We start from the raw sequence: 288,358 nt of genomic DNA on the forward strand, positions 1-288,358 counted from the left end.
TGTAAATAAACCTTTTATTAACCTTTCGCGTGTGCCTGCAGTAGAGCATTGATAAGTCCTTTTAAGCGTGCGGGTGAGGACCCACAGTCAGGCACCCCGTTTTGTATCGGGGCTGCCCAATAACAGTTACACCTGCTGAATTCTTTCTCAGAGGGACCCAAGAACCCCACACATCAAGCTTCATCACCTGAACCTCAATACAAAGTCCAGGTGGCTGCTTGTACTTATAGCCAGTGTCTAGGGCAGGAAACTGAGTCCTTAACTGAGTGTCAGTGTAATTTGACACCATGTATGTGCAGATAGTGTTAGAATTGAGCTAATTCATAGTCACCCAGCTGGTGTCTGGGAATTGGTTTGGGGAGGCCTACCCCTATTGAAAATTGGATTGCGTAGTCTGGCTATCCCAAGTTGACACACCCATATCCCAAGATACTTCCCTTTACATCTCAATGGCCAGAACTTAGTCACATGGCCACAATTAGCTGCAAGGAAAGCCAGGAAATGCAACTTTCATTGAGCCCAGACAAAAATTGGGAGCTCCATCACAAAGCAAAAATAACATGATAGTCAATCCTGTCTTGCATTTACAGTACTCCCCCCTTATCCAGTTTTACTTTCCATGGTTTCAGTTAACTGCTGTCAACTGTGGTCTGAAAGTATTATGTCTAGTAAGATAGTTTGAGAGAGAGACCATTCACATAACTTATTATCTGAACTGTTATAATTATTCTAATTTATTATTAGTTATTGCTGCTATTCTTACTGTGCCCAATTTATAAGTTAAAGTCTGTCATAGGTTTGTATAGAAAAAGACATGGTATCTATAGCATTTGATACTATCTGAAGTCTCAGGCATCCAGTAGGGGTCTTGGAACATATGGATAAGGAGGGACATGCTGTAGTTTGTGCCAGCCACTGTCCTAAGTCTTTGATATACATCAGTGTAATTCATACAACAGAACTATGAGAAGCCCTTCAGGCAAAAGGAACAGCAAATCCATAAGGTCTCCACCATAATTTACTTCCAGGAACAAGATCCTCCCTGTATCAGTGTCTGCCTCAAACTTAAATGTGCCAATGACTTTCTTGGAGATCACGCAAAATGCACCCTTGACTCAACAGATCTGGGTTGAGGTTGAGAATATTTCCTCTGATACCCAAGCAGGTGGCCTGTGGACCACTACCAACCTGTAGATCACTTCTTAAAAAAAAAAAAATTATTTATTTATGCATACAAGAACTGGGGTCTAGGCTGGAGGTGCAGGGAGTGAGAGGATTCACCAGAGACAGAGTGGGGAGCAGGACAGGTTGATTTAATGAAATACATTTGCTGAGGGGAGCATCGGATGAGACAGAAGTCTGCTGCACCATATGTGGGTTAGCTCCCTGGCTGGGGATCAAGCTCAGGCCACAGCAGTGATAGTGTGATAACTGCTGAGACTTAACCCCTATGCCACCAGGCAGGTCCCTGCTTATCACTTCTTGAGGAGAAAGGACATGAGATCAAATGTGACTGACTACTGAAGACCCTTCACTCTTCCTACTGCTCCCAGGCTTCCAATTCAGGCTGAGATTTCTTTCTCTCTCCCCAAAGTGCCAGGTCCCTTGGTGAATAAACAGATGAATGAATGAATGAATGAATGCATGAAAAGGGGATGTTTGTGATCAGAAGGAGGTCAGGCCCATTGAACATAGATCCACCTGGCACTATGTATTTGGACTCCTGCCAAGGGAACAGGTTCCATTTCCGGCTATTTATAAATGAGGAAACTGCCCACTGGCCCTGATTTTTTACCCTACTGTCCTCCTACTGTCCTCCCCTGGGGTTTTTCAAGCCTGAACACAAGCTTGGAGATGGGGCCCATGACAGGGTGTTTCAGAAACCTGTTCTCCTACATCGACTCCCATCTTCTCTAATCCAGTGATCTAGGAGGCAGATACTGGATTACCTGTGAATTCTACAGGAGGAAACTGAGGCTCACAGTTTGTCCTGGTTCAAGTAATAGAGCAGGTCCATCTGCCTCTGAGACAACCCATATCCTGGGTGGACCTTGTCCTCAAACAATACCAATGCCTTTGGAATGAACCACAGAGGAAGCTGGAAGCAGAGAGGGCTACTAGCCAACCACAACAGTGTTGGGTGATTGAGCCACACGGCACTGGGCCAGCCTCCCAAGTTTCTCATGACCCTGAGGAGGAGTCATCCTCCTCTTTGTGCACAGGAAAGTGGTAGGTGCTCAGAAAAGTCAAGAATCTTCACCAAAGAGGGGCTCCCTGGTGGCGCAAGGGGTTAAGATGTAACCTATGAAGCTATCCGCAGCCACTGCAACACGAGTTCGATCCCAGGCCAGGGAGCAACACACATGGCGCAGCAGACCTCTCCTGACTCGCCCGCTGCTCCCCTCAGCAGTGCATTTCAGTCAATCTGCCCGTTCTGCTCCCCACTCTGTCTCTGGTGAATCCTCTCACCCCCACACCTCTGGCCTGCACCCCAGTTCTCGTATGCATAAATAAATAAATCTTAAAAAAAAAAAAAAAAAGAACCATTACCAAAGAGGCACAGCAGGGGAGTGGTGGGTCCACTTCGCAAATTTAGACTCGCCTGGCCTCTCTCATCCATCAGGCCCTTCCTCAGGGCTGGATGGCTTGCGTGGCTCAACATCTGGATCATTCCACTTAATTTTCACAACTCAAGGAAACTCCTATAAATGCAAACTCGGAGGATTGTGTCCTGGAGAGGAAGGCAGGACAACACAGCGGGGGGCTGGAAGGAAAGCATGCAGAAGCCTTTCCTGCAGCCCTTTCCCCTCCCGGAGCCTCGACTCCCAGGGCGCACCCCCCAAAGCCCGCCCCTTCTCCTCCGCGCCCTCGGGCCCCTTTAACCGGGCAGCGGAAGGGGCGGCCGGGGGCGGCGGCCGGCGCCCAATGGGCTGCGCGGAGCGTCACTTCCCGGCGGCGGGCGGCGGGCGGCGGCGGCGGGTGTCAGCGGCGGGGGGCGCCGGCGGGGGCGGGGCGGCCGAGGGAGGCGTTGGCAGCAGGCTGGGACCCACGCGGCGCGGCGGCCCGCCCGGCCTGCAGCGCTCCCACCCCCGGCGGCGGCTTCGGCGGCGGCACGATGCCCTTTGACTTCAGGAGGTGAGTGTGGTGCCCACGTCCCCCGGGAGCCCCCGGCGCGCGCCTCGGGGGCCGGCCCGCCGCGGACCCCCCCGCCGGGCATGCCAGAGCGGCCCCCCGTGCATGCCTCGGCGGGCCCCAGGGACCCCGCACGGGCCCCCTGCCGCGCACAAAGCCGGGTTGTGCCCTCTTTTGCAGGGAGAGGCCAAGCCACCCACCTCCTGGGGCCGTGCCACCCCTACCCCCCTCGAACCTCTCCCCAGCCTGCGCCCCCCCATCTCAAACCGCACCCCTCCCCCAATGCCGAGAAGCAGATTGCCTCACTCTTCCAGATGGGAGCAAACCAGCCATACCCTTAATCTTTTCTGCAGAGCTTCGTTTCCTGGGCCCACCCCCCACTGACAGGTGTGTCCAGGGCACCTCCTGTGAGCCCCCTGGGACCCCCAGAATCTCTACCCCAATCCCGTCTGGCGGCAGCTGGAGGGTTTTAGGTTTCCTTGTGCTGAGGCTCCCCCAGGCAAGGCAGCACAGGAGACCTGCCCATCCCCAGACTGTCTGCTCCAGTGCCCTGGTTAGGAGGGCACAACGGGAAGGGGGAGGCATCCATAAGGAAAGCCCTTGGCCTTGGCTTTCTGTGGTCACCACAGTGGGCCCTTTGTGGTGTCCAGCCACCTCACAGTTCACCTTGTGCTGAACTAGCCTTCTGGAAGCCAGCCTGGGAAGGGGTCTCCACCAGACTTTCCTTGAAGGTATGGCGCCCCAGTGGGTGCTCTGACCTGAAGCAGCCACATCTGGGTGTCCTGCAGGAGGAAAATAGCAGGGCTATTTAGCCTGAGGAAGAGTGGGATTAGAATCCTGGCTTTTCCCTCTCTATTGAGCTGCTCAGAATATTCTAGAAGTCAGAGATGACGGCTCTGGGGTCAAACCTCCCCTTAACTGGAGGACCTGTGCCCTGAGCCCTTTCTGCATCTTCATTTCACCACCTGCAGATGGGAGCTAAAGATAGAGTTCTGCCTGTGAGAACTGAGTGTGTGAGAAGGGCTTGGCACAGCCAGGTAGTCTAGGAATCTGAAGAGGGGCTTGAGTGGGAGAGGAACTTCTCCACGAGGGCATTGTCGTTCTGCACAAAATAGGGATGTGCTCCTTCCCTTTCTACAGGTGTGAATGAAATCAGGGTAAAGTGACAGCCTTTCCAGGAAGAACAGTTCCTAGCCTGCCAGTGACTGCCATAGCATGTCGCACATTGGGGGGGTCAAGCCTGGAGAGGACGTTGACCTTGGAACTGTCACACTGGCTGACATGGTTCTGCAGCCTGTCCTGGGCCCTAGTGCCATCAAGATCTCTGTTAGCTTCCTGACCCTTCCTGATCAAGAAGATTTCTGTTAGCTTCCCTGTAGCCCTTAGGCAGGCATCAGTGTCTAGACCAGTCTTTACAGGACCAGGGTTGTTGCAAACCAAGACACCCTTTACCCAGGCTGGTAGGAAAGGTTCCAGACCCCCTTCTTCCCCATCCCCATGTGATTTGGGAGGGTCTGCTGATTTTGACCTTGGGGAGATATTTGCTTTTGGTCATTTAATTCATTTCACCCTGTACCTGATCCCCCATCTCAGGAGGATGAAGTTGAGGCATGGCTGAGGGTCTTGATCTGGACCTCACGGGAGCTGGGTCAAAGGGGCGTCAGAGTTGCAGGTCACCCACAGCTCCTGACCTGGTGCTTCTTGAGTTGAGCTTTGCTGTGTCAAAGCACAGTGGGGGCCTCACCATGAGGAGGTGATCCACTCAATTCCTTGAGGGCTTGGGCTACCCACAGAAAGGTGAAAATAGATGGAAACGTGCTTTTTGTATTCTCAACTCCAGGACACAGATTCTAAGGAAGGTTGACCATCCTACATACCTTCCTCCCTTGCAGGATTCATTCATCAAACATTCCCTGCATTCACTCTGTGTTCAGACCTCTGCTACATGTCCCTCACTGCAGAGCTGGGTGACACATGGCCCTGCCCTCCCGGTACTCCAGAGGGGGTGAGGGAATATCTTATGCAGTCTCAGGAACAGGGTCACACGTGGGACAGTCGCCTCTGATCGAGCATTTTGGGGTGCAGACTTGACATCTGTTCCCTTGTCACCCTGAGAGGGAGTTTAATTTTCATTTAAATGAAGGCGAGGCAGACTGCCTGGTGGAAGCTGTTTGCTCAGGGCCCTACGTTGGTGAACTAGCATGGGCAGGATTTGAACTTGGGTCTGTTAGCTCCAAAGCCTTAGTTCTGGGAGAAAAGGGATAGCTGGGAGGTTCCAATGACCCAGTTGGGTCTCTGAAGACCTGACAACTGAGGACGGTAGGAGGGATGAACCTGTGATGGTCCCTCTCTAGTATAAGGCCAGGGAAAATCAAGCTTCCTGCTTGTTTTGCTCTCCTTCAAACAAATCTGAAGGGGGAGAAAGAGCAACATCTTGCCCATTCTTTTGCTGCCTGTGGGGTCTTGTGCAGCTTGGGTCTTGTGGGTTTTCCAGTCTGTGACCTGGGGATGCCATCAGTGCCCATAGCTGAGAAGACTGGTGAGACAGCGTGTGAAGCAGTTAGACTCAGAGTAAGCACCCAGTACCTTTTGGCTACTGTTTTTATGATGTGTCTTATTTCCTCGAAGACACTGTAGAATTCACTTAATTACTGTGTTTATTCTCCTTCTCCCTCCCATTAAAACAGGAGCTCCTTAGGGCAAAAGATTTGTATCAGCTGCCCAGAACAGTGCCTGGGCCAAACTCTTGCCTCTCACTGTCAGAGAAGTCAAAAGCATGGTGCGATTTGATAGGCCAGCTCTTCCTTTTAGAGGGCAGATCTTCAGCTCATGATGGGGAGTTTTCACCCTTCATTTTTGAACTTGCTCTCTCTAAACAGGGGGTAGGGAAGGAGGCAGAGTACAGAGGAGCAGTCCTGGTTCTCATTGATTACTTGTGTTTGCTTTGTGACTGTTGAGTTGTTTCATTAGTAGTTAGACGTGCCATTGTGGAACTGGCCTTGTGACCCAGATCCGTGGGTGTTGGCCCTGACCGGACCCAGTTCCGGCTGGCAGGGGCCAGTAGCACCTGTTGCCTCTCGCCCAGTCTGGGAAGGGGGGGTGTGGGGGGGAGGCAGTTCCTGCAGCCCAGCTCAGGAGGGCCTGAGCACTGCTTTTGGGGAGGCAGGTGGTTGCTGCTCCCCCTTGGTGTCAGTACCCCCAGGTTGAAAGCCCAAGACCTAGGGTGTGCTGCAGCCTTGCCACTGACTAGTAGGACAGTTGACAACTGCCCAGGGACGGCTGACTTATGCTCAGCCTCAGTTTCCTGATTTTAAAGAAGGAGTGGTAACCCTCACTGACTCACCTGCTAGGGAAGATGTAGTGCCTGGAAGGTGAAATGTTCCTGCAAAAGCACTGGTACATCATTTGTGGGGTTCGGTGCAAAATGAAGACGCACAACTGTGGGCTGGAAAAGCTTGAGGAATTTCAGAAGTGACAGCCAGATCATTCTGCCGAGCACGGACCCCTATAAGCCAGGGCCTATGTGGCTGACCGCACGGCTGGTCCACCTGTGGGCCACCCTGCCACAGTGTGTGGATCCAGTGCCTCCCATACTTGCCTTCCAGTGGACTCTCCCTCCAGGAGGCCCCAGACCTCCTCAAGCACCTCTGAGCAAACTCTAAATGTGACCTGGCTTTTTTAATCCCCTGGTTTCAGCCTTCATATGGGGCCTATTGCGCGGAGGATGGTCTGAATTCCTCCGTTGCCTCCCTCAGGGCCGGTAGCCCCTCCCCATCCAACTCCTTACACTGAGCTAAGCCCCACTCACTACTGGGACTGGGATGAACTCAGGTCAAAAAAAAAAAAAAAAAGGAAAGAAAGGAAAGGAAAGATTAAGCATGAGGGAAAATAATGTGAAAAACTAGTATTTTGAGTTTATTGAGTACTTACTGGGACCCAACCCTGTTTTAAGGATCCTCCATCTATCAGCTCATTTAATCCCCCAATCACCATATATGCCAGGCACTGTTGTCATCCTAGTTTCCAGATGAGCTGGTGGAGGTATAGCCGAGGGAGGAGATGGCAGGGCTGCAGCAGGTATGGCTTGGAAGGCTGCCATGTGGCTCCAGAGCCCCCTTGTGCCTTAGTCTTGTCCCTAAAAAAAGCTTCCCCTTTCAATCACTAAATTCAGAGTCAGCTGAATTCATTGTCTTGCTCATCCCTAATCCCATCAGTGGTCACTAAAAAGCTTAAAGTCATTTTTTTTTTTTTTTTTTTTTTTTTTTTTTAAAAAAACACCTCATGGGGTCTCTGAAATTGTCTTTAAAGACCTTTAACTGGCGCACCCGGACTTAGAGCATCTTGCCTGCAGGGGCCAGGTTTCCCACTTTAGCCACTGGGACTTTTAAGCATGCGCACAGAAGCCCACCTGCTTCCCTGGACATAGAATGAGATGAAAAATCATCCCTCCCAAGGCAGTTTGGGTTCCTAACAGTAATGCCATAGTAGCTGGCGACAGGTCTTCTGCCAGCTGTGGCCTCCTTACACTCTTGTCCCCATATGGTAATTCTTTTATATTTTGCTTCAGAGTTGCTGCTACGTGGTTTTCATCAGGCGTTGGAGAGGCAGGTAGGGCGTTTGGGGTGAGGCTTATCTCTGTAAGTGAACTTCAGCCTTGAACTGTACATTGTGATCACTGCAGGAGTCTAGCAAACTCCCAAACTCACTCCAGCAATCAGGATCTAAGGGTGAAGCACCCAGCTATCAGTATGCTTTGAAGACCTTCACGTGATGCCTTGCACAACCAAGACTGAGAAGCATTGCTCTCTACTCGTGGAACAGATTTGACTCCACCTGTCACTCCTACATGACCTTTAACAAACCCATTTCTTGCTCTATGACTGTTCCTCATCAGTGAAATAGTCGGGGGAGCAGCAAGAGTTGGGGGGAAGGGGTCTTACCTTTCCATTGATGGTCTTGCTTTTCAGTGTGTGGTCCCAAGTAAGGGACCTGGGATTCTGCTGGAAAGCATCATCTCAGTGTTCCAATTCTGAATCTACTTTAACACAATGCTCAGGTAGTTTGGATGCATAGTAAGGTCGACAAAGCCTAGCTCTGTTAACCAACTTGACCTAGATCCCCTGCCTGCACTCCTCTATTTGTTCCCCCCACTTGGAGATTCATGTGTTAACTCACTGAAGGCTCTGAGAAGTCCAGCAAAGAAAGAACCATTGTCACTTGGTTCAGCTCCACTTTACCAAATTTATTGTCTAAGCCACCTTATAGAGCACCCAGTACCATCTTTCAGAATGTAGTTTTGGGGGGCCTCCGTGGTGGTGCAAGGAGTTAAGATGCAACCTATGAAGCTATATGCAGCCACTGCAGCACGAGTTTGATCCCCGGCCAGGGAGCTATCCACATGGTGCAGCAGACCTCTCCTGACTTGCCCACTGCTCCCCTCAGCAGTGTATTTCAGTCAGTCTGCCTGTTCTGTTCCCTACCCTGTCTTTGGTGAAGCCTCTCACCCCCACACCTCTGGCCTGTACCCCAGTTCTTGTATGCATAAATAAATCTTTAAAAAAAAATAGAATAGTTTGGGAAACTCAGCCATAATTGATCCTTTAAGGAAATGATCACTCGCCTAATTGTCAACGTTTACATCTTAATATGCATCTTAATTGCATTGGTTGCATGTGCAGCAAAAGTACAGGACAGGAAGAAAACCCCAATGCTACTGTGTCCTGATTTTTTAAAAGACTACCCTTGGGAGAAGCAGGAGGAACTCAGGGTTCCCTGTGCTGGCTAGAGCTAGAAGAGACACAGGGTCTTTACAAGCCTCCTCACCCTCTGAGTGGGTGTTATTCCTGTTGTATACCCAGGACAGTTAACCCTTAGAGATGCTGGCCCACATGGAAGGCCCCTGGGGACTGTGCATACCTAGAACCTACCTGGCAGCATGGCTGGACAGGAAGCAAAATGTGCTGGAAATGGACTGAGTGTTCTGTTTATCCCAAAAGTGGAATCCTTGTTCAAGATGAAAGGCGTGGCTGTTATTAGACAGGGCCCTGAAATATGGGTGCTGGTGTCCCAGTGGCCTATTCTCTCAAATTCCCATCTGGGTCTTGAAGCTCTTTGGAGGGGGAAAGGAAGTCATGCTAATCTTACTATCTGTCAGATTGTCCTGTGTTGAGCACTACTGGGCATGTCTTTGGATTTAGAAGTCACATCAGCCCTATGAGATAGATATGGTTATTAGTAATTAATTTTCTTTATTTTTTAAATTAACATACAGTAAATTTGATTTTTGGGAGGATGGATTCTTCTATGAAGATTAAAACATATTGGGGCTTCCCTGGTGATACGAGGGGTTAAGTCTTAGCACTGTGATGCTGTCAGCAGCCACTGTGGCACAAGTTTGAGCCCCAGCCAGGGAGCTGCCCACTTGGTGCAGCAGACCTCTCCTGTCTCGCAAGCTGCTCCCCTCAGCAGTGTATTTCAGCCATTCTGCCTGTTCTGCTCCCCACTCTGTCTCTGGTGAATCCTCTAACCCCCTCCCACCATCCCCCACCTCTCTGGCCTACACCCCAGCTCTTGTATGCATAATTAAATAAAATAAATCTTTAAAAAATAAAATAAAGAAAATTAAGATATATTACGATCCCACAATCTAGATACAGAACAGTCCTACCATCCCAAGAAACTCATGTTATTGCTTTCTAATCAGTCTGTTCAATTTTTTAATTGTGGTAACACTTAAGATGAGATCTACCCTTTTAACAAATTTTTAAGTGCACCACAGTGTTGATAACTATGGTACGGTGCTGTGCAGCAGCTCTTTACAGCTTATTCTTATTGCATAACTGAAACTTGATACCTGTGCATAGCAACTCCCCATTTCCCCTTCCCCCAACACTAGCACTTACCATTCAACCCTCTGCTGCTTGGATTTGACTACTGCAGATGTTACCTTTAAATGGAATCAGGCAGTATTTCATTTGTCCCTCTGAGATTGGCTTATTTCATTTAGCATAATGTTCTCCAGGTTCATCTGTGTTGTTGCCTCCTTTTTTTCAAAGCTGAGTAATATTCCATTGTATGTAATATGCCACACTTTTTCTTTATCCAGTCATCCATCCACGGGCATTGAGGTTGTTTCCACATCTTGGCTATTGTAAATAATGCTGCAGTGACCCTGGGAGTGCAATATCTCTTCAAGATCTTTATTTTAACTATTTTGGATAAATACCCAGTCATGGAATTCCTCTATCATATTCTATTTTAAATTGTTGTTTGTTTATTTCATAATTATAAACTTAACTCTGCAGTCCAGCTAGACTTGGAAGGGGATAAGGAAAATATGGAGCCCAAAGAACTATAGAGCAAGCATAAAGATTCTAGCTTATTTTGAGCAGATAGGGGTGACGGAGTACTCTCTGGAGCTTCAGAAAGAATGGTCTGGCGGTTAAGATAAAACACAAGTTGGGGCCTCCCTGGTGACACAAGGGGTTGAGTCTCAGCACTCTGAAGCTGTTGGCAGCCACCGCAGTGCGAGTTTGAACTCTGTCCAGGGAGCTGACCCACATGGCGCAGCACACCTCTCCTGTCTCGCCTGCTGCTCCCCTCAGCAGTGTTCTGCTCCCCACTATGACTCTGGTGAATCCTCTCACACTCCTTCCCACCCCCACATCTCTGGCCTACACCCCAGCTCTTGTATGCATAAATAAATAAAGTAAATCTTTTTTTTTTTTTTTTAAAGATAAAACACTGTTGGAGACCCCCTAAGGCATACAGTGCCAAGACATGGAAAACATTAAGGTCCGTGGCTAGAAGACTGGTCATGGCTGAAAGACTGATCCGCTCGCGTCAAAAGACTGGCCCATGTACAGATCGGGATGTTTTTTCTTGTGTCTGTGAGAAACTATGTCTAGATTAGAAAAAGAAACTAGATTAGAAAAAGAATAACCTGGTAGCGCAGAACCTTGGCGTGAATCTGTGCCTGGACAAGGCCAAATGCTAAGAAAATGCTTCATTGTCTAGTAACTAATCTGAGGGAGAGGGGCTGCTTATATCAAAAGAAATGAGCTGCCGGGGGCACTCAGGAGGCTTGAACACAAATAAGAGGCCATAGGTCCCCTGGGTCGCTCTTCTTTTAAACCTATTTTATGCCTGTCATTTCTTTATTTCTTTGGTTCAATCAAATTCCTCTCTCAACCCTGTTCATCAGAGCTGGACTCCTATAAAACACAAGTCAAATTTACTGGATCTGATCTTGCCATTTCTGGAACCAAAGCTCCATGGTTTCCACGATATTCATGCCCTCCTTCACCTTGCCAAAGACCACATGCTTTCTGTCTAACCACTCAGTCTTGGCAGTGCAGATGAAAACCTGGGAACCATTTGTATTGGGTGCAGCATAGACAAGATCTTGCCATAGACAAGATTCCAGGGACTTATATGCTCCAGGATAAAATTCTTATCATCTAACTTCTCCCCATAGATGGATTTGCTGCCATTGCCATTGTGGCTGGTGAAGTCACTACCCTGGCACATAAATCCTGGAATGATTGTGTGAAAGCAGGAAACTTTATAACCAAATCCTTTCTCCTCAGTGCTCAGAGCATGAAAGTTTTCTGCTGTCTTTGGAATTTCATCCACAAATAGCTGGAAGGAGACATGGCCCAAGGGCTCACACCAACAGCGATGTCAAATATGGTAGGGTCCACCGTGGCTGTGAGATGTGGGCGGTCTGGTGGTGGCAGTGTCTGCAAGGCATGTTTTAAATTTTTTGAGGAAAGTCCATACCGTTTCTGGTAGCAACTGTACCATATACGTTTTCACCAAGGGTTCATTTCCCCACATTCTGGCCAACACTAATTATCCTTTGTCTTGTTGGTAATGGCCACATTAATAGGTGTGGGGTGATAATCTCACTGTAGTTTCGATTTGCACTTCCATCATGATTAGTGATTTGGGATTTTAACCCCTCTTCAGAAATATGGCTCACAGATACTTTCCCCTTGTTAGTAGGTTGGCTTTTGACTCTTATTTATTCCCTTTATTAATTAAATTTGAAAACAGGAAGCTAATGCTCAGGGCTGGGAGGGGGAGGATTGGGGCTTGAACTCAGAATTGTGATTCCAGAGCCGGGTACTTCATCCAGATGCTGTCATTGTCAATGTGAGTGATTCTCTTCCAAGTCTTCTCGCCCCTCCAGGAACCACTGACATACAGAATTTAGCCAAGAAATCTCTGGGGAACCTAGGGGAACCCTGGTGGTATTGGGTCTCTTTTGATGTCTGCCTAGACCTCAGAGTATGTTCGTGGTATGTCCAGGTATGTTCATGGTATTGGCTCCAAGTCTTCAGGGGGAAGTGCTCTGTGGTGGGCCACATTGCAGGATGTTTTTCTCCATCTTGAACCCCCACCCCAAGAACTGGTGGCAGTGCTCCCCTGAAGCAGATGGGCAGACCACCCTTGGGAGAGACCCTCAACAACCCAGCAACCCATCTGGATTTGAATCCCTCACATCTAGCATGGGGCCCTGGATAAGAAGCTGTGCCTCTGTGAACCTCAGCTTTCTTCATATGAAAATCAGGGTGCCTTTCCTTGTGGGGTCTGTGAAGGTGAGATGAGTTCATGTAGAATGTGAAACTAGTGTCTTTAGTTAGAAAAGGGAGTCATCTCCTTCCTCCTGGCCTTGCCTGCAGTGCCCCATCCTCCTCCTAGAGTCCCAATAACCCCCAGCAGAGGGTACTAGGACACTCACGTTCACAGGACCAGTGATGTGTTCATCTGAAAAGAGCTGTCAGGTAGAGATGGACATCCTCTCTGAGCGGCACCCACACAGAGACAGCTGGTCCCCAACGTCAGGCTTCCAGATGCCTCCAGGGCCTAGGCAGGTCCCTGGGTGGGTGTGTCTCTAGGTGCCCCCCTCCCCCCAGAGAGGCCAGCTCCAGTGTAGTTCTGCCTCATGTTGCCCCACTGGTTCCCCAAGCTTTTAGGAAATGATGAAAGTCTTATAAATTGTGTGAAAATGGCTACTAACTGCTTCCAGTTATTTTTGTCAAACATCATGCTGGGCCAAATCAAAGCCTCTGAGGGCTGATGATTTGCTGGTAGCATGCAGCCTCTGTGTCCCACTTCCTAGTGTGACCAGTACAGGCTGGCCGGGCGGCCAGGACTTGGGGCAGCGTCCCCAGACACGGGTGGTGGCTGGTGGGTGTAGACTTGGCATGGGAGGCAGAGTGAGAGACCCACAGTTCAGCCAGTTTGGGAGGAAGCAGCCTTGGGGCCTCATTTCTCCTGGCAGTCCGGGCTCCTGTCCAAGGAGCTTGCAGCCAAATCCTGTCCCCTCCTCTGAATGGCACTGCCAGCCCTGCTGCTGGACCTAACTTTCCTCTTCAGCTGACCTGGACTGGCCAAAGTCCAATTTGGGTGACAGTCCCTTCCTCCTGCTCCTTTAATGCTGTGGCCCCTGGAGTGTCTCTTTCAGGTGACCTAGGGCTGTGCTAAGGTCCATTTGTCAGCACCAGACTGGAGGCCTTTCTTGGATCTCTCAGTTCATCCACACATCAGTCAGGACTGGTTGTTAGAGGAGTCACAGGGAGGGGACAGGACTGGCCAAGGGCACACAGACCGCAGGTGACCTGGATGGGAGTTGAGCATTTGTGTGTGATACCAGAGTCAGCTTTCCTAACCACACTTTCTGCCTGGAGGGCAGCTTTTGCCTTGATTTTCTTAGAGCTGCTGCATGAATATCCCTGATATCAGCTGTTCAGTCAAGTTTACAGATTGTTGCCATGGAAGCTTTTGGGGGACCTCTAGGTCACTGGAGAAGAGGCTAGCTTGGGTGACCATTTCTTGTCACTGTGTGCACTGTGGGCAGATTACTGCCAAGTCCCTGCTGAGGGGCATGGTGCAGCATTCCTGTGAGGGCAAGGGGCTGGTCATCTTGCCCTATTGCTGGCCTCTGGAGCCCCTATCAGCAGGCTAGAATTGGGCTGTCTGGTGGAATCCTTGTTCATTGAACATACTTATTAAGGACCTACTTATGCCAGGTGCTATTCTAGAAGCTGTGGGGATATTGCTACAAGCCTAACAGAAAGCTCCTGCCCCTGCCCTCCCCCACCTCTACCTTATGACACTTATATGTGTTAGTTTTGATATTTTGTTTCTGACCCTCTCTCTCAAATAAACTTATTTTGGAATAATTTAGATTTACAGAAAAGTTGTGAAGAGAGTAGAGATACCCCATCCGGTTTTCACCATAGCCCACACCATATGTTACTGTGTGTGTCACAACTAAGAAACTGACATTGGTGCATTGTCATTAACTTCCAGACTCATTTGAATTTCCCCTGTTTCCTCCAATGTACTTTTACTGCTCCAGGATTCAATCCATGGTCCCATATTGCATTATTGCATTCAGCAATCCTGTCTCCCCAATCTCCTCTGGTTGGGGATCATTCCTCAGCCTTCCCTTTTTCTTCATGGCCTTGGCAGCCTTGAGGAGCACTGTCCCGTGTGCCATAGAATGTCCCCTAGTCTGAGTTTGTCTGGGCCATGTCGTGGGCAGAATGCCCATCTCAGCGCATCCCGTCAGAGCTACCTGACGTCCATGTGACATCACTGCTGGTGTTGACCTTCAGCACCAGGCTAAGGCAGTGTTTGCCAGCCCCTCCCCTGCCACCAGAGCTCCTCATTGGTCTGAGATCCCCACTCTTATTACTGGAAACTGGTCCTTCTGCAGAGTAGCAGACAGCCAGCTGCTGAAATGCCTTGTAGCGTCTTTTTTTTTTTTTTCAAAAAAGAATTTATTTATTTTTGCGTAGAAGAACTGGGGTATAGGCCAGAGATGTGGTGGTGAGAGGATTCACCAGAGATAGCGTTGAGGGCAGGGGGGGCAGAACAGGCAGATCCACTGAAATACACTGCTAAGGGGAACAGCCAGGGAGACAGGAGAGGTCTGCTGCATGGTATGTAGGTTAGCCTCCTGACTGGGGATCGAATTCAGGCTGTAGTGGTGATAGTGCTGACACTTGACCCCCTAGGCAACCAGGGAGTCTCTGCCTTATAGGGTTGCATGCGACTTAATGGTGCCCGTTCTGTTCTGTTGAAGCTAAAAATCAACAGTTTGTGTCATTACAAGGACCCAGCATGAAGAATAATTGAACTTGTGTCTGTAAAGCCCTTAGTACTGTGCTGGAATTTGGTAATAAAACATTGTTACAGAAAGCACGCACCAGGATATCTAGGCTGATAGATTCCTGGTTGGCAGAAAATTGGGCTAGAGATGTCACCTTTATATTAGCCAAAGTCAGCTAATTCCTTTAAATAACCTGAAAGTCTCAGTGATTTAATGTCACAGAAGTTCATTTCTTGCTCATATGAATTCCCAAGGAAAGTGGGGGAAGTTCTGTCCCTCCAGGACTTCCATAGACCTGCATTCTTCATATAATTGCTTCCCCTGCCCCAGGTATGTTGGATCCTCCCTGAGACCTAGCAGTGGGGGAAGATAAAGAAGGATGTGGAGGGTTGGGTGGAGGTCTGGATGTGGTACCATCACTTCTGCTTCCATTTACTTATGCTGAACTTGGGGATCAGCCTCACCTAACTCTAGGAGTGGTCTAGAGATCTGGTCTACCTGTGCACCTGGGAAGAAGAGAAAAGGATGAGCTTAGATACATGCATCACCCTCTCTGCCCTGGCAGCTCCTCTCAGTATTTTTCAGCCTTTCACCATTCTGGTCCTCTCTTCCTAATTCCACTGGTACAGCATGTGTTTTTTACTTAATAATTTGTCTTTAACTTGCTCAGTGTTTCAAATTTAACATTTGTATTTCTATAGGGTAACTTTGTAACATCTCTGAAAATGGAAAAGAAGTATCACCTGCCATAAATAGATACAAGTAATTACAGGTTGTTCAGTTCTAGCTAGCTGGTGTCTGCTGAAGTTGCTGGGCCTGTTTAAAAAGGGAGATTAGCATGTGTTAGATATGAGAGGCTGAAGACTTAATAGCAAGAGCCTTGAGTCTTTCTCTTTGAAGTTCTAGAAATACTCAAATGAAAACTAAGCAGGGATTTACTCACTGGTGTGATGTCATGTAGGCACCAGGTTCCCATGTTGCCTGAAATCACCCAGTGACATGGGCGCCACACTTTGGGAAATGCTGGCTTGAGAGACAACCAGCACCCAGTTTGTGCACAGACAGATCTCCTTTGGTACAGGGAGGCATGGATAAAGACGTCCCCTTTCACCCTAAAGAACTCATCACTTTACAGTTTGCACCTTGATCTATGAGGAAGGAATTAACGGTATCACTATACCAATGGGGAAAATGAGGCCCAAAACAGGGCATGACATCCCCTTTTCCCCCAGAACCACAGAGCAGACTTGAGTGCGCCTTCTGGTCCCTGGCTATTGTCTTTGGTCTGGAATGGCTTCCTGCTGCCATAGGTATAACCACACTGGGGGTGGGGGTGGAGGGGCATGTGTTCCCGTTCTTCTGTTTTTCTGCCCCTGTCACCTCCTTGGTACATGTGTCTGTGCTTGCACAGAATGCCAGCCTCCCAAGCCTACCAGAAGGAGCCAGGAAATCAGAAGGCAGTCCTAGACATGCTTGGGAACTTGTCACCCATTTGCTGGCCCAGTAGGTGTCACAAGATTTGTTTGGTGCAGCATCAGTGTGTGGTGTTGGGTGTCGTCTGGGGGACTGTGTGGCTGAGTGCTAATGAAGGGAGGGCTCTCCTGCCTCCTGGCTACCTTTCTGCCATTGCTTTGTGCTCTTGCCTCAGGTGGAATTTACTAGTAAGTTTTTCTCAGGGTAGAGGGCACCTGCTTCCCCTCCTGCTCCCATTTCCCCTCCCTTCCTGTCTCACTCACCCAAGTTATCATAAAACCAAGCCCCACCCATTGAAAACAGACCAGGTGCTTGGATGTCTCAGCAAGGTGGCTGAAGGGTACTCTTCATTGTGGGAGTGAGGCAGTTGAGGCTCAGGGAGGCAGGCTTTGATCTTTCATTCATCCATTCACTTACTCACTCAAGGACTTATTGGGGAGGTTATAGGGAAAATGAAGCTGACATGGTCTTTACCTTCATGGCATCTCGAGAGTGGTAGGGAAGATGGAGAAGACAATGGTGACCAAATAATTGCACAAATGCTTAGTTCCCATTGTGGTGAGTACTGAGAAGACAATAGTAGATGGGGTGATAAAGAGTTTGCGGGGGGGGGGGGGGGAATTAACTGGATTAACTCAGCTAACTAGTACTCTCTCCAAAAAGTCTTCTCAGACTGCCTCTTTAATCTAATTTAGTGCCCTCCCCTCCTTTCCCTGGCTGTAACTTTGCACCAGCCCTGGGCCTTTCCTCCAGGTTACTTAGCTGGGTGAGCAAAGATGTGTGCCTGCAGGCTGTCATTGAATGTCTGGCTGGCAGTCTTGGTGGATTCTAGGCTCTGGAGAGCAGGGACTAAGCCTGGTTAGGTGCCCAGCCCAGGGTCTGCATGCTGTAAGTCAGAAAAGGTTTATTAAATGAAGGAAAGATAGTCAGGGAGGGTGCTGCCAATAGAGCTATCATCAAAACCCAAGTCTGTGAGTGGTTGGGGGGGGCATGTTCCCCTCAACTCATGCCTCCTGTGAAACAGCTTGAACCCCAGATAAGAGAGAGTCCCTCTTGCAATCTGGCAAAGGGGCCCAACTCCACCAGGATTGGGTGCTTTGTTACCTTCTTTATATTTGGAAAATGTTTCTCGTTTTCTCCTGAGTGTAAAGGGTTTATTTCCTAGTAATGGGAATGGAAAATGCCCCCCAACTGACTATGTCCCAGTCACATGACTCAGACTCTGCCCAAAAGAGGAGTCAGCAGCGCCAGTGAAAGTCTCCCAGGCATCCTCCATCCTGCTAGCTCCAGTTGCTTGAAATGGCACATGAGCCCCCAGGATCTGAGGAGGGAATATGGGTACCTAATGTACCACCCTCAGCCCAGCCTGGGGCTTAGGCCTGATTGTTCCCATTTTGAGGAAATGGCCTCAGAGAGGTTGATTCACACAGCTGGCAAAGTAACAGCTAACCCCTAAACTCAAGGGTTTTTGACACTGCCACCACCCCCCAACCCCCGCCCCAGCAAATGTGATGCTGTAAGGGGCAGGAATGGGCACAGTGCAGGTTTTCTGATCCAGCAGACTGGGTAAAGGAGGAGTCAGAGTCCTGGAGCCCTCAGTGGCTTTTGCAGGCTTTTATTGGGATTTACTGGGTATACAGCAGGCTAGGGTGCTGGGGGTCCAGGAGGCTGGCAGGCCTCCCAGCCCCCAGCAAGTCTTCACTCTGGGCTCTCCAGCCTTCTCTCACATTCTCTCAGCTTCTCTGCTCCTCTCTTGGCTTCTGCTGGCATCCCTGTGACGCAATCCTTAAAAGCCTAGTCTCAGCCCAGGTGAATCCCATCTACCTATGCCCACACCCTACTCCAGGTGCCCGCCATCAGGCATGCATTCAGGACTGAAGGGTTCCGTCATCCATCCTAGTGGAGGGAGGGCAGAAAAGCCTGATACTTTTTCCTTACCCTACAGTCCACCCCCTCAGGGTTTTCTGCCATACAATCTACACAAGTCACATAAGTTTCTCTTGGCAATAGAACACTGCAGCCATGGCCCACAAAAACAAATATACATCACAATAGAACAAAATACATAAAATACAACAGAACACAAATAATTCCAGGCAGGGCACCAACCTAGTGGCAAAAGACAATTATTGGCACCAGCAGATGAGCCACCAAATCTGCTGCTGAAGGCACTGCTCATATGAGGGAGGGGAACCACTCAGGGCATCTACTGAAACACACCAGGAGCTGTCAGGCTTCCTGGCCTTCTTTGGCTGTAGTCTCGGCTACAAGCCACACACCGCATCCACCCCCAGGATGCACTAGCTCTGGGATTGGCGATTCTATACTGTTGGGGGTAATCGCCAACCCTCAGGGTTTCTGTCTGCTGTTGCTCCAACACTTGGCTTTCATAGCCACCATTGCAACACACAGACCCCCGCACTCAGGCCAGCCCACTGCACAAGCACATGGGTCGGGGATCCAGACTCTACATGCGACCTCTCTTGGGTCCCCTCTTCAGCTTGGGCTCCACCCCAAGCCATGTTCCCCACCCGTCCCCCAAGGATGGGTTCCTCAGCTCCTCACCCTCACTCGAGAATGAGCAGGGCATCACCCACAGGTGATTTTATGAGACTCACTGGCCTTCCTCAGCTTACTTAGTACTTAACAGCCACTCAGGGCTTCCCAAACTTAACATCAGCACCAGCTTTTGCCTTCTCATTTGGCTCTTCTCCTCTGCCTAGCTGCTGGGCATACACAGGCTGCTTTTGGCCATCAAGGCCCACTGGCCACCCCCAGATTCCCATCTCTGGGGGTGTACAAATAATCCTCCCCCAGGGTCCCAAAACAACATGAACTTGCCAAAGATCCTCCGCTTTTTGGCAGGGTTGTCAGTCCAAGTCCATTAGTCCAAGTCTGTTGGCCTCTCCCTGCATCAGCACATGTGAGCTCCGAATCATGGTCCTCTCTTCCCCAATGATTCTTGCTGCCTCGGGGTCGTTGGCTGGTCCTTTCGGGCGTCTCCTCCTCCAGACGTGGTCTTACCCCGTAGCTCCCAGAACTTGTCCACCTTCTGTGCTGCCATGGCACTTCCAGCGTTGTCACAGGCAAACACAGTCTGTTACTCCTTAGTCCCTCCAGGTCTTCGGAGGGCTCCATACCCATCTACATGGATCATCCTGCCAACTATGCCAATTGTAAGGGGCAGGAATGGGCACAGTGCAGGTTTTCTGATCCAGCAGACTGGGTGAAGGAGGAGTCAGAGTCCTGGAGCCCTCAGTGGCTTTTGCAGGCTTTTATTGGGATTTACTGGGTATACAGCAGGCAAAGGTGCTGGGGGGCCAGAAGGCTGGCAGGCCTCCCAGCCCCCAGCAAGTCTTCACTCTGGGCTCCCTGGCCTTCTCTCACATTCTCTTTGCTCTTCTCATGGCACTGCTTCTCTCTCGGCTTCTGCTGGCGTCCCTGTGATGCCGCCCTTAAAAGCCCAGTCTTAGCCCAGGTGAATCCCATCTACCTATGCCCACACCCTTCTCCAGGTGCCCATCATCAGGCATGCATTCAGGACCGCGGGGTTCCATCGCCCATCCTAATGGCGGGAGGGCAGAAAAGCCTAATACTTTTTCCTTACCCTACAGATGCTTTCTGTGAAATCCTAGAGCTCCAGGTTGCCCATTTTTCAGTTCAGTTGAGCAACTCTCTCCTCTCTAGAAAACTGTCAGGTTTCTGTAATCTCCTGGACCTTGGGTTACCCCTGTCCCCTAAGCCTCGTTCAGGTGGCTTGAGATGGTCCTGAGAACCTGCATTTTCCATAGCAATTCTTAATCTGGGGGAACCCTGAGGAAGCACCCTTCATTATGATTTAAGTGTAATTTTGAAACTGAGGACCCAGATTTTAATTAACTTCATAATGATTATTACAGAACTGTCTAAGGAGACTTAAGAGTTTAGAAAGCACTTAGAAGATGAGGGTGGTGTGGGATGATTTTCTCTGTAAATGAGGAAACTGAGGCTTGGGTAGGGGTGCGGGGGAGGGTGGGAGAATGCAGCTGGAGAGGAGGTACAGGAAATTGGCTTTTCTGCACTTGAACCCCAGATTTTCCTAAGCTACTATAGGAGCCCTTAGCATATTAGTGACATAGCTGTGGGTTTTGACTCCTATTTGGTCCTGACCCTTACTTCACACTCAGATATTTCTGAAAGGCAGGAAGTGAGAAGTTGTAGGTACTAGAAGTTAGGGATGGTATTGATAGTAGAAGTAGTAGAAGTCAACATTATGGGGTATATCCTGCTATCAGGAATAGTCTGCGAACTCTTAAGTATGTCATCTTACTCTTCAGAATACACCCCAAAGCAGGAGCTGTTACTTCCCCCATTTTACAGGCGAGAAGACTCAGGTGGAGTGATTTTTTTCCACTGCCGGTTTCTGGGCTGATTAGAATTGGTAAATACAAGAGCTGGAGGACCGTGGGATGAATGAAGCTAGCCCTTTGCTTTTGGAGTGGGGGCACCAGCTCTGAGCGGAGACAGCCTGCCCAGATTGCCCCAGCCAGCCAGGTGGCAGGGATGGCTTCCGCTCTTGGACAAGCCTGACTTGCCCCAACTTGGCTTCAGCAACTGACCTGCAAAACTGGGTCACGCTCAGTGCCAGGTAGTTTGTCAGAACTGAGTTAACCCTGAGTCAAAAGAGGGCGTGAGAAGGTTCACCCACCTACCTCTTCCCCGCCCTACCACACCCTGGCCAGGCCCCTCACAGTGGGCACAGCAGCACGTCACCCCACTTGGACCTCCGCCTGCCCCACATTCACTGGAGCACAAGTCAGCCACCCTGGACTCGGCTTGTTCTGGATCTGCTATTGTGTGCTGCCAGGCTGACCCAGCCTGGCTGGGTGGGAGGTGAGGCTTAATTGAGTGTGGAGAGAATACAGGGCTTTGCATCCTAGGGATTCCATTTACTTGCTGTGTGTCCTCAGGCAGCTCACTTTGCCTCTCTGAGCCTGCTTTCTGGTTTACAAATAGGAATGTAGACCCTGACCCACTGAGTTCCTTTGCAAAATTCTGAAGAGAGCTTCCCACAACTCCTGGCTCATAATAGGTCCTACCTCAGTGTCAGGCCTGCTCTTCTTTCCCCATTTCTGAAATTTTCTGATAGACTTGATCTAAGACACAGGTGGTAAATTGGTCGCCACTGAGTGCTAAATTTGCCCAGTCAGATATGATTATTTGGTCCTCACATTAAATAAAAAAAAAAAAGGTTTGAATCAAATGCAGCATTTTCAAATTAGGTTTCACATAAAACTCTCAATGTATTTCTAGCACTTCTAGAAAAATGGGACATCCTGGCTCTTTGGCCTTGGGCAAGTGACTAAACCTCTCAGTGCCTCACTTTCTTCCTTTGCAAAATGAGAGTAATGGGTTGGTCATGTGTGTGCCCCAGCACTCCATAAATGTCAGTGGCTGAGATGATCCCATTCCCAAGTAGGAGGTTTGTCTGAGATCTTTTAAGAGGTGATCTGGAAAGGTTCCTGGAGAGCAGCCTGTGTCTCCTGACAGAGACTAGTGTATTTCAGTGTACTCCTGCAAAAAAGAAAGTGCCAAAGAATCAGATGTATTATCATCATGGGGGCTTGGTGTGGGGTTGCCGGGACCATTGCCGCCACTTTGAGCTCAGTGGGCAAGATTCTATTCAGGCTGCTCTGTGGGGAAGGAGTGAACTTGAGAGAGAGACTTGTCCTTTTCCAAAGCACTAGTGTGGCCCACTCTGTGTCCATGGCTTAGCCCGAAGGGCCTGTTTCTGCTGGCTGATGTCATCTAGCCCAGACTGCCTCCTCACGGGGTCTTATAGGCCTCATGCCAACAGAGGACACCAGGGACCTAACCAGGAGGTGTCCCTTTGGAAGGAGCCACTTGTCTTTGGGAAACAGTAGATACCAGGGTTGAGCACTTAATCTCTGAGTCTCCTACTCGCTGTACAGTGCTGGGTTCTGCCTTAGTCACTGTTGGGTCCTCTGGACCAGGTACACACTACAGGCTCTTAAAAAATATACTGAATTGCAAACAGTCAGTCTCCCTGGCTGTAAATTCCAGCTCTGCTCCTCATATGCCCTCCGATTTGCTAGAATTTCCCCCATGTGATCAGTGGGGATGGTGCTGGGCAACTCCCTTGCAAAACTCAGTGGGGCACCCCTCTATGCTTAAGTTCCCAGCATGTGGAGCTGCAATTATTTAGTTTGCCCAAATATTTCATACAGGGCTCCACATGGGACTGTGGTCCTGTGGGTGACAGTATTAGAACTCTATTTGGAGTCCTTACCTGAACATGCTGAAAGTAACAGCCCAGAGGAGGGAGGGCCTTTGGGGACAGCCACCCTGAGTGCCAGAGAAGTGCCTGCATGTGCACCGGTGTGCATTAAGTGTGAGTGTGGATGCGAGTGAAACTGTGTTTGTGTATTTGCTGAGGGACCATGCGGTGGCCATCAGTGCCCCGGCTGGCGTCACACTGGGACTCCCTAGTGGTGACAAGGCATGCGGGCTGGATGTCCACCCTCTCACCACATGTAACTACTTCACTATGTGCTGCCATTGTCTGGAAGGATGTGGCACTGAAGATGTGATGTGGTAGGAGCATATCCCAGGCCAAGTGACCTGTGAGTGGCTTCTGGCTCTGCTACTGTCTCAGCTGGAAGCAGCTAGGAGGGTCATGGATGCAGTCTCCTTGGCCATGTCTGCTGACTTTCACAGGGCCCTTTACAGGCCTGAGAGTCCCCAGGTAGAAGTGGAGAGGCTGGTTAGATAGAAACTCCTTGCCAGCTACCTCTAGGCTTTATTTTTTTCTTGCTTTCTAGGCTGATTTTAGGGCCCATACCCAGCATTTCCTGCACTTGATCCCTCACAGCAGCCCCTGTGTGGAAGAGTCTCCCATTTTACAGATGGGAAAATTGAGAGCCACAGAGGAAGTCTGCTCTTTATGACTGAGGGTAATTTGCTGGTTCAAATACAGAAAGCCAGAGCATGATATGATGTGGGAACCAGGGAACCATTATAGCCACCTCTCTGGGGGGCTATAATGATGGGGGCATGGGACAGCTTAGCAGGAACTCTAGGTTTGTGCTCTAGCCCTGCTCTTTGCTCAGACCACCAAATCATTTGCTTGTCTGGGCTTCCTCATCAGTTTCTCCAGCTGTGAGGTGGGCAAGTAATGGTATCCTACCCCCTCACAGGGTGGCTGTGACAGTGCCCTCAGCAGTCAGGCAACCTTCTTAGGGTCCAGGGAATGTTGATCTGTTGCTGTCATTCCACATGGGATTTGTTACAAAAGCAATAGAAGAAACAAACAAAAAAGGGCTGTGTGTGAGATTTAATTGACAGTTGTGGCTTTTCCTTTCCTTTGAAGTGGAGTCTCATGGGTTGCTGGGACCAGGGTTACTCTTGTCGGCATTTTAGGATGGAAATTCCTGACAGTTCTGATTGGCATAAGGAACTCCCACAGGGCAGGCTTGGGCTGCGCCACGTGTGGGGCAGCAGTGGGTCATGTGTCCCAGGTCCCTGCAGGCCCTCCACCTCCCCTGAGTGGCCTTTCTCAGAACTCCAGAAAACACTGCTGGGCTGCCCTCTGACACGGTTGTCCAAGAGGGCAGCAAGGGTGGGAGTGGAAACATGCCCCTCCCTTACCTGGTCTGGATCTGAGGACCCCAGCCCCCACAATTCTCCGCTGATAGTGTGGCTGAACCAGAAGCGCCACAAAGAGCAATCCCACTGGGAAGGTCTCAATCCCAGCCACACCTCGTTTACTCCCCCGCTCCTTCACTCAGGCAACAGTTATCTGTTGAGCACCTTCGGTGCGTGCAAGTCTGTGCTGGCTGCTGAACTCCACGGACATGGTCCCCACTCTTTTGGAGCTTCCATTCCAACAGGGAAGATGCATGATCAAATCATCAGGGGGTCCCGGGAGTTTTTGGCAGGACTCTGCAGGGTTGGAGGAAGGACTCCACTCTCTGCCACCCAAGAACTTCTTGATGTGTTGGGCTGGGTAGATGCCAGGTCCAGGGACCCAGGCCCATCCAGAGGCAGGGGTGGACTCTGAGCACACGGCCACTGGCTGGAGAATGCATCTCAGGCTTGATGAGGAGTGTGCCCTTGGCCCTCAGCACAGTGAGGATGGGTTTGAGCAGGGGAACTGGGTTGGATTTGTGGTGTGCCGACAGGCTGTGGGGCACCCCAGGGGCCAGGGGGCCAGCCAGCAGCTGCTGGCTCTTGTGGTGTCTAGTCTTCCTGCCAAGAGGCTTCTTTGATTCACATTTTCCACAGGGACTTGATGTTTTGAAAATGCTGACCTTCAACTAATCACATGTCTCTTATTAAATTGTAAGTCACATCCTATTCAATTAAAGAGGACAGTGAACTGGTGGCTTGGTCCGAGGCCTGTTGGCTAGGGGGAACTTGATAGCACTTGAGGCCAAAGAAAAGACAGGTGCCTTGTCAGTGACCCACCACTGCCTTCTAGTCCCCAGCGGGAGGGCAGCATGTCTTCCTTAGGCTGAGAGTGAGGCTGTGTGAGCAGCCAGACTGGAAAAACCAACAGGCTGGAGTCCCAAGCCCAGGCACGTGGGTTTGAACCTCACTTGCATGAAGCAGAATCCTGTTGGGAAAGTGAGGTCTGCTCACACAGACCAGAGAGCAGTCAAGGCTATGTAAGCAATAGTTCTTGACTGGAAAAGCAATTGCAAAAGTTGTACATGCAGGGAGTGAATTGAGGGGCTTCTTGGAGGAGAACCACTGAGAGATGAGTGGGAATGGGATCAATGGAGGGATGGGGCTGGCATCCCACAGCCTGATGAGAGGTGGGGAACAATCAGCAGTGTGGGGAAGAGTGGGGACAATTAGGGGAAGGTGAGGTGGGCCTAATTTGTGGAATATGGTCCAGGGTCTGCTTGTGCTGCATGAGGCAATAGGGAGCCATAGCAAGTTCTTGAGCAGCGGTGGTACTTAGGAAGAAGAAAGTGAATGTAAACCCTCATCCCAAGGGCATGGAGGAAGGGGAACTACACCCACCGGCAGGGATTACTGTGTTTCCCAATGATGGTGGGAAAGTGTTCTCCCTAATGGGATTCAGACCCTTACAAAGTTGGAGGACAAGCTGTGGAGCCCAGTGTGAGAATGAAGTCTAACTTTTTCTCCCTAGGCCTGCACCTCAGTGTCCCCACTTATAAGATGAGGAATATGGTAATTTACCTTAGGGTTGGATGGCGCACGATTAAATCGTGCATCTAAAATACCTAAAGCACATTGCAAATCAAGGCTTGCACTCCTGAAAACCCCAGAGTAGGAAATACAGCTGGCATGTATATTTAAAACCTTTTTGAAAAATGGTGCTGGAGCCTAAAGGCCACTAGTTATTTTTTGGAGCAATTTATGTTGGTTTATGAAAATAACACAGTAAAAAGAATAGCAACGATGTTTTAGGCAAAGTAAATTCAGAATAACAGGAATTTCTTTCTGCTTTAGTTTTCTCACCTGTAAAATGGGCCTAATGATAGTTCCTGCTTCTTTGGCTACTCTGAGGAGTAAGTGGGTGATGTGAGTGAGATGCTTGGCACTGGACTTGGTAGGTTCTCAGTTGGAGCAGTTCAGCTCATTCCCTCTAACCACCCTTGCTCCTGGGAGCACAAGCTCCTCTGCTGCACAATTTCAGGGAGATGTTTACAAATCTGTTTGTTTCTTGCAGGGATGCCTGGTATAAACACTTTTCACCTTGAGACTAGAACTCACTGCCTTGTGTGTAGCAATGAGCAGCCACAGCCTTGTCCCTGCCCCCTTTCCCTGCTCTGAGACCTGGGGCAGGTCCTTCATCCCCCCCTTGGGACTCAGTTTCCTCATCTGTAACAATGAGCTAATAATAGTGCCACACCCCCAACCATTGTATGAGACAAAATGAGATTGTGTATTCAAATTGCCAGTAAGCGCCCTGCCATGGTCACTAGGTCACGGAGTCCCTTTTGGGGCCTCATGTACCCCCAGGACCCAAAGCAGCCCCTCTTACATGTAACTTAGCTTCCTCCTAGGCACCTGTCTTCCACTTTCCCCATTAATTCCTGATGTGGGAGTAGTAAAATTTGGGGCTCCCCATCTGCTATCTACTTCCCTTTCCATATTTTATCCCCTGGGATGTTTGTCCATTTATTCACTTACTCATTCACTCATTGATTTACAAACACATTTGATCCTTGGAAGTTAAGGGCACCAACCACATATAACTTTTAACTCCCCCCAAACTTAACTAGTAATAGCCTGTTGTTCACTGGAAGCCTTACCAATAACACTGTATACATATTTTATGTTATATGTACTGTATGCTTGTAGGGACAGGAAGGACCACTGAGCAGGTTTTCTGATCTCATGCAGACCGGGTCAAGGAGGAGTCAGAGTCCTCAGTGTTTTTTGCAGGTCTTTTATTGGGATTTACCCGGTACACAGCAGGCAGGGGTGCTGGGGGGCCGGGAGGCTGTCAGGCCTCCCAGCCGCCAGCAAATCCTCACTCTATCTGGGTTCTCCAGTGATCTCTGCTTCTGCTTCTTTGCTCTTCCGTTAGTTCTGCTGCTTCTCTCTCGGCTTCTCTTTTGGCTTCTCCTCAGCTTCTACTGGCGTCCCCGTGACGCCGCCCTTAAAAGCCCAGTCTCAGCCCAGGTGAATCCCATCTACCTAGGCCCACACCCTACTCCAGGTGCCCGCCATCAGGCATGCATTCAGGACCGCAAGGATCCATCATCTGTCCTGATGGCGGGAGGGCAGAAAAGCCTGACATTTTTCCTTACCCTACAATGCTATATTCTTATAAAAAATTAAGTTAGAGAAAATATATCATTAAGAAAATCATTATAAAGATGAGAAAATACATGTAAGTATTTATTGGGAAAAAAATTCACATATAAGTAGACCCTCGTTTCAAACCTGTGTTGTTCCAGGGTCATCCAGCTAGGCACTCAGGTTGGTGGGGAACAAGAGGGCTAGAGCCCTGGCTGTCAGGGAGTCTTTGGTTCCAGCAATGAACTCAAGAGCCCAATTAAATTGGGCTAATTAGTCAGTGTGAGGGGCGGTGAAGTTAAAACACAGGGGCTCCTGAGAGCTGAGTCTTCTAGGAGGTAAAGGGAAACCTCTCCGCTGCAATGTGTGAGCAACTCTGAAAGGTGCTGGCTCACTATGTCCTAGAGAGGGAGGGAGGCATGGGCAAAGGCCCTGAGGTCAGGAGGTAACCCACCAGTTTGTTTGACATCGTGCACTAAAGGGGTAACACAGCTTATACTTACTGAGACCAGATTCTTGCTGATGCAGGAGAAAGTCACAGTCACTTGCAAGTGTGTCTGACAGTTTGGGGTGGGGTAGGGGAGCTTTTGCTAGTTATAGTGTGTGTTGATTATAATGCAGGTGTTCCTATTTAGGGCCCTCCTCTCAGCTACTTAAAACAGGACTGGGTGCTTGTGAGAGACTGGCCTGCCATCCTGAGGCTTCTACCTGCCAGGTGTTTTGGGCCTGAGTCGGTGCTCGCCTGCATTATAGGTAACAGGAAGAATACAAGGTCATTTTCAAGCTCTTTAGACAGGTCGTGCCAGGCCAGGGAGTTCTGTGTGTAGTCAGGAGGCCTGTGGATGGGAGAGCTCACTGTGAGAGTAGGGTTCTATTTTATTTTTTTAATAAAGATTTATTTATTTATGCATACAAGAACTAGGGTATAGGCCAGAGGTGCAGGGAGTTAGAGGATTTACCAGAGACAGAGTGGGGAGCAGAACAAGCATATCTACTGAAATACACTGCTGAAGAGAGCAGCGAGTGAGACAGGAGATGTCTGCTGCTTCCTGGCCTGGGATCAAACTCATGTAGCAGGGGCTGGTAATGCTTGATAGAGCTGAGACTTAACTCCTGCACCGCCAGGGAGGTTCCCTCTGAGGCTCAGTTCTAATGCCACATTGTCCAGCCTCGCCCATCGCTTCCTAGGATGCCCCAGGCCTGTGGGGGGACAGTGGGTGGCCTTCCCTGGGAAGGTTCTGTTTTCTCTCTGCCTTTTCCCTCTGTGCCCCTCCCCCCTCCATATATCCATAGAGGCTTTGGGTCCAGGCAGGGCCGTTCTCTATGAATACCAGTCCCCTTACATGTGCATATTTCTTCTATGATTTTTCCTGTTTTGATGAAACACCGTTCTTGGCTATGTACGTTCCCAAGAGGGGACTCAGGCTCCGGCCTGGCCAGCCGGTCATTCAGGAACTTTGCTCCCAGGCTCAGCCCCACACCCAGCCTGCATTCCGCCAGGGCCATAACCTTGGTGTGCTCCATGTGAATGGGGCCCGGTCCCTCCCACCCCCAATTCCCATGCTTCCCATGGCTGCCTCCTTATCTCTTTTCACAGCTGACTGGAAAAGGCTGCCTTCCAGCCTGAAATTAGCCTCACCCCCTCCTCCGCTCTTGTTTTCTTCCAGACCGGGGGTGGTGGGGGGGGGTAGGAGTGGGGGTGTTTAGTAGATTTCAAGGCCCCTGCCTGCCTGCCTGTCTGAGCCCACTACATTGGGACCTATTCACAGGCTGCCTGTAGGGTGGTGCTTGTTGAGTACTTTAGTCCGTCCATCCATCCATCTGACAAATACTTGAGCACCTACTATGTGGTAGGCATTATTCCAGGGATAGGGCATAGAAGGAGAAAGTTAGAAAGTCTCACGGAGCTACCAGTTCCTTCTACCTGCCCTGCAGGGTGTAGCTGCTCCATTTTGAGGTTGGAGCTGAGGCTCAGAGAGCAGGGTACTGGTTGCCTGGGCTGCTGGTTTCCTCCTTGCCATCACTGTGTGGCAGGTATTCCTATAAAAGCCCCCATCCTTTGGGGCCCCCGGAGCCTTATGCTGGCCTCATACCTCCTGCAGCAAAGATGGGCTGGTGTTCAACCCTTGCTTTCCACTGGGTCTGATGTCCTTGGGCAGGTGACAGCTTGCCCAGCTATGCACAGTGGCCCTTGCTGAGACCACACCTTGGCCAGTAGGGGATGGCTCTGGGATTCGAAAGACAAATTTCCAAACTCCAAAGTCAGTTCTTTGGGGTTCTCTGTATGTTGGCTGGGTTATCTCTGATTTTTTTTTTCCTGTTGTTTTTCTTACCTTTAAGCTGTGCTGTGCCTACAAGCCTTCTTAATCACTCAACTCAGCCAGAGGTACTTTTGTTCAAAGTATTTGTTCTGAGTAATTGCAGGCTTTTCATCTTACCTTTGACGTATGTTTACCCATCCCATACTGCTACATGTTTGTTCATCACTTATTCATTCTTTCTAAGAAACAGCATTTATTCAGGACCAGGCCCTATGCCAGAGAGGGGGGCAGGGACAGAGGTGAGCTCACAGGTATGTGAAGCAGTGGTCTCCGTCCTCTGTGGGGAGAGGTGTGAGACTGAACCTGACTTTGACAATAATGATGGTGACACCCATGCTGAGGTAGCATCTAGTGACTTAATCTCCACAACCACCTCTATAGGGTGGGTAGGATCTGTCATTATGGACATTTTACATATTGGGAAACTGAGGCATTCACTAACTTGCCCAGGGTCACCCAGTTAGCGTCAGAGCTGAGATTTGAACCCAGACATCCTGGCTCCCCAGTCTGTACTTTTTTTTTATGTTATTTATTTAATCAAAATAGTTTCATAGGTTCAACAAAGAGAATATAGAAACTTAAGACTCTTAGTAACTGTTCTGTTAAGGCTATCGTGACTTCACAGCCATTATGTGATGTGCTTTCTTGCTCTTTGTCCTCTATTGGAGTTCAGTTATCCTTAAGATTACAATCTATGCCATCGCCTTATCTTTCCTCATCCAAGGCTGTGCTCTCAACCATCGCACCATTTCTATTAACATGAACTTGCTAGAGAAAGAAATGGGGACGAGAAACCACAGACCTCCCTGAGGCACATGGGGCAGAGCTGAGGCCAGCGGGCACCTGAGGGAAGCAGTCTTTGCTTGGTGCTGAGCATGAGCCCCGGGGGCAGGGCCCGGAGAAGGACCAGTGCCCAGGTCTGGAGCCAGAGTGATCTCGTTTGAGGAGAAAGTGCAGGGCGATAGCTATACCCAGGCTTCTTTGTGAGCACAAAAACATATTCTCAAGCCAGACCCTGAGTCTTGCAGATCTTGGATCTCTGCCCCAGCCTGGCCCTGCTCTGTGTAAAGCTGGAAGGGCCTGACTGGGCAAGGCCAGCTTCGGCCGGTCTGGCTCTGCTGCTCACTGCTGGGGTCACTCTGGGTGAAAACAGGTCCACCCTCCTGGGTACAGTGCTCTGCTGCAAATTCATCACAGAGGATAATCCAGAGCCCTTTCTCCAGCCTGCAGGACCCCTTTGTGATCTGTCCTCTCCACCGCTATCCAGCCGGGGCTGGCATTGCTGCTCTGCAATCAGACCACTTTCACTGCCACTTCTGCACCCTGGCGGAGGCCTGGCCATGGGCTTCATTGGGAATGCCCTCCCAACCCCTTAGGCAGTCGGCTTCTTAACCCTTCGTGTGCTTGTAGCCAGTTACATCTCCCTTTTGTGGGTCAAAAAGTTTGTCAGTCTGTCCCCCTGCAAGAGGATGTCTCATTCTGTAGCCTTGTCTAGTTCACTCCCATTTCCCCAACCCCATCCGTGGTACCTGGCCCTGGTAGAAGCTAAATATCCTTGGCTAAATAAAGGAGCCTCAGTTTCCTCAGCTGTGAAATGGGAAGCACCATACTGCTACTATCGTAAATTGGTGTAAAGATTATTAAACATGTGTATTTTAGTTCAGTGTTTAGCATAATGTCTGATATGCAGTGGGCCCTTAGGATCAGTAAATGAAGCGAGCTGAGGCCCGGGGGGATTGTTCCCCTAGGTTAGACTCTGTATACTCCAGAGCTATGTTTTTTTTTTTTTTTTTTTTTTTTTTTTTTAATCTTACTAGTGCCCACCAGCTGTAAAAGTCAAGGTGCTGGGTGGGGAAGAACAAGGGTAGGGAAGGAAAGAAGAGAAGTCCAGTGATGCAGTACACATTATTATTTTTATTATTATTTTTTTTAATAGAGGCATGTTTTATTTATTTATTTTATTTGTTTGTTTGTTTTTTGTTTATACATGCACTGGGTACAGTCAGAAGTGCTGGAGGGTGAGAGAATTCACCAGAGCCAGAGTGGGGAGCAGAGCAGGCAGAAGGACTGAAGTACACTGCTGAGGGGAGCAGCGGGCGGCAGGAGAGGTCTGCGTGCCATGTGGGATCCTCTGCCAGTGGCCGGGGAGCAGCCGGGGATCGAACCGGCGCCGCAGAGGCCGCGGGCAGCTTCGCAACCCAGCGCTCAACCGCTGCGCCACCGGGGAGGCCCTCAGTACACATTTTTAGGGGAAACATCTAAAGAGATGGTTTATCTCCAGGCCAGCTGTGTCCACTGGGAAGTTTGTTCCTGCAAAGGACTTTTATTTTTAAGACACACACCAAAAGGCTCAGGGATTCCAATTAGTAAATGACAGAATTTGAAAATCACCATCCAGCCACCACAGTAATAATTGCCTCAGTCAGAATCTAGTGTTGGCTGCTAAAATTGATAGGAGAACTAAGCAGGGACAAGATTTTTTTTCTAACTATTTTTTATTTATTTATGCATACAAGAGCTGGGGCCTAGGCCAGAGGTGTGAGGGGTGAGAGGATTCACCAGAGACAGAGTGGGGAACAGAACAGGCAGATCTATTAAAATACACTGCTGAGGGGAGCAGCAGGAGAGACAGGAGAGGTCTGCTGTGCCGTGTGGGTGAGTTCCCAGGCTGGGTATTGAACTCATGCTGCAGTGGCTGGCTAACCTCTGTACCACCAGGGACGCCCAGCAGAGACAAGATATTTGTACTGCCTTAGAGTATCTCCTGGCTGAGCTCGTGTTAGCCACAGGCTAACATCACTATGGTGAGACGTGTGGACATGTCCTGGTATGAACCATGCCCAAGGGCAGATAACTGTGATTCTTCACACACTCTGACTTGAATCAGCGGAAAATATCAGGCAAACCCTTCCAAAGTGTCCTAGTCATGACTGACAAGGAAAGACTTGGAACTTGGTCTTGCAGTAGAGGAGACTGGGAGACACAAGAGCCCAATGCCTCATGGGACACTGGATGGGAACCTGCACCCAAAAAGGGCTATTAGTGGGAAAACTGGTGAAATTCTATTTAAGTCTGTCACTCAGCTGATAGAGTCATCCCAAGGTCAATGTCCTAGTTTTGAGGATTTTTCTGTGGGGTTCTCTGGGTGAAGGGTGTGTGGGAAGGCTCTGTCTGATGGGTGCAACTCTTCTGTAAGACTCAAATGACCTCAAAATAAAAAGTTGACAAGGATGGCATGAGATCAAAGGGACCAGATAAAGATAGGGGACAGACACACAGAGAAAATGTACTTGGGGATTTCATCATGGCATCAAAACAGCACAAATGAGTGTGCGTTTGTAGAAAGGCCCAATGATGGGAGCAAACTGGTAAAATCCCACTTCCTTGAAGAACTCTGCAAATGCCTGGCCAATCTTGATTTTGCTCTTCTACCAGGTAGTCTGGTTCTCCCCTCCTAGCTGTCTCCCCTTGTCCAGCAAGGGATGTGTCCTTTTGTGACACTCCTTGGTATCAGGCTATGCAAAACTGCCTAAGGATCTCTCTCTCTCTCACTCTCTCTTTCTCTCTCTCTCTCTCTCTCTCTCTCTCACACACACACACACACACACACACACACACAGGCCTCAGATCTAGCATTTGCCAAATTTCTACCACTCAGGCCACTTTTGCAATCTTCACCATATTTACCTTGGTACTCTGATGGGTCATGCTATTATAAACTTTGTTTTGTATAACTGAACTCACCTTTTAAAAGTTGAATAGGTGAATTTTTTTGAAAGGTAAATAGATTACTGCCGCGGACCAGCACAGCAGTAGACGATGAGGCCATCTCAGTGTTGAGAGACTGCGCAGGGTGGTCAGGGATTCGGTTAAAGAAATGACAAACAGACACACTTCAAGAAAGTGTAAATCTGAGTGCACTTTTATTTTTGTTAGTGGTCAGTATATATATGTTTTTTCTAAAGGCATAGGAACAGTGAACATCAAAGAAATCAGTTTGCTCATAGGTTTAGCTTATCATTGACAGGGCAGTGATTTATGTCCACAATACATCTGGACCTAGCTGCATTCCTAAGTAGACAGGTTATTAACTCTTTCTATATTCTTGTACTAATTACTACTACTACTACCTACTTATGTTTACTCATAATTAATTGTCATAGGTAAATTTATATTATAATGCAGTTAATATCAAAGGTACTAAAGTTAAGCACATAATAGATTATTAAACTAACAATTCTATTATAACACAGTGTTTAGTAATGTTTCATTTGCATTAGCCTAATTATTAAATTATGTATGTTTTTTAATTAGCAATCAATGACCAGAAAAAGGAAAGATTTTAGAGAGACAGTTGTAGCAGAATAAAGTTTATGGGCCTTGAGAAAGCGAGATAAGGTTCCAGGTGGTCAGCATTTCTTTTAATCATCTTTGTGGCAGCTTCTGGTGGTCGTTATTTCTTGGCAGGCATTCGGCTTCTCTGCATCTTAGGGAGTTTGCTGTTCTCCCCCTGCGCGCATGGTTCCTTGCCCACACCGGACCTCAGGGACCATGGCAACAGCCATTAGCCCTGAGGGTCACTGCAGGGGGAGGTGCAGCAGATTACATAATCCCTGAAAAGGGAAAACTAACACCACTGACTTGAATCTAAAGAATCCATAAAACTGGCAGTGCAAAGAAACTTCTAGCTCAGGGCTATTGTGGAATAAGATTCTGAGCCTGTAGCCTGTTCTTTTTATTAAAAAGTGAGGTTCTTAGGTATTAAAAGACCTGCAAGTACACAATAACTTTTCTCCTAGACTCATTCAAGAGAGATGAGTAGAAATGGAGCAGAAATAATTCCCTTGCCCTGTCTGGGTTCCCTCCAAAGCCAGGTTGTGCAGGAGTGCTGTGCTGCTCCCCCGAGCCACCTTCCCAGGACCTGTCTGGCTGCCCCGGTGGCCTGGAAGGCACATGTTCTCCCACTGCCAGCCCACCTCTCTTCCAGGCCCCTGAGTTCAAACCTGACTCTCTAGATTAGGTTTAAAACCACTTCTTCCAACAGCTGTACCATGATTGTCCTTCAACTTGAGAACATTTGGACCATTAAAAAAAAAAAAAAAAAGCCATGACTTTCTCAGAGGTACTACCCTCAGTTTCATAGCACTTATTGTTCTACTTCATTCCAAGGACTGCCCTCTGTCGTGTGGAGCTGCTACCTGCAATGTCATGGAGCTGTGTGGGGTCCAGTGCAACAGGACTTATCATTGCTTTTACATCCACCCTCTCTGAGAAGTACATTTTCTACCCCTATCAGAACCAACATATCCCATATAAAATGAGCATATCACTATTCTCCACACCAGCAAGGCATATGGATTTTTTCTACTCTGTTGTCATCTAATTTTATTTTTTTTAATGCTGGTTGCAACTCATTAAATTGATTTCTCCCTCCACCATTCTGCAATAACCTACAGTAAATTGTAAAGCATTGCTCCTGGATCAGACTAACTTTACACCCAGTGTCCCTGGAGCACTTACCCTGAGTATCATCCCTTGCATCTTGCTCAAAAGTGTTCCCAGCAGCCCAGGGATTGAGTCACATCAAGTTGGTACAGAAAGAAATTAGAACAACCTTTTCAGATCACCCCAAGCCAGTGTAAGGGGTTCCCAAACCTGGCTGGTCATTGATTTCCTTTAAAAAGTTTTAATTTCGGGGGGCCTCTCTGGTGACCTAGGGGTTAAGTCTCAGCGCTATCACCTCGACTGTCACCTCAGTGACCTGAGTTCGATCCCCAACCAGGGAGCTGACCTACATATGGCACAGCCGACCTCATCCGTCTCTCCTGCTGCTCCCCTCAGCAGTGTATTTCAGTAGATCCTCCTGTTCTGCTCCCCGTTCTATCTCTGGTGAATCCTTTCACAACCCATACCTCTGGCCTACACCCCAGTTCTTGTATGCAAAAATAAATAAAATCTTTAAAAAATAATTTTTTTAATTTCTAAATTGAGTGCTAAGCACTGTGTAACATGTCCTTAAGTATGCAGCTCAGTGACTTTTTATATATGTGTACTCACATGATCACTTCCCGGTTGAGGTACAGAATATTTCCACAACTCTGGAAAGCTCCATCATGCCCCATCCCCACAAATACCCGCAATGAGAAGTATCCCTTTTGTCTTCCCTCACCATAATTTAGTTTTGCTGGCCTTTCATTGTCACATAGATGGAATTATACATGATAAGTGCTGGGCTTCATTTAATGTAACATCTGAGGGATTCACCCGTGTTTTTGCATATGTCAGTAACTCATTCTTTTTAAAAATTTTTGTAGCCATTGATTTCTTTTTGAGACTTTTTAGGTTTTATTCAGTTTCATGGGATATTTTAGACATAAAATGGCAGAGAATGATCTCTGCCTACTTCCCAGCTTTATAAAACTAAACCCCACGTTCTTCTGCTCAACTTCTACCTTTGGTGTGTCCTTGCTCTCCACCCCAGTGTGATAATTGTCCTTCCCATGCTGACTGGTAAACTTTTGTTGCTTGTGTATGAATTCTTAGTGGATCCATCCTTAATTTGAATATGTTGTGCTTTTTTTTTGGCATTTGATCTGAGCTCAGATTAAGAAACTTTTTATAATGTGCCAAGTCTTTCTGGCATTCAGACCTTAGCTCTGCAGCTAAGGTCAAGAGAATTGGAGCAGGGACCAGAGGAGAGGCCAGAGGAGGGGAGGCAGGAAGACAGCAGAGGGGCTAGAGGTGTGTGGGGGTGTTGGGAGATGTATGGGCGGGAAATGCTCCCTTCCAGTGTGAAGCAGCCATAACCTGGGGGTAGGGGGAGGGACAAGACTCCTGTCGTCATCTCATCTTGGATCCCTGATACCCTCTTTCTGGACTGATTTCCTGCTCTTGAATCCACTGGTGCTACCTCTTTGTCGAGGCAGCCCTCAGAGGGCCTTGTCTGGGAGAGCAGAGCTTTCCTTTGGCAAGAAAGTAATGTTCGCACCCTCTGTCCCTTACACCCTGCAGCCTGTCAGCAGGTGCAGTGGTGAGAACTCCTACTTGGGGCTGAATAAACACTTTCCATGTACTAACACAGATGTCCGCGGAGGGAGGCGCTGTTTGACAGACCAGGAAACTGAGGCACGGGGTAGTGAAGGAAATTCCCCAAGGCCACATTGAGTGTGTTGCACAGCTGGGACTCAGGCCCAGAGGCCAGCCCCAGACCCTCTGACCCAGGCACTCTTCAGCCTGGGTCCAGCAGAGGCAGCACTGTTCCCCCTGGTGTGTATCTCCTGTAACTAACACATTTCTTGACTCACTCCAGCTGGCAGGGTTTACCTTTGCTTGCCTCACAATGTATCTCGAGGGCCTTGGCCAGCATCCAGACCAGAGGAGATGCTAGTGATATCTGTGGAATGGATGCAGAGTGAAGGAACGGGCCACGGTGCTGAGCAATGGGGAGGCCTCCCTGAGGAGGCCTCCAGGGAGAGTCTGCAGACCCCAGGCTTGAATTCAGGTCGAGGGGGTTGGGGGGGGCTGTGAGGTGGCACTGGGGGATCTGAAAACCCAGAACTCATGTCTGCAGTACTGCGTAGCAGCCATGGTGACGTTTTCTTCCTCATCTGGAAATGGGAGATTATGATAGCCTTCCTGCCCCCAGGGTCACAGGCACTGCATGGCCAGGGTGTAATACATCACAGACTATTCTGGGTACAGGTGGGGGCACTGGGCCTCCCAGGTGGGCAGGTCCTATTTGGATGAAAGGCCAAGGTCATTTTTTGGAAGAGCACAGGAATCTTTGTTGAGACCCCATAGTCCCACAGAACTTGTTGGTGGGCAAGTGCAAACTATTTGATCGATGCTCTCCCATCATTTTCCCTCTTTACCCCCTCTCCCCCCCCTCCCCCGCCAAGTTCTGCCCTTGGAGGCCACAGAAAAAAACTGCTGACCAGCCTTGATCACCGCCTCAGTGTTTCAGCCCTCTGCTGTCATTTGACTCTGAGACCTTGATCAGCTGCAGAGATGTTCCTGGCTCACATCCACCAGCCAGGCTCGACAGCACTCGCCTTTCCTCTCTGCTTCGAAGATAACCTTGTGTAACCAGCAGGCTTTCACCCCAATGTCAGACAGGCCCACTGTTTACCTTCCATACATTTCACTTTAACAGGAAATGCCAAAGGGCTACTCCCTTACTAGAAACCTTTTGTGAGTGCCTATTGGGTGCTCTTTCTGCCTTCTAGCTGGTGATTGCACACATTTCTCAAAATCACACTGGGAGGGAGCTGTAATCCTCAAGCTGCCTAGGCAGAGTCAGGATTGGAACTCCATCCTGTGTAAGCCCAAAATCTATCTGCCTGTACTCCCCCTTCTCTTGATCCCTGCTCCTCGGCTTGAGCGCCAGTGGTAGCATCGCCACAGATCCACAGTGGTCCTTGTGACAAATACCGGCCCCTGCCTGCTCTGTGCTGAAAGCTGTGACCCATGATGCATGTCCACATCGAGTTCGCCGATGAGTCAGTTCTGAGTAGTCTGCAGCCCCATCGTACAAATAGGAAACACTGGAGATTCAGAGAGAAATGTATCCCGAGGTGCAGCAAATGCACAGAGCCCCTTGCTCTGCAATTCCGCACTTGGGGATTGAAACACCAGGAACAGGGGAACACTGTAATGTGGTCCATTGTAACAAATGTCCCACTCTGCTTGGGGCTACTGACCATGGAGGAGGCCGTGTGTCTTAGGGGTGGCAGGGAGTGTATGGAAAATCTCTACTTTCCACTCAGTTTTGCTGTGAATCTAAAACTCTAAACAATAGTCTATTTTTAAAAAATCAAGCAGGTACACAATGTTTTGTTGATTCTTGAGCCACCACCAGCTGTTTGTGTGCACACATGCACACACACACACACACACACACTCTGATGTGTGGGGAGGAGGGACCCAGCTCCACACAGTGCCCCTTCCTGGGCTGGATTATCTGTGGGCTTGTCTTTTCCAGGTGTCCTTGCAGGCCTATTATGGGGATGATTTGGAACCCAACCCAAGGGTGGATAGTGCCTGTGGGAACTGGAGGGAGGAGTAGTTGCAGTTAGGTGACCAGTAGAGGCTAAGAGGATGGCAGATCTGTCCAGGGCTTTTCCAGGGAATGAACTGGTAGGAGGTAGAAGTCAGGGAAGTGGTAACATTCTTCAGTCCCCATTTCCTGGGACAGCATGTGCTCAGGAGAGGCTGGCTTCGCCACTGCAGGGGCATTGCAAAATTCAGGTTCAGTTGAATCAGTGTTCAGTGTTCTCTGGAAAAGTACATTTTGCTCAGGAGCCAAGTAAAACTGAAGATTCTGCAGCCAGCACTGAAGTCGAATGCTGTGACTCACCCCGAGTGGGAGGGGGGAGCGAGGTGGAGGACCAAGCTCAAGGCAGGCTGTTCCTCACGTGGGCCCCAATTCCCTCTGGTGCCAGGCCCCTCGGTCAGCTCAAGGCCCTACCTGGGAAAGAGTGTGTGCCGTGGGCAGCACCCTCACATGTGCCAGATGATGCCTTCATCAGGGTTCAGACAGCCCTCGCTGTTGAGAAGTTTCTGTCCCTAAGACGCCATGGATAAAATGAATCACTGTGGAAGTCAGATTTCCTTATTGACCTGCATTATTGGTTTAGAGATGACTTCTGTCTTAGCTCAGCTGAGTCCTTGGTAGATAACAGGTCCAAAATGCTGAATATTTAAGGGCATCTGGGTGTTGTGGACAGAGCCCTAGACAGGGATCACAGGTAGTTCCCACTTGTGACAGGAGGCATTTTGGTGTAGCTTCTGGGACCTCGGTTTTTCTACGAGCCTTGCTGAGTCCCTGGAAGCATGCTGCCAGTGTCAAGCATTGCCAGTCCCTTTCAGCACCAGGTCCAGTCTCAGCCATAGCAGCCTGCACATCACTGGAATGATTCTTGAGCCAGAACTTCACGTGGGGACGCCCTGATCTTAAAGTTCTAAAACTTTCTCTCCTGCCTGTTCTGACAGAAATGCTTCAAGATTTAAGTCCATGTTCAAAAAATTATAGCCCCAAGCCCAATCTGACCTATACAAGTATTTTTCTTTGATTTACATATTGTTTTCTTTCTAAAAAACCTCATTGCCATCATTTTTGAATTGGTAATTTTGCATAAGATCCCAGATTTCTGGTTTTCCCTGACTCTGCTACCTTGTTCCACTCCTTGTTCCACTGAGCTCCTCGTTCCACTGAGGATAAGCTGAGGACTTTTGGCCTCTAAATGAGTTGTGGCCCCTCTGGTTTGCCACAGGCCCCACCCAGTTCACTTCTGTCATTTCCGTACCTTCCCAGCCCCAGCTGATTTTTTTCCTGCTTGGGAGCGTGTTCTCGCAGAGGCACATGATGCCTGTTGTGTCTCATTTGGTGATGTGAGTAGCTAGGTGGCTGTTGTCTGGGCCCCTTCATTCATTTGGGACACCTGGTATTTCCTGGCACTTTTTTCAGAGGGAAAGATGTTTTCTATAGAGTAAATATTCCCTGGTGAATTGTTTTTATATTTCTTGTCTTCTCATGTGGGTTTTATTTAAAGCAAGGATGGGGAGATAAGAGGGGGTTTTCAGACACGCCAAGGATTAGAGTATAGTACAGGTTGAGGCAGGTGTTAGAATTATGGGGTGGGGAGAAAGTCCCTTTCTCTGCCCGCTCTCAGAGCCTCCTCCTTCTTGCCTGCAAGGGGGCTTACCTGGGCAGTCTAATTGCTGATGGGTGGCTAGGAAGCTCGTCTGTACATCTCAGGTGAGCTCTTCGGCTCAAGAAAGGCCCCCACAGCCTTCTGTGACTTGGTGTTTCTCTTGTTGCTTAAAGAGGATGCTTCTTACTTAAGGTTGCAGTGTCAGGCACTGGGGAGTCCACGATGCATAAGACCTGCCCTTGAGGAGGAGTTCACAGTTTTGAGGGAGGATACTGAGAGTGTTAATGTGACAGTGGATAGTGCTATCATTCATGATTACAGTTTGTGCATGTTTAATAACAACACACCATGTGCCAGATGATGACAGAGAGAAGCTCTGGGGCTGATTGGAGATGGCTTCTCAGAGAGAGGGAAGTGGAAGCTGAATTTTAAAGAATTCCCTGGGACCTCTGACCTCACCCTTCACCTCCTGCTCCAGCTGTTTCAACTTCCTTGCAGTTCCAAGAACTTACCAGATATGCTCCTGGCCTCATGTTGCTCCTGGGCACTGCAGCACGGGGACTTTGTGTTAAGACAGATGAGGATGCAGATTCCAATTTTGCCACGTGCTAATTAAGCCACCTTGGACTTCTGGAGTCGTGAACCTCTGGCAGCAGTTGCTTTGCCTTCCACCTTTCCTTCCCAGCCTTCCACCCTTCCTTCCCAGCCTCATTTCTGCTGGTCTTTCTGGACTCAGGGTGTCACTACTCCCACCCACACGATGGACTACTATTCAGCAATCAAAAAAGATGAACTTATGCCAGTCACAGCAACATGATGGAGCTAGAAGGAATTATGCTCAGTGAAATAAGCCAGAAGGGATCAGGAAAAAATATAATAATAATCATAATAAGTAAATAAACAAAAGTAACAGGCAACTGTAAATCAGAGACATTCTGCAAAGGAGGGGGAGGTAGAGGAATCAAAACAGGGAAGGGAAGAACACAAGGGACTATGGTGATGATTCACCAATGAATTGGTGGTGGAAATTTTACGGGGAAAACACCTGAAATGAGAAAGCATACAAGCAAACATTGTATAAAAATGAACAATGATGTTTTATGTATATATACATATATATATACATATATAAAAGCTGGTTTATGGGAGGTAAATATCCTCTCTCACTCCTCTGACACCAGGTCCATCTCCAGCTTTTGGTTTATTATGCTTTCCTTGCCCTGAAAAACTCTTAAAATCTGAGTTCTATCCTCACCTTTTATGCCCAAGCTGAGCCAGAACTCAGCCCTGACTTTTCAAGGTAGCTGAGAATGTTGTCTGAAAAGTGATCCTATAGCATGGATCCTATAGCATGGAAGCACCTGGGCAGGTGCAGGTGGGAGTCGAGGGGCACCTTCCACAGGTATCTTGGTATGGCTTCCTCCCCCACCCCCAACATTATCCTAAACTTCACCATAGTTTCTTCCTTTTAAATCTCTATTGAAGGCCGTGCCCTGGCGGAAAGCCACAGGGATGAGAATCCAAGCCCCGGAATAGCTCCTGCCTGTCAGCGCTTAAATGCCGTCTGTATTTTTATCTGATGATGGGTCACTTCTGAAAAACCCCCACTCGCTTTCTGCCCCTCTAAGAATACATTTCCATTTATAGCGTCTGCACTCAGGATGTTGTTGTGTCCTGGTGTGGGGCCATCAGCAGCGTCCTGTTTCCAGTGATTTGGAAACATGTCGGGGGCCCTTGCCATGCCCCGGCCCTCACTCCCTGTGGCCTTGACGGTGGGAAGTCTGACTCCTTGCCAAGGCTGAGACAGCAGCCCTTTCCTCTTTCTGTGAGAACATGACCTCATTGGACCATCTGAGCGGGGGAGGCGAACAGGAGAGGGGACTGCTCGCTGTCCTGCTCTGTTCTGTCAGCGCCTTGGGTGGCACCGCACTGCAGTTCTGGAATATCATTGGACCCTTTCTCCTTCACTCACTCACCAAGTGCCCCCTGACCCTTTGCCAGTGCCAGCCTCTGCAGGGGCTTGGAAGGACAGTGCTGAACACAGACTGCCAAGGAACCTAGGGGCCAGTGTGGAGCTGTGAGGAGGCCACAGAGAGTCAATGTGCAGCCTCTAAGGGAAGCTGACTGGGGTCCTAATCCTGAGCCTGCCTCTTGCTGGCTGTGTGAGCTTAGCCTCTCTCTGTCTGTTTCCACATTTGTCGAAGATACAGACTTAATGTCATCGATAGGTTCTCTAAAACTGACAGTAAGCAAAGTGACATAAGGAAAGCAGATCCTCTGTTAACATATTTTGTTAATTTCATCCAAGATGGCCTTTTTCTCATCAACATTATAACAAAATGACATTATTTGACGACCTGTTGTGCCTCATGGGTGACGGATTCAGTGGGATAGAGTAAGTCAAGTTGGCTGGTAGGGCAGGGCCCCAGGAAATGCCAGAGTCTTTCCCCATCCACTGTTTTTTTTGTTTTGTTTTGTTTTGTTTTGTTTTGTTTTTTTATTTTTTAATAGAGGCATGTTTTATTTATTTATTTGTTTGTTTGTTTGCTTGTTTATACAAGCACTGGGTACAGTCAGAAGCGCGGGAGGGTGAGAGAATTCACCAGAGCCAGAGCGGGGAGCAGAGCAGGCAGAAGGACCGAAGTACACTGCTGAGGGGAGCAGCGGGCGGCAGGAGAGGTCTGCGCACCATGTGGGACCCTCCTCTGGTGGCCGGGGAGCAGCCGGGGATTGAACCGGCGCTGCAGAGGCCGCGGGCAGCTTCGCAACCCAGCGCTCAACCACTGCACCACCGGGGAGGCCCTCCCCATCCACTGTTGACCTGTAGTTAGTTACTCAGACGGGTACAAACCGGAAGTCTTAGAAACTGAATCTGGACTTGGATATAAATGCATGGCTTGTCTCAGCAGTCCTAGCATGGGCAGGCATCACCTGAGCTATGATTTTTTGCAGTGTGGAGTCCTGCCCTTCCCACCCCATCCTAGTGTAATTAATTTTACAGTAGAACTCTGAAATCTGCTCTTTAACCAGTTTCCTGAAAGCTTCTGAGGCAGTGGTCCCTGGACCACACTTTGAGAAATGCTGCCTCCCTCACCCATTCCATTCTGCGGAACTGCTTTGTGCCTGGAACTTTGATAGGTGCTGGGGATATAACTCTAAGGCAGGCAGGTCCCTGCTTTCCTATAACTTATATTTTAATGGTGGAGTCAGGCAGTGAGCAAATAAACACCACATCACATATGATCAGGTAACAAAGTACTATGAAGAAAAGGGTAGTAAAGGTTAAGGAGGTCGAGAATAATGTTTCAGTTGGTGGTCAGATCAAGCCTCCCTGAGGAGGTGACATCTGAATCAAGACCTAAATGAAATGAGGGAGCAAATCAGGAAGATAACTATGGGGGGAACATTCCAGATAGAATAGCAGGCCAAAGAGCCTGAGGTGGGAGCAACCTTTTCAGCTGTTCCAGGAACAGATCACATGAGCATATAGGACTGCAAGGCGAATGCCCCCACTCTCCCGTGTGTAAGCTTTGGATTCTGCTCTCCCACGTGAGACTGACAGTAGCTGCTTATTAGGCCTGAGTCCACCCATGGTTGAGGCTTGAGGGACCTGTGTCACTGTCCTTTGAACAGGTTAAGAGGCTTCCACAAAGCAAGAGCAACTTTTTACCAATTTCTGCTTCCTGTCACTAGAGTGCTTAATACTGGCATTTGCCACTGTTGGAAAAATCCTAAATTCTGAAGTTAAGTAAAGTCCAGGCCAGTGAGGCCTCCATCTTTTTGCCACTTAATCATATCATCTCAAACACTCTCCGAGAATTTCTTGAATGATTGTCCCCTTGATCAGCTGATTTTGCTTTCTTGCTCATTGTCATGGCCTCAGCTGCCAGCACAGCACTTCTCAACACTTCTCAGGCTTTTGGGAACCCAAGAGGGCCCAGCCAGGGACTTGGAAAGAATCAGGGGCCCTTGTCTCACTAACAAAAAATGCTGCTTCCCTGGGTGTTTCATGACCTTGAGGTTCCTCCTACCTCTGTGGTTTTGGGATTCTAAGAGCAGGCTTTTTGGAGACACTGTTGGGTTCTGTTCTGGAATGTCAAATGAGAGGGGCGGTGGGATGATGGTCCTGGGTACAGGGAAGCTCTTTGGGTGTGACTGTGTGAGCTGAAGGACCACAACCTCTTGTTGACTGACTCCTCTCTCTGGAATTAGGCACAGTAAATTGAGGCATTGATGAGATGATTGTGGAAGCTCAAAGAGAAGGGACTAAACACAGGCCCCTGGAGCCACCCCCGGATATCAGGGATAGAAGGAGTTTTTAAAAGGAGCAGACCAAAAGGGAGGATGCATGGTCATACTGGCAACAGACTAGGGAGTCAAGAAGGGGGGGACACAAAAATAGATGACTGGATGTGGTATATACACAATGTGGTATATACACAAAGAAGATGTGGTATATACACAATGGAATACTATTCAGCAATCAAAAAAGATAAACTCATGCCGTTTGCAGCAACATGGATAGAGCTAGAAGGGATCATGCTCATCGAAATAAACCAGAAGGAAAAAGAAAAATATCGAATGGTTTGACTTATAGGAGGGTTATAGGGGAACCAAATAAGGGATCAGGAAAAATAATAAAAACAAAATTAGCAGGCAACCATATAAATCAGACACATTCTGTGAGGGAGGGAGAGGAAAAGGATTCAAAACGGGAAGAAGAGCACAAGGGACTATGGTGATGATGCACGGGTGAATTGGTGGTGGGAATTTTATGGGGAATACACAATGATATTAAAGATATAAATTAAAAAAATAAAAAAGAAGGAAGGGACAGTTAGCAGGTTCGGTACAGAGGAGACCTAAGGCACCTGGCCCTTAATGATTCTTGTGTGATCTTAGCTAGAGCAGCAGGAGAGAATGGGGGAGGCAGGCCGGCATCAGGGGCCAAATCAGGGTAAGGATACAATGGAAGGTAAAAATGAGATGTCCAAAGAGGGTTTTAGAGTAGTAGTATGAACTCGTAGATTGCTTAATGTACTTGGTATGTTTCAATCATGGCTATTATTGAATTTGTTTTCCAACAGGTTTATTGAAATGTAATTGTCATACAATAAGTTTCACATACTAAAGATATACAGCTTGATAAATTTGACATATCTATACACCCATGAAGCCATCATCACCTTTAAGATAATGAACATACCTATCACCTCTCAAAGTTTCCTTGTGTCCCTCCTTCCCAGGCACCCCATCATCTGCTACCACTCTCAATTAACCAGTCCCCTTGGATAGACATTTGAGGGTCTACAGTTATTGGCTATTACAGCTGGTCCTGGGGTGAATGGTCTTATGCACATGACGTTTTATATTTTTACCTGGAATTTACTAAATGCTTTTAATGGACAAGAATGACTTACAGGAGATTCAGGAGCAAATCTGAACCAGCCCACCCACAGAAGTGGTAGACCCTGCAGCCTTCTCTGGCCTGTGCCAGGAATATATATGTCCACAGAGTCCAGGGAGGAGGGAGGCTGCTTTAGAAGGGACCTTCTAGAAACTCAGTGGTCATTCCTCCTCTACGTCTTTGGCCAGTCTTGGTAGCTTTTGTGGAAGAAAGTGAGGGGGGTGGTAGGACCCTATGGTCAGAATGGTTGTTCTGGGATGGGAAAGGTCACAGGTGGAGGTGATTGGCGTTGGAAGCTAGAGCCCTCCAAATGGGCACCGAGATTTGGGGTAAGAAGCACAGAGAATGGGCTAGAGAGAAAATGGTGCATGTTGTGAGTGCTGTGTGCACAGAGCATCACCCCACCCCACCCCTAAATTCAGTTCTCTTCTTCAGCTCCTGGCCCATCTCCCTGTTCCAGCACAAGTGACACAGAGGTTAGCAAATGTCCCTGAGCCAGACTACAGGGGTTCAAGTCCCAGCCCTGTATCTGGGGCAAGTAAAAGAGGATGAATGATGGTACCCATCGCACAGGGTGGACAAAGGAATGTGAGCCCAATGCTCAAACCCCCACTGTGGGGGCAGCCAGAGTCTTCTCCAGGATTGCTACTGTTATTCTCATTCCTCCCTCCAAGCTTCACCATCCTGACTGAAGACATGGAGGCAGACTTTCCTTCCTTTTGACAGAGCAGGTTGAATGTTAAGAAGAAATCAGGGAGCCATGAGAGTGATTCTGGGGCTCATTAGAACTGGCATTTGTGGGGTTCTCTCCCTGCCTGTGGCCAGCTGTGGTGTGGTCCTTTACCTCTGTGTGCCGTCCAACATGCACATACACGTGTATGCACGCACGCATACAACACACACCAGTGGTTCTCATTAAGGCGGAGGGAATGAGTAAGTGAACAAACAAGTGCATTTTTAATCCAACTCCCTGGCACTTGGCACTGAGGGCTCTGACAGGCTGGTGGGCAAGGCTGACCGGGCCAAAGAGCCAACTAAAAGCCTTGCTAGCTATTTTTGGGATGAATGACCCACCACTTCCAATGACTTGCTCCTAAATGGGGTCTAATTTCATTAAGCCTTGGAAACAGTGACATCACAAGCGCCTTGCCTGTAGCCGCCCACATATGGCGAACCACAGAGCGAGCTGAGATTCGTCTTCAAGAGCAGGATAGAAATGAGGGCCCAGGCAGCCAAAGTTAAAATAGCAAAGCTGAGGCATTCTGCTATGAAAAGAAATTACCGAAGAAACCCATTAGTCAGAGGTTTCCAGCAGCAGTTTCCTTGCTTGGGAGCAGAAGACTTATGGGTGTTTATTTTGGGTGAGGCTGTGTAGCCACTTTTTGCCCCGCAGGCTCCATGCAGCCTGTAAAGTGAATTTCTGTTAAGTAAATCCTATAGTCTCACTTCTGATCAACGAAGTGGACATATGTTTTCTCTTAAGGTATTTATTTTGTCTTGAGATGCAATGAAGTTAGAGGTATGGCTTTGGCAGCCTTTTTATTAAGATAGTTCTACCCGTATTTATTACACCATGAGAATAAGTCACAAATCCTGATGCCCTTTATCTTTTTCCTTTGGGTTCCTTTGTCCAGTTCGATTCAAGCAAATCCTGCTTTCTCGGGGATAGAGCAAAAAGGGAGAGGGGAAGCCTGCTTAAACCAGACTCCTGGTCTCTATGGGGGCCATCAGAGCCATGGCTGTGACTTCACCCAGAGGGGAAAGGAGCTTCCCACAGGCCAAGTTTCTCTCTGCATGCAACAGGGTTCCTCAGCTTCAACACTGGATGTCTGGACTGGAATCCTTTGTTGTAGGGAGCTGTCCTATGATTTATAGGATGTTTATTATCATCCCTGATCTCTGCCCATAAGCTACCAGCCAATGGCATGCCCACCTCACAGTCTGACAGCCCCCAAATGTCTACAGACATTGTGGAATGTCCCCTGAGGGAAGGGGAGAGGGAAATCAGCCACTGAAAAGCCAGTGTGACTTTTCAAGAGCAGATGAGCGATACTAAAGATTTCGCACATTTTCTGTTGGCCTGATTTTGTTGTAAATACTCTGATTTTAATATATACCTTGGATTGGGCAAGTCCCCCTCCCTTTCTTGGGGCATCCATTTTTCTCACCTGTAAAAGGAATGGGTTGGATGCAATGATCTCAGCATACTTTCTGGACCTGAAGGTGGAGAGTGTTGCAGGTAGGAGGTCCCTGTGGAGTCTCTTGAGTTTGGATCCCATCCCCACAGGTGGTAGGTAAATCCCTGGCCCACCTGGCTCATGTCCCTGCTCTCATTCTTCTGGCTCTTGGCATTCAGGTCAGTCTTTCTAAAGTCCAGTTGGTTGTTCTCTTGCTTCAACTTCAGCCCACTTTATCTTTTTTTTTTTTTTAAAGTGAAAATTTCTAGATAACCATTGAAAGACCCCCTGTGTACCCATCACCCTGCTTCCCCACATCCACTTCATCTTAATCTTATTTTTCTGTGATCAGATCTTTCAGGGGAAGATTCACTCAGTGACTCGTTCATTCAGATCAGTTTCCCAAGGGCCTGGACTGGGCAGGACTGCGCAGCAAGGGGGCCTAGGTCCTGCCTGTGAGAAATTCACAGTCTAGTGAGAGAACAGGGCAATCATAAAGAGTCCATCTTTAGCTTTCTCTTTGTGAGACTAAGCAATTCTCCTAACCTTTCTTCCTAAGAACTGCCCCTCTCCCCCAAATGGTCCCAATTTATCCCCACAAGCAGCATGACTATATCTTAGGCCTGATTCAGATCCCGGCTACACTTTGTCAGTATGCAGACTTAGCCAAGTCACCAGCCTCTCTGAGCCTCATCTGTAAGTGGAATGACAATCCCCAATTCAGAGGCTAACCGAGAGAATTGGATGAGAAAATGACAGCCTGTTGTGACTTCAGCACACAGTAGGTGTACAATGAATGTCCTGTCCCCCTCCTCTGCTCTCCTTATCCTTTCTTCCACATTTTCCTGTGAGTGGTGTGGCCACAGCTAATCGCATCATCACAGTGAGGTACTGACTAATGTGAGCCAGAGGGGACGGCTCACTTCCTGGCCTGTCACATGCCTGGGGTTCTCACCAGCCTCCCAATGGCCCATTTTCTAAGTGACATTCACTGCTGACTCATTTGACTTGTGGTCAACCCTGAACCCAGGATCTTTTTCAGCTCTCCCTTTATTCCACCACCACTTCCCAGCTTAGATTTGTGGCTTGGGAATGGGATCATTATTAGAGAATATTCTGGGTTTTTTTATTATTTTTTTAAAAGATTTATTTTATTTATGCATACAAGAGCTGGGGTATAGGCCAGAGGTCAGAGGTGGGGGGATGGTGGTGAGAGGATTAACCGGAGACAGAGTGGGGAGCAGAACAGGTGGATCCATTGAAATACATTACTGAGGGAAGCAGCAGGCGAGACAGGACAGGCGAGACCCTTACTACAGTGGCTGCCGATAGCTTGATAGTGCTGACTTAACCCCTTGCGCCACCAGGGAGGCCCCAAGAATATTCTGTTTAGATGGCCCTTCTCAAGGGTCCAAAAGATGCTTGACTGGCTGCTTCATGACGGCAAGGGTTTCATGATCTTTGTGTCCACCTTGACCATTTCCACTTACTCGCCATTTAGAACATTGCCTGACCATAGAGAGGTACTTAGTAGATACCTGTTGAGTGAATTAATTAGTATTTTAAACTAGACCCTGTCTGTAGGAAATTCCCACCTGCCCTTGGAAAGGCAATTAAGCAAAACCTTGAGGTGTCGATCTAACTTTCCGAATACTGAGCTCTAAATGGATTCCACAGGTCAGGGCCATGGTGGACCATGGCCTATGGACTCAGTCAGACTTGGGCATGACTCCCATCTCCGCTAATCATTGACTTGGTGACTTTGAGTAAGTTGCTTATAGCTGAGCCTTAGTCTTCTTCCTGAAAAAATGATACAAGTATTTGCCAGGTTATTGTGAGAATTAATGCATGACTAGATTATAATCTTGTGTGGTATCATCCACTCTTTCTAGACACCTACATCCTTTTGTGGCCATTCCCTTTTAATCCAAATTCTCTCTGTCCTTTGTTCCCTTTCCACCCCCAACAAAAACATACTCTGTGCGACCCCCAGCATACTCAGCAAGCATTTGTAAAGCCAGCACCTCAAATTGAGATGCCTACAGTGATCAGATATGCATGAAAGAAAATGCACTGGGTAGAATTTTAAGTGAAGCTCCCCTTTAAAAGTTTTTTTTCATTTCCATTAAATTAAAAAAAAAAAAAACTTTTCATTTTAGAATAGTTTCAGACTTGTACCAAAAAAAATTGTAAAAACCATCCAAAGACACCCAGGTTACCCCAGGTGTGAGCATCTTACACAACCATAAGACCATTATCAAAACCAGACAAATAACGCTCTAAAGAACTGGCTCCTAATCTCTATGTCTTATTCAGATCCCATCACTTGGCGTCCTTTTTTTGATTTATTTCTTTATATAGATTCATGACTTCCTATTTTATCCAATGGGTTATAATCTATTGCTGCGATTATATTAAGACTCACATTGTGTCTTCTTTGACTGGTGAGAATCCCTTTAAGCTGACTCCTTGCTCTTTTGACATATGCCCATCCTTCCTTGAAGACTCTCCTGTTTTCAGACCTAAGAAGATGTTCCAAGTTCATCTCCTATTTTCCCTGCCCAACCCTGGAGTTAGCCATTTCTGCAAGGAGCTGTGGTTCTTTGTGTGGATCTTTAACAGCTAGTTGCACTCATTGCTTTGTACTATCACTGTTCTTGGACCCTCTCTGTGGAAAGAGCTAGGAAATAGATGTATATATGATGTGTGGCTGCTGTAGTGCTAGCATGGCACAGAGCAGGATCTCCATGATCCAGGCAGGTGGGTAAAGGAGAGTCCTGGAGCCCTCGGTGGCTTTTCAGGCTTTTATTAAGCTTTTATACCATATGTAGTGCGGCAGGCAGGCAGGAGGGCCTGGGGGCCAGGAGGCTAGCAAGCCCCCTAACCCCCGGTGAATCTTCACTCTTTCTGGGCTCTCTGGCATTCTCTCGTGGTCTCTGCTTCTCCTTTGCTGCCCTGCTGGTTCTGTTCTCGTTCTCCTCTTGTTCTCATTCTGCTGGCGTCCCCATGACGCTGCCCTTGTAAGCCCAGTCTCAGCCCGTGTGCCCATCTATGCATGCCCACACCCTACTCCAGGTGTCCACCATCAGGCATGAGTGTAGGACACAGGGATGTATTATTACTGCTAATGGCAGGAGGGCGGAAAAGCCTGGTAATTTTCACTTACCCTACAATGCAACACATGTACTTACACACAGATTTCAGCAGTTGTGTATGTTGAAAGTCTTGAATCCACACCAGTACCTCCATTTCACTCTAATAATAAACCACAGGAGTTCTCCTTTTCCCTATTTATACCTCCCCCACATTAAGCCACTTGGCCCCCATTATCCTCACTATGTCCATATTCTATCAGTTCCCCAGTGTGTAACCATCTCCCCTTTTCTCTCTTCACCCTTGCTGAGTTCTGACACTCCCATGCCTCTGCTCTGTTCAGACATCACTTCCTGCAGGAAGCTTCACGGACTATCCCAGGCCAAGATCGCTGCCCTTCTTGGGTTCTTCCTGGAACCTCCAGTGAACCCCTAAAGTTAAAGGAATCAGTGTATCAGAATAAGGGGGGTGAGCGGGTACAATAGATGAGTCATGTGTGTGTCCTCCTCCCCCCATCACACTCCCAACCCATTTCTAGTGCCCTTAGGGCCCAAGCACAGGCAGGTGGGAACAGATCAGGCTGGAAAGTGGCATCTTTGAACTTGGCAGCTCACAGGAAGTTGTCTCCCCTGAGGTCTTAGGAAACAGTGCACAAGCACAACTCACGTGTAATTAGAGTAAGCACACAGGAGCCAAGTGTCAGATCTTACGAAAGATTTCCAAGCCATTGCATTGAGGCTTATGAGGGCTCACGTTTCCCATGGCAGAGGAACCATAGGCCGCCTGTCACCCCCGAGCACTGGAGCAGCCAGCCTCTTCCCCAGGCCGTGTTCTACCAGAAAGCCTGGCAGCAGTGTGTGAACTTGGAGTTCTGTGGGTGGAACTCAGCTGCTTGGGTCGAGTGACGTTTCCTTCACTGGAAGCCTAGTGTGTGAGAGGCCGTCCCTGTGAGCGCTCAGTGTCAGATCCACCACAGACATTTACTTCCCTGTATTCTTTCAACAGCCCAGCAGGTTCTAGTTGTAGTAGCCCCGTGTTTACAGATGAGGATGGCGAGGCTCAGAGAGGTGAAGTTGCTTGCAAGGAAAAGGACCAGCCATGATTTGAACTCAGGACAGTTTGACTCTGGGGCTGTGCTTCTGAAGCAGCTAGCCAGACTCATACCAAATCTGTCTGATTTCAGAACCCCGTATTCTTCCCTCTCACTTGACAACTTCCCTCTGCTCTAGAAGGTTCTATCTGCTGCCAGAGAGGAAACCCACACTGGGGTGTAGGGAGGAAGCCAGAGCCGTCAGGAGCTGATGCTGAGACTGGGCTCCAGGCAGGATTTTACGTTAAACCTCCTGCCTCGGAGTTAAGAATCTTCAAGAAGCAGACTGCTGGAGCCTAGGAAGGGGGGAATGGAAACAAGAGGAGGCAGTGGGGGCGGAAAGGGAAGGAGGGGGTGGAGAGGTGACTTCAGGCAACAATGCAGCCCCGTCATACAGCTCAGGAGAGAATGCATTTCCCTGTTCCCTCTAGCGTCAGAACCCGTGCTGCCTCAGTCCATTTCCCCCACAAATGCTTACTGAGTGCCTACTAAGCATTGTGCTGGGGTCTGGGGACATGGTGGGGTGCAAAACCTAAGTAGGTCCCTGCCCTCATAGAGGTTACATTCTGATTTGTGGGGGGCAGCCAAGAAACAGCAAAGTGTGCTTCAGGTGGTCATCGTGTTTGTATAAGGTGTTAGGAACAGGGGTCCCATCAGAGGGGGTGTCCCTCAGGCCTCTTGCAGGACCTGATTCTGAAGAACCATCATTTGCCCACCTAGAGAGCACACCTGCACAATCCCACCTCCACCCCTGCCCCTGCCCCCGCTTCATTTCCCAGGACCCACCCTTCATGCCTACCTCACCCTGTCCCCTTTGCTCTCCACAGGTTTGACATCTACAGGAAGGTGCCCAAGGACCTTACGCAGCCAACGTACACTGGGGCCATTAGTGAGTAGCCACCCTTCTGGCTGTTGCCCCTCCCCCACCTTGTGCAGAACAGCTGGGCCTGGAGGAAAGAATGAAAGACGGGAGTAGGAAGGAAATGATGGCCCTCTTGCCAGGCCCTTCATATGATTCCTCACTTTGTCTCTGTCCTCACCATAATCCTGCAAGGGGAAGGCGTTACCTAATTCTGGGAGGACATGCCAGACATCAATAGTAGCTGCCCCAGGGAGAGGAAGCAGGCTCAGGAGTGGGAGGGCGGCTGACTTTGCTCTTTATACCTTTCAGACCATTTGAGTTTTTGACATAAGCACGTCTTTACCCATCTAAAAAAAAAAAAATCATCTCACCTAGATTTTGGTTTCTAAATTCAACAAAAGGACTTGGGGCTCCTTGGAGGAATGGCTACATGTGGGGCTGAGACAGGAAGAGTACAGAACACTTTCTGGAACACTTTGTGCCAGAAAGCATAGAAAAAAGGATGGGGGCGTGTCAGCAGGACACAGGAGCCACCCTGAGAGAGACAAAGACCAACGCTGGGGAAACTTGAGTCACAAAAGGAATAATAGTATTATTGGCCTGGAGCCCAGAGAACTAAGAAAAAAGTCTACCCGTCTATACTGATAGAAATACATGGGGGAGAAGGGATGAATCTTCCTTCAGAAAAATTCCAGTTAATATATATGGATATGTCTTCTCCAGGAGCTTAATTCTCCTTCCTGGTGTGTGGGCTGGACCTAATGACTCATGTCAAGGAATAGAGAATGGAAGGGACAATAGTAACTTCACTGTGGAGAAACCCAGCGACAACTTAACCCAGTGACGGACATTAGTTAACCAACCAATGAGAAGCCCCGTGGATGCCACCACCCTCCAACAGGAGGTGACAAGAAGGGCACCTCACTTCCATGGGGTGGAAAATACCACAGCCCAGTGTCCTCATGAGAAGACATCAGATAACCCCCGTTATTTTTTAGATCGGGGGACATTCAGTGGGACACAGGACCAGCGCTCTGCAAAAATGGCAAGGTCTTCAAAAATCGAGGCATAATCACAGATTTGGGACCAAATACATGACAACAATAGAGCGTCCTGATAGAGTCTGGGAACAGAAAAAGGGCCTTAGCAGGGAAATTGGGGAAGTTGAAGAGTCTGGAGAGTTAACAGTGTCATACATGATTGTACAATGTTGACTGGTTCATTTTGACACACACACTGTGGTTATGTAAGGTGGGAGCATGAGGGACAGCCAGTGAAGGGTCCATGGGAACTCTGGACTATAGTTATAGTCCATTATTACACCACAATAAGATGTCTCCTCAAAACGAAACAAAAACCAAAAACGCCATGCAGACAGAAATACGTTATTCTCCTTTTCCAGGTGAGATAATGAGCTCCCTGGGTGAAGTGACTTATCTGAAGTTACATAGCTTGCGAAGGGTGGACCTCCCTGCACTTGCCTGGCCTCTCCAGAGCATCAGAGGTGTGGGAGAGGGAGGGACCCTGCCCACGGACTGTCCTCTGAGCAAAGTCCTGGGGCTGAAACATCAGAGTGGAGTCCATTGCTGCTCCCAGGGCAGGCCATTGTCAGGTAGGAGGTGACCTTGGGGATCCCTGCACCATAACAGGCCCTGCCCAGTTCTCCCTCCCTCCAGTGTGGCTCAGTGAAGCTGTGGGTGCCTTCTCCAGCCCTGGCTCTCTGCATCCCTGGGGAAGGGAACAGAGCAGCCAGGATAGAGAATGCAGGTCCTGCAAGCTCTGTCCCATCTGCGTGACCTTGGACAAGTCACTTCACCTCTCTGAGCATCCTGATGTGGGGATTAGGTGAGATTATGCCTGGCAAGCCTGGGATATGTGCTCAGTCATCAGCATGAACCACACTCCTCTTCTGCCTGAAATCCCACAGCCCATGATGATCTGTGACAACAGAAGCTGTGACACTTTGTGTCTTGATCCCCACAGAAAGAGTATTGAGGGGGCATGGAAGGAAAGGGGCTCTGGTTTGTCTGTTTGATTAGTTTATGAACTTGGCAAAAAAAATTCAAATGAAGCTTCCTGCCCCTTCCGACCACCAACAGCTCAAACCTCTTTTTCCCTGCCACCTCTCCCTTGTCAACTATGTTTAACAATCAGGTGTGTGTCCTAGAGTTTTTAAAAATTACATTCAAGCTTTGATATATTGTTGCTTTAAGCACTCATGGAGCATACCACACCCCAATCTCCCTGCCCTTTTCTCCACTGACATATAAAAGGCCACCACCTTTGCTCCAGCTGTGTCATTCCATTACCCCGTTTATGTGACCAGCCCCCTGCGGGTGGATGTCCCAATTGTAGTTCATTGCTATTATAGACGTAATAGCAATGTCTGCCCTTTTTTATGTCCTTGTGTGGTGTCCTTGTAAGGCAACGTCCCTAGAAGAGGAATGACTGTGTCATAGGGCATGTGCATTGTAAAATTAAGAAGGCAATGCTGAGTGACCATCTGGGGACAAGTTCTAATTGCACACCTGCCACAGTGTGTAAGACAGCCACATCTTGTCCACAACAGGAATGGTGTGAGGCTGGGGAAGCCTTTAGCTCCTGCATGATGAGTGAATATTTATTCACCAGGTCTAGGGGCCAGGCCTCGTGCTCAGTGCAGTGACCACACTGATGAACAGGGTTCAGTCTCTGTCTGAGGTACACACGTGTGGTCGAGCAGGCCAGGCAGATACAGACCATCTCATTGTGTCGTGATAAGTGCAACTCATCACTGCAGGAACTGGTGAGGCTGCTAAAGACTCAGGTCAGGATTTGAATTTTGCTCTTCTATTTAAGTGGCTGTGTGGCCTTGAACAAATTCCTTGGTTTCCTGGAATCTTGGGTTGAGTGCCCCGGTGCAGGCTGCACCAGGGTTCCCACTTGCCAGCCTTCTCCCGGGGTTACATTCCTATTCTAAAATGCCTGAGTCAGTTTCAGAAGTCTGAAGTCAGGAAGCCTTAGTGTCCTGCCCAAACATGGATTGAAAAATCTTCATCCAGCCTTCAGTTTCAGAAGGTCTTTCTGGTTGAAACATTTCCTATCTGCCTTCATGTCTTGCATTCATTCATTCAGTAATATTCATTTCACTCCTTCTCTGAGCCAGGCTCCGTGCTACTAGACCTGGCAGCCACAGTGGCATTGAGGCACTGGCCTCCTGGTCTGGGGGAAGAGGTGGAAGGAACTGGCACAGAAGCACGTGAGATCAGGACTCCTGGGCACTTGAGCAGACTCTGTGCTTATTGTCTGCTTGCTGGGGTGACCAGCTTTGACCTAAGGCTTGAACAAAGCACACAGGTTTCAGAAAGAGGCCTTTCCAGGCCTAACTAGCTTCCCGCTCTCTATCTGGGTGGAATTAGAACTTTGGGGTCCATTTGCAGGGTTGGGGTGTAGAAGGTAGTTGAAAGACTTGGACTCATCTAAGTCAGCCTTGACCTTCCCAAGCACCTCCTATTGTGTGCCTGTTCTTCATTAAAGCATCCAGTAGGCTGTTGGGGCTTCGCATGGAGGGGTGAAAATAATTCTGAAACATGGCTGTGTGGGACACTGATTAAAGAAGTTTCAAGATTCCAGGTGAGGGGTGTTTTGCCCCTCAGTGGGCGGCACTATAACTGCAATTGGCATGTCCATAGGGGAAGGGTGTGAGCTGGGAAATTTGGATTCATAGCTGACCTTCTGCAGTGGATGTGTTTAGCAGCAGAAGGGAATCCTCATTTGAAATTAATTTCTACTCCATAATGGCAAACCAAACAAGCATGGCCACTTGGTATAAACTGATGTGGCAACTGTTAAAAACAGATTGCTGGGTGAGCAAAGCACCGTGGGAAAGGAAGTATATATTGTGCTGCTTTTGCTTTGAGGAAAAGAAGGGTTTATATATCTACACTCATATATGTGAGGAAAGACACAGTAACGGTGGTGCCTCTGAGCAGGGGCTGTGGATCAGGAGGGAGACAGAGACTCACTCGGGATGCCTTTTTATACAGCTATTTTTCTTATTGTGTGCACTTGTTACCTCTTCCTGCCCCCCAAGTAAAACCCTTCAATGTTATCGATATAACTTTTTCAAAATTTTCAAGAAGGAGAAGTAATTCTAGTTTTCCCCACATTGACTGTGCTTTTGGAGGCTTGGCGGAGACTCTGGGGATGACCCTGCTCCACCTTCCACTTGGAGCCCGAGTTTATCGGGCACTGACTCTAGATCATACAGACTCCAGTCCTGTCCCCTGCCCCTGTCCAGTGTGGGTCCTGGACAGTCGTTCTTCTCCCTGAACACAGGCTCTTCTCCCTCTCTGGGGGGAGTATGAAATCCTGGGATATCTATTAAAGTTCACCCAATGGGGCACACAGTAGGCACCCAGCAAACACTGCTTCTCTTTCCTCTTCACCCAGGATGCATCTTTGACTGTTTGTTGATAGATTATAATAGTGATAGCCACGATGGTACCTAACTGGTTTCAGCCAGACTCTCAAGAATGTAGCAGGACCAGCAAGTGGAACTGGGAGCTTTTTTTCTTTGCAGGAAACCAAGGATTAACTATTTTATCAAAGCATCTTCCCCAAATCACCAGAGCCTCCAAGGCCTCCCTGATATAAGTCCTAGTAATGTGCTAATGCTTGAGCCATTATTTCCTACCAGGTACATTTCAAGGCCCAAATCTCTATGGTATGAATCCTCAGACCAGCTCCAGAAGCTGGTACTATTACTTTTGCCATTTTACAGATGAGCAAACTAATGCAAAGAGAGGTTAAGTAACTTATCCAGAGACACGTGGTAGGTGGAACCCAGGGAAAGAGAGGCCAGCTCTACCTGAGGTGGAGAGGGAAGCTTCCCATCAGAAGGGACATTTGAATTGAGTCTACACCTAGAAGGATGAGCGGGAGCTCACCATGCAGAGAGGATGACCAAGGAGGGAAGCTGAGGAAGGTCATTCCAGACAGAGGTATCATTTGCAGGGACAAAGGAACAGAAATAAGACAGATCCTTAGCAAACAGCATGTGGCTCCATGTGGCTGCGTGGTTGGATGTTGGAGGAGTACCAGAAAGTGAATCTGGAGATGAGTTGAGCCCAGATCCTGGGGTTACTTATTATGTCCTGTCCCAAGGAGTGACTCCAAGGTCCATGGGATGCAAATGCCAACATCATCAAGCAGACAAGAGAAATCTGAGCAAAGCAGGTCAACTCTGGGGCTGTGTTCTATGCTCTGTGCACTTCAGACCCATAGGGCCATTCTTCTCTTCCATAAAGAATTGCCCCTGCTCTTCAAGTGCAGCATTCAGTATATTCAATGTCTGATTTCTAATGGAAACATGGGCAGTGTTAACGGTACCCCAGGGGATAGTGATAAACAGCAGCAGACACTCAGAAGCTGCGAAGCAGGCGGGAGTGGTGGGACCTTTGGCAAAATGGTGAGCTCAGACCCCACAGGGAACAAGGGCTTGTGTGTTCTGGAGAAGCCAGAAATCTTCTGGACATTTTTTTTGTGAAATCTTCAGATTGTTCAACATTGGCTCCACTTTTTAAAGTATTTATCAGTTAAGGCCAACCATACATTTGTGGGAGCCTTTACTTTTGGCAAACCTCTGCATTAAAGAGCTTTCATAAAAGACAGATAGGCTGGTGCCCAGGAGGGTCTGCCCATGCAGTGGGCTGGGTCCAGGCAGGAAGGTCAAATAGAACCAAAAGTGGTCTTGCTCTCTGGGAGTGGGACTCTTTCATTTCAAAGCCAAGAGTATGGGAGGGGCTTTCCAGGGTTGGGAGGGGCTTTCCAGGGTCTGGAGGGCCATTGCCCCCTCCATCTAAGCAGCTTTTCTCTGAGGGCAGAGAAGGGAAAGAGAGTGCCTGAATTCCCACCATCAGTGCCTTAACTGTCTATTTCTGTGTCCCTTCCAGTCTCTATCTGCTGCTGCCTCTTCATCCTCTTCCTCTTCCTCTCGGAGCTCACCGGATTCATAACGACAGAAGTGTAAGTTCCATGCCCCCAAAGGAGCATCCCAGAACTTTCCAGAACTCAAGATGAAAAGAGGGAGGGAATTTCAAAAGGAGAGAAAAGGAGGATGGATGGATGGATGGATGGATGGATGGATGGATGGATGGATGGATGGATGGATGGATGGATGGATGAATGGATGGATAGATGGATAACTTGGCTAAGTGCTCGGCCAGTGCTAGAGTAATAGTACAGAGAAGCAAGAAAATAGGGAAAGTAGAGAGAGGCAGAAATTGAGTGTTTTCTAAGAAGTCTGAGACTTAATTTTTACTGTATAGAATTTTAAATTCTAGAAATTACAGGCACATGTAAGCTAAAACATTCGCTTTAGTGATTTTGCTACCAATTAACTCAGAGTTAATACTCCCTTTTCATTTTCGGTTGCTTTTCCATCAGTATTTTCAGTGTGTCCATTCTTTGTCATTAACTTTATGTTTTTACATTTCAAATTGAAGTATGACTTTGAGCACCAAGGGCTGCTGACATCACAAAAAGGAAAAATAATTAAAAACGAGGAGAGTACCCTGAACCTTCCAATCTGTAGCACCTGTCCCATCGTGTTTGTGAAAAGGGCTTTAAAGTTAGAGCCTAAGTGAACGTGACTTTGTGACAGCCAAAAAGAAAAGTTTGGTCCCGTACTGTTGGGGGCCCTCCCCGGTCCCTGGTGAACAGCCGTCATCTGCTCATCTTTGCCGTTCCTTTGTTTGACCAGTGGGCTTTTTTCCTCTGAATCATCACAGGGTCATTTGATGTTAAAGCTGGGAGAATTCAGAGAAACGAGAGCCACTTCCTACTGAAGGGGGGCGAGGCCGCTGACATCAGAGCCTGGCCCTCCGCGGCACCCCCTTCCCTTTCCTCAGGCCCACACTCCGGCAGTGTGGGCTTCCTGGCAGTAGCTGACGCAGAGTGAATCCATCCCTGATTCCTAGAATCATCTGAGCCCAGGGCAACCCAGTGAATACGCTGGGGTGTGTAACTAGAATGCCATTGGAATTATTCAGTCACGGCCTCATCGGACACCCCTCTGAGATGAAACTAGAGCCAGGAGCTTCCTGCCTTTGCCACCGCCCCAAGGCTTCCAAGCCTCTTCATTTCTGTGTTTACAACCCCCAAAGTCATCTCCGGGCTTGGCCACCTACTCCTGTATTCAACACTGGAATTTTCTTTTTCACTCATGGAATTTCTTGGTTTCCTTTGCTCTTCTCTCAGCCACAAGGCAATAGGAAACTAAAAACATAGCTGCTTAGCCCAAGATGGGCCTAGCGGTTATATAAACATTAATATAGGACACATATAATCTTCAAAAAGCCCTGGAATGTAGTAGTCTCCTCTTTAAGAAGAGGAAACTGAGGCAAAGAGAGGCATGGGGTCACATTCATGCAGTTAAGAGATGGCTCCTGAGGTCTGCTGTCCTAGCATCTCGTTCATTTGTTTCTTGGATGTAGCTTCCTATGTCCATTGGTACAAGAGAGTTTGCCTTCCCTGTCCCTCTGATCCTGTTGTTAACCCTGCTGATACCGGGTTAACATTGCTGGTGCGGGGGGTATCATGGCACAGTGGTGGAAGAGAGCCCTGGGCAAGGCATCAGGAGGCCCAGACCCAAGACCAGCCCTCTGCTGGATTACTGCTTTGCTCTGTGATCCCGGGCAAGTTGCCAAACTTCTCTGGCTCTCAGTATTGCCAACCAAACAAGGGAGAGGGAGGGCAGATCAAAATCAAAACTCTCTTCTAGGTCTGGGAAGCTTGATCACTAAAAGACATGATTCCCTGACTACTCAAGGGTCACAGAAGGGACTTCGAGCCCCCCTCAACCCCCAGCCCATAATGGGGATCTCCCTCAGAGTCCAGTGTCTCCCTGCCCTGTGCACATTTGAGCCATTGGGCTTCTCAGTTGTCACTGGGAAAGGTAGGTAGAACGGCAAGAGATTGGGCCCCGCTGGCATTATAAAAGACTACTGTGTGCCAGGCTCCTCCTCTGGGCTGCACCCCCTTCCCTGGGAGAGATGCTGCTGTGCAGGCTCCAAATTTTCTGAGCAAGTTGAGAAGGGTACACATGTGTACCCCTGCAACTAGGCAGCCCCAGCAGTGTCCCAAGTACTAGCAAGTGCAAAGGCCCCAAGACAGGAATTATCTGGTATGTATATGAAAAGCACCTAGCAAGTTGGTGTGGCTAGAGCCAAGTGAGCTATCAGGAAAAGGTAGAATCGAGTCTGGCTAGGCCAGTACTCTACAGTATATTAATCAGAACCCTCCTTGGTTCGGAGACCCCAAAGTCAGGAACGGAGTATGCCTTACTGCTATGTCGTTCCACGCTCAGAGAAGCAATAGACACATTAATGTATTAATTAGGGAGAAGGGCTCTGAGTTTAAAAAAAAAAAACAAAGCAGGGGAAGAGAGAAAGTCAGTGGTATTTTGTGAGGCTTAAAACAAGTTTGTTTTCCTGCAAGGTACTTAACATAGCACCTAATGTACTTTAATATCACTAGATCTTATCTTTTCATGCATTTCATACTCATTTCCCAGCTAACACTACAAAGGCTGTAAGGCAGCTCAGCACCTGGCTTGTGATAAGGGCTCCTTGAGTGTTAATTTCCTTGTCCTCTCCCTTGAGCTAAACCTGACCTCCTATGACATTGTGGGGCAGCTTATTAAACCTTAGTCAGCAGGGCAAATGAGGGGAGGGGGGCGGAGGGGGAGGTGGCGCTGAAGCAGTGGGCCCAGGCAGGTAGGTCTGGACGTCATTAGAGCTTGTGACCTGAGCAGGTCACACACACCTGCCATGTGCCTGTAGTGCCCCGAAAGCCACTCCAGCAGGCTTGGACAGCTCCCTGTTTCCGTTTACCCAGGGCAGGGCTCCTTCCTTTCCCAAGAGCACAGCTTGTTCCCGCTGCTCTGCCCCCTCCTCTTCTCCAGGCTTTTCCCAGCTCCTGGGAGCATCGTGGACACTCTGGTCCCTCACAGTCCTAATGGAGTGTTTGCCTGGCATCCAGCCCCATGCTCAGTAAGCACTTCTCCCTTTGGTGTGAATGCCTGGAGGAAGGGTGGGGAGGCAAAGATGAGAAAAGAGGCCTGTGCAGAGCCCAGGGCAGAGCTCCATCTGCTACCATGTAGTGACCCTAACACCCCCACTCTGCTGCCATGTGACCCTGATGCAGGAGTGGGACTGCACAGGAAAATCCAGCTGAAAAAGCATAGCTTTTTCGGGGTCTCCGAAGAAGCTTCTCTGACCCTAGGGAAGCCCTCACACTTCAGGAAGAACCCAAGGTCACAGCTCACCCTCCCTGGCAGTTTATTGACCACAGCAGGTGAGACCCCCCCCCCGCCCGCCCCTGGAGATTACAACCCTGGAAATGAGGTCACTGCTGATTGGGTCAGCGCAGCGCCACACCGGCCTGTGGTTGTCAGTGATTTCAGATGTTGTTCTACCCAGCCTGGTGGGGAGGGAGGCCTATTGGCTTGGATGGTTGGACTCCAACCTGGGCTCTGGACAGGCCATTAATTATCCTTGGAAGAGTGGCCCACAGAGTGCTCAGAGGCTCTCTGTTTCCAGGAGAGCAGCCCCCCTCCTTGGAGAATTCAGCAGCAGAACATTCTAGCCTTTCACTTCCCTAGCACTGGCTGCTCTTAATTAGTAACCTGATGAGGATTTCTAATAAGAAAATATAGTAGCTAGAACTATCCATTGATAATTGGTAGCGTAAAGCAACATGTTATAGTTTCCAGTCGTGGTTCATAGTAAGCAACCAGGAGCTAGCTTCCCCCACCCCTCCCATCCTGGGCAGCACTGATCACTTATCACTTATTTGTCACAAAACCCCTTGGTAGATCTACTCATAGTGCTGGCCCCTCTTTATGACTGGGGAAAGTGAGGCACCATGCAGTTAACACCATAACAAGGTTACTAAGTGGTGGAACCAGAGCCAGAACCCAGATCTGTCTGAGCCGGGAGCTGACTTGGCAGCCCACCCTGCCACACTACCCTTATGCCTGGGGCATTTTGGAGCCCCAAGCACCTGGGAGCTGCTCCTTTTTAGTCAGAATAGTTGATGGGGAAACTTAGATGCAGCCTTCCAGGGTGAGGTGACTGAGCAGGCATGCGTCTCTAGGAAGCCATTGCCCACCCAGGGGGAGCGTGGAGGTCACCTTGAACCCACCTCAGGCCAAGTGGGGAGGCCGGTAACTTAAGAAGGGGGCGGGGGTAGATGTCTCCTTTGAGCCCATGTTGCCCACCTGAGGCCCGGATAGTGAGGCAGGGTCTGTTAGAAGAGCCACGGTTGTCCCGTGAAGGTGCAGCGGAAGGCCCAGAGGTTTCTGGGCAGAGTGACAGGTCGGGCTCTGCCGACCTTCATGTCAGGCATGAAGATAAGTTTGGGGCATTGAGGAGGCTGGGCCATGGCCCAAGGTAGAGGGGCTGAGGTTGTCCTCGGGCGATGGCTGTAGGGATGGGGGCAGGACTAGGTGGCTGCAAAGGGATGATTTGGGGACATCCTCCTAGCAGGCAATAAACACCCTTGCTTATACCTGGAATGGTCAGGATTAAAAACTCAAGGTCCCTGAGTGCTGGCTTGTATAACTCTGTTCCTCCCACCCAACTCCCACCCTAAACCCTTGCTGGAAGCCCCACTGCTGTGTAAGTTTCCATTAAATCAGATTATTAAGCATGGAGGTCAGCGACTTTGGGCAGGAATCTGAACTATTCAAGTGCTCTTCTAAAAGCAAATAAAATTGTTTTCCATAGATGTCATCGGCCTCACGCCTCAGTCTAGAATTTCAAGGCCCTCCCTTACATTCCACCTACATTCCCCCCACCTAAACCTCCCCTGTCCCTTTCTTTCTCTCTCCCTACATGGCCACTGCTTATGGACCCCCACGCAATCCAGCCCCACTCCCTGACAGAGACTGACATCCCCACCAGCACACATCACTCACCTCCCCCGTTTGTTCCACACTTGTGAACACGCACTCTGTGCTGCGGCTCAGGGAGACCTCATCCTGGGGGGGCATGTCAGATGCTAAGACCTACTGGGTTGTGGCTGGGGGGGTGATGGTGGAAGCTTGGGGGCTAAAAGGGAATGGACCCCCTGAGTACACCCATGTCCTTTAGGTACTTGGGCCATGGATGGGGTGGGCTAGCCACCTGAAAATTACCAAATGGCCTCTGCATCACAGGTCTTCTCCAGGGCCATGTACCCTCAGTTTTTTCTTGGCTGCCATCCCATTCCATGTCAGGCAGGGAAAAGAGTGGTGCTCTGAGCTCAGGCAGCTCTGGGTTAGATCCTGCCACTCCTCTTCTTGGCCATGAGATCTTGGCCAACCTTTGAAAAATGAGATCTCAGAACCTGGTTTCATCTGTGGGAAGAGACCAGTAACCCACTAAACACTGGCTTGCTAGAATACTAAATGAGTTGCTACATATGACAGCCCCAGCCTGCATCTGGGTGCTCAGAATAGGGACCTCCCCTTTGACTTGTTACAAGCAAGGCCAGCATTTCCGGGAGCCCAGCACCCACTCAGAGCTGTGTTGAGTGCCTTACAAACATCCATTCTCACCACATGCTAGGAGGGGGTCCTTGTGATTATCATCTCAATAAACATTGATATTAGTTAATAATAACAATGAAAGCAACATGTTTATTGAGCACTTACCATCTATGGAGAATGCACCCAGTTTGTGATTGTCCCCATTTTACCTCTGGGGAAACTGAGGCTGGTGAAGGTGAAACCTCTTGCCCAAGTTCAACCAACTACTAGGTGACAGAGCCAGGATTTGAATTCTGGCAGCTCAAGCTTCCACCTGATTCCTTACTCTCTTGAAGCGAGAGGGGCTCTGGTGGGCCTGTGAGAGGGCTAACACTCTCCCTGCCCAGGGCAGCCTGCATCCTTAGCCATTTCTGCTCCTCTTTCTCTTTCCCTCCCTCCCCCTTTCCCTTCTTTTTTTCACTTTCCTCCTTTTTTTTTTTTGCCAGGATGCATGGGAACTCTATAGATGTATAGGAGCTTATACCATATGATTGCTATGACTTGTCCAAAAGAACTCTGTTAGTCATAGATATTCAGTTTGACTAGCTCTTACAAAAGGAGAATCTTACCGGATTGCTGGCTGCATACAGATGCCTGGATGGGGAACCCCAGAAGTCTTCTGTGTTCTTCCTTCCCCACCATAATTTTTTTCCTCCTCTTTGGAAATTCTTTACCCAAACCAATGTTTCGGCCATGCTGCTTACTTCCAGTTAATGTAAATACCATGTGGCAGGACACCAGTAGGGCCAGCCACACCAGCTAGTAGTGACCCAGGGCAGGTGGTGTGACTTCTTTCTATGGAAAAGTGTTTTGCCCTCAAGATACCCACGGTTTGATTTTTTTATCTGCTAAGCAAGCAAGCTAGCTTTGCTAAGCAGATTGCAGTTAGAACTTTAAATCTTTGTATATTTATTTTCTTTGTTTTTGTTGAGTCTCATCAGCTCTTTGTAGATTTTTGTGATCAGTCCTTTATCATTAGTGTTGTGTGCGAAAATTTTCTCCCAGTTGGTGGGGTTTCTCTTTGTTTTGGTTATTGTCTCTTTTGCTGTGCAGAAGCTCTTTAATTTGATATAGTCCCAGCTGTTTATCTTTGCCTTCACTATCACTGCTTTGGGTGATGTGTCTGTAAAGATGTCTTTGAGGTACATGTCATCTAGTGTTTTGCCTGTATTTACTTCTATGTCTTTTATGGGTTCAGGTCTTATGTCTAGGTCTTTAATCCATTTGAGTTGGTTTTTGTATATGGTGTGAGGTAGTAGTCAAGTTTCATTCTTTTGTATGTAGTAGCCCAGTTTTCCCAGCACCATTTATTGAACAAACATTCTTTGCTCCAGTGCATATTCTTTGCTCCTTTGTCAACGATTAGTTGACCATTAGTCTGTGGGTTTATTTCTGGGTTTTCTATTCAGTTCCATTGGTCCGTGTGTCTGTTCTGGTTCCAATGCCATGCAGTTTTGATTATTATGGCTTTGTAATATAGTTTGAAATCTGGGCAAGTGATGCCTCCATTCCCTTCTTTTTTATTTCAGGAGGGTTTTGGCTATTCGGGGTTTTTGGTGGCTCCATATGAGTTTCATCAATATTTTTTCTATTTCTTTGAAGAATGACATTGAAATTTTAATTGGAATAGCATTGAATCTGTAGATTACTTTTGGGAGGATGGCCATTTTGATAATGTTAATTCTTCCAATCCATGAGCAGGGGATGTCTTTCCATTTCTTTGTGTCTACTTCTATTTCTTTTAACAGTGTTTTATAGTTTTTTTTTGTATAGGTCCTTTACTTCTTTTGTTAGGTTTATTCCCAAGTATTTGATTTTTTTTTTGTTTCAGTAATAAAAGGAATGGTTTTCTTGATTTCTTCTTCTTCAGATTTATTGTTTGTGTATAGGAAGGCTACTGATTTTTGTGCATTGATTTTGTATCTTACCATTTAAATGGGCAGAAGAGCTAAAAAGAAACTTCTCCAAAGAGGAAATACAAATGACCAACAGGCATATGAAAAAATGTTCAACATCACTTGCAATCAGGGAAATGCAAATCAAAACTACAATGAGATACCATCTCACACCAGTGAGAATGGCACATATTAAAAAAACTAGCAACAACAAATGTTGGCGAGGTTGTCCTGCACTGCTGGTGGGAGTGCAAACTGGTCCAACCACTATGGAAAGCTGTGTGGAGATTCCTCAACCTACTAAAGATAGAGCTTCCATATAATCCAGCAATTCCACTCCTAGGTATTTACCCAAAGGACACAGAAACATCAATTCCAAAGAGCACCTGCACCCCTATGTTTATAGCAGCACTCTTTACAATAGCTAAGCTTTGGAAACAACCCAAATGCCCAAAAATAGATGACTGGATCAAGAAGATGTGGTACATATACACTTACTCAGCAATCAAAAAAGATAAACACATGCAGTTTGCAGTAGCATGGATGGAGCTGGAAGGGATCATGCTCAGCGAAATAAGCCAGCAAGAAAAAGAAAAATACTGGATGGTCTCACTCATAGCAGGAATCTAGAATACCTAAATAAGGGACCAGGAAAAAGAATAACTATAAGAAAGAATAAATCAAAATCAACAAACAATAATGAACCAGAGACATACTATGAGGGGGCGGGGAAAGGAGGGTTTGGGGTCAAAATAAGGGGGTTGCAATTGTATGGGGAATATAAAAATAAAATTAAAAATATATATAAAAGATAAAAAAATAAAAATAAATAAATCTTCGTATATTTAAAAGATACCCTTGGCCCTTAGTGTCAGATCCCTCTCTTCAGATTTCCACATAGACTGCCCAGCCCAGCCGCTCTGTGAGGTTGGTTCATCATTTTAGACACCCCAGGAGTCACAGGAAAGTGTACAGACAGAAAGAGGCCTCATTCAAGGCAGGGATGGGGAGCAGGAGATCTTTGAGGGGTCATGGGTTTTGCTTCTCAGATCCATAGCAAGTTCTAGTAGCTTTGACTTAGAACTTCTTTGCCTTATTTTTTTCCCCTCTTTTTTTCTTCAAACTGTCAAAGTAATTTTGGTTGCCCGCCTGTGCATGGGTATGATGAGGTCAGCCATGCAGAACTTTGGAGTTCCTGAATTTCAATGGTTTGGATGAAGAATTGAATCTGAGGGGAAAAGTTAGATTTTTACTTGCCTTCTTTTTAGTTCAGATCTATGACTTGCAAACCTTCCATAGGGAAGGTTCCCTGTGCCCCCTCACCCCCCGCCCACACACAAACCTCTGTTCTGACTTCTTGATCATAGATTCATTCTTTCTCTTCAAACTTCCTAGAAACCTTCCCCTGTTTTACAGTCAAGGACCTGAGTCACAGAGAGGTAAAGTAACTTGCCCCAGGCCCCCCATCTTCAAGGTGGCAGAGGAAGGAGGCAATCCCACACCCTTTTGCTGCTGCCCCATGGGTCCTCTCATCACCATCATAGTGGCAGGAGAAGTCAGGCCCTGGGGAGTCCCCAAACAGCAGTTAATGTACAAAAAGCCTTTATTTTCTGCCAGGTGGTCTGATTTCTCAATGGCTGTGGGTGGGCCTTTTAAAATCAGCTCACCCCAGCCAATAAAGCTAGCTTCCTTGTGCAGCCACCTGCAGGAGGCAGCTGCGGGTGGGTTTGCATTGCTGGTTGAAGGTAGCAGGATGCCAGCAGTTCTGGAACATTTGCCTTGGACATGGAAGGTGACATGGAGCCAGCGGCACATGTGTCTGCCCAGGGCCCTTCAGGAAGGCACGGGAGCACTTGGTTCTGGCCTTACATAACCAGACTGACCCCCAGTTCCATAGGCCAGTGTGTTTCCATCCCTCCCCTCCCTTTTGTCCTTTGTCCTTGGTACTTGAGCCCCAGAGAGGCCTCCAGGGTAAGCTCACCAGGCACCACACCTGAGACTCACCCTGCTCTTGGCTGAGGTCATCTCCAGAGGATTACCTGGGGATGACATCATCCCACAATCCCTCAGTAATGAGCAGAGGCCCGGCCTTCCCAGGTAGGGAAGGTGAGTTGCCTCAAGGGAAAGTCATTCAACTGGAAAGGGGACACCAGGATCTTGCCCTTTGGTGACCATGCTGTTAATCACCCAGCAGTGTCATTATTCAACAGCCCTCTGGAGTTGCAAATTAGAGCAGGGATTGAATTTGATTGCTGGTGGCTAAGAAGGAGCACGTATCTGTGAAGAAGTCGACCCTCCATCGAAGACTGTGGTCTTGCTCTTCTGCCACTGGCTCATTTGTTCTTTTTTTTTTTTTTTAAAGATTTATTTTTATTTATACAAAACACTGGTACACACTGCCAACATTATTCTCAATGTTGAAAAGCTGAACGCCTTTCCTTTAAGATCAGGAACAAGACAAGAATGTCTTCTCTCACCACTGCTCTTCAATATAATACTGGAGGTCCTAGCCAGAGCAATAAGACAAGAGAAAGACATACAAGGAATCCAGATAGGGAAAGAAGAAGTAAAACTATCACTATTTGCAGACAATATGATAATATACATAGAGAACCCTAAAAACTCCACAGAAAAACTACTCAAAATAATCAATCAGTTCAGTAAAGTATCAGGATACAAAATCAACACACAAAAATCAGTAGCCTTCCTATACACAAACAGTCAATTGGAAGAAGAAATAAAAAAAAAAATCCCTTTTATAATTGAAACCAAAAAAAAAAAATGAAATACTTGGGAATAAACCTAACAAAAGAGGTGAAAGACCTAGGGCCTCCCCGGTGGCGCAGCGGTTGAGCACTGGGTTGCAAAGCTGGCCACGGTCTCTGCGGCGCCGGTTCGATCCCCGGCTGCTCCCCAGCCACCGGAGGAGGGTCCCACATGGCGCTCAGACCTCTCCTGCCGCCCGCTGCTCCCCTCAGCAGTGTACCTCGGTCCTTCTGCCTGCTCTGCTCCCCGCTCTGGCTCTGGTGAATTCTCTCACCCTCCCGCGCTTCTGACTGTACCCAGTGCATGTATAAACAAAAAACAAACAAACAAATAAATAAATAAAACATGCCTCTATAAAAAAAAAAAAAAAAAAAGACCTATGCAAAGAAAATTATAAAGCACTGTTAGAAGAAATTGAAGAAGACACAAAGAAATGGAAAGACATCCCCTGCTCATGGATTGAAAGAATCAACATTATTAAAATGGCCATCCTCCCAAAAGCAATGTACAGATTCAATGCTATTCCAATAAAAATCCCAATGACATTCTTCAAAGAAATAGAACAAATACTGATGAAATTCATATGGAACCACAAAAACCATGAATAGCTAAAGCCCTACTGATGAAAACAAAGGAGAAAGGAGGTATCACACTTCCAAACTTCAAGCTATACTACAAAGCCATAATAATTAAAACAGTTTGGTATTGGAACAAAAACAGACACACAGACCAATGGACTGAATAGAGAACCCTGAAATAAAGCTGCACTTATATGAACAACTAATCTTTGACAAAGGAGCAAAGAATATGCAGTGGAACATGGACAGCTTGTTCAATAAATGGTGTTGGGAAAACTGGACCTCCACATGCAAAAAAAAAAAAAAAAAAAAAAAAAACTAGACCACTACCTCTCACCGTGTACAAAATTCAACTCAAAATGGATAAAAGAACTGGACATAAGACCTGAAACCATAAAATATATAGAAGAAAATATAGTTAAAACACTATAAGATATACATCTCAAAACATCTTTAGGGCCTCCCCGGTGGCGCAGTGGTTGAGCGCTGGGTTGCGAAGCTGCCCGCAGCCTCCGCGGCTCCGGTTCGATCCCCGGCTGCTCCCCGGCCACTGGAGGAGGGTCCCACATGGCGTGCAGACCTCTCCTGCCGCCTGCTGCTCCCCTCAGCAGTGTACTTCGGTCCTTCTGCCTGCTCTGCTCCCCGCTCTGGCTCTGGTGAATTCTCTCACCCTCCCGCGCTTCTGACTGTACCCAGTGCATGTATAAACAAAAACAAACAAAACAAAAACAAACAAATAAATAAATAAAAAACATGCCTCTATAAAAAATAAAAAAAACATCTTTAAAGACTCATCACCCAAAGCAGTGATAGTGAAGGCAAAGATAAACACCTGGGATTACATCAAACTGAAAAGCTTCTGCACAGCAAAAGAAACATTAACCAAAACAGAGAGACACCCCACTGATTGGGAAAAAATCTTTGCACTACATCCAACTGATAAGGGACAGATCACAATGATATACAAAGAACTCACATGGCTCAACAAAAACAAAATAAACAATCCGGTCAAGAAATGGGCAGAAGAACTCAAAAGACATTTCTCCAAAGTGGAAATGCAAATGGCCAACAGGCATATGAAAAAATGTTCAACATCCCTTATCATCAGGGAAATGCAAATCAAAACCACACTGAGATACCACCTTACACCAGTAAGAATGGCACATATCAAAAAAACAAGCAACAACAAATGTTGGCGAGGATGCGATGAAAAAGGAACTCTCCTACATTGCTGGTGGGAGTGCAAACTGGTCCAACCATTGTGGAAAGCTGTCTGGAGGTTCCTCAGTCTACTAAAAATGGAGCTACCATACGATCTGGCAATTCCACTCCTAGGGATCTACCCAAAGGACACAAAAACAGTGATTCAAAAGAGCACCTGTACACCTATGTTTATTGCAGCACTATTTACAGTAGGTAAAACCTGGAAACAACCCAAATGTCCAAAAATAGATGACTGGATCAAGAAGATGTGGTATATATACACAATGGAATATTATTCAGCAATCAAAAAGATATGTCATTCCTTCTAGCTTCTGGATGGAGCTAAAAGGAATTATGCTTAGTGAAATAAGCCAGAAGGAAAAAGAAAAATACCGGATGGTTTCACTTATAACAGGAATATAGGGGAACCAAATAAGACATCGGTGTAAAAAAATAATAATAACAGTACAAAACACAACAAAGCAAAAACAGACAATTGTAAACCAGAGACATCCTGCAGGGGAGGAGGAAGAGGGGTGAGGGGGAGGGAGGGAGGAGCACAGGGGACTGTGGTGATGGTGCATGGGTGAATCTCCTTGGGGAAGGAGATTCTATGGGGACTCAATCTGAGGGGGTGGGGGAAGCAAATATTGTCTAAAAAAATGTAAAAAATGATAAATGTTAAAAGAAAAAAAAAAACTGGGGTACAGGCCAGAGTGTGAGAGGATTCACCAGAGAGCGGGGAACAGAACAGGCAGACGGACAGACCAAAGACACTGTTGAGGGGAGCAGCAGGCGAGACAGGAGAGGTCTGCTGCACCATGTGGGTTGCTCTCTGGCCAGCCGGGAATCAAACCCACAGAGGCTGCAGACAGCTCCACAGCGCTGCGCTCAACGTGCTGCACCCTGGCTCATTTGTTCTTCTCCACTATGGGTCTGAGAATGAGCTGGACAAGCACTGGCCTCTGTCTCCCCGGACGTTGTGGCCTCAGAGGGGCCAGCCTCTTCCTCCCCCCCCCTCATTTTCTCCCTTGATCCTGGATGCTAAAGTTGGGGAAGCAGTGTGAGCCTTGAAGAACTTGGCAGAAGGCAGACCTGAGGGGAATTCCAGCTCGGCCATTGTGCTATGTGATCTTGGAGATGGGACTCACCCTCTCTGGCCCTTGGCACCTGATTTTAAAATGGGAATGAGTGCATCTCATAGGGGAAAGGGGATACCACGATGCTCTCCAAGGCCCAGTGAGGCCTTTCCGGGCTGAAGGGGCTGGAGGCTCAGCAAACTGGAAGCTAGACTGTTCTCTTATTTCAGAACATCCTTGTGCCCCCCCCCCCAAAGAAACGACCCCTGGGTGTCTCTGAACCCACTGTTTCTTGTTAATTGAGCACCAACTGCATCATACTAGTGCTGGGGCACAAAGGTTGGGATCTTAGTAAGAATGAAGTGTTTGTGCTAGCCTAACTCATTCTTTCCCAAAAAAGTGGCCAAACAGGGCCTCCCTGGTGGTGCAAGGAGTAAGACTCAGCACTGTGAAGCTATCCACAGCTGCTGCAGCACGGGCTCAATCCCTGGCCAGGGAGGTATCCACATGGCACAGCAGTTGTCTCCTTGGCTCGCCTGCTGCTCCCCTCAGCAGTGTATTTCAGTCCGTCTGCCTCTTCTGTTCCCCACTCTGTCTTTGGTGAATCCTCTCACACCCCACATCTCTGGCCTGCACCCCAGCTTCTTGTATGCATAAATCTTTAAAAAAAAAAAAGTGGCCAAACTCTAATTGTTTATTATTTTATGGCCTGTGGATGGACCCAAGGGGCCTAGTTCGTGTTCAAGATAAGCGAAGCCTGGCCACTTTAAGCACTGTCCTGGCTGCCTACCAGAGCGGCCTTTAGATTGGTGCCCTCTCCTCGTAGGGAATTAGGGGGGATTAGCTGGGCTTCCCCCACAAGTGGGCTTCAGGCGCAGCTGTCTCGTGTCCACTCTGTGCTCCTCAGGGTTGTCTCCAAGACACCTGGAGCTCAGCATTGCCATGTGAAACTCCACTCTTGCCCAAATTCTGTTCCCTGAGGTTCCCAGCCCAGCAGTTGGCTCCAGAAAGGATTGCAGCGGTCAGCTTCATACCTCCACCCACCCTCATGCCTCATTCAGAGTGGGTCCTGCCTGCTCCAGAGTGCCCTTTCCTGCCTCCCTCCCCACCATCTGTCCCTCCTGCTCCCAGGCCATGTACCGTCTCTGTCCCAGCTGGTCTCCCTGTTGCACAGCAGCCCCAGGGAACCCATGGAAGTACAGGCCTGACCGATCCACTGCACTAGGATCAAGTGTAAGAACCTCACCGTGTCTCCAGGAACCCGCCTAACCAGCCCTGGGACCTTAATCTGTTCCTCACGCCCTCAGTCCTTCCCACTCAGGCCTTTGCACGTACTCTCCACAGCGCTCTCTCTCCTTCTTTGCCAGGATAGCCTCATCTTCCTTCAAACCTCAACTTCCTTCAAACCTCCCATCTCCTCAGAGAAGTTTCCCAGCCTGTTCTCCCCCTAGTTTGTCCTTGTGTTTGTGGCACTCCACAGGTTGCTGTTGAAGTAAAACAGTCACGCGTTGCCATGTCCGTCAAGGCTGGAGCACATGTATGAGGTGGTTCCAACAGCCAGGACCACACAGCCTGTGTGTGCCACAGGCCACATCATCTAGGATTGTGTGATTATACTCTGTGACCTTCTCACGATAGCAAAATCATCTAATGACCCTGTCTCAGAACGCATCCCCGTAGTTAAAGCTGGCAGTGACAGCTGCTGTAAGGGTTGATTTAGGAGGCCAGTGGTATCTGTAAGCTTAATGAAGGCAGACATCACTTCTGGGTAGTTTCTCACTGTCTCCAGAACCTGGAAGGTGCAGGTACTAAAGGTATTTGTTGCGTAAGTGGATGCACCTAACAGATCCCAATGGGGCACAAAGTTGGGGCTGTCCCAAACTATCGCTGTGAGATCAACAATGACCCACCCCCTGAAGATGTCCACTTCCTTGTCTGTGAAACCCCTGTTACCTTATGTGCAAAAGTAATTTTACAAATGTGATGACGTCAGGGGTCTTGAGATGGGGAGATGCTCCTGGGTTATCCAGGTGGACGGGATGCAGTCAGTCCTGAGGGCCCTTATGAGAGGCAGGCAGGGTGTCAGAGAAAAGAGAAGGTATGTGCTGCTGACTCTGAAGGTGGAGGAAGGGACGATGAGCCGGGGCAACCTCTAGAAGCTGAAAAAGACAGGAAAACTGATTCTCCCTTAGAGCTTCTAGAAGCTAGCCCTGCAGACCCAGAAATATAAGGTAATAAATGTGTGTGTTTGGAGCTGTTAACTTTGTGCTGACTGTTACAGCAGCTACAGGAAACGAGTACAGTAAGTTAGTCGTGTTTCACAACTGCTGTCCATCCCTGGATTTTGTGAGAGCTGGGACCCTGGGGGTGAGCACAGGGAATTCCCAACCTCCCAGCTGGGTGAGAGGGAGGATGATCGAGAGGAGGGAGGAAGCTACCCGGTGCCTGTGGGTGCCATACCCCAATCCTTAATAAAGCCACTCTTCTCACCGGGGTGTTCTGGCCACCCGGTCAGCAGATGGGTCCACAGAGGTGATGATGTTCCCTGCCAGAATTCACATAGAAATGGCAGAGCCAGGATTTGAACTTGCATCTGGCTCTGAAACCGGTGCTCTCACCACCACCTCCCTTCTTCAAAGTAGTAAGGCAGGCGATTGGAGAGCACTGTTGAATGGTGACCCCACACCTGGGTAGGTGCAGGCCTCTTCCAGAGGGGAGTCTAGGTTCTCCGAGCTGCTGTCACCACATGACATGGCCTTTGACTGTCCAGGATGGGCACCCCCTCTCAACCAAGGCTTCTGTACTTCTCTCCCACAGTGTGAACGAGCTCTATGTCGATGACCCAGACAAGGACAGCGGGGGCAAAATTGACGTCAGCCTGAATATCAGTTTACCCAATTTGCACTGTGAGCGTGAGTATCCCCAACAGCCCTCTGCTCTGGCAAGGTGCTCTGGTAGGCAGAGCTGGTGTGTAGAAACAGCCAGACACCCAGAACAAGTTCCATGAACAGGGCAAGTTATAAACAACAGATAGTTTAACGATCTCCCGCTCTTTTCTTTTTCTTTTTTTTTTTTTTTTTTTTTTTGGTGGGGGGAGTATGTAATCATTTTAAGGAGAATTGGAGGTTTTCTGAAGTAAAAAACATAAGAAACTACCAAATAAGAGTGACCTGTGAGGCATAGCTATGTTGTGGGGGCTGGGGTGAGGGGGTGCAATGGAGTGTCCTAGCTCAAATTCCCAAGAAGTAGAACCTGAAATTCTTAGCTAGTAGATTTTTTGAGGGAGGGCTCCCCGGGGGGAGCTTGGAAGGCGAGAGGGAGGCCAGAGGATGGCAGAGGGCTTGAGCTGGAACCTTAGTTGAGCCTGCCCCTCAAAGTTGGGATCTTAGTGGAGTTGTGTCATGTGAGTGACTCTGTAGTTTGTCCTACCTGGACATGATTATCCAGAGCCTTAACTAATAGCCTCAGGAAGGTGAGGGGAGACATGGGGCTACCACCTCCCAAACATCGCAAAGCAAGGCACCTCCAACCAGCTGAGGGTCACCACCTATAGAAGGATGCTGTCTTGAGCTGTTAGCAGCCAACATGAACAGAAGCCAGGGTGTGGAGCACCATCAGTGAAAAGGTTAGGGGCAAGGCATCTGTGACCATGGAGAGTTGGGAAACTTCCTTTTTACTTCATATTCCTTATTTTTTATTTGTTTCAAAGAGGAATGAATTACTCATATAAAACAAAACTCCTTGGAAGTCTGATTTGGAGTCAGATTCAGGCTCCTTTGCTCACTAAGACTGGCTAAGGTCACCTCTTGGAGCCTCAGTTTCCCATCTGTGAAGTGAACTTGGTGCTATATCTTGTTAGGAGGACTTGATGAGCCGGTTCCCAGAGTTAGCAAGTGGACTGGTGTCACCTCCTGGCCTGGGGTTCTAGTCACCCTGTGCCCCTGCCTGGCAGATGTAGACCCTTCCCCTCACCCCACCCTCTCCCTGCCTACTACAGGGCCTAGCCAAGAGCAGGACATTGGGTGGGTCTGCAACCAGAGATAGAAGCCATTTGACTCCGTTGTTGCTTTTGGTGAGAATTACATCACAAATTTGAGTCCACAGTGTGCCCAACGCCAGGGAACCTGTTGAAATAAGCAGGTTTTATTTTTTATTTTTTCTCTTTCTCTTAGAAAAATAACTAATCTGGCAGTTTTTCTCTCATTCAGGAGTTGGTCTTGTGTCTGGAACAAGGACATTCTTAGTCATGCCAGAGGACTGGGACCATTGGGGCTGGGGAGGGAAGGGATGTGGTTCCCGGCTCTGTCCCAGTGCTGGGCGGTGGCCCAGGAGGGGCCAGGCCACTTCAAGCTGCCTAGTGTGTAGGCCCACCATGCCTGCCACCCTGGGGGCGGTGACCTGAACCCGGCAGCTCCCACTTTTAAAAGCATCTGGCTCTTCTTTAAAAGAACTTCAAATTTTTATTATAGGGGCAAAAGTCCATGCTCATCATGGCACCTCAGGAAAATCCAGAGAAGCAGAGAGAGAACTTGTCCATATTCCATGTCGCCCCACCCCCATGACAGCATCAGTGACATTAGTCACTATTCTGTCCTGTTGGCCTTCCTTTCTTGGTATTTCTGAACATGGCTGAGATCATGTTGTGCATATAATCTCATCTCTTGCTTTTAAAAATATATCTATTTTTTTGGTTACACAACTCATACAGGGATGCATTTTCTATTTTAAAAAATACTTGTTCAAAATATAGAGGCTGGGCCTCCCCGGTGGCGCAGCGGTTGAGCGCTGGGTTGCGAAGCTGCCCGCAGCCTCTGCAGTGCCGGTTGGATCCCCAGCTGCTCCCCGGCCACCGGAGGAGGGTCCCACATGGCGCGCAGACCTCTCCTGCCGCCCGCTGCTCCCCTCAGCAATGTACTTCGGTCCTTCTGCCTGCTCTGCTCCCCGCTCTGGCTCTGGTGAATTCTCTCACCCTCCCGCACTTCTGACTGTACCCAGTGCTTGTATAAATGAATAAATAAATAAATCTTTAAAAAAAAAAAAAAAATATAGAGGCATATAAAGAAATATGTCTTCCCCAGTGTGCCATACACCACGGGAGAAGCCAGCTTACAGTTGGGACTCCTTCCCTGACCCGTGTGTGTATGTGTATGTACACATACAAATCATGTTTGGATTTTCCTTTTTACATAATTGGGACCCAACTATATGGTACTTTTTTGGGGTTTCTTGTTTTTTGGCTAGTATCTTGAAATTATTCTTTTGTTACTTGTAATATTGGTAAAATAACCTCAGCTGCCATTTACTGAGCTTCTACGTCAGGTCTGGCTCTGTTCTTTTGGCCATGTTAGTGCATTAAGACAAACAATATTCTAGCAGAGGGGCTAAAGGGAGTGAGCTCTGGACCTGGATCTAGGATAGTGCCTGGGTTCCAATCCAATCTCTACTGCTACTTTGCTGTGAGAGCTCTGGCAAATTACTTAACCTCTCTGTGCCTGCGCGCCCCCCAATATAGAATGGATCTGATAATATCTCCCCTACAGGAATGTTCAGATGGTGAGTTCTTATGTAAAAGGCACAGAAGTAAAAGAATAGCTAGCATATAGCAAGTGCACGCTATTCTAATTTTTTTTAACCCACACAAGCCTAGGATGGAATAAGAAATTAAGGCACAGAAAGTTAGGTAACTTGCTGTTGGTGCCTCAGCCAATAAGGGGTAGCCAGGCACCACGGCAGCTCCAGGGCCCTCATTCTGAGCCTCTGCCCTGCCCAGGCACCTCTCCCCACATATGGATCTAGCACATTCTTTGTACCCACTGCTCAGCATTCCTTAGAGGGCATTTCCATTTACCATACCCCTGTTGACAGGCCGTTGGGTTGCTTCAATCAGTTGTCATGATTTCAAACAAGGTTGCCCAGAGCAGCTCCACGCACACGTCAGGATATGTGTGCATCTAGAGGATGGGTTCCTGGGGCTGGAACTCCTTAGTCAAGCAGGCCTTGCGTACATGTCTTCTAAACATGATTGCATCCATGTTTCTCACACCCTGCAAACCTATGAACATCCTTGTTCATGGCTGCATCACAGGTCCTTCTGTGGATGAGCCCTCACTGTCCCACCTCCAGTGAAAACTGTGAGCTCCTTCCTACTTTCACCTTTTAAGGTCAGCTCACTACAGCTGCCCTCTTCCATATTGTATCACCACACTAGCACTTCTTTTAGGGAAGGTCTTGCATTTCCGTAGTCTACCAACCCCTCCCTTGCCGCTTGGGCATCCCAGGGAATGCCATTGGCAGGAACCTACCCATTTTACAGATTTGGAGACTGAGTCACAGAGAGGTGATAAGGAATCACATTGGAATCAAGACCAGGATCCCGGCTCCCATTTTATGTACTGAGGAACCCAGAAAAGCCTCTGGATTCCTGGAGGGCAGCCTGGAAGAATAGGCATTGGATAAAGGAATGAATGAATGAATGACTGGGTCTATTCATCCATGAACCCAGAGACTGTTCGAGATATAGTAAGTGCCAACATTTATTATCTACCTGCCACTGACTGTATCAGACCCTGATACAGGGTCTTCTCTACACATGTCAACTCTTTGATCCTCATAATTCTCTGAGAAGGATTTAATTATTATCTGCCCCATTTGACAGAAAAAGAAACCCAGGTACTAAGAAGTTAAGTGCCTCAGCCAACATGGCATAGCTGCTGAGCAGCCGTGCCAAAAGTTAGATGATCTTGAACCCCTATCTGCCACTGTCCCCAGCAGTCTCGCCTTCAACCAAGAGGACACCCCGCACCCCACAGCCCTCTGGGAGTGTCACACTGCTTCTTTGTGGTTGGAGCCATTACTCAGCTGGCTGACTTGTCTCAGGCTCTGGGTCCCCCATTGTGAGCTCCTAGAGGACCCCTCTCCCCATCCCAGGGTACATGGAAGAAGGGTGCTGGGAGGAGGGGCAGGTCCTCACCCCCTTTTCTCTCCTTGCCTCCTGCAGTGGTCGGGCTCGACATACAGGATGAGATGGGCAGGCACGAGGTGGGGCACATCGACAACTCGATGAAGATCCCACTGAACAACGGGGCGGGCTGCCGCTTCGAGGGGCAGTTCAGCATCAACAAGGTAGGACATACCCCTTTCACCCACTCTCCAGCCCCTCCGTCCCCTTCCCCTCTAGAAACCAGATAGCAGAGCTGTGTGCCTCCCTCCTTCCCAGACCCCCAACCACAGAGACCCTGGCAAGTTGGGGTCGGTATCTACCTTCCTGCTAGGTGGGAGTTTTGAAGCCCCTGCTGACTGGTTCAGGAAGGGGCTGTTCTCTCCAACAAAGAAGGCAGGGGTGGAAAGAAGACAGTGGGGTTCCTCCTTCATCCTGGCTCTACTCCACTGTAGCGACTTACAAGGTATTTGACCCACCTTGGCCTCATTTTACATCTTGACATTGTTATGCATGTGATGATAGTAATCATGTCATGGAGCCTCCACTCCATAATGTTTGTGTGGGGATTTAAAGAGCTATTCATTATACATTCATTTATTGTAAATTTTTCTTCTGAGCACCTGCTGTGTTCCAGAGTTGTGGGCTCAGAGGTGATCTATTAGGTGGGTGGAGTTTGTACCCTGGTGGAGTGAGACATAATATTCACGTTTGCATGGGTGGGAAGTTTCATGATGAGAAATGAAGCAAGGAGAACTGAGAGTAGGGAGGCTTTGAAAGTACCTGGTCAGAGAACCATTCAAGCATTACTGTTTTGTCACTAGAACCAGCTCCTTCGGAAATGAAGTCAAGAGTGTGAGCCTGCTGCATTTGGGGGAGTCAGGGAACCCCAGCAGGAGCCAGCAGGATTGCTCAGCATGGGCCAGCTATCTTCTTCAGCAACTTTTATGTACGATCACAGTGGAGCCTCAACAACCCTGTGAGGTGGCAGCATTTTACACAAGGAAATCCAGAAAGGTTAAGAATCTTGCCCAAGGTCACACAGCTCTCCCCAGTCCCACAAGTCCCCTTCCCAGTCCCTGCCAGACAAAGCCGCCGGCCACTCCTGGCTTCTGCTTCCTCCACTCAACTCCCTTCCCAGAACAAGTTCTGTTGTCCTCTACAGCATCCAAGCACTTCAGAGCCAGTGTCAGGAACCAGGAGTCCAGCTTGCTGGCTCTTCAGTCAGAGGGTCTGGCCATACTGGGCACACGTCCCACCAGGGATAATGATCTGAAACTAGGGAAACTGCCCCTTTAGACAGGACAAGAGCTCGCCCTTCCCACAGTCCCCACTGGCAGCTATAAAGTTGGGCCTGGGCACTGGCATGGCTGGACGCATCTCTCTCTCTCCTTGTGGTCTCTGCAGGCGGCCTCTCTAGCAGGGTCAGCATCTTCTATGACAGCCCAGGGCTCCCTTCAGCGCTGAAGCAGAGACTATCCCTGGCTACTGCACTTGGTGGGCTAATGTGAGTCACATACCAGTCCAGGCCCAGAGGAGAGGGCTCGCCAGTAGCATGGGTGCTGGAAGGCGTGATTCTAAGGCTGTCTGTGCAGATTTGCCTCCACACAGGGTCTGCGCTGAGTCAGCCCCACGATGTGGATTTTAATGGTGGTTGTGTTGGGAAGCCATTGGGTGTTTTCAGCAGGGAAACCCCTGGAGAACTGCTGTTCAGCCACAGGTTTAGCTGACAGAGACAGCCCAATGCCACACATCCCTTTGGCAAACATGACCAAGGCAGCAGTTGGTGCCCCTCAGATGAGCCACTGGAGGGTGAATCTTTGCTAGCTGGCTCTCAGTGAAGTGAAACTTGCTCTTTGGGGCCAAATGGACCTGTGGTCAAGAGTCCTGGCTGTAACCCTAGTGAATGAGCAGTTTTTCTTCTCTGGGCTTCACAGTTTCCCTTGCTGTCAAACGGGGATAGTTATACTGGCCTCACGAGCAAATTAAAATGCACACAGCACTGAACACAGTAGGGATGGAATAAACCTCAGTGCCTTGATCTCCCATCAGTGAGAGTGTCTGTGACCTCATCAGCTGACCCCCCACCATCGCCAGGTGCAAATGAGTTTATAAAATCATGTGCAGATAATGTCAGAGGACCTGGAATTCTAGGAAAGGGTCACCTCAGCCCGACCTGTTGGCTACCAACAGTTAGGTCTTCACCTGGCCCTGTACTCATATTAACACATTCAGCCCTCATTACAGCCTGAGGAAACTGAGGCACAGGAGATTAAGTAACCTGTTTGAGGGCCCACAGCCAGGATTTGAACCCAGGCACTTCCCCTACTAAACCCGCCCCCCTTGTCCCCTGCACCACCACCCCTTGCTGATGCTGGCTGTCTAAGTCACATGTGCCATGGCCAGTGTGTCCATTCATTCCAGATCACAGCTCAGGCCAGCCTCTGTTCCTTACCCACTTTCCCTTGTTAAGGTTTGTGCCTTCAGGGTTTGCTCAACCAAGCAGTGCTCAGATAAGAAAGCCAGCAGGCAGGCCCTACCTCCTTATCGCCTTCCATCAGGCTGACTCTTGCCTGGGGCCTCTTTATCCTTCCATCAGGACTCTGGCGAGCAGCCAGGTGTCAGCATTTCAGCGGCAGCCCAGACACCTTACTTAATCACACAGGCCCTGGGAGGAAGGGCAAAGTGGGTTGGGGCTTGGAGACTGGCTCCATCTATATGTTTTTAAAATCCATCAGAGACACTGACGCAGGCTTCTAAGTCACAGGTTCTAAAAGCGTCGTCTCCTCTTTCTTCAGCCCAGCATGTGCTGGCATGCGTCAGCCACTTGCCATGGGTTCTGAGTGGAGGGGGCGCGGGTCACTGAGTCACAGCCTCCCGGGGCTGGCAGCGGTGGCAGATGCGCAAATCCAGTCTCCTTGACTCACTTAACTCCAGGTGCCTGAGGCCCAGGCCCCAGCCTGATTCTGAACTCTGCCATGGCCCGGTCCATGGGAGGCCCTGGGTCAACATATAGAAAAGGTCTGAAGAACACCCACTCGTCACTGTTGATTTCTTGAAGGAGTGATAAGTGCTGGAGACTTTAGTTCTGCCTTTATTGTATGTAATTTTTTATACTACAAATGTGTCCAGGTATTATTTATATAAGTAAAAATGAAATTAAAAAAAATTTTTTTAACTTGACTTTTCCCCATGCCCTGCCTGGAAGAGTCCTTTTTCCAGAATGGCTCTTGGCTCTGATGACTAGATATGTTCATCCTAAGAACCGAACCCAATAACAACTGCCATCGAGTTTGTACTCATCCCCTCATTTAATCTTCCAAGTCTCTCTGTGGTTATCATCTTCATTTTATCAATGGAGAAACTGAGGAACAGAGTGGCTACTGACCTTGTCCAAGGCCTGAGTAGGGAGTAGGGCTAGAACTCAGCCAGTTCTTGACCACAGGTAATTGGGCCCCTTGAAGTGGACTGTGCTGTTCTCTCAGGAAGATCTTGTCAAGCTGCCTTTCTGCTCACCCCAGACCTGGCTCCCCGGGCCCTGATCCCAGATAACATCCCAGCCCCTGACTCCCTGAGCTACCTGTGGTCAGGCCCTGTTATTCTTCCCTCCCATGTCATTCCAAAGCTCATGCCCCAGTGAGGACAGGAATACTCCCTAGGGAAGCCCACAAGTTTGTGTGTGAAGCAAGCAGGCTTGCATTTGATGGACCAGCTGCATGCTGAGCTGTATGTAAGCCCTACTCCTTCTAGAGCTCTCTAGAATAAAGTCCCTCCTGAATTTCTCCGTCTGGCATTTGGGGCTTTGCTAAACAGCCCCGCCTCCTTGACTCCTTTACTTCCTGCTGGTACCATTCCTTCCCTCTCTCTTAGTAGGGGTCAGCCAGACCAAACCCTTCTAGCCCCTAATACGTGCCCACACACTGGGGGGGTCTCTGACCTCCACAGTTGTTTGTGCTGTTCCGTCTGCCCAGATGCCTTTCCCCTTCTTCTTGTGTAATGCACTCAGAAAGGGGTTCTTGACACATGTGGGTCCTTTTCCCTGAAAGTCCTACACGAGCAACCCCAGCTGAGTTGGCCCCCGCTGATTCTGAACTCTGCCCATGGCCCCCACCCTCTGACCCTAGGTGGGTCACGCAGGGTCTCATTTTCTGTTCCAAGTCTATGTTGCAGCTGGCCAGGGCCCTGTCCTGGATCAGGCTCTTGTCTGAGTCATCTCCCCAAACCCTGAAGGATTGGCTCTGTGTGGTTGCTGAGGGGAAGGGCTTGGGCCTGAGTGGGAAAGAGTGGCATGTCCCGCTTCGGCCAGCGTGCTGCATCTGGAGCTCGCAGACAAATGACCTTACAGTTTCTTCACTACTCAGGTCTCAGTTTCCTTCTCTGTAAGTTGGGAATCATCAGGTGCCAAAGCCACAAATGCTGTTTTAGAATTAGTGTCATTCACACATTCATTCATTCATTCATTCATTCAGTGAGTAAGTAAGTAAGTAAGTATTTCTTGAGGACCTACTATGCACCAAGGTTGGGGACAGACAGCAGACAAAAATCCCTACTAGCCTGGAGTCTCTATTCTTGTGGGAAGAAACAGACGAGAACAAGATGAAGATAAGATGGCAGATGAAGTGTGTTTTGGTAGGATGAGAGGGGAAGGATGGGGGGAAGTTGAGTAGAGGCCTGAGAGAGAGCCATGTGAACAAGGGCTCCAGAAAGAGGGAGCATGGGCAGAGAGGCCGAGGGAGGCCAGCACAACTGGAAGGATAAAAAGAGGAGGATGTGAGGGTGTGACTTTGAGGCAAGAATGGGACTCTGAAGGTTTCCAAGTAGAGGTGTGATGGGATAAAGCATAGATCCCCAAGGCCACCTCTGGTCACTATTGGGGAAAAACTTGGGGACACCAATGGCAGGAACTAGGGGCCCTATGGAGACACTACCACAGTCCCATCCTGGGGCATAGTGGAGGCTTGAGGGGATCAGGTGCTGGTCATGTAGGTGGTGGAACTGATGGCATTTCCTGATGGGTAGGAGGTTAAGTGTGAGAGAAGGATGAGGGGTGGAGGGTAGGGGGTGCAAGATGACCCTCAGGGTTTGGTTTGAGCAGCTGGGCAGAGGAGGTACCTTCCAGTGACATCAGGAGGCCCCAGGAGAATCTAGGGAGGTCAGGATACTCCGTGTCATTCATTTCCTGGACTAATTCATTCAGTACCTCCAACAGGCTGTGCTCTGATGGAGCCTTGGGACCCAGGGAGGAAACCCATTTACCCTAGGGTGGTGGGGTAAATATAGGTGGGTGATGGTAATGATGTGGAGTGCATTGGGCTGCAGGCCTGAAGGCCATCCCCCAGCCTGCTATGGGGCCAGCAGCCCAGGAGGTGGCTGGTGGACATGCTGTTTGGAATCCTGGGCTGTGCCAGGAGCCAGCTGTGTGCTTCACATGTGTTCTCTCTCCCCGAAGCCCCAGAGCCTCCTCAGGTACCACTGTTATTGCCCCATTTCTCCAGTTGAGGAACCCGAGGCTTAGAGAGGGGCAGCAGTTCCTCCAAAGTCTCACAGCTAGGATCATGACCAAGCCAGGATCCATATCCAGAGCTGTCTTCTCCACAGTGAAGACCTGCTCTGGCAGACCCTCAACCAAGCTCCTGAAACTTGCCTGTCTCCCTCAGGTCCCGGGCAACTTTCACGTATCCACACACAGTGCCACAGCCCAGCCACAGAACCCGGACATGACCCACGTCATCCACAAGCTCTCCTTTGGGGACACACTACAGGTGAGTGCACAATCTAGGGGATGAGGCCAGGGTGGCCATGCAGGGGCTTTGTCACCCAAAGCCTGCTATCCTCCCTGGACACAGAGGGATGCCCTCCAGAGGGGCCACCCACTTTGAGCCCCTGCTCAGACAAACACCTCCCTCGATTATTCCTTCTGTGCGTGGCTGCAGTTTGTTTTGTCAATAATGCAGTGGACTTGGAGCCTCAGGTTGACATCTGTGGAAAGAGACTAGCTTGTTGCAAGCTAGTGCTAAGTGCTGGTGCTTTCTCTGCACCAACCATAGGAGGTAGAGGGCCCCACTTTTACAGACAAGGAGCTGAACCCAGAAAAGCCCAACCCAGGTCCCCCAGCATATCTGTCTGCGTCCCAGAGTTCAGGATTAGTGTCATTCACTATTTATTGAGCACTTGCTGTGCACCCATGTCAGGGGCAGATAGCAACAGATGAGACAAAAATCCCTACTAGCTTGGAACCTCCATTCTTGTGGGAGGAGACAGGTGAGCTCACTGCCTTTTTTGCCCTACTGCTCAGTGCCCATGTCCACTAAGTAGGGGTAGCTCAGTCATTGGAAGATGCTGGCAGTTCTTGTCACTAGAATTGGGAGGGCCATCTCTGCAGGTTCAGTCCAACTGTTTCCTACACCAGGCAGCAGCACAAAGGACCCAGACACTGCCCATGTGACTCTGTCAGGTGCAGGCAGTGGAGCTTAACACCCTATCTTCTCTACCCCCACCGCAGTCCTGAAGATAGATTCTATTATATCCCATTTGAGAACGATGGGATTGAGGTTCAGCAAGGGGATGTAACTGCTCTGGCCACAGTGCTTGGATTGGGACCTAGACCTGACCCCAAGTCTGTGTCCCGTTGAGGTTGCTGGAGGGTGGGGGTGACATGTACCCATGGTTCTCACAATCCCCCCATGTACACATACACCGTGACACCACCTGTGACATCTGCCCAGACTCCTACAGGCATTCATCAGACACTCTCTCCAGGGTGCGTCCTGACACGCATGCTGGTGCACACACCCTGTGGCCCATCCCCGAACATGCCACAGGCACACACACACACACACACACACACCCCTGCTATTGGCATTCTCTCAAGCATTACCTGCCCCCCACTCCCTAAAGTGTGATCGTGTTTTTCACATACGCATACACCGTCCAGAGGCAGGCACAGACTCACTGGCTGGATATCTCATACAGGCACACATGCACGCTCATGCCTGCACTGCCCCAACCATACGACCATCTACATCCATCCACCTGCAGCAAGAAAACCTGATGTCAGCAAGAATACCTGATGTCAGTCAAATGCTTTCTGTGTGCCAAACATCGTACCTTATAAGCAAAACTTTTTACTCTTTCAGCAGTTTCAGAAGTTGGTACTTTATTTTCCCCATTTTACAGAGGAGGAAAGTGAGGTTTGAAAGGGTACAGCCTGTTGTAGAATCCAGTATGAATCCAGTAGAATCCAGTCTAGCCTTGACTGCAATGCTGGTATACCTCGCCCTCATGGTGCACACCCTCCAGCACAGGCACACTTTCACACTTCCTCCCTCTAGTCTACATTTCTTGTACTTTCTTCCCAGGTACACAGCCCAGCAGACTCAGTCATTGACTTTTCAGGCCCTTTAGAGACCCCAGAAGTTTTCCTTTGGGAACAGAGAAGGTCTGGCTTCCAAGGTGACAGGAACTAGACTCCCCATCCACACAGTGAGGCATGACCCACCTGGGACTATGGACTCACTTCCTGCAGGTGATTTCACACAGGATTCACCACTCATACCCTCCTACATCTCCAACCAAGAAACTGTTGTGTGGAGGTACCCCAGCCTACTTTTCTGGGTTCAGATCCTGGTTTCACCACTTACCAGTTTTGTAACCAAGGCCAAATTATTTATTCTTGCTGGGCCTCAATTATCTCATATCAGTTTACATCCCATGTAAAAAGGGAACAATAATAGTCCCTGCCTCCTAGGAGCACAGTGAAGCTAGAGTGAATGAACACATGTGAAACTCCTAGAACAATGCCTGGCACAGAGTAAATAGTCATTGAAATCAGATTTTCCCCTTGTTGGCTGTACCCTCACTCTGCCAGCATTCATGGGGCTCACACCCATAAGGTGTGGAGAGGGGGCATCACCACCCATATTAGGAATAGTGGATGATGACCCCAGGGTAAAAAATGAGCCTTGGCCACATCCTAGAGGTCTTTGCACTCCACCAGCTCATCAAATCTTGACAACAGCCCCAGAAGCTGGGCACACAGGGAACCTGAAGCATAGAATCACAGGTCATACAACTCACTATAACACAGCCAGAATTTGAACCCAGTTTTTTCACAGTCAATACATCTTTCTCACGGGGTGCTGACCCCTGGAACCTGCCCTGAAGGCACTTTCCTGCCTAGAGAGCAGCGTTGTAGAAGATGCTTTATTTAATCCTCACAAAAACTCCCTGAAGGATGTTGGATGAGATTTATTTTCTCTGATGAGGAAACTGGGTCAGAAAGGTTCGGTAACTGACCTAAGGTCACACAGCCCTTAAGAAACCAGTCTTCCTGACTGTGCCTCCTATAGGCACAGGTGGATTCATCAGATCTTCTGGAAATACCTTCTCTCTGCCAGGCTCTGTGCCAGGCCCTGGGACTGCAGTGACGAATAAACAATATAGGGTTCTCACCCTTTAGTAAAGAAGAGATCAAATAACATTATAATATAGGGCAAGGAGGGCCAAAAACAAGAGAGGCATAGGATTCTAGGTAGTGATGTGGACGTGGGCCGCTCCCCAGTTGGGAAGATCAGGGCAGGCTTCCTAGAGAAGGTGACATCTATGCCAAACCCTAAAATGTGAGAAAAATCAAGCTTAGGAAGTCTCACAGGCAGGGGTCATCTTACACATCACCCCCTCCTAGGGTGATTGCTCTGTGGCATAGATTTCATGTGAAAGACTCACAAAGTTATGTTTAAGAAGAAATGGATTGGCCACACATCAGAATAGTGTTTTGTATGTGAGATGCTCGAGGGCCAGGGAATGAGGGCTCATCAGAGTTGGCTGGGGGTCCAAAAGTATCTACTTGGAGGGGGAGTAGGGACTGAGTTTTAGGTGGAGGGAGACCCATGTGAGACTTTGCAAGGTAGGGGCTGATGGGGTTAAGTAACTGTCCTAAAAACAGCTCAGTCATTGTAGTAGAAATAGGATTTTTTTTTTTAAAAAAAGATTTATTTATTTATTTATTTATACAAGCACTGGATACAGTCAGAAGGGCAGGAGGGTGAAAGAATTCACCAGAGCCAGAACGAGGAGCAGAGCAGGCAGAGGGGCCGAAGTGCACTGCTGAGGGGAGCAGTGAGCTGCAGGAGAGGTCTGCGCGCCATGTGGGACCCTCCTCCAGTGGCCGGGGAGCAGCCGGGGATCGAACCGGTGCCACAGAGGCTGCGGGCAGCTTCACAACCCAGCGCTCAACTGCTGTGCCACCGGGGAGGCCCGAAATAGGATTTCTTTTCATGTAAAAAACTGAGCTGATTTTCATCTACCCAGCCATTAGCCATCTAGCCATACAACAAATATTTATTGAGCACCTACTATGTGCCAACCTTAGGCATGCATCAGTGAGGACAACATGGCCCTGCCTGTATGAACTTAAAGTCTAGTAGGGAAGACAGAAGTTAATCAACTAATCACAATTGAAGGTGAGATAAAAATGACACACAACAATGATAGAGACTATTCATAATTTCTGTCCTCTTGAGTCAGAAACCAAGTCTTCAGAAAGTCAAGTTCAAAGCAACAAATGGACAAACTTTCCTTTGGGCTTATTGATAAGTGCTCAATAGACATCAGCCGAGACCTAGATCAGGTCACCCAACTGCTGCCTGGTGTGCCTGCAGTAGCCCTCTCTGCAGGGGCCTGTCCCCAGTTCCCTCACTGACCTCCCTACTTCCCACTCCTCACGCACCTTCTTTTCTCAAGGCTCTCATGCTTGCACATGCTGCTCACCAGATTAACTTCTCTCTTTCCTGTAGATATTGATGTCCCTGTCACTTCCTCCAGGAAGCCCTCCAGAGTATCTACCTCAGCAGCCCATATTCCATGCCCCTGGTGGTATGCCCCATGTACTGGGTGTGCCTTGTCCTGCCTTAGATTCTCTGAAACTGACTTGCTTTCCATCTTCCTTACAAAAGAAGTGGGGTGGCCTTCAACTCTACTCTATAGCAGCCTCTGTCACTGCCAGGCCTTTTTAGAGGATAGTGGGTGGAGGTCTCAGGAAGTGCAGCTGGAACTCAGAGCCACCTTACTTGAGTCTTTTCTATGGCTTAATGGAAAGAGCTCAAGGCTTGAGGTCCCATAGCCCTGAACCTGAAGTTGACTCAGCCTTATGTCAGCAAGTGTCTGGATAAGTTCTGGAGTTTCTCCAAGTCTCATCTGCTATTCTGTAAAATGGGCCCAATGAAATATCATTTGGGGCATTAAAGGAGATGACATAAAATGCCCAGCACAGAATAGCATATAGTAGGTACCCAAGCAAAGGAAGCAAACTAGCACCTACTGTGTGCCAGCCTTGTGCCCTGTTGTATCTTGCTCCCCAAATGTCTGTGATACAGACTGTGCTGGGTTGCATTTCACACACAGGTGGGGTTCCTAGACAAGGTTGTGCCTGGGGTCAGCCCTTCACTGTGCTTCTCCTCAGGTCCAGAATGTCCATGGAGCTTTCAATGCTCTCGGGGGAGCAGACAGACTCACCTCCAACCGTAAGTATTTGGATCCCACCTGGGAGCATCCTCTGTCCCAAGTCCCTGTATGGCAGAGGGGAGGGGGTATTGTCAAGCATGTGCCATAAGCCAAGCTGCCAATGCTTCATTCCACATCTAGCCTGTGAGGAAGGTGGGATTATCCCTCTATTTCAGAGAAGGGAGAAAATGACTTGTGCCTAGGGGCAAAATATGTGGCAGCTAGCTCTGGGCACATATTAAGTACTCACTGAGTATCAGCTATTATCATTATTGCTGTTGTTATTGCTGCCATGTTATTTTACTTAGTTGAGATAATCCCCGAAATCCCACAGGAGTGATGATGGAGAGGCAGAACCTGTCTGGTTCCCCATGGCACCATGAGAACAGGGCTGTGGGTGGCAGGTGGGTCTGACTCCTCCTCCCTGCCCTTTCCTCTTCCGTGAACCCCTCCCACCATGCATGGCCCCTCCCTGAGCCCTCTTCCTCCTTGGCTCCCTGGCAGCTCAGCCCACATCCAAGAGCATACCATGTCTTTATACACCAGCAATACATACATGCGTACCTACACAAATGCACAGCAATGCATGCATGCCAACACGCACGTACCTACACACCAACCATTACGCACGCCTACGCACACATACCTACCCACATGCTTAGCAATATGTGCATAAACCCAGACACACCCCAACCTGCCCTTATATTGAGAAGCATGCACAGCAACACACAAATGCCTGCATGCACACCTACACATGTGTGTACACATGTGGGACCTTGGTCACGTGCTCAGAACAGTCTTGAAATCTGTGTGGATCTAGCCTGTCTAGCCACTGAACAGGTGACCTTCACATATTACCTCTCCAGAGTCCACCTTCCCCACCCCTGTGGTCCCATCATTTTATAAAACACATGGGCTCGCTAACAGAAATCAAATAGAAGACATCTCTCTGTGACCAGCCCCTCCCCTGCAATAAATCAAGCTTTAATGTGTCCCTGTGAATTTTGTCCAATAGCAGAAGTCATTTTTTCCTAGCGCCATAGACAGCAGCTTACCTTCTAACTTTGTGTCTGTCATTATTACATAATCAGTCTTCCTACAGCACATCCAGTGGTCGTGGAGACATGGTTGCCTCTCCGGCAGCTCTGCCAGGCTTCGTTAAGGCCTGGACAGTGTTTTTATAACAGTAATGCCTCTGATATTTATGGTATGTGCTTTACAATCCCAGTGGCTTTCCAGCTGGGTCGGTGCCCGCGTGTGCTGCCTCTACCAGCAGCAGCCCCTAGCGCAGCAGTGGAAGAAAGAGTGGGCAACAGTGCCTCCCTGCTTCCATGGGGATGTCTAGCCACGGTGACGGCGATGCCTCTTGGTACAGAGGAGAGTTTTTTTTTTTTTTAATAATAAATTTTATTTTTATATTCCCCATACAATTGCAACTCCCCCATTCTGACCCCAATCCCTCCCCTCCCGCCCCCCACCCCCCAAAAAGTGTCTCTGGTTCATAGTTTTTTGTTGATTTTGATTTTCACTTCCTTATAGTTATTCATTTTCCTGGTCCCTTATTTAAGTTTTCTAGATTCCTGCTATGAGTGAGACCATCCGGTATTTTTCTTTTTCTTTCTGGCTTATTTCGCTGAGCATGATCCCTTCCAGCGCCATCCATGTGGCTGCAAATTGCATGTGTTTATCTTTTTTGAATGCTGAGTAATATTCCATGGTATATATGTACCACATCTTCTTGATCCAGTCATCTATTTTGGGGCATTTGGGCTGTTTCCAAAGCTTAGCTATTGTAAATAGTGCTGCTATAAACATAGGGGTGCAGGTGTTCTTTGGAATTGATGTTTCTGTGTCCTTTGAGTAAATACGTAGGAGTGGAATTGCTGGATCATATGGAAGCTCTATGTTTAGTAGGTCCAGAAATCTCCACACAGCTCTCCATAGTGGTTGGACCAGTTTGCACTCCCACCAACAGTGCAGGAGAGTTCCTTTTTCTCCACACCCTCGCCAACATTTGTTGTTGCTAGTTTTTTTAATATGTGCCATTCTCACTGGTGTGAGATGGTATCTCATGGTAGTTTTGATTTGCATTTCCCTGATTACAAGTGATGTTGAACATTTTTTCATATGCCTGTTGGCCATTTGCATTTCCTCTTCAGAGAAGTTTCTTTTTAGCTCTTCTGCCCATTTTTTGACTGGATTATTTTCTTTGTTTTTGTTGAGTCTCATCAGCTCTTTTTAGATTTTTGTGATCAGTCCTTTATCATTAGTGTTGTGTGCAAAAATGTTCTCCCAGTTGGTGGGGTTTCTCTTTGTTTTTGTTATTGTCTCTTTTGCTGTGCAGAAGCTCTTTAATTTGATGTAATCCCAGCTGTTTATCTTTGCCTTCACTATCACTGCTTTGGGTGATGTGTCTGTAAAGATGTCTTTGAGGTGCAAATCACGTAGTGTTTCGCCTATATTTCCTTCTATGTATTTTATGGTTTCAGGTCTTATGTCTAGTTCTTTAATCTATTTTGAGTTGATTTTTGTGTAGGGTGTGAGGTAGTGGTCAAGCTTCATTCTTTTGCATGTAGCCACCCAGTTTTCCCAGCACCATTTATTGAACAAACTTTCTTTGCTCCAATGCATAGTCTTTGCTCCTTTGTCAAAGATTAATTGACTATAAATCTGTGGGTTTATTTCTGGATTTTCTATTCAATTCCATTGGTCTGTATGTCTGTGCTTGTTCCAATACCATGCAGTTTTGATGATTATGGCTTTGTAGTATAGTTTGAAGGCTGGGAGTGTGATGCCTCCATTCCCTTCTTTTTTTTTTTCAGGAGAGCTTTGGCTATTCAGGGTTTTCTGTGATTCCATATGAATTTCATCAATAATTGTTCTATTTCTTTGAAGAATGACATTGAAATTTTGATTGGAGTAGCATTGAATCTGTATATTTCTTTTGGTAGGATGGCCATTTTAATAATGTTTATTCTTCCAATCCATGAGCAGGGGATGTCTTTCCATTTCTTTGTGTCTTCTTCTATTTCTTTTTACAGTGTTTTATAGTTTTCTTTGTATAGGTCCTTTACCTCTTTTGTTAGATTTATTCCCAAATATTTGATTTTTTTTGTTTCAATAATAAAAGGGATGGTTTTTTTGATTTCTTCTTCTTCAGATTTATTGTTTGTGTATAGGAAGGCTACTGACTTTTGTGTGTTGATTTTGTATCCTGCCACTTTACTGAACTGATTGATGAGTTGAATTAGTTTTTCTGTGGAGTTTTTGGGGTTCTCTATGTATATTATCATATCATCTGCAAATAGTGATAGTTTGACTTCTTCTTTTCCTATTTGGATTCCTTGGATGTCTTTCTCTTGTCTTATTGCTCTGGCTAGGACTTCCAGTATTATATTGAAAAGCAGTGGTGAGAGTGGACATCCTTGTCTTGTTCCAGATCTTAATGGAATTGCTTTCAGCTTTTCACCATTGAGAATGATACTGGCTGTTGGCTTGTCATAGATGGCCTTTATGATGTTGAGGTATGTTCCTTGTATCCCAAGAATTTCAAGGGCTTTTATCATAAATGGGTGTTGCACTTTGTCGAAAGCTTTCTCAGCATCTATTGATATTATCATATGGTTTTTATATTTCTTTTTGTTGATGTGTTGGATAACCTTGATTGATTTTCGGATGTTAAACCATCCTTGTGTCCCTGGAATGAATCCTACTTGGTCGTGGTGAATTATCTTATGGATACATTGTTGGATTCTGATAGCTAAAATTTTATTGAGGATTTTTGCATCAGTGTTCATTAGGGAGATTGGCCTGTAGTTTTCCTTTTTTGTGTTGTCCTTGTTTGGTTTTGGTATTAGTATAATGTTGGCTTCGTAGAACGTGTTTGGTATTGTCCCTTCCTTCTCAATTTTTTGGAAGAGTTTGTGAAGGATAGGCACTAATTCGTCTCTGAATGTTTGGTAGAATTCATTTGTAAATCCATCAGGTCCTGGGCTTTTGTTTTTGGGGAGGTTTTTGATTACCATTTCAATTTAGCTGCTTGTAATTGGTCTGTTTAGGTGTTCTATTTCTTCTTTATCTAGCTTTGGGTGATTGTAGAGTTGTAGGAATTTGTCCATCTCCAGAGGAGAGTTTTATTGATCTGAGTAAGGGCAGCATGTTCCGTCCACACACACTTGCAGCTAGCATGGACCCCTCAGCTGCCTGACACCAAAGAGAACACAGCTAGGAAGGTCCTTGAGTGCGTGAGCGCTAGAGGGTGTCTACAAAAGACCTTGCCCACTCTGGGGCTGGGGCAAAAGCCACCTCAGACCTCAGTGGAAGAAGTGTGTGCGACCTGGCAGTAATAGCCTCCCCCTCTTCACCCCACCCCCATCACCACCAGGGCTAGACCTGGCTCTCACTTCCTCAGAGGCTTCTGGGCCTCTGCCTTTTCTGTTCCCTCTGCTCTCATCTCTTCCCCTGGGGGCTGCTTCTTGTCATTCAGGTCTCAGCTCAGATACCACTACCTCAGAGAGGCCCCTCTCTGACCACTTTATCTAAAGTAACCCTCATTCCTAGGATCCGACTTGTCTTTCTTCTGAGTACAGACCACCTTCTTTGAGATACTGAGGAGTAATTGTGGATGTCTTATGAAGATGCTATTGGTGGTTGGTTGGTTGGTTGGTTGGTTGGTTGGTTGTTCAGGAGTCCTTATCTTTAGGGAGACATAACTAAAATATTTGTGGATGAATTGAGGTGATCTGGGATTTACTTCAAAAATGCAGTTTGTCAAGGCTGGACCCCACAGAGACAGAGGCCTCAACAGGCTATTCCAGGCTGCCCAGGTGTGTGTGATCACACTTTATGACGTTCCCACAATGACGACGAAATCACCTAAGGACACATTTCTCAGAACATGTTCCCTTCACATGACTCAGACTATAAAATAGGGGAGGCGAAAGGGGTGTGGTAGAAATGAGCCAAACCAACCGTGTGTTGTTAGCTGCTGAAGCCGGCTAAGGCTTCTTGAGGGTTCTTTATACCATTTCTTATTTATCATATGTTTGAATTTTTCTATGATGAGCTATTTGAAGGAGGGAGGGTGAGGGCAGAACATGGGGGCCTGCCTGGATCTAGTGGGTGCCCAGAGCCCCTTGGAGAGGACAGCTCACCAGGACTCCACTGGACATTTGGCAAGTTGTATGCAAGGCTTTAACAATGGTCACCGCCTTTGAGTCATCAGTTCTACTCATAGGATAGTAAACTAAGGAAATCATTAAGAGAGCATGCAAAGACTTAGGAAAACCATGTGCAGTGGTTCATTGTTTATAAGAGGGGAAACGAGGAGCGTCACAGTCTGGCCGCGAGGGTTTGCTTGAGTATAACTGTATGAGGCCATGACATGGCATGTTCACACAACAATGAAATGGACTGACCATGCCTTTCTAGAACCTATCCCTGTTGTTAAGTGATGCAGGATGCATTTCAAGTGTGGGCTTAGGGTTCCTAATTTAAAATGCAGATTCTAGGCTCCGCACCAAATCTAAAGTATGAAAAGCTCTGATGGGACCTAGGCCTTTTAAATCCCGGTGATGCCAGAAATTCTGACATCAGAGGACCAATGCAGGGCTGGGCAGAGGGGTCCTGAGGTCTTCTGGGGCTTGCCCTTGAGCTGCAGGGGGTTCCCCAGGCTTTCAGAGGCACCAGGCTGGTTCAGGAAGCACTGCCCTTCGTCACAAAGACGAAGTATTGGCAGGAAGAGGCAGTGACGCCACCAACATCACCTACCTTTTTACAGAAGAACCCAAGTACTCAGAACTGACTCAGCCAGGAGACTAGAATTAGAACCCATAAGCCCAAATTTCTATGATGTTTTAGCTCCATGGTCCCTGTGATTCCAGAAGGCAATAAGAGAGGTCATTGAACTTTCTTAGCCTCCCAGAGGGACCTAGGCAATCTATACCTTTTCCGGGTGATATTTGGCAGCCTTGGGCAGCCTTCTATCAGCCTGGTGTTTGATTCCAGTTATCTCATGCTTATCAGACGCTGATTCATCTGCTCTTCCATTCATGCCTCTGATCAGTCATCCTGCTGTCTGTTCATTCATTCAGTAAGCATTTGCCACTGTTTTCTCCATACCAGCCTTGTAAGAGGCGCTGGAGACACAGATGTGAGTAAGGAGTCAGTAAGATGCCATCCCTGAGCTCAGCAGCCTTCCCCAACTACTGGAGCTGGGGAGAGAATGACAGTGGAGTAGGTCAGGCTCAGGTGAAAGAACTGATCTCTCTGTCATTGAAAATTGAGAAAGAGTCCTCCCCGGTGGCGCAGTGGGTTGAATGCAGTGCTGTGAATCTGTCCACAGCCTCTGCAGCATGGGTTCGATTCCTGGCCGGCCAGGGAGATACCCAAATGGCAAGGCAGACCTCTCCTGCCTCGCCCGCTGCTCCCCTCAGCAGTGCTTTCAGTCCGTCTGCCTGTTCTCCTCCCCACTCTGTCTCTGGTGAATCCTCTCACCCTCCCACACCTCTGGCCTGTACCCCAGCTCTTGTATAAATAAAAGAAATCTTAAAAAAGAAAAAAAAAGAAAATTGGGAAAGAAATGAATCTGTTTTCATTGATGCCGTCTTTCTGGTTTGGTAGGCTCCTTGTTTTTAAAACTTAAGCACAATTAGCTTATAAAGCAATAGTGTTCAAGCAGGACCACAATGAAGTACGATCTTTATCCAATCCTGCCTTCCTCCCAGAGGCTAAAAATGCTAATGATTTCTTGGGTATCTTTCCAGAAAATTCTTCAGTCTATTCACACATATATATGGCATCTCCCCTGTCCCCAATACATAGAAACATGAGATACACCCTGTTGTAGAATTTGGTTCTCTGCCTTTCATCGAGTTCTTTTGGACAGTGGCCTCTGCAGCACCCAGTCTTCAATGCTTGTCCTGTTGATGGACATCTGGGTTGTTTCTAGGATGTTAATATTATATGCCGTGCAGGAGTTAAAGGTCCTGACAGGTGGGGTCTCTCAACTGCTGATGTGTAAGGGGAAAAGGGAAGAGGGGTGACTTGGTGGGGAAAACGTCAGGACCAAGCATCCCAGCAATGCCAAGTAGGTTCATTGTTGAAATGATAATAGAGAGAGTTGCCATCTGGCAGTGCTCGGCCCTCAGTTTCATCCTGCTGTGTCCTTCCCACAGCCCTCGCCTCCCATGACTACATCTTGAAGATTGTGCCCACGGTTTACGAGGACATGAGTGGCAAGCAGCAGTACTCTTACCAGTACACAGTGGCCAACAAGGTACTTGGGCAGAGGTCGGGCCCAGCTGCATGCAAGCATGCCCTCTGCTGGCGGAGAGCAGAGGCGACAAGTGTGCAGGCCAGATTTCCCCAGGTTCCCTTAGGTCGCCCTAGGGGATGTCTAGGCTCTGGCCCTGGATCACGATGGGATGCTGGTGCCCAGGACAGGGAATCTAACAAGGAACAGGGTGTGATATGTTTGAGAAAGACCACGCAGGTGGCCTCCCCCAGAGTTCCCAGGGCTTGCAAGCGTCTCCATGGCCTGGCAGCATCTGCCCCCCAGTCCTTCAGACTCAGGACCAGGTCAGCACCTGACAGACACTCCAGCTTGGGGGGCACAAGCACTTTATTCAAAATCATGAGACTAGTGAATCATTCTGGGTGGTGGTTGATGAAAGGGAATGCCAGAACTCCAACATGCTACGTCATGGAGAAGCAGGCAGACCCAAGTGGGTACAGAGCCAGCAGAACAGATGGGCAACAGTTTGTGGTTTCAGAGACAGCCCCAAGCTTCCCTGAGGTGAACCTGCCAAGGGCACATGAGAGCTGGATGCCTGGTGGTTGAGGCACCCCCAAAAGAGACCCCATGGATGGGTCTTTACCTTTCATGTCACTTTACCTTTCAGTCACTCTTTTCCTTTCATGCCAGACTGGCCCTAGCCCCTTTTAAGTAATATATTGTCGAGCGTAATTAAAAGTGGTAGCTTTTATTTATTATTTACTTACTAAGGGTTGGACCTTATGCTAAGTTTTCTGCTTCCATCATCATTTTCAATCATGACAGCATGACACTGGGACTATTTTTGTCCCATTTTACAGTTTTGGTCACTAAAGCACTGAGAGGTGGTCGGAGAACTATAATATGACTGAATAAGGATTTGAACTGGGAAATCCGTGGACTCTGAAACTGGGCTCTTGAAGACACTTCGCTCTGTCTGAACAAGGGTCTACTGAGTCTGACAGACTGGGCACTGCTCCCTTTGAGTGACTCTGGTCCCTGTGCTCTCATCACCTGTGCTGATATTCTGGGGTAACTCTCCAAAGGCAGCCCTGTTTCTTTGTGTTCTGTTTCTTGGAGGGCATCTCACTGTGACCCTCAAGTGCTCAGCACTTACCAGACCAGAACATCTGAGCAGAAAGTACATGGGCCATGGAGCCCACACAGGTGCATCACGGCTCTGTCTCTCACTGGCTATGAGACCTGGGACTGGCCAATGGACCTCTCTTTGCTTCAGTTTGCTCACTTGTGGAGTGGGAACACTGTCCACCTCATAAGATTGCTATCAAATGAACCAATGCTTTAAAAACTGCTCGGCCCACAAAGAAGGTTTTGGGACCATAGGGCCCATCACTGCAATTTCTCATTATTTTTCTCTGTCCCTCAGCTCTGGGATGTAACCCAAGCCCCTTGCCCATTAGCTCTCCCTGGAGAAAGCTGATCTTGTTTTGCCTGAGGCTCTGGCCAGGGCCCAGTGGCCAGGAGAGCTTACTCAGCTCTCTCTGTGCCTTTGGTCCCAGCTGGCCTCAGCGCAAGCATGGCTGCTTCAGCCTTCAGGCCCAGGCACTCTCAGGCATGGTGGTCTGGGGGTACAACTGGAGCGTTGCGTCCAGTCATACATTATGAGAGGTTTGCACCAGCTTGACGTGCCCAGGCCACAGAGAACACTCTAGGGATTCAGTCCCTCAGCATCCTGTGAGCCCAGTGGGTGCCCGTTCAGAAGGTATGGCTCTGGCTCACCAGGTCAGCATGTTCCTTCTCTTAAGAAGGATGCACCACACGTGACCTTAATGCTGGTCTTTCACACACATGCTCATAAACACACGTGTGCTAACACACATGCTCACACACCCCTCAGGACCCCACCGATCTGTCATGACCCCCTTGGTACTCCCTGGTCCACAGTCACAATGTGTGCTTCCTCCTGACTGTGACCCCCGCTGGGGAAGGGGTGGGGTTTACTTCCCTGGGGGTCCACAGCCACCAGCACTGACCGACCCAGAGGAGAAGAACTTAGTAAATTGTCTTTTAATAGAGCAGAGCTTTTGCAGGGCCAGGAATGGAAGGAAGCAATAGGCCTCAGACTGAGCCCGAGTCACTCTTGTTCCTGCTACATCTCTGCTCTCAGATTTATATTTTGATTCTGGTGCTGCTTCCAGGTCATATGATACATTTCCAAGCAGCCAAAAGGGTCAAAAATGCCTCCTGCAGTGTTGTCCAAGGGAAAGGGTATGAGGGGGGCACTGTGGAGTCTGGCTAGGGAAAGGATGGGGGAAGGGAAGCCCCTCTGTGCTTCTGATTCTCTTATTCCCGTCCCCTTCTCTCCTCCTCTGACCAGGAGTACGTGGCCTACAGCCACACAGGACGCATCATCCCCGCTATCTGGTTCCGCTATGACCTCAGCCCAATTACAGTCAAGTACACGGAGAGACGGCAGCCTCTGTACAGGTTCATCACCACGGTGAGTGGGCGTGGCGCTGGCCGTGGGTAGGCTCCCTCCTTCGGCAACCTGACCAGGTCTGTGAGAATTAGGATGCATCAGCCCGCAGGGCTAGGCTAATCCTACAAGGTTTAAACCTGTCTTCAGAACCATGTCAATATACGTGGCATTTTATCAAGAAAAATTTTTCAGAGGGACTGTCACTAAATACAATTTAATTCCTTAATTAGTTCTTCATATGGTCCAAATAGATGCTCATGATCTTCTCTAAATGTTTATTTTATATAGAAATTATTCATAGGAGGGTTTGTCCTTTTCTCTGTAAGTTGGACAATGAAGATTTAACTCAGTTTTTCCCCATGTCTATTGTCCAACTATAGCTGCCGATGTTGTCAGATTTCTTTCTTTCCTTCCTGCCTGCCTGCCTGCTCTCTTCTTTCTTTCTTTTTTGCCATTGTCTCCATCAAATCCGATTTTTCATGGGGCAGCTTCAAGCCAATGTCAGTTTTCTTTGATGCTGATTATTTCTATCCAGTATATTATTGCCTGGTCTTCCATTTAGAACAGTAGGCTCATAGTGCCCTGCTTCAGCCAAGACGCAGGGAGATGTTTGGTAAGTAAAGTCAGCCAAGATGGGATGATTATCCCTACCTCACAGATTTGGAAATTGAGACTTGAAGGTCATTAGGCTTCTGTGCTTCTTCGTCCTTTTAATATTGATACGAGAGTGAGGCCCTAGCCCTGGCTCTGTTCATTTCCTGCTCTTAGAGAAGAGCCAGAGCCTCACATCAAACAGGCCTGAGGGTTTAGTAGGCCTCAAGTGTGGCTGGATCCAGGTGTGAATATTGTCAGGAATAGGTCTTCATCTCGCTTTCCTCTGTTCTGGCTCCATTTTCAAATAGGATTTACCAGTAGAAAGTGCCTCTTTCACAATAATCCCACCCAGGTCCCTGATAGGAGAGCACTGTTACTGGCTGGACTCAGGGAGGGGAATGCTCCTGTTGGTCACCTCCACCCAGACCACAAGGATGAGGATGATGAGGAGATGGAGGACCTGGAGAGAAAATCAGGGACCAGTTGCTCAAAGAGGGAGGGGTGGGTGGTAGGAGGTCAAAAGATCAGATGTCTGCAACAAGGCCTTTGTCTCTATTCTGTGAAATAGGAAGAATAATCCTTCCTCTCCCTACCTCCGAGGGCCTGTGGGACTCAGAGCAGATCATGAAAGGAAAGCTCTTTGCTGTTCTAGAAAAACAGGTGGATACAAAGAGTGTCAAAAGTCTGGCATTTCTGTGAGCCTCAAAACAACCTTTTCTGCTCTTTGATTCCATAAAAAATTGAAGCTTCTGTTCAACAAAGGGCACCTAACATAAAGTTAAACACCTGACAGAGATTGGGAAAAGACATTGGTCACACATACAAGGAAAGAGAACTCTTGGGAATTTATATATAAAGAATTCCTACAAATCAGTAAGAAAAAGCTCAATGACCAAAAAAAGGTGAAGACTGGCCTTTCACAAAGGAGCCTGTGCTGGTGGTGGAAAGAGTCCCAGCTTCAGTAAAAATTGAAGGAACAAGAATGAAAACAGCCCTGTGCTCACAGAACATGGGAGTCCTGTCAGACTGGCAGATGTTAAAGACCTGCCACCATAAAGACTGGGAAGATGGGAAGTCGGGTACCATCATGTGCTTTCTGGTGCATAGGTAAAGTGACTTGGCCACTTTGGAGGGAGATAAAGAAGTCCCTTGACCCAAAAATCGGAATTTCTGAGCAAGTGATTTTACCCAAGACCCAACAGGGTAGCCCCCCAAGTGGGCCTGGGAGCAGATTCTTTCCCAGAACTCCCACTGCCTACCAGAATAAGACAGAAACTAAGACACAGGAAGTGCCTCTGTACTAGTGAGGTCTGCTCCCTGGATGCCCTGGGGTCTGTGGCATGGACAGTGGCAGAGAGACCCCTATATTCCTTCTCATTCCTGTGCCCCTTCCCCTTGGCCCCTGTGTGCCACACCTCTAAGGCTCTGAGTGTTGAAACCCCTTGGCAAGTGGTTGAGAAGTGAATTGACTCCACTTACGCACTTAACGTTTACTAGAAGTGACTGTGCCTGGGTGCTGTGCCGGCAGCAGGTTTGACTGAATCAGACATGCCCCTGCCCTCAAGCAACTCCCCCTGGGGAGGTGAGCATCCAGAACCCCATAGTCCAGTCCAACAAGAGCACCAGGAGCTGAGCACCAGGCGCAGCAGCAGAGAGGTGGCCACAGATGGAGTTCTAAGAAGGAAGCCTTAAGACGGTTCCTTGAGGATGAGGAGATGTTTTCTAGGTATGGTGAAGGGCAGGTCTGAGCAAATGGAACAGTATGTGCAGGGGTGCCCAATGTGGCATCTTGTGAAGACCATATGGCCTCCATCAATGGGAATGGATTTCTGACAGCCAGGAATCCCAATAAGTCACAGGGAAGAGACTGCCTTTTATCACCCAGTTGGCTAACCACCTCCAGGACTCATTACCTCCTTCCCCTCCCCTCTGCCTTCAGCCTCTCCTCCATGTATGTCTGGCCCATCTCCATTCAAGTCTAGGCTCACTGGAAGGAACCTCCTGACGTCATTAGCCTGCAGTTTCTTCTGAAGGCCATAGGCTCCCATCTTGGTTACCGTGGCAACCGTGGGGGTCAGGCGCCCCCCCCCCCCCCCCCCGCCCGCCCGTGAGCCAGCCGGCTGTCCCTGGCAGATGGCGTCATTGTGGCGAATCAAAGGCTCTTGTCACAGGACAGCAGATGTGGGGATGACGTGCACTCTCGCAAACACACACACACACACACACACACACATACACACACACACACACACACACACACCCGCACAAAGGGCTGGGGAGCCTCCAAGGGCCGGGTGGGGCCCGGATGGAGTGGGGACACCTGCTGTGATGTCTCTTTCTCTCTCTTTAAAATCAAACACTTGTGCTTAAAGCCCCCACACCCACATGGGGGCCTCTGCAAATAGCTCCTCAGAGGGACTGCCAAAGAGGAGGCTTAGGCCAGGACGTGGCCATGTGGCGGCTGCAAGGCTGCAGGGGCAGCTGTGGGTGGGCTGGAATGAAGGGTAGGTGCAGCCAAGGGTGTGGATGTGGAGGGGAGAGGCAGGTGGGGCTTGTTGATGCATTTCATTTGTAAGGGCAAGGTGCCTGGCTTCCTCGCGGTTACCCTACCATGATCTCATGATCTGTAAAGGACCTGTTCATGGGGAACCTGAACGGAGGAAGGGTCCTCTTCCTGGAAGGTTTCCCCAGGCTGAATGGGGCACCTTGCTCAGACCTCTTTTTTATGCTGGTCCAGAAAATTCCCCCACAGAGGGAATAAACAGATGGTATTTAACATGCAAGTAATCCCCTTCAAAATGCCCCCTCCCACACATGTACACTTGTCCCCTGCCACTTGCTGAAGCACTTTTTTTTGAGATTGTCTTCAAGTGGGAAGTGGTGACAGATTGGATGGCTTCGGGGGCGTCACCTTTCTTTCCATGTGTGTTCTCTTCTATTTGGGGGAACAGCCAGAAATCACAAGTGCCAAATAAGGCCAATATGGCCATGACAGTTTTTAACCACCAAAGAGTCTGGGCTGGACTCCCGTGAAGCTGCCGGGATAGTTGAATTACATATACTCCTTCCATGTGCTCCTTGCTAGTGAATTGATCCCCGAAACTTTAGAGTGTGCTCTATAGTTGCCAAGCTCTGATGGGCCCAGGTCTGAGTTCTTCTGTGTCCCTAGCATCCAGCACAGAGGGGGTTCACCAACATACAAGGGCCAGCTGCTTGAAGAAGGGCTCATAGCCATGCTTATTATGTGAGGGGTAACTACAGTTAGTTCTTTTACCCCCCTGCCAAGGTCGATGATGTCATTCCTCCTTTATATATGAATTAACTGAGGCCTACATTGGAGAAGGAACTCATCCAAGATCATACAGCCAGCAGATGGCAAGACTGGGACTCGATTTCCAAGTCCACCTTGGCTACATCCCCCACCCCCACCCTCCACCCCCAGCTTGGGAGCCTCCATCCTCAAACACAGGGACTCTCAAGGATGTTCAGCATCAGCCCCCTCCCAAACCATGGAGTCTTCTGGTAGACGCCAGGATCCTTTGATACCATGGCTTCCCTGCTGGGAATCAAGATGAAAATATAGCAGTAAACAAGTGGATACTGTGAGCGTATTTGATCAAATCATAGTCACACATACAGAAACTACAAAAAAACTACAAACAGTCCATCTAAGACTGAGTGATTGTTGTTTGCAAGCCTTCCCGCCTACCTTTCAGTCATCACCTCCAGGAATTTGCCATAGACAGAGGCAGCCAGATTGGGGGCGGGGGGGATAAAAAGAACTGAGAAGAGATCAACCTAAAACTGAGACTTTCTTACCTGCCAGGGTGCATGAGTTGGGGAAAGACCGACTTTGTAGAGGGATCGGCACCCCAGCCCTTTCAGAGCCCCCATCTTCTCCTGCTCAGACTTTCCTCATGTGGCCCTCTTTGCCTAGTGCAAGCTTCAGGAAGCCAGGATCTAGTCTTAGTCATCTCTGGTCCCTGACCTGGGACAGCACAGGGGGGTCCTGAGCAGGTGTCATTAGCTGAGAAACAGAACAGAGTGCAAATTAGCAGGAAACATGCCCGGAAAGCCAAAACAAACTTTAGTTCAGATCCTTGGAGATAATCGAGCACAGCTAGATCTTCCAGAAGGTTGTGTAGCAGGGACACAATGGGGTCTGAACGCAGATGTCACCACTGGAACGGAGGCTTCTTGTGCTTGCTTTTCTGAGGCAGATTCTGAGACTTACAAGGAATTTGAGAATGAAGTGGGCTCCATTTCACTAATCATACCTACTCTTTATAGCCACAGCGCTTCTTATATATTTAACAGCATAAACAATGCTGACAGGGACCCCTTATTTCAGGACTTAACCAAATTGAGAGAACACAATATAAAGAAGCATAAAGATGGAGGGGAGCCCTCAAGGTTGGGGGTAAAGCAGGGTAGCTTGCAGTCCCCATACCTCATCACCCTCCCCTACCTGGTATATGTGACCTTGGAGGAGTCATTCCCTCTCCAAACCTGTTTCCTCACCTATAAAAAGAGGGTGCATGAAATGGGGGGGTCACCCATTTTCCCTGGGGCTTGCAAAGATTAAGTGAGGATACAGAAAGTGCCATGTCAGACCCTGCACGTAGTAGGTGCTAAGCCGAGGTTTTTTCAGAGGGGGAGGTGGACTTTCTGCAGCTGTTGTAAAAGTGAGAGGAGAGGACACCACTCCCCCTCCCCAGACCCCTGCACTACAGGGGGTTCGGGTGGGCGTGACACCTCAGGGTGGAGACCACCACACCCTTTCCTCCACCCCAACCCTACCCCTGCCCCAGTTTTTCCAGCACCCGGTCATCAGCCTCCCTTCTGAGACAGCCCCCCTGCCTCTCCATGGCTCTGGTGTTCTCATCTGTGGCTCCAGTCTGTCTGCCGCCACCTGCATCTGATGGGATTTGGGTTCATTATTTATGTCCTCATACTGTGCCTTTTCCACAAGCTTTTCAAGCCCTGGTGACTGACGAAGAAAGTGAACGGACAGTTCTGGGCACTTACAGTACAACAGGCAACTAGACAGGTCATCTGGGGCTTCCTTGCGAACCCCATTTTACAGATGGGAGAAACTGAGACTCAGAGAGGTCAAGTGGCCTTTCCAGCCAGACGGCAGAGCTGGGATCCACCCCAGGAGTGATTACTGTAGACCCATCTGCCTCCCCCACCCTCACTGTGGGGTGTGTCTCACTTTTTCATTACACAGCACCAAAAAGTCAGTGGGTTGGGGGGTGGGGGCAGGCGAGTGGTTGTGGATTTGGAAAATGTTCTCACTGGAGGAACAACAGAAGGATTCAGCTCTCCTGGAATTCATCCTTTCCATATTATAAGGAATTAAGAGCCGCAATTAAAATGTAAGGGAAATACACACACACCCTTTCTTTTCAAGGTAGACAAACTGACTTCATTCTCACCGCAGTAGAAGGTTGGGAAGCTGGGAGGACCACAGGGAGGAAGTCTCTGCGTAAGAACAAAAGGGCATTATTGATGACTTCTGATGAAAGCAAAGTAATGTGTTTCAGACTCACTGGGGCCTGGATATTGAGTTGTCCTCAATTTATTTCTGGGGCTGGGGCCGCTGGCCAGAGGGCTTGTGCTTGCCAGCTGTGGTGGCCCTTCCTGGCTCCGCAGCCTTGCTCTCTCAGTCTCCCTGCTCCCTCACCCCTCTCCATCTCTCCTGGAGGTTGTCCCCCTTGAGGGGACCTCCAAGCTTGGGGGAGGTAGAAGAGCAGCAGAGGGGCCAAGGGAACTGACATTAAAGGATGCTGTCTTAATTCCATGGCAGTCCTGACGGGTGAGGATAAGCCTTCCCACTTGTAAAAATAAGGAAACTGAGGCACAGGGGGCTAGAGTGAATAAGGGCACACAGATGGGAGTGGCCCTAATCATCCCAAGTCTCCTCCTCCTCCACACCCCAGCTTCTGGCTGACACCCCTGTGAGTGAGCCACCTTTGCCCCCTGCCTTGGGCATGGAATTCTGCTCCTTTGCTGAGCAAGTCATTCATTCACTCACTCACTCATTCTTGCACTGACTCCTCATTCATTCTTTCTCTCACATTCATCCCCTCCTTTACTTTCCCATCAGACACTTGCTGATGCTGACCTACTGTGTCTGTTACTCCTGCTCTCTTCTCTCCCTTGAGTGTTTAGAACAGCAAGAACTTAAGAAATAGCATAAGGCATTGGGGAGACAGGAGGAGCACCCTGACCAGCCAAAGAATGCACACAACATCTGGCCTGAGGTGCTTTGCCCCAAAGGGATGTTCTTCATCTCAAACACTTCTTGACCTCTGTTTTATTTATTTATTTATTATTTTTTAAAGATAGATTTATTTATGAATACAAGAACTGGAATACAGGCAGGAGGTGGACAGGGGGAACGGTAAGAGGGTTTACCAGAGACAGAGTGGGAAACAGAACAGGCAGACACACTGTTGAGGGGAGCAGTGGGTGAGACAGGAGAGGTCTGCCGCGCCATGTGGGTAGCTCCCTGGCCGGGGATCAAACTCATGCTGTAGTGGCTGCAGATAGCTTCATAGTGCTACATCTTAACCCCTTGTGCCACCAGGGAGGCCCCTTAACCTTTCTTTTAACAACAGTATTGGGACCTTCCAGGCTAGTGAAAGATAAGGTTAGGTCTCATTCACTGAGTACCTACCCAGTGCTCGGTGCTCCGGTGGCATTTCCTGTAGCAGGACAATGGGAAGGTAGGTAGGGGTGGTTCTCCCACTTTGTAGAAGAAAACACTGAGGCCCAAAAAGACTGGAGGGGGCCCTACTCACCTCCATCACTCTGCTCAAGTCCACAGAGAGGAGGTTCACACCTCCCCCTCCGTACCTCACAGAGGCCCTGTTCTCTCCTGTTCTCTGCTGTTCTGTGTGCAGAACAGGGTGTGGGGCCCAAGTGTCAGGGCATGATTTACTTTATTTTCATTTGTCATCTTGGGCCCCATCAGTCAGGGAGAGGCGAGTCACCTCCTCCCTTCACCCATGCCGTTTCTTCTTCCTGTTCTTGAGATCCACTTGAGTGGTTGGTCACTTTTTCCCCCACATCAGCCCAGGAATCGCAAACGTGGCAAAGCCTGTTATCTGGCTGCTACTGATGGAAGGCATGAGTCTAAAGCCACGTACACCATCAAGTGCAGCCTCACAAATCCATTTCCCCATGTTTCAGAGGAACTGTGACCTCGGGACAGATGACCATGACTGCCACCTCCTGGGGCCATCCAGATGTGGTGGTCAGTGGCACAGGGGTTTCTGTGTGAGCCCCTATGTCTGAATGCAGGGAGCCCCACAGCCTGAGAGCACCTGGGACCCCTCTCTTCACAGCCTTGCTTCACCTCACGCCAATCCACCTACAGATCTGAGTGTGTCTGGGAGGCCTGAGCTGCCTGAAGATGAATATAAGTGGGGACCTCAGTACCTCCAGGCAGCCTGCTAGATTTCCCCCAACTTTGGAAGACCCCCCTCCTTACTTAACTATTGACCAGCATCTACGACAGCTGGAGGTTAGTGGGGGCCATGCTGCCAAACTGGCTAAAATCAGATATACCTGGGAGCTTAGCACTGGCCCTTCTTTAGCCCTAGACTGACAGCAACTCTGTGGTGCCCCGGGGCCTCAGTTTCCCCACAGCTCTGTGTTTTCTTATGTACCTCAATACATGTGTTGTCTCCTCCTGCTCCCTCCTAGCCCAGTGAGAGGAGGCTTCAGACTGGGTGCCAGCTGCGTGTGAATCATAGGCAGTCGGGTTCCAAATTATGTGTAGGTGAATATAGATGAGTGTGTGTGTGGTTATTTTTTATTTTTTTATTATTTGCTCCATTACACTTAAGTCACATTTTCCTATCCTCTGATCCAGGCTCTAAAAGCATTTTGCGGTATAAAATCTCCCATCATCTGATCCACTCTACCGAAATAAACCAGCACCCCTGCCGTCATCTTCCTTGAAAAGTGCCCCTGCGTCATGCTTGGAGGCTGGCAGGACTTGCCCGCTGAAAACACTTTATAATAATCCCCCCAGCGCCCCCCAGCCTCTCCACTCCCTGGGGGGCTGCTCCAGTTTCTTGGGCTGTTATTACTGGAATGTCAGCTGCTCCATTTACAACCATCCATACAGACTAGCTCTGTCTGTTTTGGGCCTCACAGGCCTCCTCTTAGCTCATCTCATGGAAATATCACTTTAAAAATAAACACTGGTTCGATTCGCACTTCCCTCTCGCCTCCGCTGTGTCTCCTGGCCTCCTCCATTGGCACCAGAGGATCCATTAAACCTCTGCCATTTCCCAGAGTCCTCTAGTGATCACATGTCAGCTGGCTGCCATGTGGTACCTCCAGGGCAGCCTCAGGGGTACTCTGGGGCAGCCCAACTTGATTTCTCCTGAGTCCAGTGGTCATTGAAGTGCCTCTTAAATGTAGCATAGGGGAAAGAGAGCTCTGAAGGCAGACAGACTTGGCTCTGCTGTGTGACCTTGAACAAATTATTTCCCTCTCTGGGCCCCATGAGTACATAAGGGAAGAGTTGTCTCCCTCCTTGGTCATACAGGGTGATGGGTGGTGTTACTTCTTAAGGATTGAATAAAGTGGATACTAAAGGAGAAAAACACTTTTAAAGGTTCCTTGCAAACCTCAGACTTTTAGTGTCCATCTCCATCTTTTAATTCTTTCAAAGGCACCAGAAAGCAACTCAGGTATGCCAGGAAGTTTTGAGTCAAACATAGCATTCACTTGCTATGTCACGAGCGGAGTTGTGATGACTTCAAAGCAAAGTTAGTAATTTAGTTAGGTGGGCCTTGCCTGCCTACACAGCAGCAACTGCAGATTCTAAACACATGAACCCCAGTTCTGCCACTCACTTTGGCATGGGACCAGTGGTTCAGTGTCTCTGTGCTTCATTTCCTTGGCCGTAAAATAGGTTCAAGAATAGAACTTGGGGCCTCCCCGGTGGCGCAGTGGTTGAGGGCTGGGTTGCGAAGCTGCCCGCAGCCTCTGCAGCACTGGTTCGATCCCTGGCTGCTCCCCGGCCACCGGAGGAGGGTCCCACATGGCGCGCAGACCTCTCCTGCCGTCTGCTGCTCCCCTCAGCAGTGTACTTCGGTCCTTCTGCCTGTTCTGTTCCCTGCTCTGGCTCTGGTGAATTCCCTCACCCTCCCGTGCTTCTGACTGTACCCAGTGCTTGTATAAATAAATAAATAAATCTTTAAAAAAAAAAAAAAAAGAATAGAACTTGGTCCCAAGGGTTGACCTAGGGGTTCCCTGAGGCTGGGAGAGAGGTGCACCTGTTTTGTTGTGGTGGTTACATTATGATGTGCAGAAAGCTGGGACGTGCAGCCACACTGGTGACGTTCATTGCATAGCAGTTCTCATCTGGGGATGATTTATGCAAGAACGGGGTACAGGCCAGATGTGCAGGAGGGTGAGAGGATTCACCAGAGACAGAGCAGGGAACAGAATAGGCAGACTGAAATACACTGCTGAGGGGAGCAGAGGGCGAGACAGGTGAGGTCTACTCGCCATGTGAGTATCTCCACGGCCAGCGGGGATTGAACCGGCGCCCAGCGCTGCAGAGGCTGCAGACAGCTTCACAGCGCTGTGCTCAACTGCCTGCGCCACCAGGGAGGCCCCATCTGGGGATGATTTTGACGTCCAGACACCACTTGACAATGTTTGAAGATATTTGGGTTGTCACAACGGGGAGGAGAGGATCCCGCTGGTATCTCACAGGTGGAGTCCCCGATGCTGCTAGACATCCTCTAAAGCACAGGCCTGCTCCCCTGCCCTGGTCCCACGTGTCAGTAGTGCCATAAGAAACCTTGTCCTAATAGAAGCTTTCTGGTAGTGCCATAGTACCCCTCTCCTCTCTAGCCCTTGCCTTGCTTGTCATCTTGATTTATTGGTCTGATTATGTGGCTACTGCCCATCCCACTGATAACAGTGCAGGCTTTGAGAGTTTCTCAAGTCTAATCCATTCAGGCCAGAACTGCCTGTTCAGCCCACCCCAGACCTCTGTCACGGCAGCACTGAGCCTGGCTCCATCAGACTCGGGATCAGGTCCCAGGATTGCCGCTTCCTAGCTACATGACCTGGGGTCACAGGTGCTACCTTTCTGACCCTCCCATTCTTATGCAAATGGGATTGTAAATATCTGATAAATTTAGAGTAGAAGTTAAGACTTGAACCAAGTTCAAGTCACACAGCTGTTACTGTGTGAACATAGTTATCTAAATAGGCCTCAGTTTCTTCACCTGTGAAGTGGATCGAATTACCACCTTCCTCATTTGGAGGTTAATGTGAGAACTAAAGGAGCTGGTCACAAGCTGGTTACTTCTATTGTTACTAAATTCCTCATCCAACAAGTGGGACATTTGGAGCCTTGGGTATGTTCAGATCTGCTGGTTACCACGAGGTGGGCGTGATGGGTATAACTAGTGGGGCAAAGCGCGTCTAACCAGAGGGGTCTGGCCTGGTGCTCCCTCCACCACTGACCTCTGACTCCTTTCAGATCTGTGCCATCATTGGCGGGACCTTCACTGTGGCCGGCATCCTGGACTCGTGTATCTTCACAGCCTCAGAGGCCTGGAAGAAAATCCAGTTGGGCAAGATGCATTGACGACCCTCCTGGCCCAATGACTGAGGACCAGGGGGACCCAGGAGACCACCAGCCCTGCCTCCAGTGCCCTGTCTTCTCCTGCCCTCTATCTGGCCCAGGATCTGGCTGCATCCCAAAGTAGGGGTGGTGGTAGCAAAGGGGTGGCTCAAGGTTTCGCAGCTACCTCTTTTCCCCATGTTTAATTTTAACAAATTACCTGGCCTAAAGTCGTGGTGCCCCTTTTCCAGGGGAGCCCCAAGACCAGAGGCAGGTTGGGAGAGGCTCAGGGATATTGGGACCACTCCTGGAAGGGCTGTCCCTTCTCTCTCAGGAGGACAGCCCAGAATCCATGTTAACCAGCGCTCAGCCAGGCTTTGACAATCTTGCAGCTCCCCACCATTTGGATGCACTAATCTCGTGGTTCCTCCCCCCTACCCTGGGCAGTGCAGCCCTAACCTGGGCTCTCAGCTCTGGACCAGGCTGCCTAAGGTACTTCCCACCTGGCCCCTTCCGTAAAGGATGGTACTTCCCAGGCAAGCCCCTGAGAGGCAGCGGACAGGCAGACAGACCCTCGCTCCTGCTCCATTCCTGCCTACCCAAGCCAGAGCCCATGACTCAAGTCTGTCCCCCCCAACCCCTTTTTCTTCCAAGAAGTAGATGTTCAAGTGCTGGGCAGCCACAGTGGAGACATAAGTCTGCCCGCTGGTCACTGGGTGGGTCTGGGTTCCCCTTCCTCTCTTCACCTTGTTCCTCTAAGCCCCCCACCAATGTGCCTCAGCCCCCGTGCTGTGTGGCAACAGCATCTTGGGTGGAGGGCTGGTTGTGACTAGGAACCCTCCTTTGAGTACCAGGCATGGTTTCTGTCTTATATCTAGATGGGAAGCATCCTTCTCTGCAGCCCTCAAATAATCATGTCTCCATCCCTGGGGAGTCATGCCACCATTGGTTCCAAGGCCTTGGCTGGGGGAAGCAAAGCAGACCCATCTGCTTCTCTCTGTACATCATAACTTTCTAGGCTCCTGAGGCTGCACAGTCCTTAAACATCTCTACAGCCCCGAGGTGACCCACTTCCCACTGAGCTCCCCCAGCAGATGCCACAAGCCAGCATGTTCCTGGCCCATGGGGCAGGGGTCCATAGTCTCCCCATTGCTCCTGAGTTGGGTTCTACTCTGCTGCTCCCCCTCGTTCTTCCCTGAAGTCCTGAAGGGAGGGGCAGTGGCCCGGGCATGAATTCCACCCAGGGAATCTTAGGTATGCCCTCCTGCCCCAGTGAGAGAGCCGCCCGCCTGTTTCCATTTATATCAAAATTGTTTGCATACTTTTGTAATTAAGGAGTGTGTCCAGTGGAAGGATTTTTAAAATTATCTGAATGGATAGCTCAAATCCTCTGCCATTTATAATTTTTGGCTCTGAATTCCAATCAGAAAAGCTTCCCCTTCTGCATCTGAGTTGACTGATGATGTGAGTGTAAACTGCATTTGGTTATTTCTGATATCTGTGACCACTTGAATGGATATTTTCCCTTTTACATGCTGTCCCTCAATTACAGAAAGGAGTCCCTTTGTTGTATGGATATCTGTGCCTGTAGAGGGTGGGCAGGGTGGGGTGGGGACATGTGTGGCATGCACATGAGTTGAAATTTCACTTTTATGCATTAAAAAAAACTGACATAGGGGTTGTTTCCTATTGGAAGAGACACCTCTGGCCCATTATTCTTGTAAACAAAATCTCAAGGGAAAAAATGTTTTTGTTCTTTCCCATTTCATTGGGTTCAGATAGATTAAAAGACTGATTTTCAGAAATATTGCTGTGTGTTCTATCTATTTGACTGTGTTGGGGTTGCCTGGAGGCCAGGTTCAGAGACAGAATGGAATTTAATTCTAGAGGGAGTGTGGAAACGATCTGTGACGGTGATCAGAAAGGCAAGATCCCTCAGATTCAACCCTCCCTTTCTTGAATCCCTACGCTGTATCCGAAGATTGGCTCCATTCTAGCTGGGTCCTTAACCTCTTGGTGCCTCAATTTCCATAGGTGAAAGGGGAGATAGGCTTGAAACCATTTTTATTACTATCATATAGGGCTGTTGTAGAAATTAAATCTATAATACATGCAAGTTAATTATACTAGATCAGAACAAGTTCATGTATGAAGGGAAATAGTGAATGATAAGTTTTCAAAGATGCTATATGGGATCTGTCAGTATTCCCAGGTAGAATATAATCTCTTTGAGAAGAGGGCTAACATTTTCCCACAGATTTGAGCCAGGGCTCTGCAGGTGGGAAGTATTTCATAAATTCTTGACATCCAAGTACCTGGCATTTCTTTTCAACCGGAAGCTCAGCACAGGGAGGTGGACATGGACCATTAGAAATGGACTAACATGGATATTTACCATCCTGCTGTTTGGTCTTTCCAGATCCCCAGGGACGAGATTTCCAAACATCTTGGGGATGAAGGTAGAAGCCAGTCAGCCCTCCCCATTCTCTCTTTAACATCTCTACCATCCTCTCTGATACTTGAGTAACTATGACACTCACAGCCAGCACTCAAGAGAAGTATGTTTATGGGTAGTGAGTTATTGGCATCCTCAACCCTGTTTTATGCCAGTTGTGCTTTATGCTGTAATGTTACGATTTAGTTAACCAATGAAATATGACAGAAAAGTGAAATAATCTAGAAAAACTAAGTTGACAGAGACCTGATAAAGGTGAGTTACCAGCCACTCCTCCAAATTCTATCAAATTAGATGGGAACAAGACAACTGAAAAGACTTGAGGGGTGGGAGGAAGGTCCTTGGAAATTCTATATTCACATTGAAAGTATCTAAGGTCTTACTCCATGTTAAAGAAATCAAACATTGGAACTCAGGTTGTTTTATATAAGGGCATGATTTACCTTATAAGGAAAATGAAGACCTCCAATAGAGGTTTCTCAATAAAAACTTTTTTTTTTTTTTAAAGTGAGCCATGGTGTCTTTTATTTTTTTTTTTAAGATTTATTTATTTATTTATACAAGCACTGGGTACAGTCAGAAGCTTGGGAGGGTGAGAGGTTCACCAGAGCAGGGAACAGAACAGACAGTCTGACGAAATACACTGCTGAGGGGAGCAGTGGGCAGCAGGAGAGGTCTGCGCGCCATGTGGGACCCTCGCCAGTGGCCAGGGATTGAACCGGCGCTACAGAGGCTGCTGGCAGCTTCGCAGCCCAGCGCTCAACCGCTGCGCCACCAGGGGAGGCCCTCAATAAAAACTTTTAACGGTCAAAAGATTGGCAAAGGCATTTTTAGTTGACACAAAACACAGAAGGTAAGCATGCGTCGCTTTTATTTTGCCTTTAAACCAGTTATTTCAATGATCTAACCAGTTACAGATGAGTGTTTTCCTATAAGAGGATTGCAAAATAGGGAGAACAGACAAACCTTTAGAGAAATAGGGGTTCAGACAGCCCTTCTGGGGAGACACCGTAACTGCAGAAGAGATGAAGTTACAAGGGGGCTTCAGTGAGGGGAGTAACTCATATTCTGCACCCCATGCTGCCTGGGGTAGGTGGGTGTTGTAGAGAGGTGCAAAGCTTGGAAAGAAATGGGGTATAGCAATGGAACTCAGAAATGGCAGCTGTAGTAGTTAGTTGGTATTGCTAGATGTCAGGAATTAGGTTTTGATTCCTGCCAGAAATAAAGATACATTTTCTCACTGGGGGAGGTCCCTGGTGGTCCTAATCCCTTCTTAAGAAACCCTTCATTTGCTGCCTATACAGATAGATGCAGTGGCCCAGGAATGTGAGAGGGGTATGTGTGGAGAGGAAGCTTCACCCAAGACCCTGTCTCCTTCCAGGCAGTTGTCTTCTGTCAGTTACATAGTGATGAGGTCATGCACTTTATTCTAACAAAAATCAATTATTTTTATCTTGTAATAAAAGCTGCCAAGGGTTGGGCATTCTCCACGTGCCCAGGAAGGAATGGATGCTCTTTGGGCCTTATCTTTCTTAATCCTCAACCGCAATCATCCAAGGTGGGTGTTACTTCCTTCTTAGGAAGGAGAAAATAGAGATCTAGTATCTTGTCACTGTCACACGGCTAAGCAGGTGGTAAAGCTGAAATTCCAGCTCAGGTCTGCCTGCCTGTAGGGTTATGAAGAATTGTGAGAGTCCCTCTCTGTCCCCAAGATCATTTTAGATATGTCAAAAAGAAAAATAGACCCCCACCCCCCCAAAAAAAAAGGGGGAAGGAAGAAATAGAATAGTGAGGGTCCTTTCATTTTGTTGGTCTTCCTAAAACTTACACAGTCTGCTGAGGAAAGCCAAAGTGAATATTGGGACTCTTAAACAAATATGACAAAATCCTTAAAACATGATTTTAATTATACAGTTAATAGATGATCCTAGTCCCACTGGAGGAAAAATCAGAAAAAAAGCGAAAAGTAGGGAAAAATTAAAGTTGCTCATAATACCACTAATCCCACAAAGCCAACATTGCTAATGTCTCAGTGATACCCTTCCATAAAAAAGAAATGGGATCTTACCATTAATATTTTGTTTTATAAAAAAAAAAAACCTACTGAAGTAATATTGTTTAAAATACTATATAGGGGCCTCCCTGGTGGTGCAAGGGGATAAGTCTCAGACTATGAAGCTGTCCACAGCTACTGCAGCACGAGTTTGATCCCCAGCCAGGGAGGTGACCCACATGGCACAGCAGACCTCTCCTGACTCACCCGCTGCTCCCCTGCAGTGTTTTTCAGTCAGTCTGCTTGTTCTGCTCCCCTCTCTGTCTCTGGTGAATCCTCTCACCCCCCACACCTCTGGCCGGTACCCCAGTTCTTATATGAATAAATAAATCTTTTTTAAAAAATTAAAAAAAATAAAATGCTCTATAGGTTTTGGATGCAAAGCATTATAAGTCAACATATTATGTTCACCACTAAAAGTCTGTGTTAATACTTTGTAGCTTGCCTTTTCTCAATAGATAGGTCTCTTTCCTCATCAGTAGCTATGGGGTAACCATTGTCTTTATTGGTTCAGGGTAACAATCACTTGAGTAGTGGTGGATCATGTTCATCTTCTGGCCCCATCCCACTCACAACCTGTTTTCCTGCCTTTGAAAGGAACCATTCAGAATGTTGTTTACCAGGTTAAATAAAATCATGTTTATAAAGCTGCATAATACTTGACAGTAAATGGTGGACCTAATAAGATTAGCCATTATTATTCATTCATTGAATGAAGTATTTACTTCCTTTTGCCAGGCATTGTGCTAAGGATTCATTTACTCCAAAAACCAAACCAGTGAAGTAAGTACTGTCATTGCCATTTCTCAGATGAGGAAAGTGAGGGACCAAGAGGCTAAATATTTCATCCAAAGCTAAGGAGCCAGGAAGTGGTGGAGAGGCAATGCCAGAGAGAGTCAGGGGTCACAAACTTCCCTCACATCACCTTCTGCTTCAGAATTCAGAAATACTCCCTGCGAGTCCTATGTGCCAGGTACTGTGCTAGGCCTGGGGGCTTCTACAGCAATCTCTTTATATGCTTCCATATGTTGGCATGAGGCAAAATAGTAGCCAATGCCACTAAACCCTTGTTAGAATGACAGTCCCAGGCCATGGTTGAACATGAATACACCTAGATTTTCTTGCTTTGTAAAAAGGCAATCCTTTGGAGTAATGCCCAGTGCTTAACACTGCCCTGTATTTTTGTAGTTACCAAATACCCAAGTGAGAGTTGGGTTCCAGATGACAACAAAACAAGTGTCACAATAAAGAGTATCACACAAATTTTTTGGTTTCCTGGTGCATATATGTTATGTTTATACTACACTATAGTCTATTAAATGTGCAATAACATTATATTTTTTTAAAAGTACACGCCTTAATTGAATGTGACAGACACAAAGTGAGTGAATGAATGCATGAATGAATGAACAAACTTATGGGGGCAGTTGGGTCTGATAAATACTGGAAGGACTGTTCTTAGAAGAACTGTCTGAAATTCTGTGTTCACTGTTATAACAGCATCTTCTCCTGCTTGGCCATGAAGTGACTGATGGCCCTCCTTGAGGATTATTGGAAAATGCTAATATTTAACAATGTCACCACCAAGTGTCAGGAAATACTAAAAACTGGGAGACAGCACAGGGCATGCCGGAGTTGGGCAAGACATCCCCATTTAAATTTCAGGGTGGCCATCTGTTAAATGAGCAACACATATTCTTATCACTGGCATCTAGCACACAGCAAGCACTAAACATTCAGGACTTGAATCAATCGATCAGTCAATCACTGGAAGTCTCCTGCACTGTGGAGCCAGAATATTTTCATCCCCAGGGGCCAAGGAGTGCCAAAGGGTGGCATCTGCACCTTGGGGCAATCCTCCTGGACTGGAGGCATAGGGCAGGCTTGACCTGGTTGGGCTGGGTGGGAACTAGGGCCTGATATGCGTGGGGCCTGGACGACAGGGGCAGGGCCACAGGCCTGGTTGCAGCCACAGAATCCCAGCTGCACTAGCGGGTCTCTAGCTGAGTTAAAAAAGGGAGAGTCCTACCCTAGCTCCAGGCAGCGTGACGCATGCACGTGTTTATATCAAACACAGAATGTTTGCAGTCTGCATTATCAGGAACTAATGGCAAAGAGAACTCTGGTGAATGTGAGACCCTGCCTTAGGATTGTCCTCTGCTTTTACTAGGAATAACTGCTGTCTTTGAGGGCTATTTGCCTGACACTGTTCTGGACACTCCACATGGATGAACTCATTTAGTCTCATAACAAGGCTCCTACTAGGAGCATCCCCATTTCACAGAGAAGGAAACCAAGGCTCAGTAACATTGAGGCATCCCCCTAAGGTCCAGCAACATGAAGAGGGGCACTTGGGTCCAGGTCTGACTCTGCAACCCCAGTACTTCCGAATAGGGCTAAAACACTAGGGGAAAGTTTTTGCAAAGTCAGGTGGTTGGTTCGCAACGACTGTCAAACATTGGTGCGCCTCAAAATCTTTCGGGGACGTGGAAGTGGGGAAGGACGAGGAAGTGAATCGCTTTAAATTTAGATTCCCTCACCCCTACCTGCCAACTGCCTGGTTCTGTAGTTCTGTGATGGAGCACGAAAATCTTCATTTTGAACAAGCTTCTTGGTGGTGATGTGGAAGCAAGACAGCCAATTGCATGTGGAGCAACGATGTTTGTAAAGTACCCAACAATATACCTACATGACCTCTGCAGAGGGCAACGAAGAGATTGGAATAGGAAAGAGACTCGGTGTACCTACTGAAGAATATCAACGCGATTCTACTGCAGGCCCTACAAAAGCAAGTCACTTCTCCCCAGCGGCTCCGTTCTTCGGGGTTTTGGTGGTGACCCCTGGAGCCACGCAGCTCTCTAGGTACCCCTTAGAACCAGGCACTGCGATCCCACTCCGAGCCGCAGGGGGCGCCATTCAGCTTCGCGCCGACTGGCCTGAGGCTCGCCCTTCCCGGGGCCTCCCTTCCGGCCCTGCGCGCTCGCGGCCCGAGCTAGTCCGCGCCAGGTTGGTAAGTTGCAGGCCGGTATTTTCTCTGACTGGAAGCCCGCGGCCTGTAGGGCCCCTCCCCTCGGGCCCGGGACTGCCGGGCTCCCCAGGAGTCTCCGCGTGATCCCCAACACGCCTTCTCCTCCGCCGGGCGCCCCGCCCTCAGTCCGCCTCCAGGCCCCGGCGCCCCACTCTCCACGGCCCTACCCCACCGGCCGGCCGCGCCCTCCCGCGCGCGCCCGCACCCCTAAATTGCCCATTATGCCCTTCCTCCCTGTCGCCTTCTCGAGGGCAGGTCCTCGCCTCCCTCGCCACCACCCCCGCCCCCAGTACCTGCGCGCCGTGGGGAGGCGTGACCTGGGCGGAGCGCGCGCCTGGCGTCCCACGAGCACCCCTGCCCGTCCCCCGCGCCGCCCTTTGCAGACGGTTATCATGAAGTTCAATCCCTTCGTGACCTCGGACCGCAGCAAAAACCGCAAACGCCACTTCAACGCCCCCTCGCACGTGCGCAGGAAGATCATGTCATCCCCGCTGTCCAAGGAGCTGCGGCAGAAATACAACGTCCGCTCCATGCCCATCCGCAAAGACGACGAAGTCCAGGTGCGTTTCCCAACGTTTCCAGTTACCGAAGGTCCGGTTACCCTGTAGCGTGGTGCGCGGGCCACACCTGTGCGCAGAGCGTGATGTGGCCTTGGACCTGGGGGTGTCAGACTCACGTGCCCTCAGCATTGTGGCAAAGAATGTGACCCTGCAGATGTCTTAGACTGGAAATGGGACCCAGAGTCACTAGAGAGTACCCGCTCAGCTTAATGAAGAGCGCTCCAATTCTTTAATAATAACAATTAAAGTATATATATATATATATATATATATATATATATCTCATGTTGGTTAAGATCTCCGCTTTTTGATTTAACCCCGTGGCTGCTAGTGTGTCAGGCCTTGCTCAGATTGGCTCTTTAAACCAGAGTCTGCAGAGGAAAGTACGGAGATGAAAGTAATGTTTTGGTGTCATCCGGTTTAATGGAAGCAGTGAAAGTAGAGAAGCAGCATTAAGTCAGAGGATAAGATTAGGAGAGAGAATGGCCCATGTGAGAAAGTATGAACCTCTATCCTGTAGGAAAAGGAGGAGGGAGTGGAGGTGAGTGAAATAGGCAGGGGCCATAGTCTTTCCATGAAGAAATATTTATTTTTTTAAGATTTATTTATGCACACAAGAACTGGGGTGTAAGTCAGAGGTGTGGGGGGTGAGAGGATTCATCAGAGAGAGTGGGGAGTAGAACAGGCAGATCTACAGAAATACACTGCTCAGGGGAGCTGAGGGCGAGGCAGGAGAGGTCTGCTGCGCCATGTGGGTTAGCTTCTTGACTGGGGATTGAACTCATGCTGCACTGGCTGGTGCTAGCTTGATAGTGCTGTGTTTAACCCTGCGCCACCAGGGAGGCCCCCATGAAGAAATATTTATTGAACTCTTGCCAGGCTGTTCTAGATATCAAGAGGCTCACCTTTTTAGAGCAAAGTTTCCCAACTTCAGGGTCATTGACATCTTGGGCAAGATCATTCTTTGTTGTGGGGAGCTCTCCTGTATGTTGTAGGATATTTAGCAGCATCTCTGGCCTCTTGTCCCCACTAGATACTAGTAGCACTCTGTACAGACAAGCACAAATATTTCCAATATTGCTAAATGTCCATAGGGGGCGAGACCCATCCCATCCCTGCTTTCCCCAGTTGAGAACCATTGTTTTAGAGAATGAAATGAGCTAAGACTAAGGGATTCAGTGTATCTAAGATATTAGGCTTTTAGGAAAACCTGAAAAGGTGTGAGGAGTATTTTGAGGAGCAAAAGATTAGACACAGGGATAATTTAGGCTTAGTTGTGGCAGGAATGGAATGAAAAGAATAGTTCAGAGGCATGGTCAATAATTTTGACTACTCTTCTGGATCCTTCCCATCAGACATGTTCTAGGATGGGGCAAAATTAAATTATGGAAGTGGACTGATGACAAGAAAATGACAACTGAAAAGCTCATGTGTTGTTTAAGGGGGTTAGTCATGAACCTCCCAGCCCATTGCTACAATCAGGAAGAGGGCTCATGGTCAGATTCTTTGATTTTGCAAGGAAACTGGAAACTGTGGTTTATTTTCCCAGCCTCACATTTCCTTCCAGCTACTAATCTCTGATCCACATATTTGGGCAGTCTCCTCAAAAGAATATCTACACTTCCTCTCCTCCTGTTCACTTTGGACCCCTTCCAATCTGATATCTGTCGCACTACTTTATAAAATCTACTTTTGTCTGAGATCACCTCTTTATGACTAAATCAGAATGGACATATCGTCATCCTTGACTTTTCAGTAACATTTGGCATAGGTGGCATCACCTTACTTCTTGAAATGGTGTCCTTTTTGCTTCTGTGATGCTTCAGGCCCAACTTCTAAATTCTCAGACATCTCTGCTGCCTATTTCTCTTCTGCCTGATCTCCAAATGCTGGAGTTTGTCAGGACCTGCACCTGGTCTACTGGCGTTGTTCTACCTAGGTGATAACATCTATTCTGAGAGCTTTAAATGTCTGCTGTTTGCTCACCAGTCCCTCTTTTACATCCCAGTCCAAGTCTTTTTTCTGAGCAAACACCTGCTGAATCAATTGCCTGCTGAATGTGTTTATTTAGCTCTCATAGACAGACATCATAAGTTTCTTAATCTAGAGTGCTGTTAAGCCTAACACTTATGCCACCTCTAAAATCTGAATTTCTTGCCCTCCCTGGTGGCGCAAGGGGTTAAGTCTCAGCACTATGAAGCACAGTCAGCAGTCACTGCAGCACAAGTATGATCCTCCTCCAGGGAGCGGACCCACATGGCACAGCAGACCTCTCCTGACTCGCCTATTGCTCCCCTCAGCAGTGTATTTCGTCAGTCTGCCTGTTCTGTTCCCCACTCTATCTCTGGTGAATCCTCTCAATCCCCCACCCCCCACACCTCTGGCCTACACCCCAGCTCTTTTATGCATAAATAAATCTTTAAAAAAAAAATCTGATTCATGTAAAATCTGTAATCTTTCATACCCAAATAAGCAATACTGCTGTCTCCACTTGCAGTGCCATAATCCTTTAAATTACCCTTCTCTCTCCCCAGTCCCCTTCTTTTAGTATATTAGCAATCCCCTTCTTTTAATATACTACCTTCAAAATAAATCTTAAATCTAACCACATCTTTACATTTCCAGTTTAGTTCCAGACATCTCCAGCTTCCAGTCTTAACCTTGTCAGACAATCTCCAGAGAGGGGTATTTTTGCAAATCATATTCTACTTAAAACCTATCAGTCATGTTTGATGTGCTAACTGAAAAATCTAAAATCATTGACTACAAGGCCCTGTGTAATCCAGTCCTGATCTACTTTGCCAGTCTTGTTTCATCCTCGACTTCCCTACATGCTCTGTAATTCGAACACTGTCTCTTTCACGTTCTTAATACGCCTTCATCTCTCTCTTTGGGTACTCAGGAAGAACACTCCCTCTGCCTGAGGCTCTTCCTTTTCTTTATCTGACTACCATTTTTCAGGTCATCTTAAATGTCAGTTCCTCCCTGTCTCGAAATATCAGAAAACCCTCCTCAAATTCTTTAAACAATACTATACCATAGCATCCTTTTTTTTTTTTTTTTCCGCATAGAACAACTGGGGTGTAATCCAGAGGTGTGGGGAGGGGTGGCAGAGGATTCACCAGAGACAGAGTGGGGAACAGAACAGGTGGATTTACTGAAATATACTGCTAAGGGGAGCAGTGGTAAGACAGAAGAGGTCTGCTGCACAATGTGAGTTAGCTCCCTGGGTGGAGAATGGAACTCAGGCCATAGAGGTGATAACGCTAAGACTTAGACCTCCCCAATGACGCAGTGGGTTGAGCGCCTCAGCAGCGCCGGTTTGATTCCTGGCCAGCCAGGGAGAAACCCAGGGAGAACTGTCTGGTGAGACAGACCTCTCCTATCTTGCCTGCTGCTCCCCTCGGCAGTGTTTTCCTCAATCTGCCTATTCTGTTCCCCGCTCTGTTTCTGGTGAATTCGCTCACCCTCCCGCACCTCTGGCCTATACCTCAGTTCTTGTATTAATAAATAAATCTTTAAAAAAAAAAAAAAAAAAAAGACAACCCCTAGGGCAACAGGGAGGCCTCACCATCTTTTATTGTCCCTTCAGAGGAAGGAAAGAATGATCTTCAATTTGAGGTTCTTTTTTTTCAACTGAGGCATAGTTTATGTATAATAAAATGCATAGCTGAGTTTTGGCAGATATAAAACCATGTAACCATCACCATAACTCTGCCATAGACCTTTTTTTAAAAAAAAAAAGATTTATTTTATTTAATTTATGCATACAAAAACTGGGGTATAGGCCAGAGATGTGGCGGGGGGGTGAGAGGATTCATCAGAGACAGAGTGGGGAGCAGAACAGGGCGATCTACTGAAATACACTGTTGAGGGGGGAGCAGCGGGCAAGATAGGAGAGGTCTGCTGCGCCATGTGGATTAGCTCTCTGGCCAGGGATCAAACTCAGGGGCTCAAACTCAGGACGCAGTGGTTGGTGATAGCTTGATAGTGCTGAGACTTTAATCCCTGTGTCACCAGGGAGGCCCCCTGTCCTACCTCCTTTAAAAAGAAAACAGAAACTAGCACCTTGGACCCTTCAGAACTTCTGACCCTACACCCTCTGATTTTTTTTGCAGTGCCACCTCTTTTGTCTTCATTTTCCCCTATTATAATAAAGTGGTAGCTCTCTCCATTTCTATCTAAAGCTAATCCATCTGCTGCTATATGCTATTCTGTTCTCGTTATCCTCTTAGAACTTTTCCCTCTTCCTCATCCTTGTTCTCTCTCATCAGCATTTAAAACACATTCATGTTTTTCCCTCTTAAATTAAAATACCTTTTCATACACCTCTCTTACCCTCTTCAGAGCCAAGCTTCTTGGGACTCTTCTCATCTTTGTCTTCTCTCCTCTGGTGAACTCATCACCTTACTTAAATAGCTTCCTTCCCTGAAAGCGCTCTTAACCAGTGACCACCTTGTCAGATCTGTTACTTTATCCTTCTTCTAGTTGACCTTGCCATCACATTTGACATTCTCTTGACTGCTGTTTCCCATTCCCTCTGGCCAGTTCTTTTGCAAGCTCTTCCAAAATGTTGACTTTTCTCAGATTTCTGTACCCTGCCCTCTCACACCACCAACTCCATGAACAAAATCAGACTTGGAATTGCCTTCCCGCAACTGACTCCAGATCTCTGTTGCAGACCCACTTGTCCTTCTAGCTGTGTGTGAAATTCTCCACTGTAATGTTACCAGATGCCTCATTTCAACATGTTCCATACCAAGCTAGTTTCTCTTAAAATGTTTTTTTCTCCTACACGTCCCATGCTCTGGGAAAGGCAAACCCATCCACGCAGTCACCCAACCATACTCTGGATGTCATCCTTGCCTCTTCCCCCTCACCTTTCCAGTCCAGTCAGTTTACTCTTATCCTGTCTCCTCACTGCTCTGGTGCGTGTCCTCTTCTCCTTGTCCAGACTGTTGCTTTAGATTCATTTAGTAACATTTTCCAGATGACGTAGTAACATTTAATCTAGATGATAGTTAAGGGGACTTTCTCACAGACTTCCCAGTAAGACTCACCATCCGGACTCTGGTGGATGTTCAGTGAGACATGGCTGTCCTTTTTCAATTTGAAAGTCACTTTGGAGGGGCCTCCCTGGTGGCGCAGTGGGTGAGCGCTGGGTTGCGAAGCTGCCCGTAGCCTCTGCAGCGCCAGTTCGATTCCGGCCACTGGGTGAGGGTCCCACATGGCGCGCAGACCTCTCCTGCCGCCCGCTGCTCCCCTCAGCAGTGTATTTCGTCAGTCTACCTGTTCTGCTCCCTGCTGTGGCTCTGGTGAATTCTCTCACCCTCCTGCGCTTCTGACTGTACCCAGTGCTTGAATCAATCAATCAATCTTAAAAAAAAAAAAAAAAGTCACTTTGGAAAGTAAGCAGAACAAAGTAGGCTGACATTTTAGGAGAATTAAGTCTCTTGATCTTTCTCTGTGGTACTTCCTCTAATCAACATCTCCTGTATTGTGACTTCTGTGTAATAGACTCTTGCCTTTAGAGGTGCTGTAATGTAGCTGGTTTTTGAAGAGTTGAGTATGAGCAGTTTTTAGTGTGTGAGAATAGTCCATGAGATTTTAATTTGACATTTTCTTTTTCCCTCCTCTAACTATAAGGTATATGTGTTAGTTGTAGAAACCTTGAAATTTGGAAGAATTTAAATTTTAGAACAGTTATCTGTAATCCCACTTCTTGCTTAGTGGCAGCCATTACCAACATTTGCATATCTTTCCTTCCCATTGCTTTTTGTGCCATATATGTTTATGCAACAAGATTCAGACTGTATTCTTTTTTATTTTTTTTTTTTAAAGATTTATTTATTTATACAAGAACCGGGGTAGAGTCCAGATGTGTGGGAGGGCAAGAGGATTCACCAGAGACAGAGCGGGGAACAGAACAGGCAGACTGATGGAATACACTGCTGAGGGGAGCAGCAGGAGCGACAAGAAAGGTCTGCCGTGCCATGTGGGACCCTCGCGGGCTGACCGGGATCAAACCGGCGCTGCAGAGGCTGCGACAGCTTCACAGCATAGCACTCAACTGCCTGTGCCACCAGCGGAGGCCCCAGACTGTATTCTAACACAGCAAGTATAGTCTGTTTTCCCTTAAAGGGTCATAGCTTCACCACTCTCCTGGGTCATACATTATTTTTTGAAAACAGATTTTACATGGTTTCATGTGTGGTCTCAGTATAAATCTTTTTTTTTTTTTTAAAAGATTTATTTATACATACAAGAACTGGGGTACAGCCCTGAGTTTTGGGGGATGAGAGGATTCACCAGAGACAGAGTAGGGAACAGAACAGGCAGATGGACTGAAATACACTGCTGAGGGGAGCAGCGGGTGAGTCAGGAGAGATCTGCCACGCCATGTGGGTTGCTCCCTGGCTGGGGATCAAACCTGTGCTGCAGTGGCTGTGATGAGCTTCATAGGTTGCGTCTTAACCCCTTGCGCTACCAGGGAGGCCCCATTTTTGAAGATTTATCAGTATAAATCTTTAAACATTCTTCTCTTTTTAGGTCCTGAGAATGGTTATACTTTTTCCTTTTTTTTTTTGGTTTTGTTTTTACTATCAGGAGTAGTTCTGTGTTGACCATCCTACCTAGTTAAAGGAATTTTTTGTTCATACAAGCAAAGAAAAAAAAATTCAAGTCAAGAATTTCCAACACAAAGCAGATTTGCAACAGAAAAAAATGGTGATTTCTGACTGCTAGGCTTAATCTGCTTTTGTCTAAAAACTAGTGTGTTCAGCTTCTGTGTTACTATTTATCAGCTTTCTCACTGTGAACATGTATTAGAAATAGGGAGAAATTCTCTTTCGTGTTTTCTCTTAGGTGGTTCGAGGACACTACAAAGGTCAGCAGATTGGCAAGGTAGTCCAGGTGTACAGAAAGAAATATGTCATCTACATCGAGCGGGTGCAGCGTGAGAAGGCTAATGGCACAACTGTCCATGTGGGCATTCATCCGAGCAAGGTATGGCCCGGGCTGACCTGTGGTAGCAGCTGTGTAGCATAGTGCCACCGCCAGAGTTACTGACATACTGGTACTGTCAACACAGTGGCCCTGGTGAAGATTTACAGAGGGAAGTCAGGCAGGCTGGATTGATTCATTGGCTTAGTGATACTATTAAGGATCCAGGTTCTTTTCTTACCTGATTTGTCATCCTTGGTGAAAGCTCTGTCTTTACACCTATAGCAAGAGGATTCTAGATTTCTCTTCCCACTAGATAATGTCCAGAGGGAGAAGAAGGGAGACCATTTCTTCTGTGGTCCTCACTCCCTACTAGTGGAATTTGCTGGTCCTCCTATGTGGTCTTCCTGTATTATACATTGTATCATAGGGTCTGTCCTCAAGGGCAGAATGGTTGATGTCTTATCTTTGTAATCTCTGTATTTCACAGTAGGTAGTGGGAATGCAGATGTTTTTATACAATGCATTTTGCCAGCCAAAGGAAGATAGAAAAACCAGAAATATCTGTGCCGAGTGATAATTTCATCACTAATATCACCTCAAACTACCTAATGGTCTCCTAGAACCCAGGGTGGGTGGCAGAACGAACCCAAGCTACAGTGGGTGATTAAGGGAAACTATTGTACACGATAATTGTGGTTTATGTCCTTTCCATTAAAAAAAAAAATGGGGCCTCCCCTGGTGGCGCAGCGGTTGAGCGCTGGGCTGCGAAGCTGCCCGCAGCCTCTGCAGCACCTGTTCGATCCCCAGCCACTGGCGAGGGTCCCACATGGCGCAACAGAGCTCTCCTGCCACACCTGCTGCTCCCCTCAGCAGTGTGTTTTGTCGGTCTGCCTATTCTGTTCTCCGCTCTGGCTCTGGTGAATTCTCTCACCCTCCCATGCTTCTGACTGTACCCAGTGCTTGTATAAATAAATAAATAAATAAATCTTTTTAAAAAAAATAAAATAAAAAATAAAATGTTTTCTCGTAACAGGTGGTTATCACCAGGCTAAAACTGGACAAAGATCGGAAAAAAATTCTTGAACGCAAAGCCAAATCACGACAAGTTGGAAAAGAGAAAGGCAAATACAAGGAAGAACTTATTGAGAAGATGCAGGAATGAGTATGACGTATTATGCAACCCACAATTTCACTGTGAATTTTTAGCATAGTATGTATCCTTTGAAACATTTTTAGATGTCTCTGGAATGTTTCATTTCCTTTTTGTTTTTGTATTAATATGTGGCTCTGGAAGTTTACTTTTGTTGTTTTAATAACTTTATGAATAAAAATTGGAATTGTTTCCTAATTCCAAATGGAATTTGCATTGATTTATAGATAAAGTCCATCTTGTCAGTCTGTTACTAGTTTCATGTGTTTAATCTGCAGAGCAGCACAACAGTAGTGGCAGGGTTAGGACAGCCTGCTGCTTGAATCGTCATGCTGCTGGGGTACAAAGCACCATCCCTGGTCCCTGATGTAGGGGTTGTCCCAGTCAGCGGTGGTCATGATGTGAACTGTGACATGCAGTGTCCTACTGAGCAGGTGCTGTTCCGTGCCCTTGTCTCTCAGGCCTGACAGATTGTCTCCAGCCAATGTCCTCCCTCATGTGCCCACCAAACCCCATGCATGCTGCCCTACCCACAGTCTTGACTTTGTGGGTACCATTTGCATGTCCTAGAGCAAACTCAGAAAACTGACAGCCTAGAGGCAAAGTTAAGCTCATAGACAGTTTTTATTTGCCTTCTTATTGTTTTCATTAGACTACAGACCTAACTTCACCAGGTACTTGTCATATATATTTATTTTTTCAAATAAACTCACTTGAATTTTTTTTTTTAAGATTTATTTATTTATGCATACAAGAGCTGGGGCACAGGCCAGAGAAGCGTGGGTGAGAGGATTCACCCGAGACAGTCGGGAGCAGAACAGGCAGACGGACTGAAACACACTGCTGAGGGGAGCAGCGGGCAACACAGGAGAGGTCTGCCCCACCATGTGGGTTTTTCCCTGGCTGGCTAGGGATCAAACTTGTGCTGCAGAGGCTGTGGATTGCTTCATAGTGCAGTGCTTAACCCCTTGCGCCACCAGGGAGGCCCAGTACTTGTCATCTTATAGCTACAGAGCCACATCTAAACTGCCTTGTCCCTGTGGTAATCTATTCATGAAAATGCATCAAACTGAGCCCTTTTTGGCTCTCTAGTTATATACGGCTTATCTGGTACTTAGGAATATTTTAATAAATGTTATTTGAACCAGAATTATTTCCGTTTCACATTTTGACTAATTAAAGAAAGTGAGCTTACTTTAATTGTCTAAATCCCAGAGAGTCTGAAAGAGTCAAGATTTGAACCCAGGCCTGACTACATAAAAGTCACTTCCCACTTCAGTCAGCTGTCTCTGGTGGTTTTTTCTTCTCAGCCCTTTATTGGTGTCTGTTCAGAGACTGGACCTGTGTATAGAAGAGAGAAGAGCTTGAGTTGGCATTAGTGCTGCTGAGTGAGGAAGTCATAGTCATAAACCATCAAGGTCAATCTCTAGTTCTGCCACTGGACAGTCATGAGCCTTTGAGTTACTCATCTCAGAGTTTCTGTTTTCTCACTGGTAAAACATAATACCCGCCCTGCCTTCCTGTCTCTCGGAAAATACAGATACAAGATACCAAGATCAAATGAGATATTTCTGAGCACACTTCACATGCTGTGAGTATAAAAACACACTGCTTTTACAGGTTAGTTTACTTGTATTCCTAATTCTGACATTGACTGGACATGCAGGTAATGATTTCACAAGTTAGTGACATAAAGCACAGAATGGTATGCATTCTAACTTTGATTTAAAAGTAGGCAGAATAATAATGTCCTGGAGCCAGATACACCTGGATTCAAATGCTTCCCTGGTCCTTGTGTGGTCATTTTTATGAACCTCTGATTTTCTGTGTAAGAAGCTAGACATGGGCCTCCCGTGGTGGTGCAGCGGTTGAGCACTGGGCTGCAAAGCTGCCCGCAGCCTCTGCAGTGCCGGTTCGATCCCCGGCCACCAGCAAGAGTCCCACATGGTGCTCAGACCTCTCCTGCCATGCCCGCTGCTCCCCTCAGCAGTGTATTTCATCAGCCTGCCTGTTCTGTTCCCCACTCTAGCCCTGGTGAATTCTCTCACCCTCCCACACGTCTGCCTGTACCCAGTAATTGTATAAATAAATAAATCTTTAAAAAAAAAAGAAGAAGCTAGACATGCATATCTTCAAAGTTGTGAAAATTAAAGTAGTGCCCCACCAGGCTCACCTGACTTTAGGAGTCACATGGGCACTTCTAATAGTCTCTCCTTGCTTACCTGGAGATCCTGTGATTAGGTCCAAAGAGAGACCTTTTCAAGTCTTGTGTTTAAATATAGGTCTCACACGAACTTTATGTAATATTTACAACCAGATAAGTTTGTTAAATTGTGGAATATATATCAAATATGTAAAAAGAAATTGGCACATAAAACAGTAGGTGCCCAACGCATAACAGCATGGTATCGACTTCCTGAGCTCTGTCTGATAGTGTGATAAATCAGCCAGTAAGGTAGTTTGTTTTTGAGTTTTGTTTTCATTCTCAATCAACACTTTTGAAATCCCTAAGTGTATAAAAGTCAGATTTCTTACTATACGTAATAAATAGCAAGGACAGCGTACTCCAATGTCTGGTCTAGTTTCTAGGCTTTAGCCATTACCCTTATCAGTAAACTGATAAGAAGTCACATTTTCAGCAATCTGTGCCATACAAGTGATAGGTAAAGGCTTTGAGAGCTATACTCCACAAAAGCATCCGAATCATAGCAGACTACTTATGCTGAGTCATGTGAATCACAGGGCATGATCCAAGAGCAAGAGCTCAGGGTCAAACCTCCCAGAGCTTTACTCCTAGCTCTGTCAACAGCTAGCTCTGTGACCTTGCACAAATTGCCTAACCTCTCTGGGCCTCAATGAAAAGAGGACGTATCATAGAGTTGTGAGACTTACTATATGAGATGCTTTGTGTTTGAGCACAGCATGCTCAGCAAATTTCAGCTATTATCTTTTAGAGGAGATTGGCAGTAAGGTTGTTTACAGGAGCAGAGGGAAAGTTTCTCAAAGGTTTAGACAAATGGTGAGTCTTGAATGAAGGGAAGGATTTAAGGGCAGCAGTATTGTGTTTTGGCTGCTATAGGAAACAGGAACTGGGAAATGCTGGATGTATGGGCCTATCCACCAAGGCTCAGGCCCCACTGGTTTCAGCATATTTCCTGGAATGACTTTGAATTTAACAGTTTCCCACTGACCTTTCCTCAGATGTGCAGATGTCCATTCACTTTAGTGAGTCCCCTCGTGCTATTTTGGGACATTCAAACTTTTAGACTTCAGAGAACTGCTTCTTAATGTCTTTCCATATCATTCTTGGATATGAATGTGCAGCTCCAGAACTTTCAATGTGAAGTGGATAGGCAAGTAATTGAATCATCTAAGAACCAAACAGAACTCAATTAGCCACAAGCCCAGTGTACTTCACTGATGCTACACATACTGAGCAGTTCCCATCTGGTGGTACTTGGGTCTTTGTTCACTGGTCTTTAACTTTTTAAAAAGATAAGCAACAGGGCCTCCCTGGTGGCACAGGAGTTAAAGACAGCACTATCAAGCTTTCACCAGCACTACAGCATGAGTTTCATCCCCAGCTGGCCAGGGAGCAACCCACATGATGCTGCAGACCTCTCCTGTCTCTCCCAATGCTCCCCTCAGCAGTGTATTTCAGTACATCTGCCTGTTCTGCTCCCCACTCTCTCTGGTGAATCCTCACCTCCCACACCTCTGGCTTACACCCCAGTTCTTGTATGCATAAATAAATAACTTAAAAAAAAGATAAGCAACACTTAACACTTACATATGGAACAAAATTAAAAGTCCCAAAAGGTATACAATGAAAAGTAAATTTCTTTGTCATTTTGATTCTTACTCATTCTCCCCAGAAATAGACACTATTCCCAATTTTTTTTTTTTTGGTATCCTTCCAGAATTGTTCTAATAAATGATTGGGTGTTTATTGATTTATGAAGAAGCCTTTTTTTTAATTAATTAATTTATTTATAAAGGCACTGGGTAGGGCCTCCCCTGGTGGCACAGCGGTTGAGCGCTGGGCTGCGAGGCTGCCCGCAGTCTCTGTAGTGCCGAGGTCAGCGCGCCATGTCGGACCCTCTCTGGGGCCGAGCCGGCGCTGCAGAGGCTGCGGGCAGCTTCGTAGTCCGACGCTCAACCGCTGAGCCACGGGGGAGGCCCCTCATGAAGAAGTCTTAATGAGAAAGGCAATTCATCCACAAACAGCTATAGAAGGTGGATTATTGCCTGAACACTACAGTTACATGTAAGCCTGCACAAAATAAAGCGTTCGTTTGCCATCAGAAAAAACTAAACCAACCACATCCTAACCACTCCCTTGAAGGAGGACAGTTCTAGAAGAAGTCTTCAAAAGCTCGTCTTATTCTTTAGATATCCCTCCATCTTTTAAACTTGGGTTTTTTTGTTGACTTACTATTTGAAACAGAAGAGGCAGCATGACATAGTGGGAAGAACAGGAGCAGTGAAGACCTGCATTCAGATCCCACTTCTGTCACCTAACACAGCTAGACTTTGGGCAAGTGACAAGTCTGAGCTTTTCTTTTCCTAATATGTAAAATTAATATCTGTAGGAGATGTTGTGAGCACTGACTAATTCAAAGCACCTAGCTCAACAACTGGCATGAGGCAGTCACTCAAGAAATGCTAAATGCTGTGATCAGTGGTGTCTGGCTGCAGTGCCTGTCCCATACATACGTGCTAACCAATGAGCAGTGAATCAGGCTGGAGCTTTCAGTTCTCCAGTAACTTCCAGATCAGCTTGAAAAGGATTACAGTGAGCTGCACCCACCTCTCCCCAAAACTGCTGCTTCCCTTTCCAAGTTTCAGTTACTCTCAGCCAATTGTGGTCTGAAAAACCTATGTACAATAACTTGTTTTGAGAGATCATGTTCTCATAACTGTTAGTATAGTCTGTTGTTAGAATTCTTCTATATTGTTATTGGTTGTTAATCTATTATTGTGCCTAATTTATAAATTCAAGTTTATGATAGGTATGTATGTATAGGAAAAAAATAGTATAGCTTCAGTACTGTCCATGGTGTCAGGCATCCATGGGGGGTCTTGGAGTGTATCCCTGGCAGATGAAGGGGCACTGCTGTAGAGATGCCAAGACTTTCTGATTCTGCATGCCTGCTTTTATTCATAGAGCAAGGCTTAGGAAAGAGGGGCTCCTTAGGGGTTGCACTGTTGTGTTTCCATCAGCTCTTGTTTTCTTTATCCTATTGGGGTTACCTCTGAGGTTTTTCCTCTAGGAATGGTTTGCAAACTTTTGGTTTTAAGGACCAAAAGACCTTACATTTATGTGGGATATATCTAGTAATATCATCTACCATATTAGAAATTAGAACAGAACATTTTAATATATTTATTTTAAATTCATCTAAAAATGGCAATAATAAACACAAAACATGTTAACAGAAATAACGTTTTAATGGAGAGTATCCAAAAGAATGTACCAAGAAGACCTTCACTGTGTTTGTTACATGTTTGCAAAATTCCTTAATGTCTAGCTTAATAGAAAACAAAGAGATTCTTATAAAGATGCTGCATTCCATCAGTTGCAATATTGTTTGAGGTGAAGCATAGGAAGAAAATCCAGCCTCAGACAAATTGGTGGTTAGAAAAGAGAGCCTTTGTACAAGGGCTTGTATAAATGAGTGGCTATTTATTGATCCTTGAAGAAGTCCTAAAATCAGCTCGTCCACATTTAAACAGCTATAGGAGGCAGACCTGCTGGAAGAGTCTCAGGGACTCCCCAGGGGTCTTTGCATCACACTTCCCAGAGTCTGATTTTGTCCTGACAATTGTCCTGAGGGTGGAGAGTATTTATTTTAGACCAGTTTCCAGTCTTCCCCAGTTTTCTTTTGAAACTTGTGATAAAACGTTTTTGACAGATTGACTGATAGAGGGAGCTATTTACCAATACTAGCCCATAAGTGTAATACTGGGATTCAGGACTTTTCTCATTTCACAGAGAATGAAATGGACAGATTTAGACCTGGTTTCTGAATAGTCACATCCCTGTGTTCTGTGATATCTACTTCCCAAGAAGGCTGTCAAGAAGGTTAGACAAAGGCTAGACAGAATGGATTTAAATTAAGATATTTGCATTTATTTAAAGAATGGGAAAAATTCATAATAGTGGAAGTGACCCAAATATCCATCCATAGATGAATAGAGAAACGTCATGTGGAATATACATACAATGGAATATTATTCAGTCCTAGAAAGGAAGGAAATTCTGACATATGCTATAATATGGGTGAACCTTGAGGACATTATGCTAAGTAAAATAAGCCAATACCCAAAAAGACAAATACTGTACCATTCCACTTACATAAGGTATTTAGAATAGCCAAACTTTGAGAAACAGAGCCTGTTCTCAAGGAGTTTTCCCATTGGTAGAGTGTTGGTTAGGACACACCTGCAATTATAAGGTCACAGAGGGGCACTAAGACAATGAAATAGATCTGAGAGAATACTTGAACTGGAACTGAAGGACAATTCAATCTCTGATAAGACTGAGTTTTGGGGAGGAGTAGTAGGTGCATTAGAACAACTTGTTTCCTACATTGCCGGTCAGGTAAAGTCTTGAGATCATGTTTGAAGAATTAGTACAGGTATTAAATATCATTGGTCTGACTTCCCATTTAACCCAAGAATCTGCTCCACTGGATGAAGAAAGAATCAGGAAGTAACTCACAGTAAGGAAATATGGATATTGCAAGGAAATTGCTCCATGGTAAGGCACATTGTATTGTGTTGATAGACTCACTGTCCATCTTGCTTTTGCCTATGCGCTTTATCAAGTTCCTTCTCTGTGAATAGGATTCCTCCACCGTTCCAAGGCTGTCTCAACTGTGATTAACATATGTGAAAACCTCAGCAATTAGAAACTGCACATTTATCTTCTTATTATTCTACTCTTCTTTTGAGGCACAACTCAGGACTGGCTGGAGTGGAAAGTGGTGCATGATTGTCCATGTTACCTTTGAGCTATCTGCTGCAAGTCTGTCTCCTCATCCCCCTGTGAACTTCCAGAGAGGGGATCTGATTGATTTCTGTAGCCCCAGACAGACACTGGCCTAAATAACAAGTTATACAGTAGTGCAGTAGTTAAGAGCACTGGCTTTGAAAATCACACCATACGGGCTCTGCTACTTACTAGCTATGAAATTTTGGGCAAAATACTTAAGACACACACACACACACACACACACACACACCCCTCCTCCCTCGCCTGTTTCTTCAAATGCAAAGTGGAGATAATAATTATAAACACCTCGTGGTGTTCAAATCTAGTGAAGTGTTCAAATTGATTCAGGTAGTGCCTCTGGCACACAGGATTTCAAACCAGCAACTTAATATTAAGTTCAAATAAAGGTGTATATACCCACGCTCTGTTCTTCAAAGGGCAATGTCCTTATGAGAGAACTGCTGAGTCCCTGGTGGCATAACCTTATCAATGGGGTGAGGTACATCCTCAAGCCTCAGCCCCGACACCGGCCAGGTGAGGCGGGGCTTAGTTTCCCGGACGCCCGGAGGGGCGGAGTCCGGCGCCTGGGTCACGTGGGGCGTGGGAGGCGGGGCTTAGCGCGCGCTGGTCACGCGGCCGGTGTTGACACTTCCGGGTGGGACGAAGTGGGGCGGCAGGTCAGGGGCCGGCAGCTCCGGAGGCAACCATGGCGTACAGCGGCATCGCGGTACCTGTCATCGTGATGACCGTGTTCTGGGGCTTCGTGGGCTTGTTGGTGCCCTGGTTCATCCCAAAGGGCCCCAACCGGGGGTAAGTGCTCGAGGCCCGCCTCGGGAGGGACTCGCAGTGCGGACTAGCCGGCCTGGCGGGGGAGGGGGCGACGTGAGCGGCTCAGAGACTTCAGAGTCAGGCCGCGACCCGGTGGAGCCCCCGAATCCTTATGGCTGCAGCTTCTGTGTCCCCTGGCCCGATCGTGGTTGCCGACAGCCCTTCCTTGGGAAGGGGTTTCAGGGCAATTTTTCTCATCACGGCCCTGTGTGGGGAGAGTGCAGTCGGAAATGGGTCTTTATACAGACTCCAGAAGAAGTTGGGGTTGGTTCCAAGACGACTTTCGCCCCTTTAGCCCTGTTCTCCACCCTCATGAGGCCTCGTTTGCCCATACTTTAAAGGAAAGGATAAAAGGAAAAAAACCAATTGCCCACTGTGTCTCGCATACTGTCGCAGTTAAACAGGACCAGCTTGTGCAACTACGTTGAGCCCGGGCCTTACTTCTAGTGGACGCCGGGAGCTACTTGCGGCCTGATCTAAAGCAGGATTAATTACTGAAGAGCAGGAGGTATTGTTTAGAAACCCCTGCGTCATATCTTTTGGGGGGCACTTACGCCCTTGTATGTGAGTAAAAACAAGTTCTTAGAATTCTTTGTTAAATAGAGTTTTATCTGTTTTGTAAATAAACTTGTTTATTGTAGTCTAAAATACAGCCTTATCTGCAAAGGAGAGTTGGAACAACCTTTCTGGTTCCTTTTTTGCTTTTTTAGTCTTTGGCAGCCCAGGATCATGTGGGATGAAACTTAGACTGAAGCCACAATTTGTCAGAAACACCATCTCTTGCTTCATTCTTTGAAACTAATTGGTGGCTTCACAGTGCTTTGCATGCATAGTTGGCACTCAATAAATATCTGTTGTGTGGATAATTCTATTCCCTTTCTTAAAGGAAAGAAAGTGCAATACTAAGTAAATTGACCCTCTTTGGAATAATCTTGTATAGACCTGTTACTTCTCTCAAGCTTAAAAATCAATCATAATTTGTTTTAAGAAGGAGAAATAGTAGTTATATGGGTGCTCTCTCCAATCTGTAATTGATGATGTAGTATCAGAATTTTGGGGTTATTAAAACCACTTGTATTAACGAAATCTAATTTTCTTAGACTTGCTTCTCCTACTGGGGTTACAGAATAACAAAGTACTTCTTTGTGTTGTGTTTCTGTCTTCAACTATTTCATCACCCCTGCTCTGTTTTTCCAACCTTGGGACTCTTACTAGTGTGCAGATACCTTTGACCATTTCTTTCTTAAGGACTGTGGTCTCCACCCCCAGCCCCCACTTGGGGCCCACTGATGCCTCACCTTGGCATTTCATGCCACTGCTACTATCCAGGGTAATGAAACCCTCTCTTGCTAGACTACTCGTTTTCTAGCTCAAGTGTCATGATTCAGGTATTTGACCTGCTGCTGATATATTATCCTGGACTGATTTGCAACCTCCACCCCAATCCTTGCATTTCCTGCTCTTGGCAGGATTAAACAGGTCCTCAGTTACTGTATTACACTTAGAGAACACTGCTCCTAGCTGGAGGATCCCTGTGACCTTGACAGTTGAGTTAACTTTTCCGTGTCCCTATTTCCTCATTGTAAAAGGGAAATATTAGTACTGAATTAGTGCCTGTTCTCTTTGACCTCTTGAAAGGACTGCAAATCAATTTGTTTTGAAATACATGAAGGAACTGAATTGCTTCAAGAACTATGGTGAATTTTTAATACAGGCGAGCATTTCTGATTGAAGGATTAAAAACATTTTCATTAAGGAGCTAGTAAAAGTGCTGTGTGAGAAGGGATGAAGATTGATGTTACACCCTCTTTTTTTGAGATACTCGCACATCAAAATGCATTAAATTGTGTGCTGGTGCAGTTTTCAGAAACTGGTGTAGCAAAAGGGAAAAAACTCTTTGGAATAGTACAGGCACACCTCAGAGATACCACAGATACTGTTCCAGATCACTGCAATAGAGTGAGTAACAGGCATTATTTTGTTTCTGATGCATAGAAAAGTGATTTTTACACTATGCTATACCCTATTAAGTGTGCATTATGTCTAAAAAAACAATGCACAGACCTTAATTAAATATGACACAGACATGAAGTGAGCACATCCTAGTGGAAAAAATAGTGCTGATAGACTTGTCACAAGCCTTCAATCTGTTAAAAAAAAAAAAAATCCATGGAGTGCAATAATGTAAAATGCAGTAAAATAATGTGTGCCTGTATAAGGTAAACTCAGCTTCTTACGCTCATTCTTTTCTGCAACTGAAGAAGGGCCAGATAAAATCAAGTCTATTCCCAGAATCAGCTTTCCTGATTTTTGTGATTCTCCTTTTTCTCTTTAAGGAACCACAGAGTCTCTAAAAGTGGCACCATGGTTCCCTGAGCAGTAGCTGTAGGGGAGGGGAAGGGACAGGAAGTCATGTGGGCATTAAGGTGGTGGAGGTTCACTCACTTCCACTTTTTTCAAACATAGTAGAAAGAGCAATACAGTGAGTGCAATATACCACCACCTATATTTCAATAACTGTTAATATTCACTTTGTCTATGAATATGTGTATGTACTTATGTCCATACAGACATAACGTTGATGAATCATTTGGAAAATTGCATCCACTTGGCACTTCACTCTTAAATACTTCAGCAGCACATCCAGAGGTAATGCTTTACTGAGGGAGTTTTGATCCTTTACTGAGGAGATTATTAAGCAGCTAATACAAAGGAGGCTCCGCTGTTTCAGCTCTCTAGGGTGGTCTTTTGGGGAAGATAAAAGTCGGGGGAGGAATTCCTGGTTGAGACATGGGGAATGATGGAAGATGAGCAAACCTCGGAATGGAGAGTGATAAGGATGAGGTGTTTGGGAGAACAGTGAGGGCACCTGTCTTCAGGATTGTTTGAAAGTAGAGAGAAGTGAGGATGAGTGCGGGGTTGATTTCAAGGGAAAGGTTGGCTTTGATTCTACAGAGCTTCAAACATTTTTCTTGTGCAACTGTCAAGGTTTTTGTTTGTTTGTTGACACAAACCCCCATACATATTTACGTAAGCTAAGCATAATGTATAAATTACATATTTTGAAGATCTCCCCAAAATATGTCCAGAATCTGACCAGTTCTGACTACCTGTGCTGCTACCAGCCTGATCTATGGATATACTGCCATTTCCCCCCACTCTCTGTTTTCCCTACTTCTCTCTTTGTCTCACTTCCCCCAATCTCTTTCCACCCTGCAGTCAGATCTTACTAGAATTTAAATCAGATTTTTTCAGTCCTTCTCAAATCTGTCCATACAGCTTTCACTTCTCACGCAGAGTAAAAAACCTGTGTCTTTTCAGAGATGCCTTTGACCTCACCTGTTCAGCTCCTCTGTTCAGCTCAGCTACAAAGGCCTCCGTCCTCTTTTTTTAAATTTGTCTTCCATCCTCCTCCCTCCCTCTTTGAATGCCAGGTACCCACGGTACACTCTCCCTTCGAGCCTTTGCTTGGCTCTTCCCCTACCTGGAACTCTCACTCCCTCAACTCCTTCAGGTCTGTGTCTCAAATCCTTTGTACTTACTGACCAGCTGCCATACTCACAATAGATTGATGTGAAGGTTCAGTTGTTTGTTTACTGCTCATCTTGTTTGTTGTCTCTCCCCCACTGTCATGTAAACTTCAGAGAGCAGGGTTTTTACATCCATTTTATTCACTGCTCTCCCCCCAGAGCCTGGCGTTTACTGGACACTCAGTGAAAGTCTGTTGTACAATTGAATCAAATAATCTGCCACTATATCAACCACAGAAAATGTGCGTGCGCGTGTGCATATACATAGACTTTCTAAAGGATGAAGTAAATGTAACAGGAGTTCCAGTATTTGCTTTCTGTGTTCTCCAAAATACTCTTGCTTACTCTAGGGGAGTGGAGACACCCTCCACCCCCTTTGGAAAGTAATCCTATGGATCATGGGGAAGTCATTGAAAAGTGTTAAGCCACGGAATGAAATGATGAAAGGACATTTGGTAAGAGTAATCGGGGGTGTTTGTGGACAAAATGAAAGAGAAAGAAGAAAGCTTTGATTCTGGAAGTTAGTTAAACCAAGTAAACTTGATGAATTTTGGTGCAAACTTGGGACTAGAAGGAAAGAAACCCACATGAAACCCACAGAAGACTAATTGGCAGCATTGGTGCCAATGCTAATTGGTGACTGAGGGTCTGGAGGAGGCATGAACAAAAAGGGGTGAACAAAAAGGCATGAACCAAGGAGTGGAAATGGCAGAGCATCTTCTGGGGAGTAGGAGATGGGTAAGGGGAGTCTTTGGAAAGAGAAATGGGAAGATATTCTCATGAATTCAATTTTAGAAATGTTGACATTCAACTAATCAGAGATTCAGGTTCAACTTTTTCAGACAGGAATAGAGATGGGAGAGGTCAGTGCTAGAGTCAGGTTTTTAGAAATATACTGTCAGGGCCTCCCCGGTGATGCAGCGGTTGAACATAGCGCTGTGAAGCTGTCCGCAGCCTCTGCAGCGCTGGTTTGATTCCCGGCTGGCCAGGGAGATTCCCACATGGCGAGGCAGACCTCTCCTGTCTCGCCCGCTGCTCCCTTCAGCAGTGCTTTCAGTCCATCTGCCTGTTCTGCTCCCCACTCTGTCTCTGGTGAATCCTCTCACCCTCCCGCACCTCTGGCTTGTACCCCAGCTCTTCTATAAATAAATAAATCTTTAAAAAAAATAGAAATATGCTGTCATTTTGTTGCAGCAAATACTACCTATTAGGGGAGTTGCTTGGATGTCAAATCTGATTATCTTTGTGGCTTTTTCTGTCTATTTTTCAGGTGGATTGGGATTAGTTATCTAAGCTGTGGCATCAAATATATCCCTTTAAACATAGATGTTAAATAACTTGGACTTTTGTAAAGTGCACTGCTCTCTACTGGGGATTTGAACAGATTCAGGTCCATTTTCCTGGTGCACAGTCCTGATAGCTTGGGAAGTGGGCTTAAACCATACTACAGCGTCTGTGTAGTTGGCTACTTAACTAATGCTGTTTATGTTTTTGTTTTTTTTTCTTAGAGTTATCATCACCATGTTGGTGACCTGTTCAGTTTGCTGCTATCTCTTGTAAGTATGTTTCCTTACTAAGTATGTAAGTAGATTTTTCTTCAGTTACTATGGTTATCAGTAAAGTGTGTAATTGAAAATTAAATCAGTGGAGAATGATTGTTGTGAAACTTTACATCTTGGTTTCATTTGCATTTGCCTCTCGTGTGACATCTAGAAATAGTGTCCAAAGATTGCAAATAGCACACTTCTTTCCTTTTTTATAGTTTCTTTTAAGCAATTTTTTTAAAGATTTATTTATTTATTTACACAAGAACCGGGGTACAGGCTGGATGCGTGGGAGGGTGAGAGGATTCACCAGAAACAGAGCGGAGAACAGAACAGGCAGACTGACGAAATACACTGCTGGAGGGGAGCAGTGAGCGAGACAGGAGAGGTCTATTGCACCATGTGGGACCCTCGCTGGCCAGCCGGAATCAAACTGGCGCCACAGAGGCTGCAGACAGCTTCACAGCATGGTGCTCAACCGCCTGCGCCACCAGGGGAGGCCCAGCACACTTATTTATATCTTCTGTTTATATGCATGAGAGCTGTACAGATGTTTGGCAATACAAGTGCAATTTATATGGTACAAATTTAAAACATACAATTAACCAGATAATTGTCATAGTACTACTTAATATTTTACTTTTTTTTTTTTTAAGAAAATAATTAGGGCACAGGAGAGAAAATTAGAGCCTTAAGAATTGGAAAAGGAAAGAATTAGAAAAAAAATTCTACATGTAGATGATATACTATAACAACATATTTGGAAGCCCAGGAGAATCATCTTACAATCATATTAACAATGTGAAAACTTAGTATAGGAACAGGTTATATTTTGCTGTTGTGAAGTGGCTAAGCCTACTCATTTTACTTTTTATTATCTTTTATTTTTCAGACAAACAAAAGTTGCACTAGAATTGTAATCAAGTAGAATGAGGTCAATTTTTAAAAATAATTCATTGCATACTCTATCAAAGTATGATAATAATTAGCATATATTTGAATTGAGCACATACCTGTTATAAACTGGGGCATGAAGACATTTTAGGACATGACTGAATACTGTTATCTTTATAGTCATGAGTGTCATAAATGGCAGGAGTGCAGCTGAACTATTTTAAAGATGTTTCCAACTTTTATTTATGTCCTCTCCTTGCCTGAAAAGTGGAATGAGTCAAGCCCCAGAGAAAAACTGGGTATTAATCAATTCATGGAGAAAATAACCACTTCAGTGTATTCAAAGGTCTTATGGTGTCTTTTTTTTTTCAGTTGAGATGTGTTTCATGCTCCATAAAATTCATCCCTCTCGGGATTTCTTTTTAGAATTTTGGACCAGTGACTCCTTTTTTAAAGAGTCCTTTCTAGCTGACCAAGACTTCTGTATGGGATGTACTGGTGTTGACCAGACTGTTGTTTCATGCCCATGTGAGGTAGGAAACAGCGGTTCTAGTCCTGTGTTGAAAGGCTCTGGCTACCTGTGACTCTGAATCTATGAATTTCTTATCTCTTGAGGCTGTTGACTGAGTTTTTTCAAAGAAGTTTGTGGAGATGAGCCAGTTCTAATTCTCAGCCTTGATTAAAATCCACCCCAACAAAGAGTAATGAATCTTGGCTTTCCAGCCATTCAGTCACTTGTTAACAGTGTTTAAAGCCAGATCATAAAGCACTCTACATGCTTTGCTGAGTGATGGTGTTCAGCTGCCTCTGCATGCAGGCTTAGATGATGAAATTTTCATCAGTTGGCTTGTTCAGTCTTTTTTTTCAGGTCACAGAGGTAAAAGAGGCTTTTGAAGGGTAAGCTCAACCTTCTGAATGAATGTGTGACAGCATAGAGTGGAATTCTTGAACTAAGCTGCATTTAGTTCTGAGGAGTGAAAAAGAGCAAGTACTTCTGTCATCAAGGATTCATCATTTTAGTAAGGAGATTGAGCCCTGACCTCTTCTGCATCTCCTGTAGAAATGCAAGCATAGGAGCTGGCTATCAATCCTGGATCCCAGGAGTAGCCCTCTGACTGCTAAGACCTTTCTTTTTCTTTCTCTGCAGATTTCTGCTGCATGAGCAGGTACAGTGGTAGTGGGATCTTTTAACATGGGAGAATTGTTATAGAGGAATGACTTGAGATTAAACCAGGTTGTGACAAAAATGTTTTGAGGATTTCTGGTCCTCCATCATCTTTGAAATTTGGTTAATTTTTATAATATTCTCTATAAAAAAGAGAAAACCTTCCCAACCAGTCTCTTACCTCTTATTTTTCATTTTCAAGTTAAAATGAGTGTTGGTTGGAAATTATTTCTCACTGAGTCTTAGTGACTCAATCGAGAACTGTCTGGATTATGGATAATTTGTTCCTTGTCCCAGAGCCTGGAGGTCTTTCTATTGACATTGGGTCAGTGTTATCATTGGTGTATTGATAGAAGTAATACACAGTGTTACAACATGAAATACTTGGAGTCTCTTTTACAGGAAATGAGCTGGGTAGTAGAATCTTTATGAATTTTTTTCTTTTGTTTCTTTGACAGATGATCATAGAGCCTATTTAAAATGCAATTAACTGGGCCTCCCCGGTGGCACAGCGGTTGAGCCGCTGGGCTGTTAAGCTGCCTGTAGCCTCTGCAGCACTGGTTCGATCCCCGGCCGCCGGGTGAGGGTCCCACAAGGCGTGCAGACTTCTCCTGCCGCCCACTGCTCCCCTCAGCAGTGTACTTCGGTCCTTCTGCCTGTTCTGCTCCCTGCTCTGACTCTGGTGAATTCTCTCACCCTCCTGCACTCCTGACTGTACCCAGTGCTTGTATAAATAAATAAATAAATCTTAAAAAAAATAAAAATAAAATGCAATTAACTGCCTGACACGTATAGTGGAATTCAAGTCACAAGTATTTTCACATCCCTTGTTTCACAAAGGGGTGGGGTCCTATAATAAGTTAAACTTGAAATTAAAAAAAAAAAAACTTTACTGTTTGACACTAGTAAGTCTATTTTCTTGAAATAAGGCAACACCCAAAGACACTTTGGATTTCCTAAACAAGGCATGTTTTGAAATGCATTCTGAACTTTATATAGCCTCTGTTTGTAGTACTGTTTTTCCTCTTTCCAGTTTGTTCTAGTTGAAGGTTGGAACTGTTGGGATGCTGAGTAAATCAGAACCTTTGCAGCTAGAACCAGTTTGTGTTAATTGTTCACAGAGAAAAGTCTGAATGTTATGTTTCTTGTTCCTTCTTTGTGGCACAAGGTGACCTTTGTTTTTTAAGAATTTACTCCTGTCAGTTACTGTTCTATACTTTCTCTTGGTCTCAGGTTAGCTTTTAATGCTGAATTATGCTATAGTGAATACAGAGTCATAAAACTCACAACTGCTGGGTAGTTTAGAAATGTATTGTGTTGTGAAGACACGGTTGCTTCTTAGCACTTGACTAATTATAAATTTTACCAGAGAAAAGGGAATATTGACCAGCAGGCAGGAGACTTGTTCTTCTAGGAGGAATAGTGTTTGACCTGATTATGTTATGTGTTTTTGGGTTTTAAATAAGATGCTGTGTATGAAAACTCATAATATTTTTGTGTTCTTTGCTTTGAAAACTCATAATATCGACAAGAAAAATATAAAATAATAGTACCTGATTTTTAAAGAAAAATTATTTATGCATGCATGCAAGAGCTGGGGTGTAGGCCAGAGGTGTGGGGAATGAGAGAAGTCACCAGAGACAGAGTGGGAGCAGAATAGGTGGATCTTCTGAAATACACTGCTGAGGGGAGCAGCGAGCAATACAGGAGAGGTCTGCTGCACCATGTGGCTTAGCTCCCTGACTGAGGATTGAACTCGCACTGCAGTGGCTGCCGATAGATAGCTTGATAGTGCTGAGATTTAACCCCTTGCACCACCAGGGAGGCCCAATAATATCTGATTTTTAAAAAAATTTATTTTTTAATTTTTTAATTAATTTTTTTTTAATATTTAAAGAACAGGTTTATTAGGGAAAGGGACAGGAGAGTAAAAGACACTTACATAGACACAAGCGGGCAGAAAGAGCTGCCCCAAAAGGGACAGGTTTGCTGAGAGAGGCCTGCATGGCTGCAGGCGGGCAGCCTTAGGGAGAACTGCCTACGCTGAGGGAGGTCAGTGAAGAGAAGCCCCGGCCTGATACAGGTCATGGGCAGGGAGAAGGCTGCTGCCCTGCAGAGGGAGAGAGCTGGTGAAAGGAAGCACTTGCATAGTCACAGAAAGACTGGTGGGCAGAAAGACTGCTGCCAAAAAATTTTATTTATTATATATTTTTACATCATTGTTAATTTTTGTACAGTGTTTCATTTCTCCCTTCAGGTGTTGTTCCCATAAAATTACCACCACCAAGACACTGGTGAACCGTCACCATACTCTCTGGGGCTCATCCCTCCCATTTGATCTTTTTCCCTTCCCCTCTCAGTGAATGTCTCCAATTTATAGTTTGACTGCTCGTTTTGTCTTTTTTTCCCCTGATCCCTTGTATGGTTTCCCTGTGTTCCTCCCATAAGTGAAACCATCTGATATTTTTCTTTTTCCTTCTGACTTATTTCACTGAGCATAATCCCTTACAGCTCTATCCATGTTGCTGTGAATGGCGTAAATGTATCTTTCTTGATTGCTGAGTAGTATTCCATTGTGTATATATACCACATCTTGATCCAGTCATCTGTTTTTGGGCATTTAAGTTGTTTCCATATTTTAGCTATTGTAAATGATACTGCAGTGAACATAGGCATGCAAGTGTCCTTTTGAATTAACATTTTTGTCCTTTGGGTAGATTCCTATGCTGGTTATATGGTAGCTCCATTTTTAATAATTTGAGGGTCCTCCACACAGCTTTGCATAGTGGTTGGACCAATTTGCATTCCCATCAGCAGTGTAGGAGAGTTCCTTTTTCTCCACATCCTCACCAGCATTTGTTATTTTTTTTAATGTGGGCCATTCTTAGTGGTGTGAGGTGCTGTCTCATGGTGGTTTTGATTCTCTGATTATAAGTGATGTTGAGGACTTTTTCATGTGCCTGTTGGCCATCTGCATTTCCTCTTTGGAGAACTAGCTTTTTAGCTCTTCTGCCCACTTTTTTGACTGGATTTTTTTGTTGTTGTTGAGTTATGTAAGCTCTTTGTAGATTTTCGGTATCAGTCCCTTATCAGTTTTGTGGAGTACAAATATTTTTTCCCAATCTGTGGGGTGTTCCTTCGTCTTGATTATTGTCTCTTTTGCTGTGCAGAAGCTTTTTAATTTGATGAAATCGCAGCTGTATATCTTTTCCTTCATTTTCTTTATTTTGGGGGATGAGTCTTTAAAGATGTTTCTGAGATGGATGGTGTGGGGTGTTTGCTTATGTTTTCTTCTATGTATTGTATATGGTTTCAGGTGTGCATTCAGGTCTTTTATCCATTGTGAGTCGATCTTTATGTATGGTGTGAGGTAGTAGTCTAGTTTCATTCTTTTGCATGTAGCAGTCCAGTTTTCCCAGCACCATTTATTGAAGAGAATAGTACCTGATTTTTAAGAATAAATATATTTTGATTCAAAGAACCATGTTACTACTAAGCACAATTTGTTTACTAGGATGCTGCAGCATATATTTTATTGGACCTTATCAGAGTTCCCTTCAGTCAACATATGTGTGCATTATGTACCAGCCACTGGATATATATACCGGTAAATAACCAAAGCGGACCCCCACCTTATCTTCTTTAGTCAGGGGAGACAGACAGTAAACAAATAAACATTTAGAAAGCTTGAGTCACTGCCTTCTCAGCCCCTTTCATTGACTTCCCAAAGAACTTCATACAGGGCCTCCCTGGTGGCACAGGCGGTTGAGCGCAGCGCTGTGGAGCTGTCCTCAGCCTCTGCAGTGGGGGTTCTATCCTGGCCAGCCAGGGAGCTACCCACATGATGCAGCAGACCTCTCCTGTCTCGCCTGCTGCTCCCCTCAGCAGTGTATTTCAGTCAGTCTGCTGTTCTGTTCCCCACTCTGTCTCTGGTGAATCCTCTCACCCTCCCACACATCTGGCCTGTACCCCAGTTCTTGTATAAATAAATAAATCTTAAAAACAAAAAAAAAGAACTTTATATAAATTCTTTTTCTGTGACTCCAAATGAGTCCCCCTCATTCAGCCCTGCAGCTCTCTAATACATTCCACCGCACAAGGACATGCACAGCCTACAGGAAGTCCACCCCAGTTGTCAAGGAATTAGCTGGTGTGTCCTGAGCCTGCCCTTTTTGGGTCCTGGCTCTGGACCTAGTTTGCACACAGGACATGATTACCTCCAGCCATTGTGCTCCACTTTGGTTTCCAATCAAGTAGCCTTAGGCCTCTTGGTTTCTGGGATAGTCCTCACTATATCACAGTTTGGACGTGTTTTGTTTTGTTTTGTTTTGAACTTTTTGTTTTGAACTTTGTTTTGGACAGAGGTAGAGAGAACAGAACAGTGAATCTTCATCTGCCTCTCATCCTCCAAAAATGATCAACTCATGGCCAGCCTACTTTCACACTCACACATTTCCCCATCCACTTCAGATTATTTTGAAGGAAATCCCAGAGAGAACAGTTTACCTGAAAATATTTCAATCTATATCTCTAAAAGATAACCCTTCTTTTTTCAAGTATAATTACAATACCATTATCATGCACAAAAAAGTTAATTCCTTTGTGTTATCAGATAGTACCTGTTCTTGCTTCTGTGTTTCCTCTAAGTTTGCAGTCCTACCTAGGACCTACATCATATTCAGGTTCAATTTGTTGGTAGGTCTGTTTCATAAGTGATGGTGAGACCTTGTTCATCAGGGGGTACATAATGTCTGATCTTTCTTTGTGTTGGCATCATTGATATTTTATTTCTAGAATTTCTTGGGTGGTCTTTTTCTTTTACCTTTTTAAAGGGCAAGTTTATTAGGAAAAGGAGAAAGAAAAAGAGAGGCACCTGCAGGTCACAGGTGGGCAGGAGCGCTGCTCTAATTTGTTTACCCATTAGCTAGAGAGTGTCCATAAATAGAGATTTGCTTCATCAATTCTTTCGTTATCTAAATAACTAAAAAACAGTTCATAAAGGGAGGACAGAATATATGTGTGGTTTTTCTCTTTTTACCAGTTTTCAAAATAACGAATTGTTTCCCTCGCATCTTCCAATGGTGAGCAATGATTTTTGTTTGTGTTAGTATTATTATGATCTATTATTTTTAAACATTTCATGTATTTCAATCTAGTATAATTAATATTCTTGTTGATGTTCAAATTCCCTCTTCTTTGGGTAGTTGTACTTGGACTTCTATTAGCTGGTTGTCAGCTTCCATCTTTTCCTCTAGCTTCAGAGCTCCTTTAGGACAGAGGTGTATTTTGTATACATCTGTCTTTCTGTAGATTGGGGTGTGTGTGTATGTAGGTCCATCCTGTCTTGTTTGGAGATGACCACTCTTAAAAACAAATAGCGACATCAATAATGGAGAACAGGGGGTACTCAAATCTGTTCCTGAAATATGAGCTACTAACCCTTGTTAGTTTAGAACTTCCACGTGGATAACCAGAGGGAATCATGTGTTTTAACTATTTTGCTTATTCCCATTGTGAACATTAATTCAGAACCCTACTTAAATGAGGTTAGAGCCTAAAAAGAGTCCATGCATGTATAAATCAGCATACTACATGACCCAACATACCTTGCCTCTCTCAATGTCCCTCCTCCCAGGAAATTGAAGGTGTGGTCCACCACAGGCTATTTAAGTGGTCATCAGTTTTGGTTTCAGGGTAGTGCACACACAGTCCACTTCTGCTCTCTCGGCTTAGTTTCTAAATAAATTGTTGTTGAAATAACTCCTTTTGTTTTAAGGTTAACACCTACATTGGGTTTTTCTGTTTGTGTCTTTTTATAGTCACTTGTTTCACAGCTTGTTATCCATCTTCACCTGCAATGCATCCAATAAGCATTTGCAAGAACACCACTGCTGTGCCAATTCTGGTGTGCAGTGAGCAACCAGAGCCCCGTCCTCCCAGAGCTGTCCTAGTTCCAGGAACTGAGGGTCTAGTGAGGGGTGTCAGACAAACAGACTCACAACAGCAGCAACAAAGTTGTTCTTTGTAAGGACAAAGTGAAAAACAATTTGTATAGAAAAAGTAAAAAAAAAAATGCTTTAAGAGCCAAAAGGGGTACAGTGATGGAGAGCAAGGGCAGCTGTGGGTGAAAGAGATAGATTCAGTGTGGTCACAGAAATCTCTGAGGTAGAATTGAAAGAAGGGGGTTTTCTGCAAGTGCCCAAGGCTGAGGGATAAAGAGCATGGGATGTTTGGGGAGGGTAACATGACTGGACTTTAATAATGAGTGGTAGGTTTGGGGTTAGTGCCAGGTCATATAGGATTTTATGGGCTAGGGTAAAGGGATTAGGTTTTGTATTAAATGGTTAGGAAATCTTTTATAATTTTTAGTAAAGGAGTGATTTGATGGGGTGCAGATTCTGACTGCTCCATAGAGAATGGACTGGAGGCCAAAGTAGAAGCAGGGACACCAGTTAGGAGGATAATTGCATTCAACAGGGTGAGAGATCTTTGGGGTGTGGCCTGAGGTGATGGTAGTGAAGATGAAGACGGGTGCACAGATTTGAGAGATAACTTGGGAGTAGACTTTCTTGCTCCTACAGTGGATTGGATGTGGAAGGAGCCAGGGGTTGGGCCATTAACTAAGATGGTGAAATCTGGGAAAGGGTGAATTTCAGAACAAAAATTCAGTTGGGCACATGCTAAGATTGAGCTGCCTGGGCGACATCTCAGAGATACCAAATAGGAAATTGGACATAAGGAGAGATGTGTTAGGCCGTGAGAGTGGATATGACTGCCTGAGCAGTGGTTCTTTACTGGGGTAACTGGCCTGTGGTAGGAAGAAGTCAGGGATGCCATAAGCATCCCATGCTACACAGGACAGCCCTCCTCCCCCAGCAGAGAAGAATGTGGCTCCAATTGTCGATAGTGCTGAGCTTAAGGAACCTTGAGGGAGGAGAGGGAGATAGAATAGATGAGACGATGGGGCCAAACCTGAGGAATACCGACATTTAGGAGTTACACAGAGAAGGAAAGCCAGAGCAAGGCAGCCTCAAAGTCTTCTGTTAAATGAGGAGTGACTGCATGGGAGAAAGGGGTGAGGGTTTAATAAAACTGGAAGGCAGAAGCTAGATTTTCAAAAACAGTGAGAGAATTGTCTAGAGGCAGCCTGGGGCAATCAAGAAGATGCTAACCACATTGCCAAGTTTTAAGGCTTGAGAGAGCCTCAGGGAGAGCCAGGGTCCAATGAAGCTGAAACAATGGAAAGTGCAGGAATAGGAGGTCTGAATAGCTGTGTGCCGCAGATCACTGAGCAACCTCCTGTAGGGTGTAAGGATAGGAAGTTGCCTTAAGCAGTGAGATGAGCAAAGCAGTCTGGAGAAGGAATTTGGGTCATAATAAATGGTCCTGGGAGGTTTAGAATTCTGCCAAAAATTGAGGTAAACAAACATAGGGGACCTGTTGAACTTAGTTCTTAGAGCTGCTGTTGTTAGGCCAGGACTCGGACCTGATGATTCTCCTCCAAGGCTTGGCAGTGGAGTTTGGCGGATAGGCCCATCTGTCCCCCAGAGCCACGGACCCTATCATGGTGGGGTCAAGCTTTGTTATTGTTTTGTTTCTCCCATACAGATATCTAAATGTTGCTGAACCATTTGTTGCAAAGGCTGTTCTCCCTCCATAAATTGCTTTGTTGTCTTTGTTCAAAATGATTTGACCAGGGTCTCCCTGGTGGCGCAAGGGGTTAAGATGCCACCTATGAAGCTATCTGCAGCTACTGGAGCACAAGTTTGATCCCCGACCAGGGAGCTACCCACATGGCGCAGCAGACCTCTCCTGACTCGCCCACTGCTCCCCTCAGCAGTGTATTTCAGTCAGTCTGCCTGTTCTGTTTCCCACTCTGTCTCTGGTGAATCCTCTCACCCCCTGCACCTCTGGCCTATACCCCAGTTCTTGTATGCATAAATAAATAAATCTTTAAAAACAAAACAAAAAAATAATTTGACCATATATGTGTGTCTATTGCCCGGACACTCACTTCTGTTCATTGGTCTCTATCTGCGTAGCCTTGTGACAGTACCGTTCTTCTCTCTTGAATATTGTAGATTTATATTGAGGTCAGGAAAGTGTAATACATGTTAGTTCTTCAAGATTATTTAGTTATTCTGAAAACAGCCATTTAAACTTTAAAATCAACTAGTCACTTGCTACAAAAAAGTCTATTGAGGTTTTAATTGGGATTGTTTGGAATCTATAGATTATATTGGAGAAAACTGACATTTTAATAGTATCACATTTCCCAATCATGAACATGGTATAGCTCTCCATTTATTTAGATTTTCTTTTATTCCTTCCTTCTCCTGCCTTTGGGTTAATTTGCTCTTTATCTGGATTCAAAAAGTGGAAGCTTAGATCACTGATTGTAAATCTTTGCAGTGAAATTTTTTCTAAGCAGTGCTTTGGCTATTTTCTGCAAATTTCAATAGTACTGTGATTTTTAGAAGTATAGTATTTAATTTCGAAATATTTGTTGCTTTTGTAGATAACTTAGCAGAAAATATAATCTGTAAGATTTCAGTGTTTGGCAATTGGGACTTACTGTATAGCCCAGCGGATGTTTTATCTTGATGTCCATTTCATGTGCACTTGAAAAGAATATATTCTAAAATTGTTGGGTGTAGTGTTCCATAAATATCAGTCAGGGTAGTTCAAATCTTCTAAGTCTTTATTGATTTTTTTTTTAGCCTACTTTTATTATTTACTAAGAGAGGGAGTTAAAAATCACTAGATTTTTCTGTTTCTCTTTATTAAAGATTTTATTTATTTATGCATACAAGAGCTAGGGTCTAGGGCAGAGGTGTAGGGGCAAGAGGTCTCACCAGAGACAGAGTGGGGGGCAGAATAGGTGGATCTACTGAAATACACTGCAGAGGGGAGCAACAGGCAAGACAGGAGAGGTCTGCTGTGCTATGTGGGTTAGCTCCCTTGCCGGGGATCAAATTCATGCCATGGTGGCTGGCAATAACTTGATAGTGCTGAGACTTTAACCCCTAAGCCACCAAGGAGACCCTCTGTTTCTCTTTTTAATTCTTTCGAATTTTGCATCAAATGTTTTGAAGCTCTATTGTTAGAAGTGTATACATTTGTGATTATTATGTCTTCTTGATGAACTGACATTTTTATCTTTATAAAATATCCCTCTGTCTGTCTTTATTCCTGTTAATACTCCTTGCCTTGATTTTTACTTTTTTGCTGTTAATAATCGTATCACTTTTCTTATGTTCATTGTATCTGTGTTTTTATACTTAGAATGTGGCTTTTTTTTGTAGATAGCAAAAGCTGGATCTTAGTTTTTTATCCATTCTGGACCCACTTTGCCTTTTAATTGGGAAAGTGGATTTTCCATATCCAATGATATAGTTAGATTTGAGCCCACTATTTCATTAATTGTTTTATAATGGTCTCAGCTGCTTTTTCTTCCTCTATTCTTCCTTTTATTCCTGATTTAAGGTTCATTGACTATTTTTAGTATTCTGTTATAATTTCTTTAAGGACTTTTTAAGCTATACTTTTTTATACCCTTTAGTGTTGATCTAGACATTGTAATAAGCGTTCATAACTTTCCACAGTCTGCTTAGAATTAATATTGAACTTTTCAGGTACAATATAACATTTTACAGTAATATAATTTCATTTTCTCCCCATCCTTTGTGCTATAGTTGTCATGTTATTTGCATTTTTAGTTATTAAACCCTACTACGGTGTTACACATTTTACCTTAAAGAATCATGTCTTATAAAGAAATTAAAAGGAATAAGTGTTTTTTGTTTGTCCACTTATTTACCAGTTTTAAAGTTCCTCAATTCCTTTTTTAGATTTGAATTTCTATCAGGTATCCTAAAGAATTTAGTTTGTTATAGGACAGTTCTTCTGACCTATCTGGAAATGTCTTTACTTTACTCTTGTGTTTGAAAAATATTTTTTCTGGATATAAAATTCTGGGTTGACAGAATTTTTTAAAAACAACTTTAAACCACTATCCATCTGTCTTCTGGCCTCATTGTTTCTGTTTAAAACCCAGCTGTAATTTGAATAATTGTTCCTCTTTATGCAATCCTTTTTCCCTGGAAGTTACCAGATTTCCTTTTCAGCAATTTGACTATGTGTAAGTATGATTTTCTTTGAATATTTCCTAGTTGGGGTTTGCTGAACTATTTGGATATGTAATTTAATGTTTTCTACCAAATTTGAGAAAATTTGAGTCTGTATTATTTTCTGCTCTATTCTTTTTCTCTTCCTGAGACTTCAGTTATACCTGTTGGACTGTTTGATTTTTTTTTAACCAATATTTTTTTCCTGATTTCTTCAGATTGGTTAGGTTCTGTTTGTCTTTCTATTCACTAGCAATTTATTTTATCAGCTCCAATCTTCTGTTAAGCCCATCCAAAGATTTTTCAGTCGTATATCATACATTTTAGTGGTAAAATTTCCATTTGGTTATTTTTTATATTTTCAATTTTCTAAGATTGCTAATCTATTTTTTATAACCAATTTTCCTTTTTAAGTCTTTAAGCATTAATAATAACTGCTTAAAAGTAATAGCTGCTTTATAGTCATTATGTTTTAACTATAACATGTATTATTTGAAATCAGTTTCTATTGATTCCCTTGATCTTGGCTGTTGATCACTTTTCTTGTTTTTTTTTTTTGCATGTCTGTATTTTACTAATGACCAGATATTATAGATGATGGAGATGCAGGATTCTAATTTACTCCTCTGGACAAGGTTGAAGGTTGTTCTAACAGTTAAATTATTAATCTCCTAAATTTGTGGAGGATTGATATTATATTTTATTGAGGCAGATCTATTTCACGTATACCCTTAGAATTGAATGAGTTCTCTATTTTGGAGTTTCTTTTTTTTTCCCTTCTGGGCTTATGGAAAATATGAGATGTTTACCAAGCCCCTCTAACTTCTGACTCCTAATTCTCTATCCCCTGCTCTGTCGTTTCAGTTCTCTGGTGTTTTCCACCAGTCCTTGATGGTCCCTGGCATATACATAGTTCAGGGATCAGCTAAGAAGTAAAGCATTTATACACAGAGTTTGGGGCTCCTCTTTGCGGCTGTTGAGATTTCCCTTCTTTTCAACTGCTCTAGCAGCATTGAACTTCATTTTTTGATACTTCAAGCCAGTATGATTACAGCATATGGCTTATTCTCCACTTGTCTTGCCCCACAAATGAACTGAACAACATCCTCAGTCAGGTTGTGTATAAACTTAAGTTTATACAGGTTGTGAACCCTTGGGGTATTAGCTTATTTGAAGGGAGAGGTGTGTGTGAAACTTACAGTAGACTCTCTATCATGTATGGGCCCTGACTTTGTCTACTGTTTCCCAGCTCTGGGAAGTCTGAAAAGAAAAACTCTGAGTTCACTTGGTTTAGTATCTGCTTTTGAGGTGTGGACAGTTAACCTGCAGCTCCTCTCTGGATACTTGCCTTCACTTAATTTTTAGGTCCAAGACCTGCTTACATTTCTCTCATGGGTACATTTGAAATTTTTGACTGTCTTGGCTGTTTATAGTAGAAAGGAAATGTAGGTACCTACCCCAGGACACTGTTATCTATTACATGGAAAGGTTTATTTTTCCTTTATAATTTGGCGCCGAAGAGGATTGTTACAGACTTTGAACTGGAAACATGGTATAGAAAGTATGGGGAAAAGAAAGGAAATTTTGGGACTTCAAGTTTAGAACTGACAAAAATAGAGTATGTTTTTATGGTAGTGATCGGTTTATAATAGAGAGGATTGGTATTAGGTTAATGAAAAATATGTTTTTTGCTTTGGGGATCTTCTTCCAAGCTGCTGTGGCTTTGGCAGAATTCAGTTCCTTGTGGTTGTAGGACTGGAAGTCCTGTTTCCCTGCAGGTTGTTAGTTGGGGGATGTTCTCAGCTTATAGAGGTCACCTACTTACCCTGCCATGCTGCCCCTCCACCTTCAAAACTGGCAACACACAGTCTCCTTTCTATCAGGTCCTCCTCATTCACTAATGGCCTGGGTCCAATAAGGAGAAGTTTAACATAATTATTATGATGATGACAAGAGTGACTGTAAGTTATAAGGAAACTCTATGGTATCCTAGAACTAAGGGAGAGTACCCAAGGAAGGACAAATTAGGAAGGGGGTCAGACTTTGTTGGAGAAGATGTGGTTCAGACCACCAGGTAGCAGAGAAGCTCATTGGTTTGGCCTCCTGAAGGTGGTCAGGAGTTGATCTGGGCAAGCAGTAGGCCCCCCTCTGGAGTACAGGCAAGGAGCAGGTGATGAGGATGATGAGTGTGCAGTGGAAGCCCCTATGTCAGTGTGAGCAGGCAGCTTCAAAGCATGGAGCCCGGGCAGGGCCTCTGGTTTCCATGTCGAGAGAGGGCTGCAAAAAGGTTGTTTCCAGAGTGAGCCTACTCAGTCAAAGAGTGACTGTTCCAGACGTGAGGCTGCATAGGCTCCACCAAATGTCCTCGCACAGGGACTCCTTAAACTTGCAGCCTACGCCTCCTGTGTCCCTCCAGCTCCCTCTACTGAGAAAGCTGAACATCGTGCTCCCTTTAAAGGAGAAAAAGGAATTGAGTTGTTTATTACAGAGCACAAGTTACAACGGTGCGTTCTGAGCTGATGGGCAGCACATTCGAAAGTGAATCCCTTACTCCAAATGTGTTTCATCAAGGACAGTCCGGTCCCTTTTAAGGCTCACCTGACAGATAGGGCACATCCAGTCAGGACAACTTCCCTTTCTTAAAACCAACTGTATCTCATAACATAATTGCCAGAGTGGCTCTCCCATCGTGTTCACCATCCCAGGTTTAGACAGGGTGTGTACGCCAGGGGATGGGAATCTTGGGGGAAAATCTTAGAATTCTGCCTGCCACAGAGGGGTGGGGGCGGAAGAGGAGGTGGTGATGGGAATGACTCATTGCTACATGAAAAAAACTCCCTGTAAAGTAAATAGGTTGTATTTCATTCCATGGCTTAAATACATTTTTAACTTTCACAGAGAAAAAGAAGGAATAGCTAATATTTCTGGAACATCTATTTGTTCTACTATACAGATCTACTACACAGAGTACTTTCATATATTAACAGCTTAACCTCTTAAGGTAGGGGTTTTTATCTTCATTTTATAAAAAGGGAAACAGGCTTGGGGTTGTAAAGTCACTTGCCTGGAGTCACTTCATTAATATTTTTTTTTAAGATTTTACTTGTTTATTTATTTATACAAGAACCAAGTACAGGCCAGATGCGCGGGAAGGTGAGAGGATTCACCAGAGACAGAGCAGGGAACAGAACAGGCAGACTGATGAAACACACTGCTGAGGGGTGCAGCAGGCAAGGCAGGAGAGGTCTGCTGCGCCATGTGGGACCCTTTCCGGGTGGCCGGGGATTGAACCAGCGCTGCAGAGGCTGCAGACAGCTTCACAGCGCTGCGCTCAACCGCCTGCACCACCAGGGGAGGCTCCTTCATTAATATTTAATGTGCCTGGAATGAAGATCCAACCCTGTCGGACACTAAATTCTGTATTTTCAAATAGTATCTAATAATGTTGCTGCCCTTGAAAGAATTTGTGTCGTTGGATTGGCATGAGGAGATTTGGCAGAGGTCATCTCAGTGGAGAAGGAGATAGTTACTCTTCTACATATCTGCTGTCCCTTCTGGACCCCATGGATAGAGGTCACTCCTGTCACCCCCCTGGCTAGAGAGACAGTTGGTCAGAGAGAAGATCTAGCAGAGATTCCCAATTCCAACAGGGAAGCCAGGCAGCTATCTGCTTGATCTGTGCAACTCTGAGCAGTAACCATGCCTTTGTTCCCTGTTTTCGTGTCAGAATGTGGAACAAAAGAACAAAGCAAGGTTTGAGAGGGAGTTGGGTATAGCCTTTCCTGTGGGGAGGGCATATTTATGCTTTGAGAATTCTAATAATCAAGAGCTGAGCGCCTAAGTGCCAGGAGTTGTTTGTAAAAGGAAAGCTCTTGTGCATTTCTCTTCCAGACCACACTTAACTTCTATCCTTGGTTTGTCTCTCACATGCTCATCATCCCGTGGGTCTTGGTCCTTAAGAGTCTGACGTGGAGCATGGTATTGGTAAATGTGGACAAAATGAGGAATTCCTAAGCTGCTCGGCTGGTCTCATTCTTCACACCCCACAGAAGCAGCCTGCTATGGCGGGACTCATGCGTCCTGGCTTCCCTTGTGACTCTCTCACTGATCCACTCTATATTCAGCTCCTTTGGACTAAGTTTCTTCACTGCTAAAATGAGGCACACGGACTTGACCTGTGGTCCATTCTAGCATTGCAGTTCTCTGAAGACGTCGCTGTAGCTGCCAAAGTAGTTTGAACAATCTCAGATGGTTCATTATTAGGCTGGACTTCAGCTTATGGAGACATGTGGAACAGTTTGGGCAAATATGAAGGGTACATTTAGTTCTCTTTCCTTGGACACATGAAGTAATAGATTCATTGGAATATGAGCTCTTCCTCCACCCACTTCCATCAATTCAGAGTAGATTTTTTTTTTCTCTCCTTTCAGTTCTCCAGCGTGTTTATCAGCTTTGAAGGGAAATTTTAAATCAGGCAGTAGTCAGAAGGGCAGGCAGAGCTCAGCTCATTAGAGGGGGAAAATTCCTTCATGAAATTTCAAGCGAACTGGCCTGGGCTGTTTACCAAGAAATTCTCTTGAACCGTGGTTTTTAGGACTTTTGTTTTGTTTTGTTTTAGTGAAATGTTTTGCTTGATTTAAAGCATTAAATATAATATGTAAAATTAAATTTTAAAAAGTTTCTGAGTGCTAACCTGAGCAAGCAAAATGGACTTCATTCTTGTTTCTGGATATTTCTTCTTTTTTTTTAAAGATTTATTTATTTATGCATACAAGAACTGGGGTACAGGCCACAGGTGTCGGGGCAGTGTGAGAAGATTCACCAGAGACAGAGTGGGGAGCGGAACAGGCAGATTGACTGAAATATACTGCTGAGGGGAGCAGTGGGTGAGACTGGAGAGGTCTGCTGCACCATGTGGATCACCTTCCTCCCTGGGAATCAAACTCTGCAGTAGTTACAGATAGCGTCATTGTACTGATGCTTAACCCCTTGTGCCACCAGGGAGGCGCCTGGATATTTCTTCTTTACTTCAGGTACCAAGGGCTTGGTGATGGACTTAATCAAGAATCAGCAGATGGTTGCTTTGTTTTCTTAACTCCCAGTTTAGATTTAGCCAAATTGATACCTTCTGAAATGTGGTCAGTTAAAATATTTCAGAAGGAACTTCTATATTAACCTGATCTCTGGTTCAGGAGCTAGTACCATCTAATTAGTGTAGCAACCATTTTAGCCCCTCTCTGCCTCAGTTTGTGTAACAGATTCGTGACGAATTAAAAGAGAAAGTATGTGTGAAAAGCAGCATCAGTATTTTTTAAAAACTCCCTGGATGATGACAATGTGCACCCAGAATTGAGAACTGCCTTTCTCCAACATGGTACAAAATGCTGGGAGATGGTGGTTTTATTCAGTACTAGACATTCTTGGTGAATGAAGAAAGGAGACAGAGACTAGTTTCTGTCCTACCATGTTTGTTATTTAGCATTTCTGAGCAGTGGTCAGTTGTTTCAGACTCTTACGAAAGGACAGACGAGTGCTTTCCAGTTCACTTCCATTGCCTGCCGGGATTGGGAAAGTCCTGGGTCTATGGAATTTTCCATGACTCTTCATCTGCACCATGAGTGTTCACTGCAGTCACAGAGCTGCTTGGGGTGTCTGCTGTTATAGCTGCCTTTTTTTTTTTTTCCAGTGTCAAATAGATGTCTAAACTCAACTTACAAGTCTTGGCATTTGTTTGTGTTTAATACTCTAGTTCTAAGGACAAATCAGAGAATGTCATCTGAATTAACTTTTTGTTTATAAAGTGAGTCAGCTTGAGGTATCTGTTTGGCCTGATTTCCTCAGGTATCATGTTTCTTGTCACAAAACCACCTTTTGTGGGATGGAATAGGGAGGGCAGGTGTTTTGTTTCTGGAGGCATAAGCTTCGGGTCCAGAGCTGGTGGAGTCTCCAGCAGTCAGGTCACTCATTGGTGGTCAGAATCAGCTTCTTTTTTTTTTTTAATTTTATTTATATATATTTTACATCATTGTTCATTTTTTTTAAGATCACTTTCTTGATTCTTTGATTGGAAGAATCTTTAATAATGACAGCTAGTGGAAGAAGGATCCAATAATATAACAACCTAGTTGGTTATGGGGGAATTTAAAGTCGTATAATTTCAGGAGACTACTGAAGCAATATATCTCCTTTTCTTTAGAAAGCAATTCCCTGTATCTCATGGAGAAAGGACAGCAGTATCAGATTAAATTACTAAAATCCGTTATCCCAGATCAGTAGATGGAGGCTCATCCCCTAAACCCTCCTTGAGAGAAATTCGGATCAGTTCATGTATTTTGAATAGGAATGAAAGGCAGATTCTGCTTCCTTTCTGGTCTCTACTTAAGTGTTCCCTGACCACCCAGAGTAGCTCCCCTTCCCACCATCATTCTCTGCTCCTCCCTAGCCTTTATCCTTACCTGACAATGTAAGATTTGTGAAAGTAGCGACATCTCAGTTTCTCCTTTGTGTTTCTGTGACCTGGAACCTAGTAGGTCACAGGTTCCAGGTTTAATAAGTAAATATTTGTTTAATAAGTAAAACATGCAATGGTTTGAATGGTTAGACTTCTGGTTTTTGTCTCTTTGTTCTTTGCTTTGTTAGTTTAATGATTCTCAAACTTCATTGGGTATGAATTAGATTACATATAAAACATCTGCTCAGGACTTTGTGAGCAATATAAGAAAATTTTAAAGACACATTTGACTGGGTGCTCTCTTTCGCTTCTGACCCAGAGGTAATATTGTGTTACTTCCTCCATTATTAGAATGCCTTGTTACTTAGATTGTGGAGTGAGCAGAAGAAGTTATGCCCATTTGGTTCAGCTCCACTGGGGCCCAAAAGATGTGTTACATATTTTAGTGGTTCTGGTGATCAGAGAAGGGGAGCTCAAGTGTTACAGTCCTATTGGGAGCTGGTGGCCTGAAATTTAACCTTGGCTGTCCCAGGAGAAGTGGGCATGTGGAGGACTCTGTGGGTCTTAGCATTTGGAGAATGGCTAAAATAACACCCATTTTCCCTAAGTCTGGAAGTTGTGATGATGATGATAACTGGAGATTAGGTAAAGATACTTTTGTGGTAAAGATACATGAATTCAGGAAAGAATTAGTGAGAGAAAGGACAGAGAGGGACTGTGATGAAACCTCGCTTCTCTGTATCACAGGCCAGGGTGTGTTCTGCTAATAAGTCTTTTGTTATGAGGCATGTTCCCTTAACACAGTGTGTCTTAAGAACTTTAAGTGTACTAAAGGTCTGGTGTAAACAGAATAGATTACCGCTTTATTAAAGCACTTTTTTTCATCCTGATTGAAAATGGTCATGTTCTAACATGATTTCACCAGTTTTTGGTTGTTTTTGTTCCTCCCCCATTATTTTTTTAGTTGGCTGATTGCAATTCTGGCCCAACTCAACCCTCTCTTTGGACCACAGTTGAAAAATGAAACCATCTGGTATCTCAAGCATCATTGGCCTTGAAGAAGAAGACCCACCCTCCAGTGTCAACCATTGAGGTGACTATACTCTCAGCCTTTTCATCAGCATTGTCAAGAGTTTGTCTTGATGTTTCCTCAGCATTTTACAGCCATTTTAACACTTGGGGAGGGCAGGCTGCTGAAAGCAAACACGATGGAAAGAGCAGAAATAAATTTGGAACATAGGCTGTTCACTTTACCAAAGGAATTGTCCATAGATCCTTTTAAATTCGACTCTTAGCCTGCCATTAATATAAATGAAGTCTGCATGTAGTCTTTCAAACACAGCCCAGAAACAGGGCTGTCTATACTTGGCATTTCAGGATTTTAGCAACTTTAAGCAGTGGCTGACAGACTTACAATTAAGGGCATTTCTGAATGCTTTACATATTTAGAACATTGGTCTTTAAACTGCAGGTTTTACTTGGTTCTGAAGATCAGAGAGATAAGGAGAACTACAGCATTGAGTTCTATTCACTGGCTGCAAGTCAAAACTTGTCATTTCGTTTGTTCCTCTGTCCATTATTTTGCTGAATGGAGGTTAGCTCTAAATGCTTAGCTAGGTTCTGGTCAGTCTGTTTTGGCAAGTCTACTTCTTAGGTGGCACTTGTGACTTCATACTGCCTCACAGCAGGCCACTCATGACACCTGGCTCTCCTGGGGAGAGTTCCTAAGGTGATCAGTGGGTTCAGGTGACCACAGCCTGGTCCTTCCAGTCGTAATATTCCCTCTCATCCAGTTACTTTGCCCACTGATAAGCTTAGCCCCAATTGAGCATTTCAGTAGAAATTGCAAGATAGTGATTTTCTGGTTCTTTCATTACTTCCGCATTTGATTCAGTGAAATGTTTCTATAAAGATGAACTTAACCCTCATCAACCAAGATTACTTGGTAACCTCGAAATATAGATTATACAGGAAAAGTAGAAAAGCGATTTAATTAATTTAATTTTCAGAGTAAGATGTTAGTGCCCAACTTACTTTTGGGGTATCCAGTGAGTTTTTCTTTCCTTTTTAAATATAATCAATTATATTTGTTATTATTTTTCTATTCAGTCTTTTTTTTGGTGGGGGGCATGTATGGGAGCCCTACTGTATTGGCTTCTATGTCTTTTTGATAATAATCTTTGCGTGTTTCCTTACTTTCTGGCAAACATGTCAAGCTCTCCCACACCCCTCTTGCATATTTACTGTCACAGACTTGGAACCTGCTGTTCTTCCGATTGCTTTCTCAGTTACCCACAGAGAGTTTCCCTGGTTCACTAGTCAGTCCCCAAGTCTGGTTGACCCTGGTTCCTTTCGATCACAGTGGGATTTGAAGACCAAGCTCTGGTTGCTGGGTGACACCATTTCTGCTGGTTGTTGCTTCTAAGCCTTAGGGTGAACAGATGCAGGCACATAGGCTTTTAAGAAAAGGAAAAAAATCATGAGTTAGTATTTCTAATTCAAATTTAATGTTATGAGTTTTTACTTGACTTTTTTGGGTTTTTTTTTTAATATTTTATTTTATATAATTCTTACATCATTTTTCATTTTTTCACAATGTGTGCATTTTCATTTTGGTTATAGTCCCCATACAATTGCACCCCCCCCCTTATTTTGACCCTAGTCCTTCCTCTCCCCGTGCCTCCCCCCACCCCGCCCCGACCCCAGTAGTGTGTCTCTGGTTTATAGTTGCTTGCTGATTTTGATTTTTACTTTGTATTAATTAGCCTTTTTCCTGGTTCCTTATTTAGGACTTCTTTGGTTTTATATTTCAATATCATTCACATATGCTGAAAACCTTGCCTCTTTAAGACAGCAACTCAATTACTTTCACTTTCCTATCATACTTATAAAACAGATTGTAAATAACACCAATATAGGTTTAGGATGTGGTTTAGGATGTCTTAGAACAAATAAATGTTTTTTTCTGAAGTCAATTGAAATACCTATTTCCTCTGGTGGTTATCAATTCAATATATAGATTAGGTTGTTTCATTTCATGTTTGCAGTTGTTACCTTTTTTTTGAATATGTAAAGCATACTACCAGAGTCAAAATTATAAACAAGAGAAATTCAGAGAAGCTTATTCTTCTGGTATTTCATTTTGCAAAGAGTAGCAAATATATGTATTTATCTGCCTAAACTTCTGTGTGGTGTGTATCTCTTTCCTCTTCACACACAGCTATTACAGATAAGGTATCATATTATGTATACTATTCTATGCCCTGCTTTTTTTACTGAACAATTCATTCTAGAGTTTGCTTCTATTAGTGTATAGAGATCTTCCTCAATTCATTTTATAGCCATTGATGTCCTTTTGGGTTATTTCCAGTCTTTGTTATTGATAAAGCCAGATTGCTGTTCTGTGCATATGACATTTTGTATTTTTGCCAGTGATCTTTGGGTTAAAATCCTTGAAAATGATATCTCTGGACTAAAGGTTCATACACTTTTTCTAGATACTATTACCCTCTCTTCTATAGGAATCATATCTTTTTTTTTTTTTTTTTTTTTTTTGCATTTTCACTAACAGTAGATGAGAGTGCCTGTTTCCTTACAAACTGGATTTTTGACAATCCAATAGTAAATAGTCAGCTTCCCCCGCCCCACTTAGACATCTATCTTTGCTCAAAGGGGTTTTGACTTCCCTTTGAAACAGACTTTTATAATCTGATTCACAAGATATTTTTTTACTTGGCTGTTTTTACCAAGTTCTCCTGTTTTCTAGTCTTCCTTTTAACTAGATTGAATGTGAATGCAAGGTCATTGACTGGTATTTAAAGTGCCAGCCACTGCGGCCTGAGTTCAGTCACCAGCCAGGGAGCTAACCCACATGGTGCAGCAGACCTCTCCTGTCTCCTCCACTGCTCCCCTTAGCAGTGTATTTCGGTGGATCAGCCTATTCTGCTTCCCACTCTGTCTCTGGCAAATCCTCTCACTCCCCACACGTCTGCCTACGCCCCAGTTCTTGCATGCATAGATAAATAAAATCTTTTTAAAAATAAATAAATAAAACTAAGAACTTTAGACCTCAGACTTGAAACTCCTTCCAGCATTGCCTTCCACTTCCCTGAGCCTCAGTTCCTTCTCTTACAATAAGAGAATTGAGTCCTTCGGCTTGCATAACACTGGGGGTGTGTATCTGACAGTCTCATTTGCCTATTCTTTTCAGTCTTGTATGTCTCGTTAACATGACTGACAAATTTCTAGTATTTGCACTCTGGTCACAGCAGCACCAGACTGCTTGAAACCCTTGTATTAAAGGGTGTTCCTTTAAAAGCCCTTTAAAAATGCCAGCAAGAGAAGGACAGGGTCAGGGTTAGGCAAACCCTGATAATGAACATCATGTCACATTTATTCTGCATCTGAAATGGTGTTTATGGTAGTACCCTAACTCTAGGGAGGTAGCACATCAAGACATCTAATTGCTGCCTAGCATTGGAGCAAAGAGAACTCTAATACAGGACTTCTCTTTTCTTGGTGGTATAATAAACAAATCAAGCTAAATTCCCCTTGAGCTTTGACACAACTGGTTTGATAAAGGAGTAAAGAAACTAGGTTTGCACCTGTCTTCACCTGGTAGGGAAAAATGTTTGATTTTGTACATGATTTCTTTAAGAGGGCACAAAGCAAGAGGTATGAGCCAGACTCATTTTCAGCACAGAAAAATGAGCAGTCGCAAAAGCATTAGAGTAATTTTATACAGAAGAAATTGAATTGCTCTGACACAGTTAAATGCCTAGCTGGTCTTTTCCTACCTGCATAACTTCAATTGCCATAATTTTCTTTCATGTATTGTTGATAGCTGAGTGATAGCACATTATGTTTATTGACTAGAAATCTTGCCCAGTACTTCGAAGAACAGTATTCACTCTGTCTCTGCCCTCTGCTAGCCTTGTCTGCTATCCTAGATTCCTAAGATTCTTAGGAAACTATCACATCAAGGTTGCTGTTTTTTTCCATGTTCCATTTTCCTACAGCCTTGCAGGGAGGGAGGTGTTGCTTGCATGGAATCTCCTAAAAGTGGATTTGGCTACAGACCCACTTAGTTGGTGAACCACATCATTGTAATATATTAGAAGAGCTTATATGGTTTACCATAGTCCAGAAGGGCAAAAATTCTGTTTTATTATGAGATCTGGACAGGAGAGGAGTAGAGAGAATTGGTAATAGGCCTCTGCCCCGGAGGACCTGTTTTTCTATGTGTTCCAAACTTGAGTGCTCATGAGGTGCATAGTACTGAGTGGTATTTACTTGTACTTGAGTGGGAATTTCAAGGGGGACTGTGGGTTATGAAGGGGTTTGTGATATGTTGAGAGGTTGGAATTAAGACTTACTTGTGAAAAGTTAAACAGTGCAAAGTGTTTTGTGGATAAAAAGCCTGTCTTTCACTCTGACCTCTCTGACTCGATATTCTCCCACACAGTCACAGTCATGTCTTCATTTCAGTTCCTGATTTCATAGTTTCCCTTGTCACTTAAGGTCAGGCCCTATACATTCTTCAGTTTCTTTCTCCTTTTCCCTAATCTAGTTGCTTCTACTGGGTCCCTTGTGTTTGCCCTTCTTTTCTGTTCCTCCTTCAGGCACTCTGATTTCTGACCCAGATGCCCACAGTAGTTCCTCATTGGGTCTCCCTGTCCCTACAGTCAGTATATCTACAAAGCATCACCCTGACTTTTCGTGCTGTAGCACTTCCTGAAACACATCACCACTGGGCCCGGAAGTTTTAGTCATTCCCTATGAACTACCCCAGGGTTTTATTTTAACCTGAGCTTTCTGATTTTAGTGAATTTATGCCTCTGAAATGCTGTGTACCATGTTGGAAGCTCAATTTCTGTCATTGTAACCAGAATCCCATGAGCCACAACAGATAAGGACAACTAATCTACAGGTTACATCCCACCTTCTAACTTGGGGGGCAGGTCCCTTCCTGTCTTCCCGCAAACCACCGTTGTAGGCTTTCTTTTCACTTTTCTCTGTGAACTTTTGGTTCCAGCCCTACTATTTGCACATCCTTGACCTACTAACTTTACTTAGTTTTTCCTGTTTCTCACCACCCTATAGCATTCATTGCCCTATGGCATGCATTACTTTTTTTAAAAAGGAGATTGGTAAACACACTCTTCTCTAAACATTCTTTCTGATTGCTAAACTTTGCTCAACCATTTCTCTCTGACCATCCAGCTTGCAAATTCTTGTACTTCTTTTCCTGGTCACATGGCTGCTTCTACTCCAAAATGTATTTAGCTCTCCATCTTTTGCCATTCATTTAGTGCATTGCCTTAAATGATTAAATACATGTACCTTAGTTTGCTTAAATATCTCTTGTAGTTAATCTACAATTAATACATACCTTACACCTAGTAGTAAAGAAGGAATTATTTTATGAATTTATCTGAAATGAAAAAATAAAGATAAAAATGAAACCTATTTGAGTAACACATGTATTCATTCATCCTTCTCTGAATAGATTGTCTGATTCTGGGAATACTAATATTTTTGTGATATCTTTATTCTCAGTTTTGTCTGAAAGTAGCTACTTAGTGATTCCCTCATTTTACAAAATGAGAACGTGGACTCTTGGATTGAGTTCCCCACCCCCACACAGCGATTTCATGTTAGAGAGACGAACAGAATACGTGCTGCTTTGATTCATTCCAAAATCAAACCACAAGAAGTTTGTGCCATTTAACATAATGCTCGCTCATGTTGAGTGAAAATTGTCTCTTTTCTATGTGGGTTTTTTTTTTTTTTTTAATAGAGGCGTGCTTATTTATTTATTTATTTGTTTGTTTGTTTGTTTTTGTTTATACATGCACTGGGTACAGTCAGAAGCACGGGAGGGTGAGAGAATTCACCAGAGCCAGAGCGGGGAGCAGAGCAGGCAGAAGGACCGAAGTACACTGCTGAGGGGAGCAGCGGGCGGCAGGAGAGGTCTGCGCGCCATGTGGGACCCTCCTCCGGTGGCCGGAGAGCAGCCGGGGGATCGAACCGGCGCCGCAGACGCTGCGGGCAGCTTCGCAACCCAGCGCTCAACCGCTGCGCCACCAGGGAGGCCCCTCTACGTGGGTTTTTTAAAGACCTATTTTTCCCTTTTGTGATTGTTCATCGATCAGAAAAGGCCTAAGCAGTGAGGAAATCTAACCAGGAGGCTCTTCATAGAAAAGTAACACATTAGACATCTGCATTCACTACTTTAGCATTCTCAAGTACAATTATAATCTGCCTGCTACTGCCATCTATTCAGAGGAGCTGCTCTTCTGGCCTCAGAATGAGAAAAAAAAATATTAGGTTAGAGGAGAAGGTTTGATGAAGCCATGAGGCCACAAGAAACCAATAGCTGTAGTAATTTCTGCTCCCTGGCCTGACGGCTATTTTCCTAGTACATTACAAATTTGGGCCTCTAATTGTACTCAAGTGCAGTGTATTTGGTTTGCTGGGTCTTGCTTTAGCTGGTCCCCAGAAGTCTGGTGCTTTCTACCATCCAAAGTGGTTGGGCTACCCCTGCTTACACCAACAGCCTTAGGAGCTGTCCCACCCACGAGATCACAGGCCTTGAGCAACCTATCATTTCATCACACTGCACTGTGGATTCCCCTGGTTGTGCCCACTGATTGGAAAAGCATGCCTACATGCTTTTGACCATCAGTCTGCCTCCCACAAACCATGTCTCATTGTACTTTAACATCTCACCCTACCTGCATTTAACTTTCACCTTCAGTTAATTGTGTGTCACAATCAGTTTGTTTCCTTACTAGCCAACTTAAGCCTTGTGTGAAAATTGCCCTTTTTTTCATTTTCCTTTCTTCTTCATTGTTTTTTTAATTTCAGAAGTAGCACATGTGACTTTATTTATATAGCCATTATAAAATAAGCTTTATATAAAGGAGTTTATGCAACCACTGTTAGCAGTTTGATGTGTGAAGATACGTGTTTTAGATGTTGCTTGCTCTGCAAAGGTGGCATTGCAGCTTTAAGCTTCCAGAAAAAGAAATTTTTGTTTGTCACCTACAGTTGTAGCAAGAATAGAGAGCAAACCAGAATCAACCTGGAGTCCCAAGGAGCCTGCTTTTTAGGAGCTTGACGTAGGAAAACCTTGTCACACCTGTGGGAGCTCTGCTTCCTTGGTGCAAGAGAGGAAGAGCTAGTACAGATTCTCAAAACTCAAGTGAACTTGTTCAGTTCCAGTCCCATTAGTCTTAGCTTTGCTTTTCCTGCTTTCTGTGACGGAGTTAGACCATCACTGGTCATCTTCAGCTTAGCAAGGGCCTTGGTAATTGGACTTCTTGTCACAGCTCTGCAAAATCTGCCCAAACTTGTACTTGAATTGAGCTCATTTTTCATTCAGGTATTTAGTGAACACCTCTGTGTTTTAAATTATTGTCCTGACTGACTTTCTGATGTTAATCTTTTGCTTCCCTGAGGATGGTGTAAGGACCAGTTACTGGAACGACTTTGTCTTGCAGGTCACGGAGAGAATTCCTCTAGATGAAACCACCTCAAACCAGACTGACTTCTTTGACTCTCCCATTTTGGCCATCAGCTGCCTTAAACATTCACAGCACATTTGAATATCTTATTCTACAATGCAGTATTTTTTCCTGTCACCTTTTTTTATACTCTGATGAATCATGTGCCTACTTAACCTAAACCATGCTGGCTCCATAAAATGTTCCTGCACTCTTCTGCGACAGAAGGTGCTAGTCTTCTGAGCAATGCCTTACTCTCTCCTGGGAACCTATGGATTTGAAGATGGCTCCTGCCTGCTCACAACGTGGGAATCAACAACGTATTTAAAACTTACAAGACAATACGACTCCGCTGGAGCAGTTGGTAGGGGAGCATATTCAAAGGGCAGATCTGTCCCAACAGAATTACACCAAAGTCTATTTTCAGGATGAATCTTCTCATTTTCTCCATCTTTTGGAATAAATTATTTTTCTGCTTTCTATGGAAATCTGGCTTTGGTGTTCATTAAGCTCATTTTTGTAAGCTTTTCTATTTCTAGATAATGCCTTTTTAAAAAATGGTGCTGTTGCTCAAACTTGGGTTACATGCTAAAGCTGGCCATGTAGTTTGAGATGCCTGAAGAGACTGGTAAGTACTTTCTTAGCCACTCAGTAAGCATTTGAGTGCCTACTTTCACAAGGGCACTGGAGTAGTTAAAGATGCATCAACTAGTGTGCCTGGTAGTTGGGAGAGATGAGGTCATTATACATAGAATTACAGTCCAAGGCCAAGTTTGACCATTGTTCATAGGAAGGAGACCATGCTGCTGAGCAGGCCGTAGGTCAATACCAGCCACAGGGATGAGATAGAGATACCCTCACCAGTCCATTTATGTCACACCTCAGAAATGGGGCTGAAGGAATGAGTGATTTAAAGGGTCTGGGGCGGGAGTCAGTCATTCTGTGTTTCAGTAGCAGTAATTCACTCATTTGGGGGCTTGATTAGTTTTAAAGGATCAGAAATTAGACTGAACTCATGACCTTTTGACAGCTAGCCAAGAGTGGGTTTCCTGTTTTGCAGTTTGTACTTTTCTATTTCTCCCAAACTATCTGAATTCATTGTTTTGCTATTTTTATGGCCAAAGAGAGTTTCTAGCTGAAGTGACTGTCCAGCTCGGTTATTCCTTTCCAGTCTTACCTTTCATTTTGAACTTAAGTTTTTCTGACAATTTGGCCACACTGTCCTGTACATTCCATTCAAAGGGTCTTGAGCTAATTTCAGCAAATCCATGGAATCCATGGATTTCTGAATCCATGAAATCTGAAATTGAAGGGGCCAGAGTGATGCATACTGACCTCATCATCTTATTGATAAAACATCTGAGCCCAGACAGGGAGCATTACTTGCCCTGTTTAACACGGTTCTGTCAGCAGCAGATTGGTGGGGTTGAATCCAGTTTTCCTAACTTCCCCGCCAGGGCACTTCTCACTTGCTCCCTTGTCTCTCGCGGAGTTGCATTGGCCTGGAGCCAACCCTGGATTCTGGCTGGAGGGGAAGAATTCTGCCGTTGCGTATGACCAAGCTGTCTCCCATCAGAACAACTTACTTGACCCTTAATCAATATTTGTCATTTAAGAAAGCAATGCCAGGGTGACTGAGTACATAAACGAATGCCTCTGTCACTGAGCCCTGACTACATGAGGAAATGTGACTCCAGTACAGCTATCTGCAAGTCAAGCCCTCCCATCTCGGGTCACAGGGGTCTGTTTGGAACCTTCCCAACTTCCACTCCAAGGTGACTCTCCAGCAGACTATATTTTTTTTAAAGATTTATTTTATTGATTTATACACGCACTGGGTACAGTCAGAAGCGCAGGAGGGTGAGAGAACTCACCAGAGCCAGAGCGGAGAACAGAACAGGCAGAGTGACAAAATACACTGCTGAGGGGAGCAGCGGGCAAGGCAGGAGAGGTTGTCATGCCATGTGGACCCTCTCCGGCGGCTGGGGATCGAACCGGCGTAGCAAAGGCTGTGGGCAGCTTTGCAGCCCAGCACTCAACCATTGTGCCTTCAGAGGAGGCCCCAGACCATATTTTTGAAGCTAAACCTCTTGATGTTTTTAATGTAGTGGCACTTCCCTGGACATTGCTTTTGCCTATCCGGAGTTAAGCATACAGCCTTGGCTGCTGGGGAGCCTGCATTGATTCAGGGCAATAGACCTTAGCTGTTGTGTGCTTCGTAGCAGTGTCGGAGGGCAGTTTGGAGATTGTGCTCATTCATGATCGTGGTTTGGCACACTTCCAACTTAGTGGCATAGTTGAAGGCTGAGGTCACAGTCCTGGCTGCTCCCAGTCCCTGAGTTCTGCCTTATCCTGTCATTTGGAACGGAACCATTTTTGTATGTTTTATCCCCTCTAAGTGAAATAAATTAGACATTGGGAAGTAAACCAGATTACACTGCTTAATGGTTTGCACTTCGACTTCGTTGCAAATTGGTGAAAGCCAATTTCCTCAGGCATGAGTAAGGAAGACTAGTGAGTTGGCTGTAGTATTAATACCAGTCAGAAACAAAGGGACATGAGCACTAGGGGGCCTGAAGCTGTGCCAGTTTTGACTGTCCCTAGTGGAAAAATTCGGCTCAGTAAGCGCTCTAGGGAGGTAAAAAGCCCCAGTAAGGCAGCAGCTCCCCAAGCACTGGTGGGGCTTGTTCCTAACATGGTCCTAATGGCCTCATTCCATAGAGCCTTGGAAGAAGATGGGAACTCATTTCCTAAACAAATTGGAGCCCAAAGACCTCAGAGCAAGTTCGATTGCACGTGCCTCAAGCCAGCTGTAGGTGCTGAGCCACCACCTACCTGTATTACTACTGTTGAAGTGCAGGAAGGATGTCAACTCAGATTTTGTGAGGGAAATGCAATAGATTTACTTTGCCTGGGAAGTCATTTAATGTAGGTCCTGTTCCCTCATTCATGAAATTCTTGAGATAAATGCAATTAATACATAAACTCAGATGTTTGCTTCTTACCTCATCCTTAATAATTGAACCTTTCTGCTACAACCTGACCTGGCATCTGAGAGGAATGTGTGAATCAGTTCGCGTACTCCGGTGCTTGCCAGCCCAGATTGACAGGAGCTCCATCCATTCCTTTAAAGGATAGTGAAAATATCTCCCTCCTCTAAAGCCAGTTCATGGGATGGCCTCCTGGATTAAGACTAGACTAGGAAGAGACCTTGGTTCACAATTTACTGTATCACTTGCTAGTTTTATAACTTTGGACAAATCATTTCATTTCTGAGCCTCAATTTTTTCATTATAAAATGATGAAATACAGAGTTTCTATATTTCTGCTATACTAGGTTGTCACCAAATGGAATGTTGGTAGTGAAGTTGATTTGTGGATTATACTACACCAAGGGTATTTTCCAAGAAATGACAAAGTCCTCAGGATCCAATGACAGTACTTTTCTATGAACCTTAGGCTCCAGAGGGGCAGCCAGTTGATTTTTTTTTCTATGTATGGTTTCCATTTTGATTAGTCGTTTGTACTTGCATTACAGAAAAATAAGAGGTATGCATCAGGCTCCAGGTCTGAGGAGGAAGATGTATCTCTTACAAGAGAAACAATCATAGCAGAAGTGTCTGGGCCACATCCTTCCTGTCCTTCCATGTTCTACCAGATCTTAGACTAGAACAGGAATATTTCTGGCATGCTTTTGAAGATGTAATCTGATTTCTTTAAGCATTGCTTTGTTGTTTTCTTTAAACATAAAATGATGCCTATATACTTATTGCTGGCCCAACCTAACAGTTTATTCTGTCTGTCTTTAGTGTTACTTCATCTAGCTGTCTTTCTGGCAGTGGTAAATGTTCTACCATGCTGAGGCAACTTTAGAATTGAGAAGTTATTTTAAATTGTTGCTCAGAGTCGTGGGAAATTTGGCCCTGGATTTCTTCCTCCTCCAAACTCAGTGAATCAATTGCTGCAATATTAACTATATTTAAATTATATTTTTAAACACATACCTAGGCATTTAGAATGGCTTCTCATTATTCCATGCCTCTATGTAAGAACAAATATATTGAAAATGAAGATGGACTCCAGCATATTACTTCCCCCTCCACCCCAGCTTTGTTTCGACTTTCCCTTTGAGTTGCATGGATGTAATGAATTGTGGAAGATTCATAATGTTCAAGGGAAAAGAAGCACAATATAAAATACCACCACAAGGGATATTTATCACAGCACAGGTCATTGAAACCAATCTTAATGCCTAACATCAGGCGGTGTTTAAATAGGTCATGCTACATCCAAATGAAGGATTATCATAGTGCATTAAATCCTTCCCCCATCCCAGAATATATGCCTAAAAAGAGATGAAAGAGGCAAACAAAACCATTGACATTACTTGCTCTTGGATGGTAATTGCAAGTGATCATCAATTTCTTTTTCCTTCTCAGCATTTTCTCCAGTGGAAATATTAGCTTTAATAATAAAAGGTAATAGAATTTCATATTAAGAGAAAAAAAAAGGACTTTAAACTTAGCGATACTGCAGGGCCTCCCTGGTGGCGCAAGGGGTTAAGTCGCAACCTATGAAGCTGTCCACAGCTTCTGCAGCACGAGTTCGATCCCTGGTTGGGGAGCTACCCACATGGCGCAGCAGACCTCTCCTGATTCGCCCGCTGCTCCCCTTAGCAGTGTACTTTGGTCAATCTGCCTGTTCTGTTCCTCACTCTGTCTCTGGTGAATCCCTCACCCCCCACACCTCTTGCCTGTACCTCAGCTCTTGTAGGCATAAATAAATAAATCTCAAAAAAAAAAAAATAAACTTAGTGATACAGGAAAAATCCTGGTGGAAATAGACCAAAATGTTGATAATGATTATTTTACAACTTGGTGTATTTTCCACAAAGCATGTGAGACTTTGATAATTGGGGGAAAATAGGTATTTGGGGGATACTTTTGTCTGAATGGTGTTAATGCTTCCTCAAGCATTATGTAATTATCTCTCACACACATACCCCTTTTTCTTTAGAGTAATTCAGGGTCAGGGGAAATGAAGTCAGCTAGGTTTATGAAAACACTGACACTTTTGAATCAATGAAAATCAATGAGTTCACACAGACTGACTCGCTTTCATATAGTGCAGGACACGACCAAGTGCCCAGCTTATGCAAGCAGCCTCCTTCTGTAGAGGTGCCCCCAGTGACACTTTGGTGACATGAAAAGGGAGCATTGATTCTGATTCTGCCCACATAGCAAAGTGGAAGCCTGGGGCATTCATGTTCTGGGGTCCCACATGGGTTAGAAAAAGCCACACTGTTCTTCCACTCCCAGCTGCTCCAAGCAAGGCTTTCATTCAGCCTGTGCTGCGGCTTGAGTTCAAACCCCCTCCTTGTGAAATGTTTTAGTTCTTTTTCCCTAACTCCCACTCCAAGCCTGTACCCCCAACCCCCAGGCCAGCTCCAAAGTGGGAATATTCTGATGACTGAGGCTAGATTTAAGATTTTTTCTAGTATAGCCACCCACATGGATCTCAGAATTCTTCTCCAATTGCTGTCAGGCTTTTGACAGGGGTTCCTTCCATAGTTTCTTTACACTGCCCAAGAGGGGTACTACTGTGGGTCACCTTCCCAGAATAGAAAAGCAAAGCAGATGTTTTGTAAAAGCCAGCACTGCATTTGAGGAAGTGTGAGTTCAGAAACTAAATGTGACTCTGCAAGCCACAGAGCTTTTCACCAGCACTCACCAAGTTTTTTCAGCTCCTCTTTGATGTCAGCTGCTCCTGGCCATGGCAGGCAGCAGAGACTTAGGCCCTGTCCCCCCAGAGCTTCCAGTGCAGTCTGGAGACAGTGAAACTGTTCCCCAGGGCTCCCAGTGGGTGGAGCCCATGGCAGCCAGGTGCTGGAGCTTAAAAGTACAGATTGCTGGGTACGGGCACGAGAAACACTCAAGAAATGGTGGGGGGAGGTTTCTTGAAGGAAATGGCCTTAAGGGTAAACCCCAAAAGTGAATAAGAGCCAGGTAAAGAGTGGTCGAGGTGTTCTTGGCCGAGCAGTGACCAAGGAATTGCAGGAGTCCAAGAGAGAGAAGTGTCCTGGATCGTGGAATTCAGAAGGAACCAAAGTCAGGGAAGACGCTGCATTGGAGCACACAGATGATTGAGTGGCTATTGTGAGGGGGTGGGGGGAATAGAGAATTCTACCCAGGTTCCCAACAGGGTGCATGGCAAAGCCTTCCACAGCGATGGAGCAGTGATAAGTTCAGACTTGAATAAGGAGAGTATGAAGGTGTCTATGCGGGCAGTTGCTCTATGGGGTCCAGAACTGAAGGAGAAGGAGCAGGCGGAAGGGCGCCAGTGTGGAGAGGTGTGGATGAGAAGAGATGCCGAGCACTCACCCCTAAGGTGTGGGCAGAGGAAGAGAGTCTGTGAAGAAGATTCAAGGCCACGCATGGCTTGGTCAACTGTCAGCACCCCAGTCACCATCAGTGTGCTAAGTGTATTTCTACGTACATTATCCTATGAAGTGAGTTGGGCACATTCCTATTTTACAGTTGGAGAAACTGAGGTCAACCAAGATTATGCAGGTTAGCCAATTTCACCCAGAGACTATCTTCTCAGTACATCAAATTCCCTACCATTCCAGAGATCTCGCTGCTCCTTCACTGGGGTATGGTTATGGGGTTTCCAAGCCTCTCTTCCAAGTCTGTCCCATTTCTGAGATTCTAGGGGACTTTTACAGCTTGTTGTTTTTCTTTGTTATATTGTTAATAATAACAGCTAACAGGTATGTAGCAGCTGCATATGCAAGACATTTTTCTAAATGCTGCCGGTGTGTCAAATTGTGTAATTCTCACAACAGCCCTATTAGATAAAGGTATAAAGCCACATGCTTGACAAAGAAATCAAGGCACAAGGCCACAAGTTAACAAGTAGAGGAAATGGGATTTAATTCCAGGAGAGTCTGATCTCAAGGCCCAGGGCTGTCACTGTGTCTCCGTGGCATTTTTCCAGGGTAGATTATCCCGTGTTACCCACTTTGGGTCTTGCAGACTTAGCTTCTTCGCCATGATTCATTCCTGCAGTATCTGCAGCAAAGGAGCAGCCCACAGGAAGGCTCAGATACGAACCTAAGTGACGGAGTGAATGCGCAGACTCCCTGCTCTGTCCGGGCATAAGTGGGGTCACAGTGGAACTTTCGTGTATTACATTGCTTTTGCAGAGTGCAGCTCCAGGAGAGGCATTATTCCCACTCTACCTCTCCCTTCTTGGCACACCTGGCACCCTTCTCTACTCATCCCATCTGACTATTGTCAGGCCCTGGAGGTGTTCTCCAAGTTCCTCTCTTTCCAAGCTGTGGGTTCCCACAGGAGCCTTTGCTAATTTCTGCCATCATGATGTGTAATTTTCAGGGTTGTCCCCAAGGCTGCAAAAGCTTTGCTGGGCAGAATCTCTGCTTGTTGAAATATTTGATCCCTACAATCTTGCACAAAGGTGTTTAGTAAGTATTAATTCCTTGGGAGTTTGTTTGGAAAGAGTTCTGTGGGTGGCCAGCTTTCAAGTGCACATTTTGTAAATTACAATCTCTAGATACTGAGTTTGCTTAAAACAAAGGTACAATTGTCTGACCTAAAGCTCTAGGTCTTGGACCAGCTTCATGGCATGGGACCTGTCAGTTGCACAGGACCATGATTAGAAGTGATCTGCCCTTAGTTTAATACTCTTGCCTTGAAATTCCTACTTTTGAGTAAGAGGCCCTGCATTTTCATTTTGCACTTAGACCTGTAAATCATGCAGCTATTTCTGCACACTGGAGTGTATCCCTCTGTCTGACCTCGGTTGGGCCCTTATTGGGGTACTACACACATATCTGTAACCACCCTGAAATCACCTGCAAGTCTATGGCTTTTATCATACCTCCAGAAAAGTTTAGAAGCATTGTTGTAAATAATAAAAATAGAGAAAATTCAATACCCATTTATGATTTAAAAAAAGAAACAATGTAGGTGTTGAGGGAATTACCTCAACATAACAGAGGCCATAGATGAAAAGTTCACAGTGGGGCTTCCCTGGTGGCACAGGGGTTAAAGACACAACACTATCAAGCTATTGCTAGCCACTGCAACGTGGTTCAATCCCCAGCCAGGGAGCTAACCCACACATGGCGCAGCAGACCTCTCCTGTCTCGCCTGCTGCTCCCCTCAACAGTGTATTTCAATAGATCTGCCTGTTCTGCTCCCCACTCTGTCTCTGGTGAATCTTCTCACCACCCTGCACCTGTGGCCTATACCCCAGTTCTTGTATGCATAAATAAATGAATAAAAATAAGTCTAAAAAGAAAAAAAAGTAAAGCCCACAGCTACCACACTCAACCATGAAAATCCCTAAACACTTCCTCTAAGATCAGGAACAAGACAAGGATGCCCTTCCTACCACTTTTATTCAACATAGTATTAGAAGTATTATGAGCAGTTAAGCAAAGAAAATAAAAGAAAGGCATCCAAATTGGAAAGAAAGAACTAAAACTGTTACTAATTATATATGACATGGTATTAAATATATAGAAGACCCTAAAAGCTCAAGGGCAAAAAGTTAGAATTACTATATACATTTATCAAAGTTACAAGATACAAAAAGAGTACACAAAAATTTGTTGCCTCTCCATTCACTAATCAACTATCAGAGAAATTAAGAAAATCCTATTTACAATTGCATCAAAAGAATAAAATACCTAATAATAAATTAAGGAGATCTATATATTAAAAACTAAGACATAAATTAAAGAAACTGAAGAAGACCCAAATAAATGGAAAGCTATTCCATGATCACAGATTGGAAGGATTAATATTGTAAAAATGTCCATATTTTCCCCAAGAAGACATATTGGCCAAAGGTACTGAAAGATGCTCAACTAATCATCAGAGAAATGCAAATCAAAGCCACGATGAGATAGCACTTCACTGGTGTTAGGATGGATAGTATAATAAAATAAATAACAAGTGTTGGTATGAATTGATGCAGCCACTATTTTCCACCAAAAAATGCTCTGCAGAACTACTTACAATAACCAAGACATGGCAACAACCTGTATTCTTCACTAGATGAATGGATAAAGAAAATGTGGTCTGGAGTGGAATATTATTCAGCCACTAAAAAGAGTGAATCTTGCCATTTGTTATGGGGTGGATGGAACTTGAAGGCATTAAGCTAAGTGAAATAAGTCAATCAGAGAATGATAGATACTATATGATTTCAGTTATATGTGGAAGCTATGGGGGGAAACAAATTGATAGATAACAGAACAGATTGGTGATTTCAAGTCACATGGTATCGGAGGGGGACAAAATGGGAGAAGAGGGTCAAAAGGTACAAACTTCCTGTTGTAACTCATGGGATGTATTGACCATCACAGTAACTACAGTTACTAATACTATGTGGCATATTTGATAGTTGCTAAGAAAGTAGATCTTAAAAATTTTCATCACAAAAAATATTTGTAACTATATGTGGTGCCCAGTAGTACTTGGGATGTGTTGATCATTTCATAATATATCCAAATATGGAATCATTATGCTGTATACCTGAAACTAATATTAATATCAATTATACCTCAGTAAAAATTGAAATAACAATAGAAGAGCTTCACCTAGTACTTGCTGTGTGCCAAGTATAAGGACTTTCCATGTGTTGCCTTGCATGTCAGCAGAGTGGGGCCAGGGCAAAAAGCAGCATAGCATGTCCTCATTCTGGAATAACATCATTTTGTTTAATGTTGGCCAGGATTTTTCTTCCTTATCAATGTTAAAATGATTGCGTTGAACTAAGTGATGTTATTTGAGTACTGGGTTTCGTTATACATCATTTTGCTCAAAGTCGTGGTTTCCAAGACCTGTCAAGAATGTTAAGTAAGGGCTTACTTTATTGCACATCAGCCTCTTTCTAATGCTTCCTCCTCCTCTATTCCCCACCAAATAGGTCCTCCCTTTCTTCCATGGTGTTTATAGGAGCCTGTGTTACTGACTTTGTGAAGAGGAGAGGAAAACTACCCCCTGCTTTGTCATAATCCCACTCCTAATTTCCCCAAAGCAGACTTTTCCTTTTGCCAAACAGGGACGTGTCGAATGGGAAAGTGGGCAAGACGCCCCCAGTCGAGCTGAGCCATCATAGGGACACTGGAGATGAGCGATAACCTGCTCATCAGGAACCAGAATCTTGGCGATAGCCTGAGTGATGGGTGCCTCACCCTTGTAGGCAAGGAGCAGGTGCCCGCTAGATCTGGGTGGAAAGACAGGGAGCCCTCCATGAGCCTAGCTGAGCACTGTGTTATGGGGCTTGGGTTTGGAGGCTTCCTCCTGCTTCTCATCCTAACAGGGTAGAATCTACATGTTTGTTAACGGGCTTTATGTCTCACTGTGATTGGAGTATAAAGGCCTTTGCGGAAAATCGCTCCCATTTATTTTACACATCTCATGCTTAGAGTCTGTATCTTGTGAAAACATGATGAAAACTCTCACTTAAAGCTGGTCGGCACCGTCCCTAGTTCTGCTGTAGCACAAGGGAAGTTTATGAATTTATGAATTTGTGGCGGGGGGGCAGCAATCTTGGATACACCTGACCTCCTACTATCTACCACCTCAACTCTGAATTGTCCAAACTGTTTACTTACTGCATTTGGAAAGCTAACTTCACAGTTTTACACCAGACTGGGTCCCTTGGAATGGTGTGCCTTCATGTAGTTCAACAGAATATTATCACAGCTACAGGTCTTGGTTCCTGCTTCTTATCAGTCTATTCCTCCACTTTCTGTTTTTATCGTCCTACTTCTGGCCTCAGCAACAGAAAGTCTTATTGTACCTGTACTTTGGGAGTCTTTCCCCAAACAAATGCTAGATTGTTCTCACTCCCTGGCTTCCTGGTTTGTTATCAGTTAAGAGTTACTGATACTAACAGTGCATGTTCAGCTCAGTGCTGACAAAAACAAAAGAAAACAAAACAAAACAAAACAAAAAACCCAAAACAAAAAACCACAAAAACCATTTGTTGTTTTAGAAGTTTTCACTCTTAGCAAAATAGACAAAACAAGTTTGACAGAAAGATAATGAAATCATAAAACAGTCTGAGTTGCTTGTCTCCATCTCTTGCCATGCTTTTTCTCTCCTGCTGCTCTTCCAGTCACATTCCCCCTTGGAAGATGACAGAGGATCCTCTGTGTGTGTGTGTGTGTGTGTGTGTATGTGTGTGTATATATATATATATATATATATATATCAGGCCCTGCGTTTAATCCTCCAAGTCAACAAAAGACCTTGACTGAAATCAAGGAACTCCTGTGGGTTACTAACTTGCCCAAATAATTTACCAAGAATATGGCCCTGAAACACTTATACTATGTTCTTAACATCTGTGCCAGGGGCTCCCCTCTTATAAGCTCTAGTGTTGTATTGTGAGCTTTACAAGCCATCAGGTTATCGGTGAATCCAGGGCAAGGACTGTGGCTTCATGTACAGAGCGGGCACCCAACAAACGTCAGTTTCTTTATTTCTCTCCCTTCCCTTTCCCAACCCATCACTAAACGCAGGCTTGACTATGCTGTCTAATGACATGTCCCCCATTCTCCATAATTCAAGGTTGCATTGCTATTTATGCCATTTTATTTAATTGAGAAAATACTATCAACACTCATGATAGAAATACTGCAAAGCAAGAAGTACATCCAGTACTCAACTGAGTGGTAGAGAATTAATGGGCACAGACATAAACCTGATAGAAGTAGATTTAATAGAAGTTTTGGCATCTTGAGCCATGGAATAGGGTGAATGGGATTTCGATGTTAACCTGTGCATTTAGATCACAAGCAGTCATTCACTTTCTATCCCACAGCAGGCCTGGTTCTGGGTCTACAGAATGAGGAATCAGGGTATGTAAGTAAATGATAGACTAGGGCAGGCATGTGGGATTGAACCTGGTGCTTTTTAGGAGAAGAAACCCGTCAGAGCTCTTACATAAAGACACTGCATCCTATTGAGAGGTTAAACCAATGGAAAGAAGTGATCTTTATTCTTCTGCCTAAGAATTTTTTTCAGGAGAGATGAATGAAGGGATGAGTCCCATTGTCAACCATCAATTCGTATCTCTTTTACATTCAACCTCAGCAATATTCTAGTCTTCTCAGAAAGCAAGTCCGTTTTTAAAAGTGTCAGAGGGACACAGCTTTTCTTGGATTTTTCCAGCTTTGAGTTAATTAATCTCACTTCTGAAGCTGTGAAATCTTAACATACCACACAGGTCCAGAGGGGTCAGGAAAGAAAAACGTTTTGACTCACAAGGATAATTCTCATTTAGCAAACATGTACGTGATCTGCAGGCAGGGCTCAATCTGTACTCTAATGATTTACACACACTACAAACTTTAGGTCAAAAGGGAAGTTAGGACCCTATGGCAGCTGTTTTCATTCTTTCTGGAAAACTGAATGTTAAAGAATCACAGAGAACATACAGTACTAGTCCAGATTCCTCATGGTGTAGAAATTGCAACCCAGAGAGGTCCAGCCCCTCACCCGGGACCTTGCACAGCTCAAATTGGGGTCTTGAGTCCAAGAACAGTGTTCCACATACATTGAGGTTTAAGGTGAAATGTTTACATAGACAAAGACTATCTCTGGAACAATACACAGAGAGTGGGTAATTGTAGTTGCTTCTGAGAAGGAGAAATGAAGAGCCAGGGCACAGAGGAGATTTAGTATTCACTAAATACCTTTTCATAATTTTTGAATTCTGTACTGTGTATGTATGTTACCTAATCTGGAAATAGAATATTTATTTTTAAGAATTCAATGGAGTCCTAAGTTTTGTTTTGTTTCCTCTTTGCCTCATGTTTGTGTAGAATAGTTTTCTGAATCAGGCCACCCCAGCACATATATGATTCTACAGGAGCAAGGTTAAGTACTTTGGAAGTGCCAGTGGCAGTAGGTTACCACTCTGTGGCTAGAACAAGAAGAGCCTCTTAAACCTCAAGTCAGTGCTATTCCAGAGTCCCAGCTTCCTGCCAACTTTGTGGCACAATCTGGCAGGAAAAAACCCCAGAGAAACACAAATCAATTAGCAGTCAGTGATTTCATTCACTTCAGAGCAGGATATAGTGGTTAACAAACCTTAATGGGAAGGTCTCTATTAGCCAAAACTCAGTCCTTTCCAAGACAACAGGCAATGCAAAGGCAGGAATCCAATTTAATTCATTGGTAAGTGCCTTCAGTGGGCAGAGCCTAGCCCTAAGAGAAGAATCTGCCTGTTCCTTGACCCCAAGGAACAGAATAGGGGTGGTGAACGCACCTATGTCCAGAGGGCAGTGTAATAATGGAAGAGCTAACCATCTGCTGGAACTTTTCCAGAAATAGTATTAGGAGAGAGAGAATAGTCCCTGATGTATTCCATGGAGATTTAATGCATGAATCTCATATGGGAGGATGAATGAGAGGAACTTGGCTCAAACTTCCCAAGCTAGGTTTTTCTACTGGGGTTTCAATGTACACTAGGGAAAAGACTCATTCCTTCATTGAGCACTGAGGCCCTACTATGTGCTGGGCATTGTGGAGGATAGAGGTGCGATTTTCTTCTACTTTCCTCTTAGGTATCTATTGAATACATCGACTCACTATTTATATTTATATAAAAGTATTTTGTTAGTAGCTGTTACACTTCTGAAGCCCAGAATTAACCTTACTTGCTATTAAGTCTACAGTAACTCTTCTAAATGGGGTCCTTGAACAATCTAATATTACCACTCATTAAACACTGTAAGTGTCTTAGAAGATGTCACTGAATTCTCACATCGATTCCATGAGGTACTTGCAGAGGAGCCTTACAGAGGTTAATAATTTGTACTGGTTCACACAGAGCAGAACAAGCATGAAAAATACAGGTTGACATTCAAACAGTATTTAATGACTGTCTATGTTGACATGGCATGTAGAGGATCAATTACATGGCTAGTCCCTAACCTCTTGAAGCTTATGATCTGTAGAAGTTTGAGTCCAAAATTGTCAACGTTTACGTTCTACTGCTTCCCTAGATCTGTGCAAAGAGGAGCCACATTTCCAAAGAGAAAACTGGCATGCTTAAGGAATCTGAACAAACAATTCTGTCACCCAATTCTTTACCTCTGTTTACTAAAATCAAGTTTCTGTTCTCAGAAGATAAATTCGGTTCCTTTAAGGAGTATAAAGAGCAGTCTGGAAGTACAGAGGGTAACAAAGTGGGTCACTTAACTGTGGGAACTTGAGCAAGTAATTTAATTCCTCTAAACTTTAATTTTCCCATCTGAAAAATTGGTGTCTTACAATTGCCCGTGCTTGTGGGGAGAACTGAGAAAAGCCCATCACATGGTACACATTCAATAAAGGGTCGCTGTTGTTACGAACAGGACTAGGGAGCAGAAGAAAACCTCAGGCCCATATGTTACGAAGGTTTGTTTGGCAGACATTACTCGTAGCATTCTGCACAGTTGTGTGGTCTCTCTCAAAGATCCACAGCCCTGTTGATTCCTCCGTCTAGGGCATATGTGAGCAATAAAAATTGAATGTTGCATGACAGTGAGGCAAGGTGAGTCTCAGTGAGTTAAGAGGTTCAGATGGGGAAGACAGTCATGAACGAGGTCGATACAACCCCCCTACTAAATGAATACTCTTTATTAAACCTTTAGCCCCTTCAAGTTTCAGTGACCTTAAGATGGAAATATACGGACACATCCGGCCTCACCGAGTAGCTAAAGAGATAACTTAAAACGGTGGCTGTGCAAACCTCTGTAAACGAACATCGCTTACAAACGTGAGTGTGGCTGGGTGTCAAACACACCCCACGCCCACGCTGCAGCGGCAGACGGCGAGCCCCCGCTCCGCCCCCTCTTCCTGGTTTTTCCCGGCAACCCGCCTCTCCGGCGTCAGGTGACGAGGGTGCCTGGCCGGCTCGGGCCCCTGATTGGTCGGGCTGCAGAGCGCCTCGCGATTGGCCCGAGGTCGGCGGGCCCCCGCCTCCCTCCTCCTCCTCGCCGCGGCCCACGTGAGGGGGGCGAGTCACGCGATTTCCGGGAACCCGTCAGGAAGGACATAAACAAAACAAACCCGAGGCAGCATGGAGAGGGGCCGCGGCCCCTGCAGCGGAACTGGACTCAGCCCCTGAGCCGCCTCCACACCCGCAGGTGAGCGCCGCTGCCCGCCGCCCCGAGCCCGCCGGGACCTGGGCTGGGGAACCAGCCGAGCGGGGGGCGGAGGAGGGCCGCCGGCCTAGGAGTCAGCAGCGCCGGGGCTCTGGGCCGGGCCGGCGCGGGGCGGGGGCCGGGACCAGGGCCGAGTCTAGGGGCGCGCGGCCCGCAGGCTGCCGCTGGCCGGTCACGGGGGCTTCGGCTCCCCTCCCCCACCCCCGGCCCGGGACGGTTATATAAAAGCGCGGGGCGGCGGTAGAGGGAACCCACGGGCTGGCGGCAGGCTAGGCCAGGGGTGGGCAGTGCCGGGCGTCCGCCCCGCCACGCCGCCGGGTCCTCCACCGCTGCCTGTGAGCGGGAGGCCGTGGCTGCCGGCAACCGGCCTGTCAGAGAAGCGAGCGGGTGGGAGGGGCCGGCGAAGGGAGGGGAGGCGAGGCTGGCGGGGGAGGAGGAGAGAGAGGGGCGTGTGAGGAAGGGCCAGGGCCGCGAAGGTTGGAACCCGGCTGGCAGGAGACGAGGAGGCGCGGGCTGGGGTTGGGGGGCCCCGGGCAGGGGTGGCTCGGGGGTAGTCGCCCCCCTCTTCCCGTCCCCGCCCCAGCGACGGGCGAGAGGGGCCGCCCTCTCGGGATTTGTTTATATGTCTTCTCAAAGCAGCTTGAAGCGGCTGGGAGGCGGAGTCCTCGGCGCGGAATGGCAGGCCCTGTTTCCAATGGGGCAGGCGGGTGGAGGCGGCTTCGCCAATGGGAGCAGGGGAGGCGGTGCCGCTGAGCCCCAATTGGTTCGGCTGTACCGGGGGTGGGGCGGGTGGGGCGGCCATGTTAGATGGGAGGGGACCGGTGGTGGTGGGTCACCGAGAGGGGAGGAGACAGGGCAAAGGGCGAGGGAGCCGGGCCGGGGGCGTTTCTGGTGTCCGAAGGCGAGTCCCATCGGACCTGGAAGTAGCTCAGGAGAGCCTGAGCCCGCACTCCCCACCCGAGCAGAGGAGGCAGGGAAGTACCGAAGGCAGGCCACCCGCCCCTGGGGGTGGTTCCTGGGACTAGATATGGAGCTCAGTCTCTGGAGTCTCCCTCTGTCTCGGCCCTTCGCTTCCTGACAAACCCGGCTGCCATACCCTGTAATTGCCCGCCCAAGAAAGCAAACCTTTCTGCTGTTTCTGAGCGGACTTGAGCCTTAAGACTACCTTAAGGAGGTACTTGGATAACTAGTGTTCTGAATTTCTGCACCAGGCCTCAGCTAGAGGCAGGCACTGAGAAGGAAGTTCTGCTTTCCTGGATCTTGCCCAGAGAAAACCAGAACTAGAAAAGCCGAGAAAGTTAAGGGCAGGGCGGGGTTTCCATTTTTCATCAGGATGCCTTTTAAAGATTAAGCACGGGCCCTCTGTGCCTGTCCTAGTGTTAATATTAATTCAACCCTCCTGCTCACATTAATTGGTAGCGCATGTAAATCAACTTCATGAGAGAAGTGAGCCTTGAGAAAATTAATTAGATTTGAAGGGTTTTTAGAACTTTGTCTTTCGAATACTTCGCAGGTGAGAAATAGGATGAAGGTCTGTGTTTTTAAGCAGAAAGTGAGATTGTTATGGAAATTTTGTGACCTTGGTAAACTGGTTGTCACTTGTACTTTTAAATATTCTTCCCATTTTCCTGTAATACAAAGCTAGGAGTAATACCAAAGATGGTGGTTGGGGAGGTGGGTGGTATGACTAATTAGAAAATCACTTTAATTGTGTTGTGATTGTTTTGGCATTCTATTGACCTTAAAAATGCTTAATTTAGCCTTGTGTTACCATCAGTTATAATCGGTGACTCCATTGGTATTGTCAACGGTTCCAGGCTGTGGCTGCATCTTTGGTTAAGCACTTCTGGGTGGGAACAAGCCTCAGACTGTGTTTGCTTAGGAATTTGCATTATCTCCTATTTTGCTAGCTGAAGAAAGATAACAATTGGTAAATAAATGGGTTAGCCATTTCTGTAGTAATTTGACATGTTTTGTTCACAGTTCTATGTAAACTATGTAGACTATGTAAAACTAATCACTGACTCTTTGATAGACTCCAGATCTTAAACATAACTTTTACAGCAAATAAAAACATTACTTTTTTTTAACCAGTTGTTATTTCATTGATTAGTATTGTGTTGGCTTTCCAAATCCTAGTGCTTTAAAATACCATCATTAATTATAAAAAAGCTATCGCTAACCTTAAAACCTTCATTGATACTTGGAATACTTACTCAATGCCATTTTTACTGTTCCATTGGTTGATAAATTCAGTTAGCATTGAATATTTAACAAAATGTTCTCTTATTCTAAGAATGGCAGATAGATCCACTAGGACTTATTTGGGTGTCATTCTTTTATTTAAATGAGATAGTTGCTTTGAGATTTTAGAGTGGTAAGAATAGAAGAGGCTAACTACATTCACAAGAAGAGTTTTTTGATGCTTTACCTGTCATCCCCATTCTATTTGTCATACAGGTGAAAACAAACTTTTACAATGATATGTTCTGTTTGGTTGCATGTGGATTCTTCAGTATGAGGAGTAAAGGAATACCTAGTATCGCTCCTGATGGTGGTTAACTAAATACAAGCGACATTGACAGTTTAATGAGCTTGTATGTAATTTTATTGATGTATCAGTTTTAAAAAGATAAAAATTATATTCACTATTTAAAAAAATTTGTATTCAGTATTACAGATTTTGAATGAATCAGTAGAGGTTTGTTTCTATGTGGGTTTGTACTTGGATGTTTTGGGAAAGAATTCTGACTCTTTTACCATATTCAGTTGCTCATCTTGCAAGATAGATAAATTCTAGGCTAGAAGTGAGTTTGTTAGATCGTTGGTTCTGGTGGTTCTTAAATGGGGTTCAGCAAACTTTCTATGTTGGGTCCAGTAATGAATATGTAAGTTTTGTGAGCCATATAGTTTCTTTTTCTTTTAAAGATTTATTTATTTATGCATACAAGAGTTGGTGTACAGACCAGAGGTGCAGGGGGGTGAGAGGGTTCACCAGAGACAGAGTAAGGAGCAGAACTGGCGGATTGACTGAAACACGCTGCTGAGAGAAGCAGCAGGCGAGAGAGAGGAGGTCTGCTGGGCCATGTGGGTCACCTTCCGGGCCTGGGATCGAACTTGTGCTGCAGTAGTTGCGGAGTCCTTGATAGTGCTGATGCTTAACCCCATGCGCCATCAGGGAGGTCCCAAGCCATATAGTTTCTGTCACATCTATTCAACTCTACAAATTGTAGCATGAAAATAGCCACAGACTATGCCAGTAAAACCTCACAAGAACGAGCAAGCTATGGTCAAAATCTATAGCTTGTTTGTCAACCCCTGTTCTAAGATCTCAATCACTTCGTTTTAAGTACTCAGATGTTGCCGTAGTGGATGTTACCATATTGTAGAATATGTAGACATGTGCTTTGGATAATATTTGAGCACTTGCATAATGTACATTATCTCTTGCTTTGAATAATTTTAATAATAGCACATGGCAATGTTATCCTTTTTATTTTATTTGCAAATAGATAATTTCTGGAAAAACTGTTTAAAGCAAATGTTGGTGTGTTGAGTCCTGTTTATTTTAGAGATATGTTCCTGATTGAAAAACTTTGCCTTTAAGATATGATGCCTAATATATTAATGTATGAACTTTAATATATTCAAGGGCATGATACTATTGAGTTTAGAGGTGCATTAGCATATTCCTAACAAAACTGAATAGCTGTTTCAAAAGATGTTAGTCAAGCGAATAAACACATTTAGCTCTTATACTCATATTTGACATGCAGTTAATTTAAGTGACATTCATTGTGCTATTGCCGGAGATGTTTGTAGAATTACTTAAGTAGGGTAAGATATTTTTTCAGACAAAACCCAAAAAGATAGAACTTGCCTTACCTCACCTTCCTTGAAAAATGTCAAGTGGTGCTACGTGCCCACCGAAGTAGAGACAGCATGTCCTAAAAATATCACACAGGCACATACTTAATTTCTTCATAGATAGCTTCTTGCTTTGTTTTTATCTAATATATCACCAGTTTTTGATGAGTTGAGCTAGATTTCAAGTGCAAACATGAAAGTTTAGAAAGAAGAATGTATTGATCTTTTAAAATTGAAAAGGATCACATGGACTATAATCTAGTTTCTAGTATTGCAAGCTTCGTAGGTGACTCTGGATAGTTCACTTTATTCATTTGTAATAGTGGGGATTAATGTTTTCTGTCTCACAGAGGGATATTGGGAAATTGTTATTGTGTTCTCAAGCTCTGCTACTATGAATATGTTAATACTTTAGTCTGCATGGAGCCACCTCACAAATCTGGATTTGATTTTCTTTTCTTTCTCAGTTTCAGTCCTTCTCATTTTGTTTTTATTAGCACTTGCCTCACTCTGCAGTATTTCTCTACCCATTTAAGGGTGAGCTCCTTGAGGTCAAAGTCTGCCTCTTATTTCCCTATTCCCAGCACCTCTCATTTGTGCCAGACACCTTCTAGTGCTTCTGAACTACTTAAATAGATGAAACTCTTAATTGCTAAAAACTACTTCTCTGGAAGGTAATAAAGTCTACTATTAGTAGAGATATTGGGCTTTCTTAGTTGAAAGGGAAGAATTTTAATTATCTGCTCAAAAAGCCTTCATTGCTTTTATGAGAGTTTATAGAGAAGCTATTTTGATGATATGTAAAAATCCCTCAAATTCTTTTGTTAGTTTGTTTTCAGATACATTCCATTAGTTATCTTTGTTCAATACACCCTCCAGGTACAAAAAAGTTGTGCTTTGTTCTTTGGATTTGTCAGTACTGCGTGGCACATTTGTCTCTGGTGTTTGGCAAATGTGTGTGGAACCGCTTATTATTTGGGATAATTGTTCCCTCTGTATAACAGGGTCCTCTTTTGGGGGAAGCATTGAAAAGTAATGTTTGCTAGTAAGTCTGTTTTTCCCTGGTGGCCGGGGGTGGGGGGGGGTGGTGGAATGGCTGCCTTGGGGAGAGTTTGGTGCAGGGAACTTGTAGTGATACTTTGTGACTGTAGTGCTGTCCCATTCTGTCACCAGCTCATGTACCCTTTTACCAGTTTGCAACTTTTCTTTCAATAGCTATATTGGAATTCTCCCTAAGCAGCTTTCCAAACTTTTCATCTCCCTATGAATTACCAGCAGTTCTAATCATTCTATCATCTTGTCCTCTTAACAGGAAACCACTTTAACATATTTTGTTACAAAGTCGTGTTTTCACTTATCTTTGGGTATTGTTGACTTTGATCGTTTTCTATGACAGCATCATGAACTTGCTGATTTCTTGTGCAGTTTTCTCCAGGCTCCTGTTGTACCTAATTTTCTTCCATCTAATGTCCTGTCTTTCAGAGTTCAGGGTGCTCCTTTTACTGCTATATACAGCACTCCTGATGGAATTTGCCTTCTCTGTTAAATATTTGCCATTTACTGAGAAATTTAAAGCATTGTAAAAATATAACAAAAAAATTATTCCTTGATTTATGGGAAGGAATTAGGGGGAGGATAGAGATACTCTTATAGAACAGGTTTATTGTAGAATCTTTGAAAACAGCAAGGTTTCCAGCCTCCTGCTGTGCTGTGCAAGGTGAAGTGGATTCGTTATGTTTTCAAAACTGTTTTTTAGTAAGGATTTTTGTCGTTACTATTGAATCCACTACCTGAGTTGCAGGTGAAAAACTATTAGAGGAGACAGACATTGCAGTTCAACATTATGATAATATTTAGAACAAAGTGTTCTGAAAATATTGAAGAAGGCCTAGTAACTCTGCCTGGGAAAGCTGGAGAAGCTTCACAGAAAGGGTGACCTTATTTATTTTTTTTAAAAGATTTATTTATTTATACATACAGGGACTGGGGTACAGGCCAGAGGTGCGGGGGCTGAGAGGATTCATCAGAGACAGACTGGGGAGCAGAACAGGTGGTTTGACTGAAATACACTGCTGAGGGGAGCAGCGGGTGGGACAGGAGAGGTCTGCTGGGCCATGTAAGTAGCTCCCTGGCCAGGAATTGAGCTTATGCTGCAGTGGCTGTGGACAGCTTCATAGTGAAGTGCTTAATCCCTTGTACCACCAGGAGGCCTGGAAAGGGTGACATTTAAACTAGGTTTTGAAGAACAATGAAGGCAGCATTCTGGTCCACTCAAGGTGGTAATAAAAGTGTATGAGGTGTGTGTGGGGTGAGGCTGGAGATGAAGTTTCCATTAAGGGGGATGAGGGGCAGAGATGAAGAGGAGATTCTTTTGCGAGACTGAGCCGAAGAGCTTTTTTGCTTTCCACTTGTCCTTAAATTCTCCTAGGTCTGCTCTGTACAGTTAGGTCACTAGTCATTTCTGTGTAGTTCTGACTTGGGTTGGTTGATCTCTCCCCCTGTCCCCATAGTTTTTAGTTTTTCTTCTATTCCCTCATCAAGGTCTGACTACCTCCCTTCTCTCTCTCAATCTGCCAGTGCCAAGGTAGCTTTGACTTCGCTCCATTGTGTCCCTTGCCTCCATCCCTTCCTTTATTCCATTTGGGTTTCTTTTCCCTTTTTTTATTTTTTCCTTTTGCTTGAATTAAAAACAAACAAAAAATTCATACTATCTGCTTATTTTGCGTGTGAATAGTATTATATGTCTTAGTTGATTCTATATGCTTAGTTGGGAAATCTTGTGAGATCAACTTGTCTTTGATACCTATCCACGTACTACTTCCCCGTACTATGAATGCCCATATAGGAAGCATTTTCCTTTGTATTCAAAGATGCTACTTTTCATAGGCTGCAGTACAGAATATGAGTACTTAGTGTTGCGTTTGCTACTTATTCAGTAACTTAAAATTGTCCTTTGATGAGGGAGATCCAATTCAGATCTCATCTAAGCAGAGATGATAGTACACTGTAGTTTTATTCTACTTTCTAAACTGCACTTTCATTTATTTTTTTAAGATTTATTTATTTATTTGTAGAAGAATTGGGGTGTAGGTCAGAAATGCAGGAGGGGGGTTGTGAGAGGATTCACCAGAGACACAGTAGGAAGCAGAATAGGTGGATTTACTGAAATACACTGCTAAGGAGAGCAGCAGGCAAAACAGGAGAGGTCTGCTGTGCCGTGTGCATTAGCTCTGTTGCTGTGGATTAAACTCATGCCACTGCGGTGATAGCACTGAGACTTAATCCCAAGGCTACCAGGGAGGCTCTAATCTCCACTTTTAAATATCGGTCTTATTGAGGTATAAATTTTCATAAAAAATTCACCCAATTTTTAGTTTTGACATATGTATGCAATCATCTAACCACTGCTAAAGTTATGACATAGAACTTTTCTGTCTCATGATCCCCTTCACCCCAGTGATTTGTTTTCTATAGTTTTGTCTTTTCTGGGATATCATATAAATGCACTCATATAAGATGTGTTCTCTTTTGAGTCTCACTGCTTTTACTTGACAAAATGCTTTTGAGATTTATGTTTCTAGTATCACTTGAGTACTTGTAAATATATATACCACCATTTCCCCATTTATCAGTTGATGGATATTTGGGTTGCTTCCAGATTTTAGGTTGTTATTAATAAAGCTGCTATATAAACATTCATGTACCAGTTTTTTTTTAAAGAGACTTCCATTTTTTTTAAAGATCTATTTATTTATGCATGCAAGAGCTGAGGTATAGGCCAGAGGTGCAGGAGGTGAGAGGATTCACCAGAGGCAGAGTGGGGAGCAAAAAAGGCAGACTGACTGAAATAAACTGCTAAGGGGAGCAGCAAGCGAGATAGGAGAGGTCTGCTGCACCATGCGGGTAGCTCCCTAGCTGGCCAGGGATGGAACTCGTGCTGCAGAGGCTATAGCTTCATAGTGCTGGGCTTAACCCCTTACACCACCAGGGAGGACCCTCATGTACCAGTTTTTAAAAATACCTCTTTTAACATTACTTTTTATCTGGAGGTTGAGTTGCAGAATAGTTAAAGTGTGATAGCTCTGGAGTTACCTATAGTCTCAAACAGGTTTTTTGGTAGCTCTGAATTTCAATTCCCATCTGAAAATGGAACTGGGGGGAGATTGGAGCAAATTAGGGAACAGGGAATATTTTACTCAGTTTAGGTAGTTCAGTTCAAACGAACTCGCTAGGAATATGTACCCAGTGTTGTCTGGATGATTTTTTTTCCCTAAGAGAGTAGCATTTGATGCCAGGATTCAGAAATTTTATCAAAAAATTTCATTTTAAGTACTGACGGTTAAAATGTAATTTTTTATTTTTATTTTTTAAAGCTTTATTTATTTATGCATACAACAACCAGCATGTAAGCCACAGGTACAGGGGGTGAGAGGATTCACCAGAGAGAATGGGGAGCAGAACAGGCAGATCTACTGAAACACACTGCTGAGGGGAGCAGCGGGTGAGGCAGAAGAGGTCTGCTGCGCCGTATGGGTTGCTCCCTGGCCGGCCGGGGATAGAACTTGGCTCCTGTAATTAGTGGTAATTTTTTCTCATTCTAAATAAATACTCATATTCACAACTAAAAAAAAAAAAATAGAACTTGTACTGCAGTGGCTGGCGATAGTTTGATAGCACTGTTTTTAACCCCTGCGCCACCATGGGGGACTCCAAAATGTAATTTTTTAAAAACACTAATGTGTGGGCCGAACAAAACCCAGAAATAGTAATTGATTGTGACTGTAGTCTAGTTTGAGCCCTTTGCTTTAAATTTTAAGTGGACTTTCTCTTTTTTCTTAAAATATACATATTCCTAGTAGCGTAAATTGTTAGGTCCCTGTTACCTTTGCATTATAACTTAATAATACCTGCTAATTATCCAAACTCCCAAAGTTAAAAACTAATAAACTAGTATAAATGAATTTTATTCTTTCCTCTAGTTGGAGGGATATAAGAGTACTGGGTGCCTGATGGGAGGGTGGAGCAAATTCTGTTACTGTGTTTACTTCTATGATAGTTGCTGGTTGTATTCTATACTTCTTTCTCCAACAGTTGAGATAGTCTGCCTCTTTTGATTTATTTTTAGCTCTAGCCCTGTGGAGACAAGTACATTATAGATTAAACTGTGTATGTGTGTTTTATTAGAATTTGTGTAGTTTGGATAGAACGATAAATCTTATTTAAATCCAGAATCTGTGGTAAACCATATTTTTTGTATCTATATATAAATATATATACACAATGTATATATAAAGAAGAGATAAGTTGTACTTAATTGTTTGAACAATAGCTGCAGTCTCTCTAAAAAACTTTTTTCCCCTGGTAATCTGACTACCAGTTGTTTATTGTGTGTAGAGCTGACTAGTGTGCAACTTTATGAATTCAAAGATTCTTTTGCTGATTAAACCAGCATAATTGTCATTCAGTCTCATAAAGCAGGAAGCTAGGGTGTTATCTCTTATTCACCCTAGTTCCAGGCAGTTGGGTTTCTGCTCTAAGTAAGGGATTTAGACAATATAAGGTCTGAGTTGAATTTGGGTTTATACCTTCACAGCAGCAACATCCCAGGAACATCTTAAACCAAAGAAGGATGCTGAGAATAAAAATAGCCACCATGTATTGAATGTTTTGTGCCAGGACTAGATACTCTACATATTATTGTGAATCCCAATATCCTGGAAAGTAAGGCTCTGCAAATTAAAGGGGGAATTCTTGTATTTACAAATTAATGAAGGCAAGTGAGAACCTGGACCAAAATGCCGGATATTTAATTAAAAAGCAGAACCTTTGATCTTGAATCCAATTTGAATCTCATAGAACATACCAGTTTTTCTTAGTGTCGAATTGTGTCCACAACCTCTTTGTAGCGCTGTGCCCATTACCTCTGTACCAGCTGTTCTATAGTCCTCTACTGGCGGTATGGCCCATTTCACACAATAGGAAAGAATTTGAAAATTGTCAAGTATATTTATGCTACTTTTGAAGAAGTGTCAAACTTGAGTAAGGAGGAAGGAGACACTTAGCTTTGAAGGGGCACCCAGGCCCCTGATTACAGGACTACTGAACTTTTTAGACTATGTCCAGAATGTCCCATGATGGCGATTTCTCTGGAATCTTGCTTTGTGACTCAAGTCGATTCTGCCTGTACCACTGCCTGTTTTTGTGCTGTTGCTCTTAGTAGTACTGTTTTTAGGTTTCTGTAGAAAAGCTCACAAAACAGAATGATTCTTTGAAACTCAGATCTTTAACCTGCATAAAAATATTTGTTTTAATTAACAATATGTGTGTGGGCCTCCCTGATGGCACAGTGGGTTGAGGGCCATGCTGTGAAGCTGTCTATAGTCTCTGCAGCGCGGGTTCGATCCTCATCTGGCTAGGGAGATACCCACAAGGTGTGGCAGACCTCCCCTGCTTTGCCCACTGCTCCCCTCAGCAGTGTTTTCGGTCCATCTGCCTGTTCTGCTCCCAGCTCTGTCTCTGATGAATCCTCTCACCCTGCTGCACCTCTGGTCTATACCCCAGCTCTTGTATAAATAAATAAATCTTTAAAAAAAAAAAAAAACAACGTGTGTGTGAGGAGAGGAAGAAGTGAGAGAGTAACGTATCATTCCAGTGTCTGGATTAAGTTAATTTAAATAATTTTTCATCCAACCCCCCCTTCCTTAACAAGAATAATCTCAGAGCTTTGCAACTGCCTGAAATTCAAATCTCATTCTTCCTGGAAATTAAAAAGAAAATCAGTAGTACAATTTTAAATATTTTTACTGCATGATGCCACACAAGACTCAAATTAACAAATTTCTGCAACATACTTCCAAGCACATAAAAGATGCTTAATAAATATATATCAAATGACTGCTTTTTTGTACCGTCCTCTTTGTATATAAAGAACGTCACACCTCTGACTCCTTACTGGAAAGTCCTCTGGCCTTAGAGGATTTCCCATTCGTCAGTCAAATCTTTTGTCTGGATGCCTGTGCTGAACCAGGCATTGCTTTTGAAATAGATGTGTGAGAGATAATGGTCATTCTTAGTCCTAGTGGAAGCAAGGGATTGGGGAGGAGAAAGAAAATGTTGTAAACAAAGGTATGGAAGGTGTCTCACTATTGAATATTCTTAGGAGGGTGAAGTGGGATTGTAGGTACCTTAAGAATTGTGGGAAATTGTCAGATCAAGCTAGTATTAGTGTTACACTTATGGAAGAGTAGTGGAAGATGGGGTTGGAAAATGGAATTGTGTCTTAGTATTTTGAACATTACTCGAGAAGTTTGGGAGTTGCTGAAAACTTGTGACAATGCTAATATGATATGGTTTATGGAGAAAAAATACAGTTTTTTATTGGGGTATAAGAACTAGGGAGAGTGAGTACGGAGACAGGGAGATCTGTAGGGCAAATATTGGAATGGTAAATGTATAATCGTGAGGCCCATGTCAGGGTTGAGAAGAGCAAAGTCAAACTAGCTGCATGTATGCTTGGTACAAGGTAAGTTGTCAGTATATTTTTATTAAAAAAGAATAGGCATGTTTAACAAAGCAAGTGGAGAGGAGGAAAGAGTCAAGGCTGAGACCAGTGTTCTGTGCCAGGATGTCTGAGAGTAATGGTACTCGCGACAGAACGGGAATATTTAGGTGGGACGTGCCATGTTCGAGGTGATAGGATGTGAGTGAACATGGAAATACCTGTATCTCACACAGTAGGACTTGCACGCCCATGTTTAGATTTGGGAGTCCTCCAGAAGATATAGATTTGGGAGTCCTCCAGAGATTGTCTTGAGGCATTGAGAGTAGAAATGGTCTCTGTAATAATACGTTTGCAGAGAGACAGAAATGACCTTGGACAAATTTCTTGTAGAAATTTTTTTAAATGTTTGACAGAGGTTGGAAGAGGTTTGACAGAGGTTGGAAGATGGTAATGATACTTCAATTATACTTTAACATGTTTTATCAAATGATAGAGTATAATAATGTGCTTTGTAATCTGTGAACCGCTGCACAAGTATAAATTGAATATTTTGTCATTACACCTCAAGGGTATAGTCAAAGGTGGCTGGGTTAGAAGTGTGTTTTTGGTTCTGATTAAAACTGTCTCTTGCTCTTAGTCTTGTGCTCCGAACATCTCAATTAACAGGTATGAAGGTTGCAAAAAGCTCGTAATATCTTGTAGTTCACAGTTTTCAGAAGTAAAAAACAGCCTTCCCATTCAACTCACATTGATCCAAAATGCTTTAATGGTATTTTCTATTGGTACCCAAAAGGTTTTAACTCAGTTCCCACATGTTGTCTTTGTAGCCCAAAGATTAAAGTTGAACAGCAGCCTTTGGAAAGAAATAGAACAAAATCCAGAGAGGTTTAGTGTCCTCCTCCAAGACTACATTCCAGTGGGATATCACTTGAGATTTAGTATGGTGTTCTCTTAGGAGAATCTTGAGGAAGATTCTCCTTAAATGTGCTTTTAATTTTTTTTAAGTATGTGTGGCAAACCTAATTTTTTTGGTATTTTTTATTTTTTTATTGAAATATTTTATTTTATATAATTCTTACATCTTTTTTCATCTTTGCACAATGTATGCATTTTCATTTTGGTTATATTCCCCATACAATTGCACCTCCCCCCTTATTTTGACCCTAGTCCTTCCTTTCCCCGCTCCTCCCTAATCCCCCCTCCTCATTGTGTCTCTGGTTTGTAGTTGCTTGTTGATTTTGATTTTCACTTTATTATAATTAGTCTTTTTCCTGGTCCCTTATTTAGGTTTTCTAAATTCCTGCTATGAGTGAGACCATCCCATATTTTTCTTTTTCTTTCTGGCTTATTTCACTGAGTATGATCCCTTCTAGCTCCATCCATGTTGCTGCAAACTGCATGTGTTTATCTTTTTTGATTGCTGAGTAATACTCCATTGTGTATATGTACCACATCTTCTTGATCCAGTCATCTATTTTTGGGCATTTGGGTTGTTTCCATAGTTTAGCTATTGTAAATAATGCTGCTATAAACATAGGCATGCAGGTGCCCTTTGGAATTAATGTTTCTGTGTCATTTGGGTAAATAACTAGGAGTGGAATTGCTGGATCATATGGAAGCTCTATGTTTAGTAGGTCCAGAAATCTCCACACAGCTCTCCATAGTGGTTGGACCAGTTTGCACTCCCAGCAGCAGTGCAGGAGAGTTCCTTTTTCTCCACAACGTCACCAACATTTGTTGTTGCTAGTTTTTTTAATATGTGCCATTCTCACTGGTGTGAGATGGTATCTCATGGTAGTTTTGATTTGCATTTCCCTGATTACAAGTGATGTTGAACATTTTTTCATATGCCTGTTGGCCATTTGCATTTCTTCTTCAGAGAAGTTTCTTTTTAGCTCTTCTGCCCATTTTTCGACTGGATTATTTACTTTGTTTTTGTTGAGTCTCATCAGCTCTTTGTAGATTTTTGTGATCAGTCCTTTATCGTTAGTGTTGTGTGCAAAAATGTTCTCCCAGTCGGTGGGGTTTCTCTTTGGGCAAACCTAATTTTTAAAACTCTGAATATGAGGATGAAAGGAGACTAGATTGACCCAGAGATAAAGAGTTCACAAAGTAGTGTGGAGGAAGAATTCCATCTCTCTATAAGGTCATGGTAAGAAAAGCACTGCTTTCTAGGAAAAGATTCTTTTCTCGCTCAATCTGTGGGAAAAGATAGGTCATTTCCCTCCTTACTCTCCTCTTTTCTCTATTTTACCTCCTACAGATAAGCAGCAGCTGGATATGGAGAACAGTGAGGGTCTTTTGCTATAATTCCTGACGTAAACCATCCACTGATCTTCCTAGTTGAAAATATTTTAAGTAAAAAAATTCATTGAATACACTTAACCTACCAAACATCATAGCCTAGCTTAGCCTACCTTAAACATGCTCAGAACATCCCCACTATCCTGCAGAATCTTCTGACATGAACCTCATCTAAAGATTTATTTACTTATGGGTACAAGAGCTGGGGGTTAAGGCCAGAGGTGCGGGGGTTGAGAGGATTCACTAGAGATAGAGTGGGGAGGAAAACAGGCAGATTGACTGAAATACACTGGGGGAGCAGCGGACGAAGACAGGAGAGGTCTGCTGCGCCATGTGGGTTAGCTCCCTGATTGGTGATCAATTCATGCTGCTGTGGCTGTGAATAGCTTCATAAGTGATGAGACTTAACCCCTTGTGCCACCAGGGAAGCCCTGGACCTTATGTGTAATAAAGTGCTAAATAGCTCATATAACTTACTAATGCTATACTAAAAGTGATAAATAAAACATTCTAATTCAAAAGTGGAAGTACATTTTCTACTGAATGCATTTTGCTTTCTTACCATTGTAAAGTGAAGAGATCCTGAGTGGAACCATTATAAATAGGATACACTCAGTAGTTTCAAGTTTACTTGCCTGTTTCCTAAATTTTGGAGTCTAGAGAACTGACTGAAGAGTGTAGTATTTACCTGCATTTGTAGATAACTGAAGAGTATAGTTGTATTTACCTGCACTTGTGTTCACAGGATTTATATTGTATAATGAAGGGAGAATGTGGCTCCCACCATTCCCAATGTGTCCCTTGCACAGGCGGGTTCTGCTTCCTCAATGAGTTGGAGATTTGGGCACCTCTGATTTTTGCTGCACCATGAAACAGGTAGTGGCTTGACTTAGTACACATCTGAAGGACTCTTGTTCAACACTTGTGGAATAGTTTTTGAAAGGAGGGAAATCGTTGAGTGAGACATAGAAGTCTATCAGGATGGATGAAATGTGTAGCAGGTGGGTCCTGGTCTGCTAAAGAACTTGGTTAACCTGATTAATAGTTTGTCTTGCCACACAAGGGAATCCCATGGGGTATTTACATTGTATAAACTTATAAATAACCAAGTCAGTGGTCCTTCCTTCTTCTTTCCATTTATTTCACACCCCCCTCCCCATCTTTTCCCTTTCTTTCAACTTTACTTGGGGATTTAGTTTTAGGATAAATGATGTATTTAAATTAGGGGTCAGGAGAGTAAACACTTCCTAGAATTGTGGACTGGGTACAGTCTAACTATGAGAGAGAGAGAAAAACCAAGAACTCTGTCCATGTGAAACAAATGATGAGCATGACCCAGCAAAGAGTAAGAAAAATCAAAATAAACCATGATATGTGGAGTATTTGATAGTATAAGTGTGTGTGTATTTATTTCTTCCAAAAAATCATTTAGATTTTTGCATTGTGATAAAATAAATGAGTTTTGCTGTTTTAAACCTATTTTAAGTATACAGTTCAATGGCAGAAAGTACACTGGCAGTCTGTTGTAACTCTCGCGGAACATTTTCATTACCCCAAACAGAAATTCTGTACCCTTAAACAACTCTCCTGTTGCTGGTAAACTCTATTCTATTTTCTGTCTTGGCAAATTTGCTTATTTTGATACCTCATATTAAGTTGGAATCATATAATTTTTGTCTTTTTGTGTCTGGTTGATTTCATTTGCATAATGTTCTCAAAGCTCACCTGTATAGTAGCCTGTCAGAATTTCATTCCTTTTTAAGGCTGAGTAATGTTCTATTGTGTGTGTGTGTGTGTGTGTGTGTGTGTGTGTATACACCACAATTTGTTTATCCATTCATCTGTTGAGGGTCACTAGAGTTTTCCCCACTTCTTGGCTATTGTGAATAATACTGCTATGAATAGGTGTAAAGTTATCTATTTGAGCCCCTGCTTTCACTTCTTTTGACTATATATCCAGAAATGGAATTGCTGGATCCTATAGTAATTCAGTGTTTAACTTTTAGAGAAACTGCTAAACTGTTTTCCATTTGTATAGTTTCTCACCAGCAGCTTGCAAGGGTTCTGTTTTTCCATGTCCTCACCAACACTTGTTACTTTCCTTTTTTTTTTATTTTTTTTAAGATTTATTTTTATTTTATTTATTTATTCAAGCACTGGGTACAGTCAGAAGCGCGGGAGGGTGAGAGAATTCACCAGAGCCAGAGCGGGGAGCAGAGCAGGCAGAAGGACCGAAGTACACTGCTGAGGGGAGCAGCGGGCTGCAGGAGAGGTCTGCGCGCCATGTGGGACCCTCCTCTGGTGGCCGGGGAGCAGCCGGGGATCGAACCAGCACTGCAGAGGCTGCGGGCAGCTTCGCAACCCAGCGCTCAACCGCTGCGCCAACTGGGAGGCCCACTTTCCTTTTTTTTTTTTTTAAATATTTATTTATTTGTTTGTTTGTTTGTTTATACATACAAGCACTGGGTACAGTCAGAAGTGCGGGAGGGTGAGAGAATTCACCAGAGCCGAAGGGGGGAGCAGAGCAGGCAGAAGGACCGAAGTACACTGCTGAGGGGAGCAGCGGGCGGCAGGAGAGGTCTGCGCGCCATGTGGGACCCTCCCCAGCCAGCCAGGGATGGAACCGGCGCTGCAGAGGCTGCGGGCAGCTTCGCAACCCAGCGTTCAACCGCTGCACCACCGGGGAAGCCCTACTTTCCATTTTTTGCATTATAGCCATCCTAATGGGTGTGTCAAAAATATATTGACATTTATTCTGATGAATGTTGGATGACTCAGAAGTGCTAGTTAGCATTATGAGAACCCAGTTCCCTCAAGTTACAGGGAACAGTGGCCTAAGCCAGTGGCAAATGATAAGGGAGCTGCAGGGATTCTGGCAGTCATATATGGTATCTGCATACTCATAACACCTTTTCATCTATAAAGAAGGTTTTTTCAAAGAAAGGATATATTATGCATACAAGAACTGGGGTACAGGCCAGAGGTGCGGGGTGGGGGTGGTAGTGAGAGGATTCACCAGAGATAGAGTGGGGAACAGTACAGGTAGTTTGACTGAAATACACTGCTGGGGGCAGCAGCCCGTGAGACAGAAGAGGTCTGCTGTGCCACATGCGTTAGCTCCCTGGCCAGGGATTGAACTCATGCTGCGATGACTACAGATGACTTCATAGTGATGAGGCCCAAGAAGGTTTTTTTATGTCAACTTTTCTTTATACATGGACTCTCAAGGATCAGCTGAAATACTCAGGTTTAGAACTGGCACAATTAGGAGCTCTTGGATACCTGTGAGCTGCCTGGGGCACACTTGGAAACTGTTGGGTTTGGCTTTAGGTTTGGATTTGTGATTTGAACTATCTGAGGGATGAGTTTTTGTAAGTAGCCCTTTAACCTTTCCTATCATCTTACTCTACCTTTAGCTTTGTCTTATATACACAGTAAGCCTCAATATAGCTTCAAATAGAGAACCCTAAACAGCTAGGTTAGTACCTGGTGGAAGAGCTTAAGCCTGTGACTGTCTTTGGGTGACTCACTACTGCTCACACATATTATTTACTCCTTCTCATTGCTTCAGAGAGGTGGTTCTTTCACTAGAGTAGTTTTCTGGTCTTAGGAGAAGTTGTTGAATATTTTTTAATAAGCCCAGGTACAGAAAATCTATGGATAAATATTATATCTGATGAACCACAATCTTCTCTCCCTTGAAAAACTCACAAAATTATATTGGGAACTTGTAAGTGAGCTTTCTGAGTAAAAGAAAGTAAAAGGGGAATTAATTTAGCCTTTCCCCTGTTTTTTTGAGTTTTGTTTTGTCCTTTGCGGAGAAACACTAGTCCTGAGGTCAGCTTGAGGGGAGGTTGGGAGATTTTATGATCAAATAAGTTTGGGAAATGATACTTTGTTGACCTGTTGGTGATTTATAAACACTCATCAGCATGCAGCACTTTGTTTCCAAGAAGCCCCACCATAACGGCAGTGTAATAGTTTTGTTTAATGTGGTGTTTTCCCAGCTCATAACCCTTAACCATGTAACATTAATTTGAACGCATATTTCTTAGGTCACAGATTGGGAAACTAGACCATACGTGGTCTACTTTTTATCAAAGCTTTGGGTAAAATATGGATAATCTTAAACTGAAAGAAGTGTGAAGACATTCTGAAAAGCAAGTTCTTCCTCAGTGTTCCTGGGCCATTGAAGTATTAATGTACCCTTTGTGTATTGCTCCCTGCTATAAGATACAGTTTGGGAGTAGTGTATCATTGTGGAAAATTCCAGGTAGTGGTAATTGCTGTTGAAGCCTTTATTCTTTTTTTCTTTCCACTTTTGGATGGGGAATTTTATTTTCCGTGGCTGTTTAACAATAAATGTTTGGAACGGTACCAAGGACTTCTAGAAAATGGGTGTAGAACATTGGGAATGAGGATAGTTTGTTGTGAATTTGGGTATTAACTTTAGAGACTAGGACAGTTTATAAGTGAAAAGAGGTCCTATTGCATGGGGGTAGAATTGCCCTCCCCTCCATCCTATTTGCAGTTACCTGAGAAGTAGGAGAAGCAACTAAGGACCTTTAACTATCTCAGGTGAATGAGCTCAGCTTTTCACATGGTGGATACTTTCTCTGAGAACTGGTGTCTTTAAAACATTTAGCCTCGCTGCCAACATCTGGCAGAGTTTTGAGCTAAAGTAGCTGTGTGATAAAAGAAAGCATTGGCAAATAGACATATTGATAATAATCACCCTTAAGATTTATTGCTACAGAGCCTCCCCGGTGGCGCAGTGGTTGAGTGCTGGGTTGGGAAGCTGCCCGCGGCCTCTGCGGCGCCGGTTCTATCCCCGGCTGCTCCCCGGCCACTGGAGGAGGGTCCCACATGGCGCTCAGGCCTCTCCTGCCGCCCGCTGCTCCCCTCAGCAGTGTGCTTCGGTCCTTCTGCCTGCTCTGCTCCCTGCTCTGGCTCTGGTGAATTCTCTCACCCACCCGCGCTTCTGGCTGTACCCAGTGCTTGTATAAATAAATAAATAAATAAATAAATAAATAAATAAATAAATAAATAAATCTTTAAAAAAAAAAAAAGATTTATTGCTACAACCTAATTTTGTGTCTCATTCAATTATTACAACATCCCTATAGTTTAGGGAGAATAATTGTAATTCCTCCAATCTGGGAGCTCAGGCATAAATTTAAGTAACTAATGCTCTAATTCACAAGGCTGTTTAGTTTTAATTATGGGACCAAAACTGGAACCCAGGTTTTTGTCTCCCAACAAGTATGTACGTATTTTTCAAACTAGATGGGCTAATAAAGTTAGTTTTGGTGCCAAGGGTTGAAATACAATTTTAGATAAATACTTGTATTTGTATGGAAGATTTATGGATTAGAAAATTTGGTAGCCAGGATAGAGTAGCATTGCTCTCTTCTAGAGTTGGGAAAAATGAGACCTAGAAAAATTGATTTACGCAGTGTTGTATAGTTTGCAAGAAAGAACTGCAACTAGAACTTGGCCCACTTTTTGGTTCTTTTTTCCCTGGTATACCAAGTGGTTGGTAGATGGTGTCTTCAGTAGATGACAGTAAATTCATGTTGAATAGAACTCTGTCTCTTTTTGAATCTTCAGTCCTATTGCAGATAAGGTAAATTTCAGGTAGAAAGTCACATTTTTCTCCCAGATCCAGGTTGTATGTCAGAATTACACTCGTCTATTTTGTGGAATGCGTGATTTGAATTATTTGCCTAATTGAGAGTCTAAGTAATCGGTCTGGAAAAGGGGACTGACCATGTTTTTCATGGGACTTGGGAAGAGTTAGGATTGAACTGCCTATCAGCAGTAAGACCAAGGCATGAGGCCCCATAAGAAGAAACTGGGCCAGAAATGACCTTTGGCTGGAGCAGGAATCACCCGAATCAACACTATAGCACTGGATTAAGATGTAGAATTTATTCTGTTTGTAGACCCAGATTAAGCACTTGATAGTGTTTTCTAGGCTAGACTACAAGTTAGGAAGGACAACTCAGCAGAGGCGAGAACCCAGCAAAGATCAGGAAATACAAAAGGTACAAAAAATACAAAAGGTAGTCAATTTACTATTCTAAGTAAGTAGAACAACTGTTGAGTCCCTTATGACCATCTCTTATATGTCCAGCAAAGACTTTAAAAGAGGTCTTTGAAATTATAGTAAAGTACTCCTCTAGCCCAGAGAATTTGTTAACTACAGAGGGCAACTAAGCTTAAACCGACTCTTTACATCAAACTAAAAAGCAATACTGCATTTAGACTGAACAAGAGCAAGACATTCAGTATAGGACAGGGGTTATCAAATTTTAGAGTGGCTCCAACTCATTGGAGGACTTGTTAAAATACATTACTGGGTCTCACTGCCGGACTATCTCTGTTAGTACCTCTGCGGTTCACAATTTTGCATTTCTAGCAAATTTCCAGGTTGATGTGATGCTGATGTTGCTAGTCCCAGTGTCACACTTTAGTACCACTTATCTACGGAAAGAAGATGAAGTGGGTATAGCAGTTTAGTTTTGCTTTAAGGCCATCATACAGGAGGGAAAAGGAAACTAACATTTAGATTAAGACCCAGTGCCAGGTGATTTCCAGTCATTGTTTAATTTAACCCTGAAACTGCTCTACCAAGTAGTCCTCCTTATTTCTCCCATGCAGATGTTAAAAACCTACTGGACTAATTATTTCAGTGACAGTTTTCACTTGTGACTCAAAGAATAATGTTGCATATGCCATTAGGAATATGATTTTATTTAATATAGCAAATATGTTTAAATTTCACTGTAAATCAGAGACACACTGGTCGAGGGGAGGGGGTGCGGGGAGGGCAGGGAAAGGAAGGACTACAGTCAAAATAAGGGGTGGGGGTGCAATTTTATGGGGAATATAACCAAAATGAAAATGCATACATTGTGCAAAGATGAAAAAAGATGTAAGAATTATATAAAATAAAATATTTAAATTAAAAAAAATAAAAAAATTAAAAATAAAATAGGACTAGGACCACAAAAAAAAATAATAAAGTGTTCTTTGTTAATATGTTTTTGAAAGGTCAACTTGTTTTTCATGGAGTGCAGTGAAGTTACTTTGTGTTGTTGTTTGACAGATTTGCACAGAATTGTTAAAAACAAACAAACAAACAAACAAAAAAAAACAGCAGAGATCCAAGCAGTTGAATTGAAGTTATATTGGGAAAACCTGCCATTTATTGTGAAAATCATCTTTGATCTTGAAATTAAAAGTAAAGCTGGAAAGGACTTTACAGACAAGAATAAAAAGAAGTTTGGAATCAGACTCACAGGATCTGGGCTTGGAAATGCCTCAGGTAAATTAAGCAGAGTAGGTGTAAAGTTTTCTATTTTCCCACTGCAGAAAGTCACTATTTGTTCTGTAAGTTCTCTGAATTTTAACACAACTTGATATGCTCTTTAAAATGTTTTACTTCTCATCTCAGCTAGTTTTAAGTACATGTCCTTTTTTCATTGTTTGTATTTTCTTCTTTGCTACATACAGTTTTGAAGTTCAATGAGCTTGATATAGGGGAAACGGTGAATGGAAAGTTAGTCATAGGTGGACAGATCTGCTAGTTTTATGGGGGCTAAACCAACTCCCTTGAAAATTCACAGAAATCCCATTTCCATTCTTCTGTCTTCTTCCTATTTCCCCACTGCTTCCTTCCATTTATGCCTGTTAAGTAATTAAGAGGAAATGGTGAGGGACTCCAGTCTCTCTCTCTCTCTCTCTCTCTCTCTCTCTCTCTCACACACACACACACACACACTCTCTCTCTCTCTCTCTCTCTCTCTCTCTCTCTCTCTCTGTCTCTCACAGAACCTAAGAATGATTATATATAGGTTATATCTATTTATATAATTATATCTATGTTATGTAACTACTTTGAATTGATACTTTTGGTTTAAGGGGTCCTTGCAACAGTAAATGAAACCTGTTTATTCCACCTTCCAGTGGTTAGCTTTTCCCCTCCCCTCTCTTGTGCAGTGCTGAGGAGAAACTGAGAAATAATGAGAGGGCACAGGTGGCTATATATGGGGTCAGGCAGAGCTATTGCTCAAGCACCGGAAATCAACTTGCTGGACTGTGTGGTGACTCAGAGGCAGACAGTGGAGGCAAAGAAAGGGGATTTGCTAGCTAGTATTAAAAAGACCAGTGATCTATGTCTATCCCTATCTCTGCGGTAAGTGGCCTGCATATACCAGTTAGATTTTTTTCCTGTTCAAGGTATAATTTGCTATTTATTAAATACTTGAATTCAGAAACATAAAGCCCTGTTTTCTCAGGCTAAAATTTTTTAGGAAGAAAGATCTTGCAGCCTGATGAGAATGGGGAAAATAAGGGAAAGAAAAGAATGGAGTGGGAAGTGCCATTGAAGAAAAGCATCATGAGAAAGTATGTGAAAAGGCAGTCTGTGGTAGGTAGAAGATTATATAATAGGGAAATACAAGCAAATAGACTAATAATTTTTAAGTTAAAGCAGAAACTTGAGGAAGGCCAAAAAGGCAAAGAGGAAGTTGTTCTTTTTCATTGTCTTCCTTTAGACATTTGGATTTCACAGTGAGGGCTTTCACTTGTTTGTTCCACTTAAGACCCACTGTCTCTACTCCAGAATGATTTGTGTAGATGTTGAAAGGAAAGAGCAATGGAGAGTAAACAAGAGGGAACATTATCTCAGGGTGTTGAAGTCTTTTTTCCCATTGTTTGTTATAAAATGAATTTCACCCTTTATAGGGATCAGGATTAAGACTACCATGCTCATGCTCAAATCACCATTCTGGCCCAAAAGAGTTTTGGATATTTTGTTGATCCCACTCCCGTCACCTTTCTAGAGTCTTCTGTTGAACTCTACAGATGCCCAGTGTCTTCTAGCTTGTTTTGGGAGATAAGATGTTGAACTCAGGACTACAGAGCAAGACTGACTTGCTACCTCTGCAAGTCCGAGGAAATGGCAGGGCATCCTCCATTTCTGGAAGTTAGAATAGAGAGTGTTTGTTGTTAGAGATGGATTTGAAGAAATTCTGTGTAGCTAAATACAAGTGCTCATTAGGTACTGTACCCTGACTGTTGGCTAAATAAGCTTTGGTTTTTTAGAAGTTAGGTATTATGAACAATTGCCACTCTATTTCTTTATCTTAACACATCTTAGCACACAGTTGAATGCTATTAAATCTCTTAAATGTACTAAACAGTTGAAAAAACACAGACTTGTTTTCTGAATATAACATTTTAGGAAGGGTGAGAGTGAGGTTTTGTTCTTGAGGGGGTCTTTAACTTTCTAAAATTAAAACCACTCTGTTATAGCCTAGTGTAAGCGGAATGGATCCGCCTTTTGGGGATGCCTTTCGAAGCCACACCTTTTCAGAACAGACTCTGATGAGCACAGATCTCTTAGCAAACAGTTCAGATCCAGATTTCATGTATGAACTGGTAAGTAACGTTTTCTTGTATTCTGCATTAATTGGGGTACATGGTGTAGTAGAATTTTATTTTTAAATGCCTGAAAAGGCCAAATTTGAGTCTTGTGATTGCCAGTTTAGTAATTTTAGAAGGATGTATGAATGCACTGAAGACTGTAAGAAGAAAGGTTAAGCATTTTTAAGTCTATTTTTTAATGATGAGTATGTGAAGTTCTCTTTTCAAAAAATCTTAACTGCTAATGGATTTAAGCTGGAAAATTTGGAAATGATAACATTAAGCACGATGTATGACACAGAGACAGAAGTAGGGATTCCAAGCAATATCTGAATATACTTATTTATTCTTGAGGTCAGTAGACATTAAGATTCCTAAGAAAAGATTTAAAATTTTTTAATTATATACAACTTAAGCAACACAGAAGTATAATAACTGGAAAACTAAAGAACAAATATTTGTTAATTTATGAAAAATCATTGAATTGTCTGAGTTTTATAGCATGTAAGCTATACTACAATGACATGCACATGCACAAGTACAAACAAAATAAAAAGCCCAAACAAATACAAAAATCAAAATAGAAAAAAAAATAAACTACAAAATTGAAAACTTCCTCATTGCCTTCCTGAGTTTCCCTCTTCAAATCTTTTTACCAAGGGTAACTACTAGCAGAATTTTTTAATGAATATATAAATATATGCTAGGTATTCTATAACTTACTCTTTTTAACATAAATAATGTATGGTGAGCAGGCGTTCATGTTAGTTCATGAGAGCTTAAATGCGTTCAAAAGAATTAAAATTGAAAATCGTGACTGCATACATAACCTAATTGACATTTTAATTCAATCTCTATTCATGAGGAATATTTTATGACCCATACCTAAAAGTTGTTACAAGGTCTTACAAAAGATCTCATCCTTTTGTGGCTGAGTTCCAACTCATTTTGGATTGCTCTTTTCACCTGTAAGTTCTCACTTAAGAAGACAGATTCTTCTGTGATGAAGGTAGGCCTTCATTGTATGCTTTATAACTGAAGCTTGTATCTAAGGCAATCCTCAAGTCCGTCTAAGTAAAAAATTGGGAATGTAAACTTTTTTAAGGCAGAGTGTTTAATAATAAAGCTTAAGAGCTCTTGATCAATGGAAGTGAGGATGAAGGTGAATATTTCTTTTCTAATGTGGTATGTGATTTTTTTTTTTTTTAACCTTTCTCAGGATAGAGAGATGAACTACCAACAGAATCCTAGAGACAACTTCCTTTCTTTGGAGGACTGCAAAGACATTGAAAATTTGGAGTCTTTCACAGATGTCCTGGATAGTGAGGGTACTTTAACCTCAAACTGGGAACAGTGGGACACATACTGTGAAGACTTAACAAAGTACACCAAGCTAACCAGCTGTGACATCTGGGGAACAAAAGAAGTGGATTACCTGGGTCTCGATGATTTTTCTAGTCCTTACCAAGATGAAGAAGTCATAAGTAAAACTCCCACTTTGGCTCAGCTTAATAGTGAGGACTCTCAGTCTGTTTCTGATTCCCTTTATTACCCTGATTCACTTTTCAGTGTCAAACAAAATCCCTTGCCCTCTTCATTCCCTGGTAAAAAGATCACGAGCAGAGCAGCTGCCCCTGTGTGTTCTTCTAAGACTCTTCAGGCTGAGGTCCCTTTGTCAGACTGTGTCCAAAAAGCAAGTAAACCCACTTCAAGCACACAAATCATGATGAAGACCAACATGTGTCATAATGAAAAGGTGAACTTTCATGTTGAATGTAAGGACTATGTAAAAAAGGCAAAGGTAAAGATCAACCCAGTGCAGCAGAGCCGACCCTTGTTGAGCCAGATTCACACAGATGCAGCAAAGGAGAACACCTGCTACTGTGGGGCCGTAGCAAAGAGACCAGAGAAAAAAGGGATGGAGCCTCTGCAGGGTCATGCCACGCCGGCTTTGCCTTTTAAAGAAACCCAAGAACTATTACTCAGTCCCTTGCCCCAGGAGGGTCCTGGATCAATTGCAGCGGGAGAGAGTAGCAGCCTTTCTGCCAGCACATCAGTCTCAGATTCATCCCAGAAAAAAGAAGAGCACAATTACTCCCTTTTTGTCTCTGACAACTTGGGTGAACAGCCAACCAAATGCAGTCCTGAAGAAGAGGAGGAGGATGAAGAGGATGTTGATGATGAGGACCATGATGAAGGATTTGGTAGTGAGCATGAACTTTCTGAAAATGAGGAGGAGGAAGAAGAGGAAGAGGATTATGAAGATGACAAGGATGATGATATTAGTGACACATTCTCTGAACCAGGTATTGTAATGCTCAGATGCTTAACAAACTGATCTCTCTCCTATAATCTTGAAATTAAAAGCTTGGCTTTGGGAGCTAAATGACTTGATGTCTTGGCTTAGATATGTAATTGCTTTTTTTCTATTTAGACAGTTCTGAAATAATTACTTTTGTTCATAGAGTGGTTCATATGCTGATTCCTTGAGGGCTGCTTCTTAAATTATTTTATATTAAATCACCTAATTTGTCATTTTCTTGAGTGATTGTGCAAAGATGCCAAGGATTGACTGGTTGAAAAAATATTCCTGTTTCTGCATGTGTCCTGCTGTTATGGTTGTGGTAAGAGTCCCTAAAATGGTGAACCAAGTGCTAATGGTTTATATTACTCTTGCCTATAGTTACCAAAACCTACTTAATAAATAATGTAAAAGACAGCTTTTTCTTTGTGTCTGCTGCATCTTTCATTTGTACAGTATGTTTCCATTTAAGGAAAATACTGGCTTTAATTTATTGGACATGAAGGAGACTGCTTTATTTATGTATACTGCATATAAGTAAAAGAAGAGAACTAGTTCGCTTCATCATTTACATACTTGGGCTATTGCCACTGTTGGCATGTGCAGTTTATTTGTGAAAGTGGTACTGCTGTGTGGTCCATGGTTAAAATGCACAAAGAAGTGGAGATTTTCAATTTAAGCCAGTTATTTTCTTCAGAAATAAGGTTGATCTTATAATTTCTATATTAAAAAACGTAACTTATTTTTCAAAATTCTTAAATTGTCAAGGAACTCTTATGACTGCAGGATTTTCTGATAGTATAAATATGATCTTTAATTTTCAGAAAGTTTTTTTTTTAAAGATTTATTTTATTTGTACAAGAACTGGTGTACAGGCCAGATGTGTGGGGATCAGAACAGGCAGACTGATGAAATAAACTGCTGAGGGGAGCAGCGGGCAAGACAGGAGAGGTCCGCTCACCATGTGGGTTGCTCCGAGGCCGGCTGGAATCGAACCGGCGTTGCAGAGGCTGCGGACAGCTTCACAGTGCTGCACTCAACCACCTGCGCCACCAGGGAGGCCCTTCAGAAAGGCTTTTAAGGCATAGTAGCTATATTGTAACCAGTGAAGCTCTCTAATAGCTGAAAGACTTTTTTTTAGTGAAATCTTTCTATTACAGTAAAGCTTAGAATTATATATTTGATATAACCAAGTTGTTTGCCTTGGTGGAGTAAGGAAAAGGTATTTAAGTTTAAGGTAAGGAACAGGGTTTATGCCTTTGGTTTATTTCAGAACTCTGTGTAGTCTAAATAGAGCTATTGTCTTTTCTACTTAATAGGAAAATTTTCTCTTAGCAAATTAGTAAAATTTGCTTTTTTATTTCAATTAAGTAGTCTTTGTTGCCTGTGGTAAGTTGGTTAAATAGATCCCTACCATGGGAAGACCAGAGGGCTGTCCCTGAGTGATCCCTAGAGTCTAACAGATGAGCCCTATTGTTTTGAGTCTCATTTTTAGGGTTATGGGTAGGAGGACAGAGGAAGGCTATGACAAGGAGGAGATGGGTAATAACCGGGATGCATGGGGAAGGAGATGCCTTTACCAGCTGGTGCTTAACGGAATGTAAAAATCAGAGGCAATTGGTAAATTGTACCATCATCAGCCAAGGCCAATAAGGACCATACAGTCTACCCCATCTCTGCTTTGACTTCCATTTCAAAATCATCCTTCATCTTTTGACTTGGTTTCACCTGGATAAATGTGTTTAGTGGTGAGTAGATCCGTGAAGAGAGAACACTTGGTAAGCTGACCCTCATTTCCGTTTTCTCAGTGGGAAGAAGGAGTCATTGTTATAGTTGGCATTGTCTGTGAGGCCATGTTCTCTTGTCTTGTCCCTGTAGGAGAACCCTGATGTGTGAGTTTGTTGTTTGGTGTTAAGCAACAACACAGCTTTAAAACAGTGCATTTCGTTAGCTGGTAATTGATAGGGTAAAGAGCTCCTCTTGGTATTATTTAACAATGCGAAATATTTAAATTACATTTAGTTCACTCCTAGTTGACTTGAAGGAAAGTCAACTTTCCTTGGACAGTACTACTTTGACAATTCTCACAAATATGAATGAATGACATGCCTTACCCACAAAATCAACACAATTTTCTGGTATTACTTGGGCTTTATTCACATTTACTAAAGGAAATTTTCCTTTTTCTTGGAAGAAAGAGCTAAACAAGTGACATTAGGAGTGCAGAATGAATTACTGGTGAGAAGTTGGAAGGAATTCTTTGAAGCAGAAAAATAGGGATAGTTACAGCTTTTTCAGCGTGCTAGTTTTAGAAGGCTGATTGATTTAATTTGCTAGTTTACAAAGGCCTTCTTGTGATGACTAGCTCCCTTGATTCTGTTTCTTGGCACTTAGCTGCAACAGTGCCTGAGCCTGCAACACTCCAGGAAAGGTAGAAAATGGAGTTTCAGTCCTTATTCTAGAACTGGCTTTTAATAGAGCCTATTCTGTAGACAAACTACAATTGTTTGTAGTCATGGAATTACATGGTTTTGAGACTAAGAATTGGGTATCAACAATGAAAGTTTTTTTTTGGTAATTCCTACTAAACAGTTTCACAGTTGACTTTGCTAACTTAATGGCAGTTGTCTCCACTAATCAAAGATGTGTAATTTGGATTTTAGGCAGTAAATACAGCTGTTTTCATTCCTTTTGATAACCATGTCAGGAAGAAATGACTCAGTTCAGTATGGCGATTTATCAAATGAAAAGGGAAACTGTGGGAAATGTTGAATTAAACAAGTCATTGATTTGTTAGAAAATATTTTTTGATTGCCTACTTTCGTGTCAGGCACTGTGTGCATTAGGTATTGACTATACAGAGATGAACAAAATAGGCATAACCCTTGTCTTTGTAGAACTTAGAGTCGAGTGGGTTTGTATATTGCTATGAATTCTCAGTCTTTTAATATGGCTATGTGTGCTATTACTTTGCAATAAAATGCAGAATGAAATGTTTCTTAAAACTTATTGATGACAGAACTCACTTGGAGATGAAGGCATGTGTTCCTCATAACATACTTCGAGAAGTGTTTCATTGCCTTAAATGCTAGACCAGTAATCTGGAAATACAGTTTCCTGCATTCTACTGAGTACAGTAGTCTGCCTCTGTGTGTGTGTGTGTTACAGTGAATGTATTTGTATACAATTATAAAATGTTAATGTATTAGGCCAAAGAAAACTGATATCCTTTAAGTACTTTTTGAAATGTACTTTTTTGGAAAAAGACTGATACAAATAAGTAAAACTGATGTAACTAATTGGGTGGGACAGAAGAACCCAAAATCTTCATGACTCTGAGTTTAACAGAGAATATATGTGGAATAATATTTTATATACACACACACGCATGCGCGCGCGTGCACACACACACACACACACACACACACATCCATTTAGACCATTTAACTGAATTAAACTCAGAAAGTGGAAAGCTCAACTGGGGCTGCATTTTTTTTTTTAAGATTTATTTATTTATTTATACAAGCACTGGGTATAGTCAGAAGCGTGGGAGGGCGAGAGAATTCACCAGAGCCAGAGTGGGGAGCAGAGCAGGCAGAAGGACCGAAGTACACTGCTGAGGGGAGCAGCGGGCGGCAGGAGAGGTCTGCGTGCCATGTGGGACCCTCCTCCGGTGGCCGGGGAGCAGCCGGGGATCGAACTGGCGCTGCAGAGGCTGCGGGCAGCTTTGCAACCCAGTGCTCAACCGCTGCGCCACCAGGGAGGCCCTGGGGCTGCACTTGAGTCATGAGTTCTCAGCCAGTCCCAGCTCTGCCAAGTCACTTAGAGCCTCCATAAGTGTGTTTCTTTGTGAAAATGGGGTTAATAACCTTGTCTGCAAGTTCTAAGAATTCTCAATTGCAATGTCTGAAAGTGAAATATATAAATACATTAAGTGAGAGGGATAGAATTTTGCCATAAATCCAGGCACATGAGAAGAGTTGCTGTTTAAGGGTGAATATCAGATAAAGCAATGGGAAGAAGATGAATGTTTCCCTTCCGCTTTATACTGGGACACATATGTTGGACATATATATTGGACATTGACTTAAATAACTTAAATGTGGGACACGTATATTGGACATTGACTGAAAGTTGGAAGTGTTTTGGTTGGTACATCTGCCTGTATCCAGCTAAGCTAGGGTAATCTCTGTGAACCAGTGTTCCCATAATTGGTAATTTTTGCTTGACTTGGTCTCATTGGCCATTTCTGGTGACATAGTACCCCCGCACCTTTTCTAAAGCTAACATGATAGTTGAAACAAGGTAAGAACCTCTTATTTGAAATGAAACATTAGCACAAGTAAGCCAAAACTACTGTTTTATGTATCTAACATAATTTAAGAAATTGGAATTCTAGAAATGATTGTGTCACTCAACTTGTGCATCATTTCTTAAGAACCTGAAGTTCACTGTCAGACTGTTTACCATACATATTGTTTTAAAATACAATGTGCATTCTAATGCTGTTAATGCCAGCAATACTGCAAAAGCTTGTCTTCACTATTTGCCCCAAAATCATTTTTCTCTTGCATGTGATTCTTTTTTTAAAGGTCATGTTTATTGAAATATAATTTTCACACAGTAAAGTTCACCCCTCTTAAGAAAGCACACTTTGATGAGTTCTGACAAGTGGATATAGTCATGTAACCACTACCACCTCAGTCAAGACAGAATAGTTTGATCACCCCCAAATTTCCCTGTGTTCCTCCCTCTACCCCCAGTTTCTGGCAACTATTTCATTCCCATAGTTTTGCTTTTTACAGTATGTCATATAAATTGAATCATATTCCCGATTGATTCTTACTCTCTTAAAAGCCTGGTAAATTTATAAAATTTGACTTTACCCCCAGAGCATGCAGATGTCACCATTTCTTAGTATCAGCTTCAGAGGGGTCATGTTTATAGAAGGGAAAATGATCATTTTGCTCAGCCAGTGTTGCTCAGTTTTTCCCGGGCTTCTTAGGTTTGGGGTGGTGTGCATCTTGCACACAGAGCCACCTTATCCCCTGTATACCTTGAAGTAATACTGTGAAGTACATCTAAGAGGGGCGTTCCCTTAGGGTGTTTTAGATTGACTGGTCATCTTGTATTAGGTGTGAGCAGTAGTTCTACTAGTTCAGAATTGAGTATTTTCTGAAACTTCCCCCTTCTCAAAAAGTATATGCAAATTGATACCAGTAAGATATTAGAATAGACGTATACATTTTTATTTGATAGCCTATGTGAGAACTGACATTTTTGTACTTGCACAAAAAAAGAGTAAGATGGGAGGTAGGGAGAAAACCTCTGTTACCTCACAGAATCTGCCTACTGGATATGTTCTGTCTGGGGATGCTCCAGGTGCTTAAATGTTAGAAGGAATACATGTAAAATCACGGTATTATGTCTAATGGTACTTTTTGACATTCCTGTAGCTATATTTCACTATTCTCTCAATCTTATGTGAAGATACAAAATGTACCTAACTTATTAAAATCGAAGCGTTAAGCAGTGTAGTTACCCATGTTTATTAATCTCTGAATATTTTATGAGTTAGAGATTACCATATTAACAGTTATTTTATAGACCTGGTTTATTGTCTTTGACATTAGAGTGATTTTTTTCAGATAGAAGAAGTATATCAAGTGATAAATGGAAAGGATCTTTTTTGCTTGTCCTAATGTTTATTACTAAGATTTTGGAATTTAAATATTGGGGGGCTTTTTTTTAAGGCTATGAAAATGATTCAGTGGAAGACCTGAAGGAGATGACTTCAATATCTTCTCGGAAGAGAGGTAAAAGAAGGTACTTCTGGGAGTATAGCGAACAGCTCACATCGTCACAACAAGAAAGGATGCTAAGGCCATCTGAATGGAACCGAGACACATTGCCAAGTAATATGTATCAGAAAAATGGCTTACATCATGGTAAGAGGGGATTGTGGTAAACTATCTCATGTCACTTTAAATAGAGATGCTAACCATAGTGATGTTTTTTGAGTGTAGCAAACTGGAAAGGGGAAGAGTAGAACTGCAGTATTTATTATTACTGCTTTTCAACTTTTACTGGTGATGAGAGCCATCACTTAAACAGGGAAGAAGGCATTGTGAAAACATTTCATTTCTAGTTACTTTTTGTGCTGTTTATCCTACCCAGGAAATGACTAGGAGCCTGCCAATACTTGACCTATCAGAGCTGCTATAAACTAGAGGACTGGGGAGAAAGAGAATGGGCTCTGGCATTTTTCCCTTCTGTTCTCATGCACCCTCTGGACCTGTATGACTGGATTAAAGGAGATTGGCTTGGTGGTGGGGAGAAAAAAGAAGGGGCAGGAAAAGAAAGGAAGAATAGTTGTGAGAAGAGGAATGGAGAGAGGAGTGGAATAGTACAAATAGTACGGAATCAGGAGAAGCTTATGGTTCTTAGGTAGGTTAATTTGAATTGTGGACTCAGAAAGATAAGTAATTAAGTAGAATTCAGTTGGCACAAATGTTATTTTTTACATTAATCCAAAGTCTTACAATGTGGAGGATGCTAAGTTTGACTCATTAAAAATCACTCATGTTACAGATTTAAGTTGCTAAGCATTTTTGAGACAGGTTGCATCTGAAAAATATTTTTTATTTTTGTGCCTCATTTTCCCTTTTTGCTGGCACCCAGGTCTGCACTCTAATGACTCAGTGAAGACCTAGTTTTTGCTTTCAGATGAATTTTCTGCCAGAAATGAAAAGTCAGGTCCAGTAAATAGTTTCAGGTAGCTATTGATTCAGATAGTTAGTGACATGTTTGATATAGATTAGAGAACAGAGCCATCCCTCTTACCTGCGGTGATAGGACAAGACTCCTTGAGTCTTCTGTGATGTTATTTATCAAAGTAACCAAAAACTTTCCAAAAAGGCATTCATTTATTGACTTTTGAGTTCAATGCAAGAATAATGTATATGCATCTGATAAATTTTTAGTTACAGCATCAAACTCTCCAAACTCTTTTCTGACTCTGTATTTACTCTAGCCCTGATTTTTGTGTGCATGTGAATGTCACTTCTAATCCTTAGGTTTAAGATACTTATAACTGCCATGCAGATATTAATAATTGTACCAGGGCTAGAAAGCTAAAGTGGAGAGGACTTGGAAAAAGGTTGGAGTTGTGCCCTCTTACCTCCTTTCCTTGCAGTCACAAGATGGGAGGGAGAGAAGGTCAGTCTTTCCATCATTGGTTGTTAACATGCTGAAACATTTGAAATATGGCAAGACTTCTGAAAAATAAAAGGTGCCTGGTGGGCTACAGAAAATGTATCTCTTGTGAAGTAAAATAACCTAACTTAAAATTCTTTAGGAAAATATGCAGTCAAGAAGTCCCGGAGAACTGATGTGGAAGATCTGACACCAAATCCTAAAAAACTACTCCAGATAGGCAATGAACTACGGAAACTGAATAAGGTGATTAGTGATCTGACGCCAGTCAGTGAACTTCCCTTAACAGCCCGGCCAAGGTCAAGGAAGGAAAAAAATAAGCTGGCTTCCAGGTAATTGCTAATCATGTTCACTTTTGTGAATAAGTCTAGGATGTGAGGTTAGATGTTCTTTGTGCTTTTATAGAGATCACCCTCTACCATTTATTCAGAAAAATACTTTATAAACACTACATAAGCATAATATCATTTTTACTTTGAAAGTAAAATGATATTTATGCTTCACGGGAGAAGTTTTTAAAGGTGGAGGTGAATTAACTCAAGTGTGTTATGTTATAGAATAACAATGAAAAATTTTATCAAACTTTTGTTTTTGTTTCAGAGTAAATCAAGGTTATATTGGTGGTATAGTTTACTTGTGGTAAAATTCATCCTTTTTCATGTTGGGTTTTGACTAACTTGTCATATAACCACCACCACAATCAAGATATTTTGTAAAAAAATACTTCCTCATGTCTCTTTGTAAAAGTAAACCCCTTCTCCCACCCCTAACCCCCAGAACCACTGATCTGTTTTCTGTTTCTACAATTTTGCCTTTTCTGGAAGATGGAATCATACTAATTGTAGCCCTTTGAGTCTCACTTCTTTGACTTAGCATGTTGTGTTTGAGATCCATCCTGGTGTTGCACGGAGTAATTGTTTGTTTCTTTTTATTGCTGCATAGTATTCCTTTTCAAGGATATATTATAGTTTATCCATTCACTGGTTGAAGGACATTAGTTTCTAGTTTTTTACAATTATGGATAAAACCCCTATAAATAATTACAGTTATTTGTGTGGACAGTAGTGTTCATTTCTCTGTTTGTTTCTCCTATTATTATCCAGGAATGTATCTTAAACTTTATAAGAAGTTGCCAAAGTAGCTATATCTAAAATTTATTTTTAAAATTGACTATTTTCCAAAGTAGCTATGCATACTATTTGTTTTACATCCCTAGTAGCAATATATAAGGGTTCCACTTGTTTCACATCCTCTATAATACTTGGTATTGTTATTTGGTGTTTGTTTATTTTGGTGTACTGGTCATAGCTTTATTTTTGAATGTGTGTAAAATTTTTAAAAATCAATTTGGGTAAATGATTATATGGTGTCTTTTCGTTACTGAGTTCCTTGGTGTAATTAGCAGTAGGTTGTGATTTGGGGTTGCTAATTAGAAAATGACGGCAGCAAAAAGAAGTATATTCTGAATGTTCACTTAAAAAAAAGTGAACTAATTGCTCCTTCCTTTCGCAGGGCTTGTCGGTTAAAGAAAAAAGCCCAGTATGAAGCTAATAAAGTGAAATTATGGGGCCTCAACACAGAATATGGTAAACCTAAACTTTTAAGAATTTGATTAACCTCCTGTTACTTTGCTGACCACTTTCTTTTTCTTTGGTTTTATTTGCTTTCCTGTGTTCTGCCACTTTTTAGGCCAGCCTCTTTTATGTTCATCCACTTAGTGAGCCACTAGTAATCACTTTTATTCATTCATGTCCTCCTTTTAGTGTGAGTATCTGTGTCTGTGGCTCCCTAAGCCAAATCACATCTATCCCCTGAAGAACTCATCTACTTGTGATCATTAATCACTTAATTTCATTTTATAATTGTATTGCTGGATTAGCCACTTTTATTGACTAATATTTATTTTAACCTTTCAATGGATAGTTTAGACCTGTGTTTTCCAAGTTTGATTGTTCATTAGAATCATCGGTGTACATGTATTTTAGGTACATTTTGACCTGAAATACAGATGCTTCTGCTTCTCCCAGCAGGTATCCATTTGACCCTTCCTAGACTATTCATAAGCAACCATCCTAGCATCTATTTGGGAACCATTGGTTTCAACTAGTGTTTTGTTGTTTTGTTGTTGTTGTTTTTTTTACCAATCTTTTACTTCATAGCACATGTGAAAAATCATCATTTTAAGGCATCCTGCAATATAGTAGGCTTCTCATGAGAGGAGACCCCTTTAGACAGAGAATGTCATCATCTCATGAACCTGGAATCTTTCTACAGCACCGTAGAGGGTTGGAAAGCTCTGCTTTTGATCTGTAATGAGAACCACCCCTTCCTTACCTCAAACTCTATAATAATTATTCCTTAAACTTGGTATCATAATTGTATGTTTCCTTTACTTTCAAAATTGTTCTTTTCACTGTGTAGCTTTTTGGCTAAGTTGTATATGAAAGTGGAATAGCAGGCAAAACCATCAATTATTATTTATGGAGTTTTGCTTAAGTCCAGCATGATGTCTAGCACATAGGTGCCTAATAAATTCTGTGCTCTTTTTCTTAATCCTTTATCTTGATTATCATGCTTCTATTTGAGAGGCTAGAAGGAGGATTGTCAGCTGTGAAATTCACAATTTATTAAATGAACTGATAGTTTTATTTATTAATGGCCACTCAGGAATGCCAAACAAGGTAAATGAGTTATGTATAACAATAGTTGGTTTGTTGGAATTGAAATCAATCATTTTTATTATTAACCATTCTTGCTGCTATAGCATTTTGACCTTGAACTCTGTAAGTAGGTATATATTTATAGTAATACATTGTCATGGGCATTCATATTTCGTTATAGAACCTGTTGATTCATGCTGCAGGGAGTTGTAGGCCGCAAGATCCTTCTAGGTCACCATTTCTTTGGCTCTATGTAGATATCTATCTATGTGTTGTTCACTTAATGTATTTATCCAGTTATATGCTTCTGTGTGACTTTTTTGTGCATCCATGCTTGCACATACTTTGTGTCTGCAATGTAAATGTATTCTGGGATGGGGAGCAGTTAAGGACCCAGAATTATGTGTGCTTCTCAGTATGTTGTCCAAGCTTGAATTGAATTTTGATGATTACCTTAAGTTTTTCTTCTGTCCAAAGCTAACTTTTAAAGCCTCTGATATTTTCATGTAGGAAAAGACCTGTCTTTAAAAGGTAGTATTCTCATTTAGACAGCTAGGAGAAAGAGTTGTTTCTCATTCATTTATTTCTCTTCTACTTTTATCTTACTTAGCTTCTCTTCTCCAGTTTCTAGGAAAGAGCAGCCTCAACTGCTCTTTCTCAGAATCAATGAGATGCTCTTGTGTAGTTTTTGTCACATGTAGTTTGACTATTTTCCCAGAGTTTTTTGTATATCTCTCAAGGGTAAAGGGCCCTTGATTCCTCTAAATATCTGGGAGTCACTCCATTACTGCTTTATGGAACTTTTGCTACCTAATCACATAAATGCAGTGTTTTCTAGAATTTTCTATTCATAAATTTATGGCATCTGAAAAACATTTTGGGACTTGGGAACCATCGGGTTGCCAATTTTATGTTTTACCCAGTGAAGACACTTTTAAAAAAATCATCTACAATTATTGTTATTTCATACTTGGGAGGATATTTTAGTATTAAGTACTGAGAGAGACATCATCTCAGAATAAAGTTAATTTTATGAAAAATTCAATCTATTGTTTTAATTCTTTAAAAAATTTTTAATAACCGAAAGAAAACATCTCAGTTTGTAGCTTCTCAAAGAATCATTTTTGTCAGTCTTGTGCCTCACCTTGAACTTGACCTTGGCCTCTCATCAGGCCTTTTGTTGAAGAACAGGTTTCTGAAGACATCCTTGTTGGGAACAGTTTTGTCCAAAGAGATAGCCACAGAGTACCCTGTGGGCATGAAGTGATTATAGTTATAGACTTTTACAAAAGACTGGATCTTTGATCTCTTGGCAGTTTTCTTCTTGCCCAGGGAAGCTGTCACTTTGCAGGGATAGTGGTTAATTCCAGCCACCAGAGCATGGCTGTAGGGGTATCATCATTGATGTTCATAGTCACCACTTTGTTTCCAGAGTGATCTCCTGCCAGGGGACCATCTCCTGGGATTTCATAAACTTCCTATCTTGATCGCAACCATTTGGGCAGAAAGGGAGGCTTCCCTTATCCTTTCTAAAGTGCCATGAAATAGCACTCTTTCAAGGATTAGCTTCAGGGATCCAGCACTATACTTTTCCTGCTGTTTACCCAACTTCTTTCCTTAACTGATTCCTTTTACCAAAGCTCGTAAGAGACTGTTCTGTGTATCAAATGTAGATTTGTTGACTCAGAATGAGAAATAGAAATAATAAGTGGACTGGACCTACATTCTGACTGACAAACTATTATAGGAAAATTAAAATTTTAATATTATTATATAAACATGGAGTTGCAACTTAAGGGATCTGTTTATAGACTTAAAGTTTGGTCTCAGTTTCTAAGAGCCAGATAATCTAGGATGGATACTGCCCCAGTTTGATAAGATATATTCTTCTCTGTTTTATTGAATAATTTTGATTTCATAGTGTTTTTTAATTCTTATAAAATGACCTTATTTAAGAGGATGTGGAACCTCATTGTTTCTCTAAGTCCAGCCTGCATGTAAATGTCTCATTTATATTTGAGTTAATGTTGTTCCCACTTGGTTATTCATCCAAAAGAAGCATAAATTTCTTGTTTCATGTGATTTAGGGAGTCAGCTGTACTTTACTTGTTTGGTGACACATTTTATATAGATTGACTCTGCATGTTGTTTTAAACTGCCCCCTCTCCCTCTACAGTTAATTATTTCTCACTTCTTCAGTGTCTGTCTAGATTGGTCTCTTTTCAGTATAGTTAAATGAGGAATAGCAAGTCACTGATTTCAAAGCAGTCTCTGAGGAGATAGAGATTTATTGCAGACCATAGGAATCCTATGTGTTGAAATTGGAAATGTTTCTCTCCCCTCCATCTTTATTGAGGTATAATTGAAGTACATTAACTGCATATTTAAATAGCCTAATTTTTTTTTCTTTTTTTTTTTTTAAATAGCCTAATTTGATTAGGGTGAGCATATATGTACATATGTGAAATCAGACAAGATAATGAACATTTTGATCACTTCCAAAAGTTCTTCTGCCCCTTTGTAAGCCATTCCTCTCACCTCACTCCACTACACAGTAAGCTTTCTGTCACTATAAATTAGTTTGCATTTTTGAAAATTATATATATATATATGTAATCCTACAATATATTCTCTCTTTTTTTGGCCTGGCTATTTTCAGTCAGCATAACTATTTTTAAATTTTATCATGCTGTTATCTATATGAAGAGTTGTATCCTTTTCATTGCCGAGTAGTGTCTCATTGTATTAGATATACTACAGTTCGTTTCTCATTCACCTCTTGATGGATCCTTTGGTTGTTTCTAGTTTTTGCTATCACAAAGCTGCTATATTCCTTTATAAGTGTTTGGGCAGACATGTTTTAATATCCCTTGGCTAAATATCTAGGAGTAGACTAGCTAGATCATAAGGTATATTTGTTTTCATAAGAAACATGAAACTGTTTTCCAGAAGTTCTGTACCATACATTCTCAGAATAGTGTAGGAGGTTTTGAATTGATCTGTATCCTTGCCAGTAATTGGTAGGGTCAGTCATCATATTAACCAACCCTAATGGGTTTGTGGTAGTATCTCATCAAGGTCTTAATTTGCATTTCTTTGATTTATGACATTGAATACCTTTCTGTGCTTATTGGCTATTCATATATTTTGTGTGTGTGAAGTGTCCAAATATTTTTCCATTTAAAAAATTCAGTTGTCTTCTATAAGTTCTTGGACACAGTTATTTTTGTCTGATATATTGAAAATATTTTATCTTAGTCTTTTACTTGCCTGTTTTTTTCCTCACTGACCTCTTTCAAAGAGTAAAAATTTTTTATTTTGATCAATTCTAATCTTTTAGTTTTTCCTTTTATATTTTCTATTTTTTTGTGTTCTAAGAAACTTTGCCAACTCCAAAATTATGAATAGTTCCCCTTAGAATTCATATAGTTACAATTTAACATTTAGTTTTTTGATTAGTTTTAGGTTAATTTTTGTGTATGATATGATGTTTATCTTTTTCATGTGAATATACCGTTGATCAAATGCCATTCATTGAAAAGACTTTCCACATTAAACTGTTTTTGTACCTTTGTCAAATCAGTTGATACATATGTTTGATCTGTTCCACTGATCTATTTGTCTACCTTTATATTAATACAAACTAGGTTGATTACTTAGTTTTATAAAACTGTGAAATTAAGTAGTATCAGTTCTTTTCTTTCAAAGTTGTTTTGGTTATTATTTGTCCTGTGAGTGACCATATATATTTTACAATTAGTTTTTTACTTTTTAAAAAGAGCTTGCAAAATTTTGATTGGGGTGTATTTGATTATATAGGCTCATTTCACCATCTTAAAAAAAATGGAGTCTTCTAATTCATGAACCTGATAGATCTCTATCTTGTTTAATTTTTGTCTGCCTTGTTTCGTAATTTTTAGTATAGACTGCTTGAGCATCTTTTGTTTAATTTTATTCTTGGGTATTTTATATTTTTTGATACTTCTGTCAATGGAATCTTATTTCCTCAGATTTTAGAAATTTCATTCCTCATATAGGTAATCAATCAATTTAACTGGGAGTTGGGAGTGGGACTATCAATTGTTGATCTTTTCAAAGAGCCAGCTTTTGGCATTGTTAAATTTCTTGATTGTAGGTTTTGTTCTGTTTCATTGATTTTCACTCTAATTTTCCTCTTTCTGTTTATTTGGGTTAAACTTTGCTCTTTTTTTTTAAGCTTTTTAGGGTTGGGGATTTAGTTTTTAAAGCTTTTGTCCTTGAAGGACTTGGTTCGATTTATTTAATAAACATTTACTAAGATACTGTAATTCATTATGTCAGGCACTGTCATTACTGTTAAAACTATGTAGACAAGTAATGCAAGTTGCTTACAGGATAGTTGACATTGATACATACCTGCATTGTGTTATCAGGAGTACTATATCATTTGAAATTATTCCCTTTGTACAAGAATAACCATCACTACTTAATGTTTTCTTACATATTTTCCATTTTAATTGAATATCTGTTGTTTATAATCAAAAGCAAATTCCTCCATGTTAGTGACATATTCCAAGTGTCTTGATCTATCTTACAGATAATTTATTGTTTGTAATCAACTCCATCAAGCAAGAGATTGTAAACCGAGTACAAAATCCAAGAGAGGAGAGAGGACCGAACATGGGGCAGAAGCTTGAAATCCTCATAAAAGATACTCTTGGTAAGAAGAATATTGCATATATTCATAACATATAATGACATGTATTGTAAGATACCTAATTCAAGGGAATGTTATAAATTCTTTTAAGGAAAGACTCAAGTGATCTCATTATAGCTACTCTGAGTAGTTTGTTTTTTTTGAATTTAGTATTCGTAAACATGTGCTACTGGTTACCACAGCTTGTTACTTAAACATCATCACTGGATATTTTAGCACTTAGGAAAGATGAAACTTCTAGCAGCTTTGACCTTCCATAAGGTTTGCTTTTCCATAAGGAAAATAAGGATTCCCTCAGCTGGCAAGCCTATAGTTTATATCTTAGTGGAGGTTCTTACCTATTGTTTTACTCAATAATACATTTCACAGGAGTCTAACAAATTTGATTATCTGGTCTTCCATCCCTGAACATATTATACAATATTATACAGAGAGGCAAGTATCCAGAAGTCAGGTAGGGCAATTCCTGAAAGGAGGGTGGAGATAGCTAATGTAGAAATAATTGTGAGAACTCAGAACTCTAAAGGCCCAGTAGCTTAGCTGCCATAGGAGCAAATCACTTTACAAAAATTAATGTAATCCATGCAAACTCCAAACCATCATGAAATTGGATCATCTATACTACATATATTCTGTGTATTAATTCTAGGACTCTTTGAAAAACTGGTTCTTACATAGTCATTGTGTAAATTGGTAAACTTCAGTTGCTTGTGAATTTTCTTCTATCTTATTTTTCCCCAGGGTACTGATTGAGTTAGAAAATTAGAGCTTACTTTTCAATCATTAGTTACTTATTTGAACTTTTAGAGTAACAAGCACTATAATTTGTTTCTATTTTAAATTATAAATATCTTGAAATTTTTTTACATTTCTGTTAAGACAACTTTTCTTACTTCCAGTGACTATAAATTCATTCATTCCACAAAATGTTTTTAATTTTTAAATTTATTTTCTTACATCATTCTTAATTTTTGGACAGTATTTGATTTCTCCCTCAAGTGTAGTCCCCATCACCATAGCACCTGTGATCCATTCTCCACCGTCCCTTGTGCCCTTCCCTTCCCTATTTTGATCCTTTTCCCTTCCCTGTTGTATGCCTCAGATCTAGTCAGCTTACATTTTTTCTTTTTCCTGACCCTTCATTTCACAAAATTTTCTAATGTCTGCTACATACCAAGTGTTGGGGAATACAGGAATGAGCAGCAGGAACTTGGTCATTACATTTATAAAACTGTAGTCTAAAAGTGAAAGACAAAGAATAAGTAGAAAAAATTATAACTTGCGGTAAAAGCTATGATGAAATCAAGAGGCTTAGATGGAGTTGGTGAACAATAATAGTTTGTTTCTTCTGATGCAGATATGCTTCGCTTAGCTACCAAAACTAAATTTTCTTTAACTGAAAATAGACATATTGAATACTTTCTGCACATAGTAAGTTTCTCGTGGTCTATGAAATTATTAGTTTCTTTTGTCAGCATAGTGTTTATATTGAATGTAATTGAAGATTCCTATTGAATGTTTTTGAAGGACAATTTGGAATCATTAGTAAAGTTATCAATGTTTATAGATTTTGACCCAACAATTTCATGAAATCTGTTTAACTTTCATAATTGAAGGTGAGAGGAGAAGATATTAAGAAAAGATTAAGAACTAAAGGAAGGAGGAAAGATTCCTTAGGTGTTCAAAAGGGATAAACAGCTAACATTGATTATTTAAGGTTGTTCAGTAGTTTGCTTACACGAGCTGTGAAGGAGGTATTAATATACAGATTTTACAAATAAGGAATAGGAAGCACAGCAGGGCAAGGTGCATTGAGTAACTTGCCACAAGTCACACAATCAGTAAGTGGCAGAACACAACCAGTGTTCACACTGTACCCACATAAGCACATAAAAAATGAAACAAAACTAAGAATAGTATAAAAAATTAACACAATGAAAGATCAAAAGTTTATATTGGACAAAACCATGTTTATACTGAAAATCTTAGTTGAATAATAGATCCTAAATATTAATATTTTCCTAAACAACCATCTATTTCTTACCTCTGTAGATTAATTCAGTACTGAATATTAAGCAAAACAGGAAATAGAAGTGACTTTTTCTTCAAATGAATTGATGCTATTTTGATATTTGTGTATTATTCAAAGCATTTCTGTCTATTGTTTTTTAAAATCATTTTCAGTCTTCCTATGCTAGGTAATGGGGAACATTTAATATTACAAGGAAAAATGCTTTTTACCTTTTCATTTTTTAATTCAAACACCTTGTATGTTGATAAGCTTGTATTTTCCCTATATACTGGGTTGTCAGTTTTCCCTGGTAAGTTACTCCATTTTTTTTTTTTCAGGCATAAAGCATTACTATTGTAAAGCTAGTAATTGCCTAATTTATTTTTTATAAGTTATTTGCTGGTTTTGGCTAAACATTAACAGATTTTTTTTTTTTCTTTAAAGCACTATAGTTTTACTGGACCATGCCCTGAAGTTGGTCTTTTTAGATTGATAATCTTAATGTATGCACCATGTTCTTTGTAGTATTGACCTGTCCTTTTGTTTCAGTTTTCTTCTTAAAGGACTCTTTTTTTTTTTTTTTTTTTTTTTTTTTTGTGGACTGGATTTTCTTTGCCAGTCCTCAGTGTTTTCTGAAGTAAAATCTCTTTTTCTCAAAAATTTTTTATCTCTTAATTTCATTTTTACTTAGACATTTTTTCCTTTTCACCTGTTTCTCTTAAAAGCATTATTTGCTGTGTTTATTTGCTACGCTGTTCCTTTCCATTTTTGTCTTAATTTCAGGAATTTTTCTTTTTTTCTTTTTCTGAGTTCTGTCACTTATTTCTGAGTTTCTCTATTTCTGATTTATATTGTTGTTTCATGTTTTGCAGCATTTGCTGTAATGTCCTTCACCTCAGTTTGAAATAATAGATGGTTTTCATCTATTTTGTGGTAATATTTTTCGGCATACTTTCATTGTAAGATCTCTTTTTTCTTCAAAATAACTTTTTATGGGGTTTTGATCTTGATAGGTTATTCATTTGTATGTGAAGATAGTTTTTCTGAACTTTTCAAAGGAAAATTTGGTTCAGGATACATTAGTTTCAGCTGTACAACAATTATCTGACATTTGTATATATTGTGAAATGATCACCTACTATAAGTCAAATTACCATTCCTCACCATACATGGTTACAAAAATTTTTTTTCTTGCAATGAGAAATTTTTAAGAACTGCTCTTAGCAACTTTTAAATATGTGGTACAGTATTAACTGTACTTGTCATTGCTATATATTATATCCCTGTCATTTATTTATTTATTTGTTTGTTTGTTTATTTATTTATAACTGGCACTTATTTATTTATTACTGGAAGTTGGTGCCTTTAGACTTAGACCCCCTTTGTTCAGAGATAGTTATCATTCAGGTCCAGCCACCAGATGGGATCAGGAGAGGAGCAGGAAGAGAAAGTTTATCCTAGACAGACAGTCACCATATAGCTGGGGGTCAGGGTAGGGCAACATGGAGGGGGAGGGGTAAGGGAGTGCTTCAACTTAGCCAGTGGAGAGGAGACGGAGAACATATGAACCCAGGGACATGTTCCTTTGTTTGGGGGTCTGGGTGAAGTGCAAAAGCAAAAAGTGGGAGGGGATTTCTTAAGTCACTACTGGACAGTCAGGTGAGGCAAGAAGAGGAACTTGGTAATTGGGCCCGCCTTATCACACCAGTGCACATGGTAACTTACTTTCTGAGATTTCTTGTTCTGCACACCCCCTCCTTTTTATCAAGAGCATTTTTTTTTCCTTCTTCATTTTTATTGTCCCAGTCTTACTCAATTTTGATTCTTGCTCTGCTGGTCCCTTTCCTACAAGGAAGTACTGATTGGTTAGTTTTCTAAGTTCATAGAGGCTAGACTGCTGTGGGTTCCTTACACTCACTTTGGACTCACCATTGGGTTAGATAAAATCTCTCACAGCTTCAGCTTTTCACAAGTTGACCTCCTGGGCTTTCCACTGAGTAACTGTTGACTATTTTAAACGTGTTATGTTCTCAGGTCTACTGTATCCTTTTGACTCATCCTATATAAATATTGATAATGGTAATAACATGCAGTTCTTGTAGCTTTGAATAGTTCCCACCCTCTTGAATTTTGGGGTTCGTGAGATACCCTGTTTCCTTTGGTTGATGGTTTTTCTATGTGATTGCTCTGTTTTTATATAGGGAGTTTAGGAGATTAAAACTCTGCTGCCTTACAACTGTCTTCCAAGAATTTCCCTTTGGAGTAGTGTAAATACTTTGGGACTTCCTTTTCTTAGGGTTTAATAGAATACTCTGAAACTGTGTGGCTCAGTGTGATTAACTCTTTGAAAACTGTGTGTCCCCTTGCCATTTGTCAGATTACAACCCTTCTAGACTTGAGTTTTATAAATTATGTATTTCTAAAAAATTATCCACTTCCTCTAGGCTCTCAAATTTATTACAATTGTTTCTGAGTTTTCATTTCCTTATATCAGTGGTTAATACTCCATTTTCATTTCTTACTGTGCATATATTGTATCCTCCTCTACTTCTTGGTTATCCCCAAAGATCCAACTCGAATTTATCAGTTTTTCTGATTTCTTCAGTTAGATGCTTAATTTATTTCTTTTTACTCTTTTTTGTTCATTAATATAATTAAAAGTCTTTGAAATTTCTTCTGAGCATTGAAGAGTACTTCCAAACACTGCTATTATATTTTAGTTGTTTTCTGAATACTTCTAAGTTTAAGGTTTGAATTACTGTTTGACCCAAGAATTTTTTCAGAGATTGAAAATTTCCCAGAAAGTAGAGATTATTGATTTCTAGTTAACTTGCTTTTTTGTGATTTTTTTTTTTTGGCTAATATATGATTACATTTTAATGTTTTGTGGATATTTGAAAAGAAGATATAGCATATGTTTTATATATAGACTCCAGTATATGTTGATTAGATTATCTTAATTAGGTATTATTTTCCTTATTTTTGGAGGGGTTTTTTATCCTGTGTAGAACTGAGAAGTTCCCTCTAATATTTTTCAGTTTCTTTTCATATTTTCTATTTGTCTACTTTTGAACCTGGGATGTTTGAGGACTCATTCATGCTAGATCTTCATGATGGATTAGTCTTTATTATTGTGAAGCACACTTCTTTTGTCTTGTTTATAGCCTTTTCCCTGAAGTCAATCTTGTCTGATGTTAGAATTATTATGAAGGCAGCTTTCTTATTATTTACATTTGATTCATTTCTCTTCGTTTATTCTTTTATTTTCAATCTTTCTGAGTCAACATATATTGGATACCTTTTTAAAATATTTTTAATTAAATTAAAATTTAATTTTTGATTTGCAAACCATATAATTCATGGTTAGGTTTATATATGTGTGTGTGTATATACACACACACATATAGTTGCATTTTCTTTGTTAGTCTGGGAATTTTTATTTTATAGGTAAGTGTCACTCTATTTATGATGATGTTTGGTTTTAGCTTGTCATCGAAAGATCTGTTAGGATCTATTCATCTGGACTTTTTTTTAGCTTTTTTATGTTATTGACCATAAGATCCACTATAGTGTTATTTTTTAATCTATCCTCTGATAATTTGCAAGCTTGGAATTTTTGTCTTGTAGGTTAATTTTTAAAATATAACATAAAATGTATTTATCATTTTTGCTTCAAGTTTCATTTAAGATTTCAATCTTAAAGAAAATTAGAAAGAAACAGTACAGTGGACACCTGCATGTCACTCAGCTAAATCCAGTTGTTAACATTTTGCTGCATTTCCTTTATCTTTGCCTCTTATTTACATTTTCCCTGAAATATTTGAAATAACTTGTAAACATTATTCTTCATTCCTAACTACTTCACCATGTATTTTTTGAGAACAAGGATATTTTCTTTCTAAGACACAATACCCGTATGCCACCCAAGTGCATCACTGTTGATACATTACATAATTGGAGTCTGTATTTAAATCAAGGGTCATGCATTGCATTTAATTATGTCTTTTTTGTCTCTCTTAATCTGGCGCATCCACTACACACCCCCCCCCCAAAAAAAATACAGGTAGCTGATCTTGTAAAATATCCCCACATTGTGGACTTGTCTGTTTCCTTATGATTAGCTGGAGTTACAGTTTTGGGGGGCAAGAATGCATCATAGGTGATAAATCCTTTCCACACCAACCAAGGGGCATATAGAGCAGTTTGCCCCATTGTTGGTCATGCTCAATGATGGTCACGTGGCTGTGGTTGTGGCTATTCTGGTTTTTTTTAAAAACAGTATCTTTTTTTTTTTTATTTTTTTTATAGAGGCATGCTTTATTTATTTATTTATTTTGTTTGTTTGTTTGTTTATACATGCATTGGGTACATTCAGAAGCGCGGGAGGGTGAGAGAATTCACCAGAGCTAGAGCGGGGAGCAGAACAGGCAGAAGGACCGAAGTACACTGCTGAGGGGAGCAGCGGGCAGCAGGAGAGGTCTGCGCGCCATGTGGGACCCTCCTCTGGTGGCCGGGGAGCAGCCGGGGATCAAACCGGCACTGCAGAGGCTGCGGGCAGCTTCGCAACCCAGCGCTCAACCGCTGCGCCACCGGGGAGGCCCTTAAAAACAGTATCTTTTGAGTTCTTCATATTTACAATGGCTAATATTTTTCTTCCTTATTACTTTGAAAACATATTTACTGTCTGTTATTTATTGATTTTAAGAATCTTTTGACCTCAGCTCTAGAATATGAGGAAGATGAGAAAACCAACACATATTATCGCCCCCCCCTTTCTCCTTCTCTCTCAACTTTGCATATTCATTCACTTTAAAAATGAAAAGGGAAAATAACTATTCAGTAATTATGACTAAACACCTATTGAGATCTGTGTTTTCAATTCCCCTGGAGAGTGGAACACTTAAGAGACTGGCTGAGGGAGCAGGGAAAAGCTTGTGCAGTCTGTTTAGGCTGCAGTACCTGTTGGCAGATATGGGGTTTAGGTTTAGACAGTTATTTGGACTATTGTTACTTACCATCTGCCCCACTTTAAATTGTTGATTAACACTCTCCACGGTTATTCTTGGTACAACCCTTCCAGGAATTGTAGACTCCGACGAAATGGGTGCAATTATTTTTCTGGGCTGCAGGGGCAAGCAGCAAAGTGCTTGTTTGGGTTAAGTATCAAGCTGAGGGCCACCCGGACCCTGTGTTCCCTACTCCTCAACTGTGCATACCCTCTCCATTTCTGTGGTTAAGTGTGCCTTTTATTCTTCTCCTCAGGCCTCCCAGTGGCTGGGCAAACCTCAGAATTTGTTAACCAAGTGTTAGAGAAGACTGCAGAAGGCAATCCCACCGGAGGCCTTGTAGGACTAAGGATACCAACATCAAAAGTGTAATCCGCCCCATTGGACCACTGGTCAGAAGTGTCTGTGTTTGTCATGTTATTCATTGTAAATTTTCATTCTGTTTTGCATGTCAGTTTAGCATTATGTAAACATTTACAATTAGGTTACATTGTTTTAAGAACTAAGTAGCATAAGCGAAGCATGATCCAAAATACTTGATTATTGCATTTTCAGAGCATAAACCATGGTTAAAACTGTTACTGGCATCAGAATTGAAACTGATACATCTAAGTAAACTTCTAGGTACAGATTGTAAAAATCTGTTAAGCATTTTGGAGGAATGAAGACATTAGTGAATGCCAAATATAGTGGCAGGTTTATGCTCTGAGCCACACAAAAAATTGAGGAAGCATTTTTTTCGAACAGTCAATTTAGATTGTTTTTAGAATTACTGCTTTTTGTTCTAATTTTCCACAACCATTAATCTCACTTGTACATGGCACAACCCAGCACTCATGCCCGTGTGCCATATTAGATGTTCATTTTCCGAGCTCAATATGGTATATATAAATATATATATATAGATATATATATAAAAAAATGTCTGTGCAAGTAAGAAAAAAAAGCATATTCTTTGTGCCTTGTATTTTGGGGAAACTAAAACTGGTAATATTTTGTATGATGAAAACCCTAATGAGGAAAAATAAGATATATAGATGGAAAAATTATGGGGTTTAAATGTTTTTTTGTTCCAACTCTTTTTCAAATTTTTTGAATGTACATAGGACTATGTTGAAATGTAGATATATGCCACAGAGTCTGTGTATTGTATAAAAAACAAAACAAAAAAAACAAACAAAAAAAAGATGGCTCTAGAAAACTCATATTTCGGTACTTGACCGGAAGAAGACAAATACTTGCACATTATTGCGATTGTTTTATTTTTTGTACCAAAGACAAATGCAACTGATATGGCAAACTGCCAGTCTAAGTAAAGTTTTGCACAGCTTACATGATACTGTATGAATGTATGAAAAAAAAAAGGAGAAAAAAAAATGAAAAGGTCAGGGTTAGGGATCTTACTGAACTGTGAATTTTATTTCTGTTTGGGTCCAATTATCTACAGAAGGAGCATCCACACATACAAATATTATTTTGCTGTTCCTCTAGTTCGCTTCCATAGTAGATAAGTTGGTGGCCATTTAGGTGTCTGTAAGTCTTTTTATTTCTGCACTTATTGTAGGAAATTTTAATATATTTCATTTTAGTAAGCTATTGGTAAATAGTTTTTGACCTCGAAAATGTAAAAGTTTATTTAGCTTATTGTAGTATACGTCCACCAAACAACCAAAATACAGATTATTTTTATTGTATTATGTATATATATGTAAAGAAAGAAAAAAGCTAAAAATATCTAATTCTTTAGTTGCCACTTTTCCAATTGATATATTATTGTGCATGTAATATTTTCAAAGATCAACACAAGCTTAAAATGAAAACAAAAAAATTTATAGATTTTTATATTTTTGTACAGGTATTTTCAAACTAGCTTCTTCAAACTTACATGTGACTTATTCTCCTATAGTTTCTAGAACTGAGAAATATTAACACATTTAGTTTTTAGGTGCTCTTTTTTGCTCACATAAAATAACTTCATTAGTCAGTGTTTAACTACATTAAAGCTTTACCTCTTGATGAGAAATTTCTTGTGTCAAGGCAGCGTTATAAACCTTCCCCACAGATCGTTCATCCAGTCTCATACTGTTCTGTTATCAAATCTTGTGTTTTGAACTCTGAAACTGTTGGCTTAAAAAATACCCTTTAAAAAAGATCCTATCTAGCTAGAAAAAAAATACCAAAAATATCAGACCTAGCTTCTGGGAAAGTATCTATTTCTCCATCGCCCTTACCGAATTTATTTTTATTATATTTTGTCTCTCTAGTGTATTTCTTTTCTTTTTTTTTTTTAACTTTCTTCAGCCACCAATTTGTAAGCAACGGCACATCGAGCCATAGCTTCTAAAAGTTTGATTCTAAAACCTATAGTAACAACTGAACAGTGTTGCTTACATGCTTCTTTGACATCATGAAAAGGAAACTCCCAGAAAAATTGTCTTGACACCTTAGCTGAACTGTGAGGCACAAGATTCTCCTTTGTGCTTGGTGGAAATGTACCTGGTTAGTACAGTCACACTAAACAGATGATAAGCTCAGATCTCATGATTTAATAGAATGTAAGGTCATTGTTTAAAGTTTTTCCTTTTTAGGGTGGGAGAAAGCAAGCACAGACAGGTTTATAACTTGGGATATATGAAGGCTTGACAGAGTGTGTCTGGAAAATAGAAATGTGTTCCAAAATATGGCAGTTTTGCAATCAGGTGAAAAATCACTTTGTGATAGAGATTCAGCTGATGAGGTTTATAAAATTGCCCCTTTCTAGCTGCTCTGTTAAAAATTCTGGGTTTTGATACTTTTTTCCAGTCTGCAAACCAGAATTTGATTTTTTGGTCTTGCATTTCAAAAAAGACTTTGAATCTGTTTAGTAGATTCCATATCCTTGCATTTCAGTGTTTTATATGTACTACTTAAGTTAAACAGTTGAAGCTTTTAAATAGTTGAGCTTTTTAATGTTGACACTTTATTTTGTACCTATTTATATATGTATGTATATCTTAGAAAAGCACTTTGTTAAAAAATTGCATTTTATATGATTCCTGCCATTTGCTGCTAAATCTGGGCTGGTCAGAATGCTGCAGCGATACTTGATCTAAATAAAAACCTGGCAGTAAAATGTAGAGTGAAAGTTAAATCTTCTTGCTGTTTTAACTTTATCATAAAGATGACATAGGCAAGCTGTGCAGCTTTACATTTTTAACCAGGGGACTCTGTGGCATTTAAAACCGTCTAGAAATGGTTGTACTTTAATGCCAGTAATAATCTGCTTCCTCTATTGTCATTAAAATGTATACGTTTAGTGTATCACACAAATCTTATAAGGGTAACATAAAAACCCCAACAATTGTACATGTTCTGTTTTTTGACAATTGTGGCATGTATTTTTGGGTGAAGATCATTAGAGAAGAACTCTCTAAAGGTTTTCTGTGTTCATACATGGTATATAGATAGCTCATAATGAAGTCCAGAATCTTACTTTAAGTGAAGGCATTGTGAATTCACCTCAAATAAACCCATTGTTCCAAAAGCAGTTATAAACATTGATGCTAGTACTACTATGATTAAAAAACAAAAACAAAAAAAGTTCTTCCTCGTTTCAGATACACTGGATTCTCTATAGAGTTTGTCTCCATATGAAAGCATGCTGTCCAGTTGTTCTTGTTAAGACCTTGTCTGAGTTTTGAATTGGGTGCCACACTTTTTCAGTCAATATTGATTGCTCGTTCTACTGTACCATGTATGATTCTTGTCCTTTCCTATATCCTTCACGACAGATTATGATGTGGCTTTATATTGTGCCTTACTTGTACATTTAAAACAAAATGTCTTCATTCCCTTACACTTCCTGAATCTTTCACTTTGACCTTTTTGGTAAGAGAATCAGAGCTATTATAAAAACATCATGAAGGATTTCAGATGGGTATGGTTTCAAATTCCCTCTCTTTATAGTTATTTTATATTTGTATGAAAGACCAGTTTTGAATGGTCTTTGAATATGAGGGGGAAGGATTCGCAGTAATTTCACTACATCCCTTTTTTCTGACTTTAATGAATTTGTCCTACATCTTCCTTCTGATGCTTGACTTCATTTGCTCTTTAGCAATAGTCTGCATTTAAAGAAAGGTGTGTTCAGTTCATCAGCCTGAAATTGACTATTTCGTTTTTCCAGATTTTTTTAGGAGTACCCGTTTTGTTTGTTTTATAAAACAGATGACAAGTCTCTTTAAAAGAAACAGAAGTACAGTACTTTTGAAATACAATGCTGTTAGTTTGAATTTCTTTTTTTATATATAATATTCATACAATTATCTGATGTTTGCCTTCATTAATAAAGCTGTTAGTTTATTCACCAAAATGTCAAGAATGGATGTGCTTTTCTTTATTCCATACATTTAAAAATATTTTAGCTGCTAAGATTTAGTTAACTTTCTAAGAAATGAATTCAAGTTGCCTTCATCAGGAATTGACAAAAATTTATGTTCCCTTTCTTTATATAGTCTTCCTAAAATTCTGTTCAAGTATTTTCTAGTTAATTATGTAACAGAATGTTAGCATCTCTCCAAATCTTGAAACTTGAATTTTGGGAATGCATTGAATTATGCTTTCAGTGTTAAAGTAAAAGGTTTCAATTATCCTTCTAGTGAAGTCTATTGTGGAATACCATTTCCCATGGAACTGAGGTCATTTCCACAACTTGCACAGAACTGCAGTCTTGTTCTTCCCTTGGATCATGATAAATAAGTCTCACACAGTGCCGTAATACTTGTGGATTCTTTTGTAATCTTTGTAATCTTAAGGGCATTATGAGAAGATGACTCCATGTTTTTTTAATATTTCAAACACAGTGGGATGTAACAATGAATGTTAACTGTAGGAATGGTGGTTTCGTTTTAAGGAATAAGCATGTTGGGGAAAGATGATGAAAATGTACTACTGAACGTTTTACACTCCCATAAGCAAGTGGGATTATGTGTTGAAGCATAATCCTCACGCTTCCTAAACCGGCTGAAATTGTAGAAATCACACCTCGGAACTGAAGTATGCCAAATTGCCATTTTTGTTTAGAAAAGAGAAATTTGGGGATAATAGTTAGGGAAAAGAACCTTAAAACTTCTTTCAAATAGTCTTTTGGATTGGAAGACTTGGTGATGAGTGAAGAACATCAGAGTTGGGTATTTAAGCGTGCCAAGTTCGGGCGAACTAGGTTTGCCTCTTTCATAACAATGTAGACACAATGGTGTAAATTTACACAATGGTGTAAATTCTGGGTCGATGGGAGCAGGACTGATTTCTGTGTCTTGCCCTTTGACCTGTGTTTTTCTCAGAACCAAATGACAGAAATGTGTATGTGTGTACTGTATCTGCCTTTCCACCACATTTTTAATGACACTGTATTCCACTGCCTGCTTTTTTTTTTTTACCTTCTTTCCCTAGGATTTGTCCTATAATTAGCATTTGTGGTTAACAGTGATACTAGGGCTGACCGCACGAAAGAAGTCACTGGACAAGAGCGGAAGGGCAAGAATTCAAAGCATTTAAAGCATTTGTTCATACGATGTGGCAACCTCTTTTGCATAGTTGCTTAGCATCCTGTTTGTAATGCTGTCATAAATATTCTGTAGTTTTGTTTCCCCACACCCCTCCCAACTGGAGCTATGAAACTTTTTATTGGGTTCAGTCTTGTCTTTTGTCTAGAAAGATTTTTATCTTGTTGACGCATGAGCTGTTTAAAATTATTCTATTAAATGTTGGTTAATAGTTGTGCAGTTTTTCTTTTCAGAAGAAAAGGCAATTTAAGTGTTGCCTTTGTTTTCTGTCACCTTCCAACCCTCAGCACTTCTAGTCAGATACAGATTCATCAGTGTATGCAACATCCTTTGTAATTTAAAATAAAAAAAAAGATGAAAAGGTTTTTGAATCGTTTGCCTCATGTTTTCGACTTTCCTTTCTCTAATGCTTTTTTTGTTGCTCAGGGTGACTGTCCATTCCTCCACTGTAACAAAATTCCAAACTAGACATGGTACTAGCGTTTTTAGCCCCCTTGGGATGATTTTTCAACCCTTTAGTGAAATTTAGCTGTTATGTAGAGATAGTCATTAAAATAAACATTTGCATTCTCCATAGCTTAGGGCAATTTAGTTATTACCTGTTTTTCCTCTTTGATTCTTTGAGTAAATGATTTATCTGAGGGAAGTAAAATATTTTGATTCTCAATTTCATCATTTATATGTGTTAGCTCAATAATTCTAAGCATGTCTCAGAGATAGGCTAGACATATGTGCACAGAGCCTGAAGTCAGGGGACCTGAGTGAGCATCCATTAATGTATCAGTGTTGTCCTGCAGCCAACAAACATCTGTTTGGTGCACACTCTGCTAAGACTCGTGTGGGGTACTGGATTATAAGGAGATTAAAGGACCTCCAGGAACTCAGTCAGCAAGGGAGTGACTGAGAACCGAATCATAGAACAACAGAAGAACTGTTACACATGCAAATGTTCTGGGTACCTTGTCACCAACGTATCTGCAATGACACAGGTACACCCATTGGGTTATGTTAGAGAAGAATTGATAGAGTTGTGTTCGTGACATCCTGGGACCTGGAAGTTCTTTTTGCTTCTTTTGAGTGATTCTGGGGCCACCAGGAAGCAGACATGGCCTCCTATGGACTGGTTCTCCCTTGGGATTGACCTCTCAAGGCCACTCCTCACAGGAGTCTTTGTCATTGTCCAGAAACTTTAAGGAGCTAGATGAGCCAGTTCAATGTAGTCCTTATAAAAATGTGACCTGTGGGTAGCACCCAGTAAGATGGGTCGTTCAGTTTTTTCTCAGCAACAATTATTTGGGAACCAGGAGAACTCCTGAGGAAAAAAAAAAAATGTTAATTGGAAAATACTTTAATATCCTCTCTGGAAGGTTCTACAAGGCAAGGGGCTTCCCTGTAAGGGAACTCGACTGCTGCTCTCAGTGGCCTGTCACAAGGTGGGTGGTCACATCCAGTTTCTGCGAGTCAGATGACTCAGATAAGGGGACTCACCTTAGGCCCAATTTGTAAGATAGCTCTAATTCAGACTCCAGTCTATTTGCTGCATAGACAACTCATACTCATCTCCAAGGGACCAGGCTAAGTCACAGGCAATATTTGGATGGATGTCCAAATGGGAGATAATGGACTTTGAATCTGAAAACCAGAAAGAACTAAAACCCAAACCTAGCAGATGTAGTAATCAGAAACTAGTCTCAGGATCTTTGGGTACAAAGCAAAACAGTGCTGCAGTTCCAGTAATTGGGGTATGGGTCACTGAATGGCATGTTTGTGCCTCAAAGATGGCCTCTGGATTAAGGACTTTGAATTGGGTCTCTTTTATAAGGGAGTATATTGAAAGGTGTATAAAAAGGGTGCTGTGCTTTCTTTCTTTGCTTCTTAGAGAGGTAATTGGGCACATTGATTGCACAGGAATTTCCATCAAGAAGCATGATGAGAAGGGCCCCAGTCATGGGGCCAGATCTGTGCTTGCAGAATTAGAGCTTCTTCATTATCCTAAATGGGGAACTTCTGTTGGAGGATCCAAGTTTGTGACCCGAAAAATACCAAGTTTGGTTTCTTGAAAAGATTTAAGACATCACCAGGAATGAGCTAACAGAAAATAAATAAGATCTAGGTAATAAATCTTGAAAGTGCTATGAAAGACATAAGATTTGAATAAATGGAAGAAGACTGATTCTTGAACAGGAACAGTCAACATAGCTGTCAGTTCCCTGAAGTTAAAACATAATCAGTGGGGTTAAAACAACTAAAGTTCACATGGGAAAAAAATATTTGGAAGATGCTGGGGGTGGTGGTGGGGGAGGAAGAAATGGAGTGTTCAATCCTACTAGATATTAAAACACATCAAACTGTAATAACTAAAACACTGCCATGCTGGCTTTGGCAGCACAGATACTAAAATGGTCATTTTGGTACATGAATGGACAGGCAACAGAACAGAATGGAAAGTCTAGAAATAGATTTAAGTATAAGCATTTAACATAGTAAATATGGCATCTAGAGCCAGTGAGAAAAAGATGGATTCTTCAGAAAATAGTATTGGAACAACTGGTAACCTTCTGGAAAAAGCTGGCTCTATACCTCATACCATAAGCTGACAAATATTTCTAAATGTGTAAAGATTTAAATGTAAAAAAAAATTATAAAAACATTAGAAAGAAATGTGGGCAATTCCTTTAAAACAAATTTTAAGTTCAAAAGTCAAAATAAACCATAACCAAGTCAAAATTCTGTAGACTAAGAAAAAAGTTTAAGGGCTACTCTTCCTGCTATATAAAGTGTTAATGGTAACTGATACGAAACAGACCAACAATCCAATAGAAGGGCCTCCCTGGTGGCATAAGGAGTTAAGCACTGTGAAGCTGTCCGCAGCCACTGCAGCATGAGTTCAATCCTGGCTGGCCAGGGAGCTACCCACATGGCGCAGCAGACCTCTCCTGATTCACCCGCAGCTCCCCTCAGCAGTATGTTTCAGTCAGTCTGCCTGTTCTATTCCCCACTCTGTTTCTGGTGAATCCTCTAACCCCCTGCACTTCTAACCTGTACCCCAGTTCTTGTATGCATAAATAAATCAATCTTTAAAAAAAAAAGAAAAATGAGTAGACAATAAAGTAACTGCGAATATCTCTCCAACTCATTCATAGTAAGAGATATGCAAATTAAAGACACCATTTTTCATTTAATCAGATTGGAAAAAAATGCCAGTGTTTATCACACCATGGGGAAACAGACATCTGTACCATCTTGCTGGTGGGTGAGTAAACTGGTATGAAGTCTGTGAAGAGCAATTTGGTAGTATGTATTAGAATTTTAAAATACATAGATCCTTTGACCTGTGTAAGTGTGTGATTGAGGGGTACCCAGGGATCCCAAACTGTTAACAGGGCAGAAGGAGGGGTATCCTGGGACTCCCAAACCTACCTGCTCTAAATAGGTTCTGCCATCTGCTACATCAAGACAATACATACTCTAATAAGACCTTCAATGGAAAGGAACTTTAAGACAAGTAGTGTCCAATAGAAGAGAAAGAATATAGTTAAAATAGGTTTCAATTAAATACCCAAAATTACCCATCCCCGCATGGGTAAATGCCCAGCCAAACAGGGTAGGCCTGAAACAGGACTGCTAAGGCCCAAAAGCTTGCCACAAGTCTAAGGCACCTTCTGGTGGGGAACCACACGAAAGAGACAGAAAGGACCAAGCAGGTCTGGAATTAAAGGAGCAAAACCAAAATGCAAATCAAGGCAAGGCTGCCGTTGTCAGCTTCCCCACATGTCTCTTACCCATGTCTGTTTCTTTCCAGTGTTTCCTTCCATGTTCCCCAAGTCCCTGGTACAAGTCCAAGATTGAGAAGCTAGTGTAGCTTTTTTTTTTTAAGTTTTTTATTTTAATTTATTTACGCATACAAGAACAGGGGTATAGGTCACAAGTGTGGGGTTGAGCGTGGTGAGAGGATTCACCAGAGACAGAGTGGGGAGCAGAACAGGAGAATCTACTGAAATACACTGCTGAGGGGAGCAGCGGGCGAGACAGGAGAGGTCTGCTGCGCCATGTGTGTTACCTCCCTGGTGGGTCAGGGAATCAAACTCATGCTGCAGTGACTGGCGACAGCCTGAAAGCTCTGTCTTTAACCCCTACGCCACCAAGGGAGGCAAGTGTAACTTTTTCACGCCTTTCTGCTCCATGTGCCTCCTCCAAGTCGTCTTGATCTCTTTCCTTCTTCCTGTTTTTAGCTTCTCTCTGCCCAGCTCCACCCTCCCTTTGGTGGGACAGACAAACTGGAACCTCCCTTTTCCCTGTGGATTACCCTGTTACAAACTGTTAAGAGGAGCATGCCCTAAAAGAGGGTTCAGCCATCCACATACACAAAGGTAAAAAAAACAGACTTAATGTGAAAGATTTTAATTTGTGTGGCGAGAGGGGGGGGGGGAGAGAAAGAGAGAGAAACGAAAGGATGTTCCTAATAAAACTCGGAAAATTACCCATCCCCTTCTGGGCAAATGTCCAGCCAAACAGGTTCAATCCAAAGCAGGGCAGCTCAGGCCAAAAGCTTGTCACAGTCTAAGGCACCTTCTGGCAGGGGACCACAAGAAAGGGATTAGTCATGTCTCAGCTGGGACAAAAGGAGAGACCTGAAATTCAAAATATATCACATAATCCATCATAAGGTCAAGATAATGGTTGCCATTGTCTCTGCCAAGGACCAGAAGCAGCCTCCCAACAGATGTCTCACCCACATGCTTTTCCCTCTTCCTTCATTCCACCTCCATTTATGTATATACTTAGCTCTTTCCCAGCTGTCCCCCATTCAGGAAGTCCAATTAATGGCCTGCTGGGAGTTGTAGTCCAAGGTAGTTATGGGGCTGCATTGTGATGCTCCTCCCCCTTTCATAGTCCTTAACACTGGTAAGTCCATTTGCCTTGGGGCAAGACACTAGTCTCTGTGCCTGTTCTCTCACCTGTAAAAGGCAGATAATTCTACTTCATGGGATTGTGGTGGGAGTTAAATTAGGTGACATACATGAATCACTAGGTAGAAAGTGGCTGGCACATTAGAAGCACTCCCAAATGTCAGTAATACAAAAATAGCAGCTAGCAAAAACTGAGTTCTGACCACATGCCACATTACTATATGTCCTAATTTAATACCCCACCCAACCCTACCATCAATTATCTCTAAGGAGACTGAGGCGCAGAGATATGAAGAGCATTACCAAGCAGGGTTCAAACCAGGGCTGACTCCCAGTTGCAGTATGTAGCCTCTATCTTAGATGCAGCAGGGGCAACAAACACTTTAAAGGGAGGGTGTGTGCGTGCTGAGGAACACAGACGGGCAAGAGCACAGTTCCACTTGTACAATACTACTCAGGGCACCATATTTGGTTTTTGAGGGCAGATGTGGCTTTTAGTTAAGGCTCTGTGCTTTCAGTTTGGTTAATATTGGGGTAGGTGTGTTCGTTTTGGTTTTGATCTACACTTAGTCCATCTCCTGATCTTTAAAATTGGGCCATTGGTTCGATCCCCGGCTGCTCCCCGGCCACCAGAGGAGGGTCCCACATGGCGCGCAGACCTCTCCTGCCGCCCGCTGCTCCCCTCAGCAGTGTGCTTCGGTCCTTCTGCCTGCTCTGCTCCCCGCTCTGGCTCTGGTGAATTCTCTCACCCTCCCGCGCTTCTGACTGTACCCAGTGCTTGCATAAATAAATAAAAAAAAAAAATCTTAAAAAAATAAAATAAAATAAAATTGGGCCATTACTTATTTCAAGGGTGGCTGTGATGACTAAGAGAAACAAATGCAGCTAGGCACTCAGTCCTCACACTCTATGCTTGCTCAAGTGAACCCACAATGTAGGAGTGTAGAACTAGGGGGAAAGCATTCTAAGCTAAGATTGAACAAGAGTTTGAGGAACTCAGAAAGGGGGCAGGGCTGGTGGAGTGGCTGATGATCTTGGGTAGCAGTTAAGAAATATGGAGTATTAAATAAAAATAAAATGAAGTGCTACCACTTGTTGAGGGTCTACTCTTAGTTTATTTCCATCAAAAACTACATTGATTCATCAAAACTACCCAGCAAGTAGATTCAGTTGAACACAAAAGGGAACCACCCGCCAGAAGCCAAAGATGAGATGGGATGGTGTAAGATGTGTGGTGACTTGATCAGGGTGCTTTTAAGAAAGATCTCTGACTGGGCCTCCCCGGTGGCGCAGCGGTTGAGCGCTGGGTTGCGAAGCTGCCCGCGGCCTCTGCGGCGCCGGTTCGATCCCCGGCTGCTCCCCGGCCACCGGAGGAGGATCCCACATGGTGCGCAGACCTCTCCTGCCACCCGCTGCTCCCCTCAGCAGTGTACCTCGGTCCTTCTGCCTGCTCTGCTCCCCGCTCTGGCTCTGGTGAATTCTCTCACCCTCCCGCGCTTCTGACTGTACCCAGTGCATGTATAAACAAAACAAACAAATATAATAAATAAATAAATAAAAAACATGCCTCTATAAAAAAAAAAAAAAAAAAAAAGAAAGATCTCTGACTATGTGTAGGAGGACAGGAAGTGGCCTACCCACCCGCCTTGAATTCCTCACAATAAAACAAAGTAATAATATCATTTTTTCTTTTATTCTACAATACAATGCGTTTTCACTGTAGAAATTGTAAAATATACAAGAAACTTTAAAGAAATGCAAAACTCGTTAATTTCACCTTCCAAAGACATCCCAATCAAGACTTTCCGTACTTTATTCCCCCTCTATGCAAAATAAGTGTTGTCATTAGAATAGCTAACAGGCGCAAGATGGGGGACGCCACTGTTAAAACCCCCTACACGCTTTGTCACCTCTTCCTCTCCGTGCCATTACGACTAGACCAACCGGCAAGACTGACTTTGCCCACGTGTCAGGGAAAGTCCCTACCTTTGGCATTTGCCGACCTCGCTCGCCGCAGCACGGCCTCTAGGGGGCGCTGCCGTGGACGCCGAGGGGAAGGAAGGGAAGCGCGAAAACGCGATAAAGTTTGGCCACCGCCGCTGCCCGTAGCTGGCGTCCCCAACATGGCGGCTCCCCAAGATGTCCACGTCCGGATCTGTAACCAAGAGATTGTCAAATTTGACCTGGAGGTGAAGGCGCTTATCCAGGTACTCATTCCCGGGACTCCTGCTCTAGCAGCCCTAAACCCAAGCTCCCCTGGCCTGGGAATTCGGCGGGCTCATCTGCGAGGTCGTTGGTCCCGCCCGATGGCTGATTTCCCCCTGGCTAATCCCCTACTTGGTCAGGTCCCTTGATTCTCTATCCAAGTGCCCTTTGCTCATCCTCCTCCGGGCGTCCTGCTTGTCCCACACCCTACTCAGGCTTCCCCACTTGGTTTCTCCTGGACCACCTCCCAACACACCTGTCACCTGCTTGGCCCTACCTTCTGCCACTGCCCTGCCCAACAGCTGGTGGTGTCCTTGAGGTCACTAGCCCCGCTCCGGCTGTCCACGTCGCTAGTTCCCGTGCCCCCTGGCACCCAAGCCTCCTAGTAAAGGACGCATGTGAAAGGAACGTAATCTGGGCATTGGTTGTGATTTTGTAAGTGAAAAAATCGTGTAACCTGCCAAGACCTGCATCATTAGGAAGATAGTGGCAAAACCGCGACCCAGACGGGCAAAGTCGGTCTACAGAAGGGACGAGAAAGTCAGTACATTTAACAGATGGGGTAATTGGTGCCTTTGCCTTAAGCCATTTTGGGGAGAAGACTGTAAGGCAATAAACCAGTTGGCATAGGCAAGAGTCAGGAATGAAGAAATGGTTCCTTGAATTTAACAAAAAGAAGCCAAGAGTTTAAACCTTGGTTTTAAGCAGATCGTTTCTATTTCCAACAAATGTTACTAAACACTGCAACTAACTGTGGCTAAAAGAAAGGAAAGTAGGGCCTCCCCGGTGGCGCAGCGGTTGAGCGCTGGGTTGTGAAGCTGCCCGCAGCTTCTGCAGCGCCGGTTCGATCCCCGGCTGCTCCCCGGCCACCGGAGGAGGGTCCCACATGGCGCGCAGACCTCTCCTGCAGCTCACTGCTCCCCTCAGCAGTGTGCTTCGGTCCTTCTGCCTGCTCTGCTCCCCACTCTGGCTCTGGTGAATTCTCTCACCCTCCCGCGCTGCTGACTGTGCCCAGTGCGTGTATAAATAAATAAATAAATAAATAAATAAATAAATAAATAAATAAATCTTTAAAAATAAATAAAAGAAAGAGGGCCTCCCCTGTGGCGCAGCGGTTGAGCGCTGGGTTGCGAAGCTGCCCGCAGCCTCTGCAGTGCTGGTTCGATCCCCGGCTGCTCCCCGGCCACCGGAGGAGGGTCCCACATGGCGCGCTAGACCTCTCCTGCCGACCGCTGCTCCCCTCAGCAGTGTACTTCGGTCCTTCTGCCTGTTCTGCATCCTGCTCTGACTCTGGTGAATTCTCTCACCCTCCCGCGCTTCTGACTGTACCCAGTGCTTGTATGAATAAATAAATCAATCAAAAATAAATAAATAAATAAAAGAAAGAAAGGAAAGTAGGGCTGCCCACGGAAACCAGATGCGTAATAAACCCAGTTAGTGAATGGTGCCAGGAAATGTGATTTAATGTGTAAGCCAGAGAACAAGTGAGGAAACTTGGCAAACATTTACAATTGAGCTTTACTTCTCCCATGTTCAAATGCAAAACTTTTGGGACAATGTTAAAAACATAAACATAGGAATCATACAAATAAAATTGCCTTTTTGGATAACCTAATTTATGTGTAATAGTCATTATAACCATCTTTTAATATATGTAATATATTGTGAATTACATGATAAAATTGCTTAAGCCCCCTTTTGAACTCTAATATTTGGGTTCTTGTGGTTGCTAATGAGAAGCATTGAGTATAAATGTGTTTCAGCTCCTATTCTGAACATTCTACATATATACATGTTCTATTAGTCAGGTCATGTCTTAATGCAGCAACTGAGGCTTATTTTTTAAACCTTGGTTTAAAGTTCACAGAGAACTGAAGGCTTTTTATTTTTTATTTTTTTAAAGATTTATTTACTTATGTATACAAGAACTGGGGTACAGACCAGAGGTGTGGGAGGTGAGAAGATTCACCAGAGACAGAATGTGGAACAGAACAGGCAGACTGACTGAAGTACACTGATGAGGGGAGCAGTGGGCGAGACAGGAGAGGTCTGCTGTGCCATGTGGGTAGCGCCCTGACTGGGGATCAAACTCTTGCTGCAGTAGCTGCGAATAGCTTCATAGGTTGCGTCTTAACCCCTTGCGCCACCAGGGAGGCCCTGAAGGTTTTTTTTAAAGGTCACTCATCAAACAGATTGCTGCAGCCAGGGTTTTAATCCACATAGTCTGGTTCTTGACTCTACCTTAAAAACTTGGCTGGTAATATGAATGACTTGAAGCAAATTACCAGTCTACCCTGGAACATATCTGTGAACACTGTGATTTATAATGGATGGTTTATAAAATCAGATGGAAGAAATTAATCATAAGAAGTTCATCTGGTCATACAATGCCAGGAGTTTAGCACCCGGTTTTCAAGTTGGAAAGATCTAAAATTATAGTCTGACTTTTGGATGTCATGTATACTTTTCACCTTTTGTATTGGCCTGGTGACATATTATTAAGTGTTTGGAACTAATAAATCGAGACAAAATTGTATTCTCTCTGCTTTTATATTACTTGCTTAAAAATCGAAAGCAGAATGGGAGAAACGCAAATAGTAATGTTCTTGCTTGTGTTGTAGAAATAAACAGCAAATATCAGAATGAATCACAGCTAGTAGGCCACCCTTAGATGTGTCTAAGGTCTAAGGTGTAAGCTGTCACTATAGATAGTGTCCTTTCATTTCATTGCCTTGGCAAAGACCCCCTCATCTCTTCAATGTCTCCTAGGATATTCGAGATTGTTCAGGACCATTAAGCGCATTGACTGAACTGAATACTAAAGTGAAAGAGAAATTTCAACAGTTGCGCCACAGGATACAGGTGAGTGGCCCCAATCTGAAATGCTAAGAATGGGTAACAATAAAGGGGCTCGGTTGTGGGACTTACCTCCACCCGAGAGCTGTCTAGGATCTTCAGTAAACGTTTGGAGAGTGAAGATACTTTACTCACCTACCATTTAGGTGAAAATGCAGATTACTGCATTTTGAATGCAGATTACTGCCAGATCTGTTAACGAGTACATGACAGGTACACCATTGCCTTTGGAATTCTCAACTTGAAAACTCTGAGGTCGCTTGAATTACTTCCTTTTCTGTACCACTCTCTTCACTCAATTTCTACTTACTAACCCATCTCCAGTGCCTCCTGGTTTTTATCATGCTGTCACTGCCCAGCCTCTTCTGTTTCTGTATTCACCGGACAATTATAGGCACATATAACACTTCTAAACTCAACTCTGCTGTATGTGCTGTCTCAAAAATCAGTAAAGTGAGAAGTACCAGTTTGAATGTATTAGGTGTTTCTGCTGTGGTGCCCTCAATGAGGATAAGATGAGTATATGATCTGCCCAGCCCGGATGGGTCTTGGCACCAGCCTTTAGACTTGTGTGTTTCAAATGACATGGGCTCAATTGCCAGCCAGTAGCTCCATTGATGCTTTAACAGAAGAAGATTATCTATTCCAAGGCTGATAGAAAAACTAGATTTTCAAGGGTACTTATGAAAATATGCTGTTCTTGCCATAGGAGTTCACTATAGAATTTCAGCAATGTCATTGTGCATAGCTGATCTCTTTCTGCCTCCATTCCCAGCATTGATTTAATCTATTAAAAATTGTTTTGAAAGGCTGTTATTTTCACATGTTTGTGAATATTGGCATACAGTGAAAAATATGGTGTGCTTCTAATTTGTTCTCTGTTCCCCTCCTCCAAACAGGTAACCACTTTTATTTGTTACTTAATGTATCTTTCTATAGTTTCTCTGTCAGATGCTAAAAAAGGCAAATGTGTTTTATTTCTTTCTCATCTAAAAGGTAACATACTAAAACACCGCTTTTTCAAACTTAAGAAGATTGATTGGAAATCTTCCCATATCAGCAGATATTGTCTGTGGGACTTTTGTTCTCACCAGAGATTTTTGCCAAGTTTCCTAGGATTATCACAAGTCTGAGAACACTTTTTATGTTAATTTCCCCTAATGGAGATTCTGGAAGCATTCTGGGAGGATGAACTTGAACCCCTGCTCAGTGTGAGGTAGCTCCATGTTTATAAATTCTCAGGGGAAATATATTTTATCCCTCTAGCCAGAGCCCACAGCAGAAAAGGACAGGCTTCTATGTTGTTTCTGTGCTGGCTGATGACACTTTCCCAGTTCTCTTTTCCACTGAGGGTGCCTCCCACAGTGGGTCCTTGATTTGTGGTGTTCTCAATTCCAATTTTTAGCCTCAAATAGTGTAAGTCTTCATTTTCCTGCCCCTACATGGTCTTTAAAGCCCTGTAGCCTTTTGTTCCCTTCCCAGTCTATAATGAACCTAGGCACAGAGATGGAGAGTGATGAGCACTGAGAAGCAGATAGTAGTTTGCATTTTGCATGATAATTGCAATGTGGGCTCAGTGGTTCCCCACCAGTCATGTGTCCACTTTTCATTTCAAGCACCCCTCACTCCCACTCCAGTGCAGCCACCCATCACTCACAGGCTCTGCGCATAGGCTGACCACTCTGGCTCTTAGGACCTTCTCACTTGGGGCCTTAGGTATTGTCCTTAGTTTCTTACAAACTCAGCTATATATTTAAATGTCTGTTTGTTACCTGGCATTCCCAGGTGGTCTTTGACTGCTGCTCTATGACCTTACTAAAAATAGAAGTGCTGTTCAAAATTTTTATATTGGTTTTTAAAATCATTTTAATATATATTTATTTCCCCCCAAAGGAGCTTGAGCAGTCTGCGAAAGAGCAAGACAAAGAGTCCGAGAAGCAAGTTTTGCTCCAGGAAGTGGAGAATCATAAAAAGCAGATGCTCAGGTAGGCAGGGCCTGGTTTGCCAGCAGCCTCTGCTGGCTCTCTTGCTTCCTGCGAGACTTGTCCTGGGTTTGTCTAACAAGCCTGCCTTAATGGTTTCTTTGTCTCATTCATGCACAGACGGAAGGCGGCCTCTAGGTCGGTAATTCCTAAGGGGGATCAAGCAGGGACTATTGAGTCAGTGAAATGGCATAGCTTACAACAGCACATTTAGCATGATACTATATTTTATATTTTAAAAAAAATACCAAAAAATGCCTGCTTTTGTAATATGAGATGCTTTTTTAGCTAGGATACCAAAAAAGGTTCCCTGAAAGAGAACATACTTAAGATGAACCAAACTTTAGAAAGTTTTGATGGGACTTTATCTAAAAAATGAAACAAAACCCAATAAACTTATATTAGGTTAAATAAAATTCAGGTTATCATTTAATCCTTGCTTGTTCAATTAAAGGTGTGTGCTATTTCTGGGTATTTAAGTGAAAGAGGTTTAACTTTTCCAACAAAATTGTCTGTTGGCTTGAAACAGTACCTGTCACTCTGCATTTGACTTTTGCATCATAAAGGTTAAATTAAAGAGAGGGTTGTTGTTGCAAAAATATTTAGAACTTGGTCAACTTTTCCAATCCTTTGGTAGCCAAGTTGCTCTCTTTAAAAATCCCTGCTAGGTTCTCGTAGGATTTTCCTTCCTTCTTGTTAGTTGGTCTGATTCTGCCGGATTCGTATTTGTCTGTGGCTTTGCTTCTGATGTGAGTAATTCTCCAGCGTCAGCCTCGCCCACAACAGCTGTGTTTATAACACCTGGCATTCAGGGGGAGAGGGGGAGCAGTAAAGATTGTATATGAATCATGTCAAACTGGACACCTGATCCTGGCTGCACCTCACCTTACCACTCACAAATAGCAAGGTGACCACCCCACAATGCTATTACAGTGTGTTTGCATAGCCCACAATCAGGAAGGCTCCTTCTGCACTTCTTGAAGAAGTGAAGAACAGCAGATCTTGAAGAAATGGTGAGGAAGACTATCTTGATGATTTTTTTCTGCTTCCCGTAACATACATTGACTGAGCAGCAAAGGGGCCAGACAGTGTTGTTCTAGGAACTAGTGATACAAAGGTGAGGAAAGCTGGATGGTTGAGGAACAGAGGCACTCAGCACACAGGCAGAGCAGTAGGTGCCACAGAGCACTTGAAGTTGGGGGTGGGGCTCATGTGCCCATCCAGAGAGCTTGGGTGTTGGGCTGCAGTCTGCAGCCTTGTGGGTTGTTAACAGATGTGTAACCTGGTCAGACTGCTCCCTCTGGCTGCCTAGGGGAGGCAAGAGAGCATCAAGGAGGTGATCTCCAGGGTTCAGAGGGTTTTGGGACATGGAAAGTTTCGGGGGAAGTGCAGAAGGAGCTTGTGGGCCATATCTGGGTGACCACCCCCATCACTGCCTTGCTGAAGGAAAAGCTGTGGTGACTTGAACTGCCAGCCTCGTGGAGTGAACAGGAACTCACCAGGACCCTTGTCATTCTAGCAATCAGGCCTCCTGGAGGAAAGCCAATCTCACTTGCAAGATTGCTATCGACAATCTAGAGAAAGCAGAACTTCTCCAGGGAGGAGATCTCTTGAGGCAAAGGTACGCATCCTTTTGTCTTTCTGGGCCCTGATGATAGACCTGAGAGCAGTTAGCAAGGTGCTAATCCATTGTGGGGAACCCCCTCTTGTTTTCAGCAGAACATTGGTATTTAATTTTATTATATAAGTAATAGTGCTACATATGAAAGAAAATATATGTTTATTTACAGTAAATTGGTAAAATAAAGTATGAATTGCAAAATGAAAATAAACTGTAATATGTTACAGACATTTTAGTATATTGCCTCCTCCCATTGTTTTTCCTTCATAGTTTTTAAAAGATAATTATCATCCCATAAATAAAAATTAGTTTCCTACTTTTCTTCATGTAATATTATAACACAAAGATTTCCTGTTTTTTTTTTTTTAAAACTCTATACAAAATTTTAGTAGTACATAATGTTCCCTTGTATGAATTAATCCTCTGTGTGTGTGTGTGTTTCCATTTCTAGTTTTTCAGTATTATAAATAATACACCAGGGCACTTCTTAGAACATAAGGTCTTTCCACATTTTGAATATTTCCTCTGGAGAGTGTCCCAGGCCTTAGGTGATTGGGTCAAAGGCATGAACTTCTCTAATGTTCCTAATACTTGCTACCGAATTGCTTTGCAGAAGGCAGCACCAGTGTGTGTCCATGCTGTTGGTCTTTCAAACATGTGGTCTGAGCACACCCTGCTGGCATTGACCCTGATCTTTAAAAAAAGTTCTAATTTCATAGAGAAGAAAATGGGAACTCACTTGAAAATGGGACTTTCTTGCAGCCAGGCTTTTGTTGACCCTCCTCCTCCCACTCTGGATCCGTAGGAAAACCACCAAGGAGAGCCTGGCCCAGACGTCCAGCGCCATCACAGAGAACCTCATGGGAATCAGCAGGATGATGTCCCAGCAGGTGCAGCAGAGCGAGGAAGCCATGCAGTCACTAGGTAAAGTCAGGCCTGAGGGGCAAGCCTCTCCCAGCCACACCGGTTGCAGAGCCCTTGCCCTGGCACCTGCCCCCAGCTCCTCCACTTCTCTCGCCCTCTCTTCTGCATGTCTTTTCTTGCTTCTTTGGCAGCGTGGTCTCACTCAGAGATCTTATTTCTCTTACTTCTCTTGTTGGTTCTTATAGTTGTACTAGAAGGTCTTTATACATGTTTTCCCAGCAGAAGCAATCCCAGGGATTCAATGAAAAACAGAGACCAACCTCCCCTGACCCCAGCCCTGTCCTGAGTGTGGGGCTGACAGGGCTAGGCAGAGGCCTGAGGGTCTATTTTCTATCGGGGCACTGGGGGCCTGTAGGAATCACTGCCTCAAAAGATGGTTAGTGTATCTGCCACCAGCACTCGGCCTGCGGTCCTACTCTCCCATGCTGTTTTTCTGTGAGTTCTTTTAAAAGCTCCAGTGAGAAAAAACTGCCTGAGACTATCTGGTTCTCCCTACAGCTTTCCCATGGTGCCTCTCTTGTGATGCAGAAGAGGCTTTCCAGGCTCTTCATATAGGAAAACAGAAGAGTTTACATATGGAATATTTTGTACAATGGCATGGAACATGAACCCTCATTGTCCCCCTTCTGGATTATTTTGATGCAAATCTCAGGCATCATCCATAAATATTTTTTCAGTGTGTCTCTAAAAAATAAGATACTCTTTGAAACAAACAAAAATCCCCAAAACCATAATATTAGTATCACCTCTAAAACTTATCCATCTGAACTTTTTTTTTCTCAGAAGCAAAAGGAAAGCAGGCAGCTGGTTCCCAAGGTCACTTGTGTTTGAAGCTTAGCTGAGCATATAGGCTTAGAACCAGCCCATCACCTCTCAGCGTGTGTCACCTTCTTGAGTGCATCACTTCTTGGAGCGTGTGCTGTGGGTGCCATCCAAGCCTGGGGAGACCCCTGGGGACCCTGAGAAAGAGGAACCCAACTGGCCTGATCTAGGACTTTTGTGCTCTGACACGGGTGGCAGGATGCATAGATCAGGACCAGACAACAGACTTAATGGCGAGAATGGTGTATGGATGCCGACGGAGAGTTGTTCTTGAGACACATTTTGCAGGAAGAGCAGGCCATTGGAGAAAGGATGCAGTTCTTTATCCTCTCCTTGCAGATCACGAATTTAGCTTGACTTAAAAACCTATTAAGACCATGGTATTTTTCAAAAGTGTAAAAGGGATATGGTGTCTGGAGTTGGCAGCAGATTCCTAGGACCGGGAACATGGGGCACAGGATTACCAGGGAGAGTTGGGGAGTCTTTGCTATAGGGGTGATGGGCACGTGGTTTTTCATGACACTTTTCTGCTTTTGTGATGGTTTAAAACTGTCTATAATATGATGTTTAAAAGGAGAGCCTACTAGGCTTTTGCTGAACACGTTCTCCAGGCAGCCAGTCTGGAGGGAGAGGGAGGGAGGGGAACAAGAGTGGTTCTGTTATGTGAAAGCTTTACCCTCCTACCCCTTGTCTTTTTCACAGTGCTGCTCTGTTTCCTCTGCTAACTTCTTTGATTTTCACTAACTTTTAATTTTTTGAAAAGGTAAACCATGTATTATGTGAGTAAGTGCAAGAATCTTAAGACAGCACTATCCACTAGAAATAAAATGAGCCAGTTCTCTGGTAGGCACATTAAAAAAGTATAAAGAAATATGAAATTAATTTTAATAGTATATATATTGAATATTATTTATTTATATAAAATTTACATCATTGTTCATTTTTGTACAATGTTTGCTTTTTCCTCTTAGATGTAGACCCCATAGAATTCCCACCACCAATTCAGCCATGCACCATGGCCATAGTCCCCTGTGCTCTTCCCTTTCCTGTTCTGATCCTTTTACCTCCATCTCCTACACAGAATGTCTCTGATTTATATTTGCCTGCCAGTTTTTTTTTTTAAAGATTTATTTATTTATTTATACAAGCACTGGGTATAGTCAGAAGCGTGGGAGGGTAAGAGAATTCACCAGAGTCAGAGCGGAGAGCAGAGCAGGCAGACTGAGGAAGTACAGTGCTGAGGGGAGCAGCGGGTGGCAGGAGAGGTCTGCGTGCCATGTGGGACCCTCACCCGGTGGCCAGGGATCAAACCAGCGCTGGAGAGGCTGCGGGCAGCTTTGCAACCCAGTGCTCAACCGCTGCGCCTCTGGGGAGGCCTGCCTGCCAGTATTTTTAGTTGTTATTTTTTCCCCTGATCCCTTATTTGGTTCCTCTATATTCCTCCTATAAGTGAAACCATCCAGTATTTTTCTTTTTCTTTATGACTTATTTCGCTGAGCATAATCCCTTCTAGCTCCATCCATGTTGCTGTGACTGGCATTAGAGTATCTTTTTTGATTGCTGAATAGTATTCCATTGTGTATATATACCATAGCTTCTTGATCCAGCCATCTATTTTTGGGCATTTGGATTGTTTCCATTTCTTACCTATTATAAATAATGCTGCAATAAATGTAAGGATGCAGGTATCCTTTTGAATTAATGTTTTTGTGTCCTTTGGGTAGATTCCTAGGAGTGGAATTGCTGGGTCATATGGAAGCTCTACGTTAGTAGGTTGAGGAATCTCCACACAGCTTTCCATAGTGGTTGGACCAGTTTGCACTCCCACCAGAAGTGCAGGAGAGTTCCTTTTTCTCCACATCCTCGTCAACATTTCTTGTTGCTAGTTTTTTTAATATGCATTGTTCTCACTGGTGTAAGGTGGCATCGCTCTTATTTTGATTTGCATTTCCCTGATTATAAGGGATGTTGAATATTTTTTCCTATGCCTGTTGGCCATTTGCATTTCCTCATTGGAGAAGTATCTTTTTAGCTCTTCTGCCCATTTTTTGGCTGGATTGTTTACTTTGTTTTTGTTGAGTCGTGTGAGTTCTTAGTAGATCTTTGTGATCAGTCCCTTATCAGTTGTATGGAGTGCAAAAATTTTCTTCCAGTCAGTAGGGTGCCTCTTTGTTCTGGCTGATGTCTCTTTTGCTGTACAGAGGCTTTGATGTAATCACAGCTGTTTATCTTTTTTTTTACTTTCTTTGCTTTGGGGGATGAGTCTTTAAAGATGATACTGAGATGTATGTCATGTAGTGTTTTACCTATATTTTCTTCCATGTGTTTTATGGTTTCAGGTCTTATGTTTAATTCTTTTATCCATTTTGAGCTGATTTTTCTGCTTGGTGTGAGGTGGTTGTCTCCTTTCATTCTTTTGCATGTGGTGGTCCAGTTTTCCCAGCACTTGCAATGTTCCATTGCATATTTTTTGCTCTTTTGTAAAAGATTAGTTGTCCATATATGTGTGGCTTTGTTTCTGGACTTTCTATTCAATTCCATTGGTCTATATGTCTGTTTTTGTTCCAGTACCATACTGTTTTAATTATCATGGCTATATAATATACTTTGACGTCTGGAAGTGTGATAGCTCCATTCTCCTTTTTAGTCAGGAGTGCTTTGGCTATTTGAGGTTTTTTGCAGCTCCATATGAATTTCATCAATATTTGTTCTATTTCTTTGAAGAATGTTATTGCGATATTTATTGGGATTGCGTTGAATCTGTAAATTGCTTTCAGTAGGATGGCCATCTTAATAATGTGAATTCTTGCAATCCATTAGCAGGGGATCTTTCCATTTCTTTGTGTCTTCTTTTATTGCTTTTAACAATGTTTTATAATTTTCTTTGTATAGGCCACTCACCTCCTTGGTTAAGTTTATTCCTAGGTATTTGATTTTTTTTTTGTTTCAATTGCAAATGGGATGGCTTTCTTAATTTCTTTTTCTTCAGATGGATTGCATATAGGAAGGCTACTGATTTTTGTATGTTGAGTTTGTATCCTACTACTTTACTAAACTGGTTTATTATTTTAATTAGTTTTTCTGTGGAGTGTTTAGGGTTCTCTATGTATGTTATCATATTGTCTGCAAATAGTAATAGTTTTACTTCTTTCCCTATTTGAATTCCTTGTATGTCTTTCACTTGTCTTACTGCTCTGGCTAGGACTTCCAATATTATATTGAAAAGTAGCGGTGAGAGTGGACATCCTGTTTTGTTCCTGATCTTAAAGGCTTTCAGCTTTTCACCATTGAGAATAATATCGACTGTGGTTTTATCATATATGGCTTTTATCATGTTAAGGTATGTTCCTTTTATCCTGAGAATTTCGAGGGCCTTCATTATAAACGGATATTTAACTTTTTCTTTGGAGAAGTCTGATGTCAGCCTGATTGGTTTTCCTTTAAAAGTTATCTGTTTTGGGCCTCCCCTGGTGGCGCAGCGGTTGAGTGCTGGGCTGCGAAGCTGCCTGCATCCTCTACAGCGCCGGTTCGACCCTGGCCACCAGCAAGGGTCCCAAATGGCGCCGCAGACCTCTCCTGCCACGCCCACTGCTCCCCTCAGCAGGGTATTTCGTCAGCCTGCCTGTTCTGTTCCCCGCTCTGGCTCTGGTGAATTCTCTCACCCTCCTGCATTTCTGACTGTACCCAGTGCTTGTATAAAAAAATAAATAAATCTTTTTTTAAAAAAAAAAAAAGTTATCTGTTTCTTCCGCCTCATCAGCTTCATTATTTTTTCTTTGTCTTGAATTCATGGAAGCTTTACTATTATGTGTCTTGCTGTAGTTTTCATTGTGGTAATTTGGTATTCCTCTAGCTTCCTGTATGTCTATTTTCATCTCCTTCTTCATGCTTGGGAAGTTCTCTTCGATTATCTCCTTGACTAGTTTCTCGATTCCTTTGTCTCACTCCTCACCATCTGGGATTCCTCTAACTCTTGTATTTACTTTTCTCAAGGTGTCAGTTCTCAAAATGTTTCTTCATTCTTTTCCTTTGTACTTCTCCTTCCTTTTCATTTTTGGTTCTTTTTATATCTGTATCTTCAAGAGTACTGATTACTTCTTCCATTTCATCTCAATTCTGTTTTCATTGCTTTTCCCAGAGTTCTTTAGGTCCTCAATTAATCTTTTGATCTCCTGCGTTTCTTTCATTTCCTTTTTTAGGGACTCAGTTTCATTCTTCAGTTTTATTAATTATTTTTCTCATATCATTCTTTTACTTTTTTGTCTTTATGTTTTTCAATCATGGTGATCTTAAATTCTCTATCTGGCAGGCAGAGAAGTTCTTCCATGTCATTGTTGAATTCTGGGGGCTGATTTTTTTTTTTTGTGGTGTGTCCTTCCCCAGAGGGCTTGCTTGTTTATTTGTATTTTTCCTTCTCCCTGTTGTTTGTTTTCTAATTTGTTCTATGCTTTGGGCCAGCATCCATTCGGAGTGCTCCTTTGGGACGTTGGTAACTGGTGGCCAGACTGAGTCCAGCACTGTTATGCCAGACTCCACAAGGATAGTGATGCTGTGTATGGATTGATGGGCACTGTCCCTGAAAATCACTGAGTCTCTGTATTCTGCTGGTCTCTTCTCCTACATGCCTGTCTTAACCTTTGCTGAGCCCTCCCTCTGTCTTTCCTCAGTTCTAGAAGGGGCTCTTGGGGTGCTGGCTTCCAGCAGCCCAGCTGGCAGGCCTGCACTTTCCTGGACCCACAGTTCACCTTGATGGCAGAGCTCTCCTTCTCTTCTACTCAGTTCTAGAAGGGGATCGTGTGGTTGCTGGATTCTATCAGCCTGGCTGGCAGGCCTGCACTTTCCTGGGACCCACAGTTCACCTTGATGGAGGAGTCCTAAATAATATATTTTGTTTATATGTAAAATAGTGCCATCAATATGCAATTAATATTTAAAAATCAAGGCACTTTATATTTCTTTTTTTTTCTATACTGAGAGATCTTTGTGTGTTTTACACATTGGGCATCACAGTCTGGATCAGCCACCTTTGCCTAGCTCAGGATCCATACCTGTCTCATGGCTGCCATGTCACATACCTTGCCCTAGGCAGTGCAGGAGGGACAGGCCAGGATAACTCTCTTTTCTGGCATCCAGTGACCCTCAGCCCCAGCCCCAGCCTCCTCCCCAGAAATACTCACTGTTACCAGTTTCTTTTTGTCTTTCTGAGATCCTCCCAGCACATAGAGCATGAGCAAATTCAATATTATTTACTCTTTATCACATGAATGGAAGCATTTTCAGTAACACTTTCATACCTTGCCCTTTCACCTAACATGTTTCCTTCTGTTCATATTCCTATGATGCCTTGTTGTGCTTTGTAGGAGAATCTTTCCAGGCGAACCTTCCTTGCCAGCATCAAGCCCAGATATTCAGACTTAGAAGTAAATCCGACACCTGAGCACATTGGCCTCGAGGGCTCATGCAGTGGCCTGAGCACAGGTGTCATGCCCTTGAAGCTGCAGTCAGTGTCACAGGACTGAAGGACTGATGTATGGGGCTGCAGCAGGCCACAGCCCCCTTGCCTTTCATGCTCCTGCAAAGAGCAGGTCTGACCATCAGGTGCCCTGGCAGGGTACACCTCACAGGTGGAAAGTTCTGGTGCCTCCCCGCAGAACTCATGGTTGCACATCTCCATAACCTAAGTTAATTTTGTGGCTGGGGCTTTAGAAAGGGGGTGTCCAGGCCACGAACCCTAGCTATGGCCTGTGACGTGGCATGTGAACCACATCACTCTCTGAGCTGGATGGGACCTGGACAAATGCCTGTTCTTCTGTGTTTGTTCTCTTCCCTCTGCATTGTCTCTGTTCACCCTTGCTCCTGACTCAGAGGCACTAACTTTGGGATGCTGTGTTACTTATACTGGTCTCCCAGCCAGCACAGCCAAGTCTTGGATTGTGTTTTAGTTTCTGAGTCAGTCTCCCTCCTCTTTTGTTTCAGTCAATTCTTCACGGACTATTCTGGATGCAAATGAAGAATTTAAGTCCATGTCGGGGACCATCCAGTTGGGACGGAAGCTTATCACAAAATATAACCGCCGAGAACTGACGGACAAACTTCTTATTTTCCTAGCCCTGGCCCTTTTTCTTGCCACAGTTCTCTATATTGTCAAAAAGCGACTCTTTCCATTTTTGTAAGATCTAAGAGCTGCCAGCTTTTGCCCTTTAAGCTCTTGTGGTCAGGACCCAGCCCTGCTTCTTGAGTTCAGGGTGGGGTGGCCCCCCAGTCTGCTCCAGAAACTCCGCAAGTGGGATGGAGACACAGCTACCCAGGTCACTGCAAGTGACTGGCTTGTAAACAGAAAGCCAGACGAGGAGAGGGAGGCCTGTCCTGGGGACTTCAAGAGCCGATGGCACTCCTGGTGACTGATGCGTGGGCTGGCAGGCTGGCCTCTGCGATTCCAGGGTGCGCCTCTCTCCCTCTCCCTCTGTGGCCTGGATGTCAGATCTGGTGGAGGCAAGAGAAGAGGAGGCAAGAAGGATGATAAAAACTCATGTTCATTCCTTGAATAAACCGGACCATGTTTAATAAGATGAAGTGTATTTGTTTTATAAGATGGCCCCCTGGAAATGTGTGTATCAGTTTTTGATGTCCAGGTTTCTAGGCCACAGACTTAGTTTATTTGTGCACTCAAAAAGAATTACTAAGCAGCAGCCACATGCAGCGTGTTACGGACCTGCCTGTGGTTGCAAACACACTGGTGAAGCAGCGTCATTTCTCCTTAGAGGTGCAGAAAGAACAGGATCCCACAGAATCTTCTGATAGGTAGTCAGGCATGCTACCATTGTGCTGCTGGCCCACCACCCCACAGACTCAAGGAAGAAGCGTGCAGACAGCCCCCGCTGCAGGCGCCTCACACTGACAGCTTCTCCTGTTTCTATGCACAGCAGCCGGGCCTGGCCTGGGGTGTGCAGTGTCTCAGGGGCTGGCCCATGCCTTTCTCTTTGAGGTCCAGAGCTAAATATAACTAAGGAGAGCGAAGCTAGTGATAAGCTGAGGCCTGTCTGGGCCTGAGTCCCATTGAGGCCAATGGGATAGGGCCTGGGCTAGGCCAGATTGGAAGATGTTAGTGATCCCTGTGCCTTAGGCCTGGCTGACATGGTGGCTGAAGTCCCCACCTCCCCCACTATTTATAGCCCCTGAGGCCCAGGGAAGGGTCATGTGAAGGCAGAGGGGGAGAGGAAAGAAAGTAGACTGGGAAGCCTGGCTCTGACCTGGTCGGAGTATTGATTTTACTCATGGACACATGATAGTGGGCATATCACCTCAGTCACAGGCCTCAATTTCCCCACCTGTAAAGAAGGGGGTGATAGTCCACATGGACCCTCATATGGTCAATTAGAAGGTAAAGCAGCAAGCACAGCTTCTGTCTGCCTGAGCAAACAGACTCAGTTCCCAAATGTACCCACAAACAGCCAGGGGCTTTGGGGGAAGCTGGCTTAGCCATTGGGAGTTCTGTTTGGATGTTTGAGCAGAGGGTACAAGAGTTAAAGGCCTCAGGAAGTGCCAGTCATCAGGGACCAAGTTATAAGCTGCCTGACTAATGAGTAGGTTCTGAGTTAAAGTATATGTGTGTATAAAACTCTCTATATAGCAGCCTTAAACAATTTCAAACTGCAGAAGACACTCTGTAAATTGTGCACGCTTATATCTTATTTATAGTCAAATTAAAACAGAATAAAGCACAGATGGGAAATTCCCACTCAGATTCCAGCTGTAAGTGCAGCAGATGGATGTCATCAAGTTAGGATTTTCTTGTCTAACATTTTTCTTTACTACTTCCTGTTCATTGTCAACATCCTCCTCGAAGTATGGAAATGAGTGGACTCCGTACTCCCTAAAAATTTTCCCTTTAACACATTGTTACTTTCATTTGCCTCCCTCCAAAAATAGGGTTGGAGGAGACCCATTTTGAAATGTCATTTATAAAGTATTTTACACCCTAAATCAGCTAAACCAGAGTGAAGTCTTCCCCACGGTGGCTGGCTCTGCAGGAAGAGGCCATGTCCACATTCGACCATTAGGGGGCAGTGTTCACACTCACTGTGGGTTTGCTGCATGTAGGCGTGTGTCTATCAGTCCCTATTAAAATTCCCTTAGGATTTTTTTTTTTTAATATACCAGTTAAAGTAAAACAGCTTATATTCTACATTTAAACTAGCTGCTTAGGAATTGAAAGTGGAGCAGTCATCAAGAGATCTTTCATTTAAAAAGTGTTTACTGAGTATTTGCTTTGTGCCAGGCACTCTTAGGGACTCACAGTGAGCAGAGCAAAGATTCCCTGTCACCATGGAACTGACAGTATGTGGGGAGGGTGGGCAAATGATAAGAAACATGTGAAGTCATTTGTTAAGTTAGAAAGCACATGTTTTGGGGAGGAAAATAGAACAGGAGATGTGGAATGTAGGTATGGGAGCAGGGTGGCAGTAGTAAGTACGATGGTCAGAGTTGGCCTCACTGAGGAGGTAAGATTGGATAAAGACTTGAGGCAAGCCCATAGGGATGTATGGAGCAGGTTCTACGCAGGGACCCGCTAGAGCCAAGGCTTAATGTGGGAGCACCTTAGGTACAGCACCTGTGATTTCTTTTTTTAATTTTAATTTTGGGAGTTACATTTTTGCTCTTACGTATGTGTACATGTTCCTCTCACCCTCCGCAAAACCACCTGTGCCCACACCCCACCTGCCTTCCTGCTCCCTGTGCCCTGTGGTAACCATTATATTCTTTCACTGAGTTCAGATACAGTGATTTATAATGGGAAATATGTATTTGGTTTTGGTCCCCATTCTTGGCTGAGAATTCCTAAAACCCTGAATTTTCCTGAAATGAGAGTAATAAAGGTTATGTCCATGAGGTGATTTGGGGGGGGCATGCCTAAGTATGGGGACCTGTTGCCCATGAAGTCAACCATGTGATTGGGGGCAGAGACTTTCAGCCCCTCCTCCTACTTACAGGCAGGGGAGAGGGATTGGAGATTGAGTTCAATCACCAATGGCCAATGATTGAATAAATCATGTCTATTAATGAAGCCTCCCTAAGACCCCCCCCCAAAGGATGGGGTTACAGGGCACTTCTGGGTTGGTGAACACATGGAGATTCAGTGAGAGTGGTGTCCTGAGAGCATGGACGCTCTGTACGCTTCGCCCCACACTTTGCCCTGTGCAGCTCCCCTATCTGACTGAGCTTTCATTAAAAACAGAAATCTAGGAAGTAAAATGTTGCCTTGAGTTTTGTGAACCACTCTAGGAAATCAATAAAAGCCATGGAGGAGGGGTCATGTGACCCTTTGATCTATGGCTTGTGGTCAGAAGCACAGGTGATAATCTAGACTTGTGATGACTACAGTGTGAGTGGGCGGCAGTCTGGGAGGACCCTATACAATCTCCAGGTAGGTGTTCCCGGAATTACATTGAATGTTCCCATTGGGGTTGGGTGGGGAAAACCCACCCACAGGACCTGGGTGTGGAATCAGAGCATAGCTGGTATAGGTGAGGAATAGCAAGGAAACCAGTGTGTACTCACACCTGTGAGTTCAGCGAGACAGTGGGGGGCAAAATCACCAAAGGCCCTGTAGTTCTTTGGAAGGATTGGCTCTGGACCCGGAGGAACATGGGGTGCCACTGGAGAACTTCGGACAGAGGTGTGACTTGATAGCAAAGTGAAGAGGACACAGGCAGAGTGGGGAGACCAGGCAGGAGGACAGTTGTAGATAGGCAGATGGCCGACTGCCGTGGAGATGTGAGAAGGTCATATTCTGGAAGTATTTTAAAGATAGAACAACAGGTTAGGCTTTTCTGAAGGAATGGGTGTCATTCTTGAAGCAATTAGGAAAAGACACTGTGAGGTTTGGGGCCCAAATGACGGAAGGAGCTAGAAGATCAGGAGTTGGGTTTGGACACAGTGTGTGAGTTGTCTGTCACATTCGAATCAGATGGCTGGTAGGTAGGTGACCATGCAGATGTGGGGTTTGTGGGAGCAGTCAGGGCTAAGGAAGTATACATTTGGAAGCCTCTGGTATGTAGATGTAATTTATTTTATATTTTTTAAAGATTATTTATTTGTGCATACAAGAACTGGGATAGAGGCCAGAGGTGTGGGGAGGGAGGTGAGAGGATTCACCAGAGACAGAGTGGGGAACAGAACAGGCAGATCCACTGAAATACACTGCTGAGGGGAGCAGCCAGGGATTGAACTCATGTTTCAGTGGCTGGCTTTAGCGTGAGAGCGCTGTCTTTAACCCCTGTGCCACCAGGGAGGCCCCTCTAGATGTGATTTAAAGGTGTGAGGTTGGGTGAGGTCACCCAGAGGCCTGAGTAGAGATAGAGAATCAATCATGGCCCTTGGCGTTGAGACGGAGAGGGAATGACCAGAGACAGCATCCACACTGAGGATACCTCCTGGGGAGCCTAGCTGGTGTGTTAATCACCAAGAAAGGAGATTTTTAGATCTTTGAGAGTCTGCATTCCTAGACAAACACTGTATGAATTCACTCATGTATGGTGTGTATAGAAAACAAACTTAGATGAACTAAATAAAACAAAAATAAACATTTGGATGTTCCCAGAAGGGAAGGGGCCAGGGGGTGGGGTACATCGGGACAAAGGGGCAATGGTCTGGTGAAGGATAGAGTTGGACATTTAGCAGTGAACTTTTTTTTAAAGATTTATTTATTTATACGTATAAGAGCAGGCCAGAGGTGTGTGTGTGTTGCGGGGGGGGGATTCACCAGAGACAGAGTGGGGAGCAGAACAGGCAGACTGACTGAAATACACTGCAGAGAGGAGCAGCGGGTGAGTCAGGAGACGTCTGCTGTGCTATATGGGCAGCTCCTTGGCCGGCGATCGAACTTGTGCTACAGTGTCTGCGCATAGCTTCATAGTGCTGAGACCTAATGCCTTGCGCCACCAGGAAGGCCTGCAGTGAACTTTTGTAATAAATACACATGCTGGTTTTCAAGGATGCACCCTCATTTTCAAGGATGCAACACATCGTAATACAATGTTACCTCAGTTAAAAAAATATATATTCATTGTTGTCTTCATTGTCATCAGTTCCTTGTCATCAAAAGCATAGAATATTTGTCAAGTTCCCCTTGTGTGTAGACACCCAAGGCCTGCACAGAAATGTGGGGACCCTGGTCTTTAAGGACCACACAGATGGCAGTGGTGCCTGCGCGCTGGGTCTCTCACAGTTGGGGGGATGCTCTTCTGGGATAGGACATGGAAAGTCTTGTGTCCCCTTGAGCAGTGATTCTGTCCTTCCTTCTTTTTACTGCCCAAGCCTATGCCACCTGTTTCACCTCCTTACCTCCTACTCCCTTGTCTACTCCAGCTAGGCCTTCTCTGCCATTCCGTGACAGAGACATCGGCATAAAAAGGGGAGATTCGATATTCCCTGTCCCCCTAATGAGGGCCGGAGCTGAGCGGCCAGGTGAACTACATAACATGGAAGAGCAGGTGGGCTCAAGAGAGAGGGAGAGCAGGGGAAGTGGGAGAAGAGATGGGAGAACACTTGGAGAGACAGGAAGAGAACATGTGGGGAGGCTGACAATGGCCATGACCTTGATTAGTGTTTTGATTCTGCTCCTTTGGTGCCAGGCTGGCCTGGCCCCTTCTGCCTCTTTCCTATGGGTCCCTGTCAGAAGGCCCCTTAGACTTGTGGAAAGCTTTCAGGGCTCAGTGGCCCTGCTTGGGGCCAACCTGCTTGCCTGGGCATTTACCCACAAAGGGAGGTGTAACTTTGGGTGTTTTATTTGAAATATTCTTTCTTCCCTCTCTACACATATCAGTTCTACTAAAAATCACACTTAATCTTTGTACTTTGTCTCTGTGGTGGATGGCAGAATTCTTTTAGACCATGCAAGTTTGGGGGTGCCAGCGTAGCCCTGTCTGCCCACTAACAATTCATCTCTCAGAACAAGCCTTGTTGAGGTCATCAGTCACCTCCAGGCTGCTCATCTGAGGGCCTTCGCCCCCACCTGACCTCATCTCTCAGTAGATGTTGACCAGTTGGTCACATTCTTAGAAACCTTTCCTGTGGAGAAGAACACACTCTCGGTTTTCCTTATGCTCTTCTGGCAACCCCTTCTCACACTTCTGTGTTCATCGTCTTTTCGGCCTTCCATGTTGGCTTAGACCTTGTTTCCTCTTCTCCTGGGTATATTCCCTCACAGGCGAGGCCGTCCACAGGTGAGCTGTAAGCCTCACCTCCAGGTTCACCACCAGATTCCCAAAGTTCTGCCTCCACTGCAGACTTCTCATTGCAGGCTGTCACCTCCACGCAGATGTCTGCAGGCGTCTGCTCCTCAGCCTGCCTGACCTCTCCCTCCCGCGCACCCTGGCCCTTCTCCAGGTTTCCCTCATCACCCCTTCCTAGGTCCCTCTTCCCTTCACCAAGCCCCTCTCCCCTTTGCCTCCATTCCACCGGCCCAGGAAACAAGACTTCGCAACAGATGCCCATCAACATCATTCTGGAAAGAAGGCACCGATACATCCGTGTTGGTGAACTTAGACTAAAAAGGACCATCTGGAGGGCGTTTCACAGGGTAACTCAATGTGGAGATGCCTTCAAGGAAACAAAACAGTAAAAAAATAAGAAGGGAGCAAAATGTAAAATAAGTTGTCTTCTGTCTTGGTGATGGTGGTCTCCCCTGGGGCCCAGGCTGAGGCTTTGCCCAAGCTGTGTTTCTTCCCTAAGCAAGGGCAGAATAAAAATAGCTGGGGGCTAATCTAAGAGATACCAGCCGGGAGTCTCAGTGGTGTTGTCAGGAATGAAGGGCTGCAGGCTGGGGTGAGGAAGGGGAAAGGGACAGTGGGGGTGGGTGTTATCGGCCCCCCCTTATGTCTCGCTGCTCAGCTCCTGTGGTATCGGCCAACTTTCATTTTCAATGGACCGCAGTGTACAGTGGTCAAAACTGTGACCTTTGATGGCAAGGAAGTCTGGGTTCCATTGTCCCCTTCCTGACGTTGGGCCCCAGGTCAGGACTGTCCCCCGTGTGGGTTCCTCACATGGAACGTAGGGACAGCCACCAGCCTTGGCCTCTTAGGGCCACTGGGAACCTTAGAGGACAAAACTTATGCCAAGATCTCACCTGGGGTCCCTCACACAGTGACCTTATGGCCTCTGTCTTCATTCGCAGACCTAAGTGGGGTGGTCTCTTCCCTTCTCTCTTTGGGGCTTCATTTTGGGGAATGAGTACTTAGGCAAAGAAGATGCTGCGATTGGCAAGAAATCAAGAGCCCAGGATGGAGTAGAGTTTCTCAAATGGCACAAGGGCTGAGTGGGAGAGAGCAGGCCATCTTTCCCAATCCATTAAGAAAAAAGAAAAAAAAGTCTATGAGTCGAATTAGCTCCGTATAAAATCTTCACTTCCAAATGCAACTTGCCCCTTTATTGAGATATAATTGACACTTAAAGTCAAGTAAGTTTAAGGTATCAAGGTTGTACATTTGTGATTATACATTGCAAAATGATTACCACTGTGAACATATTGTAAGATTTTATGCCCTAGCAGGCAAGAGAGCAAAGCCATCTGCATACACTTCAAGTGTGAATAGCCTTCATCTGCAGCTGATGCAGGAATTCTGCTGCCTGAAGGTAAAGTCAGTCTCTTCCACTGAGCACCAAGGAGCCAAATAAAGAACATTTAACAATAGTTACCTACCCAGCCTTTGCATCTCTACAAGAATCTAGAAAGGAAGAGATCAAATCTTGCCTTGACTTCCATCAGCCTGTTTTCAGGGCAAAACAACTTAAAACAGAAACCTCCTGTAAAGAATAATTACATTCTCAATGTAGTGACTCATGTTCCTACCTATATAAACTAAATTCAAGCTTATGTTTATTGGAACAGTGCTCATGGAATGAAATCTGTTAGCCTGCTTCTGGGGTTCAAATCCTCCTTCTAAATTATCTAATAATCTCTTTGTCTAACTATTGTTGAGACTTTATTTCCTGTTAACACCACCATAGTATGAGTTACCAACTCCATCCCTTCACCTTGCTACCATTTTTTGTGTATGTGGTGAGAGCACTTGAGATCTACTCTTTTAGCAACATTCACATATACAGTACAGTGTTATCAGCTATAATTGTTAGGGGGAAAAGGATGTCCTAAAGCTAATTCCATGCAGGCTTTGTAGACTCCACCCCCACCCCAGGCCAAAGCCAAAAGACACTGGGAACTCCAAATCCCATCACCACCAAAGGGAAGGTGGCTGGGACCTGAGGGTGGGGTTAAGCAGCCAGGTGTGGTATAAAGCCAGACAAGTGGGCTTTGGAGGGGAATCCCCCATTTTTGGCTCTCCGCCAGCTCGAAGCTTCCGGCCAGCTCTGAGAGTGCCTTTGGGTTTCCAGGTCGGCGAATCAGGTAGGACGCATTAAAGACTTTATTTCCCTATTTTCTCCCTGAGTTGTACATTTCCTTTTTCCTTTTCCCTTGTAAATAAACCTTTTATTAACCTTTTGTGTGTGCCTGTAGTGGAGTATTAATAAGTCCCTTTTAAGCACGTGGGTGAGGACCCACAGCCAGGCAACCCGTTTTATTTTATATCAGGGTTTCCCTATAACATAATCACTGTGCTTTAATTACAGCTGCAAAAGTTTTAATCTTATAACTAGAAGTTTGCACCCTTCAAGCAACATCTCCATTTCTCCCACCTCTCAGCCTCTGGATACCACCGCTCAACTTTTTATTTCTATGTGTTGATAAATTTTATTTTATTTTATTTTTTTAAGATTTATTTATTTATTTATACAAGCACTGGGTACAGTCAGAAGCGCGGGAGGTGAGAGAATTCACCAGAGCCAGAGCGGGGAGCAGAACAGGGAGACTGACGAAGTGCACTGCTGAGGGGAGCAGCGGGCATGGCAGGAGAAGTCTGTGTATCATGCGGGACCCTCGCCCGATGGCTGGGATCAAACTGGCGCTGTGAGGCTGCGGGCAGCTTCGCAGCCGAGTGCTCAACCGCTGCACCACCGGGGAGGCCCATGTGTTGATAAATTTTAGAGTCCACATATAAGTGATATCATACAGTATTTGTCTTTCTCTCTCTGACTTCACTCAGCATAATGCCCTCCAGTTTCATCCATGGTGTCACAAACGGCTGAATAATATTCTGCTCAGTGTATATGCACTTGTGTACAAACACACCACATCTTTATCCATTCACTGGTTGAAGCTAAGTTGTCACCATATCTTGACTATTATGAATAATGCCACATAAACTTGGGAGTGTAGATATTCTTTCAATATCCTCTTTTCATTTCCTTTGGATATATATCCAGAAATAGGATTGCTGGATCATGTAGTTACTTTTTTTTTTATTTTTTTGAGGGCCCTCCAGATCATTACCTATAGTGGCTACCCCAGTTTCCATTCCCAGCAATAGCACTTGAAGGTTTTCTTTTTTCCACATTCTCATCAATGCTTGTCATGTCTTTGTCTTTTTGATAATAATCATAATCACGAGGGTGAGGTGATAGGTCATTCCTCTGCCCATTTTTAAATTGGGTTTGTTAGTTCTTTTGCTCTTTAGTTGTATGATGTTCTCTTTTTCTTATTATTCTTAAGTCTTTGTTCTTTCCCTCCAAACCGTCTTTGTTTGCTGCTGAGTGTTCCTAGATATAATAATCTATAACAAAGCAAATGACTATGAACTGAAAAATGAGGAAATGGCCAGTGAGCTTTAATCTGACAACTTGATTGGTATTAAAAACAAGAGTGCTCCTGACAGAAATGACAGTTTCTAAGAAACATGTGGCAGCTTCACATTTAACACACTTAGCGTGGAGCCCCCTGAGAAAGACAAAGACTTTTTGCCGGGAGTTCCTGAAATCCCTCGGCCCTTGCACCACATCTTGTGTGTGAGATGGGGTGCGCAGGGGTCCCTGATTGGTCCGGTCTGGGTCGCGTGCCCAGCATGGAGGAGGAGTCAGTTCTGCTTCAACCAACCACGGATTCCAAGGCAGAAAGGGCCGGGGTGGGGGTTGTCGATGCCGCTTACACTACACTCTGCAACTTCCCGGCTGCCACCATCTAGGATAGTGATGTGGGGGCCACTGTGGCTACTGCAACCCTGAGGTGGGCCTTACACAATTTGGTTTGGGGTTTTCACACTAATTAATGGTTTGGAGGAAAAGAACAAAGACTTAAGACTAATGATAAAAAGAGAACATCGTACAACTAAATGGCAAAAGAACTAAGAAACCCAATTTAAAAATGGGCAGAGGAATGAGGTATCACCTCACACTTGTGATTATGATTATTATCAAAAAGACAAAGAAACGACAAGCATTGATGAGAATGTGGAAAAAAGGAAACCTATCAAACCAATTAAGACTGGAGAATGTTTCCATTATAGGAAGGAGGATACTTTTTTTCCTTATTAAGGAAGCAATGTATGTTAATTTCAGAAAAAAATTAGAAAATATATTTAGCCAAAACAAATCCCACCCCCCAAAAAGAATATGAAGCTACAATTCCATTTAGAGAGCTGCCATGAACCATTGGAGGTACATTTTTTAACTTTAAGAGATCGTTTTACTATGATACAGTTAATACACAATAAACTACATGTAAACTATACATTTGATGAGTTTTCACCTATATATGCCACCAGCGTCAAGGTCACGGGCATATATGTCCGTTATATCCCGTGCAGTCCTGTGACCCTTGTTATCTATTTGCCCTCACTGCTCCTGCATGGCCTCAAACTGACTTCAGGCCGATGCTGAGTTGTTTTCTGTCACTATACACTATTTTATATATTTGATCATTTTATGTTATGGAGCATACAATATATTTTGGGGTATGTCTCCTTTAATTGTTGGCTTCTTTGATTCAGTATAATTCTTTTGAGTTTCATTTGTACTGTTGAATATATCAATAATTAATTCCTTGTAAACTGGAACAGTCACTATGGAAAGCTGTGTGGAGATTCCTCAGAACACTACAAAATAGATCTAACACGTGATCCAGTGATTCTGCCCATAGGAATCTACCCAAAGGACACACAAAACACTAATTTGAAAGGAAACATGCACTCCTATGTTTATTGCAGTACTATTCACAATAGCCAAGATATGGAAACAATCCAAATGCCCAAAATAAATGAATGGATCAAAAAGTTGTGGTTTATTTACACAATGGAATGTTACTTAGCAATCAAAAAAGACAAACTCATGCCATTTGCAGCAAAATGGATAGAGTGGGAAAGGATTATGCTGGCCTAAATTAGTCAGAAGGAAAAAGATAAATACTGGATGGTCTCACTTATATGTGGAATATAGAGAAACCAAACAAAAGGTCAAGAAAAAGTCAAAACTAGCAAGTTGACCATGGAACTGAAGCATACAACAAAGAAGGGGGTGGGAGGAGGGGAAAACAGGGGAGGCATGAACACAAGTGAATATGGTGATGGTTCACAGGTGGTGTGGTGATGGGAGAACTATGGCGACTACAGCAATGTAAGGGCAAAAATGTAATTAATAAAAAAATGAATTACCATGTCAAAAAAATAATTCATTCCTTTTTGTTGCTGTATAGTATTTTGTTATATGGACACACACAGTTTGTCTATCCAAATAGGACAATGGACATTTGGATTATTTCCAATGTTTGCTATTACAAGTAAAGCTGATATAAACATACCTGTACAAGTCTTTGTATAAACCCCTGCTTTCACTTATATAAGCAAAATACCTAGGAGTATAAGGTTGCCTCAGATGATAAGTATAGATTTCACTTTTTTTTTTTAAAGATTTATTTGTTTATTTATACAAGCACTGGGTACAGTCAGACGCATGGGAGGATGAGAGAATTCACCAGAGTCAGAGCGGAGAGCAGAGCAGGCGGACTGACTTAACACACTGCTGAGGGGAGCAGCGGGCGGCAGGAGAGGTCTACGCGCCATGTGGGACCCTCACCCGGTGGCCGGGGATCGAACCGGCGCCGCAGAGGCTGCGGGCAACTTCGCAATCCAGCGCTCAACCGCTGCACCACCGGGAAGGCCCGATTTCACTTTTTTTTTTTTTTTTTTAAGATTTATTTATTTATGCATACAAGAGCTGGGGTACAGGCCAGAAATGTGGTGGGGGGTGTGTGTGAGAGGATTCACCAGAGACAGAGTGGGAAACAGAACAGGCAGACTGACTGAAATACACTGCTGAGGGGAACAGCAAGCAAGACAGGGGAGTTCTTCTGTGCCATGTGGGTTGCTCCCTGGCCTGCCAGGGATCGAACTTGTGCTGCAGAGGCTGGGGATTGCTTCATAGAGCATTGCTTAACCCCTTGCACCACCAGGAAGGCCCAGATTTCACTTTTTAAGGATCTGATAAACTATTTTCCAAAGTGGTTGTACCACTTTCCATTCCCACTGGCAGTGAGTTCCAGTTATCTTTCATCCTCACCAACACTTGGTGTGGTCAACCATTTAAACTTGAACCATTCCAGTAGGAGTGTGGCAGTATTAATTGTGGTTTTAATTTTGCATTTCCCTAATGACTAGTGGTTATTTGTCATCCATATATCTTCTTTGGTGAAGTGTCCATTCAAATAGTTTGCCCATTTTTAATTTATTTTTATTTATTTATTTATTTTAAATAACTATTTTTTAAAAGATTTATTTATTTATTTATACAAGCACTGGGTACAGTCAGAAGTGTGGGAGGGTGAGAGAATTCACCAGAGCCAGAGCGGGGAACCAGAACAGGCAGACCGACGAAATACACTGCTGAGGGGAGCAGCGGGCGTGGCAGGAGATCGAACCGGCGCTGCAGAGACTGCGGGCAGCTTCGCAGCCCAGCGCTCAACCGCTGTGCCACCAGGGGAGGCCCAGTTTGCCCATTTTTTAAACTGGATTATTTATTTTCTTATTGTACAGTTGTAAGAGTTAATATTAGTTGGGTATTCTCTTACTTTTGACCAAAATGTCCATAATTAATACACAACCATCAGCTTCATGTATCTCTTTCCAAAATATATATGTACAAAAGCAAGCTTAGCTTTTAGCTGGGAGGTAGCAACAGAGCCTGTCTGCCAGCACTTGTGCTAACTGGGTGGTACCCAGTGTACCAATTGCTAAATAGTTGTTTATTGCCCCTGTATTCAAGTAGCTATGGCCTAGTTTATATAAATACATACTTGTACATATATACATATATAAAATATGTGTTCACATTTATGTTTAGAAAGTTTTACAAAGAATCATATGCACCCAGTTCTACACCTTCATGAATATATCTTGGTGATCCTTCTATTTTAGTTCCCACAGAGCCATTTCATTCTTTCAAATAACTTTGTAGCATATTCTACTGTGGGGACCCACTGTAAATGACTTACTCTGTTCTATCTTGATGGACATCAAATTTTTTTCTAGTACAACATCACTTTTTTAATAGCTGTGTTGCACTCCATGATACATTTAGTCAATCCCACAATTCAAAATTTATTTATTAACTTTTTTCTGCCCTTTGAAGAATGCTTGGTTAATTGCTTTATACATACATCTTTTCTCCCAGCTTAGTTCTTTTTATTAAGCTGTTTGCTAACTGTGGGAATATGGAGCTCATGAACATTCACCAACCACTGAAATATCTCTGTGGCCCCTGAGTGCTAATTCTTTGGCAATGTAACCTGCTATGGTGAAAGGAGTAGAGCCCATAGAATAAGTCTTCTTGGCTTTGACATCTTTATTTTATTTATTTTTTATTTTTATATTCCTCACACAATTGCAACCCTGATTTTGACCTCAACCCCTCCTCCCCTCCCTCCTCCCAAGAGTGTCTCTGGTTCATAGTTGTTTCTTGATTTTGATTTTTTCCTTTCTTATAGTTATTCTTTTTCCTGGTCCATATTTAGGTTTTCTAGATTCCTGTTATGAGTGAGACCATCCGGTATTTTTCTTTTTCTTTCTGGCTTATTTCGGTGAGCATGATCCCTTCCAGCTCCATCCATGTTGCTGCAAATTGCATGTGTTTATCTTTTTTGAATGCTGAGTAATATTCCATGGTGTATATGTACCACATCTTCTTGATCCAGTCATCTATTTTTGGGCATTTGGGTTGTTTCCAAGCTTAGCTATCATAAATTGTGCTGCTATAAACATAGGGGTGCAGGTGCTCTTTGGAATTAATGTTTCTGTGCCCTTTGGGTAAATACCTAGGAGTGGAATTACTGGATCATATGGAAGCTCTATCTTTAGTAGGTTAAGGAATCTCCACACAGCTTTCCATAGTGGTTGGACCAGTTTGCACTCCCACCAGCAGTGCAGAAGAGTTCCTTTCTCCCCACATCCTCGCCAACATTTATTGTTGCTAGTTTTTTTAATATGTGCCATTCTCACTGGTGTGAGATGGTATCTCATTGTAGTTTTGATTTGCATTTCCCTGATTGCAAGTGACGTTGAACATTTTTTCATATGCCTGGTGGCCATTTGTATTTCTTCTTCAGAGAAGTTTCTTTTTAGCTCTTCTGCCCATTTTTTGACTGGATTATTTTCTTTTTGTTGAGTCTCTTCAGCTCCTTGTAGATTTTTGTGATCAGTCCTTTATCATTAGTGTTGTGTGCAAAAATGTTCTCCCAGTCGGTGGGGTTTCTCTTTGTTTTGGTTATTGTCTCTTTTGCTGTGCAGAAGCTCTTTAATTTGATGTAGTCCCAGCTGTTGATCTTTGCCTTCACTATCACTGCTTTGAGTGATGTGTCTGTAAAGATGTCTTTGAGGTGCATGTCATGTAGTGTTTCGCCTATATTTCCTTCTATGTATTTTATGGTTTCAGGTCTTATGTCTAGTTCTTTAATCCATTTTGAGTTGGTTTTTGTGTATGGTGTCAGGTAGTAGTCAAGCTTCATTCTTTTGCATGTAGCGACCCAGTTTTCCCAGCACCATTTATTGAACAAACTTTCTTTGCTCCACTGCATAGTCTTTGCTCCTTTGAGCTTTGACATCTTTAAAAACAGCTTTGTTGAGATAATTTATGTACCGTATAAGTCATCATTTAAGGTGTACAATTCAGTGGGTTTTTTTAAACCATTATAGTCCATTTTAGAACATTTTCACCACCTCAGTAACTAACACGATACCCTGGAGCAATCCCAGCTCCATTTCTCCAAACCACTCCAACTAAACTAATCTATTTATACTCTACAGATTTCCCTAGTTTAGACACTTTCATGTGACTTGAAATTTCATATTATGTGGCCTTTTGTAACTGACTTCTTTCACTTTTCATAATATTTTCATGTTGTTTGATGTATCAGCACTACACTCCTTTTCATGACTGAATAATATTCCACATATGCATAGACAACATGTTGTTTATCATTTGTCTGTTGATGGACATTTGAGTTGTTTCTAATTTTTTGGCTATTATGGTTGTCTTGTGAACATTCATGTAAAAGGCTTTGTGTGGACATATGTTGTCATTTTTCTTGGATGTATGACAAGTGGCAGGATCATGTGAAAACTCTAGATTTAACTCTCTGAGGGACTGCCAGACTTTCACAGACTGCTGCACCATTTCACATTCCCAGGCTCTGACATTTCTGAGCTGTGTAATGTTGAACATGTTGCTAAATGTATTTAGTCTCGGCAACTTTCAGCTATCAAAAGAGACCAAAAACTCGCACAGTTTGGGCAATGATTCAATGGAAAAAATAAAAAGAAAATGAGGACACTTAGCAAATTAAAAGTCATTTAGTAAATCTAAGGGTAATTTAAAAAACAAATTGGTTTTGCTCCAATCATAAGTGTCTGTCTATGTTTGGTTCTGTGATTCATAGGATTTGCCTTCATGCCAACACACCAATGAGCAGAGACACTGAGGTGTCCTTATCTCCTCTGACCTGTCCCTGATAAGGATAGGAAGCCAGCCAGAAAGCCAGTACCATCGCAGTCTCTACTCCCAGCCTTCTGCTCAGAGAGCCAACTCACCTGGCTCCTGGGTTTACAAATGCCAGTAATTTCTGCAAGTCAGTAATGAAACTGACTCTAAAGGTCAGGGGAGACTTGGCTGCATGCAGTCACACCAGTCTTAGGGCAGAGGGCAGACAGTGGGTCCCTCCTGACTAAGCACAGCTCTTGGCTCCTCACCGTATTTCCAAATGACAAGTGGCATCAATAGTGTGGAAAACTCTCCCAGAGGCTCCAGTGAGTGGCAGGTACCCTAAGTCATGTACCTCATGCCGTGTCCACTCAACTTGGCCATGCCAACTGGTGTTCTGTTGGGCATTTCCCGAGCAAGCCCACCAGAGCTGATCTTATCTCCTGGGGTCAGGCAGTGGGGGACCAGAGGTGACCCTGGGGACCAGGGCCAGACTCCCTTAGAAGGGAAGCTTATCAGAATGGGCATCTCTGCCCTGTTGGCCAGTTCTGAGAGCTTCTTATTAGAGACCCAGTTGAGGTTCCCTGGGAACCCCCAGAAGGGTTGCCTGGTTGGTAGAGCATTGTAGGGAGTTTGGGGCATAGACCAGAGATGGTGCAGGCAGGATGATGCGGAAGGAAATAAGCAGAAATCAGCAATCTGGAGCATAGACAGAAAGCCAAGAGGCCAGGGCTGGTGAATACAGAGCAGTTTGGCTGTGGCGATGCTCTGTAGTCTGCCTGAAGACCTAGATTGCCATAATTCCAACCCTCACACTACATTGCTCCCATCACTGAGGTGTAAATGAAGTAATACTGGTTTATAACACTGCAGGTTTCCAGTGCACCACCTTTCCAGGCCACATCTGTTTATCTGTACACAGGAGGTTTGTGGAGGTGAGTGCAGCATGAGCACATATAGACCAGTAATAATGTGAGCCCAGAGTTACACAGACATGTCCATGACCGGCAAATTAATAAAAAAAAAATACATCAGATCTGCTTATAACACCTTGTTTGCCTCCAGAATTCTAGTTACCTTGACTCACCGAGTAATTGACTGACCCCTTTAACCCAATTTTTCCATCCAGCCCCTCCCTTTCTGGTAACCACTATTTTGTTCTCAGAGTCTAAGGTTTGGTCTTTGTTCTGCTTAGTTCGTTCATTTGCTTTGTCCCCTTATGTCCCTCCCACAAGCGAGATCCTTCAGTGTCTGTCTCTGTCTGGCCTGTTTCACGCAGCAGCAGTGACTCATACGCCGCTGTGCTATTTGACAATTTACAATGACAATGTGTTCATGTGTCATGTGATTTAGTTAATTAAATGATCATTAAGCCAAAATTGTAAAACACACCAAGGTGGTGAAAGTCCCTACCTCGAAGGCTGCTATGCGCATTGAGGACCATGTCGTGTCCAGACACAGCAGGCCCCGGTCAGGTCAGCAATGGCCGCCCTCACCAAGCTCACACAGAGAAAGGCCATGGCGGTTAACTGGGAGCACGGGGCTTAGAATGAGGGCCGGGGTGGAAAGGACAGACCTGGGAGATGTGCTCCTAGTGACCCAGTCCTGTCTCATGGACTCTTGCGGAGAGTGTGGGAAGAGCCAGGGCACAGTGACGCTGCGGGGCAGCGGGTGCCAAGCTGCCGGCAGGAAAGAACAGCCAAGGCAGAGAAGCTGGAAGCCCGGGCCCCAATAGGGAAGGGGAGAGAAATCGGGAAGGCTCACCTGGGTGTCCTGCTGAGCCGCCCATCTGCGTCAGAGGGTGGGAGGGCAGAAGGCAGCTGCAAGGGCAGGAAGGAAGGTGGTTGTCCGGCCAGATAAGATGGGCAGGAGAGAGACAGTTCAAGAGGGGACTGCGGGGGCCTCCCTGGTGGCACAAGGAGTTAAGACTCAGCACTATGAAGTTACCTGCAGCCACTGCAGCACGAGTTCGATCCCAGGCCAGGGAGGTGACCCACATGGCGCAGCAGACCTCTCCTGACTCACCTGCTGCTCCCCTCAGCAATGTATTTCAGCAGATCTGCCTGTTCTGTTCCCCACTCTGTCTCTGGTGAATCCTCTCACCCCACACACCTCTGGCCTGTACCGCAGTTCTTGTATGCATAAATAAATAAACCTTTTTAAAAAAAGAAGAGGAGGCTGCGGAAAAAGGGGACTTGTGTTTTGTGAAGAAGTCGGGGGGCTCATTTACTAGAGAGGACAGTATGGCGATTCCTCAAAATATTTCACACAGGATTGGTCCAGTCATTCCACTACTGGGTATATATACCCAAAGGAATACTTGTGACTTGTGGTCTTAGTAATGTTATTCCCCATGGCCAAAAGGTGTCTATTGATGATGGATGGATAAAAGGTGGTGTATTTGTGCACTGTAGTAGTATTCTGCTCTAAAAAAGGAGATTCTGACATGCAAAGCATGGAGGGACACCCCTTGATGACAGGTTAAGTGAAATAACCCAGTCATAAAAGGACAAATACAGAACAAGACCACTCTATGCAGTCCCTAGAGGAGACTGAAAGGGGGACGGTGAGACCAGGGGCAGGGAGGATGATGGTGAAGGTCAAACAACTATGTGAGTGCATTTAACTGGACACCCAAAAGAGTTCAAATGATGCATTTTGTATTATGTGTATTTTACCACACACACACACACACACAAATAATTTAAGGAGAAAGGAGATTGACTGGGAACCTTCTGGGGTTGCCTCAGATACAAAGGAGGGCTGTACCTGGGACTGCTGAGCCCCTGCTCTTGTCACCACTGTCAGTGCTGTTGCTGGAAGACCTCCTCTTCCCAGTCTCCTTCATGGCAGGACCTGTGGCCACCAGCTACTCTGGGACTTAAGGGACAGAGGAAATCTCTCTTCCACATTTAGTAAGGAATTTACTAGGAATGACCCATGGGATGCTGAAGCTGGGAACCTCAATGTGGCATTCAAATGCCCCTTTGCTCCCCTCCATCATAATCTCCACAGCATGACCATTACATTTCCAAAATGAGCTTCCCTTTGGCCACCTTTGCCTTCCTTTTCCCACTGCCCTGACCTGACCTTGGCTGACTTTATGCAATAACTTTCCGAGTTGCTTCCCTCCCCAGGCTCCATGACAGGCTTATTTAAGGGGTAGAAACCTAGTACATTCTAAGGACACAAAGGAAAAAAGGAGCAGGAAGATGGCAATAGCAGGTTGGCAGGGTCACAGAGGGGGTGAGGGAAGAGGGGTTCAGGTTCAGCTCCGAGAGCTTCAGAGAGAACCCTTATGTGTGGGGACATCTACTGTCTCTGCATCGCTTTCAGGAGGAGACAAGGTCATTTGCCTGGAGCAGAGGGTCCAAGGTGGGGTTTAGGGGTACAGAAAAGACGGACAAGAAAGGAATTCATGGAGTGATGGGTAGGACAGTTAGAGAATCGCCGAGGTTCCTGGGATCTTTGGTTTAGGAAAATGCTCTGCAATCATTTTATGCTTGTAAAGTTCTTGACATCTTTTCTTCAAAAGGTAGAGTCTAAGTCCTCTCCCTTTGGATTGACTTTAGTGACTTGCTTCTAATCGCACAGCACAGTAGAGGTGATGCAATGGCATGCAAGACTAGGTCATCAGGCCATATAGCACCCATCTGGTTCTCTCTCTGGGTGCTCATCTTGGCACCCAACTATCAGGCTGCCAAGAAGCCTGGGCACATGGGGAGACTGTGGACCCATGCCAACATCAAGTGCCCGAGAGTGAGGAAGGCTACCACTGCCTCCACACCACTCCTTTCTGTGATACCCCAGGGAGACACATGCAGGTGAGCCCCATGAAGCCCTAGCCCCAGGAGAAATGTAACCATCATGAATGAGCGTAACAAGCTTGGGGTGATTTGTTCCTCAGCAGTGGCTAACTGCAGCAGCCACACCTCATGGAACATCGGCTTCTTTTGTTAATCTCCCCTTATTGAATGAACATGAATTATTTCTGTGGATGATAGGGACACACCTTAATTTTAGAAATTTTTGTTGGATACTGACAAATTTTAAAGTAGAATAAAAATCACCCCAAATCCTACTACCCAGAGATAATCCCCACCTATAGTAAGGATTGTATAATATTCCCTGAGTGCAGGAGCCTGAAGGGCAGAGGATACCTGGGTTGACAACTACCCTCTCCACCCTCCCCCACTCCCCTATCCTTTCCAGTCCCTGCTCTTTGGGCAGTTAGATTGTTCCAAGGTTTTGGGAGTGGTAAATTATTAACTTAAGAGTTTGAAGCACCTCCCTCCCCCCCACATATTTGCAGCCCCAAATACTGGTATTTCCAGGGTAGTAAAGTACTTCCTGGAACTTCATTTGCTCCTGCCTGTGGTGCTGACTCACCCCCAGTGGCAGTGGGGCAGGTCAGAAAAGTGACAAACTTCTCCTTTCTAATATACATAGAGAACACCAAAAACTCCACAGAAAGATCAAGCTAATCAATCAGTTTAGTAAAGTGGCAGGATACAAAATCAACACACAAAAATCAGTAGCCTTCCTATACACAAACAATAAATCTGAAGAAGAAATTTAAAAAAACCATTTTATTATTGAAACCAAAAAAATCAAATACTTAGGAATAAACCTAACAAAAGAAGTAAAGGACCTATGCAAAGAAAACTATAAAACACTGTTAAAAGAAATAGAAGAAGACACAAAGAAATGGAAAGACATCCCCTGCTCATGGATTGGAAGAATTAACATTATCAAAATGGCCATCCTACCAAAAGCAATTTATAGATTCAATGCTATTCCAATAAAAAATTTCAATGACAGGGACTTCCTGGTGGTGCAAGTGGTTAATCACTGAACTATGAAGCAGTCCACAGCCTCTGCAGCACAAGTTTGATCCCCAGCCAGCCAGGGAGCAACCCACATGGGGAGGCAGACCTCTCCTGTCTTGTCTGCTGTTCCCCTCAGCAGTGTATTTTGGTCAATCTGCCTGTTCTGGTGATTCCTCTCACCCCCTGCATCTCTGGCCTGTACCCCAGCTCTTGTATGCATAAATAAATAAATATTTTAAAAAATTCAATGACATTCTTCAAAGAAATAGAACAAATATTGATGAAATTCATACAGAGCCACCAAAAACCCTGAATAGCCAAAGCTCTCCTGAAAAAAAGAGAAGGGAATGGAGGCATCACACTCCCAGATTTCAAATTATACTACAAAGCCATAATAATCAAAACTGCATGGCATTGGAACAAGAACAGACACATGGACCAATGGAACTGAATAGAAAATCCAGAAATAAACTCACAGATTTACAGTCAACTAATCTTTGACAAAGGAGCAAAGAAAGTTTGTTCAATAAATGTTGCTGGGAAATCTGCGTCACTACATGCAAAAGAATGAAGCCTGACTACTACCTCACATGATGCACAAAAACCAACTCAAAATGGATTAAAGAACTAGACATAAGACCTGAAACTATAAAACATATAGAAGGAAATATAGGCGAAACACCACATGACATGCACCTCAAAAACATCTTTAAGGACACATCACCCAAAGCAGCGATAGTGAAGGCAAAGATAAATAGCTGGTACTACATCAAATTAAAGAGCTTCTGGACACAAAGAAATGGAAAGACATCCCCTGCTCATGGATTGGAAGAATAAACATTATTAAAATGGCCATCCTACCAAAAGCAATATACAGATTCAATGCTGTTCCAATAAAAATTTCAATGTCATTCTTCAAATAAATAGAAGAATTATTGATGAAATTCATATGGAATCACCAAAAACCCTGAATAGCCAAAGCTCTCCTGAAAAAAAGAAGGGAATGGAGGCATCACACTCCCAGACTTCAAACTGTACTACAAAGCCATAATCATCAAAACTGCATGGTATTGGAACAAGAACAGACACACAGACCAATGGAATCAATTAGAAAAATCCAGAAATAAACCCACAGATTTATGGTCAACTAATCTTTGACAAAGGAGCAAAGACTATGCATTGGAGCAAAGAAAGTTTGTTCAATAAATGGTGCTGGGAAAACTGGGTCGCTACATGCAAAAGAATGAAGCTTGACTACTTCCTAATACCATGCACAAAAACCAACTCAAAATAGATTAAAGAACTAGACATAAGACCTGAAACCATAAAATACATAGAAGAAAATATAGGCGAAACACTACATGACATGCACCTCAAAGACATCTTTACAGACACATCACTCAAAGCAGTGATAGTGAAGGCAAAGATCAACAGCTGGGACTTCATCAAATTAAAGAGCTTCTGCACAGCAAAAGAGACAATAACCAAAACAAAGAGAAATCCCACCAACTGGGAGAACATTTTTGCACACAACACTAATGATGAAGGACTGATCACAAAAATCTACAAAGAGCTGATGAGACTCAACAAAAACAAAGAAAATATTCCAGTCAAAAAATGGGCAGAAGAGCTAAAAAGAAACTTCTCTGAAGAGGAAATGCAAATGGCCACCAGGCATATAAAAAAATGTTCAACATCACTTGTAATCAGGGAAATGCAAATCAAAACTGCAATGAGATGCCATCTTACACCAGTGAGAATGGCACATATTTAAAAAACTAACAACAACAAATGTTGGCGAGGATGTGGAGAAAAAGGAACTCTTTTGCACTGCTGGTGGGAGTGCAAACTGGTCCAAGCACTATGGAAAGCTGTGTGGAGATTCCTCAACCTGCTAAAGGTAGAGCTTCCATATGATCCAGCAATTCCACTCCTAGGTATTTACCCAAAGGACACAGAAACATTAATTCAAAAGGGCACCTGCACCCCTATGTTTATAGCAGCACTATTTACAATAGCTAAGCTATGGAATCAACCCAAATGCCCCAAAATAGATGACTGGATCAAGAAGATGTGGTACATATATGATGGAATATTACTCAGCAATCAAAAAGATAAACATATGCAATTTGCAGCAACATGGATGGAGCTGGAAGGGATCTAGCGAAATAAGCCAGAAAGAAAAAGAAAAATACGGGATGGTCTCACTCATAACAGGAATTTAGAAAACCTAAATAAGGGACCAGGAAAAAGACTAATTATAGTAAGGAAAAAATCAAAATCAATAAGCAAGTATAAACCAGAGCACACTATGGGGGTGGGGAGGAGAGGAGGTATTAGGGTCAAAATAAGGGGGGTGGGAATTATATGGGGAATATAACCAAAATGAAAATGCATACATTGGAAAAAATGTATGGAAAAACGGAAAGTTATGTAAGAATTATATAAAATAAAACAAAACAAACAAAAAAAACAAAAAAACATTTCCCTTCTGGAACTCAAATCACCTGGGCAGATGCGCTGTGGGTCTCTGTTTCCTGCCAACTCTCAGGTGAGCTGCTCGGTTTCTCAGTCGCAGGCTGACTTCAAACACCTCTCCAGCAGACCCTCCCTCAGGAACAAATGCAGTTGTGTAACCATGCTCGAGGAATGTGGCCGCTAAACCTGGACAGGAAATAGCAGCGGTACTTTAGAGCAGATCACAGCGGTCCAGAAATTTTCAACTCTCTGACCACAAATACTTTCAGTTCCCTTTGACTTGAAAGTCTCCACTCACAGGTTCATATTTTACCTCATGAGTTCTAGCACACTCAAAAGTGCTTTCTTCCCTGTGTGTTTTGTTTCATTTTAAGCAGTGACATAACTACTGTGCAGCATGTAATGTTCCCTGACTGGTCAGAAGTGCTTCCCTCCTTTCTTTAGGGATGGGGACAAGGGACTGGCTCATCTAAGCAAAGATGAGGTTGTTTGGTTGTGGTGGGAGAGTTGGGTAGGGAAGTGACCTTTGACCTCATGGTTGAGAAGCAAATGTCCTATGGTGGGCATCTGCTGCGTCTGCCTACCCCACATTCTTTCTTTTTCACCTGGGAATAACACCCTGGTTTTCCTTTGAGGAACCACCCTTCCTCACTGTCAGTCTACTTGATTAGAGTAGTTTACCTCATCCCTGACAGCAGGATAGAGATGTGACCCGGACAACCAGAGTCAGAGTGATTGACTCCCTGATTGGTGACCAAAGTCAGGCTAGAGAGCCTCTGTCCTGGGATATTTTTTGGAACTCACGGGAAAGCAGTACGGTCTTTCTCTGGGGTACTAAACTTATGGGAAGGGAAGCTGGAACCACTGTGTGACCATTCTGGGAGGAACCTTCTAAGAGGAGAATTGAGACACAAAGAGACAGCATCTTATTGACATAATGTGAGACCCTGGATCCAACCATGCCTGAAACCAGCTGTGTGTGACCTTCCTATTTAGGTCACTTAATCTGAGTTTCTGTTATTGGAACCCAAAGAGTCCATACTAACACAGTCTTTGTGTCCTGGAGAAGAATGAAATGAAGAGGAAGGACACTTTCCTACAAAGTTTCCAGAGAAGGGCCCCCCACATCAGTATGGTCAAAAGCATAACAGTTCTGTTCAGACCTTTCCCTGAAAAAGCTTTTGGTCCCATTGTCCAAACCAGAATTTTAGCCTCCTTCTGTTTCCTTTGTCTTCATCTCTTTTGACAGGTCAGTCACTGAAACCCCTACTTCCACCTCCAGCTTTTACTTGGCTCAGGCCTCCCTGCCTCACATGTGGGTCATTCTGGCAGCTAGTTCCAATCAGTCTCCACTAAATCAGCACATGCACATCAGCTCTTTTCTTTCAGAAGCTCATGCCATGCCTCCTTAAAATTTCCCAGTGGTCCTGCTATCTGTGGCAGGGGTCACACTGTCCTTAGGCTGAGTAGGGACACAGAACCAGTGATGCTGTTACAGAGATATCTCCACAAAGGAGGGAGGTACCATGTTCCCTGCTCCACTTAATAGTGGGTGGACCTAAGTAGCCAGGTGAGGCTATATGACATGGAAGGCAGGTGGGCTCTAGGGGAAGAAGGGAAGACCTCTTGTTCCTGAAGCCTGACCCTGGATGTTGCTGGGAAGGAGACATGGAAGGAGACACATGGAGAAGAGACATGTAGAGACACATGGGGAGGCTGACAATGGCAGCTATTACCTTGATGTGGTATCTTCTTTTATGCCAGCTTTCCGGGACTTGCTTCAGGACCCTACCTTAGGGTTCCCTGCAAGAAAGTGCCCTGTCCGTGCCTGTGAATAGTTCTGAATTTGGGTGGGAACTCTAGAGACTTGCAAGCATCTCCAATTCCCTTGCTCATGGCTACTGAATCCACCCAGCTTTGCAGTTCCAGCTGGGAAGTCTGTATAGATTCCAGCAGAGAAGAGTTCAGGGCAGGAAGACAGATGGTTGAGTTGTCAGTGGAGGACGAGGGGCAGCATTCTGGGACCAAGACTCTGGAGCTGAGATGGGTTTCTGCGGGTCTTAGAGAGCTCTGAGCTTCTGTAGGGAGCACCCCCAAAAGCTGCCAGCCTTGATGGGACCTTTGGGAAGTTAAAAAGAGTGCTCTTTGGGGACTCATGTGTCCTCAGGCCTAGAGCTGGCAGGTAGGTGTCCCCACAGGTGAGAGTATTTGACCAGTTCAGGAGAGCACAGCTGATCAGAGAAGGCAGGCTGGGGCAGGTTTTGAAGGGCTTTGGTGCTCACCTGTGCTTGAAGGGAGGGCCAGATGTGGTCAGTCACGTGAGGGGTATCCCAAATCCTAGATCTAAGCGAGTCTTGTTGTCTGCCTAGTGGATATCATTGGCTATGATGGTTTTGAAATGTGGTGGCAGATTCTTTCCGTCTCCTCTGGAGGATTTGTTTTGTGGCCACAGCTTTCATGTCCTTTCCCCTTCAGGGGACATGGAACTGCTCTGACCGATAGAACTCAAGGGAGGTGACACTATATGACTTCCATGATTAAGTCATTAGGACCTGGCTCACCGGAACCCTTGGTCTTGGATAAAAGAGCCTCCATGGAGGAAGGTGACTACTTTGAGGCCCTCGTGCTGTCAGGAAGCCCAAGTGCAGCACCGAGCAGCCAGTGTAGCTGTGGGGTGGTCCATTCCAGTCAAGTCCAATCTTTGAATCTTCCATCCCAGGCACCAGACAAGTGATTAAAGGAGCCTCCAGGTGATTTCAGTCCCCTGTTGTTTGGGTACCTCCCTCCCCAGGTGGGGCCCCTAACATTGTAGATTCAAGCTGAGTCATTCACCCCATCTTCAGCCTTTTTTTCCTTATTGTGAATGATTTTTGATGGAATTTGTGTGGAGAGAGGAAAAAGGGAGGGAGAGAGGAAGGAGGAGAGAGAGAGAGAGAGAGAGAGAGAGAGAAGATATTGCTAATAAAACTCCAAAAATGACCCATCCTCTTGGGGGAAATGTCCAGCCAAACAGGCTTTGCCTGACATGGGGCTGCTAAAGCCTGAAAGCTTGCCACAACTCTAAGCTACCTTCTGATAGGAAACCAAAAGAAAGGGCTAGGCAGGCCCCAGAGAGCTGAGGCAGAAGGAAAAATTCAAAATTGAAAATGTCCCATATACCCCAACATTGAAAATCTATCATATACCCCAGCAAGATAACGTCTGCCATCATATCTGCCAAGAACTGGGAATGGCTTCCCCACATGCCTCTTACCCACGTGTCTCTTCCAAGTGTCGCTTCATGTAGATGTCTCTCCTCCATGTGTCTCCTTCAAGGTGCTGGATACAAGTCAAAACCAAAAAAGCCTTTTAACGCACAGAAGAGTGAAAATGGTTGCACTTTTACACTACTGTGTGGGGTGGGTGTGACAGTGCAAGAGATAACTGGAATGTTGTCCATGATCTGAGGACATCAGGGGTTGGAACCTCAGATGCTTTCACTTGGGCAAGTCACAAGTAGAAATGTGAGAATGGGGCCTGGCGAGGGAGGGTGGAACCTGTGCCTTCCAAACAGGGCACCTGCTGATAGCCTGGGGGTGAGCCTTCATGATTTTTTTTTAAAAGATGTATTTATTTATGCATACAAGAGCTGGGGTACAGCCCAGAGATGAGGGGGCGTGGATGTGTTGTGTGTGTGTGAGAGAGGATCCACCAGAGACAGAGTGGGGAACAGAAGAGGCAGACTGACTGAAACACACTGCTGAGGGGAGCAGCAGGCAAGACAGGAGAGGTCTGCTGCGCCATGAGGGTATCTCCCTAGCCAGGGATCAGACTTGTGCTGCAGAGGCTGCAGATAGCTTCAAAGTGCGGTACTTAACCCCTTGCGCCACCAGGGAGGCCCCGAGCCTTCGTGATTTTTAGTCAAACTCCCTTCATAAATGCAAAGGAAGAATTTGGTGAATGCCCCAAACTCCTACCAATGTCGATTGGGTCAATTTTGGGGAGATCCAACTATTGGATGCAACTGTAGTTTTTGAAGCAGAAGCCTCATTGATTTAGTTGTGCCCAGTTAAAGAAACAACCTGGTATCACTTCAGCCAAGAGGATAGGAAAGGGCTGCCTCAGAGGCCTCCTCTTGAGATACGACTCTTTCCATCATGAAGGAGTGGTCCTTACCGCCTCGCTCACCCACAGTTGCCTCTCTTTGGCCATGTGATGTCCTGGTCCCTGCACTTCCAGCCCTGCACCAGTCCACCCCCAGTCCCCAGATGTCTCTAGGACGGAGCACAGTATCTGCACGTAATAAGTTCTTGGTGCATGAGAAGGTGGCTTAAAGCAACAGAAAGCTATTAGTGAACAATCCGGAGGCTAGAAATCTGAAAGGGAGGTGCTGGCTGGGCAGTGCTCCCTCTGATGGCTCCAGGGGAGAATCCTTTCCTTGCTTCTCCTAGCTCCTGGTGGTTGCTGGCAATCTTTGTGGACGCATCATCCCAGTCTTTACTCCATTGTCACCTGGCTGTCTTCTTCCTCTGTATCGTCACAGTCTATCCTTGGTGCATGCTTGTCTCTGTCCAGTTTCCCTTTCTGTGAGGATACCCCTCTGTTGGAGGAGGGCTTAGCCTAATGACTCAAGTTAATAAATTGATTACATCGGCAACAAGCTTATTTTCAAACAAGGCCACATTCTGAGGCACTGGGAGGGGGTTAAGACTTCCCATCTATCTTCAGGAGGGATAAAATTCAACACCCAACAGCTTGGAGGATAGAAGCCCACCCCTAAAGTAAGGATGTGATCCCAGGATGCTAATCAAAAGACTTCTAAGCCAGCAGGATGAGAGCAAGGACCAAGCCCGGGTGTTCACCAAGTTACCAGTGGAGCATCCATCCTCCTCCCTGGGGAGCTCCAGCGTGTCAGCTACATCCTGAGTTCACCACCCCGATGAACAGTGCTTCCCTTTATTGTCTTTCTGAGTCTCTTCACATGGCAGCACACAATACCACATTATTTTAGTTACTATAAGCTCCAGGAGCTAATGTACCTTATTAACTCATATTCCCAGCCCCCAACACAATGTCTCAATAAACACAGAGTGCCTGAATGGATGGATGAACAGTGACTTGTTGGAGGCAGAGAAAGTTTCCACAAAACTCCCTATGAACCATAGTGGAGGGGCAGAGACTGAAGTCAAGGGGACCTGGGAGGTGGCCACAATCCCGGGCTGTCACGTAGAAAGCATTTGAAAACTGTTTTGTGGAAGTTTCAAGCTGAAAGCAAAATTGCCGCCTGAACTTCGGGAGATAAGGCGTCATGTCCAGTGATAAGTGCACCCAGGGAGCCAGGGAGGTGCTGGGCAGGAATCAGCACTCAGCTGGCCCCATGGACAGACTGGTGGTGGTAAATATAGAACATGAAAGCAGGCAGCCTGCCCCTGGCGCCGCCTCTCCCACCGAGTGAGGGTCAAACACGCCCTAGTGAGGCCCGTCCACCCGCCCTGTCGGGCCTATCTTGCCCACCACACCTTTCCTTTCTGGGCTCTGAATGTGGCCAAGGTGCCCATGATAACAGAGTGGATGTCCATACTCAGCCAACCCTCCTGCAAGAAATAGCCATCCCCCTTGCTGCCTAGTGAGCAGATGCATTGTAATAGCTTTCTGTTCAGACCACATTATACAATTCCATTCACTGGTTTCCAAATCTTTTGACAACTACCATTCAATGGGTGCATCTACCTCCCACACAATGGGTGTGTCCCTGCAGCTCCAGGAAGCAGGCCACTGCTATTCCCATGATGCATGAGAGGCCGAGGCACAATGGGTGAAGTGTCCAAGCCAAGATCATGTGGCTGTTGAGCAATACTCAGGGCTGTGTGAGTATTGTAATCACACTGTAATCACACTGCTGCCTCCCGTTATGCCCCATCTAGGATGGTCTATGAGTCTGGGGGTTCAGACTGAAAACTGTCTGAAGTCCAGTCTCTTGCTTGAGCCAGAGACACAGAAACCTTCCTGGACCTGCTGCCTGGGAGACATACCTTCGCTTGGTGTCCCTGTATCTAGTCTTAGTCCTTTGTTATGCTATTGCTGACACCCATGCAGTTAACTGTGTCCTTTGTAAGATGGGATTCCTTGACATAGAGGCTGGGTCTTGTTCAGGGAAGTAGAATTAATGGATGAATGAGAAAAAATAATTTCTTCAATATTCCTCCACTACCTCTTCACTTGGAGCAGCAGGGTCAGAATGTAGAGCTCTGACTAGAACCCTCGGGTATTCCTGCCCAACCTGCACCTGCTCATAGGTTTAAGAGGAAAGCTATACAACCTTGGAAAGAAATCATGCAGGGCACAAGGTAGGAAAAAGGGGGCCTCTCCACTCCCAAAATGCACCACACACCATCAGTACCACCATCACCACCATCATCACTTCAACCACTATCACCATCACCATCATCACTATCACTGCCAGCACCAGCACCAGCACCACCACTACTATAACCATTACCACAATTTTATAAGAATGGGAAAACAGGGCCTCCCTGGTGGCGCAGGAGGTTGAGCGCCACGTTGTGAAGCTGTCCGCAGCCTCTGCAGTGCTGGTTCGATCCCCGTTGGCTTTGGAACAACCCACATGGTGAGCAGACCTCTCTTGTCTCGCCTGCTGCTCCCCTCAGCAGTGTATTTTGTCAGTCTGCCTGTTCTGCTCCCCACTCTGTCTCTGGTGAATGCTCTCACTCTCCTGTGCATCTGGCCTGTACCCCATTCTTGTATAAATAAAATAAATCTTAAAAAAAAAGAAGAATGGGAAAGCAGTAAAAATCTCTAGATTATGGAAAGGATTCCATAGATGGAAAGAAAGGACCTGCCTGGAGGAATCTGAGCAAATGTCTCCCTTCAAACAGAATTACTCTGGAGGAAAAAAAAAAAACCCAAAAACACCCAAGAGGAAACGAGAGGGAAAAGCTCTCATTGATCTTTTTAGTAGTATTTGTTTGAAAAGACACAGCCTCTGAAAGGCCGTCAGGCAGTCATGAAAGGAAGTAATCTGAGAATCAGAAAAATATTCCTGGAGGTAAAACTCACTCACCATCGCCGAATTTTTTAAATGAAATGGAGGAAGTGACAGGAATTTGGACTGAAAATACTGAACTGGTGAGTCAATGAGGAACTGTCTCAAAACTCAGAGAAAAAGACTGAGGGAAGGAGATGAAAGGGAGAGAGCGAGGGCGCAGCGGAAGACGCCCGGAGACCACCACAACCGGCGGCCAAGTCAAGGGAAGCTGAGGCAGGAGCAGGAACCAAAAAGGTCACAGAAGACTTTTTCGTATTTGAAGAAATACTTCACTTAGCAAAGGACAAAGCCTTTAAAAAATTAGAGCAAATCAATCCATGCTTGAATATTCCAGTGAAGCTTTTAAATTTAAAAGACCTAGCTCCAGTTCCACCACCCCAAAGACCACCGCTCATTTTAAAAATTGTTTTTATTTATATATATTTTACATCATTGTTCATTTTTAAACAATGTTTTCTTCTCCCCACCATTCCCCTCAGGTGTCGTTCCCATGGAATTTCCTTCACCAAGTTACCCGTGAACCATCACCACAGAACCCAACTCATTTTTAAATTAGTCACTCTTAGCAGGAATTTAGAAGCCCAAATAAGGGATCAGGAAAAAGGCTAATTATAATAATGTAAAAATCAAAATCCACAGGCAACTATAAACCAGAGACACACTACAGGGCAGGGAGGAAGGAGTAGGATCAAAACAAGGGTGGTGGGAATTTTACCGGGACTATAACCAAGATGAAAATGCATACATTGTACAAAAATGAAAAATGATGTAAACACATATTAAATAAATAATAAATAGCTTAGTTCCCAGGAAGGATGGAAGATAAGCCTGGGGTCAGACTGCTCCCTTAAAGAATATTGAGAGGAGGGCCTCCTCGGTGGCGCAGCAGTTGAGCGCTGGGTTGAAAAGCTGCCCGCGGCCTCTGCAGCGCCAGTTCGATCCCCGGCTGCTCCCCGGCCACCGGAGGAGGGTCCCACATGGCGCGCAGACCTCTCCTGCCACCCGCTGCTCCCCTCAGCAGTGTACTTCGGTCCTTCTGCCTGTTCTGCTCCCTGCTCTGGCTCTGGTGAATTCTCTCACCCTCCCGCGCTTCTGACTGTACCCAGTGCATGTATAAACAAACAAATAAATAAATCTTAAAAAAAAAAAAAGAATATTGAGAGGAAAAGATCACAATCCAAGAATGCTGTCGCTAGTCCAGCAAGCTTTCACATTCAAGGACAACAAAAAGTCAGTTCCAGACCTGCAGGAACTCTGAAAGTATCACTTTTTCTTTCCACTTTGTATATTTGTATTCTATTTGAAATTTTACGTGACTGCAGAGCTTATGTAATTAAAAACTGAATCAGCTATATCATCTATATATTCTTGTTGAGAAAAAAATCACATGAGATATTCTGTCTTAATTTCCCGATTTAATGATTTAATATTAAAATAAAGGACACAAGAACTGGGAAAATATGGTGTAAAATAAATGGTGGTGAGCCGTAAAATAGACATCAGATCTAAATAATGGTTGCTAACATGATCTTGATGCTTAATACAAGTGTCAAATGTAATTCTTGGTTGAGGAGAAGAAGGACTAAAGAAGAGAGTGCCTTCAATTTCTTATTCTCTGTAGATAAGATTCAGTAGATCTGTTTTTCTTGGCATTGATAGTAAAAAACCAATTCAAGTGTATTGTGTTTGTGAATTTGACATAAGGTACCCATTTAGCAAAACATGGATATAATACATAACTTCCAAATCGCCAGAGACTGATCAGAATATTAAAAGACAGGGTAACAATTCATTGACATAGGTTAGATTCTCTAATGAAAAGATTCAGGTTGGCTAAAACCATATGTAATTCTATTTCTTTTAGATCAGCCCCTTATAAATAATGAACAATACGGTAGATCTAAAATCAGATGACATGGGGAGTTGAACATAGAGATGGACAGGGGTGTATCTGATAGCTTGTATGCCTCACCAGTCTTCAGGGCACCCCAATCTCTCCTCTGTGAGGTCTACCCAATTTCCCAACAACGTCAGCCACATGGTGTTAATGAGCCATGAGATGCTGAGAACTTCCCTATCTCCAACACATGCCAGTCCTGGGCATGCAGGGAGTCCATACTCATTCAAGGGTGGGGCAAACCCTCCAACCAGAGATTGAAGCTGGCAGCTCACACTCCATGCTCCCTCCTCCACGTGCTGTCCTGCATACCACCTCTGGAAGCGGGTCACAGGATGCATCCATCAAGCCACCAACATTCACACCCCTGTTACCCAATCTGCTGTTGTGGTATTACATTGCCAAGCAGTATCCTGTAACCTTTTATCTCAGCTTTCTGAG

General features: G+C 44.2%; 5 protein-coding genes and 2 long non-coding RNA genes across 13 annotated transcripts; 5 read left to right on the top strand and 2 right to left on the bottom strand.

Annotated features, from left to right (window-relative positions):
- Positions 1-2,967: 2,967 nt before the first annotated feature.
- On the top strand, positions 2,968-113,456 carry ERGIC1 (endoplasmic reticulum-golgi intermediate compartment 1). Its single transcript, XM_054691622.1, has 10 exons — positions 2,968-3,135; positions 53,073-53,134; positions 59,041-59,113; positions 74,997-75,091; positions 79,177-79,301; positions 84,774-84,878; positions 89,576-89,636; positions 96,792-96,892; positions 99,228-99,350; positions 110,446-113,456. The coding sequence occupies exons 1-10, from the start codon at positions 3,116-3,118 to the stop codon at positions 110,551-110,553; spliced, it is 873 nt and encodes a 290-aa protein (XP_054547597.1). The 5' UTR covers positions 2,968-3,115; the 3' UTR covers positions 110,554-113,456.
- A 4,544-nt stretch (positions 113,457-118,000) lies between these two features.
- RPL26L1 (ribosomal protein L26 like 1) lies at positions 118,001-126,961 on the top strand. Of its 3 annotated transcripts, none has more exons than XM_037498401.1 (4): positions 118,001-118,047; positions 118,449-118,625; positions 125,490-125,630; positions 126,604-126,961. In XM_037498401.1, the coding sequence occupies exons 2-4, from the start codon at positions 118,458-118,460 to the stop codon at positions 126,730-126,732; spliced, it is 438 nt and encodes a 145-aa protein (XP_037354298.1). In that variant the 5' UTR covers positions 118,001-118,047; positions 118,449-118,457; the 3' UTR covers positions 126,733-126,961. The 3 variants fall into 3 exon arrangements, with proteins under 3 accessions (XP_037354298.1, XP_037354297.1, XP_037354296.1); XM_037498400.2 differs by having other exon boundaries at positions 118,015-118,047; positions 118,493-118,625; XM_037498399.2 differs by having other exon boundaries at positions 118,016-118,043.
- A 612-nt stretch (positions 126,962-127,573) lies between these two features.
- On the bottom strand, positions 127,574-134,286 carry LOC119235219 (uncharacterized). 2 transcript variants are annotated; one of them, XR_005122810.2, is made up of 3 exons: positions 134,139-134,286; positions 129,912-130,090; positions 127,574-128,061 (listed from the first exon to the last, which is right to left on the bottom strand). It is a non-coding gene; the product is annotated as an uncharacterized LOC119235219 (long non-coding RNA). The 2 variants fall into 2 exon arrangements; XR_005122809.2 differs by having other exon boundaries at positions 134,135-134,286.
- Positions 134,287-134,359: 73 nt separating this feature from the next.
- On the top strand, positions 134,360-167,243 carry ATP6V0E1 (ATPase H+ transporting V0 subunit e1). The gene is made up of 4 exons (XM_037498402.2): positions 134,360-134,527; positions 139,584-139,631; positions 159,221-159,349; positions 166,761-167,243. The coding sequence occupies exons 1-3, from the start codon at positions 134,424-134,426 to the stop codon at positions 159,312-159,314; spliced, it is 246 nt and encodes an 81-aa protein (XP_037354299.1). The 5' UTR covers positions 134,360-134,423; the 3' UTR covers positions 159,315-159,349; positions 166,761-167,243.
- A 14,554-nt stretch (positions 167,244-181,797) lies between these two features.
- On the top strand, positions 181,798-233,301 carry CREBRF (CREB3 regulatory factor). 4 transcript variants are annotated; one of them, XM_037501348.2, is made up of 9 exons: positions 181,798-181,938; positions 202,740-202,958; positions 204,950-205,075; positions 206,280-207,366; positions 213,116-213,310; positions 214,720-214,909; positions 216,090-216,163; positions 221,814-221,936; positions 229,207-233,301. In XM_037501348.2, exons 2-9 carry the CDS (start codon positions 202,950-202,952, stop codon positions 229,320-229,322), a joined length of 1,920 nt encoding a protein of 639 aa, XP_037357245.1. In that variant the 5' UTR covers positions 181,798-181,938; positions 202,740-202,949; the 3' UTR covers positions 229,323-233,301. The 4 variants fall into 4 exon arrangements, with proteins under 4 accessions (XP_037357245.1, XP_054546807.1, XP_054546805.1 ...); XM_054690830.1 differs by lacking the exon at positions 181,798-181,938 and adding an exon at positions 182,814-183,130; XM_054690831.1 differs by lacking the exon at positions 181,798-181,938 and adding an exon at positions 183,140-183,469.
- LOC129145088 (uncharacterized) lies at positions 202,887-206,739 on the bottom strand. Its single transcript, XR_008550141.1, has 3 exons — positions 206,496-206,739; positions 204,470-204,614; positions 202,887-203,320 (listed from the first exon to the last, which is right to left on the bottom strand). It is a non-coding gene; the product is annotated as an uncharacterized LOC129145088 (long non-coding RNA).
- Positions 233,302-241,506: 8,205 nt separating the features above from the next.
- On the top strand, positions 241,507-256,659 carry BNIP1 (BCL2 interacting protein 1). Its single transcript, XM_037500130.2, has 6 exons — positions 241,507-241,610; positions 244,378-244,470; positions 246,358-246,449; positions 247,966-248,067; positions 248,873-248,991; positions 255,790-256,659. Exons 1-6 carry the CDS (start codon positions 241,527-241,529, stop codon positions 255,984-255,986), a joined length of 687 nt encoding a protein of 228 aa, XP_037356027.1. The 5' UTR covers positions 241,507-241,526; the 3' UTR covers positions 255,987-256,659.
- The last annotated feature ends 31,699 nt before the right edge of the window (positions 256,660-288,358 follow it).

Source organism: Talpa occidentalis, unplaced genomic scaffold (genome assembly GCF_014898055.3).
Source record: "Talpa occidentalis isolate TD23 unplaced genomic scaffold, MPIMG_talOcc4v2.1 talOcc4.9, whole genome shotgun sequence".
Classification (NCBI taxonomy): Eukaryota; Metazoa; Chordata; class Mammalia; order Eulipotyphla; family Talpidae; genus Talpa; species Talpa occidentalis.

Bases quoted from the DNA above. Each gene is read 5' to 3' on its own strand.
- ERGIC1 (XM_054691622.1), top strand. From the start codon at position 3,116: ATGCCCTTTGACTTCAGGAG. The intron at 3,136-53,072 runs GTGAGTGTGGTG...TGCTCTCCACAG, and splicing joins ATGCCCTTTGACTTCAGGAG to GTTTGACATCTACAGGAAGG. The intron at 79,302-84,773 runs GTAGGACATACC...TGTCTCCCTCAG, and splicing joins GGCAGTTCAGCATCAACAAG to GTCCCGGGCAACTTTCACGT.
- RPL26L1 (XM_037498401.1), top strand. From the start codon at position 118,458: ATGAAGTTCAATCCCTTCGTGACCTCGGACCGCAGCAAAAACCGCAAA. The intron at 118,626-125,489 runs GTGCGTTTCCCA...GTTTTCTCTTAG, and splicing joins GCAAAGACGACGAAGTCCAG to GTGGTTCGAGGACACTACAA. The intron at 125,631-126,603 runs GTATGGCCCGGG...TTCTCGTAACAG, and splicing joins TGGGCATTCATCCGAGCAAG to GTGGTTATCACCAGGCTAAA.
- ATP6V0E1 (XM_037498402.2), top strand. From the start codon at position 134,424: ATGGCGTACAGCGGCATCGCGGTACCTGTCATCGTGATGACCGTGTTC. The intron at 134,528-139,583 runs GTAAGTGCTCGA...TTTTTTTCTTAG, and splicing joins CCAAAGGGCCCCAACCGGGG to AGTTATCATCACCATGTTGG. The intron at 139,632-159,220 runs GTAAGTATGTTT...TTATTTTTTTAG, and splicing joins TCAGTTTGCTGCTATCTCTT to TTGGCTGATTGCAATTCTGG.
- CREBRF (XM_037501348.2), top strand. The intron at 213,311-214,719 runs GTAAGAGGGGAT...AAAATTCTTTAG, and splicing joins GAAAAATGGCTTACATCATG to GAAAATATGCAGTCAAGAAG. The intron at 216,164-221,813 runs GTAAACCTAAAC...TCTATCTTACAG, and splicing joins GGGCCTCAACACAGAATATG to ATAATTTATTGTTTGTAATC.
- BNIP1 (XM_037500130.2), top strand. From the start codon at position 241,527: ATGGCGGCTCCCCAAGATGTCCACGTCCGGATCTGTAACCAAGAGATT. The intron at 244,471-246,357 runs GTGAGTGGCCCC...TTCCCCCCAAAG, and splicing joins AGTTGCGCCACAGGATACAG to GAGCTTGAGCAGTCTGCGAA. The intron at 246,450-247,965 runs GTAGGCAGGGCC...TTGTCATTCTAG, and splicing joins CATAAAAAGCAGATGCTCAG to CAATCAGGCCTCCTGGAGGA.